The 281,819-nt window shown below is 41.6% G+C and overlaps 9 protein-coding genes, 1 long non-coding RNA gene and 1 pseudogene across 13 annotated transcripts; 8 read left to right on the forward strand and 3 right to left on the reverse strand.

The window, feature by feature from the left end:
- The first annotated feature begins 30,540 nt into the window (after positions 1 to 30,540).
- On the forward strand, positions 30,541 to 48,300 carry LOC137273346 (uncharacterized). Of its 2 annotated transcripts, XM_067805955.1 has the most exons (9): positions 30,637 to 30,700; positions 31,118 to 31,199; positions 31,628 to 31,942; positions 38,945 to 39,274; positions 40,021 to 40,104; positions 40,764 to 41,075; positions 41,648 to 42,004; positions 43,362 to 43,481; positions 45,030 to 48,300. In XM_067805955.1, exons 2-9 carry the CDS (start codon positions 31,169 to 31,171, stop codon positions 45,119 to 45,121), a joined length of 1,641 nt encoding a protein of 546 aa, XP_067662056.1. In that variant the 5' UTR covers positions 30,637 to 30,700; positions 31,118 to 31,168; the 3' UTR covers positions 45,122 to 48,300. The 2 variants fall into 2 exon arrangements, with proteins under 2 accessions (XP_067662055.1, XP_067662056.1); XM_067805954.1 differs by lacking the exon at positions 31,118 to 31,199 and having other exon boundaries at positions 30,541 to 30,700.
- A 7,484-nt stretch (positions 48,301 to 55,784) lies between these two features.
- LOC137273343 (uncharacterized) lies at positions 55,785 to 63,506 on the forward strand. 2 transcript variants are annotated; one of them, XM_067805952.1, is made up of 9 exons: positions 55,785 to 55,850; positions 57,325 to 57,639; positions 58,423 to 58,785; positions 59,199 to 59,291; positions 59,559 to 59,870; positions 60,266 to 60,613; positions 61,259 to 61,351; positions 61,868 to 62,195; positions 62,913 to 63,506. In XM_067805952.1, exons 1-9 carry the CDS (start codon positions 55,799 to 55,801, stop codon positions 62,914 to 62,916), a joined length of 1,908 nt encoding a protein of 635 aa, XP_067662053.1. In that variant the 5' UTR covers positions 55,785 to 55,798; the 3' UTR covers positions 62,917 to 63,506. The 2 variants fall into 2 exon arrangements, with proteins under 2 accessions (XP_067662053.1, XP_067662052.1); XM_067805951.1 differs by lacking the exon at positions 62,913 to 63,506 and having other exon boundaries at positions 61,868 to 62,288.
- Positions 63,507 to 66,517: 3,011 nt separating this feature from the next.
- Positions 66,518 to 76,882, forward strand: LOC137273344 (uncharacterized). Its single transcript, XM_067805953.1, has 8 exons — positions 66,518 to 66,642; positions 69,967 to 70,290; positions 71,148 to 71,501; positions 72,219 to 72,311; positions 72,717 to 73,031; positions 74,575 to 74,928; positions 75,297 to 75,404; positions 75,847 to 76,882. The coding sequence occupies exons 1-8, from the start codon at positions 66,594 to 66,596 to the stop codon at positions 75,957 to 75,959; spliced, it is 1,710 nt and encodes a 569-aa protein (XP_067662054.1). The 5' UTR covers positions 66,518 to 66,593; the 3' UTR covers positions 75,960 to 76,882.
- Positions 76,883 to 80,791: 3,909 nt separating this feature from the next.
- Positions 80,792 to 87,434, forward strand: LOC137273350 (uncharacterized). The gene is made up of 5 exons (XM_067805960.1): positions 80,792 to 81,083; positions 81,837 to 82,130; positions 83,139 to 83,525; positions 83,791 to 83,835; positions 86,901 to 87,434. The coding sequence occupies exons 1-5, from the start codon at positions 80,927 to 80,929 to the stop codon at positions 87,008 to 87,010; spliced, it is 993 nt and encodes a 330-aa protein (XP_067662061.1). The 5' UTR covers positions 80,792 to 80,926; the 3' UTR covers positions 87,011 to 87,434.
- Positions 87,435 to 91,365: 3,931 nt separating this feature from the next.
- LOC137273348 (uncharacterized) lies at positions 91,366 to 104,761 on the forward strand. Its single transcript, XM_067805958.1, has 5 exons — positions 91,366 to 92,210; positions 96,550 to 96,861; positions 101,474 to 101,806; positions 102,561 to 102,614; positions 104,527 to 104,761. The coding sequence occupies exons 1-5, from the start codon at positions 92,141 to 92,143 to the stop codon at positions 104,571 to 104,573; spliced, it is 816 nt and encodes a 271-aa protein (XP_067662059.1). The 5' UTR covers positions 91,366 to 92,140; the 3' UTR covers positions 104,574 to 104,761.
- A 7,750-nt stretch (positions 104,762 to 112,511) lies between these two features.
- On the forward strand, positions 112,512 to 114,703 carry LOC137273349 (uncharacterized). Its single transcript, XM_067805959.1, has 4 exons — positions 112,512 to 112,577; positions 113,640 to 113,815; positions 114,007 to 114,067; positions 114,348 to 114,703. Exons 1-4 carry the CDS (start codon positions 112,535 to 112,537, stop codon positions 114,671 to 114,673), a joined length of 606 nt encoding a protein of 201 aa, XP_067662060.1. The 5' UTR covers positions 112,512 to 112,534; the 3' UTR covers positions 114,674 to 114,703.
- Positions 114,704 to 119,496: 4,793 nt separating this feature from the next.
- LOC137271613 (uncharacterized) lies at positions 119,497 to 125,916 on the reverse strand (annotated as a pseudogene).
- Positions 125,917 to 127,967: 2,051 nt separating this feature from the next.
- Positions 127,968 to 146,498, reverse strand: LOC137272313 (myosin heavy chain, cardiac muscle isoform-like). 2 transcript variants are annotated; one of them, XM_067804678.1, is made up of 4 exons: positions 146,217 to 146,498; positions 132,651 to 133,847; positions 130,863 to 131,026; positions 127,968 to 129,932 (listed from the first exon to the last, which is right to left on the reverse strand). In XM_067804678.1, exons 2-4 carry the CDS (start codon positions 133,793 to 133,795, stop codon positions 129,619 to 129,621), a joined length of 1,623 nt encoding a protein of 540 aa, XP_067660779.1. In that variant the 5' UTR covers positions 133,796 to 133,847; positions 146,217 to 146,498; the 3' UTR covers positions 127,968 to 129,618. The 2 variants fall into 2 exon arrangements, with proteins under 2 accessions (XP_067660779.1, XP_067660780.1); XM_067804679.1 differs by lacking the exon at positions 146,217 to 146,498 and adding an exon at positions 138,895 to 139,118 and having other exon boundaries at positions 127,973 to 129,932.
- A 1,848-nt stretch (positions 146,499 to 148,346) lies between these two features.
- LOC137273357 (surfeit locus protein 1-like) lies at positions 148,347 to 174,030 on the reverse strand. The gene is made up of 9 exons (XM_067805967.1): positions 173,830 to 174,030; positions 170,992 to 171,102; positions 170,395 to 170,516; positions 168,963 to 169,148; positions 167,884 to 167,956; positions 167,073 to 167,120; positions 158,707 to 158,824; positions 149,526 to 149,607; positions 148,347 to 149,140 (listed from the first exon to the last, which is right to left on the reverse strand). Exons 1-9 carry the CDS (start codon positions 173,869 to 173,871, stop codon positions 149,041 to 149,043), a joined length of 882 nt encoding a protein of 293 aa, XP_067662068.1. The 5' UTR covers positions 173,872 to 174,030; the 3' UTR covers positions 148,347 to 149,040.
- Positions 173,966 to 179,805, forward strand: LOC137273358 (prefoldin subunit 6-like). The gene is made up of 4 exons (XM_067805968.1): positions 173,966 to 174,115; positions 177,474 to 177,544; positions 178,108 to 178,232; positions 179,350 to 179,805. The coding sequence occupies exons 1-4, from the start codon at positions 174,052 to 174,054 to the stop codon at positions 179,468 to 179,470; spliced, it is 381 nt and encodes a 126-aa protein (XP_067662069.1). The 5' UTR covers positions 173,966 to 174,051; the 3' UTR covers positions 179,471 to 179,805.
- A 38,687-nt stretch (positions 179,806 to 218,492) lies between these two features.
- LOC137273359 (uncharacterized) lies at positions 218,493 to 225,563 on the forward strand. The gene is made up of 2 exons (XR_010956133.1): positions 218,493 to 218,969; positions 224,824 to 225,563. It is a non-coding gene; the product is annotated as an uncharacterized lncRNA (long non-coding RNA).
- The last annotated feature ends 56,256 nt before the right edge of the window (positions 225,564 to 281,819 follow it).

The raw sequence follows: 281,819 nt of genomic DNA on the forward strand, positions 1-281,819 counted from the left end.
TTAGGATGAAAAAACAGAAAGAGTTTTTACTCGACAACTGAAAATTTACGCTACCTCGCCTATGGGAATGTTTGCTGTGGCTCAAGATGAATGTTTTTGAATTTTTCACGTTTTGCGGGTTGTAAATTAAAGTAACTTTATAATTATCATGATTTAAGACACACAATTCAACTCATTTTTATTTATTTATTTATTTATTTATTTATTTATTTATTTATTTATTTATTTATTTATTTATTTATTTATTTATTTATTTATTTATTTATTTATTTATTTATTTGTCACATGATTGTTGCAATAAATGAAAGCGTTGCTTAATACGCTAACGATTGCGGGTTTTCTGATACATTCGTGCCATATCCCACTCCATCCACGTTCACAAAACGTTCTTTAATCTTGAGGAATTGTCATTATTGCTTTCTCAACATCACTTTTTATATATGTTACATAACGAGTCACACCCATTGGCAGATCCAAGGGGAGGGGGTTCAGGGCTACCGGGGTTCCGGGCTTCTGGGGTTCCGGGGATCCGCCAACGACATTCATCACCATTGTTAAGTCACCAAGTTATTTCGGAGCTGGGTCTTCAAGGTATTCAGTCACCTTGAATCCTGAATGTGTCATAAACAGGAGCTTGAATTCCCGATACGCCCACATCCTGATCCTTGGTTCTGCGGCCGGTCTGGTGAGGGGTCTGTAGAGGACTTCCGTATACAAACATGCTTTGTACGCCGTTATATTAAACACTCCTTACCCACTCATAATGAAGAAATACTCCAGTTGTTGGTATTGAGGATTCAAGAATAGGGAATATTTTACCATATAACTCTTTAACGTTTGGAACCATGCTTCTTTTGCTTTACTATAGGACAACAATGCGACATGAATGCATGTTTTTATGCGCGTGTGTGTCCACGTGCGTGTCTCGGTATATGTTTTCATGCGCGTGTGTGTCCATGTGTGTCCGTGGTAGTCCCGTAAGTTAGACCTTTCGGTCCAGGTGAAACATGTTAGTCCACGTGTGATGAGCGTGAGTGTCTCCACGTGTGTGTCCACGTGCGTGAATGAGTGAGTAAGTGGATTGGTTAGCTGGGTGGATAGGCCATTGTTTGAGTGAGTGAGTGAGCGAGTGGTTGGTTGAGTAAATCAGTGTGTGCGCGTTTGTCCACGTGTGTGTGTGTGTGTGTGTGTGTGTGTGTGTGTGTGTGTGTGTGTGTGTCTGCATGTGCATGTTCATGTATGCGTAATAGAGTGTACAATTTAGTCATGTTTACGTTGTTTAGCGGTGGGATACCTTCAAAGCAGATGTTTTTGCATCTACCACACTCACCCTGACTGCCACGTTAAATTCAGTGCTCTGAGTATCATAAAAATACAGCCGGCCAGCGTGTAGTAACTTCCTGACTGATCAAGCTGCGGCCAAAACGACCTAGTATACAATATACCTACATAGGGAAGAAGGCAGTACAGGTTCATCTGCAAAAGCAAGCAAAACTTATTCTTAGCAATGCATGTCTCATGCAAATTGTATGGTGTGTATACATAGCTGTGACCTTGACCTTGCTGTAGTGGGAATACAATGCCACATGAGGGTAGCATGGAGAAAAAATAAGAAGACGAATACCCGACAATTGAATGAATGAAGCCAACACTAGTACCTTAAAATATATATGTCTACACACAATAGAGTAGACAGAAAACGATCTGCCGAATACAATGTCCAGAACGTCACATTACAACTGTTTAAAAGGTCATTTCTATTCATGCCTTTACACGCATGTGCAAAGCGCGACTCAAGCCATGCGAGTCGCCTTGGTCACTCATGTGAAATCTGAGTGAGTGATGCGTGTCAGACCCGTGTGTCATGCGGTAAACACGCGTGTGAGTCGCGTTGGTCTCTCGTGTGCAACCCATGACTCGCAAAACCCTGTGGGGAACACCCATATTTACCTAAATTTGGAGGTCGGAACACACAGATCAATTATGAATCATCTGATAAGGTCATTTTAGATGTGATCTTGCAGGGAAATACGACGCATGTGATCAGACCAGTGTTACATATACCATTCAAAAAGTAGGGGTTATTGGATTTACAGGATTGACAAAATGCAAACGATGAAGCCAAGGAGAAAACAGATGATGAAGAGAAATTAAGGGAAAATGTAACAGTTTATTCCATTCCTTTGAAAGTGTTTCCTCTGTATTGGCATAGGCTAGAGGTATGCCCCCAAAGTGGAATATCTCCTACTTTCTTGAACCCGTGAAGGTCCCGGGGTAGGCCTTCAGCAACCCATAATTGCCATAAAAGGCGACTATGCTTGTCGTAAGAGGCGACTAACGGGATCGGATGGTCAGGCTCGCTGACTTGGTTGACACATGTCATCGGTTCCCAATTGCGCAGGTCGATGCTCCTGTTGTTGAAGACTGGATTGTCTGGTCAGACTCGATTATGTACATACTGCCGTCATATAGCTGGAATATTGCTGAGTGCGGCGTAAAACTAAACTTACTCACTCACTTCTACTTTCCTGAATGGTATATATGACCTTTGGTTTTGAAATGTTTTGATATGGTTGTTCCCGTCATTGAAATGTTTGTGTAAATTTACATTAAACAACTATGACTTCCAGTGAGTTTATGCATGGGGTTCGTCGGCATATTCCCTTTGTTGGATCTTAATTACTTTCATGGGTTTGCTCATTTTGTGACAGCTATTAATGATAATAATAATCATTTATAGAGCGCGTACATTCACAACGTAAATGTGCTCTTTGCGCTAAAACAAAACGGCAAATGTAAAGGTAGTGTAGAAGCAAGTCGGTCTGTAGTTGAGATTTAAAAGAAGAGAGAATGGAGGCAGATTTGACAGACTGTTCCATTCTGATACTGTAGCGTAGGAGAATGTTCCAACAGTTAAGTTTTCACTCCAGGAATTGACATTAAACATTTATCTTGTGATCTTGGAATCATTTGTGGGCAGTAAGTTGGTAAGAGTTCTGTCAAGCACGAAGTAGCACGGTTGGTAAAACATGTAAAGATGAGAACAAGGACTTAATAGTCAATGATGCAGCACTGGAGGTCAGTGAAGTCGCAGCACAGGAGAGGTATGATCTATCTTGCCGCCGTATGTTGGATATATTGTCTGCGAGTGATCTGTTCTGTGGAGATGTTGGTCAGAAGGTCGTTGCAGTAGTCAGTGTGAGAGATAATTAATCAGAGCAGTACTTTGTCACCTGATGATTTTGTTAGGTGATGGTGATTTTTTCCCACTATTCCCTAAATTAGAGTTGGCTGTCTAACAGAACTTTGTCATGTGATACTCCCGCCATTTATCCAGAACAACACCAAGGCTCTTCAACTGTTCAGTTCCTCGTAATCGTTACATGTGACATGTCATGTAACTGGGTCAGAGGACACAACATTGTTTCGAATATATTTAATAACATTTGCAATTATTTGGATTACCCAAAGTAAATTTATAGATGCTGTACCCTCAGATCATGAGCTGCTCATGTGTCTCGTGATTAAGTACATCTAGTGTGTAGATTCTAGCACCTAATCAACAGATGTACCAGAGATGAGGTATAAAGGTATATCCATGACACGGGTTCGATGAGTTTTCCATGGGGGACAATCGTCTGATCCTATTTGCCAATTTATTGGATGTCAGAGGTCAGCTAACAGTCCCTCATGCCGAGATACATCTAAATCATATTATGTGTGCCCAAAAGAAATTATACCACCTCGCTTTGAGTTTGGGGTAGTGCATTGTAATACCAGGACAGGGATGCGACAGGGTTAGGTGATCGGCATGGTCATGCCCCAGCTGGCAATGGTCTCTTGCTCTAAGTAGACACCAATGACCCTGGTACTATGAGATCTTGTGTTACCGTTCATCAGTATTAAGTCAGATTGTGTACGTACACAATCAGAATGCAATCCCTGTTGGCACATCTTGTGCCGCTGGATATAGGTTCTGCCAGTACCAGCCAACCTAAACTCATTGTTGAGACTCACGTCTCACATCGTTCTTCTTGTCCATGTCGATCTGCAGAGACAGTACGGTGGCTTTGTACTATATGAAATAGGATGATATGGTTCTCCTTGTAAAGGCCGATCTGCGCAGTAGGACGATAGCTTTGTGCTATGGAGCCCTGATCCTACATCCATGGTAGAGGCTCTCACGCCTGATGTCGTTCTCCCTATCTAAGACGATCTGTGGAGACAGTCTTTGGTGCTAACACTAATACTTCAGTTGTTGCAATCCTCAGAAGCAAATTTAGTGGACTGTTGTTTTACTAGGACGAGTGTATCATTCATATCTTGATGAATCACAATTCCCTCAAATGAAGTATTTTGTTACTGATACCGTACAATGTCAACTTATTCACGATCCCCAAGAGAAACAGAAAACCACGAGTCACATATTTTAAAGCCAAGTTTCAACCATTTACGTATTTTGGGGCAAATCTATATCCATCACACATTATCTAATTAAAGTGATTCAGAGCAAGATTGTTTTAGAAACATATCAACCCAAATCATCTATCAGCGCTTTGAGAAATAATTACTGATTAGTTCTTATACGGTTTGAAGAACAAATAAGTTTTATATAAATGATTTACACAGACGATAAACGTTGTTGTGAGAATGAGTGAGTGAGCTTAGCTTTGCGTCACGTTTAACAATTTTCCAGAAATGTCACTGCGGTGGGCACTAGAAATGGGCTTTACACATCGAACCTGGGACTTCAGCGTGATGATCGAAAGCTTTAACCACTAGGCTATCCCACCGTCCAAACTGTTGTTGAGGTTAGTTGAAAATGTTACTTTAATGGCATTGGTAGTGTTTATAGCACTTGTAGTCGGCATGGGTGAGATCGATAATCTTCACACTTTAATGACAGTGAACCAATATGGGAATATGTGATATAATGTATAATGTATTGTGGTGACGTTATAAAATAGTGAACTGGTGAAACTGGACATGAATGAGACAGACTGAGATAATATGATACTTTTAACAGGTCATACGGACGAGTGGACAAAACTGGTAGCTAACGATATACTGAGGGAAACAAGTAATGAATTACCCGAAAGCACAAGTGTCCCTCTACTTTTTTCAGGTTTCGTCACAAGCTGTGCAGTACAAAGCTTGTATAGAAACCTTGGAAGAAAGCGGACACTTCTGCTTTCATGTGATCCCTTATTTTTTTCCCTCAGTATATATAAAACCTTCAAATAGAACATTAGTGACGTGGTTCTGTTATTAATAGCGCACATGATACATTGGATGTTGGTGAATTTGGAGAATAGGCTTCTCTGCAACGAGAAATAATTTTGTGTATCAATATAAATGGAGTATCTGGTGTTTTGTATATGGTACCAATTATAAGAAGAGATATCGAAATTATTATAATTTTAAATTATGTAAACAACAGGGAGGGTGAAAACAAGCCCAAAATGTTGTAACCGAACGATATGATTCAGTCCATTTATTAAAATGTATGGTTCATTTTGTTGAATATTTGACATTTTACGGTAAAGAGTGTGGTAGAGTTTATGTTCTTGAATATATAATGTAAGATAAGGTATGTGATACTGTTCATTTTCGTTGAATGTAAAATGTATGAGTAGGTATGTGGTAGTGTTCATTTCCTTGACTATATAATGTAAGATAAGGTATGTGGTGCTGTACATTATGTTGAATCTAGAAAGTAATGTAAGGTATGTGACATTATTCACATCTAAGGTAAGATGTGAGGTGTTGTTCAGTTTGTTTCAGATAAAATGTAAGATAAGGTATGGGGTATTGTTCACATCTAAGGTAAGATGTGAGGTGTTGTTCAGTTTGTTTCAGATAAAATGTAAGATACGGTATGTGACATTATTCACATCTAAGGTAAGATGTGAGGTGTTGTTCAGTTTGTTTCAGATAAAATGTAAGATAAGGTATGTGACATTATTCACATCTAAGGTAAGATGTGAGGTGTTGTTCAGTTTGTTTCAGATAAAATGTAAGATAAGGTATGGGGTATTGTTCACATCTAAGGTAAGATGTGAGGTGTTGTTCAGTTTGTTTCAGATAAAATGTAAGATAAGGTATGTGACATTATTCACATCTAAGGTAAGATGTGAGGTGTTGTTCAGTTTGTTTCAGATAAAATGTAAGATACGGTATGTGACATTATTCACATCTAAGGTAAGATGTGAGGTGTTGTTCAGTTTGTTTCAGATAAAATGTAAGATAAGGTATGTGACATTATTCACATCTAAGGTAAGATGTGAGGTGTTGTTCAGTTTGTTTCAGATAAAATGTAAGATACGGTATGTGACATTATTCACATCTAAGGTAAGATGTGAGGTGTTGTTCAGTTTGTTTCAGATAAAATGTAAGATAAGGTATGGGGTATTGTTCACATCTAAGGTAAGATGTGAGGTGTTGTTCAGTTTGTTTCAGATAAAATGTAAGATAAGGTATGTGACATTATTCACATCTAAGGTAAGATGTGAGGTGTTGTTCAGTTTGTTTCAGATAAAATGTAAGATAAGGTATGGGGTATTGTTCACATCTAAGGTAAGATGTGAGGTGTTGTTCAGTTTGTTTCAGATAAAATGTAAGATAAGGTATGTGACATTATTCACATCTAAGGTAAGATGTGAGGTGTTGTTCAGTTTGTTTCAGATAAAATGTAAGATACGGTATGTGACATTATTCACATCTAAGGTAAGATGTGAGGTGTTGTTCAGTTTGTTTCAGATAAAATGTAAGATAAGGTATGTGACATTATTCACATCTAAGGTAAGATGTGAGGTGTTGTTCAGTTTGTTTCAGATAAAATGTAAGATAAGGTATGGGGTATTGTTCACATCTAAGGTAAGATGTGAGGTGTTGTTCAGTTTGTTTCAGATAAAATGTAAGATAAGGTATGTGACATTATTCACATCTAAGGTAAGATGTGAGGTGTTGTTCAGTTTGTTTCAGATAAAATGTAAGATAAGGTATGTGACATTATTCACATCTAAGGTAAGATGTGAGGTGTTGTTCAGTTTGTTTCAGATAAAATGTAAGATAAGGTATGTGACATTATTCACATCTAAGGTAAGATGTGAGGTGTTGTTCAGTTTGTTTCAGATAAAATGTAAGATAAGGTATGTGACATTATTCACATCTAAGGTAAGATGTGAGGTGTTGTTCAGTTTGTTTCAGATAAAATGTAAGATAAGGTATGTGACATTATTCACATCTAAGGTAAGATGTGAGGTGTTGTTCAGTTTGTTTCAGATAAAATGTAAGATAAGGTATGGGGTATTGTTCACATCTAAGGTAAGATGTGAGGTGTTGTTCAGTTTGTTTCAGATAAAATGTAAGATAAGGTATGTGACATTATTCACATCTAAGGTAAGATGTGAGGTGTTGTTCAGTTTGTTTCAGATAAAATGTAAGATAAGGTATGTGACATTATTCACATCTAAGGTAAGATGTGAGGTGTTGTTCAGTTTGTTTCAGATAAAATGTAAGATAAGGTATGGGGTATTGTTCACATCTAAGGTAAGATGTGAGGTGTTGTTCAGTTTGTTTCAGATAAAATGTAAGATAAGGTATGTGACATTATTCACATCTAAGGTAAGATGTGAGGTGTTGTTCAGTTTGTTTCAGATAAAATGTAAGATACGGTATGTGACATTATTCACATCTAAGGTAAGATGTGAGGTGTTGTTCAGTTTGTTTCAGATAAAATGTAAGATAAGGTATGTGACATTATTCACATCTAAGGTAAGATGTGAGGTGTTGTTCAGTTTGTTTCAGATAAAATGTAAGATAAGGTATGGGGTATTGTTCAGTTCATTCAAGATAAAATGTAAGATAAGATGTGAGGTGCTATTCAATTCGTTTAAGATAAAATGTAAGATAAGATGTGGGGTGTTGTTCAAATCGTTTGAGATAAAATGTAAGTTAAGGTGTTGTTCCACCGGGAAAATGCCCGCCGATGAGGTACCCATAATCACGACTATTTAGTATATATTTCGTCTAAGAAAACATATTTAGTGCAATTCATAGTGTTGCCAGAATGTTGCAGAAACACGAACTCTACACATATATTCTAAGATTGTCCACTGAAGCTTGTGTGCGAAGATACCATAAATCATAGGGGTAATACAGGAGACAAAACCCTACCCACATTCATAAGAACTGTCAAAGGCAGAGTCAGTTGTACTAGCGAGACTATATCATGGGAACGTATTTGTTTCGGTGATTCAGTTTAAATGATTACCTGCTCTCAACTGAGAGGTAATTTCGTAATGTATGGACAAAGTAACAGATTTTAAGTGCTCATCCGATGTTTAGCATCGTTGGATTTTAGACTTCGAGCTTGTTTGAAGATATGGCTAGTACTCAGAAGACAGGACCATCCAAATCTCCTTTACCTGCTTTCTCGTGTAGTACGCTGACATTGTTTCATACAAATTGTGAAACTAACAATACGTATCCGCTCACATTGGGAATTTTGTATTGGGATAGTATGGTTCACCGTGAACAAAAACATAACGAGAATATAGCGTCCGTATCCACATTTTATCCAAGTGGTCTGGTCTACATTGCCCTAGTGTGAAGCATAGCGGAGTTATGCCCCTTGTCTTATTTTGTGCATGACGTCTCTGTCGTCGTTTGACGTCTCAGAACATAATCTACTTTTGGCATTTGCTCCGAGTCATTTATGATGTTGAGCGTATCACGTTATGCATAAGCCATAAAACCCTTTCATAGGCACTTATGTTGTTCAGATATCAGGCTGTAGTTTCTTCGCTCACACTTAAGGATGCCAAACGTAAAAATAAAAACCGTAGCACAATGCTTTTACCGGTGCACTGTTTTCCAACACGTAACAGAATTTTGGACAACATTTAGCTGTGTTTATTTCTCGAACCGGCGGGGTAGTCGCACCTATATTTTATCCCTAAAGATAGAAAATTTAATATTATTCATTTCCGTGTGATTTTACAGCCCTACTGAGATCCAGTTCAAGCCTAATGAAAATGTGCGCCTGTAAAAAAATCGGCATCCAGGATGTTAACTCGGAGGTAGCGAAAGGGGAGCTGTTCATCACAGCGGTTTCGCTTTTAACAAGAGTGCAGATCTGTTGACAAGAAGGTTACATTGCGTCACAAAGACTCAGTGGTTTAGTGATTGAAGGAAGCTGATGGCACCTCACCTAGACTGCTGCGAATTACCTGAATACAATTTTGGAAATGGTCGTTATATCTTCACTCCGTGGAGAGGCATAGCTGCACTGCAACGCCATACTGTGTTGTAGCTCTCTGCATCAGACTTTAAACAATGTCGATGTTTTATCACGGTATGTTAGACCCGGTATTTAATCGATCATGTTTGAGATAAACGCGTTCGACGTTTGCGACGCCACCCAACTCCTCCCCTACAACTTTGAAGGAATTAATCCTTTCTACTATATGACACACTCTTCCTTCAAAGTCGCAATGAGGTGGAGCAAGAGAGGCATGCGCTACCCGCCTTTGAACTCCCATGTGTGAGTAAGTGAGTGTGTTTTAGGCCTTTCTGGACAGTATTCCAACAATATTCCAGCAGAGGACAGTAAGAATAGACTTCAAACGTGGTCTGGTTGCCATGGATGCATTATTAAGCAGGCACAGCAACAAGAAACAGACGCAACTGAACGTATGCAGTTTTCACAAACAATATACAGACGAATGGCAAAAAGGAGCATTTTGTCGGGAAATAAACTGGTCAGGTGGCTACTCCCAGTGTTAACTAGTCTGTCTCACAGTCCCTGAACCACATCACCTGCCTACTGCCAAGCCTTCTCTGCAGTGCTAAACTCTTAGGGTATAGGTATAGATTTCCTCAGATTCCTAATTTCTGGTCTCCTAGGGTCTCCTTTTCAAATAAAATGGGTTTGTTTCTTACTATCAATATCATATATATTCAGAGTCTGAGCATTAGTCTCATTGTACCGATGTGAAGATTCGCCTAAACGCCTCAACTACTAGGCTCCAAAATCTTGGCCAAATCTCGCGTCCTAGCACTTTTTGTATATTTAACTCGTTTCCAATGGTCTAGAACGCGAGAATAAGAGATTCGTCTGCCCAAGCCCGAGTTGATTGCTTTCATCGATGTGAAACTCATTTCAGATGCCCAATACCATGGCAGAGAGGCGGCCAAACCCTATTCAGTTCGTTCAGCGGTTAATTTAATAGTTGTAACCAACAAGGAAGGGTTATCTGTGTTCCAACTAACAATCTGTTCCGGATAGTGGCGAAATGTACCTAACAATTTGAGATTTAACATGTAAGGGTCCTCAAGCCTTGATACCGAAATGCAAACAGAAATTTTAAATCCAAATCCGTTGTATTATGTATTTCCCGACGCGCACATAAAATGTACTGATTTCTTTTATATATTTTTTTTAAAAAAAACTATTCCAACGCGTATTAGCTTTTGAACAGGACTTAACAAACGCAAAGTGAACACCAATTTCTATTTCAGGCTACATCTCGGTAGGAGGACATGTGACTAATGGAGACAGTTGTGCGTAACAATTAAATAATTAACTGTTTTGTTTTGATTCTCTGGTTTAAAATATGTTATTACACACATAAATCCAATATGCTTGTACTTCAGTCACGTGGGTAATTTATTTGGCCGCCTATTTCCATAGCAATGGTCCTGGACATCGAGTCCGTTTTAACGCGTGGCAGCGCATTTGTCCATGGAATCTTTTTACAACAGAACGGGGAAATATTATCCTGAACCCTAAAGAAGGGAGATCTGAAACTGAAATCATTTCATGACATATATCTACTCAAAATAGAGAGAAGTTTTTAACATCATGAGTATCGATTATTGTGACGCCGCGAATAGCTGATGAATTACTAAAGCGGCGTTAATCAATATTCACTCACCTTTTTGATTGTCACCAGCATATTTAACACATGTTGACAGAATGTAAAATCGTCAATGCAGGGAGCCGGAAAAGAATTGGTTTTGAGGAACATGTTACTAACAGACTTGATGTAGCTGATGTATCTATATCACATCAGAACAGAACAAACTAGTGAGGGAGGGAGTGAGGGAAGAAGGGCTGGATGGATAGATTGACGGATGGATGGATGGAAAGTACCTATGGGGGGCGGTGATAAGGTGGATATTGCTACCCATTCCAGTAAAGAAAAGATACAATGAAAAATACATTTATAATGGATCCACTTGTCCCAATCATTCCAATAATATGGGTTAATCATGCAACTATAGACTGGAGTACTGCTTTCACAATACTGATATGTGAAAAGTTTCAAACCCCTTTTCTCTCTGATTACTTATTAAGCAATCAGTCAGCTGATCAGCAAGTGTCTGGGGTTGTTTACGGTCGCAGGTCCAGATAAGCCCAGGCCTGTTGCACTCCTCGTTACAAGGTCAGTGGCTAGTCACCTTTATGATAACCACATGAACGCAAATAAAATATATAAAAAACACAAGCTACATTAAATTCCAATGCAGAAACTCAAAAATGAATAAAATATTTCTCGAACTGAACATTCGTGCAACCTTGATGCCAACTTCAAGTGGAATTTCATATGAATTCACAGAAAAAAATGTAAGTGACCACAAAACATTTGTCCATTGTTAAAGATCAAAGCTGATTATTTATGTACAGATATCAGTATATTATTACTATGAAACTCGCATCGATTCGTGATTATATTTCCTGAAACGTTTGGAAGCGCACGTACAATGACCACAACGAGTCTGCCATATTGTCAGTGAGTGAGTGATTTTAGTTTTATGCTGCACTCAACAATATTCCAGCTATATGGCGGCGGTCTGTAAATGATCGAGTCTGGACCAGACAATCCAGTGATCAACAAACATGAGCATCGATCTGCGCAATTGGGAACCGATGACATGTGTCAACCAAGTCAGCGAGCCTGACCACACGATCCCGTTAAGTCGCCTCTTACGACAAGCTGAGTCGCCTTTAATGGCAAGCATGGGTTGCTGAAGGCCTATTCTACCCCGAGACCTTCACGGGTCGCCATATTGTCATAAAAACATCAGTGACAGGGGGTTGTGTCATCAAACACATGTCCGTGTATATGAATCTTTCACCGTCAGTCGCATAATCTTTGTCCAAATCTTCACATTAAACGGCACAGTTATGTTACCTAGGGGGTTTGGTACTTCCTATATGACGATATATAGTTCCATGGTTTTTTTAAACAATAACTTAATGCAGTAAACGATTTATGTGAGTGAGTTTAGTTTTACGTCGGACTCATCAATATTCCAGCTATGTGTAAATAATCGGGTGTGGACCAGATGATCCAGATAAATTGAGTATAGTATCAAGATACAAAGCAAGTTTAGTACTTTGAACAACATTGCGTTTCCATTTTTGTACAAATTCATCACTCAAGCTTTATATAAACACTTTACAAAAATAATTTGCATCAGGGAACACGATCAGGGAACAATCACGCGAAACCAGTATCATATTTAAATATTAAACAAAATTAGCTCAGCTTTTAACTCCTTTCATGCAAGATTCTGGCGTGATATCATATCACATTTTCAAGACATGATCATTTGAACTTTGTAACGTGATCCAGAACTTGACAATTCTAATAAATCTGTTGATGTATAATGGATATCGTCCTAGTTCCCCGTAGACGGCAGCATTTGTTGATTTTGAGTAGACTTTAAGAATTCGTTACAAGAACTTGAGATGGATGCGGCCAATTTCAGTATTGAATGTTGTTCATTATACTTCACAGCTATAGTTTATAGAGCTTGAGACAAAAGTGTCGCTATTCAATCACCAGGCTGACATTGGTCGTACAGTGCATCTGTGGTATCCAATAATTATATTGGATTAACTTCAGATTATGGCGTTAACAACAAATGTAACTAAAACTCTTATTAAGCTCTCCCAAAATCTTGATGCGTTGTGCGAATAAAATATGCCCCCCAATCATGAAAAATGAATGTTCATCGATTCGACTGAAAAGGCCTGTCTGAGTATTTTTTTAAAACGTAATTATTTACTTAGACTTATCCGAATCATGAGCATCACAATCGAACGTATTCCTAGGCAGCCAGAAGTGTTATGAGTTGTCTCCCTTACCCTGTCAAGTCACCATTGTCACGGCAGTTGCTGCACTACTAGTCTGTCCCAGAACAGTCCCTGAACCACATTATTTTGCCTAGTGCCAAGGCTTCTGTGCAGTGCCAAAGCCTTAAATGAAGCAAGTCTAGATTTCCTCAGGTTCAAATCTATATATATTCAGAGACTTAGCCTCAGTCTACTGCACTAGAGGCGTTTCTGTTGACTGAAATCTAATGCTGACGACCTTTCCGAATGCCTGATCATGACCTACAGTCAAATATAGGCTTACAATTATCATTAACGAGAGACATCAAAGGGTGGAATACCTTACGAAAGAGATCACGGGAATACACACTGGAATGCATTGTATATATATAAAGGAGACCTGAGATCCTGAACCTGAACCTGAGGAAATGCAGACTTGCTGTTTTTTTAGAGCCTTAGCACTGCAGGGAGGGTTAGGCTGTAGGGAAAATAATGTGGTTCAAGGATTGTGAGACAGGCTATATTGTTAGTTGTGTTTGGGGATCGAGCGCGTGAATGACGTCATATGATTCAATGTATGTGGTATTCACTAGGAGTGTCGCGATACACGTGCCTCACCATACGGTATGTATGTCGATGCTGAAGACACAATACGGTACATATCATTTTCGACATTTTGTGCATAACAAGCAGCCATTACCCTGATGGTATGTTGTCTGATGTAGAAACCATACTTCACTGAAAACTTCTTAACAATTACCCCGAGTCATTTCTGTTATAGGTAGAGATTAATAGATAAAGGACAATAAGCCACCAGCCAAGCACCCACCATTCACTTTCAACAAGTCATATTTGCTGCTTTGTGTAAAAAATACAAGAGATAAATGTGCTAAGATTCAAAATAGTAATCGATGTGTGAGAAAAAACGAATCTAACGAATGTTGGACTTTGACTTCAAGGGCTGTTGTGAAAGATATCAAAATAAAAAAAGCAAGTCTATTTTATAGGCGGGTGACGGTTAGTGATAAACGCGATATTTACTGAGCCTTATTAAGAATTTTTTACACTGAAATGATATACAGATGCGGATGTCTGTTCCTGGTTGCCTTAGGGTAGTTTTGTGCGGTGGTAGAGCAACTGCCTCGCAAATGTCGAATCAATGTTGTTGTAATCCTCCGTGTGCAAACGCCGTCACTCACACTTCATCACAGAAACACTTGCTATCAATAGCATTAATCATGTGATTTTTCTCCATTAATCTTTAGGGTAGTGACAATCAAGAACATATTGTTGTGTGAACGTGGTTTGGTTGAGTGATTGTGTTAAATGTCGAGAGGAGAGGGTAAGTGGTTGAGTAGAGGGAGAGTGGGTGGGTGAATGGTGAAGGTCATGTGCATAAGAGGGTGAGTGGGCGGTGAACTGGTGAGTGAAAGGGGGAGTAAGAAGGTGAGTGGTTATTTGGTAAGAGAGTGAGAGGTGGAGGGTGTGAGTAAGATGGTTAGTGGTGAGTTAGTAAGCAAGAGGGTGAGTGGTGAGTCAGTGAGTAAGAGGGTGAGTGGTGAGTCAGTGAGCAAGAGGGTGAGTGGCGGGGGTGTAAGGGTGAGTGATGAGTTAGTGAGGAAGAGGGTGAGGGGTGGAGGATGTAAGAGGGTGGGTGGTTAGTCAGTAAGTAAGAGGGTGAGTTAGTGAGTAGGATGGTGAGTGGTGAGCTAGTAAGAGTAAGAGGGTGAGTAACGGAGGGTGTGAGTAAGAGGGTGAGTGGTGGAGAGTGTGAGTAAGAGGGTGAGAGGTGGAGGGTGTGAGTAAGAGGGTGAGAGGTGGAGGGTGTGAGTACGAGGGTGAGAGGTGGAGGGTGTTAGTAAGAGGGTGAGAGGTGGAGGGTGTTAGTAAGAGGGTGAGAGGTGGAGGGTGTTAGTAAGAGGGTGAGGGCGTAAACGGGTCAGTAGTCAGTCTGTAAGTAAGAGGTAGAGTTAGTGGGTAAGAGGGTGAGTGGTGAGTTATTGAGTAAGAGGGTGAGTGGTGGAGGGTGTGAGTAAGAGGGTGAGAGGTGGAGGCTGTCAGTAAGAGGGTGAGGGTGTAAGAGAGTGAGTTTTGAGTTAGTGAGCAAGAGGGTGAGAGGTGGAGGGTGTGAGAGGGTGAGTAGTGAGCCAGTAAGTAAGAGGTAGAGTTAGTGGGTAAGAGGGTGAGTGGTGAGTTATCGAGTAAGAGTAAGAGGCTGTGTAATGGAGGGTGTATAACTGGACGAGTAAGTGTTATAGTTTGTGTATTTGGTGAGTGGGAAAGTAAGAGGGTGAGCAAACGGGTGAAACTGCGAGGTGGAGTATGTGTTAGTGGGTGAGCGACTGGTGGAGCGTGTGTTAGTGGGTGAATGACTGGTGGGGCGTATGTTAGTGGGTGAATGACTTGTGGAGTGTGTGTTAGTGGGTGAATGACTGGTGGAGCGTATGTTAGTGGGTGAGTGACTGGTGGAGTGTGTGTTAGTGGGTGAATGACTGGTGGAGTGTGTGTTAGTGGGTGAGTGACTGGTGGAGTGTGTGTTAGTGGGTGAATGACTGGTGGAGTGTGTGTTGGTGGGTGAATGACTGGTGGAGTGTGTGTTAGTGGGTGAGTGAGTGGTGGAGTGTGTGTTGGTGGATGAGTGAGTGGTGGAGTGTGTGTTAGTGGGTGAATGACTGGTGGAGTGTGTGTTAGTGGGTGAGTGAGTGGTGGAGTGTGTGTTAGTGGGTGAATGACTGGTGGAGTGTGTGTTAGTGGGTAAGTGACTGGTGGAGTGTGTGTTAGTGGGTGAGTGAGTGGTGGAGTGTGTGTTAGTGGGTGAGTGACTGGTGGAGTGTGTGTTAGTGGGTGAGTGACTGGTGGAGTGTGTGTTGGTGGGTGAGTGAGTGGTGGAGTGTGTGTTAGTGGGTGAGTGACTGGTGGAGTGTGTGTTAGTGGGTGAATGACTGGTGGAGTGTGTGTTAGTGGGTGAGTGACTGGTGGAGCGTGTGTTGGTGGGTGAGTGACTGGTGGAGCGTGTGTGTGAATAAGAGGGTGAGCAGGAGGCAGAGTGAGCGGGTGGTATAGTGAGTTGATGGACAGGGCGGTGAATGATGGAGTAAGTGTGTTTTGATGGGTGAGTGACTGGTGGAGTGTGTGTTACGGCGGTGAATGATGGAGTAAGTGTGTGTTGGTGGGTGAGTGAGTAAGTGTGCGTCCTTCAGTGGAGACTGTACCAATGTCATTAGCAAATGTACTGTGATACTGAACACAAAATCGAACATTCTTAACGAAGTTTGGGATTTCTGTCATGTTTTTTTCACATGAAAATAACACCCACTGTCATATTGTATAATAACTGGAAACGTATCTGTGAGAATGCTAAATATAAGAAGTGTATTGAAACAATGAAATACTTAAACTAATCCGTGAGTTTGATTACAGGGCCAGTTTATAAGAGAAAGTAATGCAACTCCCTTAGACCATCCAGACCTACACCAGTACACGTGCCGCGCGCCTTGTTTTCTTTGGAGATATTTACCTGGGCACGATCGACATGAAAACAGACCGGATTTAGCCAATAATCCCAAGCCGCATTATACGTGTCTATGCAAAACGCCCAGTGTTTGGTTTGTATCTTAAACCTTCACAAGAAGTGCCACGTTCAGTTGGCTGAGCGGCACATAAGAGGGGAGTTGGTTAAAGTTTTCCACTTCCGGGTCCATACTTCCGGATTCATCAGCAACATGGTCGGTCGTTGAAGTAGACTACTTCTTGAAGTAGTCACTGACAAGAAATGACGGAGGCTTTAGATTATCTACTCAAAACAGGAATCCAGCTGACGTCCAATCCCAAATCTGATAAAGCAAAACCGCATTGGGTTCCCGGTGTACCTCTACGCCAACGCTTTAATTTCTCCTTTCGTCGTTTTCAGTTACTTGTAACTCCTGTGCAGTAACGTTACTGGGTTACGTGGGTTACGTGGACGTGACATATGTTCGTGAGGTGTTTCAGCGAGATGTTTAAAGAGAAGCGATCAATATCATAACTCATAACACAGAGATGACAAAATGCCGATAGAAAAGAACCGCAGACCATGTGTCGAAAATAAACGCAAACAGACAATGTGCAGTAAAATAAAACACAGGCAGACGATGTGCTGAAAAAATAGACGGAAACAATGTATCGAAATGCAAAACGTGAAAAGACAATGTGCAGAATGGCAAAACGCAAACAGACAATGTACAGAAAAATACAAAGGGCTGGCAAACGAGAGAGAGACCGACTCGTGATCATAACACATTTGAGTGATTTGCATGGTAGATCATTAACGACGCAGGAGAAACATACGCATCATGAAATGTTCATGAAACCCACATGACCTCTTCGTTCCCATAAACACACCCCATGGTCGTAGAAACGTAGACTAACAACTACTCTCTGAAATCAGGGAGCCTATATAGAGGGGGAGAAGACATTCCTCGAAAAGCCGCTGAACGTATGTCTCGGGTCGTTACGTAACCAGTGTAGCCAATATGGTGGCAGCGTAGTGTTTAAGATTGAGCCCGGTTTATTTTCAACAGCTGATTGATTAAGTTCGCTGAGTGTTGTAACAACTGAAATCCAACATGCAGAAGATAGGTTAACTATTTTGTCACTTCAGTTTAAGTCAAATAATTAGTATTAGCGTCCGTATTAGGACAGTAGATTTGTAGTAAAGCCGGTATTTTATAGCTCACTGGTTCCTATTCTCGATTCACCGCGAAGATAGACTAAATTGTGCCGATAAAAACCTCTTTCACACATTCGTTTAATTTTTAGAAGGATACCTTCAGCTGAAAGGTATTTGCAAGTAATAGTGACAGTTTCATGACTTAAAAAGTTGTTAGGGTGTAATTGAGGTGTGTGAAGAATATGACATTTCGCCATTGAAATGCTATGGGCCGTTGTTTAAGTGTTCCTAGTTACTTCCTCAAAAACATATTTCACATACAACTTTAATTCATATGAGGTGAATATACTATCAGGTGAAATGGGTTTGCAGGTAATGGTGATAGTTTCATAATCTGAAAAAGAATGTTAGGGTATATTTGAGGTGTGTGAAAAATGTGACATATGGCCGATCTGCTCTGATCCGCCATTGAAATACTATACGCCGTTGTTTGAGTGTCTCTTGTTATTACTTCAAAAACATCTTTCACATACACCTTTATTCTTATGAGGGGAATATACTATCAGGTGAAATGTGTTTGCAAGTAATAGTGATAATTCCATAATCTAAAACAAAATGTTAGGGTGTATTTGAGATGTGAGAAATATATGACATATTGCCGATCTGATCTGATTCGCCATTGATGCTTGAGGGTTATAGTTCCATAACTTCTTTCTTTCTTGCTGATCTAATTATTTGACAAAACTAGAAAGGTGTTTTAGAACGCTTTGTGGGAGTTTCACACTATATTTTTGAGGGCAGTGTGACAGTGTCAGCTAACATTTTGTTAATGTCCATTCCATTCCCCACATGCAATAATATATCTGAATTAATTATTAATGTAAACAAAAATGTTTCAAAGTAGATTTTTTAAAAGGACAGCTGATGTTAACATGTGTCCTCGCGATACGTTTGCGTTTTTTAACATGTTTTGGGAGGGAAGGCCGCGGTGTATCATTTATTCTTTCATTCATTCACATATGTACTTCTTTCTTTAATTCTTTTTCTTTATTTCTTTCATTCAAATAATTTTTGCTCTTAAGTCTTACTTTAATTCATTCATTTATTGTTAAATTCCGACCGATACAATAAACAGGCTGAAGTTCTGTTAAAACCAGGGCTAATCTACGTATATACTCTATCTAGTCTCTCTGGTTAAACACAACTGAAGTTGCACTGGGAACGACCCAAGTCACTGTGTGCGTTAGAGCATGACGAGGCACACGTTAATTAGTACAAATGGTAAAGAAAGCAAGCGAGTGACCTATCCTTGTTGTAGAGTATCCCTGCTGAAATGAAAATATTGTACCGAAAAGAGTTCAATACTGCAAGAAACTAAAAGGAAATGAAAAGGAGCCCAGAGACGCTCTTCATTTTCCTGAAACTGTGGAAATCTAGACTTGTCACATTTTCTAGACTTGCGTGGTCTTTCTTGGTTATATGTGTTTCAGGGTCTGTGCGAGAGACTCGTAGAAACTAAAGGAAGGGACATCGGCACACATGGGTGTTGTTCATTATCTCTCTGTACATGCGAAATACCCAAATAATACTGGTTAGTAACACCAGATAAGGTATCCTTGTACCTCGCTACAGATGTATATTTGATGATATTTCTGTGTCAACATTAGACGTAGCAATATGTGGCTTTGTCCAAAGTGTCCATGCTGTTTGTCAGTAACGTTGGATATGAGACCCTCGCCAGTCCCTACTGCTGTGTACTTACTGATACCCTGTGTTAACATAAGACTTAGAAAACAAAGTATTGTCATCCATACACCCAGCTATATAAAGCTTCAACCGTGGGGAAGCCCAGCTTACATGCTCCCTTTCAGGTATTGCGACTTTTCTTCGTGTTCAGCTCGTAACTGCGTACATCTTTTGCCTCGCTCATACCCCCGTGACAAAGGGTAGCGTCTATACACAGGGAAATCCCAGAAGGAAGTAAATACCGGATGTTCCCTGTGTCCTACCACAAAAAGTAATGTGTGTCAGTGGCCCAGCGACACGCTTCCCGCGTAGTGTAAGTGGAGTGGATCTTGCCGCGAGCGTTTTGAACAACGTTTTGTTAGAAAAAGGAGCTGTGGGAATACTGGGCCTAGATTTTCGAAGTTCTCTTAGCGTTAAGTTAATGTTAATGTATGGCACTAACGACTATCTTAACGCTGAGAGAGCTTCGAAAATCTAGGCCCTGAGCAACTTGTTTAATAAAAGGAAACGTTACTACGTGAATGTCATTGCAAGTTCTCTTATACATGCAAATCTGTCACACTTCCGTCTGTGCTATGAGCGACAGAATTTGCGTGCGTGCGTCTCTCTCTTTCTCTCTGTCTGTCTGTCTGTCTCCCTCTCTCTCTCTCTCTTTTCCACTCTCAGTATCTCTCTTTCTCTGTGTGTGCCACGTTCCTCTCTATACCGCTGCCCGTCAGGCTCACTGACGTGGGTAATGCATGTTACGGTATCTCAAATGATGCTCAAGCTGTTGATCACTGGATTGTCGGGTCCAGACTAAATCATGTATAGATACCCCTCACCTTCAACCGTCGCACCACCAGAACAAAACAAGTTACCTTGTGCAACCGATTGTATCACTCATAGGATGCGCTATATTGTATTGCTCATCTGAGCTACGGTATTGCTTATGTGCGCTGTTGTATCGCTCATATGTGCTATGGCATCGATGATGTGCGCTAATGCATCACTCATGTGCGATATGCCATCGATGATGTGCGCTAATGCATCACTCATGTGCGCTATGCCATCGATGATGTGCGCTAATGCATCACTCATGCGCGCCACGGCATCGATGATGTGCGCTAATGCATCACTCATATGCGCTATGGCATCGATGATGTGCACTAATGCATCACTCATGTGCGCCACGGCATCGATGATGTGCGCTAATGCATCACTCATGTGCGCTATGGCATCGATGATGTGCGCTAATGTATCACTCATGTGCGCTATGGCATCGGCGATGTGCGCTAATGCATCACTCATGTGCGCTAATGCATCGATGATGTGCGCTAATGCATCACTCATGTGCGGTATGGCATCGGCGATGTGCGCTAATGCATCACTCATGTGCGCTATGCCATCGATGATGTGCGCTAATGCATCACTCATGAGCACTATGGCATCGATGATGTGCGCTAATGCATCACTCATGTGCGCTATGGCATCGATGATGTGCGCTAATGCATCACTCATGTGCACTATGGCATCGATGATGTGCACTAATGCATCACTCATATGTGCTTTGGCATCGATGATGTGCGCTAATGCATCACTCATGTGCGCTATGGCATCGATGATGTGCGCTAATGTATCGCTCATGTGCGCTATGGCATCGGCGATGTGCGCTAATGCATCACTCATGTGCGCTAATGCATCGATGATGTGCGCTAATGCATCACTCATGTGCGCTATGGCATCGGCGATGTGCGCTAATGCATCACTCATGTGCGCTATGGCATCGATGATGTGCGCTAATGCATCACTCATGAGCACTATGGCATCGGCGATGTGCGCTAATGCATCACTCATGTGCGCTATGGCATCGATGATGTGCGCTAATGCATCACTCATGTGCTCTATGCCATCGATGATGTGCGCTAATGCATCACTCATGTGCGCTAATGCATCGATGATGTGCGCTAATGCATCACTCATGTGCGCTAATGCATCGATGATGTGCGCTAATGCATCACTCATGTGCGCTATGGCATCGATGATGTGCGCTAATGCATCACTCATGTGCGCTATGGCATCGATGGTGTGCACTAATGCATCACTCATGTGCGCTATGCCATCGATGGTGTGCACTAATGCATCACTCATGTGCGCTATGCCATCGATGATGTGCGCTAATGCATCACTCATGCGCGCCACGGCATCGATGATGTGCGCTAATGCATCACTCATGTGCGCTGTGGCATCGATGATGTGCGCTAATGCATCACTCATGTGCGCTATGGCATCGATGGTGTGCACTAATGCATCACTCATGTGCGCTATGCCATCGATGATGTGCGCTAATGCATCACTCATGCGCGCCACGGCATCGATGATGTGCGCTAATGCATCACTCATGTGCGCTGTGGCATCGATGATGTGCGCTAATGCATCACTCATGTGCGCTATGGCATCGATGATGTGCGCTAATGCATCACTCATGTGCGCTATGCCATCGTTCGTGCACCATTTTATCTCGCGTGTGCCATTATATCTCTGTGGTGTTGTATCGGTATCGGTCTTGTGCACGATTGTCTCGTTCATGTAACAAATATCGCTCATGTAACTGATGGTATCGCTCATGTGCACCTGTCCCCGCGATTCACTGTCAACACAGATTTGACAGGAGGGTCATAGCAGATCGCTTTCACAGCGGTTTGTTTCTTAAGTCATGCGATCTTGTGTGCCTGGTTGAACTGACTGCGTAATATGCATTTGAATGGGTGACTGTACAGGTATGCAATTTTTTCACAGCGAAATACAATAACCTACTACGCAATAAGGAAAACACACTGGACCCGTTTCTAGTTCCTGATGTGGCGAATGTAAGTACTCCAATATGTGATTCCTCGGAATGATTTTATAGAATTACACATAAAGAATACCATCAATTTCCTTGTGACATTGTCGCAGCCGGAATGTATTTGGTAGCCTTACATGAAACTATAACCACGACACGGGTGAACAGTTAGTATTTTTAGCTTTGTAAATAACATTATGTCGACGTTGGTCTCTCGATCTAAAATTTGTCTTGATTAGTATTCCTCTCGTGTAGAGTGATATAACTTACAATTTCCACTGAAAACATACAGGGATACGATTTCAAGATATCGATAACAAAGCATCATTTGGAATTTGGCATGATAGAAAAGGGTTGACACAGACACACACAAAGACATAGACACAGACACACACACAGACACACAGCCACACAGACATAGACACACACACAAGCACACATACACACAGACACAGACACACACACAGACACACAGGCACACAGACATAGACACACACACAAGCACACATACACACAGACATAGACACAGACACACACACAGGCACACAGACATAGACACACACACAAGCACACAGACACACAGACATAGACACACACAGACACACACACAGACACACAGACACACAGACATAGACACACACACAAGCACACATACACACAGACATAGACACACACACAGACATAGACACACACACAAGCACACATACACACAGACATAGACACACACACAAGCACACATGCACACAGACATAGACACACACACAGACACACAGACATAGACACACACACAGACACACAGACATAGACACACACAAGCACACAGACACACAGACATAGACACACACACAGACACACATACACAGACACACACAGACACACAGACATAGACACACACACAAGCACACATACACACAGACATAGACACACACACAGGCACACAGACATAGACACACACACAAACACACATACACACAGACACAGACACACACACACACACAAGCACACAGATATAGACACACACACAAGCACACATACATGGGGCACCAGAAAGAAACCATGTTGAGCAACGTTGAGGAATAACTATGCATCATCTGGAATTTCGGATGCCGTACACTTTGTGGAAGCATACACACTTACCTAGTTAAAAGTATATGCCTTCTGTGTTTTACTATTGCACTCTGCATTTTATCAATGCAACCTGTATGCTACCGTCTGTATATAATAACAAAGTCTGTATACTATCAATAGTATACAAAGTCTGTATACTATCAATACACACACACACATACATATACACACATACACACACACACACACATATATATATATATATATATATATATACACACACACACACACACATACACATACACATATACACACATATATATGTATGTATATATATGTATGTGTGTGTATATGTGTATGTATATGTATGTATGTATGTGTGTGTATGTGTGTGTGTGTGTGTGTATTGTACATATATTGTAAATGTGACAGCAATACTTATTGGGATTTCTACATATGCGATAGCAATTACACTTCTTGGGACATGTATAAATGCGACAGCAATCTTTAATGGGACGGGTGTAAATATGATAGCAACATCAATTAGGCCATGTGTAAATATGATAGCAATACGTATTGGGTCTTGTATAAATATGATAGCTATACCTATTGTATAAATGCGATAGCAGTGCCTATTGGGGTTTGTATCAATGCGATAGCAATACTTATTTGGACTTTTATAAATATGATAGCAATACTTATGGGATATGTATAAATTGACTTGTGTAAATATGATAGCAACACGTATATTAATATTGGGGCATGTGTAAATGTTATATCAATACATATTTGCACACGTGCAAATGTAGTGTCGATACCTGTTGGACCATGTGTGAATGTGTCAGTACTTACTTGGACACGTGTAAATGTGGTAAAAATGCTTGGGACATATGTGTAAGTGTGGTGGCAATGGCTTTTGTACCATGTGCCAATGTGGTTTCTATATATTGGACCATTTGTAAATGTGGTGGCAGAAGTTGTTGTATGTGTGCACATGTGCTCATGTGCTCTCTGCTAATTGGAACATGTGTAAATGTAGAGGCAATGGGTAGTGTACCGTGTGTAAATGTGGTCTATGCTTATTGGAACAAAGGCTCATGTGGTATGTCTGTACCTTTAATTGTTGGAACACGTGTACAGGTGTACCTGGGCTTATCGGAACACATGACCATTTCAAAATGTGTAAATGTGAAATTTAGGTTTATTTATCATTGTAAACACGTCAAGTGAAAACGGAAATACTCAGGGCAGCTGTTTGATAATAGGTATGACAATAAATATTCAAAAGTTGCTGGAATGAAACGTGTAGGACCATTAAAACAGTCACGATGGGGCGTATCTGGAATACTCCACGAGAGACGGATGGATTTTCCCAAACCGTGCCACTTATCCCTTAATATAGATATGACGACGGGGACACTCAAGTCGTGAAATATATGTGAAGTCTGAAGCGTCTTTGTAGGGCTAGTACCTTCAGTGGGATGTACCACCATACCAAACAGGTTTGTTGCTGAGGTGGTGTGATAGCTTTGCGTAAATGTTATTCAAGCCTATATACACCACACAGTGTTGAAGTCATGCCAGAGATATACAAGAAGATGCTACAGCAAGACCATGGGTAAGGGACTGTACATTGTATTTACTTGACCCTTATCAGGTAAATGCAGCCCTGAGAGTTAAACACTACCTTCGGGATCTGTTAGTTTGATCGTACGTGGTGTCTCCCCTAGAAACACCCACGACTGTGGATTAAACCTGTGATGATGTGGGTAAGATTGTTTTTCTGCAGTTCCCTTATTAACGGGATTGGGTGGTTGGGCTCACCGACTTAGTTGATGGATGCTGTTGTAACCCTGCTTCGTAGATGATGTCGATATGTCAATCACGGTACTGTCTGATCTCGATTATTTACAGACACACAAACAGAGGTAAATAATTAGGAGGTAATACATTAGTTGTTATTATTGACAGTAACAAATTTAACCGTTGGTCATTTTAAGACGCGCACTCAACTCCTATCTATCCTGACTGTTTTGTCGCTTCTTACAGCACAGGTTCCGGAGTTCTCGACGAAGCACCGCGTAACCAAATCCACGTGATAAGCGGTTGTTGATAATGATGATGTGATCTATGTATACACACTGCACGTGTTCGATTCACACTACACTTCCTAGTTTTTTTATACCGCCATCTGTAATGTACCAGGATGTACTTTACTGTTTGTTTTCTAGAGCGTGCTAGATGTACATTGGTTAGAGAGGTCTATACGTGCTCTGCACTTGAAGTTAAAATAGAAATGGTAACGTTAACGTTAATGAAGCATAGGCCTTCCAGTCTACAATGAAAAGACACAGTTTAACAGCCCTCTCTTGCAGTTGTTTTGGGCATGTGAAGGGGGTGAGGAAAGGGGTTTAAGGGCTTTTGGGCTACATGTAAATACCCTTGAAAGGCATAAAAAAGTTTGTATTCAAGTATATGACAAAATATTATGGACGTCAACTTCTCTGACTGATATTTTGTCTTAGGCATGTTATGGTACGTTTGTTCCTATCTACCCTCAGACGTTTTCTGTTTTCGTTGATTTGAAGACAATGAAAACATTTCCAAATTTATATTCAGAAGTCTTCATAAGACCTGGCATTTATTTTAAAGGAGGTTGTTGAGTATAGTGGGCTTGGCAGTACCGTTATCTATGTAGTAATTCTCTAAGAATTTGCAGCAGGCCACACTGTCCTGCCCTTTGCATTTAGTACCTAATCTTCTATTAATACAAAAACCGATATTAACACTTGGAGGCGTTTAGTTCCAACTTTATGTTGAAGTGAAAGTAAAGTGCTCTTTGAGTCATTAACAGTCATTATACATGAATAACTTAACAGAATACTTGGAAATCTGGCATTGCATGTCCTTTTAGCGGAATATGCATGCCCCTTTTACAATTCTGTCGCTCTGCCTTACTTGGATCCTAGAAACACTGATATGTGTATATCTACCAATATCTGGAATGAAGGCTAACGTCAGCCATTATGCCAATGAGCCGACCCATGCTAACGGTTAATGCGAATGCTAACGGTACCATATCGCAGTCCTATCCCCGAGAAATCCTACAGGTGAACGATCCAGGAATTGTCAAGCAAAAGATCGCTAAAACGCTACATAGACTTAATGGAAAACGTTCTTACAAGAGCAATGCTTCTGTACATGGATGTCTCCAATTAGGTTTCTGTTTTATGCAGCTTAATGTGACGATACAAAAGCACAAGACATACTGGCTGATATCGCCTTAGAGATGAACGCTTCCGCCTATATATCTCCGTCACTTCCACAAAATATTCTTACAGTGCGTCACTTCCGGTTTGTCAGGAGAGCGGACGCAGCTACATTGACGTGTTTAGTGTATTCAGTTGTCTTCCGGAGGAAGTACATGCAGACGTTATCACAATTTTGAAAAGAAGAGGAGAAAGAAATATGCACACGTTCTCTTTTTCATTGTGGATGGGTTATGACAACTGGATTGAACAATTTATTCAAGATAATAGTGTAAGCACACCATATACTAATATTACAATGCAATGGGTTCAATCTGTTGACTTGTCGACCGTTACAGTTCACAATGTGCTTTACCCCACAACCAGGGTGTATTCTTATACAAATGACATCACGTACGCACAGATCACATAGCACCTTTAAATACATTCTTTGAGAGGCATTTAGAAGTTGTAAAGATGAAAGAAAACCAAGTTCCATGAACAGTTAACTTCTTTACAGCGACGAGTACGACGTTTCGGTGTGGGCACAAATCGTAACCAAGCAAACCCTCCACCCTTCTATATGCGCATAAATCGCATTATCAGCATTACAAGCTGTTTCACTCAGTTTCTCACACATGGTACAGCTGCCCCGTTCTGTGGGTTAAAATAGAACAACAGGAAAGTGTTCCTTGAAAATACAATGTAGATAAATCTTCAGTATAATTTTTTACGTAATTTAGAATCCTTGTATGTTTGCATTTGATGTGCAAGTACCTTAAATAACCATTATGAGTACATGTTGATACGATTAAAACCACACAAACGAAATACGCAGAAAACAAGATTGCAGATAACCCAGATACTGCGATGTGTTTTTGTGTTTTCTAAACGATAACCAGGCCTACTAGATATCGGTGTCAAATTGAGATAAACATGATTATGCTCAGTTATCGGTTAGTATGTTCTTCCTGTTTGTTATATTCGTTATATGTTAGTCTTTAACAATGATAGCCACGTCCAAACAATAGAGAAGTGAAAAATATAATTGTAACAAATAATTTGACATTGATGAGGCTTTCGTTGTATTCCATGAAGAATTACACTCAATTAAAAAATCTGGTATGCTATATCTCAAATATGTCTTCAAGGGTAGAAACTAATTGGAACAAAACGAGAATCTTTTGATGAAATGATCTTATACTTTGTCATGTGCACTTCGTGTATATGGGCCAGTGGCCTTTCATACAATTAACATTTGAATTTAAATCCAAGATCCTATTTGAGCCGATGGTCATCTGGTTAGAGGTCGGACTCCTTGCATACATGACCACGCAGGGTTACGTCTCCGTCTGCATGTTGACGAGGTCAGGGTGTCAGATGCGATACGAGTCTGAGATAGAACCATGCTCCTTCTTGTCTTTGGTAACACTTACAACAACGGACATAGATTAATTTGTATGTAATATGTATAGTTTTTCAAACAACGTTGTATCCATCAGAGAATGCGACGTTCTACCTTACGTACTTTCAAAACAAGTTTATATCCCCCCAAAGTTCTTTGAAAAAATATACTTTTATAATTTCATTCTATTCATGACCACAAACAACGATATTATTCAGAATGTAGCCAGTATATTTATAATGCATTTATGCTTATAACATCTTGTTAAAATGACTCGTATTGCCTGCCAACTGTTACGTACACATATAACGTAATTTGTTGTTATAATTTGTTGTTGGGGTAATACTAGTAAATCATGATGACAAACATCTTATATCTCCGTGGTTATATACAAACAAAGATGCCCATTTATAATTTCAGACACGGAGTTTGAGTCACAATACCCAGAAACCGGTGTTTGAATTCAATAGTATCATCTGTTCCTGATCATGAAAGACATTAAATAGGGAACGTCATTCTAGAGTCACGTGCAACAACTTTGGCTGTCAGGTTCCATAAATCGAGCAACACATGGTTCAATGAGCAGATGGTTGATCGAACATTGTGTGAGGACTTGATCCTTCCTGGAATATGTTCTGCATTCATCAGAAAACTGATACTGGCGATTATCTAACCCACTGAGAAGGCTGATATCTCGTCATTTCCAGCGTCCGGGTTCGATCTACCAATGGCTGAAGCCCGCTTTGGGTGTCAGTAAGTGAATAAACTGCACCCGTCATTTCCTCATCAATAAATAGTTACAATACAGAACACTGATGATGAAGCCGAAATCTCGATATTTTCCTGTCACATCATCCATCAAGTAAACATCCTCTGAATGAACCATACTTATCCGCCCACATTACATAGAGAATACGTGTTTCGTGACAACCAATGTTTCGAACATCGGATCAGATGTTAGTGAGTGAGTTTACTTTTACGCCCGTTTTAACTTTTGGCAATATAACAACATGACGGCGGGGGACACCAGTAATGGGCTTCCCACATGCTACCCATGTCGGGAATCGTACACGGGCCTTCATGATGAGCGAACGCTTTAACCACTAGGCTACCTCACCCTTTCTGAGGATAGTTCCAGTAAAAGTGTGCATTTATTCTACACACAAAACTAAACATGTTACTTGTGTGCAATCCTGATGGCAATATAGGTGTAACCATGTTTCGGATCTGAACTTGACGTTCATTGGAGGTATTTTATATTTGCATATACTGCATCATGTAAATTGCATCATGTATGCATGCATCTTTGATTTGCACATCTCAATTCATTATTTATCATGGATCTTATCTATACTTGACCAATGGTGTGCACTTTGTTTAAACATGTTTACGTTCTAAACGTGTTCATGACATCAGGATATTACGCAAAATACAGTTTGCCTTAAGCATGTTGTAACTCTTAACTCTTAGATTCTAAACATGTTTACATGTTGGAATGTGGTATTCACTGTGTGTTTCGGTGGCTTAGATCCGAAATATGCAGCTTATTTTGAATATCACTCCTCGTTTAAATACACTGAACAGCAAAAGAAATGCAACCATTAGCTTTTGGTCATTTTTTTACATAGAAGACATGAACATAAACGCTTACCTTTTTTAGATTTCATTTTTTCCGTATACTGAACTTATCTGTACAAATACGCAAGCTTCCCAAATGAACAACTGTGGCGAAAACGTTTAAGGCAATGATATTACTAATAGAAATAAGCTCCGTAGCTACAGGTCTTGTAAATACTTTTATTGTTGAGACAAACTTTGTTAAAACTTAGGTTACCGTTTCGCTTTTGTGAAATTTAGACATGGTATTTAAGAACGGAAACGGGAAGTCTAAATTTCAATTAAATCTAAACGTTGGTGAGTTTTCTTTAACTGTAATAGATTTATTGAAAGACGAAGCGCATATTTTATAAGTCCTTAATGATGTTAGAATAGCTCTTTTCACAAATGGTAGTACAGAGGAGTCTAACATTTTAACATTGTCCAACATAGAAAACATATTACTAATTAGTAATTATACTATCACGCTGAAATACCTGTATGTATGTATGTATGTATGTATGTATGTATGTATGTATGTATGTATGTATGTATGTATGTATGTATGTATGTATGTATGTATGTATGCATGCATGCATGCATGCATGCATGTATGTATGTATGTGTGTATGTATGTGTTTGTGTGTGTGCGTGCGTGCGTGTGTGCGTGCGTGTGTGCGTGCGTGTGTTTATGTATGTATGTATGTGTAGTTAGGTGTGTGTGTAGGTAGGTGTGTGTGTAGGTGCGTGTGTAGGTAGGTAGGTAGGTATATGTGCGTGTGTGCGTGCGTGTGTTTATGTATGTATGTATGTACATGATATGATTAAAATACTTTTCAAAGCTTGTCATACACCTGATAGACAACTCAAAAACATTTCAAAGTGGAAATGTTGCGTCGTCATATCGTGATGTGGGGGGTTTCCCCAATGCGGAAGTATTTGACTATATCTTGACACACACGGAGTTTACACATTACATGTATATACCTCATAGTCATGTGGCTGTGTCTCGTCATGCTGTCTGTGCTACCCGTATACAGTGAGTATGTTTGTTAGTTTATATGTTAGCAACATTTTGTTTGGATTTTATGTGTGATATGTATTCTGTGTATGTATTTCATGTATGCATGAATGTAGATCGACATGTACCAGTGCCCAGTGTACCATGACGGACGCACCTACTATGTCGTGTACCGTCACAAACACCCACTCTCTCACGTACTCCCTACCTTTCAATCTCACTCACTTCATCTCAAAGTCCATGTCATTGCATATAAATGGTTCACCTCTCTATTACGTATATCCCTTCACCTACCTCACTCTTTCAGTCTCTCTCTGAGTCTGTTTGTCTGTTTCTCCCCATTGACTGAACGATCGATCGATGCAGATCGAAGCCCTCCCCTCCATATTTCCCTGTCTTTGACGAATATATCTATGTATGTTGTTTGTATTTCAGCTTTGCATTATACAGATCATCAAGCTAGAGAACACGATCGGTGCTTTATCGATGTCTCCTTCTTGCCTAAAAGCCTCCACATGTTAGTTACATAGATATTTTCAATAATGAAAGCCTTTCACCATCGTTTTCTCTGTTACCTTTAGATGGCATTTCTTTTCGTTTTTGATACATTGACCCGAACCAAGTGGACAGGTGGACATTTCTTAAAACTTAAGAGTAAAATTTCCATTTACCATTATCCTTCCAATTCTTCTTCTTCTACTACTACTACTACTACTACTACTACTACTACTACTACTACTACTACTACTACTACTACTACTACTACTACTACTACTACTACTACTACTACTGGTTATGTAATATGAGGTATATCGGGTCTAGGCAGTGAACACAGCAGTTCTGTTAATAAGCCCATAACTGACAGCAGTTAATATTTCAATTGGTAAAGTCAGCAAGTTCAAATACAATTTCCTGCTTTAATTAATATATGAAATTCCATTTCAGACACTGATGCTCTCATGTCTAAATGTATTGGGAGGGTAGAAGACAGGGTGACCTTCAGGTGTCCACAAGGTCATGTCGTATACCAACCGGTCATCTTTGTTGGCAAAGGCGAGGGCAACACTTGTGCATATCAAGATGGCGACTGCAGGGGGCTGACCTATGAACTTAAAAAGCAGACAAGTAAATGTTTCTGGCAAGACAGCTGTTCCTTCAGATGGCGAGACCAACTGCCGATAGTGTATTCGAAGAATGTCTCGTGTAAGGGCGTCGTTCCTAATTACGTCAACATGGAAAATCCCATGTGTGTGCCAGAAGGTAGGTTATAGAGTGCGTGCGTGCAGGGGTGATTGACTGATTGAGTGAGTGAGTGAGCGGATTGGTGAGCGAGTGAGTGGGTTGGTGAGTGAGTGAGATTTTACACAGCTTTCAGGTCTGTTTCAAACAAGATCTAGGATCAAGATCAAGATCAAGATCTAGGCACTGGCACTTTCTCTTGAAAAGAGAACATTTGTCTACGCGTGCTCAAATAGAAATGCTTATAGCACTGAAATCGTACCTGTTAATTCATTACATGCTGATTTTTAAACTGCTGATATTTTACTATTGACCAATAAAAGGAAAATATTAATACAAAGAATTGCCATCCCCACCGGTGATACCGGCAACACATAATAAACACACGTAATGGCTAGTAAATTGCTCACCTGATAGAAGACGGTGCGGTGAAGGTTACAATGACATCTGACCATAAGAAAGTGTCCAGTTCTTAATTGGATTTAAGAGTCAAAACATTCCAAATTACTTCAGACATAGAGGTCCAGAGACTTCTATAACATATCCTTATAAAATCCACAACATGGATCAGCCTTTCCTTGTTTATTCCATATTTATTGATTGGTGTATACATTGTTGCACCCGGCAGTTATTTAAGTACCTATGATCCAACTTCTATGGGGGAGCTTTAGCATATGTAATCTTTGGAGTATAACATGTGTGGTACCAAGGAGAACAACTTATTGTCCACTGATCACAGAGCAATATCCAGACGAGTAGGTAAACTTTTAGTCAGCTGGTGCCTTGTGCTCGGTTGACTCAAGGCCTGATTAGGTGCAGTGTTTCTGGAAACGACCGTGACGTTTCACAAATTTTTAGGCGGCAGTAGATCGTGATTCGTGAGTTCACTATTCTGTGGTTCAGTAGTCTGATTGTGGTTCAGTAGACTGATTGTGGCCCACTATTCTGTGGCTCAGTAGACTGATTGTGGTTCCGTAGACTGATTGTGGTCCACTATTCTGTGCATGTGGCTCAGTAGACGGATTGTGGTTAAGTAGGCTGATTGTGGTCCACTATTATGTGGTTCAGTAGACTGATTGCGGTTCAGTAGACAATACTGGAGTGAAGTGTAGCTCAAAACTTTGTGGTGAGGGCTCAGTATGCCATGGTCAGTAAACTTTCTATCAGTAGATTCAGTGTTTTATAAACTGCTTTGATGAATAGACTGATTCAGTGATATGCTGAGAAGACGATGGTGAAATATACTTTTGCTCAACAGACTCTGGTTGTGCAGGCTGTGGTTTTTCTAAAGTGTGGTTCAGCGGAATATGGTTCAGCAAACTGTGATAGAGAAGATTCTGGTTCAGTAGGCAATAGTTTACAAGACTAAGCTTCAGAAGATTGTGGTTTGGTAGACTGGGTACCAGTCGACTGATTCAGTAATATTTACAAGACTAAGCTTCAGAAGATTGTGGTTGGGTAGACTGGGTACCAGTCGACTGATTCAGTAGACATGACCGTCAAATGTGATTGAATGTGTTGTGGGTGGGGTCAATGACTTATGGATCAGTAGAATGTGTGTTTCAATGTTTGTTGAAATCCAGACCAGTTAGAGTTCCTTTTGTATTTAATCCTACCCAGATGTGACAAACAAACACACACACACACACACAGACACACACACACAGACACACACATGAACACACACATGCACACACACATGCACACACACACTCTCTCTCTATCTCTCTCTCACACACACTCTCTCTCTATCTCTCTCTCACACACACTCTCTCTCTCTCTCTCTCTCTCTCTCTCTCTCGCACACACACACTTGCCCAGTTTGCGTGCTGTTATCTGTGCATTCCAGTCGATGTGAGAACCCAACATCCTTCCGCATGCCGATCTGTCACGGGACCGTCAAATGTGATTGAATGTGTTGTGGGTGGGGTCAATGACTTATGGATCAGTAGAATGTGTGTTTCAATGTTTGTTGAAATCCAGACCAGTTAGAGTTCCTTTTGTATTTAATCCTACCCAGATGTGACAAACAAACAAACACACACACACACACACACACACAGAGAGAGAGAGAGACACACACACACACACACACACACACACATGCACACACAGACACACACATGCACACACACATGCACACACACACACTCTCTCTCTATCTCTCTCTCACACACACTCTCTCTCTATCTATCTCTCACACACACTCTCTCTGTCTCTCTCTCTCTCTCTCTCTCTCTCTCGCACACACACACTTGCCCAGTTTGCGTGCTGTTATCTGTGCATTCCAGTCGATGTGAGAACCCAACATCCTTCCGCATGCCGATCTGTCACGGGAAGTAAACAATAACAATACCTCGATCACGACTGACGTCAACGCGTTTAAAGCGGTGTGCATTCCAGTGCTGAGCCGTACTAAACTTTTCCTGATGTTAATGAATGAGTCAGTGTAAAAGCATTAATCGGGTTCAATTTATTTTTTGAGTGAGTGAGTGAGTGAGTGAGTGAGTGAGTGAGCGAGCGAGCGAGCTTAGATTTTCGGCAATAGCCCAGTAATATCACCAGAAATGCAAGATTAAGTACATGACTAAATTGGCTTGGAACAAATACATAATTGTCAACACCTAGATATGAGGTCTTTTTGCAGCTAAAACATATTTTGACGGTCACGACAATATAAGAATGTGAATAGTTGTTATCGTATGAGAAATTCTTGGAAAGGTCGTGAAATGTCCGGATCACTATGTGAGTGAGTGAGTGAGTGAGTAATTGGGCCAGTGGGTAAGAATGTTTTTCGCAGCTTTCACCAATATTCCATTAGTATTCCAACAGCATCACGGCGGGGGACCCCAGCAATAGGCTTCACACATTGTACCTATGTGGGGAATCGAACAAGTGTTTTCGGCGTGACGAGCGTCATGTCAAGAAGGCCGATTCATGTAGGTCAACTTCCAATGACGCTTGTCAATCAGAGTTGGTTGGTTTGCTCTTTAACACCTCACTCAGCAATATTCCACCTAAATGGCAGCTCTCTGAAAATAATCTCGTGCGGAGAGACAATCCAGTGATGAACAAAGTCCAGTGACGTGTAAAGCAAGTGAGCGGGCCTGAGCACCCGATCCCGTTAGTCTCCTCTTACGACAGGCATGTGGACTACACGAGTTCCAGTCAGAAAAGAGTCGATTACATATACACAAGCGTAAACGTGTTAGTTTATAGATAATAGGGTTTTGTAAAATTTTTAATACGAACGTTTTGAACAGTACCTTTTGGCCATATTTTTGCACGGTCTTTTATGTCCTTCACGTGAGCAGCTGTGATTTGTGGTTAAAACGTTCGCTCTTAAGGACCGGCTTCTGTGAAGCCTCTTTCTGGTCACTCCCGACATAATATTGCCTCAGTATGCCAGCAGCATAAAACACATTAGCCCAACCTCTAAAATCATACATAAAAAAATCCATTCCGAAAAATAACATTTTAAAAGAATTTGCTGGGTTAAACTACCATACTGGCTGATTGTGAACCAGGTAGTGTTTATAATGTGAGCATGAATATATCTGCATTTTCATAAGCATAAACATTCCCTCAGACAGTTTAAACATGCCAACTTCCCATTTGAAATCAGTAAACCTCACCTACTTCACGTTGGGCTCTATTCTTTGTCCTCAGCACGGTTTTCGCTTGGTCTAATGTGATTTATAAGTTTACCTTGGGTTAAGAAATGCTGCTGATAAATGCTCAATCCGCCGAATACGTGTCGTCGGAATCTCTCAGTGCAAGAGAAGCTTGACCCTACATGCCTGTAAATCGATACAACTCCTTTGTAACATGACTTAAAAAAGAGTGTGCATGGGTGCATGTGTGGCACGACAGGCAATGTCGTCTCATAGGAGCTGCAATTCTAACGCTTTGTGCCTGCATAAAATACGTAGATCATATATGATTTATACAAATGTACGTAGATCATACACACATACACACACACATACATACATACATAAATTAGTGAATATACATAGTGAAATCATGTGTGTGCGCGCGCGCGCGCGTGTGTGTATGTGTGTATATTAATTGGTGTCTTAATTTTCCGATTTGTACACTTATTTGCTGTAAAAAACATTCACTTACGAATGCTATTGAGGTACAGACAAGCAGTAATCTATCTATCTATCTATCTATCTATCTATCTATCTAACACTCCATCTATCTCTCTGTCTGTCTCTCTCTTTGTCTGTCTATATACCCATCTATCAATATGATGAATGTTAAAGGCGTATTAGCGGTTCAGGCTTTGCAGACAATTTTCTCAATTGCGAAAGTGGCAATGCAGATGTCAGGTATGAACAGGGTACACCAGGAAACATTCAGGTTCAGATTTATCGTTGTAACACATCGTTTTTACACAAACTCCGCACACTGTATTACGATAAGCAGGATTTCCGATTTTTAACGGTACCGAAAAACACTTATCTATGGTTTCCACAAAATACAACATCATACAACATTAGAACATCATGGTCCATTTGTCTAGCCAAATGAAACATCGTATATGTGGCAGGCATATCCGACACGCACACTAAATCCAAGGAAGTACTTCATACGCAGACCAAGGTGTCGTCAGACCAGTTGTGTGATTTTGGCGTCATATTGGCGGTCTCTACAAGGAAGAATCCACACCGGTAGTGTTTACGAATGTGTTGTAAACACGTTTATTACGTCGTGTGTATTTGTGAGTGTTTGGGTGTTTGTGTGAGTGTGAGTGTGAGTGTGAGCGTATATATGTATGTGTGTGTGTGTGTGTGTGTGTGTGTGTGTGTGTGTGAGTGAGTGAGTGAGTGTGTGTTGTGTTTTTTCTGTGTGTTTTACTGCTAGCCCAGCTATATATATAGTGCCAGCTAGCCGACTGACAACCCACAATATAGTGTGGATACCCGGTTCGTACCCTGCGTTTTCTCTCTACATCACCATCCTTACTAAGTTATAATTTAAGGTAACAAGCATCATCTTGTAGCGTCTAAGGTAGGATGTGACCCAGCATGGTAGCCCCGACTTGATACTCTCTGGCCACAAGCTTGGTGAGCTCCACCACAGAGGAGCATGGCTCGCTGGGCGCCATTTTAAACAAACCATTCTTTATTCAATTCCTTGTGTACACAAAAACGCAACCGAAAACAATCCGCTCATTCTATGAGAATTCTCCGATATCAGACATCATGATATATCCGACCCTGATTATAAAATATAGGGGTCGTACAAAAATCAAGCCTTGAACAAAAACTGAGCTCATGCATTTATACAAACATTTACTGTTTCCCAGGATGCAAAGCGGCGATACAGACCCCACAAGGTTGCGCAGTGTACATGATTACTTTCCCACATTCATCACTTTGACAATCCATGTTGACATCATTGAGGCTACAAGTCATACATGGCGGTTTTACACAAACTCCGCACACTGTATCATGATAAGCAGGATTTCGGATTTTTAACGGTACCGAAAAAACACTTATCTATGGTTTCCACACTCGGCGGGGACGAGGAACAGCTGCCGATGTTTATATGTAACGTTTATCCGGTTTCATGTTAATGATAAACGAATGGAATACCACCAATGTCAAGGCTATGTTCCGGTCTGTCTAGATAATATTTCTTTAATAATTTGGGAAAAATTAAAGGAGTCTGTCTCGGCATTTAGTTGGTTTGTTTGTTGTTTGTTTGACGAATGAAGGCTTTAGGTAATAGGGTAGAGTTACAGTCTTGAGTGCGGATCTTTCTGCTTTCATGTGTTTGAAAATTAATTATTCATTATTCCCCTTAATTACCCCAAAAATGTTTACCCAGCGAAAAAAAAATTATGTTTGATTTATAAGGCAGTACTCTGGGCTTCAAGTCACTATACAAACACGTTTCGATCTGAGATATCACATTCCTTAATCACAGCTGTATTACATGTACACGCCTATAACATATGTATTTTAGGACACGACATTGATTGGCTGATACCAAGCCTAGCTGTCTTCCTTGTCGGTATGACATACCAGACTTTATGTCAGACCAATTACCCTCTACCCCCTCAAGCAGGAAGTATCACGTGTTCGTACGTTTTCAACACATGTTTTAAATCAAGTGTTTAGAGCAGGATGTTTCTTTAAAAAGTAAAGTAATGACTACATGTCGATACTTGGCACAAATTTCACACGTAGTCCTCTTTGCATGTCCACAAATTCACGCAAAGTCCACGTCACTGAACACCAACGCTTGTACGCTCACGTCCACATCGACAAGCACACCCATACGTACATATACTGTCACATTCACACCAACACGCACACTCACCCACACCCACCCCACACACGAGCGCGCACACACACATCCATAATCATATTCACACCTATACCCAAACCGATATCCATCATAACACTCACCCACACGTGCACTCCCACACGTGCACTCCCACACGTGCACTCCCACACGTATACGTACGCACGTACGCACACACATGTATACTATAACAAAAAAAACCCATAACCTCTCTCCATCCCTAAAATAGTGGGTTCGAATCCAGTGTAGTTCTCATTTAATTCAAGGTTTGTCAGCGCCATAGAGCAGCTCAATGTTCCCTCAAATGTTGAATGTCTGAGTCACTATAGACGTATCTCACACATCAAGATGACACACCATAACGTAACTGGAATAAAATCCTGACCACACGCTGCACATGTCATTTTATCCCGATAGCGTAAAAGGATGATCGTGCTGTTGATCACTTGATTGACTGGTCCAGACTCGGTTATTTGCAGACTCGCTACAGTTTTACCCAGTGCGGCGTAAAACTAAACTCACTCACTGAAGTTGATGGCACGAGTTCGAATGCCCAGATGGTCAAGCTCATTCCTGGTGTTCCCGCCGTTGTTTTGCTGGAACAAAGCGAAGTGAAATCTCTTCAGCTCACAATCTGGAAATTTCATTATGTGAACATTTATTAGCTCGTGTAAAAAACTTTCTACTTCGTTTTACTTGCAGGAAACATCTACGACATCTGTTCCCCCTCCAGCGATTTCAACGACGTGGACTACGGTGTTATACGTAGCCATGAAACGTACCCTTCGACGTATGCAGGACAACCCAGACGTTGCAGCCTCACGCTGCCATCTAAACCTCAACGTCGGCTGGTTGTCACGGTGGATGCCGTGGACGTTGACGACGGTGGAAGCTTGTCCATACGCACACTCGCTGAGGAAAATGTTATTGATGTTGCAGTTGGAATGGGGACGAAGTTTGAAACTCAGGGCACAGTGAAGGTGGCGTTTAAGGCCAGTACAGGCGGCTGGGGATTTCTTGTCAGATTTGAATGTAAGACCAATTGTGTTATATGTTTATCGAAACATTCCTGAAATCAAAGGGGCGGTGTGTCAGCCTAGTGGTTAAAGCCTTCACTCGTCAAGCCGAAAAACCGAGTTCGATTCCCTACGTGGGTACTACATGTGAAGCCCATTTCTGGTGTCCAAAGCTATGATATTGTTGGACTATTGCTAAAAGCGGCTTAAAACTCAACTCACTCACTCCTGGAATCAAAGGGTCACGCTTAATTTTGCCTAGTCGCCTGAGATAGCCCGCTTCGCTGTGCAGAGTTGTGTCCCTTAGTGGTGACAATAGCCTGTGATCATGGATTTCATGTGTTTTTAAGCTTAGAAGCATTATCTAGGCGAACAATCATAGGTTCCGGTGTCGTTAAGGGACATAACTCCGCTCAGTGAATCGCGGCTCTTAGAGGCAGGGGTCAAAGTTACGTTTTACGCCGCTTTTGCAATATTCCAGACATGGCACCCATGTGGGGAATCGAACCCGGGTTTTCGGAGTGAGTTTTAACCGCTGGGATACCCCACCGCTCCAGACATGAGCAGAACATGCGATGTGAATATTTTAAAGCTTTGTCCTTTAATGTGTTGCATTTTACGTTTTACGGCCAATGTAACTTTTCCAACATGAGTTTTACCATATTAGTAAGTGTTCATATTTATGTCTTCCATTTTAAAAGCTTGACAGTATATTACTATTACATGTATATTGTTATTATAAGGATTACTAATTACTTGCAGACATGCCAGATGATTCGTTCACAGGAAACAGAAACAGCGACGAAGTGAAACCCGTCCCTATATTTCCGGACACAAATTTTAAAGGTATTGTTTCGGGGTTTGGTGTGTTTAGTATGGAACCTTAGAAGGGACATTACCGCGTTTTCGCGCTTTGGTTAATTTTGCCTCGTTTTGCTTCTTTTGGAGAGGGTGACAATGCGACAATGCGACAACGCGGCAATGTCCATTTTCGGATTTAACAGTTTAGGGTTTTTGGGTGGCTACTTTTGAAGGGTTGGGGCATATCAGTTTCGGAATTTGTAGTTTTGGGTACTTTACAGGTATGCAGGTATTCGGATATTTTGTTGGATGCATGAAAGGGACTTAATTCCTATTTTGACAATATGGGATTTCTTTCAATACACCAAAAAGGTTCAGTGGTTCTACTTGGTCATTTTTATATAGCCAGAACCCAGTTAAGGAATATTAATCTTACTCCTGACACGTCCAGCTTTATCAGAAGTATGAGTTCATGGCTACCCAATTAACGAAGATATCGGGGAGATACAGAAATGTAAACACAAACCAGCATGCAGAAAACATCAACACGATTCAGAAATAGAGCACGCATACCAGAATATCTCCCCTCCGATATCTATTAATGATCAATGCCATATAATAATTACGACTAATAGTTAATTGCTGGAATGCTCTCTAAATTCTTTGATTATTTACCAATTTATCACGACTGTTTAATATTCCAGTTTATGGCTCGGTCGAGGAATGCATTACACCCAAGCGAGAACAGATGGACTTAACATGTCCTTCAGGTCACGTGATCTATAAACCGGAAATGAAGGTTGGCGTAAGCATGGACGGGAGATGTTCGTACCGTTCTGGAGATTGCCTTGGCATGACCCATACATTCCTTACACAGAAGTATGTCTGTTATTGGAAAAACTCCTGTGAGTTTGTGTGGAAGACCGGCGTCCCCATCACGATGTCGCGGGCCCTCAGGTGCCTGTCTCTCCCACCGAAATACGTCTCCTTCTCAGGGTATAGCTGTATTGAAGAAGGTACGTATATATTCAGTACAGTTGAGTGAACGAAATAAAGAGTGAGTGGTTTATATCTTTTCTGAAAACCATCGAATAGACTATGCTGATAACAACATAATCAGGACTCGTCACAGGTATCCGACACGACAAAGGGAGACAAATCTGTGCAGTGATATGAAGGGGCATGCCCTAATTGCATGTAATTGCACAGAGAATGTACGTTTATAACTTTCAGAGGTTATTGTTTCCTCATCGTCAGATTTGTAGTCAAATGTATCATATGTTTATTTGGCATTACGTTTTCTCAGCAACGTGCAAATTCTGTTACGTTTGTTTGACAGTCATGGGGAGGTGGGGATGGGTCGGCTTCGTATATGAATAGTTAAAAAAAAGAGCTATGCTTAAAAAGTATACATGATATGCAGGGGGTCACTTACTTTGTACATGCTTCTCCATAAAAGTGATCATCACCCATAGCCATAATTTATGAACGGTCCCTTAACAAATGATACCACTTTCTTAATAAAATTGTAATCATTCTGCATTCTAATCTGCGCGTATATGTTTATATTAACATTCTTGTTTTCCAGATAAGGTCGTTGAGCTATGTGACAAAGATAGTATATTGTTCAACAAAACCCAGGGTGTGATTAAAAGTCATGTGAACTACCCGTGGCATTATAAGGTGGCCAAAACATCATGCCGGAAGAGGATCCGTGTCCCGAGAAATGGCAAACTGCGTCTGCGAACTCAGGACATCGACCTTGACCCCGATACAAAGGGGGATAACCTTAAGATATATCATATAAAAGGCCACAAGACACTGAGGAAAACGTTACGAGGTAGTAGTAAGCTGGATGAAACATTTGCTGGCGGATGTGTGGAAATTGTGTTTCGCGTGACGCCACAGTCCAAATCAGGGAGAGGATTTGTTCTGCATTTTGAGAGTAAGTATCAGTCACACGCACTGAGCCGTTTGTTAGTTAACGATGACGTCGACACATACAATACCACTGCGTCATAGTGACGTCCAAACTGACAATAAAAACACAATAGATCCCAGTACTATTTCAATGTTATGCACAAAAGCCTTTTGGGTGAAGGTTTTACTACTTTTATCCATGTCCCACAAACAAGTAGCTGCTGCTGGTGTAAGCCAGAGGTGGGATAGCTTAATGGTACAAGCGTCCGCTCGTGACGCTGGAGACCAGGGTCATGATATTGCTCTAATATTGCAAAAAGCGGCGTAAAACCATACTCACTCATTCACTCACTCCATATGAACAATATCTGTCACTATCACGTCGAGGGATAGCATACGTGGGAAACAAATGCAGATCGGATTTTCTGTATAACAAGCTAACGCCTTTCCCACTATCCCATTAATGGTCGTCAAAATAGGTCAGTCTGTTAGACTTTTGAGATGAATAAAACTTTTTATTGTTATTTATTATGTTAAGGCTACGATCCTTTTAGCAATACAGGCTATTTAAAAAGAGATAGGAAGGGTTAATCTTCAATATTCTCACTGTGTTATGGTGAGTGAGTTTAGTTTTACGACGCTCTTAGCAACATTCTGGCAACATCACGGTGAGTGCCACCTGAAATGGACTTCAGACATTGTACTCATTTGGGGAAATTTGCCCGTGATTAGGTTACCGTACCCTACTATGTTTGAAAGCCATATAAGTATAATACTAAACTAGTAACAATGTATAGATATTATTTTGTAAATAGGTTAATCTAATGATAAATTATGTAAATCAATATTTTATCATCTAAGGGATGGTGTTATCGGTGCAATAAAGCAATCTGATAAACCTGGTATCCAAATTTGATAAATTTGTAAATTAGGTCAAACGCGAACTACTTGGCAAAAGTTCATACACGCCATGCGAATCCTAAAACGTTAACGAACCGGATTTGATTGCCCACATGGGTACAACGTGCGATGCCCATGTCTGGTTATCCCCGCCGTGAGATTGCTGGAATATTGTTTAAAGCCATCCCTCTCTTCCCCTCTCCACATGAACACTATCTGGCACTATCAAGTCATTGAACAGCATACGTGGGAGTTATACGTGGGGAAAATGGGAGATTATATGTAACTTCCTTGGTATTGTAATTTGTATGCGTATTTTGAACTGATTGTTTTAAAAGCGGCCTTGAAATACGTCCTTAAATACCTCCTGATTCATGACATACACAGTCATACCACGACATAAGTGGAAACGTCCTGCGTACCCCAGAACAACATTTTGTACCCTGATGAAATTTCCTAATTACGACATTGGTATATTTTAGCGGATGTTCAAAGTGCAGCTGAGGTGGATTACGATGACTGCTCAAATGATAGGAAATCTCACAGGTCTGCAGGCAGGAGAAGAAAGCAGGGTAGGCGTGGTCGGAAACAGAGGAGACGAGGTAAGACAGCACCTGGATATAGCCGGTATTAAATACCCATCAAAACAGGTTCCGTGTGACCAGAATATTGCCACAGCTATGAAAATGGTATGAATGGATGACTGGAAATCAATGCCGACACCGAATCTTCCCTAAGAGCACGTGTCCTTGTGACGCTTACAGGTCCGATTTGGTCCTCAGTAACCCATGCGTGTAGGAGGCGAATAACTGGATCGGGTGGTCAGGTTCGTTGACGAGGTTCATCGTATCCTATTTACTGTGGATGACTAGATAATCAATTATTTACAGCCCGTCGTGATATAGCTGGAATATTGCTGAGTACTGCGCAAAACTAAACTCACTCACTCACTTGCCACTCCAAAAACATTCACTCGCTGTTTCATCTTTGTGAAGCAAAACATCCTCTGTACCTCAACGCTCAGGTTGTTCTTGTAGCTGTTCTTGGGTGTGCACTGTTGAACCTAGTTTATTGATAGAGGATACTAAAAGACCTTCCATGTAATACCATTTTTATCAAACAAGCGAGTGATGTTGTTATCAGTGAGCGAAAGCGAGCGGTATTACACTACTTGAACATTGCCGCAAAATATTACACTGCAGTATCTTCCACGGGCGAGTAAAAAACTCGTTTATTCTTGTCGTAGCGATAATAGAGGATACTAAACGACCTTCCGTGTAATACCATTCTTTTTTAACGACTTAATGATTTGGTATCAAATGAGCGAAAACGAGTTTGATACTGAATCTTTCACGAGTTTAATAATGATTTGGTATCAAACGAGCGAAAGCGAGTTTGATACAGAATCTTCCACGAGTTTAATAAAAATGGTAGTTCACGGAAACGAGTTTAGTATTCTGTTTATTACTCTCGATCATAAATTGATAGAAACTGCAGCGAAATTGCCTACAGTGTGATGACTTTGTGCTTTCCCCGAGGGAAGCAAGGTCTAGTACCATTAGCGGCATTAGCATTGTGACGTCATAACTGTGAGGCGTCATGATGTCATACGTCTAGCGGTATTACACCAGTGTATGTTTCACGGGCGAATAATAATCATTAATCTTACACACTTTTGCATTCTCTTGCATCCTCGTTAAATGACAAGTCTACACGCATAAAACGCTCTCATTCTTATGTGAAACAAAATTGAATTGTTTAATTAGATGATATGAATATTTGGAAATACACACTCGTCTTTCTTGTAATGAATATCGATATAAGTGATGGAATGTTATGCCATTATTAGGCCTTTAATTGCCGAGCTAAACATGCCAGTTATCGAACTTTGATTTTGACGTAATTGGTGCTAATCTAGTCTACATCAATCCCGTGAGAGAGAAAGTGTGTAGAAATACGAAAGACGCATCAGAACTGAAAATGTAAACAGTGTGATAGACACGATTGAGTGGATCGATTCATAAATCGTGTCTGTGATATTGTGAGTCGAGGAGAGAGGGAGATTTTTGTGGACCAACATATTAATGATTCTGAATATGCCAATGACCAGATGCTTTCGATAGTGTTGCAGTGTTGCTTTTCATTTTCAGGGCAAAAACACAGACGTGAAAGAAAGAATACCAGAAAATCTTCTAAAAAGCGGCGAAATGCTCGAAGGGGGAGGAAAAGGATAAAAATGTAACATACAGCATGCTCCATAAAATCATATCTTTTACTGCCGGTTGATATCTTTCTGGTTGATGATCTGATGATCTGTTTCCAATGGGGGTGTCTACAGATCTACAGGCAGAGAGACAGAGAGTGAAGTAAAACGTCGGTGACTAGTATATTCCATCGCTTTAATCTTGAAGAATCCACTACAATTATGTTTCGTATTTCTTAAATATAAGAGCATTCATTAAGCACCACCAACCTTTCTATGCGCCTGATCCAGAAATTCACTGGTGTGATTCATTGTTTGAATGACGAGAGAAAAGTTGGAGACTAGCAAACAGAACACACTACCATCATAGAGAGCTAACGGTACTGACACTTGCACTAGGTACTGGTGTACTTGCGATGAGGGATTAACTCTGACAACCTGCATTTCAACAAATGTGTAAAGTATCAGCACCCAACCGACATCAGCGTTCGTGCCGCATTATACCGTGACAAACTCAGAAATTACCTCGGACTGACTTTCTAAAGTGTCCATCCCTCTCATGGATAACATTCGAGAGCCATCTCTTTCAGGTCCTGATTAGAAAATCTGACCTGAAACACCTGCACCATCTGTCTTACCTGCAACATCGCCAGGTTCAGTTCATTAGAACCGGCGTGTCTCCAGCTGTCACGTTGAAGTAGTGCATTACATGCTGACAAGTTTAATTGTTTTTCAACAATTCACAACGCGTTCATAGAGTTACGACATCCGTAACTCTACGGTAAACTGTAGAGTTACGACAGGTCGTAACTTTACGAATGAATAGTGTTTGGGGAACTTATGATTTAAAACTGGATTTTGAATGAGAACATCGTTTCACAAAGCTATAGTAGCGCTATGGCTGCCGTACCTCCTATACTGGACCCCGTTTCACAAAGCTATAGTAGCCCCACAACTGTCGTACCTCCTATACTGGACCTCGTTTCACAAAGCTATCTTAGCGCTACGACTGTCGTAACTCCAATACTGGACCCCGTTTCACAAAGCTATAGTAGCGCTACGTCTGCTGTATGTCTGTGTAACAGCATTTGAGGTGACAATGTTACGAGAAACGTTTCGAGGTCTTAGGCTTACGAGAGCTTTGTGAAACGGAGCCAAGGTGGTTCATTAGTTATGCTCGTTTGTATATTAATAACAATTGTGCATTGCATTTGTTAGATAGTTGCATCATTTGCAAGTCAGAACTGTTTGGAGGTCGGTCAAGTCATATATACGCTGGGTGTATCCGTAACTCAGTGGCGATTGTAGATGAAACCCGTTCTGTTTACCAAATGCTAATGCGAACATGATTTATGTGTATCTCTTTCGAGATGTTATGTATGTCTCTGTGACATGTTTTTATCAGTAAATTGTTGTTATTATCTTTTAAATGTTTTTGTTGCATTTATCAACATTTTACAAAACACATAACAACATCGATGTTTGTACCTGTTTGACAGCTGTAGAGTGGAAACGTTTGTGTCGATGTTATCCAAATGGAGCATAGCATGACGAAGAACGTATGAAAGGCAAAGAACGTATGAAAATAGTACATTCCTCGCTTCAGTTACAAGTTTTGAGATATATTTTATCGTTTAGTCATTTTCAAGTAGTTTCCAAATACAGTTTACCTTAGGGCAATTCTTACTGAATCAGTCGGTGGTTGTGTTTCTCCATTCTACGGCGCAGATGAAACTGATATGACGACTGAGCCCATTTGTTACAGGGTAACAGCACTGTGGAAGCTGTCAAAATCGGCATCTGTCCAATCCGGCAAGTTGTCAACACCGACACAAAATTTCAGTTCCATCCGCGAGTTGTACATTTATTATCACTTCTACAATCCGGCACATTGTCTAAACTAGAATATTTCTTCAGTCCCAATCAGTGCCGGTTTTGACAGCTTACTCTGTATTGGTAAGGTAGGGTGTAGTATTTATTATTTCAGCTGTTCGGGTGGCTTTTAGGGAGGTAATTGCAATATTTTTTGGCCAATCGTTTGATATGTCATCATTCCATGAGTGTGTATTTCTTATTTTGTAACGCACTTATCAACATTTCACTTATCAACATTTCACGATAATACTAAATACTTTCGAAAATACATGTATTTTGATATGGTTTGTTTATATGGGGTTTGGGTTAGGTTCCATATATTTTGTGGAGAAACTAATGTTTAACTGAGCTGACCACGCCCATGTATCTCATACATCTCGTCACTGACTCACGATTTTTTTGGGCTGTAATTAACATTTTGTTTCATTATATACAAAACCAGACAGCCAGGGTAATGTTATTCATATTACTTTCGTTAGTGAGGTTGATATTTGGGGTATGATGTGTTGGACTACTTCTGATCCAGCGGTTAAAGGTATGTGTATGTGCACTAAAGTCAGTCATAAATAATTCAAGGATTGGGCAATGTAGATTCCTGACCTGAATCCCATTTCAGTATTCGTTTATGAGTATAGTCATCAATATCCTACCTTATTCCCCAACACATGAAATGTACCGTCAGTCATAAAACACTTGCTCAAGTTGTCACTTTGTTGTGTGCAACTTGATATGGAAATTGTTCCTCTTAATTTGTCTAACCACTGATACCAATGTTTCCTTAGTAAGGTTTTGCAATTAGCTGATGTTGTTTCGATAGTTTGGTGTGAAAGACTTTAACGTTTACCTGAATTTCATGAATGTCACAATTTTGATTCTGGTTCTAAATCTTATAAAATGATTTGTTAACTACGTTTCGAGGATCAAGAACCAAAAATGTTTTGTGGGAATATCTCTCTTTTTAATTTTTATTATTTAAGCACCCATAACATGGCTTTAGTGTTTTATCTCCTGCGTTTCTTCACGAGTTTTGTTCATACTTTGACTTCTTACCTAAGTATATGTACGTTTTGTCGCCTGTTAGTTTCGTTTTATAGTTATTTCATATTTGTTTTGGTCTGTTTTTACGGATTGACTTATTTTGTTTCTTCTTACCTTTCATAATGTTATAAACACAACTGATCGTCAATCATTCTCGTTTTTGTTCATATGATGTGCATTCGTGTTCAGTACAAGTTTCAGAGATAGTCTTTGTCACTGTGTTGACAGTATCTCTCAAAAAGAGTTTGTTTTAGATTATGTTTTGCAAATGTTTATTTTGTTAATAAAACAAAAAAATACTCTGATCCTTTATTTGTTACAAAGTTAATAATACCCCTAATCTGCTGTGAAAGTTTGTTTTTTTAAAAGCTACAATCTTTATAAACCACGTGCCTGAAATGTACTAGTCTTTTATGTATGAATATTGTCTGAATATTGTTCTGAAACTACATCCCGAACCTCGTACTGGTAAATGTTAAAGTTCCCAGTCTTGAAAAAACACCAAGTTCCTTCCAAAGAGAAATGTACACTCTCCAAAAGAAAGATCAGAAAGGTATTGTCCAAAAATAGGGAAGTATGTCAAACGTATTCAAGTCTACGTAAGTCGATTAAGCTTGAACATAGATGAAGGAAATGTGACACACGTATGAACATGCATGTATTGTTGTCATTGTCATCATTAAGTCAGTTCACTCAACACAAGGGGGCGTTCAAGTCAGTACCTGCACGTCAGCTTCGAAAGGATTGCATAGGTCGTCGGATTTGTTTTGGGTGATTTTTCGCCATTCGTCCCGCAACGCGTTGCCAAGTTCTGCAAGTGTCTAATAACGGTGGTGACACTTAGGTCGCGTCGATCAAGGAAATCAGACGATTTGGAAACCTTACAGAAGAAGTCAGTCTGACCAGCAAAATAGAACTCAAATGCATAAGGGTTTTGTCTCGTTTAGAAACAAGGTTATAAAAAAGACCCAACCCTATCACTGCATTAAAATATCCTTTTGACACAATGTTTTGAACGCCCTGTACAGGATCACATATGAACAGGCAGATTGTGAAATCATTCATTTGGCATCGTTTTGTGTAACAACAATCAATATACTTTATTTCATCTATATGTGGTGGACAGGGGTTTGTGTGGTTGCTTCGGACACGTACAACTTTCTACATGTGGACAGTGGAGAAACAGCCTTCTGGTGAAATAAAAGGGAAAAAGAAGGCTGTCGGCGACAGTCATAATCCAACCACGCATGGATATTTAAACATGAATATTACGATTCATGTCATAATCCAACCACACATGGATATTTAAACGTGAAAATTACGATTCATGTCATAATCCAACCACACATGGATATTTAAACATGAAAATTACGATGCATGTCATAATCGAGCCACATATGGATAATTACAGAATATTACGGTGCATCTCATAATCCAACCACACAGGGATATTTAAGCGTGAATATTACCACGTATGTCATGAGCCAACCACACATGGATATTTAAATATGAATATTACGATGTATGTCATAATCCAACCACACATGGATATTTAAACATGAATATTACGATTCATGTCATAAGCCAACCACACATGGATATTTAAACAATATTATGATTCAGGTCACAATCAAACCACACATGGATATTTAAACATGAATTTTACGATGCACGTCACAATTAAACCACATATGGATATTTACAGAATATTACGATGCGTGTCATAAGCCAACCACATATGGATATTTAAACGTGAATATTACCACGCGTGTCATAATCCAACCACACATGGACGTTCACGTCCATTAGCAGTTAGTGAGTAAGTAAGTGAGTGAGTGAGTGAGTGAGCTTTGGGCTTTAATGCCGCTTTGAAGAGTCATGTATATATCATGAGGTGTAAACTTCATGACCAGGATTGATTTGTAATGTTGACAAACCTCGAAACATGGTTAAATCAAACTTCGAGATCGAAATCGAGATCCGATAAAGAAGAAGACCAAAAGGCGAAGTATGGATAAGTACGAGTCCAGTTTAACTAGGACAGTTTGTTGCCTGAGAGGTAAATCGTAAAACCATGACGAATTTTAAGAATGGTACAGTCCATCAAGCACTTTTCTATTGTCCTTTCAGTGATACCGCTGAGATGTGCAAGATTGCTGGGACACCTGTACCGAGGCTAGAGGACATCCGCCCTTCTGCCATCGGGCCGCATATATCAAGTGCCAAAACTAAAAACTAAACGTGCAAACTGTTCTTTTATCCCTGTCAGTATAGCCGTTTTAAATGACTCTACAGACTAGCTTTTAGCTACCTTGCAGTGCCAATAATTAGTATTATTATTATCATCATATAATTATGTTTCTAAAACTAGAGTTCACGCATTTACTTACTGTGCATGCACGATATACATACAGAAACCTATACTGTTGCATTGGTTGTACATCAGAGTCATGTCTTTGTAGGCTTGGCCAGGAGTTACAAGTAGCGCAGGTATTTGTGGGCCTCTTTTCACTTTGTCCCTTAACGGTAATGTAGTGTTACGATCTTTTTTGTGGACCGTGACCCAGGGTTCACATTCGTTCGTTATTACATTTGACAGACACTGCTTTATCTGAAATTTTGTCTGGACGGTTAAACACCATACAAGGCAAAGACCCGTAGCTTCCAGGAAAACATAATTGCAATTCTACCATTATTGTCCTCAGCGTTTTCCCTGAGAACCTTCAAATCGATTATAAGTCAATTTCGCGGTAAGTAAGATTTTTAATAAAACCCACATGGGATGTGAACTGGATGATCCTCCCGTTAAGGGAGTGGCGCTCTCAGGATTGGGCCCGTTCAACAAACCAACTGTAGTTGTACGTCTGTCGTAATTCCAATACCTGAACGCAGAACGTGTGAATGTTGTGTTGAAGGCGGTGTTCAGAACAGGGTCCTGGTAGTTTACGCAGAATGTCACATTTTGTCAGATTAGATCTGGGGTAGATATATTTCCCTTGCACTGAACGGTGTCGGAGTGCACGTAATGGAGATGCGCTGGTGCAGGACGTGAACGTCATCTGTAATTGAGATATCACCAACCACAGCGTACATCGAGCCTTGTGGTTAAAGCGCTCGCTCGTCATGCCGAAGACCCCGGTTAAATTCCCATCATGGGTACAATGGAAGCAGCCTAGAAAACTACACTCACTCACTCTTTTAAACGGACATGAAATGTTATAACATATACCAAAACCCATTCAACCATACATTACAGGACCCGTGAAGGTCCCGGGGTAGAATAGGCCTTCAGCAACCCATGCTTGCCATAAAAGGCGACTATGCTTGTCGTAAGAGGCTACTAACGGGATCGAGTGGTCAGACTCGCTGACTTGGTTGACACATGTCATCTGTTCCCAATTGCGCAGATCGATGCTCATGCTGTTGATGACTGGGCTGTCTGGTCCAGACTCAATTATTTACAGACCGCCGCCATATAGCTGACATATTGCTGAGTGCGGCGTAAAACTAAATTCACTCACTCACTCATTCATTATAGATTTTATAAGAGGTATAGGCGATTTTATTAACGAAATGCAAAGTTTGTTGATGTATTTAGTCATTCCCTAAAACCGTTTGATTGTCCCTGCCCGTGTGCGTATGCGTGCGTGTGTGTGACTTTCTCTCTGTGCACGTGACTTGTGTATGTTTTTGTGCATGTGCATGTGCATGTGTGCATGCGTGAGTGTTGCAAAAGTCCAACCTCATGACTAGCCGTTTCACGAAATTGTTTTGGACAACTCCGGTATAGAGTAATAGATCCTTTCTTATCTAAGATGCCGACAAATGCGCCACAATGACGCGGTTAAAAACATCTTGTGTTAATTCTACTCTATTTACCAGGGTCGTTACAAACCGTTTTTCGTATTGATTGAGTGAGTGAATTTCAGTATTACGCCACTTGCAGCAATAATCCAGTTATATCACGACGGAGGACACCTGAAATGGGCTTCACACATTGTGCCCATGTTGGGAATTGAACACGGGTCTTTGCGCCAAGAGCGAATTCCTTAACCACTCGACCACCTCCCAACCCCTCTTCTAACTTCGTATTGAAGTACTTATTGCTACCGAAACACGTTTTATCAGTATTGTAGAGTCATAACCTTTCTTTTTTTACAGTTGTGTATCAAAGCTCTGGGTGCTTCTTTATATTACCGTTATATTGTTATATACCCGTCACCGGGTACCCATCTACTGCTGGAGGCACATTTCGTATATCCCTTATCTAAGGCAGCATGACTTATGGGCCCTAACTGAAACCTTAGAAATTTTCAGGACTTTCCTTGTTCTTGTCGAGTACCCTCCCAGCCACCTGGCAACGCGCCTTAAGATATCTGTAACAGATTATTAATTGATTATGTGAGTGTTCCTAGTTGTTCAAATTGTTATCGATGATAGTGTCTGCAAGTGCAAATCGGGAAGAAAACATTCATGTAATCATATTATGTTAACTTCTCAATTAAGTCCATTAGATACATGATCACGTGTACACGGCCATCTTGCGTCCCATTTGTCCAGAGTCTGTAAAGTGTGATGACTATCTCTAGTCACGCGGATGCTGGACAGGAAATGAACCTCTATAATGACCTTTTGGCTGTGCCATCAGAGCTCAGTTGAGTGACGGTTGAAGTCAAGGAGGGCAAAGACCAATGGCTTCAGGAAGTATTGCCCGAAAATACTTTAGCATGGGATGGACGTTAACTATAGATGCAGCCCTGAGTAGGGAACATTTCACTAGGGTTTGGGAAAATGGGCTACAGTGAATGACGATGTTGAAACAGTTTGGTCCAGAGACAAAGATACGGGTTTTTCATCCTCGGGTATTTCCACATATAAAGTATACCAAATATCCTGAAAATGTGTTTTTGAAACGAAATATATATTTGACACATGTAAGAAGAATCTCCAAATAATAACAAAACTAAATTTCTCATGTTTTGTTTTTTTAATAACTTCAAATAAAGATCACCCGACTCACCAAATTTTACTGAAGTTGAACAAACCTTTACAGGTGTAAGGTACTCAAAACCCATAAACATGCAGCGCAGGAGTACAAACAGACAAAGTCAAACACGTGCTTGACCACACTGCCTCTGTCTCCATGGCGACATGTGCAGGCATGAGACGGGTGCGTGTGGACTAAGCTGTCTAATACCGGGATTAACCTCACAACAGAAAGATGTTAATTTCTGCTTAAAGTGATAACTTTTATGTTTCCAACCAAACTTTCCATCATTCGCTCAAAAACAAATACACCATACTTATAAGTGTGCTGATAAAACAAGAGTGAAGGTGGGATGAAGATAAATATCTGTAGAATATAATTGAATGGAGATCAACATGAATCTACTATGCTAAGGGATTCACGTACAACACGATGGCAAGAAATTACACATTTGATTGGTGTCAAACACAAACAAACACTTGAATGTTGACACTGTCACTTCGATGACTGTCTGTACATTCACACTTTGTCTCTAAGGCATGTTAAATTTATGCTGAGCTCATTTGCGTTAATGATTGTGAGAACCCCTATTGGTGCATCACGTACTGTTCAAACATGAGGTGAGATGTCATAGTGATGAGGCGTTTTGTTCAGATGGAAAACCACGGTTTTAAATGTTAAACCTCATCCTAAGCTACAATAAAACCAAACTAATAAATGCAATTAAACCATTTTGTTTTCAATTCTATTTCAGTCGCTAACTGGTGTCAAATGTACGAACACCAAGAATAACAGTGCTTAAATTAGATGATGTTGCTTGCAACTGAACATTGCTAACGTCAGCTAACGTCATTGCTAACAGCATTCACACATTTTGCTGCAGCTCATTTCTTAGCCAAATTCAGGAAATTTTGTGAATTTCTGTGAATCCTAAACAAACTGCGCAGTAACGTTGACAATAGTCCCACATAAATAACATAATCAGAAATGTTTCCTCATAGACAAGGTTTCCTTCCTCCGTCGAATGGGCGTCAACTGGAATATTGGGCTGAAGCTACTTGTTTACAAGCTACAAGTTTAAGGTGTGTTTAGACAGGTACAACTGGCAGTGATTAGTATGACGTAATCCATGAAATACTGTGGAAACATCCCAATCCTGTTGCTCATCGAACGAGCTGTTTGCTGAAACTGGGTTTTCTATTATTCTTCACAGTCATAGAATTTGCAGCCGTAAAGCTTTACATGTGTAACACAAATACCATTTACTTTCTATCTGCTCCGCTTATGAAGACCTTAGAAGAATATTCAACATTCTGCAATAATACCCATCCAAATGACATCAAATGACTACACTATTAACAGCTGAAAATACTATTGAACTACAGAACCTGTCAATATTTATCTATGCTGGGCTTACATATAGAAAGTCTACCTTAAATTTGTAATCTGTAAATATTTGTCCTAAACCTTTCTGCTGCTCAGCTGTCAGTATTGTGTATAAAAATATATTATTAGCCTGCGGTCATGTGAGTGCGTGGGTGAGTGAGTTTCAGCAATATTCCAGCTATATGGCGGCTGTCTGGAAATAATCTGGTCTGGACCAGACAGTCCAGTGATCAACAGCATGACCATCGATCTGCGCAACTGGGAACCGATGACATGTGCCAAGTCAGCGAGCGATCCCGTTAGTCGACTCTTACGACAAGCTGAGTCGCCTTTTACGGCAAGCATGGGTTGCTGAAGGCCTATTCTACCTCGGACCTTCACGGGTCGGTCATCAAAGTACTGAATAAAGATTGATTGAAATATAATTCTGAAACTGGAACTATCCCAGTTTGCTGTGGAGAGTTGCCTCCCATAGGCATACGGGATCATAAGATTCCCCTTTAGCGTGACACTGCCAGTTTGTCAGTACCACACTTGCATAACGCTGCTTGTCCGTAAAATCGTAAAATCGAAGTGTTCTAAATTGATACATCACCTCGGACTTTGTGATTGCTTTAAATACGTTATAGTATAATAGCTGATGCATCACCCAGACTCTTCTTTGTCATCAAGCTCACAAACAGTGACACGACAATGATACCGGTAATCCGGGCAGATGAGTGAGTGAGTTTGGTTTTACGCCGCAGTCGGCAATATTCCAGCTATATGGCGAAGGTCTGTAAATAATCTAGTCTGGGACTGAGACTTTTAATAGACAAGTTTCCTTTTTAATAAGGTTTGTTATATCGGGGTCAAATCCTCTTTTAAGTGACTGGTCGTGTATCATGTAGAGGTAGTTCAGATGAGATTGACCTTAGAACACTCTCAAATATTGATGACCCCCAAACTGTGAAACAAGGCGTCAGACGCGCTGATACTGGAACCCTTTTCCTTACGATTCTATTGCTTCCTACGGAAGCAGCCAAGATTTCCTGCGTCTTGCGGCCTAGTTTTCACATAGACCAAGGCTGAAATATTTATTGATATTGTTTCAATATAATGGCCTTATTATATATCAAAGTTTGTGTTAAGGCATTGCGATGTATTTTCGCTTCCATGAGCAGGAAAACAATTCTCGAGGAATTCAAATAGATAATACAAACATGGCATTCATTCGTTTTGTTTTCTTACATTTTTTTCTTGGTAGGAGTAATAATTATACTGAATAATTACACTGATCTCCTAATTATCAAATATACTCTTTTGAAATAAAACTATACCTAAACTTAATGCATGCACTCAGTGTCCTAAGGTCAAACAGAAGACGGAAGCCAATTATTGAGGTATAAATAGGTTGGTGGGGAACCCCATGCCATAATGCCTTACACACTATGGGTGTCAGGGGGCTGCTTGATTTTGTTCTCCACGTGTTGGTGCTTAGAGGTAAGTCTTTGACAATTTCGTTGTAATTCAAACCGCTTGATACATCTATTTATATAGGTGCATCATTTGAAAGTGTGTATTGGTTTTCATTCTGTAGCCTTTCTATTTAAACATCTATGTGCTATGGATGGCATGTAGGGCCAACGCAGTTCCACCTCTATGACGCTGCATAATGAAATATTGTATACTCCGCGGGGAGCTGAAAATACAATTGGGATTGTTAGTTGATATATGAAATACTGATCACAGCTTGTGCTTGATATCTAATATACACAAAACAATAGCTTTTAATGAGGCAAAGATGAGTGTTTACACACCACACATGTTTATCGCTACAGGGAATCACAATACATCTGATAGGAAATTACCGATTTGTTCATCTTTGTCCTCTTTTCGGTGAATTTAAAGCGTTTTACATCACACATTGTCTGACGTCAGTGGTCTTGAAACTGACCTTACCAGATATTTCCTCTCACAGTAAATGGGTTGACCCACATATGGAGGACTTTTTTGTCACAGATATAGAAAGACACTCCGTGCACCCTTTCAGCCACTGAATGTAACACGCTGCGCTATCCAGCTTTATCAAGAACATCGTCTGAGGGTAGGCAGGTTTGAGCCGGATTTTGTTGTGAACTACAACGACAACAAAACACAACAACAAATACGTGAATAAATAGGCATGTTTTGACACGTACCTTCCCCAGCCAAAGTTAGTTACGTTAGCTGTCAGTTCTTTTGTTTGTTGGGAACTATATACTTATATTGTAGCTAAAACATAAGGTCTACACATAATGATCAGGATCCACAGTTTTTTTCTGGTTCTGGGCCCTGAGGTTAAGCAGCTCTTCTGAGTTAAGGGCAAAGACTGCGGTTGGGTATCAACCTAAGAAAATAATCGATTCTGTACTAATAAGAAAATGTAACCCCGAGTGAACACCGGTGGTGTCAAGATGAGCTTGTTTTGGAAAAGCATATTGGTATATGATCATATCTAGTTTCCGTTGCCATACAAGGCAACTACGTTTGTCGTAAGAGGCGATTAACGGGATCGGGTGGTCAGGTTCGCTGACTTGGTTGGCACATGTCATCGGTTCCCAATTGCACAGATCGATGCCCATGTTGTTGATCACTCGATTGTCTGGTCCAGACTCGATTATTTCCAGACCGCCGCCATATAGCTGGAATCTTGCGCAGTACTAAACTCACACACTCACTCTAGTTTCCGCTATCATTAACACTTGTCAAAACAAACATTGATTTATCTTTATATGGTGTACAAGAAGTAGAATGAGCAATCGTGCCTGTCAGACACCAATTATGTAACATATCGGCTCAAGACGTGTCTCAGTCGCTTCGCTTTTTAAATATGTCTGGAGACAACTCGAACGATAAGCGGTATCTCTCGAATACTCTCGAAGAAGTAATCATATCACTTAACAAGTCATAATGATGTTACTTCCTGCTATTTCAGGTGCGATTGCTTGGTTAACGAAGTGCATAGACCGCAGGGAGGATAAGATCATCTTCAACTGCCCTTCGGACCATGTGATCTACCAACCTAAGATTGTCCTGGGTGCTAGCGCTAACGACAGATGCAGGTTCCAAGATGGCGACTGTACAGGCCTCAGCCTGGAACTAAGGAAAGAGAAAGCGGCGTGTTTCTGGAGCAAGTGGTGTAAACTTCGTTGGAGAAGTACTGAACCCATGACGTTCCCAGTCAACACCACCTGTGACCGCGTTAGGCCAACTTACGTCATGTTTGACAACCCTATGTGTATTCAAACAGGTATGATAATCATACAGTCGGGTAAGACAACACTACTGCAAGGTATGGCAACACTATTGTATATAGTGAGGTATGACACTATTGTATGTAGTGAGGTGTGACAACGTGTATATAGTGAGGTATGACACTACTGTATAGAGTGACGTGTGACAACACTACTGTAGTTAGTGAGGTATGACAACACTACTGTAGTTAGTGAGGTATGACAAGACTAGTGTATTTAGTGAGGTGTGACAACACTATTGCATATAGTGATGTATAACACTAGTGTACCTAGGGAGGTATGACAACACTACTGTATTTTGCAAGGTATGACAAGACTACTGTATTTAGTGAGGTGTGACAACACTATTGTATATAGTGAGTATCACACTATTGTATGTAGTGAGGTATGACACTACTGTATATAGTGAGGTATGACACTACCGTATATGGTGAGGTATGACAAGACTACTGTATGTGTAGTGAGGTATGACAAGACTACTGTATATATCGAGGTGTGACAACACTACTGTATATAGTGAGGTATGACACTACTGTACATGGTGAGGTATGACAACACTACTGTACATAGTGAGGTATGACAACGCTACTGCATATAATGAGACGAGACAACACTACTTTATTTAGTTAGGTATGACAATATTATGTGTATGTGATGCGATATGACAACACTACTGAGAGAGGGGCCAACCATATGGTCTGTATTATATGGCACAGGGATTGAATGACAACGTAAAGTGCTAATGCATAATGCAAAATGCTCTGCTGGATTGCTTTCAGATGATATCCTTGATATCTGTTCCCGTGATTCCAAGCTGTCACTTATCACTAAAGGCGTCATGCGTAGCAGCCCCAGCTACCCCAACAACTATGACGACATGATGACGTCATGCAGTAAAGTGCTTCATTACCGACCTGGACATACCTTGGTGATCACAGTGGATGACCTTGACACAAATGGCCACAACCAGGATCATCTGAAGATTTCAAGTCAAGCTGGACCAAGGGAAAAAGTGTTGTTTTACAGACGCCTGTTGCAAGTGACTGAGGAAAACTTCCTAATACACGAGGAGAATGTCACTATCACCTTCAGCATATCAGCAGGGAGGCGAGCAGGACGAGGGTTCATTCTTCGATTTGAATGTAAGTCCAAACTGTTATTTTTCTGACAATAATGGCTGGAAGATCTAACATAACACGCGGTGTAAATCCACCACATTGAAAGTTCATCATGTGTTAACCACTAACACAACACGGCGTGGTATTAGGTCACGACACTTCGCGAGACCTCAGTACTTCCGATGACAAGGAACGTTTCAACCTTTTCGAATGGGCTTACAGTTATCATGCGGTTGATTGTAAAGGAGCGATAATCATTGCAGCAATAGCAAATTTCCGATCTAACCATCCCCATATTACGACTACTACGACTGTCAGAAAAAAATGACTGTTTTTCTAGGTTTTTAGGTTCCTTTGGTTAAATAATACCTACACGGAGTAGATGTATATGCGTACCACTAAATGGGTTCATAAAAAATCACAAACGTATTCAACAGATATGAAGGACGAGAGCACCCAACGGACAATTAAGGACCTGGTACTGATGCCGTCAGTGAAAAACTCGCAGCTGACAAACACTGCCGTCACTGGTGAGTCAACGTAATATATTTTTAGTTGTGTGAAGAAAATGTTCAACCTAATGCACTCATGATTTATATTTTCTTTCTAAAAAATCTCGAGTGAGTTTCAAACACGCATCTTCGACGTAAAGAGCTAACGCCTTAACCACTAACTACCCTACCGCCCCTGAAATTACTTAAAGAAAGACTCGACCTTCTTATGTAACTATGTTTACTACCAGTACATCTCATGCTATGTTATATTTATAAATATTGTTTCACTTATTTCAATCACAGTTACAGGATCTGTTGACAAATGCATCGTCGGCAGGAAAGATTCCATGAGCATCGCGTGTCCTTCCGGTCACGTGATTTTCAAACCTGATTTTGTAGCTGGTGTGAGCAATGGCGGACAATGCATGTCTGTACCCGGAGATTGTCAAGGCCTTACTCATACCCTCATCACACAACGGAATCGATGCTATTGGAAGAACACGTGTGATTTCAGCTGGACAAGAGGAGTTCCCTTAACCATGACCAGCAGCCTAAACTGTTTGGCCCAGGTTCCCAAATACATCTCAGTGGGGAGTTACCAGTGTAAGCCAAAAGGTAAGTCTGTTTGTTTGGTTGGTTGATGTCTACTGCCGTACTCAGCAATATTTCGACTATATGGCGGTGGTCTCTAAATAATCCAGCCTAGTCTAGACCAGTGATCAACACCATGAGCATCGGTCTGACTTAACCTCCGGGGAGTAACGATAGATCGTAAAGTTACGATCGCTTTGTTGAACTGTACCCTGGTTACCCCATCGGTAAATACTGAAACGTATTCGCTAGTCATGCTGAAGGCCCGAGTTCGATTCCCCACTCGAGTACAATGTGTGAAGCCAATTTCTGGTGTCCTCCGCCGTGATGTTCCTGGAATATTGCTAAAGGCGGCGTACAAATGAATTCAGTCACTCACTGAAGCGTAATCATTGAATATGGTAACCTTGATTTTTTAGAGACTGTCTTCGACATGTGTGACAGGACCATCGACGTGATCAACGTCACAGCAGGTATCATACGTAGCCACTCTAGCTATCCATGGCACTACTCTGCAGTTGAAACAACATGTCGTAAATACATCCCTGTCCACAAGACGCATGGCTTACGTATCTACACGGATGAAATCGACCTTGACCCTGACACAAGACAGGATAATCTTCGGTTCTTCAACGCCAAGGGTGAGATGAAGAAGGTGATAGGGAGTCAGAATGTGGATATCACTGTCAAGGACGGATGTGTCATGCTGCAGTTCCACGTATCCATGAGATCAAAAGGAGGGAAAGGTTTCATTCTGAAGTTTCAAAGTAAGAATGAACACTTGTACAGTATTGTCTGTAAGGGATTAAGCGTTTAACGCAGCCTTAAAGATTACAGAGAGAGAGAGGGGTGGGGGGATGGAGAGATAGAGAGAGGAAAAGAGTGAGATGAAGGGAGTACGTAATAGAGACAGTACGCAATACAGAGGAGCACGTAATGGAGACAGTACGTAATAGAGTGGAGAACGTAATACAGAGGAGTAGGAAATAGTGAGAGTACGCAATACAGAGAAGTACGTAATGGAGAGAATACGTAATACAGAGGAGTATGTAATAGAGTACGTAATACAGAGGGAGTATGTAATAGAGAGAGTACGGTATGCAGGAGGAGTACATGATAAAGAGAGTACGTAATACAAAGGGAGTGTGTAAGAGGTGGTATTATCGATTCCCCACGTGGGTACAGTGTGTGAAACCCATTTCTGGTGTATCTGCCGTGATATTGCTGAAATATTGAGCGGCGTAGAACTAAGAATCCTTCACTCATGCTTATCATTATCGTATCTGCTGCATAAAAGTACTTCTAATGTGGCGTCCTTCCTTTACAGGCCGAGGTCCCGTTGGAGACGAGTCGAATGGCCCATCTTTGTCAAAGCATTGTGTCATTAAACATGGTGTTCTTATGACTTGCAGCTGCAGTGGAGGCCAGCGGAGAGACGAGGACGTTGCCATCACAGACCTGCGAGGACATGATGAAACGCAAAAAACGTGGTCGCAATACTGGAGGTGAGGTGACATCAAGAGTGAGTTTTGTTTTACGTCGCATTCGTAAAATATTCCGCTGTATAGCGGCGGTCTGTAAGTCTGGTTTAGCTTTTGGGTCTGAATGCCATGTGTCAAGCAGTCAGCGAGCCGGACCATCCGAACCCCATAGTTGCCTCTCTGGTCAAGCATGGGTTACTGAATATCAGGTCTAACCCGGATCTTCACGGGTCCAGTGACATCAAGTGACATATAAGCCTTGGAAGCTGCTTTCATCGTCATTAGACAGTTTCCTTGTTCAAGAGACGAAATTTGAAAAATCGAATCTATAACTTCGCTCTAGTCAATCATTATCATCATCATCATTATCATCATCATCATCATCATCATCATCATCATCATCATCATCATTACGTCGTAGTCGTCATGGTGATGATGCTAGTGATGATAATCAAGATGATGACAATGAAGAAGAAGATATTGCTGGAACATTGCTAAAACCGGCGTAAAACCAAACTCATCCACTCACTCGTCTTTCAGTGAAGACTCGCGTGGGACAGCGGACACGCTGCTCTGACTCGACCGGGGTAAAGGTCCGGTGTAAGAAGACAAGACGAATGACGAAAGGCAAGAAAGGCATCACTGATGTCAAGACAAGGGCGAGGAAGTCTGGGGGAATGCAGAATACCGAGGGTGAAAAGACTAGAAAGGGACGTCGTAACAGACGAGGGCGGGAGAGAAAGAGAAGGAACAGACGTAAAAATAGGAGAGGAAGAAGAAGACAGAAGAAGAATAAAAGGAGAAGAAGAGGCAGACAACCCAATGTCAGTAGAAAATCTGTGGAAGGAACGTGGAATACAATAAACAGGCAAGCTTCGTGAACACGTCCGGTAATGATGTTCACACTGATAGGTTCATTTTGTCAGCAGTGCTGTCAAGTTACTGCAATCCACGTGTTCAATGTTTCAATGGTGCTGATAATTCAAGCATAACATGTGCATCAATGTTGCCAATATATGCAACCATACGTGTGACAGTTTCCGTTGCGTTGTCAACTGATAAATCACTGCAAACCACTAGGGTTTCACTATTTGAATAGTGTACTATCCCTTTTCACGTAAACCACATGTGTTCAAATATTTCAATAATGTTGCCCATTCATTACAAAGCTCAATGTGTTGACTGTTTGAGTAGTGTTTGCCTTTTCGCGTAAACCATATGTGTTCAATTTTTCAGTAGAGTCGCCAAGTCATTTCCAAGCCCAATGTGTTCACTATTGAATAGTGTTGCCTTTTATACGTGAGCCGTGTGTGTTCAATTGTTCAGTAATGCTGTCAAGTCATTTCCAAGCTCAGTGTGTTCACTATTGAATAGTGTTGCCTTTTATACGTGAGCCGTGTGTGTTCAATTGTTCAGTAATGCTGTCAAGTCATTTCCAAGCTCAGTGTGTTGACTATTGAACAGTGTTGCCTTTTATACGTGAGCCGTGTGTGTTCAATTGTTCAGTAATGCTGTCAAGTTCAATGTGTTCACTATTTGAACAGTGTTGCCCTTTTACATAAACCATATGTGTTTCATATTCCAGGTAAAACAATAAACAACTAAACAACAACAACAACAACAACAACAAACCAAAACCAGTTAGTTGCGTTTCTTTTTCTGGTCAGCATATTTAGATGTTATGGATCTCATTCCATTGAATTTGTCCATCGCGTGGAGAATTTCATACTCGCTTCACATGAAACTATCAATTAACCTACGATATTACACGCGCCGTTGATGTCTGAGACTGTGTATTTGACATCAAAGGACTAGAGGGTTGATTGTATTTGTTGTTGATTTCCAGGCTTGAAGTAAATAAAACCCCACACGTTACAAATGTGCATTTATCTAGATTCTGAACCGTTACTGGCACGAATATCGAGATCAAAACAGTAACATTTCACAGTAGCAAATATTTGTTATTTAGGAAACTCTGGACATTCCGGATTATTGGGAGATCACTGTTTGTGAATTATATTTTTTCAGTGTATTTGTCATTCATGATGCTTCACCTATTCGAAACATTCCTAAAGTGGCCTTTTATCTGCATTGCAGTGTGTGTTTGCTTCCAGTCCGTGCTGCCGATTTTCTTGTTATTTTTAGTTTTGTTATGTTGAATAAAAATATACTTTTGTAATCTTTTATCCGTTTTTACTTTCAAGACCACACATCCGTGCACGGTGCACGTTTCAGACTAAGATGATAATATTTGAATGTGTAAATGTGCAGCACTCCTATATGTTACAGTCCAGGGCCTCCTTTCACAAAGCACTAAGATGATCGTAAGTCAATAAGGTAACCTTAGTGCAATGGTAAATGATGGGAGTTCAGGTTAACCTGAAGGTTGCTTCGTGAAAGGAGACCAAGGTCTGGTTCATTTATCCTAGTCAAGTCGTAGTAGAGGAGTGAACGAGTGAGTGAATTGGCTTTTACGCCTCTTATAGCAATATTCCAACAATATCACGATGGGGGACACCAGAAATGGGTTTCACACATTGTACCCATGTGAGGACTCGAACCCGGGTCTTCGTCGAGACGAAAGAACGCTTTAACGACCGGGCTACCCCAACCGAAAACTAAATATCTTAGGCTGAGATATCAGCTTTCATGTGTGTTTTGGCCCATGGCAGGATACAGGATGTTAACTGAGTGTCATATTCATATTGAAGTACGTGTCATCTGTCGGGAGTTTACAGAAGTACTTGTCGTGTGACAGATGTATACTGAGCGAGTCACGTGTCATATGTATATGTATTATGTGACAAGCAGGGGTTCAAGCATGGATTGTTGAAGATCAATATATCGGATCTTCACGTGCTGAAGAACGTGTCCACGTGTCAAGTTCATACGACATTATCACTGATGCGCTAGTTCTGCTTAAAGTAGATGCCGTGTGTTAGGTTATGCCGAAACACGTGTCATGTATTTGATGTATGTTGAAACACGCGTCATGTGTTTGATGTATTCTAAAATATTCTAATATTCTAATTCAGGTATATGCTGAATAAGAAACCAACATATATATGTATATCATGCGTGAAATGAATACAAACGATGTTCGCCATATGTCCAGTGTGGGTATTGCAGAGAATTTTCATACTGCGCAGGGGTACTCATTTAGATATAATATAAGAGTGTGATGTACTGTGTGTATTTGTGACTATTTGGTTGTCCTTAGTCGTCATTGATTCATATAAAAGTCCTAACAAAAGGCCGGTACAAGTAAGGCAGAGAGGTTCAGAGGAATCGCACTGGGGTCATAACCCAGAGGACATGGATCAAAACCACGCTCCGCTCAGTATTCAATGTGAGGACATGTATTTGCAGGACATGGGCTATCCCAATCCCTTAACTATTGCGGATGATCATGTCATCTAGTACCAAAAGCAAGGGGTCAGGATGGAGCTACCCCTTTCTACAGACACGTTTGAATTTTAGACTCTTACACCCATTTACCATGATGGTCTCAGGGCCCACCTCTTGTGGGAAAACCAACTCAGTGAAGCAGCTTATAGTACGGATGAACATTAAACCTTATCCTGAACGTATTGTGTGGCTCTACAGTCGATGGCAGCCCTTGTATAATGCCATTCAAACCCACGTTGATCTCTACGTTGAATTTCATCATGGCATTCCATCCGACCTGGAAAAAGATGCGTTTGTGCACACACACACACACACACACACACACACACACACATGTGGTGAATGTGGTTATCCTCCTACTCCTCCTCCTCCTCCTCCTCATCATCATCATCATCATCATCACCACACCACTGCCATCATCATAAATCACGACAATCATCACCACACCGTTGTCTGTGTGAAAAAAGAAAGCAGCAGGTGAGGTTTCAGGGTGCATGGAAGTAGCAGGTGATGTTGAAGGTGTGTGCTGAATGAGCAGGTGATGTTTCAGGTGTGTACTGAAGTAGCAGGTGATGCTCAGGTGTGTACTGAAGGAGCAGGTGATGTTTCAGGTGTGTACTGGAGCAGTAGGTGATGTTTCAGGTGTGTACTGAAGCAGTAGGTTGTGTTTAAGGTGTGTGCTGAAGCAGTAGGTTATGTTTAAAGTATATAGTTATGCAGCATGCAAAATGTGATGTTTCAGGTGTATAGTGATGCGTCCAATTACCGTCAGCAGAAACATTGTTTGATATCACAGGGCCGAGCCGTCTTCACCTTATCTGCAATCACAAGTCTGGTCTGGGCAATTACGCAACCCAGGCTGTTACTGGTTGACGTTGTGTTCGTTAAACGATTATGCATACCACGCAGCCGAATTTGATTGTTCGAACTTGACGTGACACCTGGCCGTTTGAACCTCGGGATGACGTACCACTTTTATAATAATAATAATGATGGTCATTTGTTATACGCTTCCAATCCACACACTTGTCCATGCTCCAAGAGCAGGACAAAGAGCAGGTCAAAGAACGAGAGAGTTAGTTTGATACAGAGGAGAAAAGATAAGTCTTCAGTTGTGATTAGAAAACTGTCAGAGACCCTTCGATGTGGAGTGGCAATGAATTACATAGTCATGGGAATGCATGAAAGATTGATCGTTTACAAGGAAAGTCGTTACAGCAATATGTGTAAGCGCTGGTTCTGTGATCGAAGAGTTCTGGCAGGTGTGTATACAATGATCAAGTCAGTGACGTGGGATGGAGGTTAGTTGTGGATGCATGTGTAGACGGTTCAGAGAACTCGAAAGCTGATTCATTGGGGAACCAATGAAGTCTTCTGAGAAGTTGAGTGTGAAGTGACATGATTTTGACTGCAACGAAATGATGCGGGCAGCCGTATTCTGTACTGAACCCTGTTTTGACCTACACGCTGTCCGATGTGATGATTTAGGTCTTTAGGAAATAAGAAATCTGACTAGAATCTTCTTACTTTCTTTTGTGAAAAGAATGCTCCCACATGTATCAGGTTTTCACAATCTCAAATCAAATCAAAACAAATCAAATTATCTCTGAATTGTCAGCGTCCCACGACACTTGCAATGCCCCAGAAAAGAGGCCAGTAGTATGGCAGTTGCTCGTTCAGTGAGTGAGTGAGTGAGTGAGTGAGTGAGTGAGTGCAGTTATATAATAATGTGCCTGATTCGATAACGCTTATATGGATATGTCTGGCTCATTGGCCAGTCCACGAGGAAGCTCAATACAAAGTTGTACACATTTCAACATTACAATCTGACAATCGGTGTTTCCCCGGTGTTCCAAGGATGAAGGTGGTACCGATTTACCTGCACATCGTTCTCTCCTCACATGTTGGTAAGTTCTCCTCTGCCTGGATATTCTACAATTCAGTAGATACCCAGTCTCTAACTCGCTCTCGAAATTCAATGCAGCAATAATTTGCAATGAATACTGTATATTCGCTTGCTGTTTCTATCAGACATTCATGATACCTGTCACATCATCTTGATAATCCAGTAATTAATATAATGCGTATTGTTCAACGACGCCAAGGTACGATGACGCAATGGTACCACGTCATCAAGCCTGATAATGTGTTCAAGTAGTCGCTTGTATGTCTAGTATGTGTCACTGGAAATCCCAAACAATTAAACAGTATCCCATGGTGTCATTTGATCGGTAGTCTGGTTAGTTCTCTGCATCTAATGAGTGTCAGCGTATCTGGAAGTGTGGTCGATGTACTCCGTAAGGGTAGTTTACAATAGTGTTTAAACCTTTCTAGTCATCGGTTTGAAAAGGTCACACGTGACAAGGGTCTATTTATATTCTAGTTTTGTCTGTATTTAAATAATGATATCGAACCACAAGGTGACGCAAGATGAACTTATGTTTTTGTAATACAATATATCTCAGAATATATATCTACTAATAATATACTACCGATCAAACGTGTAGACTCACGAGTGTAGATGAAGCCACTCCCGCCAACAGTTCTGAAACAGATTTTGCAATCTATTCCATTCTGTTCAGAGATACTGTTTAAACATGAACTGATGGATTGTGAAAGAATTTCGTAATGTTGAAAATATTATTGTCATGTGTTCAGTAAATGATGAAAATCAGTGAAAACAGGCAAATCTTGACAAAGCTTTACACCAAAATACAGCTGTTCTCATTCGCGATGTTTGCACATGCCTTTATTTGCAACTTCATCAAGTCATCTAAGACGGGGTATACATACATACATACATACATACATACATACATACATACATACATACATACATACATACATACATACATACATACATACATACATACATACATACATACATACATACATACATACATACATACAGTTCCTCAGCTACACTTTTGATGCGTAGTGTATAATCACAAGTATGTGTTGCCTGTGTTATGCTGACTCTGATATTAGCATTTCATTCAATAATGAATAATTTTCTATATGAAATTCATCGTTCATTGTTCTGCTTGTTTTTTAAGGTCGGTTCATGCTAAACTACGGCTTTTACCGTGTATTGGGATATATAGTTTTCCTGAGGAAATGATAACGGTTTGACATCCCGGTATTAAATTATTTCCACTGACAAGGACGTTTGACTGAATTATCCTCATTCCTTGTGACGTGCGACGTGCGACGTGCGACGTGCGACGTGTGACGTGCGACGTGCGACGTGTAATAATCCTTTAAAAAATAAAAAAATATTAAGAACACAATAACGCTGAAATGATAAATACTGACCCAATAAACTGCATTACAGTACTCATTAGACCATTGAAATGCATCAGTTGACAAAACGTCACAATCAAATGACGACGCAATCAAATGACATCAGTAATATCTCAGCTATGATCCCGGTGGCGTCAGTATAATTAACAGAGGTTGCGTACAATACGTCTGTCCGTATAATACAAATTGTATCAAACGTGTTAATGATTTGGTATAAAAAGAGCGATAGCGAGCTGGATACTAAATCGTTCAAGAGTTTAATGAAAAAGGTATCTCAGAGTTCAGAGTTCTCTCGAGTTCAGTACTTAGTTTATTACCCTAGAAGCAAAAACAAAAAGAAACTGCCTTCAACGTGAAGACTCTCATACCAATTTTCCGCGTGTCAAGCAAGTGTCTAGTACCACTGAGACTGAGGCTTTAGCATTAGTGACGTCATAACTGTAACCATTATGACGTCATATGTCAAACGGTGTTACACTAGTGTAATATTGTCGTAGAAATAATACACTGCAAAAACGTCCACTACATACGTGGCCAACGTATGGGTAATGGCATACTAATTTCGAACGTCACACGAGTGTCGTATCGCGTTGACCTGAGATCCTAACGATTTGATTGGATAACCGATGACCTCTCAGTTAAGTCACGTTTTTCATGACAAACACGTGAATTCATTCATTCTACAACTTATATGCATTGTGGGATGAAACATTCCGAACGTTGCCGTGTCGTTGTTTAATTGTGAGTCAAACTGAGACATATCCATCGAAAGCCATAATCGCAATGTTTCCACCAGTGATGCATATGTTTGCTGATTAAACTGCAGGTAAAAAAACGGAGTAGTTTACAGCAGGAGGTTGGAGGCCCGACAACTAACATGCATCATGACGTCGGTTACCAAGGGGCAGGCAAGAGTGGCGTAGCGACGTCCTTCGAGTGACGTCATGCACAAAGTGTACTTCCGTAAAGAATTTTTCCGCAACCTCATTATGAAACCAGTTTTGGTTTGAAACCATAAAATAAAGCTATTTTGTCAGTTTAATGCATGTAAGACGTGGGTAATACATAAAATACAACACGAGGTCTCATTACATACGAGTTATACGAAAGGAGGGTCCTTTCTGTGGTATCTGACCGAGCAAAGTTGTGGCATCGATCTGTACACAATCGGGATACGATGACATGCGTCAGCGAGCCTTTTAGTCGCCTTTTACGAGAAACATGGCCGACTGAAGATCAGTTCTAACAAGGCTAAACGCAAATCTAGACCCTGCTATAAGGCACTCGCTTTTGTCAAAGCACGGTGAGCGGATCAGTTTGGTTTTACCACCACTTGCGACAATATTTCAGAATACCATCAGTAACATGAGGCGTGCGCTACTTTGCTCAACCCTTGAACACGGGCATGGTGCATTTACACCATCGGCCGGATCAAGACGATTCGAACCCTAGATCGGTGGTTTCTGACCCATGAAAGAGATGCAACATTGTACATTGAATATAAAGCGCGGATGGGTCGAAGTGGTATTGGAATAGGTGTTCTAAAGTACGGACAGTTAGTCTTCATACATGCCGTTAAGTAATTATTCAGCAGTATTTGGATACCAGAATCCAGACATCTGCTTCCTGCGTAGGGAATTGACCCCGGAACTTTGGCTAGAGGAATGAACACCGTAACATCCACACAACCCCTAGTTTTGTCAAGTGAACAACCCCAAGCGAGTGAATATGGCATTGCACCGCTTTTAGCAACATTTCAGCAATATTAGGCGTGGGAAATCAGAACTTGGCTTCAAACAATGAACCCAGGAGGGAACCGAGACCAGGCCTTCAACATGGCGACTTTAGGCCACCCAATCGCCCCAGTCATAGAGTGACTCATCTTGCTCCCATGAATTCAGTGTAAAGTAAATATTATTTTGTTGCAGGGGTATTTGGGATCATCTCCAGATGTACCATGAAGATGGAGGACAGTTTGAGCTTCCAGTGCCGCAAAGGCCACGTTATCTATGATCCAGTGGTGTCGTTGGGTAAGAATGACGCCAACCCCTGCGTGCCTGGCCCTGATGACTGTGCAGGACTGAGTTCAGATCTCCGGAGGATGCGGAGGAAGTGTTTCTGGAGAAGGCGTTGTTACGTCCAGTGGAAGACAACTGGTCCGTTGACTCAAACGTTGTCCTCAATCCAGGGCAGATGCAACGGCCAGACACCTACATATGTCGCGTATGATACCCCTAAATGTATTCTGAAAGGTACGTACCCTGCTATGTTTCTGTTCATCATCAAGTTTGATTTGCAAACTAAACACAAACTAATCTAAAAAGTTGTACAATATATAATGGCTTTGCTTAAGGATCAGTTGACAGAATTACGTTTAAAAAAGGTCCCAAGTTTGAAAGTAGCTTTAACAGTGTGATGCTACCATGGTAGCTGAGATTTATATCAGTGCATCAGTTGACGCCAGTATCGTAGCTATCTCCGCTGTAGTGTGCGAAGTACTGTCCAGATTTTGGTAGTCAGCTGGGCTAGGTATGCCCGAAAGATACTTAACCCACAAACCATTGTGTCACCATTTGGCTACCAATATGGTGAACATTTTTATCAGGCATTGCATGGTTTGAAAGTGTGCTATAGCTTACCAAAGAGAGAGTAATATATTTACAAAATGACCCCCTGAAAATTCTATAGCCAGAGAATAGATATTCAATGGCCCGACTCGATTTTCCCCCGCCGTGGACTCGCGAGCCAGTGGCTATTTCGATTACTGCTGTAGTGTCACGTCAACACATCGTGTTGTTCAGGGATGCGTTGAAAGACAATGTGGAAGTGGCTTTGTTGTGGCTAAGGAAAACATAATCCATCCAGGAATCCAACGATCGCACGTTTCTTGCAGACCTAACTGTACATCAATGTGTAGGAAATGGGATGCCTTAGTCGACTCGGACTCCGACACAGGGTAACTGACCTTTCGCTATCGCTCTCACCGCTGGTTCAGTATTTTTACTTCCCAATACTCCATCCTGATTTTATTTCCATTCAAAACAGATTAAACTTACATTTTTGAACAAATGAAAAACGACTTCATAGTAAATCAGAATCTGTCTTCCAGCCAACGTGTTCAGTATTTGCAACAAAAGTGGCAATCCCACCCAAGTCAACGAAGGCGTTATCAGGAGCCATGACTTGTTCCCAAGCCAGTTTCCTCGACTCAAAACCACCTGTACTCAAGTCTTGAAAGCAAAGGATGGACACCGGCTACACCTGTCCGTAGTCCATCTCCAGCTTGACGTGGCGGATCGACTGAAAGTCCGTCATTACAAAGGCACCAAGAAACTAGAGTTGATCAACTCCAACAGTCTCACGAACAAACAAGTTAATGTTGAGGAGGGAGATCTGCACATAACGCTGGAAGCGTCAGCCAAAGGACTGACTGAAGAGGTCGGCTTTATCATCAGATTTGAATGTGAGTTAAAAGTGACCCTTAAGGTACGTATTTAAATAACACTGCGAGGGCTTCAACCTGAGCAGAGTGTATTTAAATAACTACCATAGTGAGGGTGATTAAACGGATTACGCCAGTTACCTATTTAATATGTATTGCATCCGGCATGATGATTATCAAAACAAGTACAGTTTCAATTTTGAGATAGAAATAATTGCCCAAGGGCAGTTAATCAAGTTATGCTAATCAAACACTTCCAAGAACTGTGGACATATCTTAGCGATTTAATTGTTCTCACAGCGTAAGTCTCCAGCCAAATATGCCTGTAATAAGAGACGAGTTATTTGATCACGTGGTTAGCGTGAGAGATTGAGTGAATGAGTATGGCTTTGTGGCGGGGAATCCACATGCAGGCTTTACACATTGTACCTATGTGGATAATAAAATCTGGAGTTTTAGGCCTGACGAACTCGCAAACTCCCTGCTGTACTTTGGGTAGCCTAGCTATTACACAGTCCAGGTTCGAATCTCTGCATGGGCCTAACGCGTGAGGCCAATTTCAGATTTCTCTAATGATGTAGAAGACACCGGTTGCAATAAACCTCACAGACAAAGCCTACATAAAACAAAGAGGTGTTCCTGTGATGTGGTGATCCAGAAGTTTGATAATCCGAACAACTCGGAATGGTTTCGTCCGAGCTAATGGATTATACGTAACGTTTGTTGTCACTCTTGCAGACATAAAGGTGTCTCTACAGTTGCCGAGATCAACACGGTTTATTCTATCAAATGAAGTCATTACTAAAGGACTACGGACACCGAGATCAAAATGTAGGTCAGCTGTCTTCATAGTGATCACTTAGTTTCCTGGGCGGTCACTACTTAAAGTATCTTGTCTTATAAAAGTAATGAGAAATGTTGACATATGCTACAAAACACATAATGCATTGTTCTCCAGTATAGTCAACAATATACAATGAAATATGCAAACCATAGATACAGTCACTTGATGAAGTCTTTGCATTGTGTTTAGAAGCAATACGAGAAAAAATTATGTATGTCAACTTCTTTGACATTGTGTCATTATGACATGTTGTTATAAAGGACACACCGTTTCGGAATATAATGTTAATGCCATGACAATGGTACGGTGATATATACTCGATTATTTTCAGAAACAAGGTATGACTAGGTAAATGTTTCAGGAAGGGTTCATGATGATGGCTATTGTTACAGATGATGCCTGCGTGGATGAAAGGATAATTAAGTCCAACTCTCCGTTGACCTTCCAATGTCCGCCCTTCCACATCCTGTACAGGCCCGTCGTCATGGCCGGGGTGACCAGCTTCAAGGGACGCATCATGTCGACCTCCAGAGATTGCTATGGGCAGTATACCGGGTTAATCACAGAGACCAACAGGTGCTACTGGAAGCAGCAATGTCAGATTAGCAAACGATCAGGCCTGCCCTTGACAAGAACATATGAGCTACGGTGCCTTGCTTTGATGCCTGACTACTTGTCATCAAAGGGTTATCAGTGTCTTGCCAAAGGTATGCTGTGTGTGCACTTAGAGATGTATGTTAGGGGTCTGGTCTAGAATGGGTCCTTTACATTCTGAGGTGACGTAAAGAAGGAAAGCTTTTCTGGGTCGAATTATATGGATTAAAACCCGAAGGCGTTCTTCATAACATCAAACTGCACTGTTGGACTCCTTTCTATGGAAGCTCACCCTCGTATAGCCAATGAATAACATTACGGGAACACTCAGTCGTGCTTGCCCAATGTCAGAGGGACACTCGGTGTGATGCATTTCTCGGACAATTATGGTTAATGCACATGAACCAAGCTATGGTGAGGACAAACCTCGAACACAATCGGATCAAACACTGGATTAAAGTTAGTGAATGAGTGAGAAGTTTCACGTCGCTTTTAGCAATATTACAGGATTATCACGAAGGGGACACCAGGAATGGGCATCACACACTGTACCCATGTGGGGAATCGAACTAGGGACTTTGGCGTGACGAGCGAACGCTGTCGCTCGTCAAAAGGAAGGTGTGTCAAGAAAGACGAGGAACACACCAGAAACATTTGGCAGTTTAATCACAGTAGTTATCGTTGTGTTCCAACAAGGCTGATTGTGGGAACAATCTGAGATATTTGCCTTCAAAATATTTCCTGGTGAGTGGCCCTGTCGCTGTGTAGAGGTGGTTGATCATGCCAGGATACGATATCCTATATAAGATATATCAAAATACGTGCTTGATAGGCATATTTTAGAAGTTGGAGGTAAATAGAATAAGTGTATATGGATGACGACTTCTTTAATACTGGAACACGACATTCCGATTACGACGTATTAAAGAAGTTGTCATCCATACACACTTATTCTATTCTATCAAAATACTTCCTAATCATCTTGACCATAAGGCAAGGGTTAAAATGATTAAACATTCATTCATTTACAAATAATGTCATGAAAAATGTGAGTACTACAATGGAATGAACTATTATCGTTATGCTAATATTTGCATACAGCCGATATCAAGTTCAACTGCTCAAAGGCACTTTGGTTTCCCTAGTTCATCGGGTGTCCATTACAACGGCTCATCGTATTTTTAATCTGAACTCCCTGGGGACCATACAACTCTTGCTGCCTACTAGGCGCATCGTGTTCCTGTGGCCTTCCCATCCGTTCGTGTTACATATTCACAGCTGGGTGGACTGGGACATATAGTCGTAGTACTTTGCCCATGTTTACTGCACGTTGCTGTACCCGCAACTAGGTGTTTGCACGTATTCATGTGGCCACCATCTGGTCATATACCAACTGATTCGTGGGTTCTTATTAGTGCACAGGATTGTGTACTGTACACTATAGGTTGTGACAACACTGAAAGAGTCTCCACACAAACGTGACTCCAAGGTTTTAACCCCTGGTCACAGGTGGGCTCGACCACGGCACCTCCAAGCTCGGTAGAATACTAGACTGGGGCCATAGATAGCTCGCCCACCGCGCCCCAACTTTCAGTTAAACCAAATGAGAATACAATCACAGTATCTGCACAGGTTACATGTATTGCCTCTTTACAGCGAATGTATTCGACATGTGTGACAGAACGTCGGTCATCACCACAACAGAAGGTCTGATCAAGAGTCATTCCAACTTCCCGTGGCACTACAGAGCACGACAAATAGTATGCCGGAAGAAAATCCGCATCAACCCTAAATATGGCCTTCACCTTTACACAGACGAAATGGATCTTGATCCATCAACAAGGGGCGATAACCTCAAAATATTACTTTCTGGGCCAAAGAAGAGTTTTTTCAAAAAGTACGTCGGGGGACGAAGAGTCAATCTCCACATTTCGTCAGGAACTGTTGTCATCCAGTTCAGAGTTTCCAGGCGGTCAAGAGGTGGAAAGGGATTCATTTTGCGATTTAGAGGTAGGTAGAGAGCAATAAGCAGACAAAACAAATACGTCTTTATTCAAATCTTGGTTTCTGTGGGATTACAGATCACAATTGGTTATTGGCCATTTTGGTTAATGCCATCAGTCATGTCCACATGGTTCGTAATGATGGTCAACAAGACGAAGCGTATCGTTCATCATAATTTTAATGGCTGGTTTATCTGGTGCTGAATCAGTTGCCGTAATAAATGATATTATCATATAGGTTGCAAGGTATGGCGTTAATCATTTGACTGTCTGGTCCTGAATCGAATGTGAACAGACCAACGCTTTGTGGTCGGTATATAGGTAAACCACAAACAAACCTACAAATATCTCAAACGACGAGTCTGTTTACTGCAGGCATTGTCCAGCCACACATAAGAGAAAGAGACGTAAAAGAGGACGATGATATGACCAACGAGGTGCCCGGTGTTGAGATCAAACGAAGATGCAAGAAAAAAGACATAAGTATATAACAGATTTTAATGAAGAGAGTAAAGTTCACACGTTATTTTAATATTCGGTGTTTTTTTCTTCAAATATTGTAAAATTAACTAATCCAAGAAAAAAAGAAAAACTATATTTATTAATGACAGTTTCTTTATTGTGAATAACACGAACCTTCGGATCGTTGTGAAGGAGCAAGCATATGCTCCGAAATGTCTTATTCAATCCATAAATCTTGCTTTTTGCGTGCATTCCACTTCTAAACTAATCTTAAAAGCTCGTAAACACAAATTGGATTATCCACTAACTTATTAACACGCTATACTAAATGTTGCATGTATTTATTTCTGAAAATTTTACAATTACATATAACTACTACTTGTAAACATAATTTGGATGACAAGTGTGTTTGTTTATTAATATATTCATCAGTAAGTATTTCAATGTCATTTCATATTTTCAGGAACCATTTTGTACGAAGTAAGTGGGAAGATAGTTGCCACGCGAACTGGATGTTCCAGAAACAGAAGCCCGAAACGTGGACGTCTTAACTCGAAAAGGAAACATCCATTATGAAACAGGTCACTTCGACGTCGTCAGCGTTATACTGACTTAAGACGGAGTCCTTGACCGAACGGTATCCTTACCACGACATCCCAAATATTATATGACTGTTTTCTATAGCTGGATGGCACTAAGATCATGTCATTTTAGACAAAACAATTTCCACAATTCTGTTCCAAGCTACCATTCAATTGTTTTTAATTTCTCACTTGGTACAGTTAGTGAGATAGTGGCACCGACGTCTTTAATTTGATGACGTCTTTATGTGTACAACCAGTACTATAGTGTTTGCTTATCATTAAAATTTTCATGTCGAGCAGTTTCCTGAAGATCAGGAACTATTCCCCAGTTTCCGTTGTGGATATATGAGTTCTCGTAAGTCTGTCAACACATTCCGTTATAGAGACTTCGGTTTAAAAAGAGGAAAGTGGGTTTGCTTTTGCTGTATTACGTTGCCGACAGTGCTTGCAGATACGTATTTCACACACAAACAAATGTCAGAAGTCTGTGTCGCACCCTAATCACGAAAGGACTTGAATAATGCCAAGTGTTAGATACATGCAAGACCATACCATCACTTGGAAATTTGGAATGAAAGATCGCAAATGCATTTTGTGATAAGAGTGTTACGCTTGAGTAATCCGCCTTTGGACAGATGTGTTGGCTTTTGAAAGGTCGACCCATGTCACCGAGAATAAGCGCATTCTTGTCATACTGTCCAACAGTTCAATACTCACATTTACAAGTAAATATGCTGCATTCTCGCTGTCCACAAATATATATCCCCTGGGTCAGTGTACATGTATGGTCACCCATTGCATTTGGTGCTGACGTGCTACCATCAATATACACAGCCTTGTTTTTGTTCAGTGTGAAACACTTTTGTCGTTGTTTTCTTAATACCGTTATTCTGGCAATAAAGGTTCAATAGCCAATGATCTATAAGTCATTTCATTGAAATTACATTGAAGGCAAGGAAACACAGACAGCGTTGATGCAGGAACATCAAACACACAGAAGGACATCCTCCCCATTTTCGCCGCGTCCAGTTCATAAATGTTGCATTAGTCCAAGTCCACCAGGTCTAATTCACGTTGCAGATAAGCGGATTTAATTCCATTTTCCATGCACCCAAACCAATAAATGTGTTAGTATCTAACCTCCACTTCAAATCAAGAGATGTAACTGCTGTTCCCAAGGATCAGATGTAATCCCCGCAAGGACAACACCTAATTCATGCAATCTCGAGATGATCTTACATTCAAGGACAGCATCTGATCCATGTATCCAAGACATGGTCTGATCTTGTAATCAAGTGCCGCATCTAATTCACGTATCCTATGCAAGATGCGGATCTGATCTTATATTCAAGGACATCGTCTAATTCATGTATCCAAGATGAGGATCTGATCCCCGTGCCACAGGACCGTTACATATTCTACCATTATATCAGCCAGTATGTAGTTTCTAAATTCAAAGTGGACCTTGTGTCATGCAAAAGATACATTGAATAATAGCAGACAATCGAAAGAAGAAACTTTTTCTTAGCTGTTGAACTTGTGGAACAGTTTTAACCATCCAAACTGTTACCTTTTGTTAAAACGAATGTAACACTTTAATGTAATACAGTGGAAGCTGTCTAAACCGGTACTCATTGGGACTGATGAAATTGTCCGGTTTGGACAATGTGCCGGATTGTAGAACTGATGATAAATGTGTAAGCTACCGATGGGACTGAGATTTTGTGCCGGTGGTGACAACTTGCCGGACTGAACTTCCACTGTATTAGCATGTTTTACACGACCTGGCTATATTCAGGCAAGAAAGCTACACTACAATAGGTGACTACGAAAGTACAATAAATGTCTATACGAAGTTAACACGGAAGGTTTACAACAGCAGATTTCTTCATGTTCAGCCGGAAAAAGTAGTTTACCTGAAATTTTCCTGGTTTGAACAAAAATAAAACCCTTTTTTTCAAACTAGGTTTTCCTCATGACTGAATTTTTGAGGGCAACAAATACAAAAGTCATTTCTGTAGCAGGGATACTAAAGGCCGGGGAGTATACACGCTACTATTTGTGGTATTACTGAAAAGAGTACTTTCCTGTCCGCAATGTTTAATGCGGTTACGTAATGATCACAGACAAGTTAACCTTCCATAAGTCCATAAGTCCTGGGCAGTAGGTTCGCGTAGTAGTTAGAGCGTTAGCTTGTCAAACTGACCTGGGTTCGATTCCACATGGTTACAATGTTTGAGGCCCGTTTCCATTGTCCCCAGCCATAACCAGCTCTGATATTCCTTCACTCACTCCCTCATTAGTGTTATGCCCCGCTTGATACGAAACATCAGCCTTGAAAGGAGCTCACTGTAAGAAGTGAGTCAGTAACGTTCATAAACGGAGAGAGAGAGAGAGAGAGAGAGAGAGACAGAGAGAGAGAGAGAGAGAGAGAGAGAGAGAGGGAGGGGCAATCGCATATGTCAACGTGAAATCTAGCACACATGATGTGCCAGGTCACATACTATACGGAGCAGGAGGTTTATAAATGTCAACTTCTTTATTATTCTGACAACGTCCGGGCATTTTGGCAATTTGTCGTGCTTTGAATAAAATTCTTTCATCCAATTCTTACCTTGAATACTGTCGTATTCTCGCACCATCTCAGATGTGTAAAAAGCCTTAAAATGCAAATCTGTACTTGCAAAGTGAATCGGGAATAAAATTAAAAGACGACCAAACCAGTTCCAAAAGGTTTGTGCACCACTGGAGTCATGATGCAGTCATTGCTATTTGACGATACACAACCGTTGATCATTGAGATGAGCTGCTTGTGGACGATTCCAGTCATCCCTCACGGCCATGATCAAAGTTTGAAGCAGTTTGATCCGCTGTTTGATCCACTCGAATTCTCAAAACCTGGTTTCGGTTCAGTCCTGTACTATAGACCTTGGGACATCCTGAAGGATTGATCATCACTGTGTTTACCATATCTGCAAATCGCAGACTGAAACATTGAATGCTGTGGCCTCTGTAAGAGGGTTTCTGCCAGTTTCCAGTAGCGCGTTGACTCCAAGTGCGTTGTAGACGTCGCATCACAATGAATGAAACCAACCATAACACACGTGAGTGTATGAGTGAGTGATTTATGCTTTACGCCACTTTTAGCAATATTCCAGCAATATCACAGCGGAGGACACCAGACATGAGCTTCACACATTGCACCCATGTGGGGGAATCGAACCCAGGTCTTCGGCGTGACCCGCGAACACTTTAATCACTGGACTACCACTAGTACATGATAGGCGGAATCAGTAGGACTGAGAGCAATACTGGCCAACAAAGACCCGCCTATGGAATGTTAAAATCAGGAATGACAACCCCCACACTTGATTAGCCCCGCCTGGGTGCGCCATGTGAAAACTGTAGCATGTGCAGTAGCGTAATGTTTGATAACAGACATTTGACGTCTTATATTAAGCGGAAAGGTGGGGTAGCCTAGTGGTCAATCCGTTTGTTCGTCACGATGAAGACTCATGTTTGATTCCCCACATGGGTAAAATGTGTGAAGCCAATTTCTGGTGTCCCTGGGGTTAAAAATAAATTCACATATGGTCTCCCTGAATTTTACAGAGTCGGTCTTCGACATGTGTGACAGAACCATCGACGTCCCCCGAAAGTTATAGTGCTTCAGCGTGGCCAAAAGCGGGGTAAAACCATACTCACTCACTCGCACTTATATTAACCTATTTTATTTTTGTTTTTATGCTTGGTGTTAACATTTACTGCACCTGCTCCATTCCATTCAACTCTAAACAGAGTACTCCACAAGATGCATTCAACACTAAACAGAGTACTCCACAAGATGCATTCAGCGGTAATATGTACAAGACAATATGAGTCGAATCTCATAACACACACGCGTTCTTTATGTTGCATATTGAAATGGCTTTAGACATTTAACCATAAACAGTTTCCTGTGAGCCGTGACTCGTAACCCGTAAAGGCTCGGGTTATGATGTTTCTTCAGTAACCCATGCTTGTTGCTAGAGGGGATCGGGTGGTCAGACTCGCTGACTTAGTTGACATTTGTAATCGGATCCCAGTCGCGAAGATCGATGCTCCTGGTGTTGGTCACCGGATTGTCTGGTCCAGACTCGATTATTGACAGACCGCCTCCATATAGCTGGAATATAGTTGAGTGCGGCGTTAAACTAAACTCAATCACTCCTGTGATCTCTTCTGAATTCTCATTCCCGGATTTTCACAAAAAACAATTCACATACTTCCAAGAGGAAAAATCTAGTCTTTCATTTTGTACCGTCACTCAAAATGTTATCATAAAAAACGTTTCTGCCATGTGCCGAGCCTGCTGTAATCAGCTGGTGGAAACTTGCTCGGCAGGAAGATAACGTTAACGACAGGAAACCTGCAATCACCCGTCTTCAGAAGCAGTGAGATCGTCCAAACATAAATCGTTTGAAACTTTCCGATTTAGGTCTCTCAGCCCCCGCCTACGAAACATTTATTCCCAAGCTGACATTAAAATATGTAATTATTTCATTTTATGAAGGATTCGAATTGTATTAGCATACGGGTAAATATTTGCCCATTCATTTCTAACATATATATTATCACTATAAGTTGATGTGTCTTAAATCCCAGTTCAAAATACCCCATGCAAACTGAAATGCCTAATTCCTAATTCTTTTCTAACATATGATTTCAACCGTAGATTTTCGGGGCAGTATCGCGGTTAAATGTGCACAACATAAACGAGCAACAAGTACAGCTTTAATTGAAACCTCCGGTATTTAGGGTAACCAGCAGGAACCGCGGAACTCTGCCTGGGAATGCCAACAGCGCCCTTCTTATCAAGCTTGCGCGAACCTCGGTGCTAGGTTCCAGAAGAAACGGAATCTAGCATCGCTAAGCAGCGCTGACACATTATCGCAATGTAGCGCCAGAGATATAAGGAGAATGCTTGTTCCAAAATATACTCCCGCATTCTTTGGAATTGTACTCATTCTTCTTCTGTGCCTTTCTTTGGAAGGTAACGTTGAAGGTAAAAGAGGAAAGAAAATAAAACACGAGAGGCAAGGTAAAAGTAGAACAAAGAAGATATCACCTGAGAAGCGTAAGTACTCACAGTCTCGGTATATCAGATCTCTAATACTTACTATCTCAACTGTAGGACGTGCAACAGATATATGCAAAAACCTATTGTCTGAATGACCAATTTATCGCTTGATTTCATCTCTATCACGTAGAAGATCAGGGTTAGAACTGGCCTTCAGCAACCCATGCGTGTCATAATGAGGCGACAAGGGGTCATGTGGTCAGGCTTGGTTGTTTGACTTGGTTGCCACATGTTATCGTCTGATTTGAGTGGATCGATGCTCATGATGTTGATCACTGGATTGCCTGGTCCAGATTCGATTTAAGTCCTCTCCGAACATGCGTATACCTTCCGTTAATATGAACTGACTCTGCGTAATATTATAATGTTAAAAAGTATGTTTTTTTATTTTGTTATGAGGACTTTTTTTCATCTGGTTCCTATTGGAGAAATATGTGACTACACAATGCACCCCAGAAAATGGCGAAATGAACTAATGTTGTAGTTGGGGTTACAATTTCTACCCATTTTTACTTATGTGAGGAGAACGCTGCAAATTGAACTTTCATAGCCCTAATGACTAAATTCGTTTCGGTCAGTGAAAGCGTGAGCCAAAGAAGGGCTAGAAATTGTAGTTTACTAAGAAAATATGATCCCAAATATATGATTATTCGTCACATTTCACCACTTTCTAGAAGGAAATGTATACTGATAATTATGGACATATTTAGAAGATCAATGAGTTTTGTCACATACCTGTGTTTATTTCAGGTAAATGTGATGAAGTGACTGAAAATGAGTCCTTTGGGAAATTACGATGCAGAAAGAAACACTCTATCTACTTCATCAACATCACCAGCAGCGTGGACACCTGCAAAAACACCACCGACAACAGTTGTTCCGGCTTGCAGCCAAAGGTCATCACCGACTCCAACTCGTGCTACTGGAAGAGAAGCTGCCTCATCGCCTACAACCGACGTGCCCCCATTGTCAAGACCTCCAACCATAACTGTATAGGGACGTTCCCAGTGTCACTGTTCATTCAATACAGCTGTATCAAGGATGGTACGTATATATGCATACACACCGCAGTCAAATAGAGTACCAAGTACATGATGTTGTCTAGCCGAGGTACCCCATATCACTGTCTGTTCATAGGCTCAGCAAGGATGGTACATGCATACATGCATCCATCCATCCATCCATCCATCCATCCATCCATCCATACATACATACATACATACAACATACATACATACATACATACATACATACATACATACATACACACACACATACATACACACATACATACATACATACATACATACATACATACATACATACAACATACATACACACACACACATCCATCCATACATCCATCCATACATACAACATCCATCCATCCATCCATTCATCCATCCATCCATACATACATACATACACACACACACCCATCCATCCATCCAACATCCATCCATCCATACATACATACATACATACATACATACATACATACATACATACATACATACATACATACATACATACATACATCAAGGATGGCAAATGTGTATACATATTTACAACATTTAGTCACAGTGAGCACCAGGTATCTAATGTTACCTAGCCCAGGTACCCCACATCACTGTCTGTTCTATAAGGGTGTATCAAGAACGTTACGTATGTAAACGTGTATATAACAGTCATGGTGAGCAGCAGTTCAATATTGGTGTATCAAGGATGGCATGTATGTAGGCATATATACAACAGCGAGTGCCCCCAATATGACGATATTCCTTCAGCACTAAAATATGATACATGAATCAAAGCAAAAACATAGCTTAGGGTTTTATATAATTTATATCTCAAGATACATATTATTCATTGTTGTCCTTTCTACTCGTTTAATAATTCTTTTAGACATATAGAACCATTGTACTTTTAACGATTTTACCTATGCAGATGGAACTGTTTCCGGCCAATGCCTTTTTTGACTGCCATGGCCATATTTTACTGAAACTCAGCCTTCCAGAAACATGTTTCATGTTCCTATTCTGTCTTTTGCAGATCTTATTTTTGTTCTCCATGACAACTCAACACGTCAAACCAAAGAGCATACATCCGAGAAGGGCATGCTTGTGAGTCACAGCGACTATCCTTGGCATTATCGAGGCGATCTGATCATAACGCTCACTTTAAGATCACCCTCCAATACAAAGAACAAGCTTTTTATAACCGTACCCACCATGGATATTGACGAACCGGACGACATCGCCAGCATCACCGACTACACCTACAACGACAACGGAGAGAACGTCACCATCAACGCCACAGAGATGGGCAAGTCAGCAGTGATCACGGGGAAAATAGATAAGGGTCACGCTGTGACAAGAATCAGGTTCTTCACAAACAATGCCTCTGCAACAGCTCAGGGATTCATCGTGTGTTACTACTGTAAGTATCCGTGAAGGTCCGGGTTAGAATTGGTCTTAAGAAACGGGAAGGAATGGGTATGTGGAAACGGATAGGGTGAAAGGGAGTAAGACAGAAGAAAGAAAGTAAGAAAGTTCTGCGACAAAATATGTACTTCTGAAGGATAATTTGCTATCAATCTATTGCTCTTGGAAGCAGTTTGCTGTCTAATGTGTTGTCCAAGAGAACAATCGATGTGAAATCTGTTGTCCAAGAGAACAATTTTCTGTCAAATTTGTTGTTCCAGGGGCGGAGCCGAAAGAAGACCTCTCACAGGAAGATATTTGCTGCAGTGAGTATCTGGAATGCAGTGCTTTACTGGAATAAAACACTCTCCGGTTTATTCATCCTGAATCGGCGGTCCCTTCCTACGAACACACACGTAGTGGGGGGTGAACGTAGTAGACCGTAGTAGTCCGTAGTAGACCGTAGTAGACCCGTATTTGACTATAGTTAAACATAGACGTAGTTAAGCGTGATTCAACGTAAATCACAGTGATGAACAACAGAAAACTCATGACTTGGCAAAATATATTCTCAACGTGTTCCGTACTTTGAGAGTGGTTGACTCCATTTCTCCCTAGTAGACTGTGACTGACCATGTTGTCTTGTCTAGTCTTGCAGTAGCATGGCACTACGATCAAACAAACCACTATAAGCACTACGGGCCTAGATTTATGCTCTAAGATAGTCGTGAGTGCCATACATTAACTTAGCGCTTAGAGAGCTTCGGAAATCTAGGCCAGCAGAACAGCGTTCATGGCCGTAAGATGTGACCGCGCCTTCAATGCGTTCACTGTCAAGCACATTAACACCGGCATTAAAGAAGTGCGGCATGGAGCGTGATGTTGTCGTGTTGACATGTCAGATAGGGAGCATGTATCTGTTGAACGGCAGAAGGAAAGGGGTCAAAAGTTGGTTCCAGTACTGGGTGGCGGTAAGATTTTCCAGATGTGCGACGAGAAACTGAGATCGACCTTTCGCACAAAATGGCCCCAAACCATTTCACTTCCCCCTCCAAATTGGATAGCCTTACGAACACAACACTGTGCTGTAAGTTGCCATCTACTGTACTGTAGCTTGGCATTGGCGACCACCTGCGACTCTCTGCACATAATCGGCGTGCTTCACGCTAGTTTTGGCGTTCCCTGATAAAACCGCCGACGCGGCATTTCCGTGTGTCAGGTACGACAACCTAACCCGATTTACCCACCCTTCAATATTCTCATCAATGATGTGGATGTCAAGTTTCTATTTTCGGTGAGTATATACTATTCATTTCGGGAGACGATGGGGCTTTATCACTCCGTGAGTGGCATTGTTGAACGTAGTTTCCTACTTCCGGTGTATTCACCGATCATGGTTCTTTTGACACGTATCTTCAGGTAAGGCTCCCTCCCTATTTCATATTTTGCTAGATCGAATGCTGTTATTTAGTCACATCAAAAACTGCAATGTGCAATGAGATTATACAGTAAACCAAGTGTCCATGATCGAGACCACGAAGGTTCTTGGTGGGTTCTGCGGCATGCTGCCCGTGGAATTTAAAAAATATCGTTGCTCTCAGATGCAATTTCTTGCTTTCGGAAAGTGACATGACTTCGTGTATGTTATCTCCATATTTGTGTAAAGTATTATTTTTCCTTACTATTTTCAAATGCGTATTTAAGAAAGTTACTCTATTCAAAATTGTAGCATCTACACATAATGTTGAATACTTTATAATATGTTTATATGTTTAGACATATCTGTAGATACGTTAAACAACTGGTTTGTTTGCAATTTTCCAAGCAATGATTTTCCAGAAAGTGGTTGGTAAAAGTGGGCTATTAACGCTACATTGCCAGAGAAAAATGTGACTATATGGTGTGATCACCATGAAGCTTCGATGGCATCTTGGCAACGGTGACCCACAGAAGAAAAGAAATGCCAAATGCTGTCTTGGGGAATATGTTTATTCTTGCTGAAGTGCTGTGTGCAGTTCTTGTAGTATCTGAGGTGGTAGATTATGCTGGCACAAGCGTCGATTAAGCTTATCCCATATACGTTCAACGGGGACAAATCGGGAGATCGAGAACGCCACGGCTAAGAACAACTGAACACTGTTTCGCTGGAGGACGTTCTGGCAAACGTGTGCAGCGTGAGGGAGAGCATGATCCACATATCAACCGTTGAAGCTGATGAAGGGAATGAAGTGATGTTGAACTTGTCTTCTGGCAAAAAATCTGGCTTCGCATAATCAATTGCGCACTGTCTGGTCAGAGATTCGGCGTAATCCATGGATTTGGATTGTTGTGGATGACCGTGGCGTTTAAACGAAGATGTTTCAACCCGATGTAGCGTTCATGGGCGGAGGTCGTAACTCTTGAGTCGACCTGACGGGGGTCTGTCATAGCTAATCCCAGAACTGTTGTATATGGTCCATAGGTTTGAGATGGACTGACTGGACACGCTGAAATGCCTTGCCACCTCATGTTACGATGCCCATCCTTGTGAACGGGCGATGGCATTGTGTCTTTGAGCTTCTGCCAGCCTTTTCATTCTAATGTAGTGGCTTAAAGCAATGCATGTGGGGAACCAGTCATGTGGCTTTTTTGAAGTCTACAGTCATAGGTGTCAGCTAAAGGTGATGCACAATTTCATGATGCACGTACATTTCATGTTGGGTGCGTTTTAGCAATTCACTACAGACGTGAATGTAACGTTTTAGTTCAACGTTTCGTTTTCAAAACGTTTTGACGTCGGCAGACATTCTCCCACATTTTGGGATTCAGCACGACTGTTTTGTGTCAAATATGTCTCTAAAATTCAAATTGTTCCAACGTCAAGTCTCTTTTTGAGGAGGTATACAATAGTTGTATTATCAAAATCAGTTGACTGTCCAGATGTCGTTGAGATCCAGTAACTCGTGGCCTCTCGATGTCAATATCAGCTGTTCGTTCAGACTTTATCTTTTAGTGTATACAATAGTTAGTATTCGTGTATTTCCCCAATCAATGTTTCTTTGTGTCTTGTGTATTGATTGTTGTGCATTTTGGAGTAGAATCTTTTTCTAATCAAGTTATCTGTTTGTGAATTTTCCTAGGGTATTCCAGGATAGGGTTCCGGGCTTTCATTGCCCTGGATTCCTTATGTTATTCATTAAAGGCTGTTGTAATCGTTTGTAATAGGTGTATCATTCTGGTATTGATCTGGTCAATGGGTGTGGTGGTGGTGGGGTGTGGCGCGCGCGCGCGCGTGTGTGTGTGTGTGTGTGTGTGTGCGTGTGCGTGTGCGTGTGCGTGGGGGGGGGATGGCGTCGGGATCATGAGAAATATGGACTGAAATCAATTTCACTAATGATACATCTGTTTGCAGAGTTGAAGAAAAAGAAAAGGTCAAACAAACCTAAGAAGAATGGAGGAGGAAAGAAGGGGGGAAGAAAGGGGAGGAAGGACAGAGGGAAAGGGAAGAGAAAGTTGGCATGAACCTGCATATACTCGGGCCTATACATTGAAGGAGAAATGTAACATCAGCGTCGCATAAGAGCAAAAAGGATGGAGATGTCCTATATCTATAATTGTGACAATCTGTTCCCTTTACATGTAATAGCGCCTGGCATGTAATGCCCAAACATGAAGATAATTAACGTGATTAAACTGGGTGTTTATTCATGACATTGTATTTGAGACACTCCTCCATTGCTATGGGTGACTGATAGGGTTACACTTCGCGTTGACCACTCAGGATTCAGGTTAGAATTGGTCTCTATTATGTAAGCATATTTTCCGGCTACCTGATTGGTCTCGAGATGGTCACGTGACCGTCCACAGAAAAGCATATTGTCTCCAACTATTGTTGACATAACGTTATTGGTTTATTGTGACAATAAAATTATCTTTCTTCACTAAATGAACATGTTTTGTTTTTTAGAAGCTTTTGGGGGGTAATTATATAACAAAACAATTATAGAATGGTGAATTCGGTCACCACCTGGTTTTAAATCCAGGTATTGACTATATCACCAATCTATAATTGTATAACAGTAACCCATGTTTGTCGTAAGAGGCAAAGGGTATCGGATGATAAGGCTCGCTGACGCATGTCATCGTGTCCTAACTGCGTAGATCAATGCTCATGATGTTGATCACTGGATTGTATGGTTGAGGCTCGCCATTTACAGACCGCCGCCATAAAGCTGGAATGTTGCTGAGTGTGGTGTTAAGCAACAAATCAGTATTGGCGGTACGTTTTGTACGATTTCGTTCAGTATTTTGTTATTGATAAATATACATATGCAGTCCACATCTTTTGCGCGTGATATTTTCATTACAACCCTGAATCGTTTCAAAATGTATTGTTTTTCTCAATAATGTTTAAGGTACTTTTTAACATAAAATATAGCAGAATGTATGTGTCCAAAACACGCACGCAAAATATGTTTTGCATGTTTTTATTATTTTTTTACGTGAAAAACGCAGGTTTCTGCTTTAACTCGAACACTGAAGAAACAAACATGCAAACAAACAAGCAAGCAAACAAACAAATGGGTATGTGGTTGTTGTTATCAGTTTTGTCAGAAGCCAGGTGGCATTTTGTATACCCGTGTCAAAAATGTCATTCTGTAACAGTATTAAGTGCTGGTCCTGTTCTGGGACTTTACCATTAAGAATAAAGTGCATGTGAAGAAATGGAAAGATGAATGAATGGATGGATGGAAGCCATCTATCTATCTATCTATCTATCTATCTATCTATCTATCTATCTATCTATCTATCTATCTATCTATCTATCATAAGCTGATTGTTCACGATTTCTTCAGTTCTTTGTGCCTTTGAAAATCTGGACTTTCTGTCAGAATATGTATGAACAGGCCATTCGATTGACAGATTAGAGGAAGACTGCACAAAATGTGTGACTATTTATTCGTACGTTTGGAGAAAACTATCCACCACTGACAAGGATTGTCAGTTTCCCAAATCCGTGGGGATCTAGTTGAGACAAGACAATCTCAAAGATGCATTAGATAGTATACATCGTAATATATTTATTGCATAGCATATCATTCCATGAAAGAACAGTGGCAATAAAATATAGTTAAATAGATTTGTAGAACTTTTAGGCATTCTGGCAGATATATTACTTTGTCCTACTGTTAAAACCGGTGATTCCAGGGGTATAAATCACAAATGTGAAGAGCCATTAATGGCATATTCTAAACAGTAATCAGTATTTACTGACGTGGCAAGTGTACTAGTGCTCCAGACTCCACTCAAGATCCTCTCCAAACCTCCACTCCAAACTTCCACTCCAAACCTCCGTTCCAAGACTCCACACGCCTCGCTGTTAACACATACATTAGCGCTGAGACTCTGACAACACTAACTAATTTTGAGGTAAAAAAGGCAACTGAAAATACACTGAGAAAGATCACCAGTGAAAGACTCGCTTCAACTAGAGCTGTAGAGTTTCAATGAAGGGCGGTAAAACGAATGGAGATGGATAATGGCATTTGAGAAAGACTGTCAGCTAGAGAATGAATGAATGAATAAATGAATGAATGAATGAATGAATGCACATATAATGTACACAATGAAGAATTATATGGCAGTCATGGCCATCACAGCGTCTTTCACACGTTTTACAATATTTTGGAAAGCTTACTCAAAAATTGATATCTACATAAAGTTGCATTTTAAGATGGCTGTAGAATAGTGTCACATGCATTCTGTGACGCTGTTGTTCTATTTTGAAATGTGGCTAATTGGGCACAGAATACATCCTTAACGAGGATTTGCATTTGCTGTTGCATGCTCTACTAAGTAATAAAAGTCGACATTTATCTGTACAGTCATCCATGCTCCACATACCAAGGTTTGACAGGACCGAGGCAGATGGAAAACGTCAATGAGCAGGACTTTCCCGTGAGGGAGAGGGGAGAGGGACGTTAGTGTTAGATCCGCGTCTTGCACTCGATTAAGACTTGAGAAACAAGCTGTGTCAAGTTGTCTCGTCTATTTGCTGGGTCGACCTGTTTCCCTCTCAGTCGTCAAACGCTGTTGCTGGAGAATAACTGAGAGTGCGTACATTCGGGAATCCTCGTGTCATTTCGGATGACACAATCTCTATATACGCACAGGGGCGAGATGGGATGATTTATGCGAAGGGCGCTTAATCCTGGAATGTTCTTAAAGACATTTAACAAACGTGTTCAAGCGTTAGCTGACCTCGGCTTGGGTATAGCCTTCAGAGTATCTGAACATATACTCTAACAGGTATATCAGGAGTTGGACAAAAGTTTATGCAAATGATGTCATTGGTACACGAGGGTGACTTGTGTTTAGTTAATGATAGTGCCATTGGTTTGCAGCGGATGATAAATAGTCAAGATGGTCTCTGCAATACGTGGGGTCTCCCGGTTAAGTTAGATAAAACAGAAGTCATGGTTTTCAGAAATTATCATATATTAAAACATCATGAAAAATGATTGTTTTGTGGTTCGCAGATAAAGTTTACTTCTAAAATATTATATTTGTTTTGGTATTTTGTCCTCAAAATACATTGTCTCTTCTAAGAGTGTAGAAATATAGAAATATTAGAAATTATTCTAGATGTAGGAAAATATGTCAAATATTGCTTGTCTCTCCGCAATACATAATCATTGTCACTTTCACTATATCATTAAATTGATGTTCAATGATGTTCATGGACCCATCGCCAACAAAATGAATACACGCTATGTCTATGCATTATATTTAACAGCACCGATTTCCTATGCATGGAGGTTCCACTAGCTTCACACATAACATGTCTAACACCACGCATATCATTCGATCGATGCTATACATTTTTGCAAGTTTTTCATGCGACGTGTATTCAACATGGGTTTAGTTAAAAGGGCATAAATATTTGGCTTTGAGCTTCTTAGCATGTCCGATGGCATAACATCGGTACAATCATGCTATGAACACCCAAACGTTATTCTTGACACTGAAAATAAACTGTTTAACGGAGTGAGTGAATGTTGTTTTAGGTCCCTTTTAGAAATACCGTATGTATGTATGTGTGTGTGTGCGTGCGTGCGTGCATGCGTGCGTGCATGCGTGTCTGTCTGTATGTATGTATGTATGAATGAGTGTGTGTATTTGTGTGTGTATGTATTTGTTTCTTAGTTTGGTTTTTTTTCATTGTATGAGTAAAACATTATTAACACTTAAGCCATACACGCCACTGATACGCTACGGACACTATAGTATCAAACCCTCTGTCGTCAATACCGCGATTATATAAAAATTATGTAATTCTGTCGAGATAGCGTCACCAAATTTCACAACAACTTTATTATCAGAAAATACTATCATCGGTGTAGCTAGACTAGTTTAAATAAGAAACGATAGTTTGTCACACCGCACTCTGTGGTTGACGAATATACCGCTTATTCGTACAGGTAAGCAACGTTTCTGTAGTTTATCTTGTACAGTCTTAAACGTACACATCCACCTTGGCAACACACAAAAGTTTAGCTGCTGATTTGAATAGAATCTAGTACTTGTGCATCTTTTAAATATTCTCGCGCAATGTCAATCAATGTTTCAATTTTTGACACGAGTGGATACAATGTGCTGTCCCCCGCCGTGCCATTGCTGGAATATTGCTAAAAGCGGTGTAAAACTAAACTCACTCACTCACTCAATTTGACAAGAGTAAGTGAGTATGGATTTATTGAAAGAGACACCAGCACGTGACTAACAACTAGTCTCTGAAATAAACATATTTATTGAAAAAAAGTTCACAGTAAAAGAAATAAAGTGTATAAAGAACCTTGGGACTTCCTTCGTTTTCAGAGGCCGAACAAATCTGCAGAGTGATAATTTCTTGAAATATCTCTACGCGTGCAAAGATCCTAATCACCCATTGCCGACACGCTGCATTAAGTGTTGTGAGACAGGACTTTTTATTGCCCAAACGACTGAGACCAGAAAAGGATTCTGAATCAAGGAATTCACAGAGGAAGTCATTATTCCAAGAAAGACGATCAGAAATCTCGGGTGAAACGGGCACTTCACTTTCTTTCACCTGTAGTAGACTTACCACATTTTCTGGAATTTTCTAAACTTTCATGAGCGTTCTTGAATATATTTGCCTCAGGGTCTGTACGAGAGACTACACCAGCATGGGATGCACACTTTGTACTGATGTTGGGAACTAAACTGGTTTTCGGCGTGAGAAGCGAATGCTTTAACCACTACAAACTGCCCTACCCATTCAGACAGGACGAACTCCACGGAGGAGGGGAGATATTACAGAAACTTAACACCTTCATATCAACAGCAGACATGAAGCAATATAACCCATATCTCCCCGGCATGGGACATACAGAATTAAAACAAATTTCACAAAATGCCATGTACGAAAAAGTGTTGGAGGGGATTTAACAGGATCTCCCGGTATATGTACAAAGATACCACTGACATATTAATGATCTCAGTGACGTCTTGTGTGAAGTGTTTGGTTACATGTATGTGATGTCAGAGAAGGAGACGCGTACACGGTATTAAAATACAAATGTGGAGGAAGGAAACTTGTCGTACAGCCTCGTTCGCACCTACAGGAAAACCATGAGATGCGAGGAGACACATGCCCTTATATGGGTATTGACCATGAGCTGCAATCTTTGCTTAATCACAGGTATGTGACCCTCAGTTTTCTATCCTTCATCGTGACTTGCATGAGGATAAATGGCGTCCCCGTATTCAACTTCCTCATCTAAGTTTCCGGGTACACGGGAAGATATGATTTACTTTGATTGCAGAGGAAAATATTTGTGCACTCCAGCGCTGAGGTGTGACCATAACAGTTTGTATATAATTTAACTGATATCAACTAATTTTTTCGTATATGCGTGCAGTCCCATTTACAAAAAATATAAAATATTGTTGTACAATTGTGTTGGTATATCTGTCTGAACAATGTAATCTGAAAATAAGTCCTACTACTTGTGAGTGAAATGTGTTCTTACAATGTTTAACTTATATCAGAACTCTGTGTGTGAATGTTGCTGTAGGCCGCATCAACAATATTGAATGCTAGTCTGGTTAGAAATTCATATGTTTACTAACCTATAAATAGAACATGAATGGCGTCACGTGATCTCGATGGCCACTCCATAACGTCAATTGACTCAATGCACACATTTTGCAGGACATTTCGTATCACACAGTTGTGTGTGGCATTGGGATGTTGGAATTGCTTTAACTGTATGAGAAACAGCCCAACATGAGATCGTTGGGCACAAAGATGGGCAGCACGCAAGTTGTTTCGTCTGGTCTAGGCAGTTAGGTGACCTCTAAGCATAGTTTTACTGGTTGACGTGGTCGTAAAACGATTACGCAAATGACGTAGTTGTTGTAGACGTGGTTGTGGCCGTCCGAACCTCGGTCAGTCAGTTTGCAGCTGAAATTTGATTGTTCTCAGACTGAGAACTGTCAGCATCCTATGACACGTGCAGCAGCCACAGTAGACAGACCAGGCTGGAACATGCCCTTTGCACGTTAACGATGCACAGTTTTAGTGAGTGAGTGTGATTTTGCGCCGCATTTAGCAATGTTCCAGCAACATCATGGCGTAGGCACATTTCCTAAGACACAACCTAAGAATCGTTTATGTCCTAATACTAGCAATTAAATTATTTTTCACAAGCACAGTTCACAAGCGTGCACAATGTATCCCGCGGTGTGCACCAGTGGAAATGAGCGGATGTGTCCGGTTAGACACAGTCAGTTGCCAGATTAACTACCTCGTCCTACTCATTTTCAATATACATGTGTAACTGTTGTTTCTGTCTTTCTTTCTTTCTTTAAGTGTAAAGTTTATTAATTGTTCAGTATATTATGGCGTTACGGATGTAACCGAAACGTTAGTACGGTAAACAGTAAATCAATGACATTGAAAAGCGGAATTGGAGCGGCTTAAGGAGTATCACGAAAATAATGGCATCCTGACATTGAAAAACGGTAATGGAACGGCTTAAGGTGTGTCACGAAAATAATGGCATCCTGACATTGAAAAACGGTATTGGAGCGGCTTAAGGAGTGTCACGAAAACAATGGCATCCTGACATTGAAAACAGTTAATCGCAAAGTGACCACAAGTAAATATTTGCATAAAATAAACTGTCAATACCGCAGCTGAATTATACCGTTCTGGTTTCGAGTTTATCACATTATAACCGGCTCAATGACTGTCATTCGTTTGCCGCGCATTATATGCGCAAAGTGACGCAACGCATGTGAGTCAAGCACCCAGTTCACAAGAACGCGCTTTATTTCATGACAATGAACGTATTCTCTCCTTGTGCAGAATTTGTAGTACGCTTAAATGTATTTTACCATTTTTCGTTGCAACCACATCTAAAGAGTCTGTTTGCATACAGAATCTTAAGATACGTTTTTGATTGCCATACAATTTTATGCAAGCCGGCGTTATGCGTCACACAAGAATAAATATTTGACGTCTGTGTGTGTGTGTGTGTGTGCGCGCGCGCCTGTGCCGGTGTGTGTTTGTGTTCATGTTCATACACACACACACACGCACGCACGCACGCACGCACGCACGCACGCACGCACACACACACCGGCGAACGTTGCTGCACTACACCTATATAATAATAAAGTTAACTCACTTACCCCCAGTCATGTGAGCATGTCGGTTGACAATCATGGCTGTACGAGTTGCCTCCCCTGAGCCCACGTCTCGCAGGCTCATTCGTGACGTCACGAGTGATTCCGAGACAACGGCATTTATATGCATGATATGAACACTATCTGAACAGGGTGAAAGCAAAAAATGATACCGGTTTGTGACATTGGTGAGGTCAGTATGGATATTGATGTCGCTTACAACACGGAAACTGGCGAATCTTGGACTAGAACCTAAGACCACCGGTTCCCGGCATTCATTTGTCAAGTTTATTAAACGTCACATGCAACCAAAGACTCAAACATTATTAAAACACATTTATCACTTATTCATGACATATCATATATATTGCTGCTTTTAAAAAAGCAACTAAACAAAATAAGAAGCGTACAATCGCGATTCAAAAGTGCAATATTTTGTACTTGGGCTTACTTTCCCCGACACGAAGCCCTCGGGAGACCGAACCCAGTCATAGCGGGTGGATATGCACTCAAGTGTAACGACGGCTTCCGATTGGCAGTTTCATTTGCTGATATGCTGAGGGTTCATTGTGTGTACAGAAAGATGATCTGTTTGATGGGCATTTTAGAAGTATAGCGAGTCACAAGAAAGTAAGATTCTTTATGGATAACAACTTCTTTTTGTGTAGTTGATGCTTCGTTTCAGTATGGATTCATATACTGCTGTCAAACAAAGTCATATACACGAAAAGAAGTCGTTATCCATGAAGAATGTATATAGAGATGTTGGGTTTGGAAAATACATGTTCTCTGAATTTGCGCTCGATCCAATCAAAAACCATGTCAGTAGAGATGGTAAACTACTGCGTGGCTGGAATCTGTCATTCGTCCAAGTACAAAGCAGGACTTGAAACTGACAAAGGTTTGCACCAGTTTCCGTCAGATCCAATCATCCGAAAAATACATACTGTTTCAAGCTCCGCGAACCTATTCACTGTGCATGCTTCGCGGGCTTTTTTCATCGCGTTTTTCTTTCAATTTTATAGGTTGAATTGGCCTTTTTTATGATTTGTTTCGGTAAGTGCATACTGAAAGGTACCAGAATCTGCAGAAAGCTGTGTTTTACGTTGCATGTGACCTTTCATAATGGGCGGCTTGTATTGGACTAGACCAAATGAGGTAATGTCCTAGCTATTGTCCCTGTTTTCCCACTTACTGACAAAAGAATGTAACTGCTTATCAGTCATCACGTATGGGAAACTATTTATCTCAAATTGATAGTATAAACTATAGGGTAGCCTTGACACGCTGACAGTTATCGTCTCATTGACTAATGACCAAGAAAGGAAGGTGGGTTCGACCAAAATTACCTTCAGAAAACCTTTTATGTCCTTTTTCGCAGTAATGACACAGAGGATGAATGTCATGATGTGTATCAAATACTTGACAATTGAACTTTATAAATATTATACAAACCAAAGTTGAAGTATTAACTTTCAATTAGGCAAATTTGTTTATCAGATATATCAAGTAAAACAAAATTATAACTTGAATTATCCATGAATGAATGAAAAGTGTACCGTGAATGTATTTTTCATTCTGGCCGCTGGCCTATTTAAGAAGTAAACCAAACCAAGTATATCAAGACAGAGTGGATAGAAGGCACTTGCTCGGAGTATGGTAATCGTGTGTAACACTCCTACAAACTGAAAGTGTGTCCATGAAATAACGTTTCATTTTATTGAATGCAGATATAGATAACCTATGATAGCCTTAAGTTGTCTATCTTCCTCCTTATTGATGTATTTCATTCAGTGGACCAATTTATTTTTTCACACAAGCACAAAATATTGAAAGTCCTATTATATAAATCTAATGCATCAATTTCTCATTATATCATATGAGCAGGCAGAGATAAGTACCAAAATAACGAGAGTCAAATATTCAACACTCCTTGCGTCCTTTTTTTTGTTGTAGGAACCAATGATCTGATAACTGATTAATAGCTAGGAGCACAGTGCTCATTCGTCGAATGTATTTTAGGAGGGAGGAGAACGCCATTCTTAATAAATTACGATTTACATAACGGAATCAATCCATGTTGATATGCTAATAATGAATGCATTAACAACTGCGTGATGCAAGATGATTATCCAAATAAAAGGTGTATATATCAATGGGGGTCATGAGGAGTTTTATGGAGTTGCGTTGCAAAATCAAAGAACACCCCTACAATACATGCGTACCAATTTGATGACTCCCCCCCAGCCCCGCCCATACCCACCAGCCATAATTATGGACGGTCCCTTAAACACGCAGCTTTGGAAACGGATTTTTATTATCTGTCATAATCGTTCTTTATGTTTTAGCATTTTGCGACAGGCAATGCCGCCAGTACCCCAGCAACGTCAAACAATTTGAGTTCAAGTGTAGGAGGAGGAGCTCTATGTTTTACGTCGATGTAAGCAGTTCAAACACGACCAATGGCAACTGTCGCGGTGTGGTCACGTGTTCAGGTCTGCAACCGGAAGTTCTGAGAGCAGTTGCTGAATCTTGTTACTGGAACCCCAAGTGCAAGTTCCCCCTCAACAAGGAGCAGCCAAATATACTCAACATCAATGGAAACTGTGTTAACGTCCGGCCACGTGTGCTCCACGCCAGGGCCTTGTGTGTAAAAAGAAGTAAGTTGCAAGGAATACTAAAATTTTGTTGAACCTCTAAGCATTTCTTCCAATATATCTTCGCATACATGAATTTGGGAAAGCAGAAACCATGCAACTGATAAATTGTTTTCTGGAAACAGCGATATATGATGCGGGGTGATTACGTGTAAGAGGTTATACATTTCTCACTGGAAAATCCCAAGGATATTATTTTCAAATGTAACTTATATATAAAGACTCTAAACGAAATATACTTTTTGGAAAATCGTATGTCAGCAAAAAATGATAAAATAGACAGTTTCAATCACAGCTCTCCCAAGGACTCAGATGACTAGCGACCATGTCCTAGAAGTGCAATTTGATTTAGATAGCGTGAAGGAAAAAGTAGTAGATGCTATAATAACATCAACAAGGATGAAACAACACCTTCATCAGTAGAATAGGAATACTCAAGATATCATTTTTTATGTAGTGGAGCGGCTAAGCAGACAAAATGTACATTGGTGATAAAAGCAGAACGGTTTGCACATTTATAGACTGATGCACAGTAAACAGTTTAGGATATGGAAGCAATCAAAATGTTTTCATTTGCTCATGCGCAGTGGATGAATAGTAATTTGCATGGACGTCAGGGCTGTTTGCACTTGCATCAGTGGTTACACGCCTTTGTACGGACAAGATACTAAATCCTGACAAGATGTTGGTGCTTGGTGTAGAGTCATCAGTAGAGAACTCACTGGCCACTTTCCTTCTGTATTTAGCCGCACTCAGTTAAAGATCAGTTCAGTTCAGGCTCTGGAAGAATGGCTGACGCCGCCTATCACCTACCTGCAAGTAAGCTCTTACTTCATTTGAGTTGGAAGCTAAGGGACGTTCTTAGCCTACATCTCTGTGTGCTCGAAGAATCACTGATCTCATTCAGAAGTACATGTTTCTAGTTGTTTCGGATGCTTCTGCTGTGACATCTCTCGTGAGCGGTAGGTGTTAACTTGTGGTGCTCGTTGTACTTAAGGACCCTGACCAGGCGCAGTGGAAAGTCTTCCTTATCTTCATTGCCTAGTGCTGAAGATAATGGTAGGGATGTGAAACAGGCCTGGCTGATTTGGGGCAATAAATTCCAAACGGAGACTAAAATGCACTGATGCAGTGGGATCTTTTATCCAATCCGGTGAGGTTTATGTCTATAGAACAGATGTCTGACTTTCTGAGTGAGCTTGGTGTCTTCACCGATCGATTTGGTAACAGAATTGATGAGTGCTAAGATTTAGGCCAGTCTTGAGACTGCTTGAGGTTCTGATTTTGTATGTCTGCTGGAATCCCCTTCCTCCTGGCAAATTGGCCAAGACTCTTATATTTATCATTATACAGGCATCTGGTAGATCCGTATAGAGACGTGGAGAGTTCAAGTTCTTCTTCATATGTTCCATGCGTGCAGATCGAAGACACATAGGTTTTGATGCTTTTGCTTTATGCAAGGATTGTGTGAAGGTTTGACCAAACTGGAAGATTTAGAACCGGAATGCCTGCTAGCTGGATGCGTTGGCTGTCCTGATCATCAGTGACTGACTGAACAGTCCCAGTGGTTAATACTGCCTAACCTCGGTGATTGATGTGAAGTAGCTTTTTGGAGACCACAGACCTAAGGTTACCCTGTAGAAACGCGTGTGCATACAGATGCAGGTTGAAGCTTAGCTCGCCCAGAAGGTCCCTGAGCAGGCCTTTGCTTTCATAGTGCACCACTGTAGATACTGTAGCAGGTGATGTGGAATTTGTGGTCTGAAGTCCTGCTGGGCCAGGAGCGAGGTTAGAAATCTTTGGATGGGTGGTGGTTGCAATCTGCCCCTCTTCGTGACTGATTAAGCTGACCTGAGGAAGCAATTGTGTAAAACTCATCGGACGTTTGAGTGTAACAGCTTGTTGAAGTGCCATAATGCCCTTGTCTAGACAGAAGGTACATCTAATTACTCTGTTGTGAAGGAAGCTCACGATGGGTTTGGCTGCACGTGTAAATAACCACGGGCCATGAAAATCCATCCACTGGTATTTTTGATGGTTGAACAGGAATCTTTGATACTTCCTGGACCCTGGGTGGATTGACATGTGCAGATATGCATCCCTTAACTTCTCTGTCTTCAATAAGTAATTGTTGAACTTCTTCATATTAGTCTGGGCATTTCTGTTCATTGTTCTTGGGAGCCAAGACAATTGGGGGCCAGAGCCCCTGGTCGAGTCCCATTGAGGTATAACTTCTGTTGGTTCTATGGATAGAAGTGGCTATCGCATATATGAAGTGTGGTTGTAGGGTTTCTGCGTATTGTATCTGTGGAACCCAGAGTGGAGTAATTGCGTCGTGTTTACCAGAATGGAGGATCTATTCCTCACAATTTTGTGATGATCTGGTTATTCCAGAAAGTCCCAGTTTGGCAAACACATGTACTTCCTTGTCTATTTATTAAGGTGAGACCCGCGGATGCTCGGGAGATCTGGCCGGAGATAGACGCCTTGCACTCCTGTTAGCTGACTGCAGACAAAAGTATACATTCTTTGAAAGACATTGGATCTTTGTAGTGTGCTATCATGGCATTGTTGGTGGATTTGGACATGGTGAAAATAGTATCAAGCTGAGCAAGCTCCTAAGACACTGCATTCTTGAAGCTTTGCTCGAATTGGCGTAAAGTATGTTGTAAAGGACGACCCTTCGATAGGGAAGCTATGGCTAGCCAGTCTGCAAACCTAGTTAGCAGCTGATTGATTGATGTTGGCCCTTTATGACGTGAGTCTAACAATATTAATGTTGGCACAAATATGAGAGACTGAAGAGACACAGGCTTGGTCATGTGCATCCACTGTATATGTGCAGCTTGGGACGTGTTGGGGAGAGATTTATATTTTTGTGTTGGAGGGGAAGACAAGCACTTGAATTTTCCTCAACTGTTCCAAATGAGATGAGATAAGCAATTAGAATGAGTTCAGAGAAGGTAAAATGTGTATGTTTGCACTAAATTAATTGATATTTAACATTACGTGAAAAAATCATTTAAGTACGATTTGTACCGCACAAATTACTGCTCCTTTGCAACAGACAATCTTATGTGTTCCCATTGCTTGCCCTTGAGCTATAAATAATCACGTGGATTTTGATTGTTGAATTGACTTTTTTTACGTTATTGTGTTAAAATGGACTCCATGCGTACCCATACCCAGGCCTGCAGAACTTTAAAGCCGTTCAATCTTGGTACAGAATTTTAAAGCCGTTCAATCTTGGTACAGAACTTTAAAGCCGTTCAATCTTGGTACAGAATTTTAAAGCCGTTCAATCTTGGTACAGAACTTTAAAGCCGTTCAATCTTGGTACAGAATTTTAAAGCCGTTCAATCTTGGTACAGAACTTTAAAGCCGTTCAATCTTGGTACAGAATTTTAAAGCCGTTCAATCTTGGTACAGAATTTTAAAGCCGTTCAATCTTGGTACAGAACTTTAAAGCCGTTCAATCTTGGTACAGAATTTTAAAGCCGTTCAATCTTGGTACAGAACTTTAAAGCCGTTCAATCTTGGTACAGAACTTTAAAGCCGTTCAATCTTGGTACAGAACTTTAAAGCCGTTCAATCTTGGTACAGAATTTTAAAGCCGTTCAATCTTGGTACAGAATTTTAAAGCCGTTCAATCTTGGTACAGAACTTTAAAGCCGTTCAATCTTGGTACAGAATTTTAAAGCCGTTCAATCTTGGTACAGAATTTTAAAGCCGTTCAATCTTGGTACAGAACTTTAAAGCCGTTCAATCTTGGTACAGAACTTTAAAGCCGTCCAAACTTGGCACATAGACCGGTCTGGTGGTATATTGGTGCCTTTTGGTAGTTTTGGAATTCTGAATACATTAATGTTTTTGGTGCTTCCATGGCGACTAAGTTTGATTTTGACTGAATTTGATGGTTGTTATCCTTTCTGGAGCAAAACATAAAAACCTTAAAACATTCTCCGTGCACTTGACATTTGACATCATCATAACTTGTTGTGGTGATATTCATTAGGAGTATTTTGCCTTTGAACAGGATAGTGTTGACTTTGCCTTCTTGTTTTTACTGTGCTGCATTTCATTTGCCACTTATTATGTTCGTTTTCAGTCAGTTTTAATCAGATAAATCATATCATCAAAGAGTTCAGTATTCCAAAAAGCTATCTGTTAGCCGCCATTTTGTATTAAAATGTTTTTGTTTTTGTTTTAAAATCATGTACTTTTTGCCTTTTATGAACCTATATATCACTATTTATAAAAGTATAGGGGTGTACTGAATGGCAATACTAACGATTGAAGGGGAAACACTATCTCAAAATAGTATGTCAAATTTTATGTGCTGCAGATGGGCACAAGATACCAAATTTGAGGTGCCTCATGTGTGAAAGTATTTGAAACATGTTCTTTTATATGATGACCAGTTTTGGTGCTTTTATCATCAAATGCACAATTCATATGAAAACTTGATGTTAATGTTCATATATTCGTCTGTACAAATCACATCCGATTCTCAGTAATTAACCTAAGGTTGTGACACAGTGATGGTCAGGCAGCATCCTAAACAATTTTAAAAGTCACAAATATTCAAGAGTCCAATTAACTCGATCTCTTGCAGATAAAATCTTGCAGTTTTCTCAGAGAAGATTGACGAAGAAGGATGGGGTTATCCGATCGCATCAGCACTTCCCATGGGATTACCCACCCAGCCAGTCATACCAACAAATGGTCTTTATTGCAAAGTCACGGAAAAAGCTTCGGATAACTTTTCTTGCTGCTGAAGTTGACACTTCATCTGACATAATATTTTTCATCAACGGAACGACACAGGTCAACGTAACCAGCAGCGACATTAACAACAATTTTGAGTTCCCTAGCGGCGACGTGACGTTAGTGTTTAGCGTTGGCTCCACGTCAAGACTTGGGAAGGGCTTTCTTCTTTGTTTTGTGTGTAAGTAGCTGCAGAGTGAGTGAGTTATTGAGTTGGGTGAGTGAGTGGCAAAACGACAACGAAAAGGTAAATATGTTACGTCAACGCTAGATTGAGTGAGATTAGTTTTACGCCGCTTTTACCACCGCGATGCCAGCAACATCACGGCGGGGAACACGAGAAATAGGCTTCACACGTTGTATTCATATGGGGAATCGAACCCGGTTGTCGGTGGCCGCTTTACCCACCAGGGTATCCCACCACCCAGTAAACTTTACTGTGAATGCCCGTTTAAAGAGTTTAGTTTTAAGCCGTTTTAGCAATATTCCAGCAATATCACGGCGGGGGACACCAAGAACTAAAATGCCCTTTACACGTTGTACCACTGTCGGGAATCAAACCCTTTTTGGACCTAATGAGCGAACTCTTTAACTAGTAAGCTACCTCTCCGACGTTGACATCCAAAGACTGCTCAGGTATTACCATAATGGGATAATATATCTGATTTTGTTTTTCGGACGAAAAAAGAACGGTTTGTGTACGAAGAACGCGATGCTTTAATACCAGTATTTTTTTCAACTTTAGTTCAATATTGGGAGCTCAAGGATCAATTTTAGTTATGATATGGCTGACAAACTCTGTGACTGTCAGTCTGTGCAGTCTCACTCTCCGGAGAATGAAACACTACGGTTTGATATTGCCTGTATGATATGCCTACATGAATTCTATTGCAGGTGACCTTGCCATGTGTTCATAATGCTTTGTGTATCTTCAGGGTTGAAAAACACGTACTCGGACGCCCGCCGCCATGCTTGTGACCTTGTGAGAGGTGAACCAATTCTGATACGTTATATAGTGTTTGTGTATCCTCTGTAGCATATATGTCGTCAAGGAGAGGGATATCCTCCGCATTCTTGTAACCATGGTCACAGACAGTGAGCTGGGTGATTTGAAAACCCCGTTGAAATTACTGTCAACGGCCAGTGAAAGCAATTAGTGCAGCTTCAAAATATAAATCCTGATAATTCCGTAAACGCTCAGCAACTCATGACAGAAAATATGTTCTTGAATTTGAAATATGACAGCAAAGAAAGCGATTCTTTAAATCAGCAATATTCTCAGACAAGACGTCCGTTGACCCTCAAAATTTGGAGCTGTCACAAGAATGACTCCTATTAGTTTGTATCCCCAAAGAAAAAAAAAGAATTAACACGGACTCACGGACATAGTTGAGTTTAGATTTACTCATCATCGTGGCATAGCTGATTCAGGTGTTTTTTGTTGTTGTTTTTTAATAGATTTTTCTTATCATAAACGCGTTATGGATTAACTAGTCAGTTGCTATACTATCCTGGTATATAGCGTATGTATTTCCGTTTCCTGAGACAGTTTATATCATTATTGAACTACTTTTTGAGAAATCGAGCTCATTGTCATATTTATTAGTTTGAACCTAATTGTGCACATTACGTTATAAGCAATGCCTAAACTTAGCCCTGGGGGTGCCATAAAGGCGACTATGCTTGTCGTAAGAGGTGACTAACGGGATCGTGTGGTCAGGTTCGCTGACTTATGTCATCGGTTCACAACTGCGCAGATCGATGCTCATGTTGTTGATCACTGGATTGTCTGGTCCAGACACGATTATTTACAGATCGCCGCCATGTAGCTGGAATATTGCTGAGTGTGGCTTGAAACTAAACTCACTCACTCACTTATTAGCAGCTGGGGTGTTTAGATAATGTGATTGGTGAAAGAAATGATGAACCGCGGCCTGTGAAGAAATTGAGTCACAAGAAATAGTGAAGTTACAAGAAAACAAAAACCCGTCACCATATGCATCGTATGCCAACTGATGAGATTGATGCTCATGATGTTGATCAAGGAATTGTTTGGTCCAGAGTCGATTACTTACAGACCGTCGCCATATAGATGGACTTTTTGCTGAGAAGCAGCCAGCCAGCCAGCCAGCCAGCCACTATGTGGTACTTGTACAGCGTTTCTGTCAGGAAGATGGGATTTTATGACTGCTTCTTCTTCGGTCTAATCTTGACGCGACTCCTTTCATATTTAAACGTTGTCCTTAAATTTACTTCCTTTGTAAACACGTTCATAATTGTCAGTGTCAAAGTGCTAGCGACACAAAGGACTGAATTCAACCTGGAGGAGTTAACGTACATGCATCGATAGGCCTGTTAAACCTATCACACGGAATCAACAGTGATCCGAGTACTTTGCCAGATTTTGTGATGTGCGTTGCAAATGATTATCATTTATTGGTGGAAGATACAAGTGAGTGTATCTTGACTGGTCTCCTGTAAGTAATGGTAAATTGATCCCATGTTGTTTGTTTGTTTATTTGTTTATTTACGTCTTACGTCTGCAGTTTTCTAAGTACATCGACCCTGGACCTGACCAACGTCATGAGCAACTGGGATACGATGGCGTGTCAATCAAGTCAGTGAACCTGACCGCTCTGACCCGTTCGTCGCCCCCTTACGAGAAGCATCGGTTTCTGAAGAACCCGGATATTCACGGGGTTCAACCGTTACACTTCTCTACATCACCGGACGACTCCTGACCATAGTTGGTCGAACTTCAGAATATCGTATTGCTTAAAACCGTCAAGGTTATCGTTGCCCATTACCTCCTTGATTAACATGAACGCTAGTTACTTGTTCTGTTGCATATTTTGCGACATTTCCTCTACTCGGTGTTTAGATTACATAATTCCATTGCAGGTGTGAAATGTTTGTCCGGGACTGTAAGGGCGCGGTCACAGGGGTGACCTTGGATCCAGCCAAGGTGTTGCTATAGTAACGTGCTTCGCTGAACAGGAAGGGCAGAAACACTCCCCATTTCACGGCGTGCATTGACCTTGGAAAAACTTCATTTCATGAAAAATACGTTTTTTTGAAGGAAGTCCAGATGAAATTGTGGATAAACAATAAATGGAATACCCGGAATGTATTTGTGTATCTGTAGCTGTTCCCTTTTGTTTTACCCACACAGCGAAACATCTCAACAACCATTACCGACATTGGTAATTATCTCCACAACTTTTACCTACACCGACAGTCATTTCCACACTTACTCTCTCAGAAAATTATCACACAACTATTACTTACACTAGCAATTATCTCTACAACAACTGCTCAAACATGCGATCATCTCCACAAAGAATACCCATACTGGCGATCATCTCCACACAGTTACCCACACAGGCAATCATCTCCACACAATTACCCACAAGGCAATCATCTTCACAATTGCCCAAACAGGCATTGTTTCCATAATCTTCACAATTAGTCACACAAGCAATGAGCACTACAACAATTACCCACACATTCAGCTATCTCCACAAGTATCCCATCCTCGATATCTCCAAGGTATACGTTACGACAAATCTCAATCAAGTGTTCCTAAGATGGAAGAACCCAGTATTATATAACCCACAGCTCTAATCCGTTTGTCATTATCAAGTTTCTCTGATGTTGTAGATTCCCTATGCGTTATCTACCCTATGCTGACAAGGTTTACTACACGAGGTAGGTGGTAAGGAGATGTTACCTAACAAGACTTGATTTTCTTTATGATGTTATAGTGTCTACTTCAGGACAGCCCTGTCCAATTATTTCTACAGACCAAAAACTATGTAGCCAGGCTATATGATATTTAGTTATTATTATTCAATCTGCAATCTTGATCTTTATCACTACCGCAGGTGATTGTGTCCCTAAGGTATGAGAGCGAGTAACTTAACATAACCTCCACCAAGGCCTATGGTGTGAAGCAATGGAGAAATCGGAGCGAACTATGAATATATTATGTATGAATGTGTCGATTTGTGAGGTACTCAGGTACATTTAAATGCACTGGACTTTAAAACCTCCGTACCTCACAAGGTACGCGACAAATGTTACAGATCTTAGCGCAACCAGAAGAAAGGTCAGCTTTGGATTGCCACGCTGAGTGAATTTAGTCTTAAGCCGCTTTATATATATACTGGATATATATATGTGTATGTATGTGTGTGTGTGTGTGTGTGTGTGTGTGTGTGTGTGTGTGTGTGTGTGTGTGTGTGTGTGTGTGTAAAATTTATATAGAAAAAACCTTCCTCCACTGGTTTCTGCTGCCTGAAGCACCCAACATCTCCTTGCTACACATTTAGAACAGGTGTTATCTAATTGCCTACATTTGTAGCTGACTGTACCTACTTGAAAAATTGTAAAATATATGTCTACCCCAGCCTATGATGACAATTCACCATGCAACCAAATTACCTCCAATGTTGTATCAGTGCATCTTCTACATCTAGAGCAGGTTGAGAGTTAACCACGCCCACTGTTCCATCTTGACTGTTGGCGACCAGTAGCACCCAGTGCTGATTCCGTGACATGTTCACTGGCATCAGAATCCAATCCAGAATTCGTGTACGTCAAAAGTTCCTGATGCCATACAACAAACGGGACATAAACGTAATGAGTCTACGATTGAGTTTGGTGTTACGCCTCTGCTAACAATATTCCAGCAATATCACGGCGGGGGACACGTGAAATGGGCTTCACGAATGGGTCGGCGGAGTGACACAGGACCCCTTTAACCTCTCGCTACCCCACTGCCCAATTGTAAAGATGACCTGACGCAATGTGGGGAATCGAACCCGGTCTACGGCTTCACTAGCGAACGCATTAACCACAACGCTGTCCCACCACCCTCGTATTCATGGAGCAGTTTCAAATCGCTATAATATGTATTAAGAACACAATTATTGCATCTAGTTGCACCTTTGGCACCCGCCACAAGAACGCACAAACGTTCACGTAAACTGGCCGTTTGCATGATGTATTTTGCTTTACATTTCGCTCATTTCAGCTTTACCGTTTTGTGATGTAGTGTTAAACGTTGTGTTCATTTCAACTGATATACATTGTACCCGTAGATTCAATAAGGAGTGGAGTACCATATTTAGACGGGCTATATTTGTACAAACTTGGTCTTCAGCAATCAATGTTTGGAATTAGAGACAACTAACTGGAAGGCTCGCTAACTTATAGAATCCCATTTGCGTGGACCAGTCCTCATGCTGTTTATCACGGGATTGCTTGGTACAGACTCGATTTATTTATAGATCGCCGCCTTCTAGCAGGAGTATTGCTGAGTTCTGTTTCACAGAATATTCCTTATATCCTTTTTTCTGCTGTATTTATAAAGGATACTAAACGACCTTCCTTGTAATACCAGTTTTATTAAACGGGTTAATGATTTGGTATCAAACAAGGGAAAGCGAGTTTGATACTAAATCTTTAACGAGTTTAATATAAATGATATTTCACGGAAGCGAGTTTAGTATTCTGTTTATTACTCGCCAACATAAATTGACAGCAACTGCCGCGATATTCCATACAGTGTGATCACTCTCAGCTTTCCGCGAGTCAAGCAAGGGCTAGTAAAATTGCGACATCGACATTAGCATTGTGACATCACAACTTTGAACCATTTTGACGTCATTCGCCAAGCGGTATTACACTAGTGCAATATTGTCGTAAATATATTACACTGCAGTGTCTTCAACGGGCGAGTAATAAAAGAGAATTGGCTGTTGCGTCGTATCTCATGTTGCATCTCATCTCGTCAGAAGATGATCATATCTTGTCCAGCCCTAGCGTGTGTATAATTACTGAGAAAAGAGTGAGTGAGTGAGTGAGTTTAGTTTTACACCGCACTCAGCAATATTCCAGCTATATGGCGGTGGTCTGTAAACAATCGAGTCTGGACCAGACAATCCAGTGATCAACAACATGTGCAGCGATCTGCGCAATTGGGAACCGATGACATGTGTCAACCAAGTCAGCGAGCCTGACCACCCGATCCCGTTAGTCGCCTACTGAGTAAAGAACATCGCCATCATTATCTGTAGTGCTGTAATCTCCGACATGTTATTAACTTGCCTCTGTTGTTGTGCACTACATAAGATTGCACTGCCATAGTTACATCTTCGTACTGGTTTTGGAACTGTTAATATTAGGATACAATTGTTAACTGTAGCACAATTTGTGGTGTTTGTTTGTTTCACACCTGGTTCTCTTACAGTCTCTTACAGTCGGAATTCCTCTTTCGACACAATAATACGAGTATATTCCTCACCCCTTCATTTAGAGTGAGTGTGTATGTTCTATGTTCTATGTTCTATACCTTACATGCATGTACAGCGTACTCTTCTTTTTCCCAAAGATTGATCAGGAAGTTATTTAAAGGCTGTAAGAGAGGATTCACTTAATGCGAGGCACTTCTCGGATGTTTGGCCACGAGTACAAATGTATAGGTACATCTTAAAGAGAGCAACCAACCTGATACGACTAATAATAAATAATGTTGTCTCAATAAACTGGCTCTAATTCGGTGTTATTTAGACGTTAATTCGATGTATTAGTGCATACATAAATAACATGTAAAAAAAGATATGTTCATGTCTCCCTGCCCATGCATTAATGACGTGCATCTATTGGTACATGTGAATTCAAACCTCCGTCGCTGCTCAACACGACCTGGTATCACCAAACTTAAAACGCAACAAGCACCGACCAGTCGTATATCCTTACCAGAAAATAGCAGGACACGGTTGGACACGGAACACAGTTCTTGTATCAAGTCACCACAGTGGTAACGATTAATAAATTCTGAAAGATACTACGATCGGCAACAATCTTGCTTAAATACTTTTAAAAGACAGCCGACAGTTAACAATAAACTTGGAAGAATATTCTAAAAATTATGAGACTGTTCAATTTGACTGACGGGGACATTGTTAATGCATTGTTGTGTTTGTGAAGCAAGCATGTTTCCGGATTTTCGGATTACGGATATTACAAAGGACAACACAGTAGGTTATTTAAAACAGTTACACAAATACGATAAGAATGTTATAACACGGGGCAATGATAGATGTACATGTGAACAGTGATCAGTCTGTCGCTTGCACGACAAAACACAAACATTGTGGAAACTCACTTTGCTATTCCCTTTACCCCTTCTCGTACATGCAGTCCGTTTTATGAACATGAATTTTGATTACACAGTTATTGTATATGGTGCTTGAAAGATGTTGAGAATGTCCTCCCACTCAATCGTACATCTGTCATTGCATCTCCACAATGCTCTGACGAGGACCAGGCCAGTGGCGGATCTCCCGTTCTTCTCCTTCCACTTGGTCAGCATGTGTACAACCTGCATATACAGTGACCATGGGTGTCTAACTTTACCTTGCTCCAACGTAACGAGAGTAAGTCCAACTCCATACCAATGTGACTTGCAACTCGTCTGAGATTTTGTGCAGATACAGGTGTATCCAGTTGGTTTTCTGTTGCAACATGTGCATGGTTCCAAGGTGTTTGTCCTACAAATATCATATCACACTGATCATAGTCTGTACCTGAACGTGTCGTTTTATGTATTAGACTGACATTCAAAATACACATACATGATTAATTTGTTAAAGTGTGTTAATTTTGTAATATTGAAGTCCAAGAACAGAAGTAGTCGAAGATGTATTTAATATACCGGTATGTATCAAGAAAACATCTCGGAGTACGCATAAAACGATTGGACCTGATACAGTAATATTAAACAACAATACGTCTTTTAGATAAGAGAAATTAAACGTACCTCTACATGTCAACCGGTTCTCGTAGTGAGAGGCAATGTAGTTGTTTGTATTGGATAGTCTCTGGAACCCAAACGAACACTATGAAATATATTCCTTTGGGCATGTAGAATTCAAATAAAGAAAGCTGTCACTTTGTAGGGCAATGTCAGAGAGAGAGAGAGAGAGAGAGAGAGAAAGAGAGAGAGAGAAAGAGAGAAAGAGAGAGAGAAACAGAGAGAAAGAAAGAGAGAGACAGAGAGAAATATACATACATACGCACACACATAGACACACACGCACGAACGCACACACAAACATACATACATATATACACACACACACACACACACACACACACACACACACAAATTCATACATACAAACATACATGGATACACATGTAGATCTACCTGATATCGGGGCCTTGACCAGCAAAATGGTATGTTTCCCATGATGTTTTTGTTTCTGTCGAGATCAAATGTACGTGTTTATGGCTCAGTCATCTGTTGCAATGGGACACAGACAATTCCTTATATATTGGAGTATAGGGGGATTCCCCACCTTGGGTGTCGACTGGCCTTGTGCATATCGATACCAGTCAATTCTAGTATTCACTGCGGATTTTCGGACCCCGGACAATCTTTCTGATATCAGCTCGACTGTACAAACACATGTAACCACTCACTGGGTCGATTTATTTTCAGTTGCATTAAAGGACGTGTTTGAGGTGTGGGCAGATTGAGTTAGCTTGAATATTCTTCATTATATTGTATCAACGCCCGGATTCTCGGATTTCGTTGTGGTAGCGAAGTCAGCAGCACCTCAAACGGGACTACGCATTCACTTACGCATATGTTGTTTATTGTGTATTTGAAAGCTAAAATTTTGATTGAGTATTTTAACCACGTATGAATGCGCACAACTACACAGTGTGACTTCCCAGTCCGAAAATCCGACACATGTCAATGAAGGTTATAAATAACACATCGCTATATGTGACAGCAGAGAGGGTTTATCCTTACTTTGTCACCAGGTCACCGAGGATAAATATATGGGTGAACATGAAAATAATTCAAAAAAAGAATTAGTAGTGGTTCATTGTACAACTGGTCGTTAGTTATCATATGATGAGTTCATTCAAAACAGTCATGTCGACATTCGTATGGTGTATCGGGATTTGAAGTACAGAGCAGAAAACTAGAGGCCCCAGCATACACTGGAAATGCTGTTTAGCTACTTGTTCAACCACGATAAACACTACTTTCATCAATGAAAAGAAAACACCTACATTATTCAGACAAGATATATGTTTAGTTATTGATGAATTTCAATTTAGTGTTCCAATAAACAAGTGTATAAACAATAAACAAGTGTATAAACAATAAACAAGTGTATAAACAATGTATTCTTGTCACTGTCAAGTGATACACAAGTCAGTCTGGTATTCCAAAACTGCTTTATTTCTCACAGGATTCCGAATTTCACTTTATTTCCTTGTTATCCTACATCTCACTATTACTAACATCTGTCCCTTTCAAACAACATCACACCTCTCATACAACATGGCGCAGAGGTTGCCACTCATTTCTAACTTTTCCTGTGTGTAAGCAACATGGTGTGAAGAGTGTCTGATACTGAGATCCAAGTGTAGGGTTTGTCATATAAATTTCATTATAGTTTGATTAAATGTGTAGTACGGTTTAAGATGTTGCTGACTACACTGCCACAACGAAATCCGAGAATCCATGCGTTAACTACTCTCTCTTAGTGAATTAGTGAGACAGTGCATTCGCATAGGCGTGCAAACAGATTGTGTCTCAAGTTCGGGGAATTAGGTCGCTTGGCAAGACGTATGACTATACCAGCCCAAAAAACAACACAGCCCTTGAATAAAATAAACAAGGAGTGACACGATGATTTGTACATTATCATTCCATAATAGTATGGATTACAATAATAGTTATCAATCAGCTTTCAAAGTAAATAAACACTGCATGTAAATTCTTTTCACATTAATCACAACGCAATACAATAGCTCAATGTACTACATTTCAATCCAATGGGCGTTCATGTAGCACCAACCAGCATAGTGCTCATAACGCAATGTGATATTCAGGGTACCCGATACACTCCATGCAACCTATACATCGTTCATTCTTCAACAGTCACTAAACAGCATAGTGTTAGCTCGTAACTCAACAAGTAGGGTACCTGACACACTCTATACTATCCAGATATCATCCCCATGTCCGTGCATACAATCTGCGTTCTAAAACAGTCATTACACTTCATAATATTTGCACGTAATGCAATAGGTAGGTTACCCGACACACTCTATGCCATCTACAATAGCCACAAAACAACGTAGAGTTAATCATTATCAAATAAACAATCCTAAATATCACCCCATGTGAGTGTACATACAATGTGCACTCTACAACCATCACTAAACAATATAGTGTTTGTATATAAAGTAATAATACGGCTACCCCAGTAGCCACTAAACAATGTAGAGTTAACAATTCATTGCTGTTACAATACAAACACGAAATACAGAGTAATTGAGAAATAATTTAGCGACGCCACGTTCTTCTCAATCAGTGAATGAGTGAGTGAGTGCATTCTTGTAGGCATGCTGACAGAATGAGACTGTTCTGTTTTATACCATATGGTGGGCAATACCAAAGCTAACTCAATGTGCCCACACCTGAAACAACAAACAACCCGGCCCAGTGAGTGGTCACGTGTATTTGTACCTTTACCTCAGATGGAAAAGGGATCGTCCATGTGTGCGTGTGTGCGTGCGTGTATGTATGTATGTATGTATGTATGTATGTATGTATGTATGTATGTATGTATGTATGTATGTATGTATGTATGTATGTATGTATGTATGTATGTATGTATGTATGTATGTATGTACCTGAGATGATTAAAATACTTTTCAAAGCTTGTCATACACCTGATAGACAACTCAAAAACATTTCAAAGTGGAAATGTTGCGTCGTCATATCGTGATGCGGGGGGTTTCCCCAATGCGGAAGTATTTGACTATATCTTGACACACACGGAGTTTACACATTACATGTATATACCTCATAGTCATGTGGCTGTGTCTCGTTATGCTGTCTGTGCTACCCGTATACAGTGAGTATGTTAGTGTATGCATGAATGTAGATCGACATGTGCCACTGTCCAGTGTACCATGACGGACGCGCCTATTATGTCGTGCACCGTCGCAAACACCCACTCTCCCACGTAGTCCCTACCTCTCTATGTCACTCACATCATCTCAAGATCCCTGTGATTGCATATACATAGTTCACCTCTTTTACGACTCTCCCTATTACGTATATCCCTTATGCTGTCTCACTCTTTCAGTCTCTCTCTGGCCCGATTCACATGGATATATCTTCAAATTTTAAAGTAAAATTTCCTTTTGCCATTTTCTTTCTAGTTCATCTACTAATACTGTGTCTACTGCTACTGCTACTGCTACTGCTACTGCTGCTGCTACTGCTGCTGCTACTGCTACTGCGGCTACTGCTACTGCTACTGCTACTGCTGCTGGCTAGCTATTCTCGAAACGTTCGTAGCCCTACGAAGTTCTCAAGCCCATTCTTAACACACTGGCTACGACCAAAGGTAGGAATTCTGAGGGCGCTACGAACGTTTAGAGAATAAGGGCCCTTGTTATGTAATATGAGGTCTAGGAGGTGAATACAACTGATAGCCGATTTTTTGGGAAAGCCAGTATCTAAAAGAGATTGACGGCAGTAGAGATTTTACTTGGTAAACTCAGGAAATTGAAATACAAAGTCCTGATTTAATTGATATAAGGCATTACATTACAGACACTGTAGCTCATATGGCTAAATGTATCGGGAGAGTAGCAGACATTGTGCCCTTCAGGTGTCCATATGGTCATGTCGTATAGCAGCCGGTCATCTTTGTTGGCAAAGGCGAGGGCAACACTTGTGCATGTCAAGATGGCAACTGCAGGGGGCTGACCTATGACAGCGACAGCAATTCTGTGGCAGGACGGCTGTTCCTTCAGATTGCGGGACTCTCTCTCGGAATGTGTCTGTTCTATTTCATACAACTTGGTGAAGAATATGCATGCTAACTCAAAATGACCGCACCTCAAACGCGTCCTTTAATGCAACTGAAATCAAACCGTCCTAGTGAGTGGTCACATGTTTGTTTCAGATCGTCCGAACGTCCGCAGCGCACAGCGCAGGAATCCGCAATACGCCAATATATATGCAGTTGTGTGTGTCCCATTGCGACAGATGACTGAGCGATACACACGTGAACTTTACCTCGACAGAAACAAAAACATCATGGGAAACATACAATTTTGCTGGTCAAGGCCCCGATATCAGGTAGGTCTGTCTATGTATGTATGCATGTATGTTTGTGTGTGTGTGCCTGTGTGTCTGTGTGTGCGTGCTCGTGCGTGCTCGCGTGCGTGCCTGTCTCTCTCTGTGGCTTTGCCCTACAAAGTGACAGCTTTCTTTATGTGAATTCTACATGCCAAAATGAATAGATTTCATTGTGTTCGTTTGGGTTCCAGAAACTATTCCACACAAACAACTACATTGCCTCTCACTATGAGCCCCAGTTGGTACATAGAGGTATGTTCAATCATATTAATGGTTTCTTTTATTTAAAACACGTATTGCTGTTTTATATATTTTGTCAGGTCCAATCCTTTCACGTGTACTCCGAGATGTTTTCTTGATACATACCGGTATATTAGATATATCTTCCACTACTTCTTTTCTTGGACTTCAATATTACAAAATTAACACACTTTAACAAATTAATCATGTATGTGTATTTTGAATGTCAGTCTAATACATAAAACGACACGTTCAGGTACAGACTATGATCAGTGTGATGTGATTTTTGTAGGACAAACACCTTGGAACCACGAACATGCTGTAACAGAAGACGAACTGGATACACCTGTATCTGCACGAGATCTCGGACGTGTTGCAAGTCACATTGGTATGGAGTTCGAGTCTGTCGGGATAGAGCTTAGACTTACTCTCGTTACGTTGGAGCAAGGTAAAGTTAGACACCCATGGTCACTGTATATGCAGATTGTACACATGCTGACCAAGTGGAAGGAGAAGAACGGGAGATCCGCCACTGGCCTGGTCCTCGTCAGAGCATTGTGGAGATGCAAAGACAGATGTACGATTGAGTGGGAGGACATTCTCAAGATTCTTCAGTGATATACATTGAATTCTTTACGGTCAAGCAACTTGGTACCTTTCTCCACAGGAAACTATCCACTTTGAAAATTACTCAGATTCCTGGACATGACAGATAAACGTAGAATGATGACTTAACTAAGCTTTGCACGTGCTCTTGGGAATGCTCACGTATTTGTACCAGACTCAGTGCTCAACCCATACAAAGTAAATGCATGTTTCACATGTCTCTAGAATTAATATTGAACCTAAACTACGATTCTGTCCTCATTGTCCTGTTGTATTTTTCATGTTATATGTTATGCATTGTATTGTGTAGTATTTTACTGCAAGTTATTCTGCTTAATCTCACGCATGTTCTTGTTTTGTGGTATGTGGCGTGCAGCATTCCGGTGTGTGAGACGTTTATACGGTTGTTTAGTCATGTGTGGTGTGTACCACAATCAGGACCTAGTTATCGATAATGCTGAAAGACAGTTTGAGAGCGTGTCAAAGAAGCATCGCAGCCTTGTGCCAAAACATATTGTTATTGGGCTTGAGTCAGTTGGAATCGAATTTGGACCCAATGTCATGGTGATCAAACAAGAAACCGTTCCACATTCACTTTGTTAGTCTCTGAGTAGTCACTGAAAGTCCATCTGTTGTAGTTCCATCTGTCGCGGATATTGATCACGGGATGTTATAACACCATATCTAGCAGAGTAAAGAGTCCTTCACAGTATTATGTCGATATAGCAAAACACAACCGAAGAGAGTTGGTGGTCAGAATTTGTGACTTTGGTGATTGTGTGTCATACAATGACGTCACGACTATTAATCTAACAAACACAACAGTCTGATTACTCCTATGTTCCAAACTCGCATACATCAAAATGCTCATTCTGTACTAAATGCTTCAAGAGTCGTATAATGTGAAATGTGTTGTTTATCAACTGCTCCCCCACGAACACCATCGAATGGTGTCGGTCTGTGGAATTGTCAGTTTGTTGTCCTGCAAACATTCTCCACGAAGTGAGTGCTTCATGTTTACGTCTGTAGCGGATTCTTCACGCTAATTAGAGATGTATTATTAGAAAGAATGAGTGCGTGTGTGAGTGTTTCCGGGGATTCCTGCATTCGTGTATGCATTATGTGTACAATACACAATGTGCCACTATTTTATGTGCTAATTTTATCACATTTTAGCTATTCTTATTCCATAAACGTGAATCCAAAACATATGCAATGGAAGTAAAGTACACATTGGTAGAATTCATAAAATTAATAATACGGCTCTCTAGTCCCAATCCTGTCGCCTCTGTCGTGAAAATGACTTTCTTTTTATGCAACCAGATCTGGACACTATTCACACATACAGTCATTGTTTCCCTGTTTATGTAACACTGTAATTGTATTTCTATGTCTTAAGTATAAAATGTTTTGATAACGTAATTTGTGGTCCTTTATAATATTCGTTATCTGAGAATCCGGAAACACGTGCCACAAACAAATCATGATGAGATGCGAGCAAGCCTGTGTTCGTGTACGTGATGCAATATGCTATGACGGATTATCGGGTTGTCGGGTTGTCGGATTGTCGGATTGTCGGATTGTTGGGTTGTCGGCTTGTCGGATTATTGTTTTGTAAACATATTCCATTAAGTCGCCGCCTCACACTCACCGAACTGTTTGACGACTTCATGTTAAGTCATCGGGTGAACTTTGAACACTCACAGACTCATGAAAACAACGGGCACATATCTCCATTGTGTGGTGAATCCTGATCTATACAGATTTAAAATGAACAGCATTTAATATAATATAATAATAATTTAATCTGTAACTAAAATCATCATCGTTAATCTTCAAATCGAGAGTCAGAAGATATGACAGTTATGTTGCAAGATGTTTTTATTGGTGTCACTTTAGCTGCACATTATATGATAGTCGGCAAACACGCGTCATTACTTACATAGATTGGTTTTACAGTACGTTCGTAAACATTTAGAGGATAATGTATCATCTTTGTCAGGATTTCGATATATCTACACGAAACTGGTATTCGTTATAAATATTTAATTATGAATGTAAATAAATTGGATAAAGAATAACGTGTGAAATATCTCCCAGAAACAACCAAAATTCCTATGACAAAGTCTGAAAGGTACCATCTTTTACCATTTGTTATTTGTTCAAACAACTGCACAAACGTACACCTCACAGCGATAGCAATGATAGAGTAACGTTTAAGCACTTTCCAAAATATATGGACAAAGAACTGATCATGTTCCAAGTCCGTAATCAACAAACGTATTCATGATGTCTCGACAGCACTCCAATAAAACATGTCCTGCGGCATCTCAGGTTGTGAGACATGGGTCATGATAAGAAATGAATATGAAAATCAATATTTTCAACATTTTGGTGCGTATAAATTACGACATTATCACCCACGGTGAAGACAGTGATAAATAAACTTCATATGTGACATCATTTCCAAACGTCCTTCTGTTCATGTCTGTATAACTGCTAAGTGTGCGTATTTGTCCTTTTCTCTAACAGCCAGGGTACGGATGCAATTGAAATGGGTTGTGGTGGTTTGTGCCGATCATGTCAAACTGTAAACGTTATATGACTTACCACCCTAATTCTGCAAAGAAGCGAGATAAACAACACGAATATAACATATTTTCAAACTTCAGTACTACTGTTCACTATTTTGTTTTGTTTCGACAGCCTAAGGTTTGCCAGCATTAGATACTGAAGTCTTTTAAGGCCTGCTCAATATTTGATTGGCTAGACTTAGTCATTGTAACCACGTGTTCATACGGCCTCCATGTTGCGTCTTTAGGAATTTTAACCTAAGTGATGATTACTTTGAAACATTTCGTTTGCTGGAATAACTATCTGACAGTAGAGTTACCTCCCTTTGACCACCTGCCGTAGAGGACGCATTTATTCGAAATCGTTTATATTCCACAGTAACCCTTGACAAAACAGGATATTGTTTGTAAAGCGGTGACAGATTATCTAATGCTTCCGATTGGCTTTCGATTACATGGAATTGAAAATGAACCGTTCAAGAAAACGACAACGATTTAAGTATATTATCCATCGTGATCAAAATTCCATTCAGCGTTCGATAGGTGATTTTACATTGTTCTTAAGACAACCGAGGTTTGTACGCAATCGAGTAAAAATAGTAGAAAATATAGTACGAATTTGACGGTGGGGTTACTATGGTAACTGTCTTTATATTCACTTGCAGCTAGGAATGCTAACTACAAAATACCTTAAGATTTGGTGATTAAGAAGGATAGTCTTTTAAATTCTGGAAATCGAAACTAAACAATATGTAACAGAAAAGGAGATTTCAGCATTGTAATATAAATGTTAACCCAGAAATAAGTTCGAGCAAAAATAACTGTGAGATTAGTAAACAACCACACAAAGTCAATGAATACTTAACACATCATATTGCATCCCAGAGTTTACAGTCACAAAAACGGTTGATCCAATATGTTGCTGAAGCATTAATTCACAGTCCCTTTAAGATTAATCTGTGAATTTGCCACATTTGAATGTCTTGATTGAGGAACGAGATCCATTCTTAAACTCTTGTAAAATCTTCAATGTCTTTTGGAATTCTTTCATAACAATACACTGGTAAACTGCTTCATTTTCAGAATATAGAACATCAGTGCCGGGTCTTGAATTAGGAGATAAACATCATGTGTTGGCCAATTTCCGGGTGTTATTGAGTATTTGAAGCACGGGAATGCATTTGGAACCGACGGCGTCAGCTCGTTTACATCGAATACGGACACAGTAGTGAAGTGTCATCAGCTGGCCGTTTCAGCTGGTTCTCATGGTCACATCTGGAGTTGCTCATTTGTGACGTCATTCTAACTTTACGTCACAATATGATTTGAATGACGTCACCACTGTTGATGACACAACAAAACAATTGTTTACGTGTCAATACGCGGTGAATAGTCTTTCCGTTTCCGGGAATCTAATACCATTTAATCATGTTTTTCAACCAATCAGATTACAGAACACAGTAACTTTTGGTTTACAATATCTGCACAAACAAATGACGTTTGGTGTAATGTAATACTTGAGGAAACACAAAACACATAATCTGATGATACCATGAATGAACCTGTAACTATGTCTTGCAACGTTTCAATATTGAATGCTGAATATATACAGGATATGCCTTTCAAGTAATAACAAGACACACTGACACAAAATCATGTTTCCCAACAGCATAAAGCATCATTTTCTGTGGTGTTGCTGTAATGGTCATCAACTCGATACAGTGGTTGTCAGCATTGCTTTTAGCAATATCCCAGCAATATCACGGCGGGGAAAACCAGAAATGGGCTTCATCTACACAACACAAGGTTCTTGGACATGTTTTGCTCTACTTTTACAAAACAGCACAAAATACATCTTTCAATTCCTTTATAACAGTCTAGAAATTTATCATAGAATAAATATCTGTCAACACTCCTTGCTGTACAAAACCACCCTGTACGGTAATTTACCTCATTATGCAATAACATGTTATTTACTATTTAAATTTGAATGTTTCTATTTATACTTGTTGCAACCCGATAACGTAGAGGTATTTATTTAAAGAATAATCAGTTCAAAGTCATGCACAAGATATGAGAGCAATTTTATTATTCAAATTTAAAAAGCTTTGCAATTTCTGTATGCTCTGTAACCACATTTGCCTTGTCGTTAAATAACATTTCTGCAATCTCTATTTTTTCCGTGCAAGACTGCAATACATAGAGGTGTGCCGCCATATCCACCATTCTCACCAACATTTGCCTTGTTCTTTAATAACACTTCTACAACCTCGGGATGACCTTGACATGCTGCAAGATGTAAAGGAATTATTATCTGCCTCTGGTATTGCTCCCGTGTTTAGTAATAACAGTTCAACAACTTCTTCATTCCTATAGAAACATGCCAAATGAAGCCCAGTTTCACCTTTCATGTTTCACTGTCCAGTGTTTACTGCCAACCGGAACAGAGTGCTTACAATCCCAACATTTCCTACTGCACATGTGTAATGTAAAGGTGCTAATCCTCAAGAATCTGTGATCTTAATGTTGGGACTTCCTATCTTTGCTATTGTATTGATAATATTGCTGCCCTTTTGGCCCATAGATGCATAATGTACATATGTTGTCTTGCCTGACCTTGCCTGAAAGCAGGTAATCGAAGTTGTCTGAACTACTGCCAAACCAACTTCTAAACAAAGCTTGCTTTCTGTTATGTACACTAAACTGAACAGTGGTCAATGCTGTCCTCAACATCTTCGAGTTGTCTCTGAGGCTCGCTCAAAACAGAAAGGACTGTCAATGTACAGTGTCATTACTGGACAATAATTTCAACAGGGCAGCGTTGTCCTTGCTCAGAGTTTGGACCAGATTCTCAAAGACCATATCGACAAATGTCTGTTCCTGAAAGAGAGAATGCATGCACCCAAAGCATGCACTCTATGCCTTGTATGGCTGACGCAAAACGTTGAGCTGCAACAGGAACATCATCTTCCTTCAATTCAATTCTGAAGGGGATATGTACTTCTTTCACCTCAGTGGGTTCCACTCTTGAACTATAATGAAATATAAACTCCAGGTCCATCTTTGTAATCAGTTGTCTCCCATCTCTGAGCAGTATGTCTCTTGACCTCCTTGCTACTTTGTGGTTTCTTATTCTGTATGATCCAGCCTCATCACATTGACAGCAACCTGGCAGTTGTGTTAAATCATTTTGTACCATCTTGTTAGTGTATGTATCTTCGTCTCCGATTGTTCAGTAGTCTCTGTGATTTCGTGGCTGGCGACTATTCCCTTCCAAGGTATGATTTCCTCCACGATGTATTTTCGCCTTGGCATACTGCAGTATCCTCTATAGTACATATGTCAACGCGTTCATATATGGCTGGTGCGTCGACTGGGAATAGGCACATGGATAGGATGACTGGAGATTTTGATGAACATTACGTTGACGAAGACAAATTAATACGTTGGTGAAGACGAAGGGATGGTTTACTTCGAACCTCTTTAGTTGGTTCCCAAACACAACACATGACAAACAAGTATACATGAATGAGGTGAGGGGACTTCCAGCTCAACCCCAGGGCCTTTCCTTCGAGCGGCATAATCCTGCTCGCGGTCGTTCCTACACAGACAGTCGGAATGCCGGCCTCCACACTCACATCTCACCTCTCACATACACTATAGATGTGAGCATACATATATATAGTTTAACAACAATAGACAGGCAAAGATTTAACAATGAACAGATAGAGAAACTAATAGAACTTCCTTCTACAGTTGATGTGATGACAGACACAGCCAAGGGGGATGACCAATAAAGGCCATGAATCTCATCTACAGTAATTAATGGAAGTGACAAAGAGGAACATGGTAGCTGACAAAACAATGTACTCTGCGGTAGTGATAACGATCAGGATTGCAGATTGAATAATAATAATAACTAAATATCATATAGCATGGCTACATGGTTTTTGGTCTGTAGAAATATTTGGACAGGGCTGTCCTGAAGTAGACAATATATACATTCTGTACTGCTCTGCGTGGTTGTTCCTCGTGATTCCTGGAGACGTCTCCGCCAAAAGGGCATCAGCAGCCTGGTGATATGAAGGCTAAAGAATTTAAAAGGCTCTTTATAAATAGACTATATTACTCGACCGAAGTGATTCATATCACTTCTGCGAAAGGAGTGTGAAATATTGTATTGACCGAGCGATATGGCGGGCAATGTTAATGTTGATATTCCAGTTTCATCTGAGGGTCATGATTTGACAATGGCTGATGGGAAATAGATCCTCTGTCACATAGAGGCTGCCATAGAACAAGTGATTCTGGATCCCTACTGTCAACCTAAGTAGTGCATGTATATATGTCTACAAACCAATGGCCCATATCTACATACCAACCTACCATGAGGAGGAATATCCCACAGCTGGGTCCATCAACCTGGTCTATCACTAAGTACTGTTTCTTCATCAACGGTTTGCACACTTTCCCGAAAGTAGATTCCCAGTGATTTACAAATGACCTGGGGAATAGATGTGAATTTCTGGATGAAAACGTCTTCAGCTTTTGTGGATTGTGGTTAAAGTAAAGAAGTGGAGGGCAAGCACAGCAGTGCATAGAGTTTATTTTATCATGATACCTACCTCCAGTGGCTGACAATTGTGTCCTCCACGTCTAAATCTGGTTTAGAATTGCCTACACCCACTGTTCCATCCTTGACATTAGCCGTCAGAAGCACCTAGTGTTGATTACGTGGCATGTTCACTGGCATTAAGATCCAGATGTAGTTTGTCAAATTCTCCTGAAATTTGACAGCAGTAATGCCTTAGCCGTGGCCGATAAGCATTGCTTGATGCTTGAGTAATGCACCATAAACATTGTAGTCATTTCTTGTTAGGTTCTCACTAAAATATTTACTTATTTTCACGACTTTGAAATAGATGCGTAACAATATATCCTGGAACGTTTGCCTCATAAGATATGGATAGTGACTGATTATTTCAAAAGGTTTTATCAAACTGGTAGTGGAGAGATTTGACAACCAGTGTCACATGCAAGGCAAGATGAAGAGAACCATGGGCAGCATCTGCTTCTGTATCCGACTTTGACGCAAATGTAAAAACAAACACCATTATGATAAAGTAGGTTACAATCAATCAAATTTGACTAAATTTAAGGGAAATAATGCAGAGAATGTTACTCATGCATATGATCACAAATCATCACAATTGAACTCACACGTCTTTAACAAAATTACAAGTTTAGCAACTCTGTTGACACGTCTTCCTCTAAAAGTCATTAAAAAAATTAGCGTTAATATTTGTACAAGAGCTATACAAATACTACTCGTCTATACTTTGACAACGAAATGGGTGTAGTGGGTACAGTGGTCATGCAATGTTATTCTGGAAAAATAAAAACCATAGGACAAAGTTAAACGATGTAATCTCACATTTCTCACATCTTCCCCCCTTGTCCTGTCTGTGTACCGGACTGTCTCCCATAATATCACAGTCTCTGTTGGCAGCACCAAGCAGTGGAAGCTGACACGGGAACACCACTTTCTTTCCAGAAGGTGCAGGTAGGTGTCCGTGATCTGTCCAGGTACGACTTAGGATTTATTAGAATATTTATTGCACAGATTAAGGACCCAGTGCTTTTGGCTCAAGTGGAACTTATGCAGTTGGATTGAAAGCAGGTTCAGCTGGACAATACATCACAGTGCGTTTCTTGCTACAAAAGACTGACGATGCACTGACGATGTGTTAGGATTTGTGTCAAAGGCCCAAATATTACCTGTATCACTTTAGATATGACACATTTGACTAAATTCATGATTATCAGATATAATCATGCTGATGTTGTTGATCAGGGGATTGTTTGGTCCAGACTCAATTATTTACAAACCACCACTGCACATTGCTGAGTACGGCGTAAGTAAACTCATAATTATGAATCATTGCGATTCATACCATTCCCAGGTTCTAAGCACAGTTGACATCTATTGAGAATGTGTCGCTTTGCTGACGGTGGGACGACATGTACTCGTTCTGCTCGTTTGAGCAGTTATATGACTCGAATACATGAACATAGCCTAGCGATGTGAACAGCGATATATCATTCATTGCGATTTGTGTGTGCGTGAGTGTGTGTGTGTGTGTGTGTGTGTGTGTGTGTGTGTGTGTGTGTGTGTGTGAGAGAGAGAGAGAGAGAGAGAAAGAGAACCTCTTACTGGGTTGCACCAGCTTCTATCATGCCAATAGCCCTTTGTCGTCCATCACGTCACAGACTTCCTAATCTCATCCCAAATGCTGCATGGAAGCAATAGTAGACAGCATATGTGTTGGATTGTATGAATACTTATCACTCAAATGTCAGCATCACGAATGACAGCCATACCCACGTGCATTGAGTAATTACAGGGTTTACGTGAATACCTTTGGTGTGTTGGTTGAAGCTTTCCTTCAAAACCGGCCAACAGATCTAATTTTTTCAGAGATGGGCTTTCTATTGACGACCTATCACAATATGTATTTCTAATATCCTCTTGCTCACTTCGCTACGAAACCCTTGTCTGAGATGGTGAAGTTCTCATATTTTATTTTACAATCACAGGTTTACACCTAGTTTTATTACTTCATCGGTCAGCCACTCGTTGGTTTCCAGGCGAGACATCTCCTCTCATGGCGTAGAAGCCAACTGTGTATGTACAGTCACGTGCTAGGGTACAGTCCTGCACATGCTGTAAGTGAGGTGGATGAGCATCCAGTGTTTTCACTAAGTCCTGTACTTCAGTCCTAGTATGACACTCTCCAACAAGCACTGAATCTATGAGCTTTATGTAGACGAACCTGTCTTGGGTCAAGCTCAGGCCGTCGGTATTCGCAGAACATTTTACCCAGTTCCTTGCTTTCATTGCATCTTGGAGCCACTTTTTCCCAACTTCTTCCATAAGTGTCCTGCAAGGGTTGCTTCTGTTGGTACCATCCTTGTTCCAGAACCTAGATAATGCCAGGACTCGGTGTAACATCTTTATCACATCCCGATTTTTTCCTACTGTTTCCAGAAATCTGTACAGATAAACACAATCAGTGTTGGTATCATAGCTTACACCTGTGTTGTCACGTTCAGCTTGAGACTGTAAGCCGAGTTTCTTGACCAAGCAGCCAGACACTGAACGCAAATATTCAATGTGATCGTCAGAACTTACATGATCTATAGTTCTGCTGCACTTCTGGTTTGTGTCATGATCTTGTTTCGCGGACAGGTGCTTTTGTGAGGCTAACAAAGTTCAGTACATCACTTGAAACCGTATTTATATTTCCTTTTCCCTCAGGTTCCTTTGGTGATGAATCCCTTTTAAGCTCCAAGTTGGCATCGGAGTTTTCCGGAACATCCGACTGCACAGTTCCATCAGTGGACTCAACCTTCAAATATTTAGGAAAACCATGGGGGTGAAGCAGCTGTCGACCACGCCCCTTACGTTTAGGAGCAGGTTGTACCTGTGTGTGGTCGCCAATGTACTGAACAAGAGTGTTTCAGAGGCTGGTCGTACAGATAGGATGCTTCTCTGACAAACGCCCTTGTTGTCATCTTGTCCTTGGTGTAAGCTTTGTGGTACTGCTTCACAATGAGTGGACTTGAAGCAGGCTGCTTCCGGGTCCCATCACTTCTGAAGTGATATCCAGATATCTAAAATAGAATTGGACCACCTAAGATGTAAGACAGGAGACACTGTTGTCATCCTTAAGACTGATAGTCTGTTTGGAGTGTTTCGAACCGATGAATTTCCTTTCAAACAAAAATGCAACTCAGATAAAGTGAAATTAAAATTGCGAATCCTCGTAAGTTTGCTTTGCCAGTTGAACATTTAAATCTCAGAGCTGTGTTCAATTTAGGATAAAAGTTAAACAAATGTCCATAGTTTCAAATCGCTATTATTGGTTTGTATTAAAGTGGGTAGACGCAGCAGCTGGAACAGCGAAACAAATTAACGTATGGTATCATGTTGCACGGACGGTCGTTATAATGGACATCATATCCTTGGCACTCGATTTCAACACCCTTCACTTCCCTTTTTCGTCCTTCTTCGAGATGATAGAAAACCTAAATTGTGTTTAGCTTATATGTCCATCCAGCATTGACTTTCCTATAACTTTCCACCATTTATTAGAATTCGCCTGCATTGAAGGGGCAAAGTCAGTGAAACAGAGCCAATGTAAACATTTCAGAAGAGGTATAAATACTAAGTTATGTATTAGCTTATTGTTTATATCCCTATTTTCAAAAATGATAATGTCTCACCTTGTAGAGTAAAGAAACCTACTTCGACTCATGTCTTAAATCTGTGCCACTGTGTCTGTAGCCATGAATACAGGGGTTTATACAAAACACAGAAACCAGCTCAGGGTTTAACATCAAATTGTATAATAAGCCATATCAGCTTTCAGTCGAATATATATGAAGTGTCTATGCATCGCTCCCTACCCCATTTTAACATTGACTCTGGATATAACTCGCTCACCTTCTCTTATACCAGGGTATATTTTGTAGAGGTACACCTCCCCTCCCTGGGGTGTGACGGGCGCTGTCTGGAGGGCCATGCCTTCATCTGGATTCCGCAGAATGTATCAGAACCTCCTCCACTTTAAGGGCCGATGTCCTCCCTGTCAAGTAATGCTCGGGTGGATCGGACGCCATTTGTAAAGGCATGTACCTGATCTGTCCCCAAGTGATCTCCGTTGACCAACATGTTGTCACACTCATGAGGTAATCTATAGTCGGTGGATGATATATGGCCCATTGCACCCATGCGTATAATCTGCTATCCACATCTCAACAACAGATCCAAAGAAAGACACTAAATCATCACAAGTCTTGTTTCTTTGAAAGCTTTAGTTTCTAAGTGTTGCCTATTTTCTTCTATAACGATACTTCGCCACACCTTGTTACATTGCCATAATACTTACTTGGCTACCTTGTCTGAATACAAATGCATGTATTCGTGACAACTTTGTGGTCTTGGACAGATGACATGCCTACTTTTCGAGAATGAAAGGAACCTTATATTATGGTGTTAACTCTGGCAGATATGTTCAGTTGGGGAAAAGGTTGTTGGAGATTCTGGTTTCATGTAAATGAATATCATAATGTATGTGACAGTTATAATTTTATGACACACGTGATTATACAAGGAAATCCACCTTCATTCCATCAGACCGGTGACAGCTGGGCATGGACGGGACCCCATCCCCGACGGCTAATGTACTTACTGTTGTAGTCAGCAGGTGCTTATTGATTACTTGTCTAACACCAGGGTAACAACACGTACCTTGTTTTAACGACATCACTTACATATTCTTTGGTCAACTTATTGTTCCAGTTTGGAAAAATTCACGAAAAACTATTTTTAAATACACATACATCAACTTTTCTTCCTTGGAAGAAACTTTATCAAAACTGAGTTTGACAATATGAAACAGCTGAAATTTTAACTCAATTGCATTTTTTAGACTAAAAAAGTTCAAACAACTAAAGAAATCTGTCCACCAAATTCAGATTGTCTACTATGTTTGAGCTGGATACCAATTTCCTTTCATTCTGGAAAATGGGTGTTCTTGCATTTTCTCAGATTTGAGCAAAAACTTGAACTTAAGTCAAAACTCAGACTTAAGTTTGTTTCGAGAAATCGGGGCCTGTACTGTTTACACAAATTGTTGAGTGTCGTATGAGACCCGTAGAGCAGGATATGTGGAGTTTTCGCCAACTCTTGACTCATCACTGCTCTTAGTGATCCACTCGTATTATTTCTATCACTGTCATAATGCGCCCTACAGAAAATATCGATATCATTACGTTTATGATTGCATTGTAAACCAAAAGTCTCTGTGTTCTGTAATCTGATTGGTTGAAAAACATGATCAAATGGTATGAGATTCCCGGAAACTGCAAGACTATTCACTGCGTATTGACATGTAAACAATTGTTTTATTGTGTCATCAACAGTGGTGACGTCATTCAAATCACATTGTGAGGTAAAGTTAGAATGACGTCACAAATGAGCAACTCCAGATGCCACCATGGGAACCAGATTAATTAATGTACAAAAGTTGAACGAATTAGGATGCACTTAAAAATTGATAATCAAATAGTTGAGTTGGGGTTTACCTCAAATAGGCGTTACTTCTAGCCATGTAGCGACGATAATACGTGTGCTTGCATGATCATTTCAAGTACAAAGTCCAAATAACTTTCTTTTTTTTTTTGAACATATACACAAACATAAGCAAAATTCGTCATTTATATTTCATGGTTACAATTTATGATACAGGTGAACTTCCTTCTGGCAGTTAACTGAGAACAAATCTTTTAGATTTGTCGCTTAATAATGTGAATCCCCGGCACTAAGTGACTGATTACTGGATATATAGTGATACATGTCTGTATCAGGTCCGTATGTACGTGTTCCAAAATGTATGGCAGTCATTTGCTTATAACAAAGAAAATGATTTGTATGATAAGTTACACGGTGTTTTGAAAGGGTGTACGGGACTGTAAGCCCCTTTTAAAGTCCGTATTTCCTGCCGAAACGCCGTCGGTTCCAAATGCATTCCCGTACTTCAAATACACAATAACACCCGGAAATTGGCCAACACATGATGTTTATCTCCTAAATGGAAACTAAATATCGATTATCATGACATACCTGGTCAGTTACTGAAGGCACCCAAGTATGATTAATAAAAAAACGCTTGAAAACACTCACTGATTTATTTCAACATAACATATTTTGTCAATAAGCAACAGAAACAATAAACGTTTCATATCAATATTGTGTTCTTCAAACATATGGAAATATCACAGGTTCGCTTTGTAGATGCTAGGTGCCTTGTCATATAGTGACTATAAGTAGTATGTGAATGACTTTATCTTGAATCAAGAGACACTGAGAATAATCCTACTACGCTTACTGTATAGAAACATTAGCCGTTACTAACAATTACTAATACTCGTGAATCATCTGTATAAACAGTCAGTTCGTTTCTCAGGCCGTTTCAGTAGAAATGGCCAACTGTAATTTATCGTGTTATCAAACATGTCTGTACCTTCGCTATACAATATAGCCAATAGCCGATGGTAATTTGCCATTAATCAAACAGTTGTGTACCGTTGCTACATAAAGGTAATATTTCATGTAGTCAAACAGTAATACGAACTTTTCCGACATAATCTGACCAAAAGCCGAAGGTACAGTAATTTGCCATTTAGTCAAACAGTTGCGTACGATCTCTAAATAATACGGCCAATAGCCGACGGTGATTTTGTCAGTTAGTCAAAACGTTTTGTATGATTACTACATAATCAGGCCAATAGCCGATGGTAATTTGCCATTTAGTCAAACAATTGTGTACGATTCCTACACAATCAGGCCAACAGCCGATGGTAATATGTCATTTAGTCAAACAGCCCCTGTACGTGTCCTGCGGAGTCCCATCTATCATTTACTCCAAGCCAACGCAACCAGGGTTCCTCTAAAGTATTCTCTAAAGCCCAAGTCGGGCAGCGTCTGAACTACGCCTGGTAGCATGATCGATGCGCTGTGGAGAGTATACACTGCCGCCTAAACATGGGATTCGAACCTCGGACTTACTGATTAAAGAGGTGAACACCATCATCAAACTGAAATGTAAGGATGGCACTGCACATGGAATGCCTCCACGCTCTGCTACATGTATATAGCCGAATCATAAATACATGCGTGTTTGGTATAAATCGAGTTGGACTCTGGGGTTGAAGTTCCGAAGATCGTCGTGGTACCATGCATAAACAATACAATGTTTGTGTTTCCTAATAGGTTGTTTTTGCTGCTCTGATTATGATTTCAGTGAGTTAAGTTATATTTGACAGAAAATGGCCGACTGCCACATGTGGTTCACGTGTATCATCACCTGGGTGAAACCCATGGGTTCTTTTTCGAAGATAACCTTGTCGAATCTGACATTCCAACCTTCATTCAGCGGATCCTGCCACGAATAAAGGAGGCAAATCTCCACATCATCTCGTGTCGTTACTGCGTTTAGGACGACTATACTAAAAATATTTCAAACTTTTGTTGTCGAACAGAAGATTAAGGATACTACGCCAATGACAAACACATTTTTAGTCTCTGAGAAACAGGACACCAGACTCTTGTCGATGTTGTCTACTGACACATATCCGTACAAGAACCAGGAAATAAATGGGTCGTTGCTTACGTAATGAGATGATCACTTGAACACGCGTTTTCCATTCATGTGCGGATGTCACTGTCTATCTTGATAAATCATGAGCTTGCGGCTATATTTTTCTTTCTCACTGGCAATAAGATTATGACACGACTGAACTACAACATGGCTCCATTGTCTAACCATACACATTCTCAATCATGAATTTGTTCTCCAGTTTTCTTGCAATGTCTACCTTATGCATCTTCCTGAGAGTTTTTATTAACTGCCCCACGTCGCCCTGCCTGTTAAACCAACGCCATTTCTCCAGACTTTGTTGTGCCTGCTCCTCAGTGGTTCTGTCACGTTTGGCGGCAATCAGGTCCATGATCTCCACGTCACGCTGACGTCTGCTCCCGTCACGTGACGGAATGAAGGGCAGACGATCGTAAAGCCGCTTCCAGTCATCCCCGATTGAATGCGCCACGTACTGACAGGCATCTTGAAGTTTATCTGGCAACATATAAATATAATGGTGAAATTTAACAGTCATCTTTTCCAGTAAAGTATTAGACGTTTCCTTGTGATCGAGCCAAACGTTATGGCTGGGTGTGTAGTCACGTTTGTTGTATATACTCTTATATGCATATTATATATACTCTCATTACAATATACTTGTCAGTATACAGAAATGTTACTATGAGGGATCTTCCACGCTCTTGGGTCCCGATCTACAAAGCGTTAGTACTGCTACGTTAGTACTGCTACGTTAGCACTGCTACGTTAGTACTGCTACGTTAGTACTGCTACGTTAGTACTGCTACGTTAGCACTGCTACGTTAGTACTGCTACGTTAGCACTGCTACGTTAGCACTGCTACGTTAGTACTGCTACGTTAGCACTGCTACGTTAGTACTGCTACGTTAGTACTGCTACGTTAGCACTGCTACGTTAGTACTGCTACGTTAGTACTGTTACGGCCTATGTTCAACTATACAGTTACAATAGCTCGTAACGTTACGAACGGTTTGTAGATCGTGACCTTGGACCCCGTGCCACAAACCTATCACACTTAGACATTGCATGTATTGTGATAGTTTCAAGATGACACAGTTGCCACAAGTAGACGTGTTTGTTTTCAAATGTTAAATGCTACCATAGTCGTAAGTCTATGTTAGATCGCTTTAAGGAACAGGGCCCGGTTTGACAAGTATTCAAAACCCCGATCAAGAAAAGGGGGTGGTAACTCTATAGTTTACCAGCGACTTACGAGTGTCGTAGCACTTCGTATGCTTTGTGGAACGGCACCCTGAATATCAGACTGTTACAAACTTAAACATCGTCGATCTACTGAAATGTTAGTGAATGTGACTTGAAGCATCTGCCAGCCATCGTCTCCACCTGGTATCTATACTATATCTGCATGTGTAAGAGACTTCTCACCTTCAACCAGAGGTTCGTTCCTCTTTTCAAGGTGACGTTTTCTCAGGTACGTGGGTAACAGCTTCATGTCTCTGATCTTCCTGATGACGTCTGTCTTTTGATCTATACTGGCAATCCTCTCCTGAATTGAACTGATTTCAACGTCAATGTTATCCATCTCTTTCCTGTAACCAAAAGAATTTAAGGTATCTCATCTCAAAGGCTGTAGTTTTCATCCCTTGAATTATTTCTAAATTCTAACTCATAACCTGGAAGTCAATCTGGGACCCTGGTTGCCGTCTGACTAAATGCAACAGAAGGCCTCATCAACAACAGATGACGTCTTCTGAAGCGCGTGAAGCTGGGCTTGAATGACCCTACTCTTAACCCGTTCTCTCCTGATAAATCTGTCATATTCATTACAAAATAGCACTGTAGACGGCAATTGGTCAGTAACTTACAATGATCTCAGCATGCAATCGCTTTGTGCAAGTGGGTGTTGATTGTAGCCGAAATCTAAGATGACGATCTTATGGATTTCATTAATAATAGCGCAAAGATCGTTTTGTGAAAGCGCGGCTTGGCCGAGAGAGATGGAACATCGGACAGGGCGTCCGTTTGACTGCTCCGGCTATTCAGACAATGACCTCATTTCAGCCGATCCGAATTATCTCGAGTGAAAGTGGAAATACACATCACAAACAACTCTGGTTTCACTGAATTCCAATTCCTCGTTTCATGAGAAAATGGTTTACAAATGAATTTTATGTTTAACTCTGAAAACACTGTATTTCCATTTTTTATGTTTTATCCAGCATATCCTTAACTGAGAAATCACAGATTTCCTCTGTTTGATAAGGTCGTGAAATGACACACAATGCATCTGGCTCACTGGTTACATCTGTTTTGTGTTTTTTACTCTTATTCAGTGCAGTTATGTAACGCACAATGAGGTTGATATATCAATTCCGTATCCGTACCACCAACGTCTTCTCGCGTAGACTCGTTTTGAGATTTCCACGATTCCACGGGTTTCGTTTGTCAGAGCTCGCTGTACGACGTGTTTTGCAAGGATTGGAAGGAGCGTAATGAATTAGTGAAAACATTCTGGACTGCTGATCGCACTAAGATGGGCAATAGAACGGTACACAGTGCACAGGAAATTTAAAGTAGACTGTTCTGTACCTAATGTTTTGACTTGGACTGCATGTCATCGTGACCAGGGATCAAGGGTTGTTCCGTAGCTTGTCAAAATCTGACCTAGGGATTCACTATCGTCAATGTGTGATACCCTATGGTGTGGGGATATAGGTTCTTGAAAATCATGGAATTCGCTGTTTAACAAATACCTTGATAAAAACATTCCTCCTTCCTGACTACAAACTACACGCTGTGAAACGGTGACAAGAGGAATGCTGTATCACACATGCCTTCACCGACCTTGGAGAGTAAGGTCGGTGGTTCGATCCTTGACCCCGTCACACCAGAGCAGATTGAAAGATGGCTCTAATCGGTACCCTGTCTGGTGCTCGGCATTAAAGAGAATAGAATAAGGACAGGCTAGCTCGGAGTCTGTATGCAGTGTGTGAGTGAAACTACGACGAGATGTTGCATGGGACTAGCGCTAGCGTTGGCAGCAATGTACACTTGCGCACGCGATTACGTGAGTGTACGTGGTTGTGTTAGGGCAAAATTGTTAACGTGACATTAAACGCTACCTCACCGCACTTCACCTCACCTCATGCAACACCCTGACCTACGTTAGTACTACTGTTTCATCTGTTAATGATGTCAGCATACTTAACCCACCTCAACTCGAACTGTTTGTGTCTCAGGGTAACAACTTCCACCTTTAACTCGTACGTCCTATCGGACACCTCCTTATGCTCCTTTTTCAGTCTACTTCTTTGGCGTTTCATTGGTCGTTCACGTTCATCTAAAAGTTCAAGGTCACGTTGACATTTGTCAATCTGTCGGTCAATGTCACTTTTCTCTCGGGGAGAGTTTTTTTGCCCTCGTTTTCCTTTCTGCTCTTCCAGTTTTTCAGTACTTGCTTCCCTCTCTTTACCAAGTCTCTCGATCTTTAACTCAACTGTCTCCAGTCGTCGTTTTGTCTTAATTTTCTCCTGTTTATAAATGTTATACTCCTTTTCCAATTTAACCCTTGACCGTTGCATTTTATCAATTTGCTGAGAATTGTGTGATTTCTTGTCATGCAAAGTAGCAATGTCATTTTGCAGCTTTTCCTTATAAGAATTATTAAACTGAATTTCTTGATTGAGTTTTTCCGGGTACGAAGCATCATCTTGCACCCACTTTTTCAGCATCTCAGAAATCTCACTGAACGTGGCGGTGATGTCCTCCATCAAAGTCCCATGTTCCTGGCCCTCGAATACGAACTTGTAAAACGGGCTCTTCAGTTCCCCATACCGCAAGATGCTGTGGTTCACGGCGTTCAACTTTTCATCAATCTCCACCTTGTGCGACGCTATAGCCGCCTCATAGTCTTTTATAGGTGTGACCTCATGTGGCCTTGAATCCTCCTCGAAGCTCAGGCAGTACTTGTACATATGGTCATTCACACAGGAAACGAGCTTATTGCGCATGACCGGAACCATTAGCTCGAAATCTCTAGCACGGTGACATAAATGGAGTAAGGTTTTGAACTGTTGACTCCTCTTGGTTTTCTTGTCGATGATCTTTGTGTTGGTGATGTCTACAAACTCCTTCCATGTTGAGAGAGAGTCTTTGTCCATCTCCCATTCCTCGAGTAATTTGTCCATGCATTCTGAGCATGCGTGATAGTCGATGGACTTCCCCTCAAAGTGCTCCCTGTTGAACTTCCGGATGCCATAGTTCACTTCATGTATAATGTCGTTGATCCTGCGGTGCTCCGCCTGCCGGGATGGAGGTGTCTTGATGTCCCGCTTCCGTTGTCGACCTCGTTGGGGCATGCTAGTTCCTGGTCAGACTGGGCGTGTCACGAAGATTGCATCTCAATGGGGCCTGAAATGAAGATAAGCAGACATAAATATTGCAGGGCGTATATATTTTATAGAAATACATTTGACCTCCTGTATTTTATATATACATACAAGTGATTTCTTCAGGTACATAGCAGCAAATAAACGATCGAGACGAATTCCGACATTCGTGCTTGCCAAAACTCCTTTATAAACATAAGGCCTTTCGCCGCTCAACGGCTCTCCGGAGCATAGGCGACGCACAACGGTAGTATCTGTGTCGTCATCATACGTATGACGTTACGTTTAGTGACAATAGCAGGAGTCATAGGTGACAGAAACATTGTGACGTCACCGTCTCATTGACGTCATAGTTGGTAACAACAGTGTTTGACGTAAATACTTTATTGTTTCAGTGCACAAATACATACTGAGGCCCACTGGGAAAAACACAAACGTAGACTTTTGAATTAGGCATATGTCTTAAAAACAGTGCATTTACGCCTAAACATACTGTTATAAATAACGTCATTATAAAGTTACATCACAGTATGCTTTTAACAGAGATTTCATATGGATGCGGAAAGGGGTTCTTTTCCGCTTCTATCTACTCTCTTGTATCTGTAATCACTCTTAGCGCTAAGAGCCATTCGTTGACATTAACTTACGACTATCTTAGCGCTAACAGAGCTTAGAAAATCTAGGCCCTGGTGGTTTTCTTACATATGGAAAGACATAACTTTATATATGATATACATGATATAAACGTGTGACACTTAGATACATGAGATGGGTTAGTTCAGTAGTGAAAGTCCTCGCTCGTCCCACCGAAGATTCAGGTTCGATTTTCCCCATGGGCACACTGTGTAGAGTTCATTTATTGTGTCTGTATTACTGGATCACTGCAGAAAGAGACACAGCATTATCTGCACTAACCCTCTTACCAATTCACTCACTCCTTAAAAATAGTTTCTTAGATAAGGTGAGTTATCGGTACCGGTAACGGCAGCACAGACACAACAGCCTCATTTCACAAAGCGATCGTAGCGCTAAGACGATCGTAACTCCCATACTTTAACACAGACTTACGACAGTCGTAGCTCTAAGATGATCGTAACTCCCATACTTTAACACAGACTTACGACAGTCGTAGCGCTAAGACGATCGTAACTCCCATACTTTAACACAGACTTACGACAGTCGTAGCGCTAAGACGATCGTAACTCCCATACTTTAACACAGACATACGACAGTCGTAGCTCTAAGACGATCGTAACTCCCATACTTTAACACAGACATACGACAGTCGTAGCTCTAAGATGATCGTAACTCCCATACTTTAACACAGACTTACGACAGTCGTAGCTCTAAGATGATCGTAACTCCCATACTTTAACACAGACTTACGACAGTCGTAGCTCTAAGATGATCGTAACTCCCATACTTTAACACAGACATACGACAGTCGTAGCTCTAAGATGATCGTAACTCCCATACTTTAACACAGACTTACGACAGTCGTAGCTCTAAGATGGTCGTAACTCCCATACTTTAACGCAGACTTACGACAGTCGTAGCGCTAAGACGATCGTAACTCCCATACTTTAACGCAGACTTACGACAGTCGTAGCGCTAAGACGATCGTAACTCCCATACTTTAACACAGACTTACGACAGTCGTAGCTCTAAGACGATCCTAACTCCCATACTTTAACACAGACTTACGACAGTCGTAGCGCTAAGACGATCGTAACTCCCATACTTTTACACAGACTTACGACAGTCGTAGCTCTAAGATGATCGTAACTCCCATACTTTAACACAGACTTTCGACAGTCGTAGCTCTAAGATGATCGTAACTCCCATACTTTAACACAGACTTTCGACAGTCGTAGCTCTAAGATGATCGTAACTCCCATACTTTAACACAGACTTACGACAGTCGTAGCTCTAAGATGATCGTAACTCCCATACTTTAACACAGACATACGACAGTCGTAGCTCTAAGATGATCGTAACTCCCATACTTTTACACAGACTTACGACAGTCGTAGCTCTAAGATGGTCGTAACTCCCATACTTTAACACAGACTTACGACAGTCGTAGCGCTAAGACGATCGTAACTCCCATACTTTAACGCAGACTTCCGACAGTCGTAGCTCTAAGATTATCGTAACTCCCATACTTAAAATAGACTAACGACAGTGGCAATGCTACGGTCTCTTTGCATATGTGTCCAAGGCCAGGAGAACAGGATAGATGTATCCAGGATTGAGAATTGAAAAAACAATGTCATGTATGTCAGCCGTTTTGTTGGTTCTCATATCTAAGTGAATATATCATTTCTCAGTTCTGCAGATACCAGATGACGTTGTTCATGAAGACAGACATATTTTACATTGTTTGTGTTGAATCATCATAGAATGCCGAGACACATCGAGACGCAGGAAACAACATCAGTTCCAAACCACATCGAGAGGCAAGAAAACAACATAGAGAGCCGAGACACATCGAGACGCAGGAAACAACATCAGTTCCAAACCACATCGAGAGGCAAGAAAACAACATAGAGAGCCGAGACACATCGAGACGCAGGAAACAACATCAGTTCCAAACCACATCGAGAATCAAGAAAACAACATAGAGAGCCGAGACACATCGAGACGCAGGAAACAACATCAGTTCCAAACCACATCGAGAGGCAAGAAAACAACATAGAGAGCCGAGACACATCGAGACGCAGGAAACAACATCAGTTCCAAACCACATCGAGAGGCAAGAAAACAACATAGAGAGCCGAGACACATCGAGACGCAGGAAACAACATCAGTTCCAAACCACATCGAGAGGCAAGAAAACAACATAGAGAGCCGATACACATCGAAAAGCAAGGAAACAACATCAGTTCCAAACCACATCGAGAGGCAAGAAAACAACATAGAGAGCCGATACACATCGAGACGCAGGAAACAACATCAGTTCCAAACCACATCGAGAGGCAAGAAAACAACATAGAGAGCCGAGACACATCGAGACGCAGGAAACAACATCAGTTCCAAACCACATCGAGAGGCAAGAAAACAACATAGGGAGCCGAGACACATCGAGACGCAGGAAACAACATCAGTTCCAAACCACATCGAGAGGCAAGAAAACAACATAGAGAGCCGATACACATCGAAAAGCAAGGAAACAACATAGAGTGCCGATACACATCGAGTAGCAAGGAAATAGCACAGATCTCATCGAGAGGCAGGATGCAAACTAGCTGTCCCGAGACAAACAGTCTCCCCAAAACACATTTCAAAGCCACGCCATTGAAGAAAAATATATTAACATCAATGCACTTTCGTAACACCACACGGAAAGTACTAGTTTCGTCCATAGGGGATCGAATCTCTGTTTGGACAACAATTTCAGAAATAAAAATCTAGACTTATTGACAATGTCTTTATGATTTTGTGTTATGATGAAGATATATTTCAAATTTGAACGAAATCGGTGAGGAAATGAGTACGTTAGAAAATTCTACGCATTACATAAAATATAAAGTGTATTTCATATCTTATATCATAGCATGCACATATATCCTAATTACAACATATACAGAAACAAAATATGATTGCAAAAGTTTGGATTTATATATATTTTTTTAAATTATTGTCCAAACAGAGATGCGAACCTCTGGTTTCGCCATGCATTCTATTTCACACATTATGATAAAACATATTACACAACGACATTCTGGAGTAGGACATTAAAATCAATATGTCTGTATGCAGATGACTTCTATGAAGTACCGAGATCACGTGACTAAAACAAGACGCCGAGGTTGCATGTTAACGGGTGCTCCGTGTCCCCTACAGGTGTACTTCAAACAGTAGCTAACCTCAGTCTGTAAGGGACTACAGGCTGACTAGGTGAGATAACGGGGTCAAATATCAACTCTGGCATGTCAATTAATATCTGTGTCGCCATGATTGATTGACGCGCGAAGATTGGCAAGATCGATATTGTCACGACACATGTGCCGTTGTTAATGCATTTTCTGGAATCTTAGAGAAGGGGTCACTTGTAGAGGTTAACACTTTCATGTTTATAGAAACTTGAACACCTGTTAATCAAATATAAACTGCATGAACACTTTATAAAAATAAAATGTTTACACAAGAGCATGTCGGGTCTCGATTACCTGTCCAAACAGATTCCGTTGGACATAACAGGTGAATAAGTGACGACAAGTATATGAACAGATCGTTGAAAATGTGATGACACCATGCAGGTGTTCGCGAGGCATGTCCTGTTCTACAAATAAAGCGCCCCTCGGCAACTCAACCAACGGCAGCTTATGAACAATCGTGTCTGAAAAAATATCAGAAATCCCATTGGAGCAACGAACGAGAGAAAGAGCGTTAGGAGTAGTTAATCTCGACGTAGAAATCCCCATAATGGGGGAAGAATTAAATATATAACCGCCTTTTTTCAAACAATAATCGTTTCTTATTAGGACAGGGACGGAGGGGTAGTCTAGTGGTTAAAGCGTTAGCTCGTCACGCTGAAGACCCCGGTTCGACTCCCAACATGGGTACGATGTGTGAGTCCACCGTCGAGTTACTGTTGAAATAGTGCTCATATTAGGGGTGAAATGGAAATGGGAAATTTTTGTAGTCTGTTTTATCTCTGAAAATGATATCTGAAAATGACCCACACAAAATATGTATGAACTCAAAACATACATGCAACAGTAAAGCGACTTCAGAGAACGCGTCTTCAGCTAAGGGAAATAAATTAGGTCACAGGAACTTCCCATTGCAGCATTAAGCCACAAAGGTTATTACCTGATACGGTTGATGTCTTTGTGAGCTCCAACGACACCGTTCCCCACTTAGATATAGTACTGACACCGATAGGCAAGATGTGGAAAACAATCGGGACACGCCAATAGTTTCCACGATATTACCTTTAATCCAGTTCTATACGATGTCTTTTATCACAATTTAAATGCTATCAGGAGTCGCCAATTGAAAATATAATATCTTCACGGTGGTCAGTGATAGAGGATGGCCTTTGAACACATCAACAGAAATACCTTGTCCAAGGTTATGGAGATTCTAAGCTGATCCATGCACATCTGTGTATCTATCCAACTGTATAACGACCCAGAGGAAGGTTGAAAGCGTGACAAGGTATTCAAACCAAATTTCCATCAATAAAGCCTTGAGTCATTTTTCTCAGAATAGACAATGAATGGCGTTGACTGTTCCACGACACAAAAATACCTCCTATCAAATGCTAAGCGACGCCGAGGGGTTTACAAAGGTAATCCACAGATTTGTGTTTCCATACAGGTGAGAGTTGGTATTCCAACCTGTAAAGACTGTAGGGAACGTACTCACAGCTCACACCATCCACCAGTACTGGTTGAGTGGAGCACATGTCTCATGCCGTCTACCCATCAAACAGCACAGAGTATATCCTGTGTTTCCCATGCAGACAATGCGGGAAATCAAGCCTGGAGAAAGTAGACTGCTGTGTTTTGTTCACCGGTGTGGTATCAAATACCACGTCACGGCAGCGACAGCACCACGGTTGACAGCTACCTGCTGCCTGTCTCGTCAACGTCACGCTACATTGTGTTCTCTAATGAGCTACAGTTACCTCCAACTTTCTCGTTCACAGGGTAGATGGAGTTTTACGCTTACACTATGAATATAGTATAGTGTTAGAAAACAAATAATCCCATTTAAATTGAAAGGGATCGAGCCCCAATGAGATGGGAAAACATGAACCTGAGGAAATGTAGACTTGCTTCAATTGTGTTTTAGTATTGAAGGCAGTAAGGAAAATAGTATGGTCTAAGGACAGACTCAGAGTGGGTGTTGTCTTATAAGGAATCAAAGTTTGAGTTTCGAGGACGGATTGTGAAAGCTACTAAAATATACAGTCCATAATTTACTGAAATAAACACTAATGCCCAAACTTGTAAGAACAGATGGCGGTTTCTTACAGACACGTGTCAAAATATAACACTTATACATTCATATTCATTTAAAAGTATAACATTAAGCACACATTAAATATTTGAAAAATTAGGTGACCTCCAAGGGAATATACTAGTATTAAACGCTCGTTTGTTACCAAAACAAACACAAACCGATCTAGTTTCCCCAGTTTCTCCCCACCATACCCACCATATACGCACCAGCCATACACTATATACAAACCAGTCCTAAACCAGTCCTATCCAGCACATACATAGCAGTCATACTCCCCATACACGAATCAGTCCTATCCACCATTTAGGCCCCATATAGCACCCTGAAAATCTAACGGCTGCACCCTAATGGTTGGCGACCAGGTGGCAATGGGCGCCAAGTTGCCGTATTTCCTGTCATTCCACAGTGCATGGTAATGACGTTCCGAATGATGGATTACCCTTCTATAATCATGCTCGATTAAGCATGTGTTCAAGGATATCGGCAATTATGGTTGGCGGAGCTTTGTGATTATTTTTCGATACATCAGTGGTTTGTATGCAAGCGTTAACGACATTATGCGCCAGTGTTAAGGGTTCCATTCTGTCTGTGTCCAAGGTTTTATACAAGCCAAGATGTACCATTCTGTCTCTGTCGAGGGTTTTATCCAAAGGTAGATTTACAATCCTGTGTCGAGGGTTTTATCCAAACCAAGATTTATCATTCTAGTTTGAGGGCTTTTTCCAAGCCAAAATGTTCCATTATGTCTGTTTCGGGGCTTTTGTTCAAGTCTAGAGTTACCATTCTGTCTACTTCGAGGGTTTTATCCCAGTCAAAATGTGCATTCCATCTGATTATTATTTATTCCAGCCTATTTGACCACTGACCTTCTCTATTGTTATCTCGCTAATCACACATTAACTCTCTGGTCGAACCACTTTTATTCTTACTACTAACTTCGTTTCCGAATGCAGAATGATGACTGAAAGTCCTTCAGGTGTGTCCTTAATTTAAATCGAATTAGAAGTTAATGTTATGTATTTGCTTACAATCTTTCCATCAAAATGACAGCGCCATCAATAAAAATCTAACATTCCTCTAATTTTGTTCCTGTGCAAATGATAATCTACGGTTACTGAGAATGGAGTGAGCACAAGGGAAATAACTCAAGAATATGAGTTTAAGGCATGGTCAGTGGGAACAGGACCTTCCAGACAGGGGCCACCTTACGGACATTGGGATCCAAGAGATGCCGGGCATAATCATAGGGAATCGATTCACAGACATGGGGATTGCGTCGCATATCGCTGCCATCTTTGATATATCCAGTTTCCGATCCTACGTTAATTATTAAACCCTTCTGTGTTTCCGCTCATTCAAAAAAGCCATACTTACACATACATATTGTCCCCATTTCTATGCTCCAGTCAATCATGCTGTACGTTGTGGTGGTTCAGCACCCCCACAACATAAAACGTGTGCGGAATAGATCAAATGCAGATCTGACATTGACGCTATCGACGAAAGGACACCGAGTTTCTGTATTAAGGACTCATTCAGTTACTGAGAAATGGTAAGGGCGATAGATCTGTTGTTGCTTCAGAGGCGGACAACATAGAAGGGGCACAGATAACAAGTAAATATGTATCGTTGTTTGTGTAATGTGTGGTGAACGTCGATAGCTACCATGTACGAATTATGTATTTCCAGTGTAAAGCATTATGTATTTAATAACTTACTCGGACTCTCGAAATGAATGTATAATAGAATGCATGTAGACTTACATCGTAAGGATAGCTAAATATTGCTACTTAAAAAGTGACACAAAACGACCAGTGACTTCGGAACCTTCCACGGCAAATGACACTGGTAACAGTGACACACATTGACCGATGTCTGTGACAAACGACACAAGACTTTGGGAGACAGTTACACACACTGACCCCTGACTTCAGGACGCGGTGACACTAAATGTTCAATGACTTCAGGAGACAGTGGCACACAATGACCCATGACTTCAGGACACAGTTGCACATAATGATCCGTGACTTCAGTAAACGTCTACACACAATGACCCCTAACTTCGGGTCACGGTTACACACACTGACACATGACTTCAGGTCAAGGTGACACACAATGACACATGACTTCAGGACACGGTTACACACAATGACCCATGACTTCAGGTCACGGTGACACACAAAATGTCCAGTGACAGATAAATAACTCCCCATGATCCAGCCCATAGTCTTATGGATCCCAGGCATAAACATTTGACTTCAACACATAAGCATGGTTGTCTATGACTGGCGCTATATGTTCGACAGTTATCTCAATACCTCTAACCCCTGCCATCACATGAAAAATGTGTTTCAAATGCTGCAAAGTAATGGGTTTTTTGTGTGTATGCATATACTGAATTATCGCTCGTACTGTAATGCATCGCACAAATACTTTGAATCTTTTTTGCAAATGTGTTACATGTACGCACTGTATTCATGTACAAGAGCATGTGCCCCATGACAAGAACATTCAAAACAGTATACACCAATGTTTGAAGGCGGGTAAAAATGACAAGAATAACCACAAAAAACAATACACAGATTGATAATTGATAATGCGATGGGGATATATTCGATATGGATTTCTATGGTTATATTTCGGATCTTAGATCTGTAGTCTGGTGGAAACTGTTTTCAGCCTAACACTGTTTTGATAACGTTTGTGATTGTTTGTTCAAGAGATAGATAGATAGATAGATAGATAGATAGATAGATAGATAGATAGATAGAATTATAAACCAAAATTAATCATACACACAGATATTGTGCACGTTTTGTTGGTCTGCAGTAAAGAGAACTCAAACATACCACGACTCATACATACCACGATCAAGCGCTCGTGTTGTTATTCTACACAGTTATCCACAGCGAGTATTACAATTCTCATGGAGCATATGAACTTCATGACTACTATGCGTGTAGGTTTAACGTTGTTTTCATCGATGTAAGGGCAAGATTTGTTGTGTGTTTCTCAACGCCCGATCGAACTTCCGTATTTCATTCAGAAATAAAATGTGAAGGGTCTCTCGGGCGATGAAATGAGAATTTTGTTTTTTCATTTTATCACCGCCGACTCGAACTTATACCACCACATCATATAAAATATTTATCTGTCTAAAATGTTTGGAGCAGTCGCTGTCACAAGTCCAAAGAACGCGAGAATTTGTAATAAAAATTATAATAAATGAGAATTAAGAGCATGATTTGGATAGTTTTGTCTGTATTTTCTCCGGACGGACCGACCGACCCGTGTTCAGAATCTGGTGGCAACGTGAACGCTATAAAAGAAATAATGGCATGATATTACGTCGTGATTGTGAACGTAGACCTTTTCGTACTTGTGATAGATAATGCAAACACTTTTCATTCCTTTTATACAGACCCAGGAAATGTACATGTAATGTAGACTGTGACCTAGAAGGTGGTGGCCGACAGTATTGGCAAGATACCACCTTTGTGGATGACGACGTCTTCATTCTGTTCTGATGCGAGGTTTGGTACAGACCCTTGTCCTACGAAGACTTCTGGATCTACACCGGAATATGAGAGCAGAACAGAATGAAGACGTTTTCCTCCATAACGACCCTTGAAGATCCGGGTTAGAATGAAACCTCCGTAACCTATGCTTGCCGTAAAAGCCAACTAAAGGGGATCGGGTTGTCAGACTCGCCTACGTAGTTACCACATGTCACTGTGTCCCATGTGTGTAGCTGGATGATCATATTTTTGATCACTGGATTGTCTGGTTTTTAAAAGGAAATTTCATTTGAAACAATTTATGCATGAACAAGAGGCTTCAGTTGTACCTTCTTTTCTTACTTAACTTTATACATCTGTGGAGTTTGGGGGTATGTATAGTGGTTATGTGAACAATGAAGGGCTGGTCTACAGGTGTGTGGTTTTACCTACCGGGGTTGTTCATTGAAAATATAAAAATGAAATCGAAAGGTTGAAAAACAGAAATGTATTTATTTATGTATTTGACGCATGTTTGTTTTCGGTTGTTTTTTGTTGTGTTGTTTTGTTTTTTGTTTGTTTGTTTAGTTTATTTTTTTCTCTTTTTTTGGGTGTGTGTGTTTATTTGCCATTGCTTTTGGTTTAGATGAGTGCATATATTTGTTGTTGATGGTCTTAGTTTTAGAAAATACGCTGTTGCTTCAAACACCATTCTTTCTCACTGCAAGCAGGTGCTGCATCTACAATATAACAATGCTTGTAATACGCTATCCAAGCTAGTCCTCTGATTATTTTTGTTGGTCATGTCACGCATGTCAGTTCCTACCTTGCATTAGACTAACGCAAAGTTTCGAATATATATAATTTTTGAAGTAACAAACAAACCCATTTAAACTGAAAAGGAGACGGAGACCAGAGAAACCTGGGTAAATGTAGACTTGCTTCATTTAGGACTCTCCAGAGAGGTCTAGGCAGTAGGGAAAGTATTGTGATTGGGGGACTATGTAACAGTTAATCTAGACTTGCTTCATTTAAGGCTTTGGCAGTTCAGAGAGGGCTAGGCAGTAGGGGAAATAATGAGATTCAGGGATTGTGAGACAGGGAATCTAGACTTGCTTCTTTATGGGTTCTAGCAATTCAGAGAGGCCTAAGCAGTAGGGAAATAATATGATTCAGGGACTGACAGACAGCGAATCTAGACTTGCTTCATTAATGGTTTTAGCACTTCAGAGAGGACTAGGCAGTAGGGAAATAATATGATTCAGGGACTGTGAGACAGACTAGACTTCCATGGACTGAAAGAGATATAATACAGACGTTGTCTAGCGGCAAATATGAAACATGTAACAACACGGATATACGCTTGTCACAGTCCTCGGCACACACTCCGGTCTTGTGTACACACTCCATATCCCAGCTTAGCTTTTGGGGCTATGCGGAGTGCTCGGTACACAAATAACCGGAATAATCGATAATCAATCAATTGGAAATCATACAAATCAATACGAACACCGCTGTTGTCAGCAAAGGCTCTGCTTTTTGTGCCTACAAGGGTGAAATGTTGTCCAGATGTATGTCATAATGTTCATTTTCTGTTTGAACAGTGAATAGGATCTGTTGCGAGATTCTTCTTTGTTTAAAAGGAACATGTTCGGCTGTTCATGACGTATCGTCATCATCATCACTATCACCATCACCATCACCATCACCATCACCATCATTACGGCACCATAATGGTTTATGTTGAATAAGGTTTACATGGCAGATTTAAATGACACTGCAAGGCCAACGTTGTAAATTTTCTAATGATGTGCGTTATACTTACTTAACAATAACATCGGACCTAATATCAAAGTTATTGTGTTGAATAAAACTTAAAAGTCAATTTTAAAACTAAACGATTGTTCGTTCACCTTGAGCTTTTCAAGAATTGATGAATAATGCGTGCTTCCATTGTTTTATAGTCCTACAGTATAACGTTATGAGTTGCAAACTAGTTATAATTATATTTATACCCGTGGCCTCCCTCAAAGCCTTTGATTGACCAAAGATCTTCCAAGTGATACACATTCCCATGTGTGTTGTGGTTTCTATACATGGGTCCGTGGTCCAGTTCCTGCAGATCTGCCAGGAGAGGGTGGTTCGATTCCCTACCCCGTCATTAGATGGTACTTGTTATTTCCCTGCCTGGCGGTGGACAGTCAATATACTGTTTCCTATAGGGATATAATGTTTGGTTCTTCGTTAACCTCAAGTTTCCATTGCAGTTTAAAGTTAAACTGGAACGAGGTATATTATGGGGTTGATACGACAAACGGTCGCAAGTCCGGTCCAGTATCACACACACACACACACACACACACACACACACACACACACACACACACACACGTGCATGCGCCTAAGAGTTCATTCTGGTATAAGGACAACTACTTAGAACCATTTTTAAATCCCCATTAACCTTTGATTGAATTAGTTCTATACGCCACGTATATACATGCATGTTGTATGCGAATCACATTCTTAGAATGTGAAAATGATACACGTCTGACGTTTACAAAATATATTTTCAAAAGTTGCCTCATCCCTTACAGTTTTCAAACACACAGATTCGAATTAATGGTCAATGTACTATTCATTGGGGTTATTTTGATTTTTAAAGTTTAACGTGATTCCGCTGTTTGAGGAGATTTTTTACACCGTTACCTACGACTCTTGCGGAAAATGGACACAGTGTATTCTCATGATCATTTCTCAAAATATCTTCAGTGAAATCAGTGATAGGTACAAAGATGTCAAACCACCTCCTCCCCTCAGCGATTTGGTAATTATCAAGCCTTCACACGTTACTTATCAAATTCTTTCACAACACCTTAAAAAGGTTCCTCATATGAAGGAAAAATAAGTAATTAACTTACCTGTATCCATAGTCCGTCGATAGGTATTGGTCCCGACACAAATTCACCACGCTGTAACTAAGAGAGACGGGGTAAAAGAACCACCCCTTCACATACCACCTTTCCTTTCAGACCTGACCCTACTTATCGGCGAATCTACCCGCCTCCAGCACAGCACACCTCTCTCCACCCTTTAAGATTTTAGTAAACGGTCGTTATACAGGCCTTTTGACTGAGCTGAGTATATCAGATCAATAGCTATCGCTTTAGCCGACCGACGGGTCTCAATAACGGTTTGTGTTTGCATTTTGTATATGCGATACCCACGTCGTCGCTTTGGGTCTTAGAAAGTCCTGTTTTATTATCCCCATAAATTTAGATTCCAATCATGATTGAATAGACCGGGGGTCAAGCGTTCCCCCGATACAGGTACGCCAAGATAAAGATATTTCAACCTGCCACTGTGCTCCCTTTCATCCTGAGAGAGTTATTAGAATAATGTTGCAACACCTTCTAGAAATGAAGGTAGAAATCAGTGTGTGCTTCAACAAAGTAAACACAGTATTCATGTATAGACATACACTTGATCAGGCTCCATCTTATTAAACACAATCGAAATTATACAAACATGATAAAAAAAATCATTATTAGAAATATTGTCCTAATATGTTGAGAAAAATGTGTGCATATTTCATGTATTTGTGACATCCGAGGGAATTTTTTTATTTATTTATATTTAAAATCGGATTGGAAACAATGTCAATTTCTTGTACAGATCACATTTCGGTTGTATTCTGAATCAGTTATGCGGAGACATATATATGTGCCTGTTCTTCCTTGCTCGCTTAAAGCCCGACTTCCTTGTTGAACGCCAACACTCTCGGAATCATTGAGGTTATTGCTGGGTGTGAACGCCCTGACATTATTTTACATCATGTATGAACACTTACTGTACAGAAAACTGAATGGCAGTACAGGGGAATCTGTCAAAACTGGCATCTGTCCAATTCGTCAAGTTGTCAATATTGGCATACAATCTCTGCCCAGTCCATGGCTTGTACATTTACCATCAGCTCTAAAATCCAGCACCAAGTCTAAGTAAACTTAGTCTCAGTGTATTTCGTAGACTAACAGCTAGTCTCTGAAATAAACATATTTTACTGAAAAAACGTTCTTAGTGAAAAAATAATAATATAATGAAATGGAGCCCTGAGACTTTCTTCATTTTCATTTTGAAGCTATGGAAATCTTGACTTGCCGCATTTTCTAGACTTGCGTGGGCTTTCTTGGATATATATACTTCAGGGTCTGTACGACACACTGTATTTCGTTACCCTCCACCACTGAGACTCAGTAGTGGAGTGTAAAGAAAAGTACTGAGGATAAGTTTACTTAGACTGATCCAGCACCTTGTCTAAACCGGATTATTCCTTCAGTCCCAATAATTGTCGGTTTCGACAGCTTCCATGATGATGATGATGATGATGATGATGATCATGCACTGAAAACGTGCGTGCACAATTGTCTTTTCCGGTCATTAGCTTTAAACCGTTCAATATTTCTTCACCAAACTTGGCACATAGATGTGTCTGGTGATGAACTGGTGCCTTTTGATCGTTTGGGATTTCTGATTACATGTATAATACTTTTTGCGTTGCTAAGGCAGCAAGGTTGACTTTGACTGAATTCGTTTTGGTGCTCTTTTCCTGACCAGAACTTTAAAACCATTCAAGATTTTTTAGCAAACCTGGCACATAGATTGGTCTGGTGGTGTACTGGTGCCTTTTCATAGTTCTGGATTTTGGAGACAATATTTGTGTGTGTTTTCTTGGCAACAACTTTGAATTCGACTGAATTTGGTGGTTGTGCTCTTTTCCAGAGTGGACCTTTAAAACCGATCAATATTTCTTCACCATACTTTCCACAAAGAGACAAGCATAAGGTACCAGGGACCTATTCTGCCTGGAACACTCACAGGGAGACAAGAATGGAGCATTGGGGGCCTATTCTGCCTGGAACACCCACAGGGAGACAAGAATGGAGTACTGGGGGCCTATTCTGCCTGGAACACCCACAGGGAGACAAGAATGGAGCCAACTTAACCTATATCCCTCTCCTGTCTGCGCAAGAGAAACGAACAAAATGCAGTACCTTGATTGATATGTTTTATTCCACATTCATTAAACATATCATATATACACAATAATTGCTAGAACCAATTCATCAGTCAGAATTAACAGACAAATCTACCACCCATACTCAGTGGTAATGACCATGGTACAGGTTCTTCTAGAGATTTCCACACACCACAAAAACAATTCGATCTACCAAGACAGTCAGTCCAGGTTCTGTCACAACATTTCTGATATGATGCCTCTTTCACCTCTTCGTTTTGAAATTAAACTAAACCAACACATATTAGAAATCACTTTCATTCATCTCAGAAAATAACTGTCATTCAAGTGAATATAAGAAAAAACAAGCTTTTCTTTAAAGTTTGTTTTTGTTTGTGCCTTGGTCTCCTTAGGTGTATGTTTAACACATTCGATAGTAACTGACTAAGTGTGCAACATTAGTTTTATCCCGCTTTTAGCAATATTCTGGTAATATCATGGCAGGGTTTACCAGAAATCGCTCATCACACATTGTACCAATATGGGGAATCGAACCCTGTTCTTCGGTGTGATCAGCAAACCCTTTAACCACTAAGCTACCCCAAAGCCCAGATTTGACAGTGATCAGAGAACTGTGAGCCAGAGGACTGGGGAGCATTATGCCTAACTTGCAAAAAGATATATATGTATTAGTGCTGGAACTGTAGGTGGGATATTCTAGGAGCATTGGTTTATCGCTGCTTCTTGATATACGTGAAGGCACTGTCTGGAGGGGGTGGTCTGTAGTAGCGCCGGTACCACATCAACGAGGTGATCAGACCCAGGGAAAACCTGAAGGAGGATTCACATATGAATCGGGAAGGTATGTGTAAGATCTCAAACACACTTCAGGCAAGGTATATGCAAACTTACACTCATGAATAGGGGCGACGTGTGCAATATTACACACATATACAGGGCTAGGTATATGCAAACTTAAACTCATGAATCGGGAAGGTATGTGCAAAATTACACACATATACAGGGCTAGGTATATGCAAAATTACACGTATACATAAAGTAAGGAATGTGCAAGATTACACACATACACTGGGCAAGAAATATACAGATATTTAACAACTGATATTAAACAATCCAGCTACATCAAACAAATCACAGTAGATACAAGACACAATTCTGATACACGCAAGACGAAGTCTCTCAAGTTTCTACTTACCATGTGATGATGTATGACATGTGTTCATTTCTGAGGGTGACTCTGGTCTGTCCTCCGATCGGTCCTCCATTTACAGTGCTGTCTGTTAATACAACATGATAGTGTGAGTGGATGGCGGGTTCGTTAACATTAGCTTTGATTGTCATTTAAAGGGCAAGCTTGCAGGAAAATGAACCTATTCAGTTGTTCTTTTTATTATGAAAATTATTTACCTGGTACTTTCAAGGACAAAAACAATAAAATTATTAAAATCTAAATATTTTAGATATTTAAATACTTACCTTACCATAGGTCTTATGCATATTACCTCAAGCTTCACTAGTAGAGATCAGACAGACGTTGATTCGCCATTCCCTGAATGGCTACCTCGTATAATCTACAGATGTAGTCACGGAAGTGACGTGATCTCCCTACTCGCGGGAACGTGAGCCATCCCAAAATTCACTTTTACTGGCAGCAGGAAAGAAAGGTCCAAAGAGTCCAAAGTGGGGGAGGAGCATCCAGCGTTGGGAGGGAGTCACCGCCCTATGGTAAGGTAAGTATTTAAATATCTAAAATATTTAGATTTTAATAAATTTTTAACTTACCTTACCATAGGTCTTATGCATATGGCTTCGACAGAGAGGACGGTGGTGTGGACTCTGGAGGACCTTCAACTCTTCAGCAGACCAAGCACATGCACAGGAGACCCGGTAGACCAATGCCAACGTCACAGGGCAAGCCTTGAAACAGGACAAAGGATAACCCAAGGGAACTCCAAAGAGAAACCGACGCACCCAGAGGGTGAGGTTAATCTTAAGACCAAAGGTAAGAATAACATAAATACCTAATGGGCGGAAGGCCGGGTGAGTTGCTGTGCAACCACCAACGGGCCAAAAGACTGAAGCCCCTCCATGTCCTCGACAGCCAAGTCCCTCAGATAGTATGAGGCAAAAACAGTGGACGACTTCCAAAAACAACCCTCCATAATCTGTGGCACCGTACAGTTCCTGTGGAGGACCATAGTGGACGCCAGAGCTCTAATTTCATGGGTTTGTTCGCCATCGGATGGCGGAGTTTCTTGGCATCGTACGCCGCCAGGATAGTCGCACGAAGCCACAGAGCAATAGTGTTTCTATTAACTTCTCCCTTGCACGATGAAGAAAAAGGGATAAACAGTCTTTTTCGGGAATGTCTCTTCAAGGCAGACCTCTGGAAGTAATATCTAAGGGCCCTGACTGGACACAGGAACTCCTCCTCCGTATCATGTCGTCCGAGGATGGTCGATAAAGGCGGGATGGAGAACCGTCTATCCGGTTGACCGGGAAGCTGATTCTTGGCAATGAAGTAACACAGCAACCCCAAGTGGACTCGGCCATGCCTAGCTTGTTCAAAACGCACTTGTGTGACATCCAGGGCATGAATCTCACTAACTCTAGCTGCCGTAGCTAGGGCAAGTAAGAAGACCGTCTTCCTGGACAACAGCTCGAAAGAAGCATCCTCTAGGGGCTCATATGGGGGGCCTCTCAAGTGTTGCAAAACAACATTCAGATCCCAAGCTGGAGGGCGGAACTTGACCTTCTGGTCCTCCAACTTGAACGCCTTCAGCAGGGCAACCAGTTCTGGAACTTTAGAAATCTGACGATCCGTCTTGACCGCCAAGACGGAGTTCAATGATGACAAGTAGGTACTCAACGTACTCCCTTTGAGATGCTTGGAATTACGTAGAAACATAAAAAAATTTGCCACGATCTCTGAGCACAAAAGCTTTCAAATGAGCGCCACTTGTCATCATAGAGGGATCTGGTGGATGTCCGATGAGCTCGGGCTATGGCATTCGCCACACGCAAGGAATAGCCTTTCGCCCTTAATGCCTTCTGTAAATGGTCCAGCCGTGCAGATTGAATCTCAGTGGATCTGGATGGAGTTGTTGGCTGTGCGGATGACGAAGGAGGTGTGGCCAATCTAGAAGCTGAACCGGATCTCCGCTGACGAGGCATCGCAGATCGGGGAACCATGGTCTGGCTGGCCACCAGGGCGCGACCAAATGCAGTCTCAGATTCTTGGCAATGAAGTAACACAGCAACCCCAAGTGGACTCGGCCATGCCTAGCTTGTTCAAAACGCACTTGTGTGACATCCAGGGCATGAATCTCACTAACTCTAGCTGCCGTAGCTAGGGCAAGTAAGAAGACCGTCTTCCTGGACAACAGCTCGAAAGAAGCATCCTCTAGGGGCTCATATGGGGGGCCTCTCAAGTGTTGCAAAACAACATTCAGATCCCAAGCTGGAGGGCGGAACTTGACCTTCTGGTCCTCCAACTTGAACGTCTTCAGCAGGGCAACCAGTTCTGGAACTTTAGAAATCTGACGATCCGTCTTGACCGCCAAGACGGAGTTCAATGATGACAAGTAGGTACTCAACGTACTCCCTTTGAGATGCTTAGAATTACGTAGAAACATAAAAAAATTTGCCACAATCTCTGAGCACAAAAGCTTTCAAATGAGCGCCACTTGTCATCATAGAGGGATCTGGTGGATGTCCGATGAGCTCGGGCTATGGCATTCGCCACACGCAAGGAATAGCCTTTCGCCCTTAATGCCTTCTGTAAATGGTCCAGCCGTGCAGATTGAATCTCAGCGGATCTGGATGGAGTTGTTGGCTGTGCGGATGACGAAGGAGGTGTGGCCAATCTAGAAGCTGAACCGGATCTCCGCTGACGAGGCATCGCAGATCGGGGAACCACGGTCTGGCTGGCCACCAGGGCGCGACCAAATGCAGTCTCAGGTTCTGTGTCTGCTTGATCTTGCCAATCACTTCCGGGAGAAGAACGGGTGGTGGAAAAGCGTACCCGTCTAGACCCTCCCACGACAGAGATAGAGCATCGACTGCCCAAGCCTGTGGATCCGGTACGGGAGACACGTAAGTTGGTAGCTGATGGTTGAAGCTGGTGGCAAAGAGGTCCACCAGGGGTCTCCCGTGGCGAAGGCAAATCTGACGAAACACGTCTGGATGAAGCATCCATTCCGTCGGTGAAGGTCTGCCTGGACGCGACAATGCGTCTGCCAGAATGTTCTTGTAGCCGGGTATGTGCCGAACCCTGATTGTGATCCCGTTGCTGTCTAGCAGATCTGCTAACACGAACATCTGGTCTAGGAGTTGCTTGGACCTGTTCGTGCCCTGATTCCGGATAACCCAGACGACTGTGGAGTTGTCCGACGCCACCAGGAGCTTGGTGTTGGACAAAATCGGTAGCCAGTGGCGAACTGCTAGAATGACGGCTTGCAACTCCAGGTTGTTGATGTGCCACAACCTTTCGGCATCGGACCACAGCCCTGAGGTCGTTCGGCCCGCCAGATGGGCGCCCCACCCTAGCAGGGACGCATCCACGAACAACTCGTGGTCGTGACTGGAGTCTTCCAAACAGACGCCGGCGCAGACATTCGATTCTACCATCCACCACCGGAGATACTGATGTAGATGTGGAGGTAGAAGAACCTGTGACTTGAGGTCGTTCATCTGGATGAATGGTGACAGAAACCTCTGTAAGGGCCGTAGCATAAGGCGCCCTCTGAGAGTAAGATCCTGCGCCGATGTCAAAAGACCCAACAGAGACTACCACTCTCTGAGGGTCATGGGTTGAGAGAGACCTCGATCCGCAAACGCCAGAATCTTCAGCCACCGATCTGGATGGACCCTGACAAGATTGCCCTTCGTTAAAAATAATCCCCCGATGAAGGTCAGTTCTTCAGTTGGTTCCAGATGTGACTTGTTGGTGTTGACCATCCAACCCAGTTGATGCAGCAGGCGGGTGGAGAAGTCCAACTGTTTGCGTAGCAGTAGAGGACTGCCGTGGTTGAGAAGGCAGTCGTCTATGTATGGATCGAAGTCCACTCCGCTTAGATGTAGAAACCTGGTAACCAGAAGCGTGATGCGTGTGAAAAGCCACGGGGCCGTAGAAATGCCAAACGGAAGCACCCTCCACTGGTAATGTATTCCGTTGAAGACAAACCTCAGGTACTTTCTGTGACGCGGATGTATGGGAACATGTAGGTACGCGTCCTGTAGGTCCAGACTGGCTAGCCAAGCCCCGGGAGACAATTTGGCTCGAATCTGCTCTAGGGACGTCATCCGGAAATGAGGAGGGTCGGCCAGATACTGTCTGTTGAAGACCGCCATGTTGTGAATCATGCGCATCTTGTTGGAATCTTTCTTTGGCACCAGGAAGATGGGTGAGTAGAACCCCGGGGAGCGGTGGGGTTCCAGCACTGTCTCTATGGCTCTCTTGGATAACAGGATGTCGATATTGGACTCTAGGAGAGCTAGTTGGTGTTGAGGATATATCCGCGACTGGGGAGTAGATGTCAGCGGTGGAGTCTCGACCAATGGCAGTTTGTAGCCGGACTTCAGAATCTTGCTTACAAACGGATCCTCTAGGAATGACCAGTTGGGCCAGAAGATCCCTAGTCTCCCACCTACTGGAGTCGGATGGACAGGTACGACTGGGGGTGGGAGATCCCAGTCGTAGACATCCACTGCTTCAGCGACCAGAGTAGGGGCGCTTGCCTCTGCCTCGCCCTGGCTTCGAGGGGGTGTCCCGGCTGCGCTCCTGGGGCTTCCGCTGAGCGTCATTATCCTTGGTGCAGCAACCTCCCCTCCCAAAGGAGGAGCGGATGGATTCCCTCCTGGGAATATAGCGCTTCTTTCCACTTCCTCTGGCTCTGCCACGAAAGGCAGAACCAAGCGCCTCAAAGGTAGACAGCGTGACTTCAGTGTTCGTTAATTCCGCGTGCGACTTGTAAACATCTGGAATCTTGTCGGCGAACAGAAACTTGGAAGTAAAGGGAGCCCGAAGTAATTGGCGCTTAAATTCCTCCTGCCAATTACATGCATCCAGGAAGCCGGAGCGGCGAACCGAAGTAGTCATAGCCAACGCTGCACGTAAGTGACCGAGTAAGTCATGAAGAACTTGAAGATCGTCGTGAGATGATCCACCCTGGAGGCGTTATCCTCTGATAGGTCTGCTGCAGCCGCTGAAGTAGCCGAAATAGGTTTAAGCATGCGCTTGAGTTCCGTGCTAATTTGGAGTCCTGCACTTATAAGCTGAGAGTGAAGAACTTGACAAGCGCTTGAGTGAGTCGTCCTGAGCCGCACCATTATCTGTGAAGTCTAGGCTGTGGATCTTGTAATCAGACTTCCTTGATTTAGACGCCTTGATCGTAGGATTCAGAGACAGCTTGGCAAAATCCTCGTCCAGGAGAGACACTGCATCCGCCACCATAGGATGAGGTGGAATGAGTAGTTCTGGGGACAAACGGATGGACGCCAGATTATTAGGATCAGTCAGGTAGCCTGTCAGCAATCCACTCAAACACTGCCGATAGTGGTAGATAGGTGCCATCATCCTCGCCTACACCTGCCTCTTCTTCATAGTCAGGGCAGAAGTGTTTCTCCTCCAAATCTTCCCAAGAGACTGAAGTCGATTCCCGCCGCTGGGTGGAAGAGGTAGAAGGCGTCCGAGTAGAAGAATCCTTCAGTGAAACTCGCGGGGCCTCTGGTGAACGTGAACGCCGGGTTCTGGAAGAGCGCCGAGGAGATCTGGATCGCGAACGGAAGCGCCGTCTACTCCTGTTGGAATAAGAATCCTCCATGGATCGTCTAGCAGAGCGTGAGCGTGAGCATGAGCGCGAGCGCGAGCGCCGGTGCCGACTACGGTGAGGAGAACGGGAGCGCCGACTTCTCGGAGATCTGGACCGCGATCTGCGTCTCGAGCGCTCCGCTTCTAAGCGCCGAGCGCGCTCCTCATCTAGCTGACGTTGTAGCACCTCTTCTCTAGATAGCGTGTGAGAAATCCTGGGGATCCGGTAAGGCACTGGCGGAGGCACAGGAGCCGGTGTCTGAACAAGCGCTGGCATAGGTATAGGTGCTGGTATTGGAACCAGTGAAGGTGTCCCCATCAAGGCTGTGGACGCTGACGTGGGCATAGGCGCTGGCGTAGGCGTCGGTGCTGGCATAGGCGTAGGCGTTGACGTTGAAACAAGCTCGGGAATCAAGGCAGGCGCTGACATCGGCGCTGGCACAGCAGCAGCAGCAGCAGCAGCTGAGGTCGGCGCTGGCTCTCTAGTAGAAGTGCTGGGCGTCAGGAGAGACCGTAAAAGCCTCTGAACTTCTGGGTGCGCCAAGGCGTCCGGACGGAATAAGTCGACAAAGGCGTCCGGGCGAAGTGGCTCCGGAGACGATCGAACCGGCGTCGTAGATGAGCGCTCAAAACCAGATGTCGGCGTTGGTGCTGTAAAGGTAGGCAGCTCCGGGTCGTCCTGTAAGGAACCTAATGAAGAAGCTGGGGAAGACATTCTCCTCTTCCGCTGAGTAAACCTCTTTCTACGGACAGCTAAAAAGGTCTTGAAATCCGCCACTGAAAGACTTGTACAATGCTGACAGCGGCTGTCAAGGGAACAGGTCTGTGATGCACAATCCAGGCACCAGGGGTGGGAATCCTTGGCTGACTTCTGCCCCTTGCAGATAGTACAAAACTGCCGAGTCATACACAGTTAACTGCAACATATAAAAACATACCCGAAGCGTGAAATAAACAATAACGCTAGAGGTTGATACGAAAAACACCCCTACAGAAAAAATGCAGCAAGAGCGCACCCCCAACCTAAAGTGGGTATGCCTGTAAGCTCGCGACAGCGAAAGCTAGCAACCAACATGGCTACCTGCGAAACGTGCCACGTTTTTTTACACATGAAAAAAGGCAAAAACCGGGAGGAAATACCATACAACATAGCAGAACAGATGGAGGAAGTATCCCTGACGGAATAAAGAACCTCCAAGCCCGCCATGACACCTCACAAACGACGCAGGAAAACCCACATCGAAGGGAGAAAAAAGGAAACATTTACAACACGAGGTAGCAAGGTAAGTGAAGTTAAATTCAATTTAACTAACCACACACCTAGGGAAACAACACACACCTACCTGTTGAACGACAACTTTATTCAACGCAATAGTAAAAAACCGAGTGAAACAAACACGTCTGATCAGACGAACGCTAGAAGTAAAAGTGAATTTTGGGATGGCTCGCGTTCCCGCGAGTAGGGAGATCACGTCACTTCCGTGACTACATCCGTAGATTATACGAGGTAGCCATTCAGGGAATGGCGAATCAACGTCTGTCTGATCTCTACTAGCGAAGCTTGAGGTAATATGCATAAGACCTATGGTAAGGTAAGTTAAAAATTTATGAAAGTTTACTTTTTTTATTTTTATAGTAAAACTATATATATTTTACACATTTACCAAATATGCACTTCAATATTTGCTGTCATGTTTCGTGATTGACAAACTGATTCTGATAAAAAGAACCAAAAGCATGCATCATATTTTGTTTCTAGTTGCAGTTTCCTGTTTCACCTTCAGCATTACTCTAGCAATATGACGGCAGTCAGTAAATGACTGGACCAGACAATCCAGTGATTGACATCATCAGTCGAAGTCAAAGATATTTACTGCGTGTAAGGTCCCAGACCCACACACCGGTACAAAGGAGTGATTGAGTATAATTTTACGCAGTTTTGGGCAATGTTCCTGCAATATCATGGCGAGTACACCAGAAATGGGCTTCACGCATTGTACCCATGTGGGTATTCAAACCTGGATCTTTGGCCATGATGAGCAAACGCTTTAACCACTTGGCTTCCACCATCCCCACATACAAACGAGGTACATGTAAGCAGTTTTACACATTCAGATGCATAATAATGTTGAACACCTTGTTCCTCAGGAAAATGGTATTTTTAACATTCAGGACATCCTTCGAGGAGTGTGTGCTAGACCAGTGATTAAACCATTTGTTCAACATGCCAAATTCAATTCCCCACAAAGGTAGAATGTGTGAAGCCCATTCCTGGTGTCCGCTGCTGTGATATTGCCCTAATATTGCTAAAGAGGCATAAACCTAGCTTGACTTTCAGGAATATTATCATATTACCCAATTAATAATCCTGGAATAGAGTACTGGGGTCAAAATCTTCCTAAGAAGGACATTCAACTTCAGTTGTGAATACACAATGCCATTTAGACAGTGGTTAAATGTAACATGGGCTGTATTTGGAATCACCTTTTCTCAGAAGAGTGCAGATTTTAGAACTTTTGCCTGATTGATCCTATTTGGGAATCCTAACTCTCACAGACTGGCACCTAATCCCCAGGACACAATTTCAGCCATCCAACCCACTCAGCCGCTGCAGCTTTCCCAATAGTTGTTGAAAAAATCCTTTCTAAGAAAAGATACCTCATCAGTATCCATCTATCAAGCTATGATACGATGACATGCATTAACCAAGTCACCCAGTCCAATCACCATCATGGGGTACTGGGATAGTACATATCATATTCGGATTTCATCCAAAACTTGACAGAATGATGCTTATTCACGTCTACATTCTCAGTTGCTAAGTGTTTTTCAATGTAACTGGTTGTAATGGTAATTTCAAGATGACTAGTCCTTGTTCTAATCTCTTAATATACCAGGAATCATGAAATCCCATTTTGGTAGGACAGCTAGGATCAAACCACCAACTACCTCTCAACAGTACACTCTCTCCACTGGACCATCCAACCCTTTTGAACTGATTGTATCGTGAATACAGTTACGCACAGGCAGTTTTAAGGTTTACTAAATACAAACCTAAACAGAATGTCCATTTATAATTAAAATAACACAAGATAATTCACTGTTACAAACCAAACACGTGTGACAGTACAGTTAACTGCAGGTGTTATCATACAGAATAATAATCAATGTTCAAGGCATAACGTATACCTGGAAGGAGGCTGATATGATTAGAATTCAAAGTACCCTAATTTATCAGAATCTACTAAATTTGCAAGTAAACAAATGTTTGGACAATATCACAGTATTTTCCACAACCTGCCAAGGGCATTGGGTTTGAAATCCTAGAAAAGTGGCAATGTCATGAGACAAATTCATGTGAAATAAAGAGAAGTAACCCAGTACAACATGGAAAGGGAAGTAACCCAGTACAACATGGAAAAGGAAGTAACCAAGCACAACATGGTAAGACATCCAACAAGGGACATGACCTTCAACACTTTCTGGATCATGTCCTCACCAGTTATATTCTGCTTGCAGTGAAAACTTACAGATGAATTTCACTTTAACCACGGTAACTACTTACATCTATCTGCATCTATAAAGACTGGTGCTGTTCCAGCTGCCTGTGACATCTCAGTGACACTCCTATATAACCAGTACCCTGATGTGTTGTGGTTCCCCTTTGGCATAAATGGGTTGCGCTGCAACATCAACGTCATAAACAACATGAATACAGCATCTATAAGTTCACTGCGATAAACACTGATGGATCAGTTGTTGTTTCATGCCACACTCACCAATATCCCAGCAATATGGCGGAAGTCATATTATTCAAGTCTGGTTCAGACAATCCAGTGATCAACATCATGAGCATCAACCAGTTAGGATGTGATGATGTGTCATGATGTACATCATCATGAGCAATAACAACATTACCATTAAAAAATATAAAAAACTAAAAGATTATGTGACATCACAACATCAATAGTGATGGTAAGTGAGTCAGTCTGACCATCTGTTCACCTGTCTAACAGGTGTAACCCTGCTTTTCAACAGTACTAGGCACAAGCCCAAACAACCATGTCACAATGCCCAACCTCCAAATCTCTTCATTAGGTGTCACCTGTGACAAGTATGAGGTACTATGGATAAGCCCAAACAACCACGGCACAATGTTCAACCTCCAAATCTCCACACTTAGTGTCTCCTATGATGCATAGGAGGTACAAGGGACCAGCCCAAACAACCATGTCACAATGCCCAACCTCCAAATCTCTTCATTAGGTGTCACCTTTGACAAGTATGAGGTACTATGGATAAGCCCAAACAACCACGGCACAATGTCCAACCTCCAAATCTCCACACTTAGTGTCTTCTATGATGCATAGGAGGTACTAGGGACCAGCCCAAACAACCATGTCACAATGTCCAACCTCCAAATCTCCACACTTAGTGTCTCCTATGATGCATAGGAGGTACTGGGGACCAGCCCAAACAACCATGTCACAATGTCCAACCTCCAAATCTCCACACTTAGTGTCTCCTATGATGCATAGGAGGTACTGGGGACCAGCCCAAACAACCACGGCACAATGTCCAACCTCCAAATCTCCACACTTAGTGTCTCCTATGATGCATAGGAGGTACTGGGGACAAGCCCAATCGACCATGTCACAATGTCCAACCTCCAAATCTCCACACTTAGTGTCTTCTATGATGCATAGGAGGTACTGGGGACAAGCCCAAACAACCATGTCACAATGTCCAACCTCCAAATCTCCACACTTAGTGTCTCCTATGATGCATAGGAGGTACTGGGGACAAGCCCAATCGACCATGTCACAATGTCCAACCTCCAAATCTCCACACTTAGTGTCTCCTATGATGCATAGGAGGTACTGGGGACCAGCCCAAACAACCATGTCACAATGTCCAACCTCCAAATCTCCACACTTAGTGTCTCCTATGATGCATAGGAGGTACTGGGGACCAGCCCAAACAACCATGTCACAATGTCCAACCTCCAAATCTCCACACTTAGTGTCTCCTATGATGCATAGGAGGTACTGGGGACCAGCCCAAACAACCATGTCACAATGTCCAACCTCCAAATCTCCACACTTAGTGTCTCCTATGATGCATAGGAGGTACTGAGGACAAGCCCAAACAACCACGGCACAATGTCCAACCTCCAAATCTCCACACTTAGTGTCTCCTATGATGCATAGGAGGTACTGGGGACCAGCCCAAACAACCATGTCACAATGTCCAACCTCCAAATCTCCACACTTAGTGTCTCCTATGATGCATAGGAGGTACTGGGGACCAGCCCAAACAACCACGGCACAATGTCCAACCTCCAAATCTCCACACTTAGTGTCTCCTATGATGCATAGGAGGTACTGGGGACAAGCCCAATCGACCATGTCACAATGTCCAACCTCCAAATCTCCACACTTAGTGTCTTCTATGATGCATAGGAGGTACTGGGGACAAGCCCAATCGACCATGTCACAATGTCCAACCTCCAAATCTCCACACTTAGTGTCTCCTATGATGCATAGGAGGTACTGGGGACCAGCCCAAACAACCATGTCACAATGTCCAACCTCCAAATCTCCACACTTAGTGTCTCCTATGATGCATAGGAGGTACTGAGGACAAGCCCAAACAACCACGGCACAATGTCCAACCTCCAAATCTCCACACTTAGTGTCTCCTATGATGCATAGGAGGTACTGGGGACCAGCCCAAACAACCATGTCACAATGTCCAACCTCCAAATCTCCACACTTAGTGTCTTCTATGATGCATAGGAGGTACTGGGGACAAGCCCAAACAACCATGTCACAATGTCCAACCTCCAAATCTCCACACTTAGTGTCTTCTATGATGCATAGGAGGTACTAGGGACCAGCCCAAACAACCATGTCACAATGTCCAACCTCCAAATCTCCACACTTAGTGTCTTCTATGATGCATAGGAGGTACTAGGGACCAGCCCAAACAACCATGTCACAATGTCCAACCTCAAAATCTCCACACTTAGTGTCTCCTATGATGCATAGGAGGTACTGGGGACCAGCCCAAACAACCATGTCACAATGTCCAACCTCCAAATCTCCACACTTAGTGTCTCCTATGATGCATAGGAGGTACTGGGGACCAGCCCAAACAACCATGTCACAATGTCCAACCTCCAAATCTCCACACTTAGTGTCTCCTATGATGCATAGGAGGTACTAGGGACCAGCCCAAACAACCATGTCACAATGTCCAACCTCAAAATCTCCACACTTAGTGTCTCCTATGATGCATAGGAGGTACTGGGGACCAGCCCAAACAACCATGTCACAATGTCCAACCTCCAAATCTCCACACTTAGTGTCTCCTATGATGCATAGGAGGTACTGGGGACCAGCCCAAACAACCACGGCACAATGTCCAACCTCCAAATCTCCACACTTAGTGTCTTCTATGATGCATAGGAGGTACTGGGGACAAGCCCAAACAACCATGTCACAATGTCCAACCTCCAAATCTCCACACTTAGTGTCTCCTATGATGCATAGGAGGTACTGGGGACCAGCCCAAACAACCACGGCACAATGTCCAACCTCCAAATCTCCACACTTAGTGTCTTCTATGATGCATAGGAGGTACTGGGGACAAGCCCAAACAACCATGTCACAATGTCCAACCTCCAAATCTCCACACTTAGTGTCTTCTATGATGCATAGGAGGTACTAGGGACCAGCCCAAACAACCATGTCACAATGTCCAACCTCCAAATCTCCACACTTAGTGTCTTCTATGATGCATAGGAGGTACTAGGGACCAGCCCAAACAACCATGTCACAATGTCCAACCTCCAAATCTCCACACTTAGTGTCTCCTATGATGCATAGGAGGTACTGGGGACCAGCCCAAACAACCATGTCACAATGTCCAACCTCCAAATCTCCACACTTAGTGTCTTCTATGATGCATAGGAGGTACTAGGGACCAGCCCAAACAACCATGTCACAATGTCCAACCTCCAAATCTCCACACTTAGTGTCTTCTATGATGCATAGGAGGTACTAGGGACCAGCCCAAACAACCATGTCACAATGTCCAACCTCCAAATCTCCACACTTAGTGTCTCCTATGATGCATAGGAGGTACTGGGGACCAGCCCAAACAACCATGTCACAATGTCCAACCTCCAAATCTCCACACTTAGTGTCTTCTATGATGCATAGGAGGTACTGGGGACCAGCCCAAACAACCATGTCACAATGTCCAACCTCCAAATCTCCACACTTAGTGTCTTCTATGATGCATAGGAGGTACTGGGGACAAGCCCAAACAACCATGTCACAATGTCCAACCTCCAAATCTCCACACTTAGTGTCTCCTATGATGCATAGGAGGTACTGGGGACCAGCCCAAACAACCATGTCACAATGTCCAACCTCCAAATCTCCACACTTAGTGTCTTCTATGATGCATAGGAGGTACTAGGGACCAGCCCAAACAACCATGTCACAATGTCCAACCTCCAAATCTCCACACTTAGTGTCTTCTATGATGCATAGGAGGTACTAGGGACCAGCCCAAACAACCATGTCACAATGTCCAACCTCCAAATCTCCACACTTAGTGTCTTCTATGATGCATAGGAGGTACTAGGGACCAGCCCAAACAACCATGTCACAATGTCCAACCTCCAAATCTCCACACTTAGTGTCTCCTATGATGCATAGGAGGTACTGGGGACCAGCCCAAACAACCATGTCACAATGTCCAACCTCCAAATCTCCACACTTAGTGTCTTCTATGATGCATAGGAGGTACTGGGGACCAGCCCAAACAACCATGTCACAATGTCCAACCTCCAAATCTCCACACTTAGTGTCTCCTATGATGCATAGGAGGTACTGGGGACCAGCCCAAACAACCATGTCACAATGTCCAACCTCCAAATCTCCACACTTAGTGTCTTCTATGATGCATAGGAGGTACTGGGGACCAGCCCAAACAACCATGTCACAATGTCCAACCTCCAAATCTCCACACTTAGTGTCTCCTATGATGCATAGGAGGTACTGGGGACCAGCCCAAACAACCATGTCACAATGTCCAACCTCCAAATCTCCACACTTAGTGTCTTCTATGATGCATAGGAGGTACTGGGGACCAGCCCAAACAACCATGTCACAATGTCCAACCTCCAAATCTCCACACTTAGTGTCTTCTATGATGCATAGGAGGTACTAGGGACCAGCCCAAACAACCATGTCACAATGTCCAACCTCCAAATCTCCACACTTAGTGTCTCCTATGATGCATAGGAGGTACTGGGGACCAGCCCAAACAACCATGTCACAATGTCCAACCTCCAAATCTCCACACTTAGTGTCTTCTATGATGCATAGGAGGTACTGGGGACCAGCCCAAACAACCATGTCACAATGTCCAGCCTCCAAATCTCCACACTTAGTGTCTTCTATGATGCATAGGAGGTACTGGGGACCAGCCCAAACAACCACGGCACAATGTCCAACCTCCAAATCTCCACACTTAGTGTCTTCTATGATGCATAGGAGGTACTGGGGACCAGCCCAAACAACCATGTCACAATGTCCAACCTCCAAATCTCCACACTTAGTGTCTCCTATGATGCATAGGAGGTACTGGGGACCAGCCCAAACAACATGTCACAATGTCCAACCTCCAAATCTCCACACTTAGTGTCTCCTATGATGCATAGGAGGTACTAGGGACCAGCCCAAACAACCATGTCACAATGTCCAACCTCCAAATCTCCACACTTAGTGTCTCCTATGATGCATAGGAGGTACTGGGGACCAGCCCAAACAACCATGTCACAATGTCCAACCTCCAAATCTCCACACTTAGTGTCTCCTATGATGCATAGGAGGTACTGGGGACCAGCCCAAACAACATGTCACAATGTCCAACCTCCAAATCTCCACACTTAGTGTCTCCTATGATGCATAGGAGGTACTAGGGACCAGCCCAAACAACCATGTCACAATGTCCAACCTCCAAATCTCCACACTTAGTGTCTTCTATGATGCATAGGAGGTACTGGGGACCAGCCCAAACAACCATGTCACAATGTCCAACCTCCAAATCTCCACACTTAGTGTCTCCTATGATGCATAGGAGGTACTGGGGACCAGCCCAAACAACCATGTCACAATGTCCAACCTCCAAATCTCCACACTTAGTGTCTCCTATGATGCATAGGAGGTACTGGGGACCAGCCCAAACAACCATGTCACAATGTCCAACCTCCAAATCTCCACACTTAGTGTCTCCTATGATGCATAGGAGGCACTGGGGACCAGCCCAAACAACCACGGCACAATGTCCAACCTCCAAATCTCCACACTTAGTGTCTCCTATGATGCATAGGAGGCACTGGGGACCAGCCCAAACAACCACGGCACAATGTCCAACCTCCAAATCTCCACACTTAGTGTCTTCTATGATGCATAGGAGGTACTGGGGACAAGCCCAAACAACCATGTCACAATGTCCAACCTCCAAATCTCCACACTTAGTGTCTTCTATGATGCATAGGAGGTACTGGGGACCAGCCCAAACAACCATGTCACAATGTCCAACCTCCAAATCTCCACACTTAGTGTCTCCTATGATGCATAGGAGGTACTGGGGACCAGCCCAAACAACCATGTCACAATGTCCAACCTCCAAATCTCCACACTTAGTGTCTCCTATGATGCATAGGAGGTACTAGGGACCAGCCCAAACAACCACGGCACAATGTCCAACCTCCAAATCTCCACACTTAAGTGTCTCCTATGATGCATAGGAGGTACTAGGGACCAGCCCAAACAACCATGTCACAATGTCCAACCTCCAAATCTCCACACTTAGTGTCTCCTATGATGCATAGGAGGTACTAGGGACCAGCCCAAACAACCATGTCACAATGTCCAACCTCCAAATCTCCACACTTAGTGTCTCCTATGATGCATAGGAGGTACTGGGGACCAGCCCAAACAACCATGTCACAATGTCCAACCTCCAAATCTCCACACTTAGTGTCTCCTATGATGCATAGGAGGCACTGGGGACAAGCCCAATCGACCATGTCACAATGTCCAACCTCCAAATCTCCACACTTAGTGTCTCCTATGATGCATAGGAGGTACTAGGGACCAGCCCAAACAACCATGTCACAATGTCCAACCTCCAAATCTCCACACTTAGTGTCTCCTATGATGCATAGGAGGTACTGGGGACCAGCCCAAACAACCATGTCACAATGTCCAACCTCCAAATCTCCACACTTAGTGTCTCCTATGATGCATAGGAGGTACTGGGGACCAGCCCAAACAACCATGTCACAATGTCCAACCTCCAAATCTCCACACTTAGTGTCTTCTATGATGCATAGGAGGTACTGGGGACCAGCCCAAACAACCATGTCACAATGTCCAACCTCCAAATCTCCACACTTAGTGTCTTCTATGATGCATAGGAGGTACTGGGGACCAGCCCAAACAACCATGTCACAATGTCCAACCTCCAAATCTCCACACTTAGTGTCTTCTATGATGCATAGGAGGTACTGGGGACCAGCCCAAACAACCATGTCACAATGTCCAACCTCCAAATCTCCACACTTAGTGTCTTCTATGATACATAGGAGGTACTAGGGACCAGCCCAAACAACCATGTCACAATGTCCAACCTCCAAATCTCCACACTTAGTGTCTTCTATGATGCATAGGAGGTACTGGGGACCAGCCCAAACAACCATGTCACAATGTCCAACCTCCAAATCTCCACACTTAGTGTCTTCTATGATGCATAGGAGGTACTGGGGACAAGCCCAAACAACCATGTCACAATGTCCAACCTCCAAATCTCCACACTTAGTGTCTCCTATGATGCATAGGAGGTACTGGGGACAAGCCCAATCGACCATGTCACAATGTCCAACCTCCAAATCTCCACACTTAGTGTCTCCTATGATGCATAGGAGGTACTAGGGACCAGCCCAAACAACCATGTCACAATGTCCAACCTCCAAATCTCCACACTTAGTGTCTCCTATGATGCATAGGAGGTACTGGGGACCAGCCCAAACAACCATGTCACAATGTCCAACCTCCAAATCTCCACACTTAGTGTCTTCTATGATGCATAGGAGGTACTGGGGACAAGCCCAAACAACCATGTCACAATGTCCAACCTCCAAATCTCCACACTTAGTGTCTCCTATGATGCATAGGAGGTACTGGGGACCAGCCCAAACAACCATGTCACAATGTCCAACCTCAAAATCTCCACACTTAGTGTCTTCTATGATGCATAGGAGGTACTGGGGACCAGCCCAAACAACCACGGCACAATGTCCAACCTCCAAATCTCCACACTTAGTGTCTTCTATGATGCATAGGAGGTACTGGGGACCAGCCCAAACAACCATGTCACAATGTCCAACCTCCAAATCTCCACACTTAGTGTCTTCTATGATGCATAGGAGGTACTGGGGACCAGCCCAAACAACCATGTCACAATGTCCAACCTCCAAATCTCCACACTTAGTGTCTTCTATGATGCATAGGAGGTACTGGGGACCAGCCCAATCGACCATGTCACAATGTCCAACCTCCAAATCTCCACACTTAGTGTCTTCTATGATGCATAGGAGGTACTGGGGACCAGCCCAAACAACCATGTCACAATGTCCAACCTCCAAATCTCCACACTTAGTGTCTCCTATGATGCATAGGAGGTACTGGGGACCAGCCCATATCCCCACATTAGTGTCCCCTATGACAACCATACAACATCCTCAGATACAACCTGATTAGAGAATATCTAAATCATATCTATTTTACATGAGGTTCTGACCCAGAATTCAAACAGACCCTACACAAAGGACAGCTGGGTGAGTCTTACCTGGTCATCACGACGCACAACTCCGACAATCTCTACCTCATCTGAAATCTGCAACAGAAACATAATTTAGTGAACACAAAAAATGGCATGTGATATACAAATAGAGACTGACAGTTTGAGTCATTTTGGAATTACAAAATCAGAGCTCTTTGAATATATTTTTCATGAACATCTTTTTCAAATGCTATAAATATGACATATCTGTTGCAGAAAAATAAAACATTCAATGTGCAGAGTGACAATTTCAGTTCGACAATTAACCCACCCAATTTCTTTTGTTTAACTTCACGCTGAGTCAGTTTCTGGCTCCATGACGTTTCATGCATAATCAAGTGATTAAATTATTCAAAACCAATTCTTTAGGAACCTAGCATTATGTCAACAAGGCACTAAACATGGGATATATGAATGTAGTCAAAGAAAAGGGGAGGTAACACAATGCAAGCTTGTCCATGTACCTTGAATTGCCTCCCTTGACTAAAAAACGTCCAAGAATGATACTGCCACCATCAAAAAGCAGTATCAAATATGAGGACATCAAAACAAAATCAGTCTCAGCATTTTCTTATAAGTAAAGTCTACATCTGCATATGACTGTTCTGAGAATCATGACTTGATGCTGAATAATCGACAACAATAATATAGGAATCAGTCAAAAGGCAAGTTTTGTTGTGTAATCCCCATGATACATGAAAGCTGTTTTATTTACGTAGCAATTTGCTGAGCAACATGTATGGTGTTTAGCACATCACAAATACTCATCATTATCTTTAGTTCCTGATGGTCTGCTATTTGGTGCTGTTTTCCTCACCTGACCTTCTGGTCGTGTTGCAGGATCCTGGTTCTTGGCTGGAACCCACCCTCGATTCACCAGGATGGTCAAGCTGCAAACACAGACAGTGTAGATGGAATGTCCAGCAACAATGTGTCAATGTATTCAATCAATACCACAACAAACATTGTGAAAGAACATCTTTGTTGAAAACAGAAATACTAAAACCTCAGACAAAAATAATTTCGTGCACAAATAGAGGTAATTTAGTTTCAAATTTTGTCACTAAACTTTACATAAGTTTCAGCCACAAGGAAACCCCACTGCAGCTTCACATGCTATGTGTGGGAGTGAGTGAGTGAGTGAGCAAAAATCGTACTTCAGAATATTTTGCTCATGTGATGACATACATGTGTGTGCATGTATGCCTGCTTGTACTTAATGAGATTCTATAGTGCTAGCTCACTGAGAGTGAGTGAGTGAGTGAATTTAGTTTTATGCTGCACTCCAGCTCCAGCAATATTCCAGCTATATGGCGGTGGTCTGTAAACAATCGAGTCTGGACCAGACAGACCAGTGACTAAGAACATGAACACTGATCTTCGCAATTGGGAACCGATGACATGTGTCAACCAAGTCAGCGAGTCTGACCACAAGATCCCGTTAGTTGCCTCTTACAACAAGCATAGTCGCCTTTTATGACAAGCATTTTTTGCTAAAGGCCTATTCTACCGCGGGATCATCACAGGTCCTCACAGGCATGTAGGCAGTTCAGTAGTTCAAGCGTTCACCCGTCATGCCATAGACCTGGGTTCAGTTCCCTACATGGGTACAATGGGAAACACATTTCTGGTGTTCCCCACCATGATGTAGCTGGAATATTGCTGAAAGTGGTATAAAATTAAACTCACTCAATCTCTGGTAAGTAAAGCTATCTAGACAAACCAACTCATTGTCAGATATAAGCCTTTTCATAAGAATAGACATGAAGGAACAAAATTGTACATAATGATCAAACTGAACACTGCAGCAAACATGCGCTCACGATCGCATGCATGCAGGCACCCCTCCACGCACACACACATTCATTTCACAAATAAACAACACAGATGACGTACTCCCTATCAGAGAGTATGAACGGTGTGACGACGTTGGAGCCAGGGCTAGGTGTGTTTGTATTGATAAGTCCACCCTGACTTGCTGTCATCACATTACTGCGTGGAGCGATGTACATCTCTCGACTGTGATCAAACCGGCCACGGACTGTCACGCTGCGGTACTCAAGATCCTTCAACTCCTCTAAGCTGAAAACAGCGTAATGATCAAATAAAACCTACATCAAACATCAGGTGATCGCATCTGTAAAATGATCAAATGAAAGGAGCAGATCCAACATTTCATAGGAAAATATATATTGACTGAACGAAATATGTCACCACACATGGAAAATACAAGCCATTTTGAGAGAATGGCGTCATATTATTTTGTTTGCAAAACCTGCATCATAGTTCAAAATTCAAATTTCATTACAGCTTCAACCATCACTGTCATCATTTGTGGGAACAATTGTGTAGCTTCAACTTTTTTGAACCAGTAGTTTCAGATGTCATCAGAGATGCTTGAAGGATCATGTATGACACAACAGACATATAGGACAGTGCAAAGGATTACCTGAATAAATGAATAAAATTAGTCATTGAACATGTCATATGCTACATATATAGTAATGTGTTCGAAAAAGTGGCCATTTCTGGCAACACAGATATGACATTAGATGATGGATAACACCTGTCATACTTGTCACTGATAAGGATTACAAAGTTGCCTTAGTCATGAAAGCAGGGCTCCAGATAAGGGAAGTATCTGCGTATGTACGGATAAAAAACATGCACGACACAGTAGGAAAAAAAGCAGAGAACACAGCAGATACGCACCACAGCAATGGTCTACGGTTTTAGTAAAATTAATGGACATGTTTATCTGAAAAAGTATTGTTTTATTGTTTATTGATCAGTTTACACAAGGTTAGCAATGTTGTGGTACATATATGAAACGAAACACGAGATTACTTACACACCATTAAATTTTATTCAGTACTCTCACTTTTCCCAGTACTCTTATATTAAAAAAATACTCCTCGTGTTGAAAAGTTATCTGGAACCCTGATGAAAATGCAGCCAGTGGTTCATTTGGAAGCAAACAATGAAGATTTGGGTAAGAACCCATGCTAGTCATAAGAGGCGACAAATATGATCCAGGTCAGGCTCTCTGTCTTGGTTGACACACCTCATCAGTTCCCAAATGCGTAGATCAGTGTTCAAGATGTTTATCACAGATTGTCTGGTCCAGAGTCACTTGTTCTACAGCTGAAATATTGCTGGATGCGCAATGAAGCTAAAATCAAACACTCACACATTTAGAGGCCTTTTATAACCTATCAGTTTTTACAAACACACCTCTACTTCTCTCACAAGATGTCTCCTTATCACGACATTGAAGATAATATTTTCTGAAAATTTGAAGCAGCAACAAGGGACAGATAATACTGACTCAAGAGGAAGAGGAACTGGTGACTGCATCGTCTTCTTTTCAAGGTCAGAGATAAGACCAAGTTTCCATTTACGTCTTTGGATCTGCCATATGCCCAGACAAAAAGCAGCAGCAGGAACCACCTGGAACCATAAAGCACAGCTGTAGAAAGCCTGCCACTGACCAAAGATAGGTGCAATATTGAGTGAGTTAAGTACTTACTCCACATCCTGATGGGGGGGACACAGAAAATGGACTACATGCATTGTAACAATGTGGGGAATCGAACCTGGACCATCAGCATTACAAGTGAATCCTTTAACAACTTGGCTGCCCAACCGCTCTCCTAATCCTAAGACACAGGGACGAAAGTCCCAATACATGAAAAATATTACCAATTTTATTTCAAGGCACACAACAATCTAAGTCACATAACAGCGATAGTACCACTTGTTTCAGCCAGTCAAGGCCACAGTTATCTGGCCTATCAGCTCAGATTTGCACTGTGCTATTTCAAGACGACTTAAAACAATGTGAAGGGGATATTTTACCACACCAAATAAACCCAGATAATCAAGGGTGCTTGATAACATGTCTGAGATGAACAAAGATAACTACCAGGAGGGCATAGCCTCCTTCACCAAAAGTCTTCTTCTTCTTGTATGCTCTTGTTTGTCTTGGGGTCTGTTGGGTGGACTGGCAACAGCAGATGAAAGTGTGTCCTCGTCTCTGAAAATATGACTCAAAATCTGAAACTACTTAATGAGATTCATTAGGATTTTTCAGCTGTGGAGTATTATAACAGAGTATTTGATGCTCAACATCTTCAGCAACAATGAACCACAAAGAAACTGATCCTGCTGGAAAATTAGGCAATGCAACAACTAGCATAAATTCAAATGAGCAAAACATATTACCTGAATATTGTTTCAAATCATTAAGGGTACTTAGAAGTGAAATGTATAAGACAAGAGAGATTTGTGGATGCCAACCTTTTCATCGTGAATAACATGTTTCGTACTACATGCTGTCTCTTTCACCAGTTGAGGTAGCAAGCTTAGTCCAAAACGTTGAGTTATGCACAATGAAAAAGTTGACATCCATAAATCTTTCTTTTCTCTGAATGTTGTTATGACTGCCTTAATCACAATTGCACATTGGGTGGGGAGTGTGGTAAAACAGGTAGGATACATTTGTTTGTGCGACGGGATGTGACAGTTGGAGCAATAATCTGTTCGTTTTTATGTTACGCTTTTTTTAGTTAGTTATTATCTGATGCATTTTTTCCCCCTTTATCATCCTTCTAACCATACTACATGATATTTAGGCCCAACAAGCATTTATCCTCATTTAAGCCTGGGCAAGAGTTATCTCCCCTTATCTAATTTAACATGGGTATGCTGTTTTAATTAGAGATAATGTTGATATCCTCAGGTAACACATTTTTCTATTACTGTTTGTTATTAAACTAGTGTGAATTTAGTTTATAAAGATTTATTTATAAAAATTTTTGTTACTATAAAAAAGATTTCATTAATGAATCAATTTTTTCAAAATTCATGTTTTTTGAGAAGTTAATTAATGTGCCAAACCCTACATACTGCCTTGAAAATTGATTTTCCTGCTTTATTTCATATCAATATCTTTTAAAAAACACATAATGAATAATAAAAGTAAATAAGTTACTTTCAAGAGAACATTTATTGACACATTATTTTTGACAGACAGCACCACAAGGGGGCGCCACGTAACAAACAAATGCAGTGGTGATGTGCTCTTCTTACTACATAATTTGTTATTTCGTATCCAACCTCAAATTTACTAGCCCTAACCTACTGCAGGACTACAGACAAACAGTTACAACATAGATGTCTCGCTCAGACACAATATGTCGGGTCTAAATTAAGTATGGTTGAATGACTGACTGAGAAATATATCATGGACTATGAAATAGTGCTTTGTATAATGATAATTACTAGCCAGCCATTCAGGTTTTACAAGTATTTTTGATGTACTGTTGGCTGCATGACCTGCATCTTTCCGTAAGATTAATTTTATGAAACATTTATAAAACAACTGAAACTATTCTGTTTTGTTTATACAGTCATCCCACATCAGAACTGGAGGTGTTTATAGTACATGTACAAACAGTCAGTGATGGGTGATGTCTTATTGCTCTACAGGTGATAGAAACATACCAGATGTGATTCTTGGAATACATTTCTGTGTTGCATTTAGCAAGAGTGCCACTTAAATAACGACAGCAAAGGGACGTTTAACCACTGCTCATAATATTCAGTCATTTACTGGCAACATTATTTATCATTACTGAACAGATCACAGAAGTCATAATATTGGTCATTGTCATATTAGTGAATCATTGATAATGCATGGGGGCAAAGGTTAAATCAATGACAATTTCAAAGTCATATCTGGGATGCTGCAAGATATTAATGATTAAATGTTTTCCAAGAAACACAATTCAAGTTGATTACCTGTCCTTAACCTATTACTGACAAATTTTAGTTTTCACAGAATGTACACCATTGCTGGGGGCTCATCCTAGCACCATAATGTTAATATTTAAATATGTGCAACATGACATCAAAGTATCTGTGCAGTACTTATCATCTTAAATGCATGAGTATGTTACTGCTTGGTGCTATTTTTCTACAATTAATACATTCATTCAAAGCTGTGTATGCAATATATATCAGTGGTGTGTTGCAGCCCTAACTGGGTACATTTTTACGGACATTTTTCTGAGATGATCAATCTCTATTCATGCTGAAAGCCACAGGCCAATAGTATACAAGAACAGAGTACACAATATCATAGAAAGGAATAATACAGTCACATCACAATATGACATATCACATCAAATGTATCACATCATATAACATCACATTACTGATCCAGTGTCATGTCACATCATATCATATTACATATCATATCATTTATCATATCATATCACACCATACCAATACCATATTATGCATCATATCACACCATAATTAGTCAACCAATGGGCACACTAGTTGAATTAAATTTGTGAATAACTGTTTGAAACACACATGCTCTACAGGCAATATATATCAGTGGTGTGTTGCACCCCAATACTGGGCATTCTTTTACAGATTTTATCTGAGATGAACATGAATAAATATCAAAATAATGGACCACTAGTTGAGCATTGGTTGAAATCTCATAGCTGGTGACTGGCTCATTACAACAGTTCAGTCACTGAAACTAATTTGTCAGCGTCATTTCTCAAATTTTCCTGTTATTGTTGTTAATGTGAGAAAGACAACAACTTTTTTGTTTTCTTTAGCAAAAGTTGTGTAAGGTGTATTATTCACGAAAATGGTGCATCACTGCATGCCACCATGGGTTTAGCAATACTTTTGTCAAAAAACCCCAAAACGTTTGCATGTGTTCACTGCATATTGGACTCACCAAATTCCTAAGGAAATTAGAGGATCGCGAAAATAACGACATAACTGGATGTTTAAACAGTTATCTAAACATAACACATGTCATACACTGAGCATGTTCTACAACCATTTCGAGTGCATGTTAGAGTTATCTGCCCATTCGCTCTTCTCTGTAAAGGTTACGGTGATTTGATGTTGGTTCACTGTATGTACCAATCACCATAGCGCTCTCTTAATATTCAAGATGGCCGACGGCGTGCAGAAAAGACTGCAAAGCGAGGTTGAAAAATATCAAAGTGTTCAGAAAGGTGGCAATTGTATAAGATTTTCTTTATTTTTTGTTATATCTTGATGTTTTTACAACAGAATATGTATTGTTTGAATCTTTTAGCCCTAAATCCTTAGAAAACAATCAGTTTATTTTCGACAAAATTCACTGTTCGATACCGGTCTAGATTTTCATTGACAATTTTAGTGAACAAGTTCGGACGAAACGTAATGTTTTGATTTCACTGCCTGTCAAATGTACTTTCTGTCCTTTGCTAGACTATAGGTAGCACGAACTGATGTTAGTAGTCAGTGATTGCCATGAGTGTTGTGTCGAAAATTCTCGGGCTATGTTTTGCTGTGGGGTCGATTTGACGGTTTGCAGTGAATTCGTAGACCAGACTGGTTCGTAGACGAATTGAGCGGTGGATTCGTAGACGTTAGTAAATTATGTTAGTATCTGAACCAGCTCTCTTTTTCATAAATATATTAAATTATCTCTCATCAAATAATCATCATCACAACAAATTTTGTATATCCCAGTGTTAGGGGTTTTACGACCGTATAAGACAAAAACGTAATTGTCATCTTTAATATCATTTTAAGTTTTGATTTAGCTAACCATGAGTGATAAAGGTGTATTCATCTATTTCACAAAAAAGTATCATGTGTGTCCAACAAAAATAGAGTTTATAACATGTGTTTCCAACAAAAATAGAGTTTATAACATCGTATCGGCGAAACTGCAGTCGCTTGTCACATCCGGGTATATTTGTATGTGTTTTCGACGGTGAGCCATACTTTTCCCTCCGCACTGCGAGAGAGTGTTTTGATCACGTGGCTTCCTGTTTCATACATAACTTGTCACTAGCAGACGACTGATCTTGTTGAATTTTGCTCGCTATTTTTGTTATACAGGCAGTTGATTTTGCATCTGAAGTGGTATTAACGATCGAGGGTAAATAATATTGTTGTTTATTTGCTCTGTACATAACTTAATTTCTTGATTTCAATCGTCAATAAAACGTCTCACGACAGGAACGGGGCATCCGCCCTACCGATGAAACTGTTTGTGCACTCCGATCGAGCACATACTTCCTCGATATAGCGCTGGCAATGCAATCATCGAAATCACCAGAACATTGAATTCAGCTCGCTTTGGGATATAAATCTTAACACATTTACGTAATGAGGAGATACAGGATAGTATTCATTCCTTCTTCAGTCCCACTTTTCATGTCCTCATTTGCTGAAAGAGAGCATAGCTTTGTATCACTGAAAACAAAACATCTTCACAATACATAAGCCTAGTGGTTTATCAAAATTAATATGCTTGCAGAATAATATTATTCAATTATTTATACACATCTACGAAATCACTGTCTACGAAACAGTCTGGGTTATGAAATCTAGGAACTGGTTCAGTCTATGAAAACACTGTCTCCCGATTTGACCTGTCAACCAATTCTTATGATCAGAAGCATGAAAAGCAACATAGTGACACTTGACTATTTGCTCAGTAAATTCCCTGTTATATACACACCGTAATGCCATCTTGCCTAGTCCAGCATATAACTACACGACTTCGCACTATACCAAGGTGTGCTCGATGTAGGCCTTGGCTGGAATATAAGTTTATTCATATGAACTAATCTTGCCAAGTATGTCGTTATCATGATGCTTAAATTTATGCAAATTTTCACTTGCAACTTATATGTAAGATCATTGTACAATTTCACATATGGTATGAGTATGATTCATTATTGTCTGCTTTATTGAATTAATGTTCTAATTTCTTTCTTAAAAAAAAATATGCAAAATTAACCTATTGGTTTATACATAGGACTCATTTGAAGACATTGAATGAGGCAAGAAAACACACATGATCAGGAGCCAAGGCTAATTCCTGGTGTAGGACAGTAACTCTTGTTAAGCTGTTAAAGTTAAAGGTCACATGCAACGAAAAACACAACTTTGCAGATTCTGGTACCTTTCGGTATGCACTTACCGAAACAAATCATAAAAAATACCTATAAAGTTGAAAAAAAATGCGATGGAAAAAAAAGCCCGCGAAATTGGAGTTCAAACGTTTCACTGAATTCCCCCCAGCGCTGGGGGGAAAACTGGTTTCAACAGCTGTGCTGCGCTGCGTCCATAACGCATGCGCAGTGAATAGGTTCGCGGAGCTTGAAACAGTATACATGCCCAGCGTCTGAGGTCGTGAGCAGTAGTCTAATCTTGGTTGTGTACACAAACAATTAAATAAACTACTCGTTACGTAAAAAAACTTGTTGATTGTGGTAAGCAGTCTCTGTCACACACATGAAGAAAATAAGTTGATTTATGACTCGTGCACCCGAGTCCCGTGTCTGCCACATTAAGTAATTAGGCACGTGTGATACACATGACATGTTTTTATGTCTGTGGGTTGCAAACATACTACATTCATTTTTTTCGGATGACTGGATCTGACGGAAACTGGTGCAAGCTCTTGTCAGTTTTAAGTCCTGCTTTGTACTTGGACGAATGACAAGATTCCAGCCACGCAGTAGTTTACCATCTCTACTGACATGATTTTTGATTGGATCGAGCGCAAATTCAGAGAACATGTATTTTCCAAACCGAACATCTCTATATACATTCTTCATGGATAACGACTTCTTTTAGTGTATATGATTTTGTTTGACAACAGTGTATGAATCCATACTGAAACGACGCATCAAGTACACAAAAACAAGTTGTTATCCATAAAGAATCTTACTTTCTTGCAACTGGCTATACTTCTAAAAATGCCCATCAAACAGATCATCTTTCTGTACACACAATGAACCCTCAGCATATCAGCAAATGAAACAGCCAATCGGAAGTCGTCATTACACTTGAGTGCGTATCCACCCGCTATGACTGGGTTCGGTTTCCCGAGGGCTTCGTTTCGGGGGAAGTAAGCCCAAGTACAAAATATTGCACTTTTGAATCGCGATTGTACACTTATAATTTTGTTTATTTGTTTTTTTAAAAGCAGCAATGTATATTATATGTCATGAATAAGGGATAAATGTGTTTCAATTATGTGACTTTTAACATCAACATGATCATAAACACTTAAAAACCTGCAAAGTTTCAGGCTAGACTTGGCCTTCAGCAACCCATGTTTGTTGTAAGCAGCTACCGGTAATAGGATTGGGTGGTGATCAATGTATTGTCTGGTCTGGAATGTTTGCTGATAGCAATTATGAACAACGAAGAAAACAAAACTTGAGGCAGTATGGTGATATAAGTAAACCCTTTAAATGCAAGAGTGCATTCTCTACGTGATTAATTTTTCAGGCGGACTTTTACTTTTAGTGTTTTGAACAAATTAATGAGAGTGTATCATTAAATACAATCACTTGCTTCCAGACCTTCAGAAATACATGTCTTTGAGGCAACAGCTTGATGCACAGCTGAATGAAAACACTTTGGTAAAGGAGGTGAGTATGGAACTGAAAAGGTTTTCTCTTGAGAACCTGTAAGGATTCCAGGGAGGAATATGGAAGCTCAAAGTAGTCTGAGACTAAGTGTACTATAATGTGTTTAGGTTTGTTGACTTGTGGTAAAATCAAGTGTGAGTTATCCCATTGGTGATTGATATTTGCGAAAACGTTAGTGTTCATTTGTGAAGTCACTCTGACCATGTTTACAGTTAATTTTCATGATGAAGCTTAGTGCTAAATGAAAAACTTAGGATAGGTACAGTATGCCTTTGAATGTATTTTCTATATCAAACTTGAGGCATGGGCAACACAATGGCCAACACTATTCAATTCATGCAGAGTGCTCTACACCTCTGGTAAATGAGAAATCTTTGGTCATGGGTCCAAATCTTGTTTTCACCATAATACTGTTTGTTACTTTGAAGGCATTATGCCTGTTCTGGTGGATTTCTTGGGAAAATGTTAAATGGCTGCAGTTTGCAACACCGCAGGCTTTTCCATTACAACACTGATCTTCAATAATGCAAGCAGAATTATCAACCTGATTTTATTGGTTGCAGGAGCTGGGCCGTCTGGAAACAGAGTCAAAGGTTTACAAGATGATAGGTCCAGTGTTAGTCAAGCAAGACCTGGAGGAATCCAAGCAGAATGTGCAGAAAAGAATTGACTATATCTCGGGTGAAATGTATGTATCAACTCACTGCATATCTTGGATGAAACATGTTATTTTCTGACTATCCCTGTCTAAAATGAGTAGTGGGCAATCCTAGCCAGGCTAGCCTGCTGTTCACTGTATATGGGTGATAAAATGTATTCTGGTTCTGTATTCATTCTATGATACAGATGTCTGTTGACTGTATCTATGGTTAAGTCGATGAATCATTCAACTTTATATCTTGGGTAAAATCTACAAAACTAACAGCAGAAATTGATTTAGCTGTTGTATGTAAGCCGATCTCCCCACTTTTGAGGTTGAGCCACACTGTTCGGAATCCACTGCAGAATACGTGTCTAGTATCCCATGTTTCAGTATGCATTGAAACCCAGTAGATGGTCACCTTGTAGCCCAGCGACTTGGGTCACTGGTCATACTTTAAGATGCAGCTGGTTTAAATTGCCATTATACGGCTGGAACATTTATTTAGACCCACAAAGATCAGGGTTACAATGTTCTTCAGCAACCCATGTTTGTCATAAGACACAACTAACAGGATTGAATGGTCAGGCTCACTTACTTGGTTGGCATATGTCATTGTATGCTGATTTTGTAGATCAGAGCTCATGTTGTTGATCACTTGATTGGTCCCGACTGTGTTAGTAGGGTAGTACAATGTGTGAAACCCATTTCTGGTGTCCTGTGTTGTGATATTGCTATAATATTGCTGAAAGCAGCGTAGAGCCATACTCACTCACTTACTGTTTAATTTTGTATGATATTTGTTTAGTTCATGGACAGATGGACAGTAATATTAGAGATTTTCCACTGTAATGGTATTGGCTGTCTAAATGATCGCACACATGAATCATGTGAGGCACCACTATATATTTACAGAGCCATGTCTCTTTATAGCTGTACCAGGATCTCCTATCATGGTTTAATATCTAATTATTTACCCCCTGCGGGCGTGTAGCTAGAACAATCAATGAAATGCTCCCAATATTCCTGTCAGGATCAGTACCAGTATATAATCTATCGATCAGGAAAGTTCTCCAGTATAGTACTCGTAATATCTTTTGAACTGTCAGATTACATGTTAATGACATCATGATAACAAGTATATATCTGACATTTTATTTTTTAGGAAACGTCATGATGTAACTATCAAGGATTTAGAAAAGAAACAAGATTCTCAGAGAGAAACACTATCAAAACTCCAGCACCAGTTCCAGCAAGCCCAAGTCAAGGCTGCAGCAAGAGCATAGCAGAGTTACCTCCCCTATACATAACACATCTTACTTACTTTCCCTTGTATCAGATTGTCCATGACTTCCAGCAGTGGAGGCTCATGTCACTTGCTGTCCTGTTGGCACAACTTTATTCAAACACTGCCTTAAAATGTGTCTTTTGTTTGCTTCAGTCTAATTTCATCTGAAAATATTATTTCAAGTTCAGAAATTTCTGTACTTGTAATTTTCAAGTATGTCATTGTAATGATTTGAAGACTCATGTTTTCACACAGACTGCATTATTATTTTCCTCAGACTTCATATGTGCATTGTGTGTAAGTTTTGTACAAAGTAAAATTTGTTCATAGAAAGCTCTTAAGTTGAGTTGTTTCATAGAAGTTGTAACTTGATCCTTATGATCTTGATGAGAATAGATGGTCAGACTACCTGACTCACAGTAGGTGCATTTCTTCATATCCGAGCCCCATGGATCAGTGTTCATGATGTCAGTCACTGGATTGTCTAGTTCATGTTTGTATATTTTACATATTTACATCATATAGCTTGGTTATTGCATTCTCTTCCCACAGAGCTTAATTGTCATATCTTCCTACAAACCTCTGTTCTAATACGACCCTTTCATGGTGCAAGTCTTCAGGATTTGTGGTTGGTTGCAGTCAGATTTAGTTTCACAATCAGCAACTTTGTTTCAAAACTAATCATTCATGAGGCCTTGCTAATTCCAGTATGCTTCAGGAAAAGTAGAACCTCTTCCCCAGCGCAATGCGTGAACATTTCATCTAGACAGAACTTGGTCATGTAATGGCCAGTTCAATGGTTTCTCAATAGCCCTTGCAGACAACGGACAAGCTAGCCATTAAATGTCTTGTATGTAACATCAAACATGTCTGCTACAGATGAGGGATGTTTGTGCTTCCACATTTGCTTGTATTAGTCAAGATGGATCTTTGTCGATATATCATGTTCTGTCTGAATAGGAAGAAGGGAGATATTCCACGTCACAATTTTTTGCCGCCTGGAGATTTTATGAGAACTAGGAAATATGGCTGTGTTAGAACAGAGGTTCATAGGAAGATGTGACAAGTAACCTCTGTCAGAAGAGAATAGGTTATTTTTGAATGGGTCAATAGACAAGGAGGAAAAAAATGAGAATATAGTAAGGAACTCGCAAGGTTGAAACAGTGAGTTGAAGTTATACAAAACTTGCAGGTACTCTTCAGTCATTAAGATACATGAACTATGAAAATGAGTCACCTGGGATTTAGAATAGAAAGGTCTCTAGTGACGATGCTTAACATAGTAATTATGCTTAGCATAGTCCTGTGAATTTATCACATTTTCCATGTTAGTGGCTTGGCTTTTGGGTTATCTGACGCTGACTGTGCAAAACTTGGTTCATTATTAGATAACAGTAGAGCGGTTAGGTAGCCCAGTGTTTAAACCAGGAAGTGTGGGTTTAAATGTGTGAAGCCCATATCTGGTGTCCACACAATGAGATTGCTGGAATATTGCTAAAAATGGCATAAAACTAAACTTCCTCCTATTAACAGTAATTGGATTGGCAGATTATGACAAGTTTGTTTACCATGTGTTGTTTTCTGGTATGTGTAGTCAGTGTGATACAGTTTGAACATTTGATGTCTACATCAAACACAGAACTTGAGCCAGTCAATCCCAAATTTGTGATAGTATGTATTGTATTGTAGAGTAGATGTTCCATAATATATCTCTATGAATACACGTCAACAACACCACAAAGTTATTTTTGGGTACAACATGTTCTCCATATTCTAGCCTTATCTATGAGGATAAGGTAGCCAAGTTTGGTGACTCTGCTGTTTGTGTGTCACTGAAGCTGGACAGTGTGCCTGATTTACTTTGATGGAATTTTACTTACTTACTTACTTACTTACTTACTTACTTACTTACTTACTTACTTACTTACTTACTTACTTACTTACTTACTTACTTACTTACTTACTTACTTACAATAAGTATTGATTCCCCAGTCAGAAATATTCTGTCATCCCTCTTTGACAGGGATCCAGGTTGGAATTAGTCTTTTTCAGCCCATGCTTGCCATAAGAGACTGTTAACGGGATCAGGTGTCTGCTCATGATGTCGATCACAGGATTGTCTAGTCTTGATTATTTACAATCTGCTGTCATACCTTTGGAACACGACTGAGTGGAGTTGAACAGAAAACTAGCAAAAAGTGTCTCAGGGATATTTTTGGTGGGCATGTTAGTATCCAAAATTTATAACATGCGTAGGGGTGGTTGGGGAGCCTTGTGGTGGAAGTGTTCAGTCGTCACACTGAAGACCAGTGTGTTTGCACTGCTTTAATTGGCCATCAAAATCTACAGGCTCTGAATGAAATCTGCAAGCCCATTTTGTTCAAGCCAAACCAATAAAATCAAAATAAACTACACTGAGCACAGTTTCACATTACTTCTACCAAGTGACTTAGTGAGGATTATATTACTGGAATAGTGCTAGCAGAAAGTTGTCTATACCAGACAACTCAACCCCTCTCTAACAGCTACAAGACTTAACATTTCCGCATCTTTTACCTTTGAATGATCGGTTTATAAATCATCATTCCAACAGCACAGTTATAGTGAGAAAATATGAACTTAGATTAAGAAAACCAACTTACTAGCCAGGAACATTTCTTTTTTGCATAAAAACGGATGATGACATTGAAACAGTGTGAATATAAGTCAAGAGCAGTACATATTGTTTATTATGTTGTTTAACGTTGTTTGAGTTGACTTGGAAACGTGTTTACACATGTTTCGTTGAGATGATTATGTGTTTCATGTATCACCCTATTATGCCATTCGTAACTACTCGTGTCATTCGGCAAGCCTTCTTGCAGGTCACGGGAAGAGGCGAGTCGTTACGAATGCCTAATATGCAAGAAAGCCAATGCACCATCAACGACTTCCAACAACCAGCTTCCGCACACCATAAACTATTATAAATGCAAACTATGTGGACCAGTGTGGTCTTGTATCTTTGTGTTCAGAATCATCGGGTTTGCTGGGACATCGCTACTTCCGTTATCTGTTATTACTACTTATCTGTTCTTACTCCTGCTGTGGGAGAAGCCCATTTCCGGCGTCCCACGTCGTGATGTTGCCGGAATACTGCTGATAGCGGCGTAAAGCCAAACTCACCCACTCTTACACCTGGTGTCTTTTCAGGCGCATGAACGCCATGAACAAACATTACAATGGATAAGATGCCGAAAAAGTCGCCGTTTATACAGCTTAAGTATTCGTCCTGGTTATCGGGCCTGTCATTAATATTGCCATGAGAGGCCCGGGAACTAGGAAACTTAGAAAAGAAACAAAACAAAAACAAACAAACAAACAAAAATCAAAAAAGAAACATTAGAACTTAAATATCATTAAAAAAACATCATCAGTCGTCACATCAAAGACTGTCAACAGTATCCCAGATCACAATCTCAAAGGGCACTGTTTCGACTTTCTGCCACAGGCGTTAATCACGTGCTTCCGGGTGTACTCTACCTACTAACAGCTCGCCTGACACATTATGCCTGTTAGACTAACGCAAGGTCTCTGAATCTAGATCTAATTTTAATAGCAACAAACAAGTTCTTTTAAACTGAAGTGGATCCTTAGTGAATAGGGAGATTCAGAACCTGAGGAAATATAAACTTGCTTCTGTCAGCTTACCATTGCAGAGAGGGCTGGGGGCCGATAGGAAAATAATGCGATTCAGGGACTGTGAGACAGACTTGTCGACTGCCTGTAAAAGGTCCCGTTGTGTTACTGAGGACCCGGGATTTCTGTTTGAGATAAATATTTTTTCGCTGGCTCAAGATGTGCATTTTAGATATTATTTCTGGAAGGAGTTGTTAAACAGTATATATGTCATGACTAATTAAGAACATTTAACGTGTACACCACATCAAATCTTGTTCTTCAATAGGCTTTCCACACACACACACACCACACACACACAGAGAGAGAGAGAGAGAGAGAGAGAGAGAGAGAACTATTTTAATTAAGATTTAGGCAATCAAAAATATCTTATTCTGCCTGAGAGGACACACTGCATCTATCACGACCACTGTACAGGAACCGCAGTGTACAAGGTGTGGAACTATAGTCGCCCTTGCTCTGCTCACTCGCTCACCGAGTTTCTTCTAATGGTCAAGCTCTAGCTCCCAGCACCAAGTGATCCCTCGCAGCGCTGAATCAATATGATTATTATTACCCAGGATACTCCAAGCTGCCTGAAGATTAAAATTATAGTCACATGACCCAACCGGGTACCCATTTTCTGCTGGGCGAATAGAGACGATTTTGAACAAACTCACTTGCTTAAGGTGAGACTACATGAGACCAACCATATGAAGGGTTGTAATGCTAAGACCCCGTTAGTTACAGTACATACACTGACGGCAGTTTTTTAGTATTATAAGCCCCTGTGCACTCTCTGCTGTCTGTGGACTAACGAACTGAATATATCTTACTTAGATAGTAAGGATAGAATTTAAATTGAAAAGAGTCACTGGGAGATTACGGGGGGGGGGGGGGGGGGGGGGGGGGGGGTGTAGTGGCTAGACAGTATGGAAAACAATGCGGTTCAGGGAACGTGCGACAGACAAGCCGCTATCTCCCTTGTCTCTCATTCCTCGAGAAAAATGGTAAACATTCGTTGACCTTCATTTTGCAGTGAGAGTGGTTGTAGGTCGGCCACGAGGAAAGGGGAACTGCTCTGTGAAGGTGGCGGTACAGGGTCACTAGAAAGTCACGTCAACTCGTTAGACCCGACCTTTCCTTGACAGCAGCTATATAATTAGGGTATACCGTATTGGTTGAGGTAATACCGCTCGGGAGCGTATATCCCGTCCGACAATTTAGTTACTGTTTAGGTTTTGGTTTGCTTGACCGGCCAGTGTATGTCGTTGATCTCAATATTTTACATTTCGTAATTTGACAGAAATAACACGTAAGGGGGGTGGGGGGGGGGGGGGGGGGGGGTGTTAATTATTTAAGTTCGTTTACTAGTAATTAATGTGAATGTATGGCGCTAAGAGAGCTTCCAAAGGCTAGCCGAAGGGTACCGTTTAGTCTGTCGAAAAGACCCTGAAGCAAATATATCCATGAAAGCCCATGCAAGTTTAGAAAATATGGCAAGTCACTGGGTTGTGCTCACATTTCCAACCCCATGTGTTGACAGCTACTCACGTGAAATATTGTTTATTCAACATTTTAAGCGCAATCGCAAATCAGAGAACAGACAAACTGTAACGCAAATGGGGTTGCACAGCATAGAGAATATGACAAGTCTTTTTATATGCGAGCGAAGCGAGCAAAGGTTGGCAACGTACTTTCCTCGCTTCGGATCGAAAAATATTTTTCATGTCAAAATAAGATATCGCCACCATCAAAAGTACATCTCCATTTCCTCACGTGAAATATGGTTTATGCAACATTTTAAGCGCCTCTCCTGGTATTCAGAGGCCCGGGAACCAGGATGCCCATTTGCCCTACAGTTTGCCTGTGGTCTAGGTATAGTTGTACAAGCGACCTTAGCACAAAGGTGACAGTAACTCCCATACCGTATCATAGACTTAAGAACCACCAAGATCCGGAATAGAATTGATCTTCAGTAACCCATACTTGTCCTGAGAGACGACTGACAGGGTCAGGTGATATCAGGCTCGCTGACGTTGGTTGACACATGTTTTCGTATCCCAGTTGCATAGACAGATGTTCAAGCTGGAATGATCACTGGAATGTCTGGTCTAGACTCAGTTACCTACAGACCGCCACCATGTAATTGAAATACTGCTGCAAGTCCAAACAACCATCCAACCATAGACTTAAGATAGTTGTTTTTGTTCAACGGTACCCTGGCCTAATTTGAGACTAATGCTTTTGGAGAGATAAAGTTATATAACAATTATCAGTGCCTAGCTTCAGTGCAATGAACATCGGTGTACGATAACACGATACTTTCCTTATAGTGTCCGTGAAAATTATACAGCTTCAATTCAGACACCACTGAAATGATACTACCACGAGAGACGCCAATATTCTGGCATTATCAACATGAAGTCAAACTGCCTACTAAACATGCACACAAACACGACCGTTGTAATGTAGAGGGGCTGGTCGTTTGTTGTTTAAGGACACACTCAGCGTCGTCCCAACTACACGACAGCGTTCTGTAAATAAACTGACTATTGATTCAAACAACGACCCACTCGGTGGGGGTACGGTGACACGCAGAACAACGTTACTGGGGCTGAGCACCCGATCGCGGTCACTTCGTAATAGGGTGCTGGAACTCGAACATCCCACCCTCACCCCCTTTCTCTCTCTCTCTCTCTCTCTCTCTCTCTCTCTCTCTCTCTCTCTCTCTCTCTCTCTCTCTCTCTCTCTCTCTCTCTCTCTCTCTCTCTCTCTCTCTCTCTCTCTCTCTCTCTCTCTCTCTCTCTCTCTCCGTGTGTTTATTTTCACACCATATTATTTCAGATTATGGTCCGTTTAGCTATTAATTAAAACACAATTCTAGGAAACATGATGTGCCACCCTAACCCTATAATGTACATACCACACAATCTGCGTCATCAGAACCACACACATGCAAATGTACTTTATCCCGATGACAGAAGGGTTTCTCAGGCTGACTGACACAGCCGATTCATTACAGAATCAAGGAAGCCCCCGGGCATTCTAGGTAAGGTGACTCTGTCTTAAACTCATTCCTCGAGGGTAAATCATATAACTTCCTTAATGCTGACAGTCCACCCCGACTGGAGGTTAGATACATGCTACTTCCCAGGCCGGTCACCAGCACGGCAACATCTGTACGTGTTTACAAGTCCGCCTCAGTGAAAAGACGCAGTGTCAACATAAACTCAATACGCGTGAAGGCGGACGGCTAAAGGGAAATCCAGATTATATAGGAGACTCTCGTTGTTTAGAAAAGTACTTGACTTATGATTCATGTTATGAAAGGGTTAAAATATTTCCGAGTTCATATATATGTGTATGGCTCTAATTCCCGGAGGCCATATTTCATAAACGTGTATCGGTGGAGAAAAGGTCGTATCATTAAAGCATCTATAGATGTATGGAAGGTTGCAACCCCGAAACATCCGTTGCTGTTACCAAGGTTCTGCGTGTTGATATGTACATAATGTTGCCTCATACACAGTTGTTGTTGTATGGAAGGCTACAACATCATTAATCAAGGTTACAGCATCAGTACACCTGTTGATATGTACATAATGTTGCCTCATACACAGTTGTTGTTGTATGGAAGGCTACAACATCATTAACCAAGGTTGCAGCATCAGTACACCTGTTGATATGTACATAATGTTGCTTCATACACGATTGTTGTTGTATGGAAGGCTACAACATCATTAACCAAGGTTGCAGCATCAGTACACCTGTTGATATGTACATAATGTTGCTTCATACACGATTGTTGTATGGAAGGCTACAACATCATTAACCAAGGTTGCAGCATCAGTACACCTGTTGATATGTACATAATGTTGCCTCATACACAGTTGTTGTTGTATGGAAGGCTACAACATCATTAACCAAGGTTACAGCATCAGTACACCTGTTGATATGTACATAATATTGCTTCATACACGACTGTTGTTGTATGGAAGGCTACAACATCATTAACCAAGGTTGCAGCATCAGTACACCTGTTGATATGTACATAATGTTGCTTCATACACGACTGTTGTTGTATGGAAGGCTACAACATCATTAACCAAGGTTACAGCATCAGTACACCTGTTGATATGTACATAATGTTGCTTCATACACGACTGTTGTTGTATGGAAGGCTACAACATCATTAACCAAGGTTGCAGCATCAGTACACCTGTTGATATGTACATAATGTTGCTTCATACACGATTGTTGTATGGAAGGCTACAACATCATTAACCAAGGTTGCAGCATCAGTACACCTGTTGATATGTACATAATGTTGCTTCATACACGATTGTTGTATGGAAGGCTACAACATCATTAACCAAGGTTGCAGCATCAGTACACCTGTTGATATGTACATAATGTTGCTTCATACACGATTGTTGTATGGAAGGCTACAACATCATTAACCAAGGTTGCAGCATCAGTACACCTGTTGATATGTACATAATGTTGCTTCATACACGATTGTTGTATGGAAGGCTACAACATCATTAACCAAGGTTGCAGCATCAGTATACCTGTTGATATGTACATAATGTTGCCTCATACACAGTTGTTGTTGTATGGAAGGCTACAACATCATTAACCAAGGTTGCAGCATCAGTACACCTGTTGATATGTACATAATGTTGCTTCATACACGATTGTTGTTGTATGGAAGGCTACAACATCATTAACCAAGGTTACAGCATCAGTACACCTGTTGATATGTACATAATGTTGCCTCATACACAGTTGTTGTTGTATGGAAGGCTACAACATCATTAACCAAGGTTGCAGCATCAGTACACCTGTTGATATGTACATAATGTTGCCTCATACACAGTTGTTGTTGTATGGAAGGCTACAACATCATTAACCAAGGTTGCAGCATCAGTACACCTGTTGATATGTACATAATGTTGCCTCATACACAGTTGTTGTTGTATGGAAGGCTACAACATCATTAACCAAGGTTACAGCATCAGTACACCTGTTGATATGTACATAATGTTGCCTCATACACAGTTGTTGTTGTATGGAAGGCTACAACATCATTAACCAAGGTTACAGCATCAGTACACCTGTTGATATGTACATAATGTTGCTTCATACACGATTGTTGTTGTATGGAAGGCTACAACATCATTAACCAAGGTTGCAGCATCAGTACACCTGTTGATATGTACATAATGTTGCCTCATACACAATTGTTGTTGTATGGAAGGCTACAACATCACTAACCAACATCAATGCACAGTATTGGTGTATGGAAGGTTGCAACATCAATGCACAGTATTGGTGTATGGAAGGTTGCAACATCAATACACAGTGTTGGTGTATGGAAGGTTGCAACATCAATACACAGTGTTGGTGTATGGAAGGTTGCAACATCAATACACAGTGTTGGTGTATGGAAGGTTGCAACATCAATACACAGTGTTGGTGTATGGAAGGCTGCAACATCAATACACTGCGTTGATGTATGGAAGATTGCAACATCAATGCACAGCGTTGGTGTATGGAAGGTTGCAACATCAATGCACAGCGTTGGTGTATGGAAGGTTGCAACATCAATGCACAGCGTTGGTGTATGGAAGGTTGCAACATCAACACACAGCGTTGGTGTATGGAAGGTTGCAACATCAATACACAGTGTTGGTGTATGGAAGGTTGCAACATCAATACACAGTGTTGGTGTATGGAAGGTTGCAACATCAATACACAGCGTTGGTGTATGGAAGGTTGCAACATCAACACACAGCGTTGGTGTATGGAAGGTTGCAACATCAACACACAGCGTTGGTATATGGAAGGTTGCAACATCAATACACAGGATTGGTGTATGGAAGGTTGCAACATCAATACACAGTGTTGGTGTATGGAAGGTTGCAACATCAATACACAATGTTGGTGTATGGAAGGTTGCAACATCAATACACAGTGTTGGTGTATGGAAGGTTGCAACATCAATACACAGTGTTGGTGTATGGAAGGTTGCAACATCAATACACAGTGTTGGTGTATGGAAGGTTGCAACATCAATACACAGTGTTGGTGTATGGAAGGTTGCAACATCAACACACAGCGTTGGTGTATGGAAGGTTGCAACATCAATACACAGTGTTGGTGTATGGAAGGTTGCAACATCAATACACAGTGTTGGTGTATGGAAGGCTGCAACATCAATACACAGCGTTGGTGTATGGAAGGTTGCAACATCAGTACATCTGATGGTGTATCAAACGTTGCACATCAGTCCTCTTCGTAAAGGATTCAAGCAAGAAACACGAAATCAACAGCACATATTATGTTGGGAACTGAAACCAGTGGTATCTTGTTCCTGTTTACACGAGTATTGTCGTTGAAACCCAGTTCACGGTGAATCAGTGTGAACAGAGCACAGGGTGGTTTCAGGACCTGGTTATACGCATAATGTGACAGTCGATCGTTTTTAAATCAATAAAACGCTATGGATATAAACCCACGTAACGTGTGGACACAATGGTTACATTAACAGTTACACATGAACTATACTTTACCCCACGGGTTGTAAAACATCCCACATCCTAGGTGACCGGCGTACTGAGATATATATATCGAGGAGGTTGGTAGCCTAGTGATTAGAACGTCCGCTCGTCAAGCCGAAGACCCTGGTTCGATTCCCGATATGGTTACAATATTTGAAGCCCATTTCTGGTGTCCTCTGCCGTGAAAAGCTGCAAATATTGCTAAAAGCGGCGTAAAACATTTGGGATATAACAACAACTTTCATGCAAACTCAAAGGCCAAAAACACGACTTAAGAAACATTTCCAAGTGTTCAGGATGGATAATACAATTTGTTTCTAATTAAATGTAATAAATATGGATTTGATGTTTATATTAGCTAATATTTGCATTAATGGTGTTATAATAAGTTGCATCTGGTGGTATGTTAGTTAATCTTCATCCCTGCATGCTTTTTACCAATCGTGTATGCAGATTTATAACGCGATCTCGTTAGTTTCCCCAGCAGCCATAAGAGATAAATAGGTTCAAAAGAGGAAGCTATCATTTGTAGTTTGATCGTCAGTTTTCATAAAAGGACTTGGTTATATTATTAGTTTGGTGTTTGTGTAACGCGCAGCCTATGCCGTCCATGATAGAATGATATGCTGGCGATAACAGGATGCGAGACAATGAGAAGTTCTTGCACAGCGTGGCTGGGCACCGGTTGTACTACACAGTCAGTATTCACCATAAACTTCCGTGTTGCAGTGTCATACGGGATTGTGCCAGACTGTACATCAGGGTTACATTATACATGTATATAATAGCTGCTTAAAGTGTGATCATACACACAACGGTGTTGTGCCACACTGAACTGATCATACGCACAACGGTGTGATACCAAACTTTCTGTAACTTGATTACACACAACGGTGTGATACCATACATTCTATAACGTGATTACACACAACGGTGTGATACCATACATTCTATAACGTGATTACACACGACGGTGTGATACCACACTTTCTATAACTTGATTACACATAACGGTGTGATACCACACTTTCTATAACTTGATTACACACAACGGTGTGATACCAAACTTTCTGTAACTTGATTACACCCAACAGTGTGATACCGCACTTGCTGTAATGTGATTACACAACGGTGTGATACCATATATTCCATAACGTGATTACACACTACGGTGTGATACCATACATTCTATAACGTGATTACACACTACGGTGTGATACCACACTTTCTATAACTTGATTACACACAACGGTGTGATACCACACTTTCTTTAACTTGATTACGCAACCGTGTGCGGTATCACACCATATTTTCTATAACTTGATTACACAAGGGTGTGGTACCACACTTTCTATAACTTGATTACTCCACGTAGTACTGTGTGGTACCACACTATCTTCACACAATGTAGTATTGTGTGTGATACCACACTAACTACACACAATGTAGTAATATGTGTGTGATACCACACTAACTACACACAATGTAGTATTGTGTGTGGTACCACACTAACTACACACAATGTAGTAATATGTGTGTGATACCACACTAACTACACACAATGTAGTATTGTGTGTGGTACCACACTAACTACACACAATGTAGTAATATGTGTGTGATACCACACTAACTACACACAATGTAGTATTGTGTGTGATACCACACTAACTACACACAATGTAGTAATATGTGTGTGATACCACACTATCTACACACCATGTAGTATTGTGTGAAACTACATTATTTTCACACTATGTAGTACTGTGTGATTACACACATCTACACACAATGTATTATTGTGTGATACCACTCTATCTACTCACTATGTAATATTGTGTGTACATGAGAAATAATGTGTCATCATTATTATAAAGGACAGATACTAAAGGTTTATCCATAGCACCTTAACATGACACGAGCATTTGTAAACGTACGATAAAGTATGTTTACAATTGTTCCATGTAATGTTAGGTTGTGTTATGCCATAGTATCATTCGTATTCGCTGATTGTCCCACTACCAGAATTGGTGAGTGATGTTAGTTTTATACCGCCCTCAGCAATTTTCCAATATTCTAGTGATCAACAGCATGAACATTGATCTACGTAATTGGGCGAGTGAGTGGGTTTAGTTTTACGCCGTAGTTAGCAATATTCCAGCTATATGGCGGTGGTCTGTAAATGATCGAGTCTGGTCCAGACAATCCAGTGATCAACAACATGAGCATCGATCTGCGTAATTGAGAACCAGTGACATGTGTCAACCAAGTCAGCAAGCCTGACCACCCGATCCCGTTAGTCGCCTCTTACGACAAGCATAGTCACCTTTTATGGCAAGCATGGGTTGCTGAAGGCCTATTCTACCCCAGAATCTTCACGGGTCTCTACGTAATTGGGCCTCACGTCATAAAATAGTGTCACCAGCATTGATATAATCCATTAAAGCATATTGCTATGTTATTGTCATGGTTACAGTTGTTGCTGATGTTGTTGTTGTTGCTGTTAGCAAATTTGAGAGAAACAGGGTCTGTCCTCATTATAAGGCGGTGACGGTTAGCAGGAATGTAATGCACCCTGACTACGGAAACCAAGAGAATGAGACGGAAGGACAACTTGACACTCGAAACTCAACCCACCACGTGGATACTTAAGTCAACGATAAGACCTGGCCAGGCTCCTTACACCAGGAATTTAGTCAGGAACAGCAACCGAAACTGAAACAGGTTACTCGCTTTACTCACACGATAGACCCGTGAAGGTCTACCCGGGGTAGAATAGGCCTTCAGCAAACCATACTTGCCATAAAAGGCGACTATGCTTGTCGTAAGATGCGACTAACGGGAGCGGGTGGTCAGGCTCGCTGACTTGGTTGACACATGTCACGGGTTCCCAATTACGCAGATGGATGCTCATGTTGTTGATCACTGGATTGTCTGGTCCAGACCCGATTATTTACAGACCACCGCCATATAGCTGGAATATTGCTGAGTGCGGCGTAAAACTAAACTCATTCACTCACTCATCACACGATAAACTGCTGTCACACGAACAAAGCTTTCGACAGAGTAAACCATTTCAACTAATAAGTGAAGTACACAATATACTATATCTCACATAATTGTTATTGTAACGCACACACGCGCGCACACGCGCTCACGCAGATGCAGACACAAACACATATAAATGTATGTTATTAAGTGAGAATGGTTTCACGCCTCTTCTAGCAATATTCCAGCAATATCACGGCGAGGGACACGTGAAATGGGCTTCACACATTGTACCCATTTAGAATCGAACCGGTGTCCTCGGTTTGACGAATGGACGCTTTAAACACTAGCTCCCCGTTTTATGTATGTCCGTGTGTGTGTGTGTGTGTGTGTGTGTGTGTGTGTGTGCGTGAGTGTGTGCGTGAGTGTGTGTCTGCTTTTGTGCATGTGCGTGTGCGTGTGCGTGTGCGTGTGCGTGTGGGTACTATGTTTTCACGTAAGTTAACTTGAAATGTGAAATACTTGGGCTCAACTTCGCTTTGAACTGATTTGACACAGTTTGGAGGAGGGGGCATCCAGGTCTACTGGCTTTATTACATTTTGTGACACCCTGAGAGAAGAAAATCATGATAACCTGGGATTCGATTCGATCTAGCAGGCGAAAGAATTTGCAGCATTGCAGAACAAAACGCCCCATGGATGGGAAGCGATGTTTCGAGTTATCGACCACACCTAATACAAACGTGTAGTTTCGTGTTCCTAAACCAGATGGCGTTTCCGAGTGTATTCGGTTACTTGAATACCTTGGTCAGAGAACTGAAGAGTGTATTTCATTGTGAGAGAGATGAAGTCGTCACTATCAGCCACTACCTGAAAATCAGGTGGATGGTAATATGCTACCATGCAATTCGAGATGCGACCCTCATTATCGTCATTTCACCCGAGGCTGTTCTAGGAGCCTGTCGGGTTCAAACATTCCACATGGGAACATGATAATCGAGATTTCAGCTGTCGACGTTTTAGCTCAGGGCGGTCTAGTAGCCTAGTGGTTAAAGCGTTCACACTGCTCTTAACGCCGAGGACCCGGGTTCGATTCCCATCATGGGTATAATGCGTGGAGCCCATTTCCGGTGTCCCCGCCTTGATATTGCTAAAAGCGGCGTAGAAAATATCCACTCCCCGATCCCCAAAACGGATACAGATTTTCAGAAGGGTGTGTGTGTGTCCACACTATTGAGGAAAGGTTGTGAGGGTGGGGAGTACACACTTCATTTTCACTTGAGTTGCAATGGTCAATTAACGTAATTTCAGGACAAAAGGGGGAGCGGCGCACTCTTGCCCCCCTCTCAGGATCCGCCCATGCCCCTCTATTAAACAATGGCGCGCAGTGTGTCTGTTGTTCCTGTACTAGCACTGATTCATATCAAATAACTTCATCCATAAACAATATGAAACCTTGCACTAGTATGGGTTTTTAATGATAGACCACCGGATGTAAAGTTCTCACTCTGACCCATGATAGAGATCTGGGTTAGAATTGATCTTCAGTGAGCCATGTTTGTCCTAGGAGGCGACTAACGGGATTGGGTGGTCTGACTCGCTAACTTGGTTGACACATATCATCGTATCCCAGTAGCGAAGATCGATGCCCATGACGGTTATGAGTGGACTGTCCGGTCCAGACTCGATTATTTACAGAACGCCGCCATATAGCTGGAAACTTGCTGAGGAGTGAACTGACCCGGTACCACAAGCCGGTATACTACAAAAGTCGATTCAACCGACACAATACACACTATATATACTTCTATACGTCGCACATAAACAAAACAACAGCCTTGATATGCCTTCTGATATCCTCTCGTGATATCTCAGTTCCTCAAGCGATCTTAGCTACGCCTGGCCGAGCTTCAATGCTATGTACTAAGGGTATGAGTGAGGGGGTTTGGTTTTATATCGCCTTTAGAAACATTCTAGCAAAAGCCTCGTCACGATATGGCTGAAATAGTGCCGATGTGACGTTAAATCGTAACTCAGTCACTCTAGCAATAGCACGGCGTGGACACAAGGAATGGGCTTCACACATTGTACCGATGTAGGGAATCGAACCCGGGTCCTCGGTGTTACGAGCGAACACCTTAACCATTAAACTACCATACCGTCCCCGTACAAAGACTTGTGATAGTCATAACGCTAAGTTCGCTTTGTGGAGCGGTGTCTTCATACGTCGATGACGTGGGGGCTGAGCCATGGGTATTCTACACCGTGAGGAACTTGTTATCAGTTTCTACCTGGTCGATGTAATGTGACCTGTCTGAAACGTGACTGATATACGTCACAGAATGGGAGTTTTTGTGTCTTAAATGGCATGCATAGATTGACGAACCTGAATTTGGTGGAGAGTTGGCTGTCTGACACAATACAGGATACGTGACGGCATACTTGAATAAAAGCGCAAACACTTCCGCTTACGTCATACGATCTATGCTGCCCAAAGGAAATTAAGGATTATTCTTTTCTTTCATGGTAACACATGCCTTTTCAAAGTAACTATATCATTGTAACAGAATCGGATTCCTTAACTTGTTTGGACCAGTATATTTCAATTACCCCCCAAAATATATGTAGGGAAGAATGGTGTGACATTTGAAAGATACAAATAATGAAGGGGCACACTTTATTGCCAATCCAAACACAAGTTCCACAACTCGGAACCATCAGCTGAGCTTGGTCAGAAGATACTGTTTAATAAGACGTGGAAAGGGAAAACTTGAAAAAAATTATTGCAATAAATGTGAGTGAGTTTGGTTTAACGCCGCACTCAGCAATATTTTAGCTATATGACAGCGGTCTGTAAGTAATCGAGCCTGGACCAGATAATCCAGTGATCAACAGCATGAGAATCGATCTACACAAATGGGAAGCGATGACATGTGTCAACCAAGTCAGCGTGCCTGACCACCCGATACTGTTAGTCGCTTCTAAGTATGGGTTACTGAATATCTGTATTAACCCACATCTTCACGGGTTTACAATAAATGTGCCTGGATCAATTTGTGGATGGACGAAAAACAGTTTCCTTGTATTTTCCTCAATGTTCTAACCCAAACATAAACATAGGGGCGTTAACCGCGCTGCATCATACCGACAAGGCATCCATGAATGTAATTCATTGAGGAAACTTCATATATCTCGGTCAGGTGTCACAGTTTGCAGAAAGACACTAGAAACTTGTTGCTAAAGTCTCCATTAGCATATCGCTTATATCATGTATGTTATTTACTTCAAAGTTAAACTTGAACATTTCTACCTATATTGATATTTTCAACCATACCATTTTTGGGTTCAAGACATGAATACATCTTGGTACCATGTTGCTGGTTCCTGCTACAGCCTACGTTTTATCCGAGAGCGCTGAACTCAATGGACCCCGGACTCTCAAGATGTTGGAATTCGCCGTAAAGCTGCGTTCGTTCGGGTAAGAAAGCCTAGTTGTGGTTCGAATCCTGGTTGTCCCCGATGACGTCTCCACGTCCTTTCTGCGCTACAACACCCCTTGGGTTTTCGCTCCACATCTGACACTGGCATCACTTCGGGTTTCCTTCCCATATTAAGCAGCCTATTTAAAGTTTGTTGTTTTTTTGTTTGACACCGGATAATATTATAGCTCTATGACGGCAGACAATCCAGTGATCAACATTATGAGCATCGATCTTTGCAATCAAAACGGCTCTAAACCTAACAGGCTCACAACATTCAGATTAAAATGAAATTGGTCCTAAAACTGACAACGCCTCTATTCTAATTGATGCGCCTAGAGAGAACAAGAAGTCGTGCTATAAATAAGTCATTCATCAATAACCTGTGTTTTGCCACAAATGAGCCAATGCAGCGCAGATGAAAGGCCATGTGTTCAGCTGAAGTCTGATATGTTGTGATATGTCTAGAAGCATAGCCATTGCAGGACATTGATTACAACAGGTGTACATTCACAGCCCCTGCTTGGATCGTTATAATGTATTGAATCAGGGCTTGTAATGCCGTACGTGTTGCGATTACGGGCAACCAGTGAGCGGTTTTAACATTAGTCGTGGGTCTGTTAGCAACGGACCGGTTACAGTTTTTCAAAAACTATGTACATACATTTTCTGCAGCTGAACGGTCAAGAAGATTGAATATTTTTTCTTACTGTAACTACTCTGATTGATTGAGGTGAATTTCGTACATTTACAGTTCCGATTGTTCTCTCTTATATCCTGCTCCAACCCCGTTATTCCAGACTTCTATCTAAGCCAAACCGTCTGTTTCACAGATGTCCGGTTTTGAGATGTGCATTGTGGACAGGTACAACAACATGGTCATGCCAATATCATGTTTTGTTGGTTTACTGTACTGACAGATATACATTGCATTTGTTTTTACCGGAGTCTTGATCTTTTGTCAATATAGGGTTAGTTACCAGAACGGTCAAAATTGATCAGGGCCCTTTTCGCAAAGCTATAGTGGCGCTACAACTGTCGTACATCCTATAATGGACCCCGTTTCACAAAGCTATATTAGCCCTACAACTGTCGTACCTCCTATACTGGACCCCCTTTCACAAAGCTATATTAGCCCTACAACTGTCGTACCTCCTATACTGGACCCCGTTTCACAAAGCTATATTAGCCCTACAACTGTCGTATCTCCTATACTGCACCCCGTTTCACAAAGCTATCGCAGGGATGTGACTGTTGTAACTCTCATACCGGATCCCGTTTCACAAAGCCATCGTAGCGATAAGACTGCCGAACCGTACATGTTGACCTGGGAATGATGTGGTCTGGTATTTTGCAGTTCAAACTTTCTGCTGAGAATTTCACTCAGTGAAACGATGAATCGTTGCAAAAGCCATCCCTATATGGCAGTATCGACATGTTTTAGTCTGTCACACGACCTGGCACCATGACGCCTTACTAGTCAGAGAGAAGAACTGTTACTGTGTGTCCGCTACGTCCTCAACAATGTTTTCTGCAGGCTTTATATCCTAGTCAAAGCCTTGATATGTCTTGGCGTCACACCCATAGGTTTTGTCAAGGCCACCACTAGTTAGCAGTTCAGGTCATACCCTTCCCAAGAAACCTTTCATGTGGCCTTCATAGACGTGCTTTTCAAATGCATGTTGAAATTCACTTTCCTATTGTTGTGGTCCTCCGTTGACTTGGGTATATTTGAATCTATTGCGTAGTACAATACTGTGACAATTAAGACAATATTGTACAGGTGTCGTTTCCTGTAGGCCTGGCACTCCCATAGTCTCACTGCAAAATTCTTTTCACGGCACTTGTCCCACATCTGAGAAATTACAGACGTGAGTTTTGATTTGCCCAGTTTACGGTCAGCTTGGGAGAGCGGAGTCTGCACTCCTCTCTCTGTAACGTAAACACACCCATTTTGTTTGCTGATTGAGATATGTGTCTGACACACGTTTGTGCTTTCGTGCGAGTGTGTAAGAGCGTATATGCGTGTAAGTGCATGATAGAGTGTATATGTGCGCTTGTGTGTGTAAGAGAGTACATGTGCATGTGTGACTGCATGTGAGAGATTGTGACATTGTATAAACGTGCGTTTTTCATGTGTGTGTAACAGTGTATGTGTGACTTTGTATAAGAGCCTATATATTCGTGTGCGTGCGTGTAACAGTGCATGTGCGTGTGTGTTTGCGTACATGTAAGAATGTATATGTGTATGTGTTTGGGTAAAATGCGAGTGTGAGTTTCTGTGTAAGAGTGTGCGTGTGTGCTTGCGTGTTAGTGCGTGTAAAAGTGTATATTTGCATGTGTGTGTGCGCACTTAAATGTGAGTGCATACGTGTGTCTCGTCTCAGTTAATATCACAATTAACACCATAACCTTGATCATAAAGGCGATCCCAGTCTGGCGTCAGGAAACGTGGCGACTGAAGTCGACTTCCGCACTCATAGCAAAGGAGAGTCAGGCTATTCCATTCTGAGGTGTATTCGTAGTCTAATACTTAGGCTCTGAAACAATGTGCTTTTGTTATATTGTCTTTAACAAAAATGATATAAAGGACAACATACACACACACGCGCGCGTTTTACGTATTGTTTTTAAATATGAAAATCTTATAATTCTGTACAGGATAGTATCTTGAACAGAGACAGAAAATGCTTTGATATAATAATTAAGGAACTGTCACTCCCATAGAAATACGCTTTGTTGCATCGCCCTGCACATGTACTTTACAGTCAGTTCCGCCACATATTAGTCTATGACTATGTATGCGACAGAACATCTGTCGTCAATTGTCGATGTCTGAGTCATGTTGCCTTCCGGCTTGGAAGCCATCTTGTGTTGCAGGGAAGTTCGTATCTACAGCATTACATGGCTGTAACGAACAGTTGACTGGGTGTCGTCATAGCCATAATTCGTTACTCGAGTAACAGTACACACCATTTACCATTCCTCTGCCGTATGTTGATGTATCACGCTTGGGTCGAGAACCACCAATCATTGGCCATCGCATTCAAACAAGGAAATAAGAAGGAAAACAATATTCACATCGCATTGTGCTGTATGAGTGTGTGTCTCCCCTCCACCTCCCTCCCTCCCTCTCTCTCTCTCTCTCTTTGTCTCACACCCCTCTCTCCCTGTCTCTGTCTCTCTCTCTCTCTCTGCGTTCTTCTCTCTTTGTCTGTTTATCGCTTCTTCTTTCACGTTATAATCGTCGCATTGTCAAGGGCAGCCTATGACCACGATAACCTCAGCACTCGCGTAAGGTTTTATAGTGGTAGGTCATGACATAACATGCGGCAATAAAACTCAGTCTCTCTCTGTCTGTCTCTCTGTGTCTCTCTCTGTGTCTCTGTGTCTCTCTGTCTGTCTGTCTCTCTCTCTCTCTGGCTCTCTCTCTCTGACTCTCTCACTCTCTGTCTCGCTCTCTCTCTGGCTCTCTGTGTCTCTCTCTGTCGCTCTCTCTCTCTCTCTGTGTCTGTCTGTGTGTGTGTGTATGTGGCAATTGAACCTATATCATACCATCTGGGGTATTGAGTACTTCGCTGTTATGTACTTGTGTTTAAGGGCGTGGTGATGTGTGACGTTCAGACACGCCCTCATCTCAAGGGGTTCAATCATTCATTGATACGGAGTATTGATGTTATTCATTAACATGGTCCTCCACTCAACAGGAAAACACGAGTAATAAACAGAGAGGGACATTCGCACGAAAATGCGTACGATTAGAGCAGGACGCATTCTTTACACAGAACGGTGAAACAGTAGACCAGGGCATGCTCTTCACTCAGTGTTGGGTACCAATAGAGCAGGACATTTCCTTCACTCAGTGTTGGGTACCAGTAGAGCAGGACATGTTCTTCACCCAGGGTTGGGTATCAATAGATCAGGGGATTTTCTTTATTTAGAGTTGAGTACCATGGCATTTTCTTCACTCAGGGTTGGGTACCAGGAGATCAGGGCATGCTCTTAACATTGTATTAGATACCAGTAGATCAGGGCATGTTCTTCACACAGTATTGGGTACCAGCAGATCAGGACATGGACATGCATCCATGTTCCCCAGCAGCTATCCATGTTCCCCAGTAGCTATTCATGTTCCCCAGCAGCTATCCATGTTCTCTAGCAGCTATCCATGGTCTAGATCAGCTATCTATCTTCCTCAGCAACTATCCTTGTTCATATGCAACGTTGCATGGATGTGTTATACTGGCCCAGGATCAGCTTGACAGTGTACACTGGCATACGGAGAGTTATTCACTGATGAGTTTACGGGTCTGTAACATGTGTACTTAAATCCATCTCTCCGAGAAACATCTCCGTCTCTACTCCACGTGGATGTGGCCTGTGTACGTTTTCATCACACGGTCTTCAACAACACGTCATCGTCACACAAACACGACTCCCATGGCGAAAAGTCCTCAGGAGAACCACACTTCACATCTCCACCCCGATATAACGTGAAAGTGACACAGTCAAAGCGGACCCAACACACATCAATGCACAGAATACCGAACGCACCTATATTTAACCAGTCAACACCGTGATTCAATGTTCGCTGCTTAGTCTTATACATAATGCAGCAAGTCTTAAGGTCAGGCGTTGTCGATTTTAAGTAACATTCCTTGAAGAAGGGTCAAAATGATGTTAGTTCATTCCCTTAACAACTTCAAACGGAGATGGAATATCGTTGTGTACCTGACGTCCAGGTTACGAGGACATTGAGCAGGTAATGCAGACAAGCACCTGCTGACTTGCTGGTGCGTGCAGGCAAGGACGTCGCGTGCCATACTGCTGTACTATAATCGACCCGCATGTTTGCATGTGCTTGCTTGTACTCTTCCAGACAAATGCCCATGTATTCTGTCAGCCCACTGAGGTTTGAACCATGACCCTACCTTGTCTTGTCTCCTCAATATCGAATTCATGATAGGATAGCAAATATTATCATCTTTAAGGTCTTTTCATAATACGTTCCCGACCATCCGCTTTTTAGGAGCTCTGTCAGCTGTACTATTAGTGATGCCAATAGAAACGGGATTGTTTGAGTTAGTTGTTAGGGGGACGTCAGGTTGCGATTTTCGGTAGGTAGGAGGTGAGGTTTAGGATGATGTGATATATTGTTTGGGAAGATGAGGTGAGGTTTCGTTTAGCGTATGAGGGAGTTTGAGAAAATATGACCCAAGATTTTGAGTTGGGGTTTAGGTAGATGTGAGGTGGTGACTGGAGAAGATTGGGATTGGGAGTTTAGAAGATGTGACATTGCATTTTAGGTAGATGTGAGGTAGTGACTGGGGAAAATTGGGATTGGGAGTTAGGAAGACGTGACATTGCAGTTTTTGTAGATGTGAGGTGGTGACTGGGGAAGTTGCAGTAAGATTTAGAGTGTGCCTTGAAAACACGTGAAGTGTGGTGAGGGAAAATTTGAGATAAGGGCCTATATTTTCGAAGCTCTCTTAGCGCTAAGATAGTCGTAAGTTAATGTTAATGTATGGCACTTACGACTATCTTAGCGCTAAGAGAGCTTCGAAAATATAGGCCAAGGTTTGGAACGAGGTGAGACTTAGAACGTTGCATCAGGCGGTATGGTAAGGTTTGGAAAGATATGATGTGGTTAGGATTATTCAGATGTTAGATGGAGTTTGGAAAATAAGTGGAGATTTTGGGGGAGATAAGAAGTCACGTGAGGTGACATTTGTTAACATGCGAGACGTGGATTTGGGTGATCTGAGATGAGGCTTATGGGGATAGGGATTAAGGAAGGATTTAGTGTGTGAGACGTTGTTTGGGATGATCTTAGGTGATATAGGACTCTGGGAAGATGTGGGTTGAGGTTGATGAATCTGTGAGGTGGAAATGAGAAATCTGTGAGGAGAGTTGTGGAATCAAGTGAGATTGTGGGTGGTGTGAGGTTGAATATGGAAGATTGGATGGGACGTTAAGAAATCTGTGAGGTGGGATTGTCGAAGATAGGAGGTCAGCTTTCGTAAAATGATTAGGATATTCAAGACCTTGACTTCAAATAGGATAGACATGAAACTTTTGATCTGTGTCACGACTTCAAGACGAGATAACATTTCCTTCACACAAACGTCACTCACTCACTCATTAAAACTATAATTGATCCGTTCTGTTAGCTCGTCTGCTGCCAACTAATCCAGTGTTGTGTTGTACATAGCCCTGGCCATGTCACCTTCTGATGCATACCTGTGTAGACTAATTACTGGTCCGTTAGATCACACCAGGTGAGTCATACACCAGCACCGCCTCTTACAGTCGCTCACATAACTCGTCAAAGGGCAGAGCATGTCGGTTATCTTTCCTTGACAGACACACGCTGAGATCATCGACTGTCCAATAGGCAGTTCATCAATGAAATCTATATATCATGTCCGCTTAATGTAGGATTTACCTTAAACCTTTACGATGTAATGAATGTCATAAATATTTCATGAAGTGTTGAACAGGTTAATAGCCATACATTAGCTGATAGTGTGAATATTGATAATATGTTACATTTCCATATTGCCAGTACCAGTTTTGGGACGTCACAAAATGGTTGTCATATTCACCTTTGATCCTGTAGAAAACGCGCAGAAACCATCCTGTTAAAAAATCAGCGAATTATGGGTACCCGGTAGATAAAAAGGAAACTTCTAGAGACTGCTAGATAGCTGAGAATGATAACAATAATGACTCGGCAATATTTCTACTATAAGGCGGCGATCTGTAAATAATCGATTCTGGAATATACAATCCAGTGGTCAACAGCATGAGCATCGATCTACCTGTAGTTGGGTTACGATGACATGTCAACCAAGTCAGCGAACCTCACCACTCGATCCCGTTAGTCGCATCTTACGGTATCACCAAGGGGTAGCAGCAGAAGTAGTAGTAGTAGTAGTAGTAGTAGTAGTAGTAGTAGTTATTGTAGTAGTAGTGGTTGTTGTTGTTGTTGTCGTTGTTGTTATTGTAGTAGTAGTTGTTGTTCCTAAATGTGCTCAGTGAGATTGGTTCAATATCAGTTATACCACGGCCTGTCAGTTTATACTGACAGGAAATCCAGATTAATACATGTCTCCGACGTTTACAACTTCTGTGACACAATCGTGCACGAATTTATCTGGTGCTGACAAACCCTGGATAGATCGGGATTCAAACTCACAGCGTGTCGGAGGAACGCAAGGATTTGCAGCACTTCAGACGACAGGGTTGCATTCGCGCCCTAACGTTAAGGCAACTCCTCACTATACCAAATACACAGAATGCAGCACGCCTATTCAGCAGATATGAAGCATGCCCTAGTAACGGACAGTCATACATACTGATATCTCACAAATGAGACAACACGCTGAAGTACTTTGGCGTTCTGGCCGAGATAACTCATGGGGTGAATGAGACTGGTCTATGTAGTCTATGACGTTCTTATCTTATGAGCGGACCGAGACTGACACTCACGGGGTAATAAGGACAACGCCCTTCCATAATCGTGGGTGTGATAATCTGGATCACACTGTACATGTTGCGTATGAATATGCCGTTGGAACAAAACACGACCCACTGGCGAAGCACTATATACCGGTATGCTTGGATATATAAATGTTCTTTGTGATTTAAAATACGGCGTCACAACTTCGATGTTATGTTAACTACTGTTTCTCATTTCAAAGGCGGTGGGGTAGCCTAGCGGGTTACACGTTCCCTAGTCACGCCGAAGACCCGAGTTCGATTCCCCACATGGGTACAGTGTATGAAGCCCATTTCTCGTGTCCCCAGCCGCGATATTGTTGGAATATTGGTAAAGATGACGTAAAACCACGTTCACTCACTCATTCACTTCAAAATGACGACTCTCTTGGATAATATAATACATTCAATCTTTTTGTTCGATCAAATTCAATTAATATGGCAGCGTTTTGCTAGGAAGTCAAACTAGGGAATTGCACCTGATGTATATTGACATTACCCGACAATTCTTGTTTTGATTTGATAACTAACTATTGCGACAGTAATTTCTCTGAGCAGATTGGGAAGGTATGTTTCCAGCCTTGCATTAGCAAATACAAAGATAATGTTTAGGTTAATTATTCAGAGTTATCACGTCCGTCGAATCATTTTGAAGTATTACAACCATCTTAAAATATGATAACCATGACGTTACTACAAGGTCATGAGGTAGCCATTACAATGAGATGACGTAATAGTACAATGCCATGATGTCAACCGTACCGTGCAACAGCATTGTGATTCTGATGCTGCTTGTTTCATCATTTATCATACCGCCAGATTAATATGACGTGAAGTCTTTCAGGGCCCTGTCGCAGAGAGCGTTCTTAGTTCTACGGTAGGAAGTTTATTACGGGAATAAGGCCAGTCGTTTTCACAGTATATATGGAATTACAGATATCTTCATTGTTTTAAAGATATCTGCATTTATTTAAAGATATCAATAATGATTTAAAGATGTCTGTAAATAATTGAATATATCTCTAATTAATTTCACATATCCAAAATAGAATTACTGATATCTCAAAATGTTATAGGGATAGCAAGAACATACTTCAAGATATCTCTAAATGTTTTAAAGATATCTGCAAAGCAATTACGATCATAGTGTACATAATTGTATTCGAATTTAATTCAAGATATCTGGAATTCGATACAACATATCTGGAATTCTATTCTAGATATCTTGAAATGATTGGTACATATCCACAAATGTATTACAGATATCTTCAATTCAATTAGAGATATCTTTAAGTCAATTATAGATATCTTCAGTAGTTGCTTTTAGTGATATCTAATATTGTTTTACAGATATTTTGAATTGAATTGAAGATATCTTGAAATGAATTATAGATATCTTGAAATGAATTAAAGATATCTTGAATTGTAAAGATTTCTTCAAATACTTCCGGCTACATATCCGTAAATAATTCCGGTTGTAATTGGTGGGTGACCATGTATGTACAGCTCGTGCAAGCCGAGAGCCGAGTTGCGGTCCTATACAGTCAAGACATGATACTGTATCGCGGCCGAGAACACCGCCTGTATAATTTCTACCCAGATTCTATGGTCTACTACCCCTCGTACTTTTTGGAGGCAGTTCCTGTATTAACGGTAGCGAGCTGACACATGTGGCAATGAGACACATTTTTATAGTCTGTTTCTGAAAGAGTTCTGCAGTGGCAGCGCGAAATGTTCACCCGTGCCTCAGTTTTCGCCTTTTTTTCACTTTAAAAGAACGAATAAACTTGGGGGGTTTTCATAATCTTTTAACCATTACATATGAAAGACTTCTGGTTACTTTTGTGCGGAACACCAAATTCATCCTTTGAAGAACTGTGGTTAATTAACACAGAGCGATTAAAAGTTGCCAAAAAGTCGTCTGCTTCCCTCTAGTCCGCTAACGAAACCATAAACAGGCTACGTACATCTGTCGCCAGAGCCCTGCAGTGAACCGCTGTGACGTCATTGAAGGAAAGATTTTCGGTTAGCTGTACTGGCTAGCGATCATTTATCGCTGTGTACCAATTATCGCTAATACCTGGCTGTAGCGCTTGCGCAGACAGCTTTACTTATACTTCCGTAGTATATTGACACATCCAAACAACGATAGGTTGCAAGAGTTAAAATTACTGTGAGTATTTTACGTTGTAGACGTTACAAATATGAATCCCTCGGAAGACGAGACCCAAACACATAAGGAGCTGTCACGTGACGGTTAGTGTGATACCATGTTCACCTTTATCTTTGCGTTTTTCCACGAGAAAACACACATTGCCCAAATTACAAACAACTGCTCAGAATATCAAGTTTGATAAGTTCAACCCAGCGGTGACATCCCCATATTCCCATCAGCTTATATCAGCATCCGCCAACATTCACTGTGAGAGCGACTTTTGGTCTCTTAAACTTTTCTTTTCGAAACAAACCCCAGTTATGAAATCTTCAATATGTCAAAGTTTGAAATACAATAGTTTTATTACCAAATTTATGTCAAATTAGGTGAATAACATAACAACTTAAGAAACGGCGATAATTGGTCTTGTTAGTTTAGTGAAAGCACAGTCTACACTACCGCGCTCCCTGTTGACCGCGTTTCGGAGATACACGATCGACAACTGTAAGCAAGCAGAAAACATCGGCGAACAGCTGATCTATCATCAAAATAAATTTTATTTAATTCTGTGAAGAAATAATGGATCAAATCGCTTAAAATGGCGATAACTGGTACAATACACATGTTCTTAAAATGTGTAACAAGTCCGTAATTTTGCTGATTTCTCGACGTCAACAAAAACATGCAATCATTGCTTTGCCCCCAGCCCAGGGGTCGGGTGGCGGTATCACCATGCACTTGTTTCAACCGGACCCACAGTTCCTGCTTAATGGGTTGTTTGTGAAGCGAGCGTTGGAGAAGCCTTTGGTATAAAATCCGATGGTTGGACCCTCCCTTGCTTCCAATATACAAAAATGCTATTTAAGATTTCTTTTGATCACGATAAAAAAACAAACGTACTTACTAGCTGTAGTAAATGATTAATGACCACAAGGATTTTGACACAAAGTACTTCCTCCGGAGCGAGGTTGTGGTCCAAGTGACAATGATATTGTAAGTAGAATTGCATTGACACTCACCTCGCTTCCAAGAGTGAAATTGTTATCTTATAATCAATGTCATGCAAAATCCTATAGTACATCAATCAAACACATATTTTATACCATTAGAAATTAAAGTACCTTAGACTTTGTAATTCGGTGGAAATACATCTTTATTATCAGACCGGAGGATGTTCGCCACCGGACGCCGCTACTTGTTTTTAAAAAATCGAGGCTTCACGGGTTAAGTTCAGTTTGAGAATCAATTTGATTATGGTTTGTTTTCATCAAGTTAGAAAATCAAAACTACTTCCCACTTGTAGGTAGATATATTTTGAATCATGACCAAACGGATTTTGCAGGACATGGCTTGTAACATAACGATTGATTAAAAAAACCAAACTATTCTGCCCCACTTAAATCACATTAAGTCACGGAGGGCGCCCATCTGATTGGTTGAATCGTGAGACAGAATTGTGAAAAAAGTCGATTTAGGGCATTTAAATGTCGAAATGAGTAGTTCAATGACGGGTTTCATTAGTAACGATGCCAATAAATGATTTATGCAAATGTAGTGTGTCAGAGAGTGTTTGGAGGTTCGTGCCTGTACTTGTGATGTACATGATCCAATAATGTATATTATTTGTATATTATATAATGCTGATAACAAATACAAACATGTCCAAATATGATATATAGTCCATAATAACATAAACAATTTTGTCTAGAGAAATGTACTTTATGACTGTAATAACAGATACTAATGAATTGCTTATCGTGAATTTAAGTTTGTTTGGATTTTGAAATCTAACTTTAGGGAATACATGGGGAATGTATTTGTTGGCACTGCGTGCCGCCAATGCAAACACCTTCAGAAACGAACTATAGAAACTTGGTGCAGTCTCACAACATGTCAACAAGCCATCTCGCTACCGTTGATACAAGAATTGAAGGGTTTACCGGCCTATTTTTATCTAAATTCGTGGTCATAAAAATATGACAGGTACATGTATGTACAGCGAAATTATCTGGGAGTACATAGATATCAAGTTTGCAGTCAAAGCCCCACGGGAAATATTTCTAGAACGTCTCGAGAAAATACGAGGGTAATCAGCCACGGGAATCTGAAGTTGGTAGTGGTGGCTTTTACGTCGCACAGGCATTATTTCGGCCATATAGTGACGAATCTCAGTAAGATGTATAAAGGCGATGTTCTCGGCCGCGATGCAGGATCAGGTCTTGACAGTACAGGACCGCTTCTCGGCTCTTCGCATGTACGAGCTGCACATGCATGATCCCCTTCCATTTTCCGAACCGGAAGTATTTACGGATATGTAGCCGGAGGTACTTGAAGATATCTTGAAATCGTTTCTAGTTAAGATTCATTTCAAGATGCCTCTAATTCAGTTCAAGATATCTCTAATTCAATTCAAGATATCTTCAATTCGATTCAAGATATCTTTAAACAATTTGAGATATCAGTAATAGCTTGACACATTTTCTCTGTTTGAGATATCTTTAATTCATTTCAAGATATCTCTATTTCAATGCAAGATATCATCTTTTTTAAGATATCATTAATATGATTCAACATATCCTTAATTCAAATCGCGATATGAATTTTACTGGAGATCTCTGTAATAATCTCAATTCGAGATATCTTCAATTCAATTCAAGATATCTTTAATTCAATTCAAGATATCTTTAATATCTTAATAAAAGTGAAAACGGCTTGCCATACGGGAAGTCAGTTACGGTGGTCTGTGCGTTAATATCGTTTTTGGTATCAGACCCTGTTTATCAGTCAGATATTTTACACGTAAGCTGGGCCTACATTTTCGACTTGAAGCTCTCTTTGCGCTAGGATACTCGTAAGTGCATTGCATTAACGTTAACTTACGACTATGTCTGGGTTAATATCAATGTATGGCATTTACGACTATCTTAACTCTTAGAGAGTCGTAAATTAATGTTAAGGCATGGCACTTCCGACCATCTTAACACTAGGAGAACGCCGAAGATCTAGGAAGTGGAATATGCATTGCTACTCAACGAAACAGGACAAGCTCGACGAATCCAGATAAAACGTTATCATTATGACTGTTTGCACTGACATGTTTCAGAACAGATTGAAATTCTGATAATGCACGCATACGTGTTCAATATCTGCATGTCTCGGTTCATGTTTTCCTTGTAACGAGGCGGAGAAGGCCAGTATCGTATGAATTAACAGTAGTTTGTAGTCATCCGGGTTTACATAAAGCACTAAGGCAGGTGTGTATTATGTTTGTCGCTGTGGTCGCAGGGATCTATGTTTGAGCAAGTCAGATAACGTGAAAAGGGTTCGTGAGGTCACGCCGCTTTCGGCATTTGTGCGTCGCGTACATTGAGATAGCACTTGTTGATATCGACAGCGTGAGTAAAGTTTTACGCCGGTTTTGGCAATATTCCATCAATATGACGGCGGGGGACACTGAAAACAATGGACTTCACACATCATACCCATGTGGGGAATCGAAGCCCGATGGGGACAGGACAGAATGGACAGGAGGGAGAGAAGAAAGTGAGAGAGCGAGATAGTGGCTGAGAGGGGAGAAATCTGAAACCCATTATGTGAGACTTTTTTTTCGTTGCCCTTTCAACAGTATTACATTTAACATCTGTTTAATGGGGGGGGGGGGGGGGGGGGGCAAAGTAATCATAAGGTCATTACATCGGTGGAACAAGCACACAGTATTGTAATTATGAACCATGTCAGTCTGTGTGAATATGGAACTGAAAGCCGCGGTAATAGAGAGAAAAGGGGAAGGTTGGTGAGAGGAGTGGGAACGAAAGAGGAGGTTACCGATGGTTACATTGTTGAGTGATAGACACAATTCCCGAGATGTGTGCTTGCCTTTTTTCTGTTTGTTTGTCTTTTTGTTTGTTTTGAGTTGTTTTGTTTGTTTTGTTTTTTATTTCTTTGTTCGGTATTATTTTTGTTGTTGTTGTTTAGGGTTTTGGGGGTTTGTTTTTGTAGTTCTGCGTATTGATAACATCATATTTCATGACAAGAAAATCAATCATATAACTTACGTAGGTGTATCCCAAGTTAAATCCATGTGTCACTTATAACACATCGGCCATGTACTGAAATAGGTTCACACCGAAACATACGTTCCAATAATTCTATATGTTGTATTTTTCTCGTGTATGTCAAGTTTCAAGTGACTTTCATTAATGTTATGTTTAAATTAACAGGGTGATCACAGTTTTGATAATATAGCTTCATATGCATTATATATGAATCACATGACGGTCACGAAGCTAAATATGCTTTTCACCAACTCCTTGATGCGATCATATGACGTTGTGCATGAGACACTTAATACAATAACGCACGTAGTGATGAAATATATATGGACATTACGTATTGCATAAACACTAGGCATGGCAGTCTTACAAATACGCCCACTCATGTGCAAGGGGAGAGAGAGAGAGAGAGAGAGAGAGACAGAGAGAGAGAGAGAGAGGAGTGAGAGTTCACTAATTGAACACACACACTCATACACACACACGCACGCATGAAGACATGCTAATCTATGTGTACTATAGCATCCCCAGAAAAAGTCCGTCACATGCCTGTCACACTGTTACAAGTCTCACCTTACTTCACCTAAGACCTGTTTACGTGGAACCTACACTGGCCAGTTATGATAATTATGTTCTCAGCTATCCATCCTGTGGATGCCGATCCACAAAGCTCTCGAAGCGCTACGAGCTATGATGACTATGTAGGTTATCACTGGATTACGAACACTGCAGTGCCGTGGACGCCCTCTAGACACTCCCTCTAGGTGCGTATTTCACATTGTACCACAAAACATTTGGTTATTCTTCCCCACTGGAAAAAAAATGAAATTTGCTAGCTGAAAATGTGATTTTTTTTTCCAAAACAGGAACAAAACAAGTTAATACCTCAAAACTGATACCACTCAGGTTCTTCCAGTAAAAGAACCCAAACTATCGTCTGAAAGGTATCATGACTCAGGTATGAAGTGGTTGAAAACTCGGGTTCAGTTCCCCAGGTGAGTATAAAGTGTGAAGCCCATTTCCCCTGCCGTGATATTGCTGGAATTTTGCTAAAAGCGGCTCAACATCATATTCACTCACAGAGCCCAACATTCAGTAATATGTCTCAAACGTTCATTCCTACCTGAAAAATATGGAGGCCGTTGTATTGAAAATAAAAACGTTCCAATAATGCTATCGTCAGTAGTAAACAAATCTTGCTATTCTGTAAAGGGGGAAAATAATCTGTCCTACTGTCCATGAATTACGTGTTGCTCTTCCACCCAAACTCATTGCAATGTAAAAACCCTGAAAAAAGCAAGCGACTTTCCTCATGCTCTGGCTCTGAACCTATACCATCCCCAATGAGATAATCAGCAACCCATGCCAGTAGAAAGATGCATTTTAGGTGATTGGGTGGTCCGCTTACTGTCATGGTTGAAACATGTCATTGTTTTCCCAATTGCATAGTTCGATGCTGATATTGTTGATCACTGAATTGTCTGGTCCAGACTGATGTTGTTGATCACTGAATTGTCTGGTCTAGACACGACAGTTTACAGACCACCGCCACAAAGCTGGAATATTGCGGCGTAAACAACATCATCATCAACAACAACAACAACAACAACAACAACAACAACCAACAAACTCCTTTACAGTGTGAATAGTGTTGTGAGTTTATATTAAAATCATATGTGTACATTTAGAGATAGATTAAAGGAACTATGCACTATATGGTACGTGGTGGTTCTTGCTTTTCGTTTTGAAAAAAATAACTCACATAATTGTGAAATGTCCACCGAGTGGATTGTCTCCACCAGATGTCCGTATCGGAATACAAAGACAGCTATAAATGTGATCTTGCATCCTTAAACTGTAAGCCTCTATTCCTACACATGAGACCATTTAACACCCTACTGAGCCCATACCTCCCATAGCTGAATGTTTTGACCTGAGACGCGCTTGCGTGCCCAGCTGGGCTGGTATTTGTTTTGGTATGAGCCCAAGTGTATCCTTTCTAGATTATAATAAAATCGGTCATACTACCTGCAGAATGGTAGGAAACACTTAATGACGAACATGAACAAATCATTTAAATGTGTTTAAATCGTAGAGAGCTCCCTGTGTGAATAAAGTGCTGTTGAAGACAGGGGTGAAGGTCATTTGGGACTCTGCCAAGACCTTTGTGGTGTTCGCTTGTCACAGGTCACGCATGGTTGCATGAACTGTAAATGTGTGGAAGGTTGTCCTGAATTAGCATTAAAACCTTTTTGTCTGATACAAGGACTGACACAGCATCATGGTGTTTACAGTTGAGATGAGACGGTGGATTGGCAACTTGAATTGCCTCAGTCTGACACACTGACGAACAGATCGTCCTGCAGATGGTATTTTTTCTGTGGGATTGGAGCCCGAAATCACCAATGTTGGATCATGTTCAGAAATAATAAACGAGAGTCAACCTTCCATAGAAACTCAGCGACTAACCCACCTGGTCATCACGGCTTCCAACAAAAACATCAGAATCTTTCCCTTACTGACAAAGTGTTAGCCCAATTAAAACATATGTTGCTTTTAACCATTCTTAAAGGCGTTTTGTACATATTTTTGCTGTGTATTTCTATTGTATTTTGCAGTGAGAGAGAGAGAGAGAAAGAGAGAGAGAGAGAGAGAGAGAGAGAGAGAGAGTGAGGTATCCTCGAAAAACACGCTTGTGAAGGAGTATACTTGACCCTTTTATAATGGCTGGCCATGTCATCTACTAGTGTTAGTTACTAAATGGCAATGGCCATATCGGACCAGTAGCCGGATTCTAGAATGACAAATTGAGACATATGCATTTCGTTTGCATTTCTTTTTGTTTAGCAGTAGCAGTAGCAGTAGCAGCAGCAGCAGCAGCAGCAGCAGCAGCAGCAGCAGCAGTAGTAGTAGTAGTAGTAGTAGTAGTAGTGGTGGTGGTGGTGGCTGCTACAGTAGAAGTAGTCTTGGTAATAACTAAGTTTCAAAGGTACTGGGTGCATACCTCATCCGCAACACAGTATCTGGATTTGTGAGGTAGATATGCATATGACTCACGTACAACGTATTACCTGTATAGATGATTGGTAAAGTAACTAATATGTTGCATGGCTGACCTTTGTAACATCTTAGGTACAGATATGTTACATAGCCACAAATGGGTTTCACAGATCACAACCTACACATGTGCTCACATTAGTTGTCTGGTTGCTGGACATAAGTCTTATCTACCTGATAGTCATTCACTATATGATTTATAGACACACCTTCCTTGTCTGACTGCGTGACGTGCGTTGTCGTCGATGCGGGGGACGTAGAACACTACAGCAGCGTACAATGTATTACAGCGACATAGATAAGGATGTTTATTATCAGCAAACGGACCGGTTTAACACCGCTGTTAACTGTATTTAAATGTCATGTCAACTGAATGGCGAAGGAATGTCCGAAATTGAGACTTAAACTCGCCATCAACAGATTCTGGCACCCCTAAGGGCCGCAACTCTGCACATACGGTCTGATATCTTCCACTGTAGTACCAGACCCTTGCTAGTGTTAGCGAAGTTTGTGCGTGCGAGCGAGCGTGAGCGTATGTGTGTGGTAAATATCCACATCCACAGACAGACAGACAGACAGACAGATAGATAGATAGATTACAGGGAAGTAGAAATTGATATTGTTTTCATATATTCCTAAAATGTTTATTACGGTACTAAAGCTAAACACTAAAATTACTGAAGTGTAACAAGTCAGCAAATGCATTCAAACTAAAAACACACTTGCTGTCAAGAAATGAATAGTCAAATTTGTCACTTACATTTAACCCCAAATAGGCAATTAACGTGGTTGTGTACAGGCTTCTAACAACGTGGAGAGATGGCGTAAGTGTAAGTTTAAAATTATGACAACGTCCTCATACAAGCTCTTAAAGTGTGAGAAATATTCACCCAGCAAAGTAATTAACAGGGATTGCTTGTGCAGTCATCTATGGAAGGTGGATCGGGTCATATCTGTGATTGATTCAGACACATGTTACACAAGATATCGAACGCATCACCTGTATGAAGATCCAATGTAAGTACGCGGTTATTGATCACAAACTTGTGATGTGTCATTAATTTTCCTTACCTCGACACCGAGATTTTAAAGAAATCAGGATATTTGTCACTTTAGAACGTTAGTCCTCGTCACGCAATGAACAAACTTATTTCTCTATTAAAGACAAAGTAAACATTAATTTTGTTGAGGTTAAATCGTCGTTTGTAGTGATAAGAAATCTATCCCAGAACCTGAAGATATCTAGACGTACATAAGTATTGAGTGAGTGAGTGAGTGGGTTTGGTTTCACGTGACTTTTAGCAATACTCCAGCAATATCACGGTGGGAGACACTAGAAATGGGCTTCGCGCATTGTACCCATGTTGGGAATCGAACCCAGGTCTTCAGCGTGACTAGCAAACGCTTTAGCCACAAGGCTACCCTGCCGCCCCAAGTATTGTAGGCTTGCACTGTTGTTAGTTACTGTTCATTGTTTCAACGGGACAACTATACACGTAACATTTTCTTTTTAGTCCAAGGAGTACGTGTGAGTATTTTTGTAGACTACTTTCAGCAAAATCCTAGCATTATCTGCGCGAGAAACATCAGAAATGAACTTCACCCATTGTCCCTAAAACAGAACAATAGTTACTAAAATTACCTTTTGTAAGCATAAACCTTTTTTTATCTTCATGAACTGATGGACACACTTAAGTCCAAGCAGCCATTTCCCTGCAATAAAACCACTACTATGCCGAGCTCAGTTAACGAGAAGTAGTTAATATATTAAAACCCTGTGCCAAATCTTCACCCTACAGCCCCGTGAAGTCTGTGAATTCAGTAACAACAGTGTTACATTTGGTCACATTACCCCCCGCGCCTCCTGCCGATCCCTATGACGTTACTAAAGGATCGAGGTGCAGGTATATGGCCCTTTATAATGCGTGACCTACATAATACATTCTTTTACAACGGCGCTCGCAACACCGATTTAGACTACATAGAGTCATGTTGTGTCGTAATGCGTAAAGGGCATCCCCTTCTATACATACTGATACGGACGTACATTCGTACGTATTCAATTAGGCTGGTAGCCTTGCTCCACTGAATGCTGACCCCATGGATGTATGGTAATTCTATCCTTCGAAGAGGCAAGTCTAGATAAGCGGACAGGACCCGTTAGTGTTGTCTATCATTTTTTTTCTTTTTTGAAATTATCAAACTATTAATTTGGACGAAAGAGACTTGTGCAAGTTTAGCCAGTTGGCCTCCGCACGTTCCTCTTGTTGTCGGTCTTGTTTGAGTATTTGTGTTCGTTCGTGATTCGGGTATATTTGACCGAAACCTTTGTATCGAACTTTAATTACTCGAACGTATGGTTGTCTTCACGTTTGGCCCCTTCGTATTTTTGTCATTATTTATGTAGCTTTCGTGTGTCGAACCTTGGAAACGAATTTTCGTAGAACCCTTCAACTTCAACACGGCCATGTTTGGGTATAGTTTAGTGGTATTTTAGAAGCTGTTGTGGCAATACTGAAAGACCACCGACGTAGGATTACGACTGGTAGTTTTACGAAGCAAGAGCAGTGTACGAAAAGAGAGAGACACAGAGAGAGACGATTGGCACGGTATTTTTCCAGTGTCGCAGTAACAAAGACAAAGGTAATAATTAGGTGAAGCATTCGGAAGTACCAAGTCCCCCGACCCCCGAATTACATCCATCGTAAAATGGTCACCTTGTCACCATGACGTTACCACACGGTCATGACGTAACTATTACCGTGGGGTGACGTAATGGTATTTGAAACACGGGAATATTTCATTTAAAACCCCCGGCTCCCGCCGTCGGTTCCAAATGCATTCCCGTGCTTCAAAAACTCAATAACACCCGGAAATTGTTAAACGTATGATGTTATCGGTTTCAAATGAAATATTCCCGTGCTTCAAATATTCAATAATACCCGGAAATTGGCCGACACATGATGTTTATCTCCTAAGTATTACATCCATCGTAAAATATGATGACGAAGACATGACTCACACACTGTCTAAAATAGAGGTCACAAATCAGTGCGATACAGAACCATACTGCACAAGAACAAATTTGGAACCTCCGCGTCTAAATGTTTTTACGTTATTAGTCCTAGGCTAAATGCTAGAAAAGTCCCTATCTTCTAGGATCTCTCAGCAGCAGTAAACGTGTTATTCAGTAATTAGTTATTAGACACCTCCCACCCTCCAAAAATTCTTGTTGATGTGGAACTAGCTACAGGAGGTATCAGGTTACTAAAAACTAACTGGGTTCAGTCCACTGTTGAAACAGTGTCCACATGTTCATAAACAAACTGCTTGAAAATTGATCACATTGTCTAGTGTGTGGTGACAAGCACTGGTGTTCAACATGGTCAAGATATGCAGTACGGGTGATAAGGCTGGGTGTATCATATTACCTGATTTTCATGATATTTCTACATTTGGCCTAGGAGTATTATACGCTAAACTGCTTATAATACGCGGGGCCGTATAGCATTATAAGTAAATCAGTACAGTGAATCATACTGTGGTATTGTGACCGTCGCTGTATGCGCCGTTGACAGCTGCTGCGCGGCACAATGCAGCACACATCTTTCAGCGTGTCACGTGTACATGCCAGATGGCCGAACAACGATTCAGCAACACTACTGTCCTCTCTCCACCAGCTCATAATGCATGGAATACCTGTACATCATTTGAAATGTGACACGTGCATGTGGCGATGTGTTCAGCAACTTGTGTACGAAACTGGTTTGCTGGTATGGTTCTGTTCACAATGCTGTTCATAAAATAATTACATATGGTACGCTTTCTCATACATTATTTTGTATTTCTGTTCAACTTGTTGCAATATAATTAATAATTTTAGTGCAGCATGTTCCTATACAGACCGGCAATAAAACACACAACCCAGAATTCGTAAAAATTACACTTTTTCACTGCAGAGTTTGGATTTGATACTTTAATATAATTGTTTCTTGAAAGGCGTTTCTTTTGCTGGTCAGTATACAAAATTAGTATTGTAACAGCATTACCATATACATGTATATTATGTTTTTATGTGTCTTTGTATTGTGCAGTGGTTTACTAAATATGATATATATTCTAAAATGAGGATTATGCTCTTTATTTCTAGGTACTTAAGAGTTTATGATTCTGTGGTATTTCTGATAAACCACATAGGACTTATGGGGTATTTCTGTTATACCACAGATCATAATCCTTATTTTAGACCATATATGATATATAGTAAATCATTGTCTCTAAAAAACAGTGCAGTGTTTTCTGTGGAGAGCAATGTCATGGCTGTTCTGCTCAATGAAGTGGTCTAAAATAACGATACGTTTCTAAAATAAGGTGTCTCATTTAGTGCGACGGTTTCTAAAGAAACCTGTTATTTGATATTTTCCTTCTACATGACAAGCAAACGCACCAAACAGTCCACCTGCATGTAGCCAGATTCTTTAACACAATCAACATTTGGATTTATACAGTCATGACCTATGCTAATTATAGGAAATGTGTTATTCACCAAGTGTGTAGACTGAAGTGTGTAGACTAACAACTAGCGTCTGAAATGAACATATTGTACTGAAAAAGAACACAGTGAAAGAAACTAAAATGAAATGGAAAGGAGCCCTGAGACTTTCTTCATTTGCTGTGGAAATCAAGACTTGCCACATTTTCTAGACTTGCGTTGGCTTTCTTGGTTATATTTGCTTCCGGGTCTGTAAGACAAGGCTATCCCTATTTTAATTGACATATCATATCAGCGTTTAAGTCTAAGCGTACGAAGCCTACTACTGTGTTACCTATGGATAGACTGGATGTCAAGAAAACATGAAGTAGCATGATGAGTGAGTGAGTGAGTTTAGTTTTACGCCGCACCCCGCAATATTCCAGCTATATGGCGGCGGCCTGTAAATAATCGAGTCTGGACCACACAGTCCAGTGATCAACAACATGAGCATCGATCTGTGCAATTGGGAACCGATGACATGTGTCAACCAAGTCAGCGAGCCTGACCACCAGATCCCGTTAGTCGCCTCTTACGACAAACATAGTCGCCTTTTATGGCAAGCGCGGGTTGCTGAAGGCCTATTCTACCCCAGGACCTTCACGGGTCTGAAGTAGCATAATAACTTTTGGGGGGCTAGCAGTGCCGAGTGTCGAACCAGCGACCTCTCGGAACAAGTACTCCATACATGCATGTCTAGAATGGGTGGCAAGTCTGGATAGCTGTAGGAGCGTGTCTCAGAGACCCTGAAACAAATATATACAGCCCATGCAAGTCAAGAATGCAGAGTTTCCCCTGAAAATGTCCTTCTGCTCTTTTTCATCATTTTTGCATTACGAAAATTTAGAAATCGGTGTGGGGGTGGGGGTGGGGGTGGGGTGGGTGTTGTCTTGGGTTTTTGTTTGTTTTTTATAGCATGTTCATGCATGAGACGAGGTGTCGGTCTAAGAGATGCTATAACAATTAACTCAGACTATCGTACGAGCTTCACACTAGGAATTAGTGCAGTATTAAGTGTTATAGTCGTGTGGTAGTTTCGTAGGCCAGACTTGTATTAATCAGTCAGCATATCTGCCTTCACTGATCCGGGAGTTGTGTCCTTGTGTCCCCGCGAATATCCAGACCCCCGGCTGTCAACACCGCATCAGTCGTCTGCCCACCCTCCTGGTTCCAAGCAAACACCCTCAGGCCGCAAGTGGACACACACGATTAATTATCGTTATATCACTAACAAATTACGAAATGGAATTGAGACCCAAACCTAATACATGAGCCATCTTTCACTTTCAGCAGTTTGATTTTCCGCTGGAGGCGGGCACAGTCGACCTATCGCAAGCAGGCGGTGTCGACACGGATCGCAGATAAAGACTGGTCCGCGAGGATCTCGCACTCTGAATCTGGGTCACACGAGAGCGTGCGCTGAACAGAGTGGTCACACCAAGTCGGTGAGACGGGAAACATCAACCACACCACGTATCATCTCCCTTTAGGAACCAGAAAGCCTTTCTTACACACGTGAGTACGCTTTAAAACCATTATTTTAAGCTGTCCGCCCCTGAGTATCGAAATGCTGGTGTTTGAAGGAGTCAATGATTAGACAAGGCGACAACACCGCACCTGTCCCCCAATCAGACGCTTAACACACCTGTAGCCTTGACATGCGTTATTTAGAATAGACAACAACTTAAACCGTACAGATATCTTATACCACTGTCGGTAATAAATATGGTTTCAATATATCAGCAATTGTTACTCATTATCGATATGTACACGCGACACCTGCCTACATATAGCGCGATATACTCCACCATTACGTAGACATGGTTGCCGGCCACCACCCCGCAACTGTCACGTGATAACAAGGATGTTAGATTCGATTTGTGATATCCACCGAGCATTCGTGTTCCTGTTAAGTCGAGGCCTTCAGAGTAGTCGGTTTGGGTGTCGGACATTAGCGTCGTGGAGTTATATGTGAGTATTCTCGAACATTCTGTCGCCATGTCACTTTGTGGGAGTATCCCGCTCACTCTTGTATAGCGCGGATACCATTAACCTATTTCACTACTGCGTCTCCTCCACGATCAACTCCATTTTTATAACCGGCTTGTCAATATAGATCCTGGTTTGCCATTGGAAGTATATACGGTTACCCCCCGTCTCTTAAATTGTTTCAAAACAATTACACCTATCACACAACTTGTTTCGGATATCTGTCTTCAGTTTTATGAGATAAAATAATGAAGCAAGCACGCTGTCATTAAACAAAGCAGCAGATGTGCTTTCGTCCCTCCCGAGACGTTATTACCATCGACATCGATCATGCTCAAAAGCAAGTAATATATTTGGATGTAGTACGTCCACATTTGCTACCTCAATCAGTTATGAATTTCTTTTCTGGGCATTTTGGAGAATGTTCATAAGTATTAGCTACCACAAACTCTCCATTTCATTATCAAGTTCTGAGGTGGACATAGCTGATTTGTCCATCAAACAAAACTCAACATAGTTTGTCTATGACGACATTTTCATCTGATATTATGACATTTATCATGATTTTCTGAAAACTGGACACGTTATGTATTTCAAACATCAACTGGTATACATAATTGAGGTAACTGTTGGTGTTATCCGTATGAAGAAAGTAAGTATGGCAATTGCTTTTAACTTCTGTTTACCTAAATTAATCGACCAGGATGTTATATAGATTTTAATTTCTTTATTCTTTTTTTTGTATGTGTGGAAATGATAAAGAAGCTAAAATCCACAAAATATCTTTGTCATCTACAGCTTTTAAATACCATTAAACGACACTAGAATAATTGGTAAATATGTTTCCTATTTTCAAAGATAAATTGATTGTAATGTCTGCGTATTCAGTATTTGTTATTCTGTAGAATACAACACTGCAGCAAAATATGCGTAATACTTTTCGGGTCGTTAGTGATGTCGATTCGAAACGACATCCGCTTGAGATATCCCATGTATGGAATAAACAAGGCCACGCCCTTTCGTCTGAGTCTGACCACAAGTGACCATTAACCATTTCAGTTAGATATTACAACAGCTATTCATGTGTATTTAGCATGTGACGAATGTCGTTAGAATGACAGTTTATTAATGGTGTCCATATTCTCCGTCTCGTTAGTTATCCTATGAGTATGATGCTCGCCAGTCAGAATGATCTCATGTGCGCTTATTAATCACTTGACCCCCTCACACCATGATGTGCCGAGTCGCATGCTTACCGGCTGTACACTTATCTCCGCATCGACCTCCAGTACCGGCCTTGCTCCGTCACCTCTACATGTCCTCCTCGCTATAAGGACATTACTCACAGTAACGCCTACTTCCTGTCTCTAACGAATGACATCGAAGTTACAGCCTCGGAGCAAATTTGTTAAATTCACCACCCATTAATTTTGTTTGAATTGAAATGACATTTATGCATTTTCAGATATATAAAGAATATCACAGTGTATATTAATTCGCCACAACGTACGAAGAGAAAACGTTTGTTTTATTTAATGTATTTCTAAAATTAGACCTGACGTTTCAACATGAGCTGGTTCCCGGATGTGAAAGCGCACCGTGCGCCAGACAACATTTCGAGACATAAGAGACAGAGCCCAGCGGATTATTAAATGGTTTTCATGCTTTTTATGCTTTTTTCGTTAGTCGTGATACATGGCATAGATTGCCTGTATATGGAAATTTGCTCTCTCGCTTCTGTTTTCCTTGTCAAAATACATTCACTTTGACCTGTTAATGAGCCTTGTTCGCAGCCTCTTTTATCTCTAGTGAAATATATGGTCACATGGTGATAAGAATAAAATACTTCCTGCTTGTGGAACTTGACAGCTGCAGTAGTTTCTGCGATATTGAATCGGTGGCCTTGCAAGTGTTTGGTTAAATTATCATTGGGGTAAAAGGGACGGTGTGGTAGCCAAGTGGTTACGGTGTCCGCTCGTCACGGTGAATACCTGTTTCGATTCCCTCCATGGTAACAATGTGTGAAGCCCATTTCTGGTGGTAACATTGCAAAGTAAAGCTGCGTAAAACTATACTAGCTAATAATGGTGAGGTGGATCCTGGGTCATTCATTCAACGTTTTAGTCGTTATTAGTATTACTTATATTTTAGAATTTAATCAGAGCTTTGGAGAAAAGAAAGGACACGACTACCCTAGGCCCCTCCTCCCCCGTTTATACGGAGTCATGCAAAAAGCATTCGGACACTTGACCTTACTTCCAAAGACTTGCGTGTTAATTTAGTCTCGCATAAATAAATATCTTGAATTTAATCTTCGTAAGATATAAGTCAAATTTTGCAGATTGGTGAGAAATCAACTTACCCACAACCACATAATTTATTTAATTTTCCGTTGTTTATTTATCGAATAGCAACAATTTAATCAACATGTACAGTGCCGTGAACTCCTTTAGCATGGCGACCAATGGGATCGCCACACGTAAGTTGATAAATGTGATGCCATTAAGTATTTAGTGGTGAGAGAATCGAACTGAAAATGTGTATGCAGCACGATTTTAAACGTGCCTGTCAAATTTGACAAAGATCCATCCTAAACTCACCTCTTGAAAATTATCTTTACTACACTGAAACAACATGCAAGTCTATGGAAATGACGTCAAGTGTCCGAATACTTTTTGCACGACTCTGTAAATATGTTTCAGATTTATTGAGCAAACTACGTCAAAATAGAAAGTATTTCTTTTTAGAATATTTAGTCTATGTCGTTCGTTGAAAGAGTGCACATATGGCTCATTGTGTCACTCGATTATTTACAGACCGCCGCCATGTAGATGGAATATTGCTGAAAGCAGCGTAAAACTAAACTGACTCATTACTGAGTGGATACATTTGAACACAGAATGCATGAACCACACGTGGTAGTTTCAAACGAAGGGCCGTTTACCACGGTGTTTAGTGAAGGAATTAAATTTGTTGGATGGGAGAGTAATTAAGGGAAAAGGTTTTGTTCTGCCAAAGCTTATTGGTTGTGCGTTAAACAAACTAGCGCGTTCGTGTAGCCTGCACCAGTTGAACTGGGTTCCGTCCGTAGCACGTTTGCAGAATGTCCAGGAGTCTCTAACACTTTACTGAGGACAATTTTGACTCAGGAAATATGCGGGCAAGCTAAATATTTTTTTTAAACGCTCACTAAATGCTTACGTTTATTTTGAAGATCACGCTCCTTCTGATAGTAGATGGGGAAGTGGGATAGCCTAGTGGTTAAAGTTTTCGCTCGCCACGCCGATGACCCGGGTGCGATTCCCGGCATGGGTACAATGTGTAAAGCCCATTTCTGGTGTCCCCCTACGTTTTATTGCTGAATAGTGTTAAAAGCGGTGAAAAACTGGATTAACTCCCTCACCCTGACAGTAGATTGCTTTAGTGTTGCCATTGGCTATCTTACGTGGGGGGAAAGTATAGTGAGTGAGTTTACTTTTACCCCACAATCCGCAATATTCCAGCTATATGGCAGCGGTCTGTAAATAGTCGAGTCTGGACCAGACAATCCAGTGATCAACAACATGAACATCGATTTGCGTTATTGGGAACCGATGACATGTGTCAACCAGGTCAGCGAGCCTGACCACCCGATCCCGTTAGTCGCCTCTTGCAACAAACATAGTCGCCTTTTTCTGACAAGAATGGGTTGCTGAAGACCTATTCTACCCCGGGACCTTCACGGATCGGAAAAAGTATACCCCTCTAAAGCACATGAACACCTTTGTGATTGGGATAGTTTAGTAATGCTGTAGATAATATGCACTAACACTACATATCATCTAAATATTATTTTTTCCTATAAACTTCTGGGCAGCATCTTTCAATGTCTTATTTCTCAGAAACTGTTTTTTAGAAATCTCAGGTTTTTCCTACAACATTACCCATAAAGTTTCTTAGGAGAGCCATCAGGTGTTGCAGATATGCAGACCTATAATTCAATTGTTATCACTGCTAGTGATTCAGTTTATTTAGTTAACACCTGTTGGTAGCATATGCTTGAACTTGTATTAGGTTATTGTTCATATAACATTTCATATTCGGTATGATGCTATGTTCACAGGATCACGATTCGCGTCAATCGTGGTCTTAATCATGGACTTAATGGTGGACTAATCGATGTGATCCTATCAGATCATCGGGTCAGTCGTGGCAATCGTGTTGATCGTAGAAACATTTTGGACGGTTCAAAAAAGTTCTACGATCATCACGGTCAGTTGTCAATCGTAATCGTGGCATCGTATGTATTGAAACAAAGCGCGACATATCGCATCTTATCGTGCTTCCAAATCTCGTCGACCGGAATCAGTCGCGGACAAGACAAACACCACAGTGGTTGTAATCACTCTGTAGGAGTTCAAGAAACAATTAAGTCCATGGTCAGTCGGACTGTATGGCTACCCGTCAGAGTCCGGTCATAACTCAAACCGTGATCATCTCGATCGTGATCGTGAAAGACAACCGCAATCGTATACTGTCGCAACAGAGAGCATCGGCATGTGATGCACCTATCAGAACGTACATGAACGTACCAAATCCTCCCAAATCTGGGACCCCGATCGCGACCCTATCGTCGAGTCGATAGGGAACGTCCTACCACAACGTATGTCAGGGGCGTAGACAGGAAAGGAATGAAGTGTAGGCACAATTAAATATGCAAGTGCGCGTAACGCACAAGACTGCTTGTGGGGTTTGGGGGCATTTCTAGTCAGCTATATATTTTCATGAATAAAGTAATATCACAGTAATAAAGGAAAAGTACTAAAACTGAACTGACAAATTTAGTATTCCAACAAATGTATCTAGAACATTTTTTAAAACTGCTATGTACCAGTTGATTTACTTTTGGGTATGTGCACATAGAAAAATCTGTTGACTAATAATAGTTATATCTGCTGAAGCCAACTATTGAATCTAGTATTGTGAATACATACTGAATCCTGGAATGCTAGCTCCTGATTACTTCATAAACATTATCTAAACAAATGGCAGATCTGTACTAGACACCATGTAAGTAGGATGAGTTATTCATCTTTCATAGAAAGGGAGACAACTTTTGAAAAGTAAAACCCATAACATGTATATACAAAATAAATGCCGAAAAGAGTATGTGTGGGCACGCACCATTAATGTCTAATGGCAGGTGCGCTACTGTATGTGATCGTCGTATCTGAACGGGAGATCCGATCGTGTCAGTGTGGCATTCAAGCGAAAACGAATTGTATGAGAACGTATCACCTCGTATCCAAAACCTGAAATTTCCATTCGTAACGAATGACAGTGTCAACCTATCATTATTGTTTGTACTGATGTCTACCACTTTTCTTTTTTCTGTTACCAGTCAAGATGTCGTGGGACGAACAAATGAAGACCCTATGTAGCTACACAGGTGACAAGATGTTTTATGGTGGGATCTTCGGCCTTGACGGCAATGTCTGGGGCAGCAACTGCAAGGGGACCTTGAATGTCACGAAGGCGGAAGCAGAAACCCTAGCCAAGGTTTGCGCCAATGACTCTACTGAACTTGCCAAAGCACAGCAAGGCGGACTCCACCTCGGTGGCAATAAGTTTAGGTTCTTGAGGTCAGATAGTGATGAAAAGAGCGTCACTTTCACTCGCACTGAGGGTGAGAACAAGCTTCATAACGGATTTGCCATTCAAACCAAACAGGCGATTCTAATCTGTGTTTGTGAAGAGGAAGGGAAAGGCAGTGCAGCTGCAGCAGGAACGTGCAGACTGGCGGAGTACTTATGTTCTGTGGGATATTGATGTTATGTTGGAATGTTCAGAAGATGCCACACTGTTTGGAAACAAATTGGTGATAGTCTACCACATTCCGTTCTGGATAAACATGAATGCTATGAATGTCATTGGACATTTTCTAGGTGTTTCTCTGTACTTCAATTTTGCACGTCTGTGTATAACGTGTAATCTTTATAAGCCATATCCGAAAGAAAATGTGCTCTAATTAAACATAAAAGTATGTAACACTTTCGCTAAACGTCATATTTTCGTGAAATTGCCATTTTGAATATGTAAAGTATCTGATGTGATTATAATAATAATAAACCCTTCCATCCACTTTTTCTTGAGGTATTTTCTGAAAAGGGTCGATCAGTGTAAACGTCAGCGTTCGCTTGTCCTGTGGAATGCCTCGTTTCGATTCCCTACAGGGGTACCCCTACGTGTCCCCTACCTAACATTGCTGGAATAGAATAATTAAAGGCGACTCAAAGCTACATTCAGTCGTTTAAACCCACACTGTCAAAGAATTAATATACATCAGACATATATTTGCAAGGTAAGATATTTCACAACCCCAGCACATGCAAATGAAAAGGTGTTTGTGTAGCAGGATCTATTTACACAACACTGAATTCACATAAAAACATAGAGCAAGCACATTCTACAAAGTACAGTTCAGCATGTCAGATGTAGTCGATTCATTGGAGATTTGTATACAAGTCTTTGTGTAATATCTGGTGTCCTTAGGATTTCCCTATCAAGATATCCAGAAAACAGCGCATTGTTTTTCAACAGGAGACGAGTTCTGTGGATCTTAACCTGCGCGTCCCTGAAGCACTTGTGATGTATTCCGGTATTTGAGGCCGGAGGCCTGTGTGATTACAAAGTTTGCAACGTCTGTCTCGTATATTTAAATGCAGCGCTGATTTCTGTCACTAAGTCACAAAGAAGAATAGTACCTCCCTCATGTTTACTCATAGCAGTGTTGTGAGTCAGTAAAAGTGTACATGTGGAGTGAGTTGTCTCTATCGATTACGCTGAATCAGAGCCAGAGCACGAGATGTACACCCCTATACACCGTACTATGTGGTTATCGATTGGTGACCGACTGCTGCACGCATTCCCTCTCACATCGCTTCCTTTTACCCAGCCGGCAGAACGCCCGAAGTGAGTACGCCTGTCTGTGGATCTATGTGTGGGTTTTAAATGTATTGTTGTCATATTTGGACAATATATGGTGATGGGAATGTTGTTTGCAGCGTGTTTGTTGAACGAGAGGCATGTAAGAGCGTTTGGGGGACTCGCCGGTTTCGGCGTGGGGTTACCGCATTATCGGGCGTTGCCCGCCATGGCCACTGTTAGCTAACTCGTGTTTCAAAAGGAGAAGGCGGGGGATAAAACTCAGTTTCAAAACAAGATATTGTTCTTATTACTTCGAGTATGTTCGGGATTTCATCAATACCCAGGGAGCCGTTAGTTGTTAGACATTGGAATCAACATGGCGGTCGGTGTCATTGTGAAAATGCCGGCAAAGTGGTCGGGTTCGGACACTTGGATTGGTCACATGGTTTTATTAATGGCTACCGTTGATTCAGCATTTTTCAAACATGGTTGTGAAACATATTCATAGGAACACCGACGAGCAAACATGTAGTTAGACGAAAACCAAGTCTTTGTACAGTGGATTATCTAGGAGAAGGCAGACACCGCGCAGTTCGGGTCACAGGTCACCATGACCCCTGTTTGACTCGCCCTGTTGTTTCAGGCGTAGATTATAACGGGAACAAGGAGGACTGTAGCCGTGTGTTATGTATGTGGGATGATTGGAGTGAAGTGAGAGGTTGGGTTGAGATGTGAGAACGAGCTTGTCAAGAAGATCTAGTCCTGAGATGTGAAAACTGTCAAGTCTTGAATGGGTGTGGTTGAGGTGTGGGAGATTGTGAAGAAGCATTGGAACTGTGGTACATTACTGTGTGTCATGAAGGGGTTGGGTGATCAAACATTTCATGAAGATGTGGGGTGAGATCAATCATTTCGTGACCATATGGGGTGGAGGTGTGAGAAGCATTTCATGAAGATGCAAGGATGTATGGTGAGTACAAGCATTTCATGGAGATGTGGAATGGACATGCAAGAACAAGCATTTCACAAAGATGGGGGTAGGGTGTGAGAAGAAGCGTTTCATGAAGATGTGGGGTGCTGGGATGAGAATCAAGCATTTCATGATGATGTGGGGTGCTGGGGTGAGATAAAGCATTTCATGAAGATGGGTGGAGGGGTGAGATCAAGCATTTCATGAAGATATGGAGTGCTGGGGTGAGAAGAAGCATTTCATGAAAATGTGAGGTGTTGGCGTGAGATCAAGCATTTCATGAAGATGTGGGGTGCTGGGGTATGATTAAGCATTTCATGAACGTGTGATGCATAGATGTGGGGTGCTGGGGTGAGATCAAACATTTCATGAAGATGTGGGATGGAGGGATGAGATCAAGCATTTCATGAAGATATGGAGTGTTGGTGTGAGATCAAGCATTTCATCAAGATGTTGGGATGTATGGCAAGAACACCCATTTCATAAAGATTTGGGTCCAAGGTTTGACAACAAGTCTGTCATGATGGTTTGGGGCAAGAGCGTGTTGTGAATGGTAAGGGTGGAATGGTGAGAACAAGCATTTCATGAAGGTGGTGGTCTTGAACATGTCACATCAAGAAAATATTTAGAGTAACAAGTGATTTTAGTAGATTAAGACTGTTTATGTGAGCCCAGGCGAGAACAGTATGTCGCCTCTCATTTCATATTTTCAACAAAAGAGTAGTATTACCCAGAGGTAACTTTTTTTTTGTACTACAGGGCTGTGGCCTTTCAGTACTGGAAATAAAATAATACTACCTGTTAACATTTGATATTCACAGATGAAGTGTATGGTCGTAGTACTGATAATATTTTTTAAAAGTGGGCCCACTTTTCTGGTGTCATGTAAGGTGCCCATAACACATAGGTTCCTATTTCTACACTGCCAAGCTTCATAATACTGGCTGGTGATGGTAAACATTCTCTGAACTTGGACAGAAAAACAAGAGAAACAACATTTATATATAACAGATTCATTTGGTTGGATTGCTGATTAACATTCTTCAAAGCCTAGTTCATCAGTCATATTGGTTGCAAGCCTTAGTGTGATTGAAACAGACATGTCCCGCAGAGCTCCAGATAAGATGGCGAGTACACTACTTTTTTGTACAGTACTATTTGTGTAGTAGTTTTATTTGTAATATTTTTGGATTTTAGAAGATTGACTCATCTAAATATATGTGACTGATTAAACTTACTACTAAACAGGTATGTAAAGATGTATGTCATACTTAATCAACACCAACTTTTATATAATGGAAATGATTTCATAAAAAATCACTCACCTATGCTGACACTACAACACTAGTGCTATAGTTACAGTACAACTTGATAGGAATCAATGTCTTTTTTTCACTGTGCAAGCGATTTTTATAAGTATGTTCCATGCACGTTTCAAACTTTTTACATCTCTTACATTTTACATGAGCAATTGGCATGCTACAATAATGTGTATTTTACCTGGGCATGAAACTTATGAGAGCTTTTGGGTCCTCATTTCAAAATTACGAGTGTTTCTTGGATAGATGTTATGGACCCAGTTGTAAATAATATGTCTGTATGTATGCAAATAGATATTGTGTGTTAATACATGTTAGCAGTTTACTATTTCCCAATACTGGGTTCAGGCAGTGTATGGAGTTTGAAAACCATCACAGCTGCTTGCTCTTACAATAACAAGAATTTGGGGAAGATCAAGATCATGTAAGCTCCCCTATGTCAAGTATTATGTAACAGTCAGTATTTCACAGCAGCTGAAACCTAAAGTTCCCTCTTAAGTAAATGAATGGTCCATTATCTCAAACTGTCGCCAAACTGTTTCATCAGATAAATCAGCTTTTCATTCAGAGGTTAAACAAAGTTCTGATCATAATCTTGAATTTCATGGTGGGATCTACTGTGTTTCTGTCAAGCAAACCAATTACATCTCGTTAGTGTGTGAGTATCACACACATTTTGCCTATCATTCTCAAAATTGTCTTATCATGATGTGAAATAGTCGTGCATATGTGTAAAATAACTGTGTAAAATAACTGTTAATCCGAACTGTCCATCTTTTCTGAAAACCTGGTTCTCAATCAGGAGTTGCAGAGCATAAGTGTGCAGTGTTGCATAAGATAGATGACCTGTGAGTCAGGGATGGTGACAGTAAGAGCATGTAAGAAACGGCATCTGAGACTGGGTGATGACAGAAACCGCATCTTAGATTAGATGGTGATAGAAACAGTATCTGAGACTAGATGGTGACAGGAGAGAAAGAGCATCTAAGATTGAATGGTGACAGAGAAACAGTGTTTAAGTATGGATGGTGACAGAAAGAGCATCTGAGATTGGGTGATGACAGAAAGAGTATCTGAGATTGGATGGTGACAGAAAGAATATCTGTGATTGGATGGTGATAGAAAGAGCATCTGAAATTGGATCTTGACAGAATGAGCATCTGTGATTGGATTGCGACAGAGAAACAATGTTTGCGTCTGGAAGTTGACGGAGCATCTGAGACTGGATGGTGACAGAAAGAGTATCTGTGATTGGATGTTGACAGAAACAGCATCTGAGACTGGGTGGTGACAGAAAGAGCATCTGAAATTAGACCTTGACAGAATGAGCATTTGAGATAAGGTGGAGGAGGAGGAGGTGAGCCGGATGGTGACAGAAAGAGCATATGTGACTGGATGTGACAGAAAGAGCATATGTGACTGGATGGTGACAGAAAGAGCATTTGTGACTGGATGGTGACAGAAAGAGCATTTGTGACTGGGTGGTGACAGAAACAGCATCTGAGACTGGATGGTGACAGAAAGAGCATCTGTGACTGGATGTGACAGAAAGAGCATTTGTGACTGGATGGTGACAGAAAGAGCATTTGTGACTGGATGGTGACAGAAAGCATCTGTGACTGGGTGGTGACAGAAACAGCATCTGAGACTGTGTGGTGACAGAAAGACCACCTGTGACTGGATGGTGATAGAAACAGCATCTGTGACTGGATGGTGACAGAAAGAGCATCTGTGACTGCATGGTGATAGAACATCTGAGACTGGGTGGTGACAGAAAGAGCATCTGTGACTGGATGGTGACAGAAAGAGCATCTGTGACTGGATGGTGACAGAAAGAGCACCTGTGACTGGATGGTGACAGAAAGAGCATCTAAGACTGGATGGTGACAGAAAGAGCATCTGTGACTGGATGTGACAGAAAGAGCATCTGTGACTGGATGGTGACAGAAACAGCATCTAAGACTGGATGGTGACAGAAAGAGCATCTAAGACTGGATGGTGACAGAAAGAGCATTTGTGACTGGATGTGACAGAAAGAGCATTTGTGACTGGATGGTGACAGAAAGAGCATCTGTGACTGGATGGTGACAGAAAGAGCATTTGTGACTGGATGGTGACAGAAAGAGCATCTGTGACTGGGTGGTGACAGAAAGAGCATTTGTGACTGGATGGTGACAGAAAGAGCATCTGTGACTGGATGGTGATAGAAACAGCATCTAAGACTGGATGGTGACAGAAAGAGCATTTGTGACTGGATGGTGACAGAAAGAGCATTTGTGACTGGATGGTGACAGAAAGAGCATCTGTGACTGGGTGGTGACAGAAAGAGCATCTGAGACTGGGTGGTGACAGAAAGACCACCTGTGACTGGATGGTGATAGAAACAGCATCTAAGACTGGATGGTGACAGAAAGAGCATCTGTGACTGGGTGGTGACAGAAACAGCATCTGAGACTGGGTGGTGACAGAACATCTGAGACTGGGTGGTGACAGAAAGAGCATCTGTGACTGGATGGTGACAGAAAGAACACTGGTGACTGGATGGTGACAGAAAGAGCATCTGTGACTGGATGGTGACAGAAAGAGCACCTGTGACTGGATGGTGACAGAAAGAGCATCTGAGACTGGGTGGGGACAGAAAGAGCATCTGTGACTGGGTGGTGACAGAAAGAACCCCTGTGACTGGATGGTGATAAAAACAGCATCTAAGACTGGGTGGTGACAGAACATCTGAGACTGGGTGGTGACAGAAAGAGCATCTGTGACTGGATGGTGACAGAAAGAACACTGGTGACTGGATGGTGACAGAAAGAGCATCTGTGACAGGATGGTGACAGAAAGAGCACCTGTGACTGGATGGTGACAGAAAGAGCATCTGAGACTGGGTGGTGACAGAAAGAGCATCTGTGACTGGATGGTGACAGAAAGAGCATCTGAGACTGGGTGGTGACAGAAAGAGCATCTGTGACTGGGTGGTGACAGAAAGATCCCCTGTGACTGGATGGTGATAGAAACAGCATCTGTGACTGGATGGTGACAGAACATCTGAGATGGGCTGGTGACAGAAAGAGCATCTGTGACTGGATGGTGGCAGAAAGAGCATCTGTGACTGGATGGTGACATAAGGAGCATCTGAGACTGAGTGCTGACAGAAAGAGCATCAGTGACTGGGTGGTGACAGAAAGAACATCTGTGACTGGATGTTGACATAGGGAGCATCAGTGACTGGATGGTGACGTAAAGAACATCTGATACTGGATGGTGACAGAAAGAGCATCTGTGACTGGGTGGTGACAGGGCATCTGAGACTGGATGGTGAAAGAAAGAGAATCTGATACTGGGTGATAACAGAAAGAGCATCTGTGACTGGATGGTGACAGAAAGAGTATCTGTGATTGGGTGGTGATGGAGAGAGCTTCTGAGATTGGATGGTGACAGAAAGAGCATCTGAGACTGGGTGGTGACAAAAAGAGCCCCTGAAACAGGATGGTGATGGAGAAAGAGCATCTGAACTGGATGGTGACTGAAAGAGAATCTGATACTGGGTGGTGACAGAAAGAGCATCTGTGACTGGATGGTGACGGAAAGAGTATCTGTGATTGGGTGGTGATGGAGAGAGCTTCTGAGATTGGATGGTGACAGAAAGAGCATCTGAGACTGGGTGGTGACAAAAGGAGCCCCTGAAACAGGATGGTGATGGAGAAAGAGCATCTGAGCTGGGTGGTGACAGAAAGAGCATCTGACACTGGGTGATGACAGAGAGGTGCTCTGAGACTCAATGGTGACAGAAAGAGCATCTGTGACTGGATGGTGACATAAGGAGCATCTGAGACTGAGTGGTGACAGAAAGAGCATCAGTGACTGGGTGGTGACAGAAAGAGCATCTGTGACTAGATGTTGACATTAGGAGCATCTGTGACTGGATGGTGACGTAAAGAGCATCTGAGCTGTGTGGTGACAGAAAGAGCATCTGACACTGGGTGATGACAGAGAGGTGCTCTGAGACTCGATGGTGACAGAAAGAGCATCTGTGACTGGATGGTGACATAAGGAGCATCTGTGATGGGGTGGTGACATAAGGAGCATCTGAGTCTGGGTGGTGTCAGAAAGAGCATCTGAGACTAGGTGGTGACAGAAAGAGCATCTGAGACTGGATGGCGACAGAAAGAGCATCTGAGACTGGGTGGTGACAGAAAGAGCATCTGAGACTGGGTGGCGACAGAAAGAGCATCTGAGACTGGGTGGTGACACAAAAAGAATCTGACACTGGGTGCTGAAAGAAAGAGCATATGAGTGAGCAGGGTGACAAACAGCATTTGAGATTGGATGTTAGCAGGAACAGCATCTGAGATTGGATGGTGACATAAAGAGCATCTGTGACTGGATGGTGACAGAAAGAGACTGGATGATGACAGAAAGAGCCTCTGTGACTGGGTGGTGAAAGAGAAAGAGCATATGAGTGAGCAGGGTGACAGAAACAGCATTTGAGATTGGATGTTGGCAGGAACAGCATCTGAGATTTGATGATGATAGAGAGAGCATCTGTGACTGGATGGTGACATAGCACGTTATTTTTCGCAAGGTTGGTTTTGTCTTGTTACATTTCAAAAACATTACAAGCTATTTCAAGTCATGATTGAATTTACCTTATGAACTCTAGGAAATGTTTTATCCTGACATACAAGCGATCCTTTGAAGATGCGAAATTTGCAAATGCATTTTATGCAGTTTGAACCCCACCCCACCCCACCCCACCCCCGCAAAGAACTACATGTGTTTTCTTTATTCTTTCAGCATTAACAAAGGTAACTAGCAAATTTTAATGAAAGATGTTTACCAATCATCAATTATGAGATTTTAAATAATTTCGGTTTGGTGGAGCAATTCCATAGTTATGGTGCAACACACAGAGCAGGGTCATAGACTCTGAAAATATGATATTGCTACATGTGTTTGAGGATTACATTTGTTGTTACGTTAGCACATTCCATAGTCCCTGTTCTTAAATCAAAATTCAGCAGCCGTATCCTTTTATTGTATGTTTGACCTACATTGCCACCATTTCAGTCTCAGAAGGAAGGGAGATAATTCACAAGTTGCCTCCCTTGAACCAAATAGTTATGAAGACTGTAAGTTGCATATGATGAGAAACACCAGCATTCTTAACATCTGACTGTGCAGAAAGCTCTAAATTTGTATATTGTGTGAAAAAATAGAAAGTCCTATTCTGTCACAAAATTTATGTACGATATTATCAACAACAATTTTCATATTGGTACTCTTTAACAGTTTTCCTGTTGACAGTATTGCCAATTATCATGGTTATTGATCATTTTAGCAAGTCCTAATATTCCGGCAGTATGTCACAGGTGACCATGATATCAGTTCAGCCTGAGACTGAAGTGAGATGCTTCAGCGATGATTAGTTTCAGACTTCTGTTTCAGACCAACAGGATGTCGTGGGACTGTTACATGGATACTCTGGCACGATACACCGAGAACAAAATGATATTCGGTGGCATCTATGGATATGAAGGAACAAGGTGGACAGACAAGGGGGACTTGGTCCCCAACTTAAAAGAAATCGCAACCATGGTGAATATCTGCAATGGTAACTCTACAGACTTATCAAATGCTTACACTAATGGGTTGTATCTAAAGGAAAAAAAGTTCAGGTTCTTGCGGTCTGATGCTGATGAGAAGTATATCATATTTACCCGCAGTGAAGGGGAACAGCTTCAGAATGGCTGTGCAGTGTTGACAAATCAAACCATCCTTATTTGTGTATGTCAGGAGGCAACAAAAGGATGTGCTGCCGTCGACAGTGCAACTAAGCTCGCCAAGTACTTGAAGGAGAATAATTATTAATCAAGCTCTCTGACCAGTTATTTATAGGCAGAGTAACGTCGTACCAAGACAACATTCCGCAGCCTGAACCAATGCTATGCTACTATGACAGAAACTCATCTATAATTTCTGTAATGGCGATGATCAAACCAGCTCTATTCAGTATTATCAAAACTTTACTGAACACTTTTCTATGTGCATGAATTGGAACATTTTGCTTGTAACCCGTTTGACTAGATGCTCACATTTAAAACCTATTTTTTGTTCAATATGTTTAAAAGGTCAACAAAGTGAGTGGATTAATAAAAAACTTGATCTGTTAAGCGTTAGATTCTGTTGCAATTATGTAACCCCAAACACATGGCCTTATTAGGAATAATTGTAATAAACTAGCTGTTGTCACATTGTTTCTTCATTGTGTCCAGTTGCAAGATCTATTACCTTGGTTTCCAGTTGGTTGGTATTTGGTACCGCCATTGGTGTTATTGAAACCCGTATGTACCAGTGTCTGTCGGGGGATGTTCCTGAGTATCTCCATGACGGTATTGTACCATATATCTCGATCTTTGAGATCCAAAAATTTGCTGAGATCCCAGTTACCAAAACAGTTTCCTGTGGATATAGATCCTTTTCATTTGCAGCTGGGACTGAGTGGAATCAGTGACCAACATACATTAAAGACTGTGACACCGTCTCTTTGTTTAAATCCAGACTCAAAACATGTCTATACAAGCAAGCATTCTGTGATGAGTCAAGTCAGTGAACCCTTGGACTGTGCTCTTAGAGCATGAAATATTCATGGAGTCATGTGCAATATAAATGAACTATTATTATTATTATGATATATACTACTCAAAGAACCACTGGTGTTATAGAAACCCATATACATATAAACTCCTCTAAGATTGTTAAGGAACCAGTGGTGTTATTGAAACCCAAATATACCACTCAAACGTCAAAGATAGTTGGGGAAAACCCGATTATGGCAGATGAACTAAAGTTATTTGAAAGAATGAGGTTCTTTAATGTCATTTTAGTTTCTGAGTAGAGGAGAAATCTTAGACATGTACTGTTTGATGAATGTTGAGCATGGTAATCAGCAAGCAAACACAGACTTGTTACCAGGGTGAAATAAGATTCAAACCCACAAGTACTGGTTTCTGGTACAGTTTAGGAACCAAATGTCACATATCAGCAAAATGTATTGTTCTAAATTTGACAGCCAACACTTAACACAGTGGAAAGGGACATTTTGGAATAGGTTGGTAGGCAAGGTTTGGTCTGACCTTGGACCTGAAAAGGCCTGTATCCGCCCAACACTTATATTTCTGTTTGTATAAATTATGTCATACTTTCCAAGTATTGTGATAGAAAAGTTTGACAATTGGCCATTTTCAGGAATATTAGCCATTTTCTGAATTTAGACTGGGCCACTACCCTTGTATCAATAGTAAACTTCAAAATATTAATGGGTCATTTCTTATTCTAATGTGCAAAATGGCCCATGGTCCCTGTCTTTGCCAATGCATGACTTTCCCATTTGTTCTCAGTAGTATATCATGCACATGATTACCTCCCTTTGAGCACACACTGAATTTTGGTGAGTGGATATAGTTTTTGCGCTTTTAGCAACATCACTGCAGGGGACACCCGAAATGGGCTTCACACATTGTACCCATGAGAGAAATCCAAGGAGCTTCTTGGTGTGACGAGCTAACGCTGTAACGTCTATGCCAACAAATCGTTCATTGTGTAAGAATTATGTGCAGCAGCTTCCTACATTTCCAGAAGCAGAACATCATTCCTTGAGTCTCATATATATGCAGGTTACATTCTGTGTACTAAACCTAATTAATACTGCAGCAAGTAGACAACACATACAGAATTTCAGTAACCACATGAAGGCCTGGGCGGTGGGGCATCCTTGTGGTTAAACCCTCACTCATCACGCCCAGCACACAATGTGTGAAGCCTGTTTCGGGTGTCCCTCTCCACCGTGATAATTTGCTGTGATACTGCTAAAAGCGCAATAAAACTACACTCACCGTGACTGGCCTGTGTAGAACTGGACACCACTGACCTACTGACCAGCAAGCCATCTGAGAAGTGAAAGTATGAATAAGAGAGGAATGAGACTGAGTATGACCGAAAAAGAGGAATATGAGCTTGGGAGCCGTAGGTCTCTCTGCCAGATCCAATGACCAAAGAGAGTGATAAAATCCGGAAATCCTCAGAAAATTCTCATACCAGATTTGACAGTTTGTTAAACTAGTTCTAAAACATCATTTCAGTTTCGTCCATTAAAGATGGTACCTGACCTTGGAATTGTGCCATTTTCTCGGAGCTTGTTAAAATAACTTTTGTGACCATGTGAAGTAAGTAGGACAGTGTCCGGGGACGTTTTAAAGCCTAATGGTTGTGGATGTTAAAGCATATGGACTTATGGGTATGGCAATCTGAAGGCGCCAGTGCCTGCCTTTTATAAGTGAGTGAGTTTCGCTTTACAACACATTGAGTGATAGCTATATGGTGGCGGTCTGTAAATAATCAATTCTGGACCAGACAATCTAGTGATCAACAGCATGAGCATCCATCCACGAAACTGGGAATCGATGATGTGTCACCCAAGTTTCAAAGTTTACTATTATGTATCTGTGACTTGTTTGTAAAATGGCGCCTATGTTTTAAACCAGAAATAACCAAGCATTTGATTGGATAAAACACAGGGTAAAGATTATGCAAGCGGAAGTGCGCCCAAGTTTCTTTGGAAGTGGCCGGGGAAATTTTTATTTGAATTAGAACTTTGAATAAGCCGGATGTTCTCAAACTGATAACGATCTCACTAATTTTTAAGGTTGCCTCTTTCTATTTCAAAATTGAAGCAAACGTAGTGACGGGGTCTCCCGAATCAAGTTTATAAAATTTTATTAATGTCCTGTGAATGGGTTTTGTTTTACGCCGCTTTTAGCAATATTTCAGCAATATCATTGTACCCATGTGGGGAATCAAACCCGTGTCTCCAAAGTGACGAGCGAAGGCTTTAACCCCTGGGCTACCACACCGCCCCATTTATACAGTGAACACATGCGTAGGACTTTTTGTTTGAAACGTGTCTTGAAACGTTTGAATACTTGACCAGGGCTGCCCTACTTTACAGACCAGCCTGCACAAAGGATATTAATTTTGCGCTTAGTGCACCAGGCACATGGGTTGACGAGAGCATGTGTTCCGGAGAAACGTTTCTCGCACAGCATGAAATGTCAGCGTGCCGTACCTTTATCTGTCCTCCACCCCTTCCCACATTTGTAGATCACCCACAGCAAATAACTTAAAATGTCATGAAAAGTTTCAAGCTTTCAATTTTGGGTAGATGTGTCACAGGGAGATTGTCTTGGGGATGGGGTGCGCGTGCCCGCTCGCCAGAAACCTAGTGGCTATAGAGAACACTTATCGCCATATTTTAATGTTATTTACCTTAAATGGATGAAACATAACTGATAATTAATTAGCTATTCACCGATGTATCAAGCCCGTTCACTGCCGTCAATAATGCTATTAAAAACGCGAAGGAAGTGAATCATGGCAGTATAAATAGATGTTTTCCCACATGTGACTGAAACAGTTATCATGACCCATAAGACAGATCGCACAGCATGACCCATTAGAGAGACCCCACAGAATGACACATAAAACAGACCCCACAGCATCACCCAAAAGTCAGAACCCACAGCATGATCTATAACACAGACCCCACAGCATTGCCCATAAGACAGACCCCACAACATGACCCATAAGACAGACCCCACAGAATGCCCCATAAGACAGACACCACAGCATCATCCATAAGACAGACCCCACAACATGACCCATAAGACAGACCCCACAGAATGCCCCATAAGACAGACCCCACAACATGACCCATAAGACAGACCCCACAGCATCACCCATAAGGCAGACCCCACAGCATCACCCTTAAGACAGACCCCACAGCATGACCCATAAGACAGACCCCACAGCATCACCCATAAGGCAGACCCCAAAGCATCACCCATAAGACAGACCCCACAACATGACCCATAAGACAGACCCCACAGTATCACCCATAAGGCAGACCCCACAGCATCACCCATAAGACAGACCCCACAACATGACCCATAAGACAGACCCCACAACATCACCCATAAGGCAGACCCCACAACATGACCCGTAAGACAGACCCCACAACATGACCCATAAGACAGACCTCACAGCATCACCCATAAGACAGACGCAACACCCATAAGACAGACCCCATGCTATAGACCACGCCTGTAAAGCCTGACACTCGGAATTTGCGGTTGAGTAGAGGATAGCTTTCTAGGTCTAGGTGGAATCTCGATACCGTTGGTTTTTGGAGCTGTGCATTCGAAGAAGGCAAATCAGCTGGTGAGAAGTAACTGTTTGGAACGTCCGTAAAAGGCTGCTTACTGTCCCGCACATGCTGACAATGTAACTCCGTCTGGACAAAGCTTCCCGTAGATGTGCCATAGCTGATGCCGTGGTCTGTCGCTTTGAGACAAGGATACGGATATTTATAATGTGACTGTTTTAAACAATTTGAAATGTTGAAATACTGATGGATGTCACCAACGCTATGCATAAATGACGATGAATTGTGACTATCCACAACAATTTAAAATATCGATCGTTGTCATGGACACGTGTCAAAGTACCGGAAATTCCGTTGGATGCAAACAAATCCGTACAGAAGTCAACCTAAACTACATCCACTCACAGGCCACTCTACAGTACATCAGGGTAATACAGGCCTCTCTACAGTACATCAGGATATACAGGCCACTCTACAGTACATCAGGATATACAGGCCACTCTACAGTACATCAGGGTAATACAATCCACCCTACAGTACATCCACTTAATACAGACCACTCTACAGTACATCAGGGAAATACCCACTCTACAGTACATCAGGATAATACAGGCCACTCTGCAGTACATCAGGATATACAGGCCACTCTACAGTACATCAGGGTAATACAATCCACCCTACAGTACATCCACTTAATACAGACCACCCTACAGTACATCAGGGAAATACCCACTCTACAGTACATCAGGATAATACAGGCCACTCTACAGTACATCAGGATAATACAGGCCACCCTACAGTACATCAGGATATACAGGCCGCTCTACAGTACATCAGGCTAATACAATCCACCCTACAGTACATCCACTTAATACAGACCACCCTACAGTACATCAGGGAAATACAGACCACTCTACAGTACATCAGGATAATACAGGCCACCCTACAGTACATCAGGATAATACAGGCCACTCTATAGTACATTAGGATAATACAGGCCACTCTACAGTACATCAGGGTAATGCAGGCCAACCTACAGTAAATCAGGGTAATAGAGGCCACTCTACAGTACATCAGGATAATACAGGCCACCCTACTGTACATCAGGGTAATACAATCCACAGTCATCGACGTACATCGACGTAATACAGGCCAGCTTACAGTACACTGGGTAATATCGGTCACCCTACAGTTCACCAGGATAATACATGCCACTCTTATCAGGATAATAGAGGCCCCCCTACAGTACATCAGGATATACAGGCCACCCTACTGTACATCAGGGTAATACAATCCACAGTCATCGACGTACATCGACGTAATACAGGCCAGCTTACAGTACACTGGGTAATATCGGTCACCCTACAGTTCACCAGGATAATACATGCCACTCTTATCAGGATAATAGAGGCCCCCTACAGTACATCAGGATATACGGGCCACTCTACAGTACATCAGGGTAATACAATCCACCCTACAGTACATCCACTTAATACAGACCACCCTACAGTCAGGGTAATACAGGCCACCCTACAGTAAATCAGGGTAATAGAGGCCACTCTACAGTACATCAGGATAATACAGGCCACCCTACAGTACATCAGGATAATACAGGCCATTACAGGCCGCTCTACAGTACATCAGGATAATACAGGCCACCCTACAGTACATCAGAGTATGAAAGACCATCTACAGTACATCAGGATATGACAGGTGACCGTACAGTCATCGACGTACCTCGACGTAATACAGGCCAACTAACAGTACACTGGGTAATATCGGTCATCTTACAGTTCACCAGGATAATATAGATCATCATACAGCGAACGTAGAGGTGCCTGAGCGGGTTAGGCGGCGGATATCAGGTGTCTGACTCTGGGGTGTGTGTGTGGTTCGAATCCCTGTTGGGATTCCACCCAACAAAAGTACTAGAATCTGTACTTACCTGTAAACGTGGAGTTCCTAACATATCATATGTTACACTTGAGCACTTGTGTATGTGCATCTTTCAGTATATTTTGATCTTGTTTTACTATCTCAATGAAAGTGCTAGAATCTGTAATCATTTGAGAAAGTGCAATCCCAGCTATAACACGTATTACATCCTACTGTATAAATTCTCTTTTTAGCCAAGGACGCACATGTTGCAGGGCGGAATGTATGCGAATGTCTTTCAGCAAGATCATTGTAGATTCATATGCTGGCGCACTAAGAGCCACTTTGGCTTGTAATGCTACTCTCGAACATTCCGTGCAGATTTTTTCGGGTGCGTGCGCATTCGGTTAGAGACAGCCACGTGGTCTTAATGATACACTTAATGGACGTCTTATCTAAGCAGTTAGTCACTATAGTACGGAAGCCTCTTGGGGCCAGAGAATTTTTTTTCATTTTCTTCATCCAGTTGAAAATTTAAGATACTGTCTTGAAAATTCAAGAGATTAAGTTGAAAATGAAAGATACTCTCTTGAACATTAATTTTTCTATCAAAATCTTGAATTTTGAAGGTAGTATCGCGAATTGAGAAGAAAACAATCACTGGCCCTAATAGGCCACCGTACAGTAACGATTTCACCATCTCAGATTAAAAATCAGCGTTTGTCTGTCATTATGAGTTTGTACTAGACCCTTTGGGATTCCTGAGGAGGATGGGGGATTGGGGGATTGGGGGATGGGTGTGACAAACAGACGATGAAGGGCGCTGGCAAATATGTTAAACATGTGCACCGGCTTGCAGGGTGGGAGTAGATATTATGACGCTGACGCCAGTTGTAACGACAACGGCTCTAGACTTGACGGCTGGGGGCGGTACGTATGGTGTCGGTTTGCACTGTAGTTCTGGTGTAGGTGTTTGGACTTTGTGACGGTTACTGTGATAAAACTGTGACTGATAGATTTTACGATATTTTGACCCAAAATTGAAATGAAATTTTTAAGGTAAATATTTTCAGTGTTTCGACGCCATAGAGCCATAACGCAACACGCCATCATGTTCCTGCGGACAGACGATTGTCTGAAAATCATCGTATAGAGGCCGAACAATCCGGTGATTGACAGTATGTATGCTCACAAACCCACTGAAATGGATACAATAACATCAAATCAGTAAAATCGCCGATCCTAACCACCTAATCCATGCATTCCATTCCTTTCAACAACGGGTCACAGTTGTGCAGATCGATGTTCATGCATGTTGCTGATCACGGGATTGTTTCGTCCAGACTCGATTAATTACAGACCACCGCCATACAGCAGATATATTGCTGAGTGCGGGGTAAAACTAAACTCACACACTCACTTCATTCAACAAGACAATGGACTGTATTCATATCTGAATGCATCACTGGGACCTTACGTGTTTATATGACGCAGGCTGCCGAGAGCTTAGTTAATAATGGGGTGATTTGTTTTCGTTATCTAATCATGATTTGCCAGGCTCAAAAAATTAAAAGTTGTGGGCCATAGGCAATCCGGCGTTGTAACGGAACCACCTTTGCAGTATGGTGGAGCAAACACGGTTAAAAGGCCATTACCGTAGCCAGGTTAGGGCGTTGAACCGACGACTGACGTTGGGGGTCAAGGTCATCCGAACGATAGTCCATTCCTCTTTAATTGACTGTTTATATTTGGTGTTACCTGAGTATGACATTTCCTGTATAATGCCATCGTCAGCGGGTGCAGAACCATCAACGATGCCAGCATCAACAGGCGTATAGGAGTACGACATTTCATCCTATATCAATAGAGCATTCTCACCGCAGTTTTCAGGGTTGCTTTCGCAAAATAAATCACCTACATATGCCACAATTGGGATTACACTTTCTTGGTGAAGTATAGATTCTAGTACATTTTGGGGGTTGAGTTTCACTCAGAATTCGAACCCAAACCATCACCATCAGGCACCTAATCGCCAGCACATAAAGTCAGTTGTCTATCCCGCTCAGATTCCACTGGCTCCATAACGCTGAAGACCCGTGTTCGATTCCCCACATGAGTACAATGTGTGAAGCGGCGTAAAAGTATAAACACTTATCCATTCACTCACTTACTCTCACCAGTGTGATATCAGTGAGGGAAGTTCACATTACATTATGTGAACATTATCGGCACATCTCCAAATCATCATCATCCTCCGTATATGATGTGGTCGTCATTGAGCTAGATCACATGTCGACAGTTAAAAGGATTTGTCTTTTTGTCGGTGAAGCAACCCGAAACCATCTGTGCTAAAGCACCTCTTTGCGACTGCAATCTTGTTCTTGAAGTGCGATAAGGAAAACAAATCTTCCAGGAAATCATTCTGAATGCAACACGTGAAAGCGACCTGTTCCTCTCATTGGAGTTTAGATTTGGAAGACCCCATGTATTGCATCAACGAACTCCCATCGAAGCTGGAAGGGAATAAATATATTCGGTCACGGCATCAATGGAAATCGCTGTGCTAATGGTATACGTTAGCGCTGGCACGTGGAGCTGTCTGCCCTTGCAGCTGGGTAGAGAATTCGGTCAGCTCGCTGGTGCCCTCTCCTCTCCTCCCCACCTCCCCCTCCCCCTCCCTCTGTGGCTTCACCTGTCAGGTATTTCTCCATTGATGAGGGAGAAGAAGTAGTGGTTTTACAACGTTGTGTGAGCTGGCACGTCAAGTGAGTAGGGTATCTACCGTAGAGCCTGTACGCACAGCTCAGCACACGTGTGTTGAGCCGCGCACACGTGAACTATTTCCTCTGTTGTTGATTCGAAGTCAAAATAATTATGTGGTCGCAGCAGTTGAACATTGGCATTTGTTTTCTATTCCCTTTCCTATAGTAAACCATACTTACTTACTTACTTACTTACTTACTTACTGACTGACTGACTGACTGACTGACTCACTTACTTACTTACTTACTGACTTACTGACTGACTGACTGACTTACTTACTGACTTACTGACTTACTGACTTACTGACTGACTGAATGACTTACTTACTGACTTACTTAAATTGTAAATTATTTTTATCTATTTAACACACTGACAATGTGTCCTTGTGTCTGGCAACAATTACTATAACTTCTGTGATTGAAAATGTTTTTGAGCAATTCTAATTGGTTTGCACCACTCGTCAAAATTGTTTAACAGCATTAAAATCATCAATGTATTGTTCATGAGAGTTTGCCAAAAATGTTGTTCAGGTGTTACAGGTGATTTTAGATTTGATTCCAACGGATTATCAATCTTAATGATGATATCGAGAGGTTTACAAGCAAGTCTTACACAAACTGGTTGATGTGACAAATGTTAGTGACTCTTTCGTCACTGGATTTGGATTTGATATTTGTTAAACATTTAGCTACAATACCTTTGTCCCACGACCAGAGATAACTTTGTAGGTTAGCGCCCTGTAACTTATCCCAAGATCACAGGGAACAAATTACTTTAATTTGTTTGTTTGTTAAACAGTGACGATCCAGACTTAATTCCCAGCAACTCATGGTTATTGTGGTGTAAAAGTAACTTTCCGTAATTTTAGGACCACGATGGTAACGTGTCCAACCACGTCCTCACCGACACCAACGACCTTGAAGCATCATCAACATACCCTGGATTCCATATCCCCATAAACAATCCTGGATTAGCCGTATCGCCTCACTGTCTACACGGTCAGATCTCAGCGGCGGAGTATTAACAAAGGTATTCGATGAAGATCTGGCATTTCCAACGTGTTGATCAAGCTTGTCTTTACCTGTGGAACGCTGTACGGTGAAGGTCACATGCATTATCTGGCCCGCATGTGGTGCATTTCCTGTGTGAGCACACCAAGTTAGTAATGTGGTGTTCGTCTGAAGGTAATGGCACCTAGCCACAGTGTGTGCCAACATGTAAACTGTTTGTGTGTATTGGATCTGTGTAAACAACACTGTTCGCTCTTTGCCTTTAGCCATTGAAAGTCTATACTATTGTTTTGGCTGCAAAAAGATCTCCTGTGAATAACGGCCCTTCACAAAGCCTCGATGAGACGCGCATAAGAGACAAACCTTTCCATTTATTGGATCCTCCATGGAGGTTGAATGCATAGACAATATACTTTGCTTGTCTTTCCGTGGGATCTCAGGGAGACTGTACGAGGGGATGTCAATACGTTTTGAGCCTTGCATAGAATAACACAAAATATTTGCATGAACCACATTTATTTTTCAACATAGTCCCCTTGTGAGTCAAGATACTTGTTCCATCTTTTCTGCCAGTCGCTGATGCCATCTCTGTAGAAGGCGCCATTTTGGTCCTCAAACCAAGCCTCAGTAGCAGCAATAAGCTCATTATCATCCTGAAATCTACGACCACGCAAGTGTTTCTTGAGATTTGGGAACCGATGGTAATCACTTGGTGCCAGGTCTGGAGGGTAGGGGGAATGCAGCAAGATTTCGTACCCGCATTCCTGGACAGCAGCGGCTGCAACGCGAGAGGTGTGTACTGGAGCATTGTCTTGATGTAGAAGAATACCACGTCTGATCTTGCCCCGGCGCTTCTCCTTGATTGACTGTCGCACTTGCCTCAACAAGTTAGCGTAATATTCCCCATTCATCGTTCTTCCTTTGGGTAAGTAATGTATGTGGATGACGCCTTTGCTATCCCAGAAAACTGTCGCCATTACCTACTGCACTGATCTGGAGGCTTTGAACTTTTTGGTCCTTGGAGAAGTAACATGTTTCCATTCCATGGATTCTTGTTTGCTCTCAGGATCATATTGGTGGATCCAGGTTTCATCACAGGTTACTAGCCTACAGTGAAAATCTGCTGGATTCTTGTTGGATCTGGTCAGCATGGAGTTGCTTATGGTGACCCTTGTTTGCTTCATTTCATCTGTCAACATTCTTGGCACCCATCTTGCGCACACCTTAGACATGACCTGATGTTCATGAAGAATTATCTCGTTGGATCCGTGTGAAATGCCCGTGGTCTCCTCTAACTCGTGGAGTGTGATTCGACGATTTTCCAGCACAAGTCTATGCACTCTGTCAATGTTTTCCTGACTAGTGCTTGTTGTTGGGCGACCTGGACGGGGGTCATCTTCAAGACTCTCTCTACCATGCTTAAATTCATTGACCCATCGTTTGATTGTAGCAGATGATGGGGAAGACTTCCCATAAACTGCTGAAAGACTTTCTTCAATGTTCCGAGTTTCCTTCAAGAACCGAAACCTTAATTACTGTTCTATACTCAATTTTATTCATTTTCACTGCCGTGAGGGGGGTCTCTTTCTGTCAATGTGAGCTTTTCAATAACTTCTGAGAGTAGGATACCAAAACTTATATATCACATCAGCTACACCCCAAGGTTCAATGTTGTACCATAAGCTGTGACACCTGGGTATGAAAAATGCTCAAGGCTCAAAACTTATTGACATCCCTCGTATCTCTACCAACAACTTGTTGGTTTTCTCATGGGATACTAGTCCAGAGTATTTTCACCGAGGTTGTCTTCCCGTAGAATTCGCAATCAGGCATTACAGAGAGTTTCACTTCAGTGTCTTCACGTGGGATTCCAGTAAAGAGTGGTTGTGGTTGTGTTCCTGTAGAATTCCCAATCAGGCATTACAGCGGGCTTCACTTCAGTGTCTTCCCGTGGGATTCCAGTCCTGAATTCTACCCAGGTTTCATTTGGTTGTCTTGCCATAAGATTTCCAGTCACAAATATTACTTTAGTTTCACTTGATTTTCTTCCCTTAGAAATCCAGTTCTCAATATTGACCCAGTTTCACTTGGTTGTCTTCTCTTCGATGAGATGAATGTTTTGCTGAAGATCAGCTCAAGACTCAGTAAGATTTTCGAAATGGTCCTGTCTCTTCATACTCTCAACAATCGTTTGCCTGACAAGGTACTCCTTCGTCATCAGACGTCTGTGATGTAAAGTGAAAATTGAGTATTGGGAGGTTTCTGTGACTTACTGAGTGAGTTAATTTAACGCCACTTACAAGAATGCCAGGTATACTATTGTATGCCATGTTTCATGGAAGACTAGTCAGATCTATGATGTCACACTCTGGGATAGAGTTAGTGAAGGCAGTATCAAAGTAGGGGGTGCGAGCTCATGTATAGGGGTGGTGCTACAAACGTGAAAACGGATATGGTGGTATGGTGCTACCGAACGAAAAACAGACTGGGATTCGAACCATGGATTTCTCGCGTAAGTCCTGTCAAGGAACTGTAGTGCCTTAGATAGAGTCACACCTAAATACATACACTCACCCACACACATATACCCAGTGTCACTCACTCACCGAAACACCCACCTGTCGGCCCATCGACATTCTCACTTGCATACACCAGCCAGGCACGGTAGGGTAGCCTAGTGGTTAATGTGTTGTCGCTGGAGAACCGGGTTCGATTCCCCACACGGGATACAGAGTGTGAAGTCCATTCTGGTACCCCTGGCGTAATATTGCTGGCATATTGCTTAAAGCGGCGTAAAACTAATCTCACTCTCACACTCACATACACCTGGACATCTAATCATTAATTTTCACTCTCTCGCTCACTTACATACAGACATACACACAGACCTATACAGACATACACACAGATATATACAGACATACACACCTTGAATGTCATGATAATGCAGATTATGCCCTTGTGTTGTATGCTGGCGTTCAACTGATGTTCAGTCAACCATATCTAATATTTTTGAAATTCCATTTCGAATGTTTATGGCCAATTCAATGCGGCATTGAGTTGGCACGGCTGCCACACTAGACCCTTTGTTTACCCTTTGTAAACACCAAACACGTTGTCACTAATTGTTCTGTTCATTAGAATACAACCAGTGAACAGACACAACAGGTAAACATAAACACAGACTGATATATCTGATAAGACACACTTCATTACGCAAAGAAGTCTAATAAATAAGGTTTGACCTTGACCTTCATCATGAAAATGTAGGTGGGAGCACATGTTGTACTCATGCCCGCTGTATCAATTCACGTGATTGCACACGCCTCGTGATGTTGTTACATGGAAATGGTGACGTAATGTCTGCTGTGGGCTTGACGTCCAATATCGACATTTGTCGGCCGTCTCTGACAATAACGGGTGTAATCATAGTTTTGTTATCAAGCTTGAGATACCAGCTTCCTCAGAGGCGGATCCGGTCTGAAAAAGTGGGAGTGTTTATACCTTGCCTTCCCAATCGACCTCCATGCACCCAGCCCTCACTATCACCAAGCCGTGAAGGTCCCGGGGTAGGATAAGCCTTCAGTAACCCATGCTTGCCATAAAAGGCGACTATGCTTGTCGTAAGAGGCGACTAACGCGATCGGGTGGTCAGGCTCGCCGACTTGGTTGATAATGTCATCGGTTCCCAATTGCGCAGACCGATGCTCATGTTGTTGATCACTGGATTGTCTGGTCCAGACTCGGTTATCTACAGACCGGCGCCATATAGCTGGAATATTGCTGAGTCCGGCGTAACTCTAAACTCACTCACTCTCTCACTTTTATGTTTAATGATAGACGCTGACTTAGCTGATGCTTATCATCGTATCCTGATGTTTGTGACATATATCACTGGATTGTAACTCCTCTCCACTCTCCACGATCCGCTCTTCGCTTTTCAATCCGATCCGCTCCACTCCTAAACATCCTGTTCCAGTTATTAACGTTGACCTGCTAATAACCTTTATCTATATCCGCTTGTGTGTTCATCTGATGTAACACACTATTTGTTTTGTGTAACCTCCGTACAAGTAGCATGTGATTACAACAACCAACAAATGTACACAGATGTTTGAACTCTCCGGTCAATCAGTACAGAGTATTTTCCTAAGTCTTAACGTAACCCAACCAATCCCAAAATACAAATTCAGCTTTGTTGTGGTGAGTGAGTGAGTTTCGCTTTTCGCCACTTCTAGCAATATTTCAGCAATATCACGACTGGGGACACCAGAAAATGAGCTGCACACATTGTACCCATGGGTGAATCGAACCCAGATCTTCGGCGTGACGAAAGCTTTAATCACTAAACTACCCATCGCCTCAGAATGGGATCCACACCCACTTGGAGTTGAATAGGTAATGACTCTTGTACGTCGGAGTTAATGGTCGTATTAAAGGTTTCTAATTGCTGCAAACAAAATGTGAAACGGCGTGATTTAAAAACTCTGTTTTAAATATGGTTGGTCCTCTTTTGTTGTCAAGGTTACAATAAATGTCACTATGACAATGATAAAGGGATGTTTCTAGTTTAGAGATGGCAAACACTACTCTGTTACAAGGTTACACGACGGCTACAAGGTCACATGACTCACTTCCTATGACGCACGTCATGTAACAGTTACGGTATTTGAGACCAGATCTGACAGAATGTTTGCGAGGCGACGGTAGTAAAGTGAATGATCGCATGCTACGTTAGAACGAGGTCGTAGGTGACAGCATCACCATGTATAATTCATAAAACAATTTTATCCAACAAGACAAGCTGTCAGCCCCTCTGTCAAACCGGACACCCACGAGTGTCATCTGCGCTGTAATAGGCTAGTATGTACGCACGACATAGACTACCTGCCCTGATTATGAACAAGTTAATGGCGTCATACTGAGTTCACAATACCTGAATTAAAGTACACACATAGAGTTTTGGTATTATTTTTTTAAAAGAAAAGAAATCGTCAATATTTTGAAAACTGTTTTCAGTGTGACTTACAAGTCACGAGCATTATGCACCTGTACACCTCTCCACCGCATTTCACAATACCCTACCCTACCCTACCCTACCCTACCCTACCCTACCCTACCCTACCCTACCCTACTACTCCACCTCTAAACATCCAGTTCAGTTATTTACGTTGATCCCAGGGTAGCCATATATATCCGGTATGAGTTCATCTGGTGTAACACACTATTTCTGTTATGCAATCACTGTTCACGTACCATGAGGTTACAACAACCAACAGGTGTGTATACACAGATGCTTGAAATCTCAGGTCATGCAGTTAGTATAGAGTATTTTACAAGACAATCCCCAAATATAAATTCAGCCTAGACAGAGTCGTGCGTGAGTGGGGTTTTATGCCGCTTTGAGGAATATCCAGCAATATCACGGCGGAAGACGCCAGAATGGGTTTCGTTGTACCCATATGGGGAATCGAAACCGTGTCTTCGGCATGACGGGTGAGCGCTCTAACCACTAGACTACTCCACCGCCCTATAGACAGAAAGGGAACAAACGTATTGTGACAAGATGGTTAACCAGGCTCAACGTGGGGCTTATATACTTGACAACAGTAATAGTCACTAACGTGATGGGCGATCGCTGGTGGACGATCGCAACGTGGGTATAAATGCTCATTCTGTCATCCTTGATATTGGTGGCATATTGCTAAAAGCGGCGTGAAACCATTCTCGCTCACTTCTGTATGTTTGACATGTAGTCATCGGGACATTGATGTTGAGGCATGTCAGGAGTGGTGGGGTAGCATAGTGGGTAAAGCGTTCGCCCATCACGCCGAACATGTTTGTTCTGTTCCTTACGTGTGTAAAATGTGAGTAATCTCTTTCAAGTGTCTCCAGATTTTGCTGGGATGTTGGTGAAGGCAATGTAAGACCGTGCTCACTTACACCAGCATATCCGTGATTGCTTTCGTGTGAATCTGTTCATATATTTTAATATTAGATTGACAGAGGAAATTATTCATTTATATAGCAATACTTCCTTTGATCTGTCTCAATAAATTGTAAGGTTTTTATGCGATCACAATGCACAGGCTACGTCAACACTTTATGCATTTCTCATACATTCTACACCAGAAGGCGAAGAGAGTATGTATGTTGTTGCCAACACCTGCACGATTAACACATTTCGTAAATTTAAATACTAGAAAATATATTCACACACGCGTCATTGGGGTTCTCACAACGCATATTTTTAATAGTACGCTTGACAATGGATGGGAGACGAGCTTTCGAATTAGGGTTTGACAAGAGATTTGACTTCGGAGCTTGATTAAAGATGCTTGAACTGGAAGCTTGACCAGGAAGCATGGATAGGTGCTTATGTACATAGTAGCTTGAGTAAGGGGCTTGACTAGAGACACAGACTTGAAAGCTTGACTAGGGTGCTTGAACTGGGAGCTTGACCGAGGAGCATGGATAGGTGCTCATGACAGAGTAGCTTGAGTAAGGGGTTTAACTAGAGATACAGGCTTGAAAGCTTGACCAGGGTGCTTGAACTGGGAGCTTGACCGAGGAACATGCTAGGTGCTCATGACAGAGTAGCTTGTGTTAAGGCTTGAAAATAGGCCTAGCCAGGTGGATTGACATGGGAGCTTGACCGAGGAGAATGGATAGGTGCTCATGACAGAGTAGCTTGAGTAAGGGGTTTAACTAGAGATACAGGCTTGAAAGCTTGACCAGGGTGCTTGAACTGGGAGCTTGACCGAGGAACATGCTAGGTGCTCATGACAGAGTAGCTTGTGTTAAGGCTTGAAAATAGGCCTAGCCAGGTGGATTGACATGGGAGCTTGACTGGGGAGTTGCCATGGATTTAAACAAAGGTGCTTTAATTTGGGTCTTGACTTTCGAGCTTGACTAAATGGGTTGACAGGCTTGACTTAGGTGACAGAGTAAAGACTTGGACTGGGTCTAATGACGTGAGCCTTGAACTACCGTTGTGGACTGCGAAGCTCTTCTGTGGCTCTTGACTAACCTGTTTCACTAGAGGCTGTGAAAAATGTCTTTATTGGGGAACTTGATCAAAGTGAATCCTTGTCTTGAAAATATGCACCCTATTACAAAAACTGGATACAACGAAGCTGCCGACGGTGGGAGTAGCGGAATGAGCCGAGTGGCCCCAAGTGGTCCCGACTCACCCCGAATGCCCACACCACGATTACATTTAATGATTGATTTACACCACTAGGCAGAAACAATCTGAACGATTGTCCGTGAGAATGTGCTTGTCAGTACCGTGAGATTTAGTCATTTGGCAACTTTTTCTCATGTTCAGTCCTACGTGTGTTGGTGTTTGGGTATTAATTTTTTTTATATAGTAACAGACAAACCAGTTGAAATTGAAAAGGAGCCCCAGGGAGACCAGAGATTCAGAACCTGAGGGAATCTAGATTTGCTTCATTAAAGCTTTAGCACTGCAGAGAGAGGCTAGGCAGTAAGGAAAATAATACAGTTCAGGGCTGTGAGACAGATTAGTAGTTGGGTTGAGATGTGACAGATATAGAGGCGTTTATTCCCAGATTCCCTTTCAGTATTACCTTGCAAGCATATCTGCAACAGGTACTTCACTCGTCGCAACTAATAGCCAGTCATCCTACCGTCAATCTGTCCCCGCGCTCAAATATCTTCACGTATATCTGTCGTATTAATGTTTTGTCGAAACATTCTGACAAGGACGGTCATGACTTGTATACGTACCTCGTGTGATTGTATCCTTAATATAGGTGACAGCGAAAATGAGTGAATTTAGTTTTACGCCACTTTTAACAATATTCCAGCAATGTCACAGTTTGTCTTGATTCGAACTTGGGTCATAGGCGTGCCGAGAGAACGCATTAACCACTTGGCTACCACAACACCCCCTGATACGTGGAAATATACATCGTGCTTTCTTATCAGTGCGTGAGTGAGTGAGTGTTGAAATGGCGACTAAACTAAAGGGCAGCAATATTGGGTTACAAAGAAAAGATGTGGATATTGATGGCTTTAGTGTTGCTTTGTTTGTTTGTTTTGTAATGCTGTCTAACAGCATAAGCACGATCAAGCATTATCCAGCAAAGGCATGGTTGCTGAAGACTATTTCTAGTCTGGATCTTCACGGATCTACAGGGAAAGAGACCTTTCAGTATTTCACATTAGACTACGGGACCTGTGAGTGGACAATAATTAGTGGTCATGTCTGTACTTCACTTGTCCAAGCCAACATTCGTAGATTTACTTATTCATCAATACAACATTCACTGGCTACCAGGATCGCTGCAAACGTCTCATTTTGCGGTCCTGATGAATTTTTACTAGCCAGGGACCACAGGACCAGCGTAAATTTCGCACTGTGCGGTCTATTGCTCTAGTATTTCTATGTTATCACGGCATGGCACAAACCATTATACGTGGAAAACAATTACGAATAGGTGGTTAGCGCTGACAGTCCTTAAAGCATATAACCGGGTAGAACATTCATTCAGGTGTCTGGGACATCTAAGGGACACAACTCTGTATTGCAACGTAAGTTCACTTGGATGACCTTGTGATTATTGAGTAGTTCTTTTCCCTTAATTGCACCAGTGCCTGGCCAGGTGAGTTACGTGTTCGCCCGTCACGTCAAAGTCCAAGGTTCGACGCCAAATATGAGTACGTGTGAATCCTATTTATGTTGTTTCTCCAGCCATATCAGTACATAAACCCGACCTCACTCGTTCACTGTCGAATAAATAAATAAGTCTAAGTCTGCAATGCCCATGGTTTGGTGAATGGCGAGGAAGATTGTAACAGATGTGTGTTCTGAGCAAATTCATATTCCAATACACTTCTTTGGTAAAACTGGTCTTAAGACGCCCGAGCATGCCTGTCGCAATGACAACTAACGGGATCAGGTGGTCAACGGTTGCTGACACGGTCGTCCTAACCTAATTGCAGATGGATGCTAATTATGTCAGTTGTAAAGAAGCCTTTTACTAAATTTATATCCTGAGAAAAAGTATGGGATGTATGTAAAGTATGAATAATGATCTATCTACTCACTGACACCTTGAGAAGATATCAGTCATAAAATTACCAATATCCCTGACTTATTTTGTTCGGTATATGTGATCACTGGTTGTACTTGTGTTGACGTGTAATTGAAAATAATTTCGAAAATTCAGGAAAACAAATTGCCTGTTCTCAGGTTTTACCACAAAAAAGATGGGCATTTGGAACAATAATTGTGTAACAAATATGTGAACGGATGGCTGTTGTTCGTTGAGCTGTTGAGTTGAGTTTTACGTCGCACCGGTATTTTTTCAGCCATTTAGCTACGAGACCAAGCCTGCATGCTTAGACATTTTGAGTACAAAGCTTAAATGATTTTAACTTAAAAAACATATGTGTTCATTTGATTATTATTGACGAACAGAAAAAGTCATAACACCAATTTTATAAACACGAAATAAGTCATTTGCTTTATAGAGTTACAATTTATGGTACGAGTCAGGTTCCTTCAAGTAGTTAACAATGAGATGTCCACTGACGCGAAAAAAAATTAGATCTTTCATATTTATTGCTTTATAGTGTGAATCCCTTGCAATCGGGAAGTCAACACAATGAAGTGGAATGTTCTTCATTGTGAACGGTCCTGCGCAAAAAAACACATGGGAGGTTCATCCCTATCCGTTTTGAGCAGGTGGTCATGAGAAACCTGAATGTGGCCAATACGACATTGTCGTAAAACTACCTCGTCACGTCCTGACTGACAACCCAAGTAGGTATAACAAATTGTTTGCTTCAGTTCATGAAGTTTATTTGCTGTCAGCTGTCATGTTATGAATCATCATCATTTTGATGACATCGTTAATGTTCACTTGTGGATAGTTAACTTCATCGTCGCTTAAAATGCTGTAATATATATTCCGTAATGCATTGTTTAATGCGCAATGTGCAGCGTTCGGTAACGCGAAATAATGTTTGATTAGCATATTTTTTTTAAAAACAAACAAACAAAAAAACTTTGCACAAATTGAATCATGACATGATAATAATTACCTACATAATGTTTTTTCTTAAATCATGTAACATGTTGTATGTATTGTATTTTAATTATAACTTAAAAATTTTCATTATCTGTAAAATATGTTCACTTGGGAGACTAGCTGTTAGTCACAATGCCGCCTAACGCTTCCAACAGCATTGTTGTACATGTTGTTCTGAGATCTACGTGCTGCGCTACGAATGACGTCATCGGGAAACGACATCAATGACGCAGGCACGTCCATCCGCCCAGTTTACATCAGTAGCCACAGACGGAACATGAATGCTTCTGGTATGAGTGGGTGAATATGGTTTTACGCCGTTTTTAGGAATATTCCAGCAACATCACGATGAGGGCCACTATAAATGGACTATACATATTGTACCCATGTGGGGAATTGAACCCGGGTCTTCTGCGTGACAAGCGAACCCTTTAACCACTAGGCTAACCACTAGGCTACTTTGCCGTTAGAGGTGACTATCGAGCGCGATGGGATCGAGTGGTCTGGCTCGCTGACGTGGTTGACACATGCCATCGCATCCCAACTGTGTGCATCGATGCTAAAGCTCTTATCACTGGGTTGTCTGGTCCAGACTCTATTATTTATGTACCAACGCCAAATAACTGGAATATTGTTGAGTGGGGCGTGAAACAACAGTCAACCAAATCTTTCGCAATGGCGTCACACTAATGTTGTACAAAACTGAAGAACGTTCACGATCTGACACTTGAATTCTGGGATCTGTTTGCCCTCTGCAGTAGCTAGTGACGCAGGTTACGCGAGAAGTCATCATTGAGCATTGTAAGTTCAAATTACAATAGTTTAATAACTGAAAATAATCATCATTAACAATTAACACTTAAATATATCACAATATATAATATACCAAGGACAACACCCAAGGCCGCTTACTGACCCGTTTTAAATTAAAACTGGAGAAACAAATATATTATGAAAATATGTCATCAAATTAAGACTTGGAACCAATAAAGAGCAATCATAGCGTGGCACCTGTTGTAAACAAATGGTCTGAATATATCTACAATAGTCATGGACCCCAGGTCGAGGATAATTCAACTGATGAGTGGTCAGGGCGTGCTGTTTTGACCTTCCGACCTTGTGGCCAGGTGTTACATGGCAACTATCAGGTCAGAGCTAGTAGCTACAGTCAGGTGGTCAGTCACAAGTTACACCTGTATTGTACGCCGGTCATCACATTGAGATAACCCATTATCCATGACATAATTCCCAACCTGGGAATACTTCCTCTACCTACGTAACCGTGAACATCCGGGTTAGATATGATCTTTGAACAGTAGCAGTTGCTTGCCGTAAGAGGCGACTAACGGGATCGGGTGGTCAGGCTCACTGACTTGGTTGACACATGTCAGCGTATCCTTATTGATCCCCATTGCGTAGATCGATGCTCATGCTGTTGATGACTGGATTGGCTGGTCCAGACTAAATTATTTACAGACCGCCACCATATAGCTTCAGTACTGCCGAGAGTGGCGTTAAACGACGAAAAGGTAATTCTCTACCTACATTCAAGAGCACCGGCCATTTATCACTCGATAGACCAGCAACCTTGACCTGTCTGGCCTGTACTGACCATGCCCTTCGCATGGTAGATCTGCTTACATGTTTATCTTCATGTAGCTGTATAAACAACAACAACAGATGTTCACCATACTGTCGGTTCCACGTCGGTGCAGTCACTTCAGTTACACGGTGACGGTGGAGTTGTTGCATGACCAGGGATGTGAAGGCATGTGCTGCTCACAAACAAACACGAGTTAATTAGCAGAGCTGACATGCAAGGCTTGCGTAGATAAATATTGACTTGACATGTTACTTTTTGGAAATAGACCGGGGTGGTTGCTGCTGACGAGTTAACTGTATCTTTATTCCCAAGGCAAGCTCGCTCTACGTGCCATACATGAGTGGCAAGTTGTATGCCGAACAGTTACTGTCCCGCTAGTCCGTGTCCAGTAGAAATCCGGCCCGGCCAGTAAATCTCCACAGTCACCGGTCTGACTGGCTAGTGAATTTTTATGGGGTTATATTGTAAATACATGTATATGGCTCTCTCGGACATGTTAAGTTATAATACACTTTTGAATCATGCAGGATTATGGCATGATAAAAATGTTTATAATATTAGAAACTAAATCATGTAAACTGTGTCATACTGACACTATCTTACTCTGATCTATTTTTAGTAATTTTCAGCTTTTTACATTCAAATTTCCTGCCAGTTTATTATTTTGTGGGCAGGTAATTTTCAGATATAGCTAGACTTCCTGGCTTGCTAAAATGTGTGTGTGGATATCACGCGTGCGTGAAAAACACTATCCTATAGTTCATTACCTATGTATGATGGTGGGTTTCTGACACTCGTGATATTACTTGATCTCGCAGTTTTTGTTTACCACCCACACAAAGGCCTTTGTTGCTAGTGTCAAGGTCACTAGTGTGTTCTGTCCTTCTCGACGTATGACGTACTTATGATCCACTATTTCATATTCTGTGCCCTGACACAAAGTCCTGAGAAAAGCCGAAGTCATGGCGTACATGCTTCCTCACGAACATATAGGGCAGTAGGATAGAATAGTGGTTATAGCGTTCGCTCGTCACACCGAAATTTCGGGTTCGATTCCCCACATGTGTGTAAAGCCTATATATTGTTGGAACATTGCTGAAGGCGGAAAACTCACGCACTCGTGACAACCGAGTATTGGATAGCATCTATGAAGACAATAACTATATGATCTTGTAATTAATAATAAACCGCCGGCGTTCGGATGTAACTGTTCCGAATACTCGTCACGGCCGGCTAAAGGGAATTAGACGGTGAACTAAAAGTAAGATTGCATGCCTTGTGTAGGAGCTGCACTATCGCAAAGAGGGGGTGGGTAGCGAGGCACCTCATGGGTTCTGGTTCAAACGTGACTCCTAGGATGTCACTGGAAGCAAACTGAAGTCCGTACAGTCACAGCTGTCAAGACTGTATGGATAGGGTTAACGTGTCCGCTATTATATTGTGAGTGAGTGAATGAGGATAGTGTTGACTGTAACATGCCAGCTTTTGAGTGAGTGGTTTTGCTGGTGAGTGGTTGAATGGGTGCATAAATAGGTGGATGAATGAGTGAACATGCCAATAATGTTTGAACAAGCTTATTCCATATAGAAAGTGACGTTCGAATCCATGCCTAGTGGATCCAAGCATACATTAGGAATGTAATCGGATCCAAAAACTGAACAGTCACAGAACTAGTGGTAAAATTCCGGGCCAGTGACCTTTCTGAGGTACGGGTTTATGCAACCAATATGTTGTGGCCAAAAGTTGTCATTTGTCTACCTCCCTGAAATGGGCACAATAATGGGGTTCATTGCTGGGATATTGCTCAACGCTTAAATCACTCTCTCATCTGTCGATGTTGTGGGAATCTTTGAGACTTGCAACTTTTTGTAGAAACATATAAGTATCTATCCCTGACATGAAGAATGTCATTGGTGATATCGGTTAAACTATATTTCGTACGGATATCCAACTGTCATTTCGAATTCGGTACTAGTGCTCACAATTATTGATCTCTTTTTTTTCGCGGTAAGAAGCCCGATATGTATTCAGCAAAACTTGTAGGGAACTTGTAGGTGAAAAAAATATCGTTTGCGGAAATGGGTTTGTGGTGTAAACTCGGTGCGTTTACTATGTCATATATATGTATAATTGTAAATGTGTTGATAAAAGGTTAGAGCCTGTGAATGAAGTTTACGCCGCTTTTAGCGATATTCCAACAATATCACGACGCCCCGGGTACACCAGAAACTGACTTCACACATTGTACCCATGTGACGAACGAACGCTGTAACCGCTAGGTTACATGGTACTTGTGAACAGTAGTGTGTGGGAAATGACAATGTTTCGAGACATGAGTGAGTAAATATGGTGTTTGGGCCACTTTTAGCAATATTCCAGCAATATCACGGCGGGAGACAGCAGAATGGTTCAAGACATGAAGTACCATTGCTCAGCCGTGTATTCTACTTATAAATATGAAGAACCTGTGCTTCATTTATGAAGTGCTGTATATCGATAGTCCCCGTGAACTCTTGTTTGTTGTAAATAAAGATAAGTAGTGTTCGTGGATCCGGTTACATATATATGCCACCAGTAAAGAGAAAAGTATTGTACATAAACATTTTCATGAGATCCTTGTGAGCAGTAATGTATAACATATCATGTACCTGTAGGCACGAGTGTAGTGTAGTTACGTATGTGAAGTACCTTGAGCATAGGTCTGATTTAGATCGCAGTAGAGACGCGTTAACCATAAATAAATGTTGTAAACCTTGTTTTTTAAACAGTTGTTAATGAAATATGCAAATACACCTCGCGGAAGAATGCAAAAATAATGTTTATGAACTACAGTGGTACTGCAATATCATTGTATTATATTCGATGTGGATTAGCTGCAACATCGGTATTTACGGCTTTTTCGACAAAATGCGATAAAACACACAAACAGTTTGAGTAAACAACGTCATGTTATTACGACAAGCATGATTTACTGAAGATTGACCCTAACCCGGATCTTCACGGGACAAAGAGGGGTGGGTGAGTGAGTGAGTGAGTGACTTTAGTTTTACGCTGCTCTTGGCAATATCACAGCTATGTGGCAGCGGTCTGTAAATAATCATGGCTGGACCAGACAATCCAGTGATCAACAACATAAGCATTGATCTGCGCAACTGGGAACCGATGACATGTGCCAACCAAGTCAGCAAGCCTGACCACCCGATCCCGTTAGTCGCCTCTTACGACAAGCATAGTTGCAAGAGGGGTGGGACGTCAAAGGCATCGGTTCTGTTTCAAACATTACTGATAGAATGTTACTGCAAGCAAGCCAAAATCCATACTGTTAAAACTGGTAGGACTGTATGGATAGGACTGACTCAAATATGTCCGATGATTCGGTGAGTGAGTGCGTGAAGGAATGAGTGAATGAGGACAGGTTACACTCAAACTTAGTGAGTAGGGATGCCATGGCGTGTCGGCTTCATTGTAGGCGTCTTTGACATTTCCACTTAAACCACTTCCCTGAGAGAGTTAGATGGATCACGTTACCAGGAATCACAAGCAGGCGAATACAGATGGAAATCTGCACCTGCGGACCGGACAATTGGATGAGTTAGTGAGTGAGTTTAGCTTTACGCTGCACCCAGCAATATTCCAGCTATATGGCGGCGTTATATAAATAATCGAGTCTGGACTAGACAATCTAGTCATCAATGATGAGCAGCGATCTACGCAAGTGGGATACGATGACACGTGTCAAACAAGTCAGTGAGCCTGACCACCCAAGCCCGCCAGTCGCCTCTGACGACCAATTTTAACCAGGCTCTTCATGGGCACCTTGCTTAATTGAAAATAATAGTCTTGTACTCCACAAGAGATATACAGGCCAGTGATGATTCTTCCGTTACCCCAGTAATTACGTTGGTGTGATGTGAGAGGCTTGAGCTACACTGGATTACTAGGTACAAAGGCTTACTAAGTATGAAAGTCTGTGAGAATACACGCATTGAACTCACGAAACAGTTTGAGTATAGTTTTACGCCGCTTTTAGCATCGGGGGACATCAGAAATTGGCTTCAAACATTGTACCTATGTGGGCAATCGAACCTTGGTCTTTAGCGTGGCGTGCAATGCGGTTCAGATCGATGCCGTACCGTGTGTTGCTACAGGGTCCTCTGTGGAATAGTGTCGTGTCTGAAGATGCAGTGTGGTAGTGTGCCTGTCTGTCTACGAGTGTCCATTATTTTCAGTTATAAGGTTGAGATGCTATGCGTGCGTGTGTACGTGCGTGCATGCCTGTCACATGAATCGCATGGGGTTTTTCCTGCTCCACGATAAGCCACACCATGCGTACGTAATGTGTTCTACGAGTACAGCTCATCATGTTGTTCTGCAGGTGTTAGCTGGTGTAAAAGGGTATCGGTGTCGGATTCTACCTCGCGGGAAGTGTCAACGATTTACCTCAGTCAGCTCTGCCAAATTCACTCAGTTGGCTTCCGCTGAGTGACTTGAACTAAAGCATGTTCTACACCTGATACACAGACACGGAGGTTTTAAGTGTCCCCCAAACCGTCAGAATCCGTGGATGACGTCGTTTGACGGGATTGATGGCTGATGGAACTTCTGGGGGCTTAGCTTCACAATAACGTCTATGCACTGATGTGAAATGTGGTTCCATCGGGACTGAAAAACAAACATAAATACCCGAACCGTGATTGAAACAACGTGAATGATAATTTCACCGTCCATTACCCAAAAAGAGCACCGAAAGCAATTGCGTGAAAAACGTAAATGTTTTTATTGTTTTCAAACTCTGGCTTGCATTCAACCACGCTCGCTCAGTCTCTCCCCTGTTTGACCTAAGAGGCGTCTAAGGGGATCGGGTGGTCAGGTTCGTTGACTCTGTAGACACATACATCGTATCCAAGCTGCATGGATCAATGTTGATGCCGTTGATCACTGGTCTTTTAGGTTCGGGTCATGAATGAACTGACAAGAATCCCTGAAGATCCGGGATAGAATTCGTCTTCAAAAACCCACACTTGTCGTAAGACTAATGGGATAGGGTGATCAGGCTCGCTGACTTGGTTGACACATGTCATCGGTTCCCAGTTGTGCAGATCGATGTTCATGCTGTTGATCACTGGATTGTCTGGTCCAGCCATGATTATTTACAGACCGCCGCCATATACTTGGAACATTGCCGAGTCCGGCGTTATAAAACCAACCACCCAACCAACCATCCTGTCAGTTTCTCCTGAACATAGACGTCGTTTTCATAGTCTGGCTATTAATTCATGTTCTTTCTTACATCATGTCGTCTACATTGCCATGTACTCACATGCATATTATGTTAGGATATTCACCATCACGGTTTTAGCACGTGTCTGGTGTTAAACCAGCCGCCAGATGGCGTGACGGAGAATACAGTAGGTGAAAAAAAACCTGCTGACTGTATATACTAGTACGTACACGAGAAGTGTGGCTGGTGGGGTGGGGGTCCACTCTTAGCTGACATGTGAACGCTGAATAAAGGTGCTGGAACTCCGGATCACGTGCTACATCACACGTGTTAAGTGGGTCACTAATTAGAATCCAGGCTATATGTTTTTCAGCGTCCTGAATGTCCATACATCTTCTGTTGCTGTTGTATCAGTTGTTACTGACGCCGGATGCACTTCTGTCTTCACTATGTCGTTACATGCATCGCGTGCATCTCCTGCTTACTGACGGGGGTCCCCCAGTTGGAAACAACATAGTAGCTTCAGTCTGAATAATGCAACCCTTTTTTATTCATTGACATGTGTTTGTGACATATTTTGGCATGAGATACTTTATATCTGGTTCTCACAACTGTATGTCTCAGCGAGTTAATCCCGAAGAAGATATAAAGTAACACGGCAGCATTTCAGCACAATGACAACAGCACTTCATCAGTATGATAGCAACATTTCAGCAATATGACAGTGACACTTTAGCAATATGACCTCAGCACTTCAGCAGTATCCTTTCAGCACGCCAGCAATACGATGACAATACTTCAGCACTATGATGGAAACACTTCAGCACTATGATGGAAACACGTCAGCACTATGATGGAAACACGTCAGCAATATGACGGTGACACTTTAGAAATATGACGACAGCACTTCAGCAGCATGAGTGTGATACTTCAGCAATACCACGACAACACTTCAGCATTATGATGGCACACTTCAGCACTATGACCGCGATACTTCACTTGGTTTTGTTGTCGTTGCTGTTCAACTCTGCACTCAGCGATATTCCTGCTGTGTGGTCACGATCTGTAAATAATCGGCAATCCAGTGGTCAACAGCATGAGCATCAGTCTATGCAATTGGGAAGCAATGACCTGTGTCAACCAAGTCAGCAAGCCTGACTACCCGATCCCATTAGCCACCTCTTACGAGAAGCATGGTTTACCGAAGACCAATATTCTAACCAGGATCTTCACGGGTTGTTATCATGTACATGCTTGAAATTATCAGTGAGTGAGTGAGTTGAGTTTTACACCACTTATAGCAATATTCCAGCAATATCACGGCAGGGACACCAGCAATAGGCTTCATACATGTGTTCATATAGTGAACTGTGAACTAATCTTTGATCCCGTTAGTCACCTCTTACGACAAGCATAGGGTTGCTGAAGACCAATTCTTATGCGGCTCTTCACCAGTAGACGGCACTTCAGCAGTATGACCACATCATGACGTCAATAAGATAGCAGTATAAAATCACTATCGCAGCAGCATTACATCGATATGACAGCAACATCACATCAATATTAGAGTTACTGTAGTATTCCAGCGGTATTGCCGCAACATAACAACATTATGGCGGCATAGTATGATTACACTTTCTCACTGAAGTAGAGATTTTGGGGTCGAGTCCCATTTGGAATTCGAGCCCACACTCTCAGGGCTAGAGACTAAGTCGCCAGCTCACAAACTTCAGGGATCTTAACCCATTTAGCTACCACGACTTCCACCAAAGTCGGACAACTGGTAGTCCGCATCAGGTAGGTTCTCAACGAATCCTTACACTCGACGTACCAGGATCTTTTCTTAACCAAAATAATTCACACCTATAGTTCAAGCACATGCATCTGAATGATTCTCAGGGTAATGGAAACATTGTCATGGAGAACCGGGATTCGAACCACGATCGGAGATTTCTGGCATGCGCCATGGAGTGCAACTCTGGCGGGTGATTACGGTGCTAACGGTAATGATTGGACAAACTGTTCCTCTTTGTCGACAAGCAGGTTCGTAATAATACCGGCTCTTAATCATGTGTGGGCTTGACACACAATGGCTTGATCCTTACAGGAGACCCTCATATCATGTTACATGCAGGGGAAGTAAGCCCGCAGTGCCATTGTCTCCTAGCCTTACATGAGCCAAATCTTTGTTAGGTCACCATTCACCAGTTTGGCGGGTAAGGATATATATACTGCTCAAAAGTTTCTACGAATCACGTGAAAGAAACTTCTAACAAATAAAGATTGAAACATCTACAATGACTATGCACGATAACTGGATATAGGGCTTAAATCTTAGGATGAACTATGGAGTATTATGAGCATGATTTTCTTGAAAACATATGTTTGGATGGGCGAATGCTGTTACGGATAGGCATGCTTGAATCTGGGTCAGCACAACGTCAAGAGTCTTTGGCCTCAGCAAAAGAGTGGTCAGCAAGGCACGAAATGATACCAGACATTTAGATCAGTTAGTCCATGCAGTCCACCACACAGCGAGGAATCGGTACTGACAAGACCTCACAGACTGTCAGGGAATCACAGGCGACAACGGACGACCTCGTCGTTTGGCAGTTGATGCCTAATTAGGGCAGTAGATCGTTGTCTGCATGAAGGGACCACCTCGGTCTCACGTGGAATGAGGTGCGGATCGCTCTCTCATGGCACCCTGTCCTCTCTTCACGAACACGGCAGTGCTCTTTCTGATGAGTGGAACAGTCTTCTTTAAGCAACCGTTAACGATGATTTGTGATTTTGTGACCTTTCAGTTTTGATAAGATTCTTATATTTGCATTTAATATGTGTGCACATGTGTGCATTGTGTGGCACATGACAGCGAACCTTTTTTCATTAAACATTCATTTAAGTAATATTGTCCAGCTATTTCAACGGACGCGCGCAGCGTGACGAATTCATTTTAATGCGGTGATCCTTAGCAAACTTTGAGCAATATAGATGTTGCAAATCACCCAGTGGCGTGGAGTTCACTTCTTGGATCAAACTGAATGTTTTATGAACCTATCTTGCGATTACAGCACACGGGAAACAATAGCTCTATATATTAGTAAACAGCAGACCGGTTGACCCGCGCATTTGTCATGTTACCGCCGCTGTCTACAAGCACCTGCCAAATGATCATCAAACATAGATGTCAACAGTGGGTATGTATTGATTATCCGTACAAACAAACGCCTGGACTAGGTGTACCACAAATACACATACACACACACACACTTTTTAGCAGTCGACACACTAAAAACTAATTTAGTTCGCATTAGGCTTTCTATTTTTAAAAATCGTTTGACAGAAGTCTGGATCGGGTTTTTTGTGTCTGTGTTGATGGACTTTCAAGTTGGAAAGGATGAGAATAGCTGAGCAACTGGTCTGTGTGCACGACTCTGGCAGGTGGAGTGGAATAGAGTAAATACTCCAGTGCAGGGGGTAGTGGGGTAGCCCAGTTGTTAAAGCGTTAGCTCGTCACGCTGAAGATCCGGGTTCGATTCTCCTCTTGGGTACTGTGCGCGAATCCATTAGTGAAGGCTGGCGTGACATTGGTGGAATACTCACTGACTATGTGAAGGAAGCTTTGGGTATCAGTAACAAGAGGATAGTGCATAGTGGATAGTCCTATTCTGTTTCAGCATATAAGGCATTGATTATTAATGGACATGACAGTCTCAGTGGCTTAACCGTGAGCGAGTGAGTGTATTTAGTTTTAAGACGCTGGTTTCGTGATGTTACTGTGTCGGTTGGGTAGGCTAGTGGGCAAAGCGTTGCATACTCACGCCGAAAGCCCGGGTTCAATTCCCACATTATGTGAAGCTCATTTCTGATGTTCCCCGCTCTGATATTGCTAAAAGCGGCCTAAAACCCAAGTCACTCACCCGTGATTGTATCGCAGAGCAACTGAACTATAAACAAATAGAGTAGCTAGACAGTATGAACAGTCATTGTTATTTTGTCCGCGTGCAGTGACTCCACTTTCAGAAAACACTGTGATCCCAAACTTAATATAACACATGTCCCACTCTCTGAAGAGTGGTTGTGCATTCACGTGTTGTCACCGTGGGAGGTACAAATCACTCACTTCCCAACGTGAGCTGCATATTAACGCGCCCATTTGTAGGAAAACGTACAATGTTTAGACACAGATGAAAACAGTTTTTCGACGACAGACTTGAATGGGTTATCAAGTCTAAACTTGATTGTGTCGTCATACAACTGGGATATTGCCGAGTCTCACGTCACACCTATTGACTTAGCTGTGTGGACGTGGAATCGTACATTCGTCGAAAATACAGAACAAATACGAAAATGGAAATAGTGTGTGAGTGAGTATGGTTTTATGCCGCTAATTAGCAATATTCCAGCAATATCAAGGCGGGAAACACCAGAAATGGGCTTCACACATTGTACCCATGTGGGGAGTCGAACCAACGTCTTCGGCGTGACGGGCGACCACTTTAACCATTAGGCTACTCCACTGCCCCGTAAATGGAATTTGTTTTGTAATATTACTTACACATTAGCCTAAAATTCGTTTATTGCGTGAGGGAGTGAGCGAGTCTTAATATAACCTAGCCAGTCACCAAATATAATTCTCCTGGGTCCCGAAATCCGATCAAACCTTCACCCTTTCGGCGTGCCAAAACCAACGATCATGAGTTTGAATCCCGGTTCACTAGCATTTTCCGGAGTACCAGCATCGTATCTGTGCTTGTGTGTTTCGCCAGAGCAGTAAACGACGACCAAGACCGGCATTACTCCGGACTTTGCTCCCACACTATTCCAACTCGTCAGTACTCCGAAGTGTAATTGACGTGATATGATGTTTTATGTATGTATTGATATTTGTTGGTATGTTGTCAGTCAATAAAGATTCCGTCCGAGGCCTGTTATGATCGTTTCTTTGTACGTTTATTTGTGCATGTAGCATAAAACCAAACCGAGTTGTCTTTTCTCAAATGGGATGGTGGGTAGGACTGGGACTTAAGCGTTCGCTCGTCACGCCGAAGACCAAGCTTCGAGTTCACACTTGGGTACAATGTGTAAAGCCCATTTCTGGTATCCCCCGTCGTAATGTTGTTATAAGCGGCGTAAAACTAAACTCACTCACTTACTCTGCTTTCAAATCATGCTATTAATTGCATCCAGACAGGTACGTCAAAACAACCAGGTCACAAACAGGCCGCAGTCACGTTGATAGATAACCTCATCGAGACCCTTGGTACTGCACTCAAATGATAGGATGGGCACTGGGTCATTGGGTCAGAAGGTCACTGTCACGTGTTTCGCACGGTATGGCGCCTTGAACTTTCACCACAACTGCGCGTGGTGAAATGCTTCATAGGATATTTCCGTGTGGATCAAGGTGATTCAAATGAGTATGGTTTGTCCAATATGTTTGTACAGGCAGGGCCTTGGGTGGGTTAATGTTGTTTCAGCTGCCTACTGGGATATTACACGCTGTTTAATTATTGAGTTTAGGTTAGATAAAAAGTAGTACAGCTATGCCTTCCGGGTTTAATGTGGTACACAGAAATATTCCACCTATTTAGAGGTGGTGTGTAAATATTCCAGTCTGGGCAGACAATCCAAACTGTTCATCACTGGATTGTTTGGTTCAGACTTGACTATTTACAGACCTCCAGTTAACTCACTTAGTCACTCACTTACTCACTCACTGAAGACATCTCTTTCGCTTGAGCTAGACCGCTGTTTGAGTTTGTGAAATTAAATTGCAAAGCGAGCGTATATACTCACTGCAGACTGTGGATGTATCTTCAGAACACAGAAACTATTGATGAAGTCTTGCCTAATGTTGAGGTGTGAGCCTTTACCGCCTGGTGAAACCCAACCCAAGAACATGGTGGTGACAAAACGAGAACATGGTGTGTGTGTGTGCGTGCGTGCGTGCGTGTGTGCGTGCGTGCGTGCGTGCGTGTGTGTGTGTTTGTGTGTGTGTGTGACCACTGTATGTAGACACGTTCCATTGGATAACCAGGGGAGATAAAAAGTGTTGTATTAATGAACACTAAAGATTTGCTGTAGACAGTACAGAATTTGTCACGGACAATAAAGAACAGTCGAAGTATACCACAGACAGACTATGGATAAGGATAACTTTAATTATACTACAGACTACAATACCAGTGACGTTATAGCACAGACCATAGTTATACTACAGACTACAATACCAGTGACGTTATGGCACAGACAGACCATAGTTACATTACAAACTTCAATACTAGTGACGTTATAGCATAGACAGACCATAGTTATACTGCAGACTACAGTACCAGTGACGTTATGGCACAGACAGACCATAGTTACATTACAGACTTCAATACTAGTGACGTTATAGCACAGACAGACCATAGTTATACTGCAGACTACAATACCAGTGACGTTATAGCAGAGATAGACAACAGCTATACTATTGTCTAACATACCAGTGACGGTATGACATAGACAGACCATAGTTATACTACAGACTACAATACCAGTGACGTTATAGCACGGACAGACAACAGTTATACTACAGTCTAACATACCAGTGACGGTATGACATAGACAGACCATAGTTATACTACAGACTACAATACCAGTGACGTTATAGCAGAGATAGACAACAGCTATACTATAGTCTAACATACCAGTGACGGTATGACATAGACAGACCATAGTTATACTACAGACTACAATACCAGTGACGTTATAGCACGGACAGACAACAGTGATACTACAGTCTAACATACCAGTGACGGTATGACATAAACAGACCATAGTTATACTACAGACTACAATACCAGTGACGTTATAGCAGAGATAGACAACAGCTATACTACAGTCTAACATACCAGTGACGGTATGACATAGACAGACCATAGTTATACTACAGACTACAATACCAGTGACGTTATAGCACGGACAGACAACAGTTATACTACAGTCTAACATACCAGTGACGGTATGACATAGACAGACCATAGTTATACTACAGACTACAATACCAGTGACGTTATAGCACGGACAGACAACAGTTATACTATAGTCTAACATACCAGTGACGTTATAGCACAGACAGAGCGTAGTTATACCACAGACACAGCGTAGTTATATCATAACAGTCAAGAAATCGAGTTATGCCACAACCAGACTATAAATTCAAGTCATGCTTGAAGTGATCATAATTCACAAATACCTTCTTAACTATCCTGATTCGGTTTCGTTAATCGACTTAGCCAACATGCTTCAAAGCTAAACGTGCACCAATCCTCGAAAAGTACATGGTGACAAGAACTAAGAATCCTGAAAACCTGGTTATGATATCGGGAACGCATTCCCAGCTCCGTCTGTCTCTCTCATTCATATTTAGCTATGAAAACATCATATCTAAGATAATTCAGACGCACTATCTGCAGTTAACACTCCTAGAAATGACGTCATTCCACCATGAGGTGAGTGCCTTACTGACTGATCTCGTGACTTCACACTCTGTCTTAACCCCTAATATGGGCACATACACGTACAGCAGACGATGGATGCTTGAGGTACGAAAAGAGCCGTTCGTGCGACCTGTTCCGTGATATGTTCGCGGTCGCAACCACGTAAATTCGGCGTCAAAATGTAGGTGGTGTCAACGCAGCTTTTAACAATGTCGCCATTATATAACGTCGAGTAGGCTTAGCGTGGGCGTCGTAGACGTTTCCACTTGAGTCACTTCACGGAAACTTGTAACATGCGACCAACGACCGTGACGACCTTATTTGCCTATTCTTCAAGTCGCATACAACTCGATTCTCACGGATGACTCGACAACATGGATTCGTTGAGCGAAGAGACGCTGACGTTAATGCCGACGCTGACGTCTAAATACCACAGCCATCGATAAGGTAGAAGAGAAAGCATAAATCGGTTTGGGTCCGAAACTCAATTATTAGGCGGAATATTGTATGAGCAATCATGTGACAAGTGGAAATCTATAAACCGTAGGTTTTTTTCTCTGTCAAGGTTGACTGTTGTTTTAGTTTTAGGTTGACTAGTTGCGACGATTGCATGCGATTTCACATCGTTACGATTTGGATGTTCTCATGCTGCAACTGTGTTGCATGATTACAAGTTGTTGCTACAAGATGCAGCGTGAGAACGCACATTTAGATCGTTGTCATGGTGACAAATCAAGCATCATAGTTATGCCATACTGGACGCGAAGATAGCCTGACTCTCCTTTGCTATGAGTGCGGAAGTCGACTTCAGTCGCCACGTTTCCTGACACGGACTGGGATCGCCTTTATGATCAAGGTTATGGTGTTAATTGTTGTAGCAGCCCCACACAACGAGACGATATGCATATACATATATGCACGCACACACACATGCATACATACACTTTTACACACACTAACACGCAAGTACACACGCACACTCTTACACAGAAACTCACACTCACATTTTACACACACGAATAAACATATACATTCTTACATGTACGCACACGCAAGCACACACGCACATGAGTGTGCGTGTGTGCGTGCGTGCGTGCGTGCGTGCGTGCGTGTGTGTGTGATATGTTCGTGCACCAAGGAATCAAACCAAGAATTCAAAGCGGGGCAGATTTCGGAATCGAATCCACGAGCTGCGAATGACTAAGGAGACGTAACTGCGCAGCGAATCACGGAGTCTTTTGTGGTTTGCTCACGTCAACGTCAAGGACATGGAGTACTTTGGTCACAGATGTAGCACCGCAGTCAGTGATAGGATCCTCTAACAATAAACCATGAATGAGTGAGTTTAATTTTACGCCGCACTCAGAAATATTCCGGTCATGTGGCGGCGGTGTGTAAATAATCGAGTTTGGACCAGACGATGCCTAGAGCTTGATCATCGATCAGCGTAGTTGGGATAAGATGACGTCTTAGCCTGCCTGACCACCCAATCCCGTTAGACGCCTCTTAAGACTAGCATGGGTTCCTGAAGATATGGTGACTATGAAATAAATATACCAAATAAGAGTTATTATATATAAGAATTATTATTATATACTATTACACGTAGTAGAAGTGCTTGCTAGTGATTCGATAGCTGAAAGTTATTTCTCCAGATCAATACGTAATCTAGAAATAACACTCATGCATAGTAAATAGCCTCCTTTCTCACATAGTTTATAAATGGCTTATGCGATATATAACTAGTTTACCTCATCACGGGGGATTGCCGCGCCAAGTCATAACTAGAAATAGATCGTAAAGTGCGTCTTTCGTTTTATCCGTCCAGCCATGATAGCTCTTACTAACCGACTTTACCCCGTGTAATCACCATCTAGATGTAGCGATTGCACAACATTCTTCATCCTTTCATCTCACATGTAATCGTTATCCTTCCCAACACGTAAACAACTTATCCACTTCTACTCATTCACCCTTGCCATGTCGTATATCCGTATAGTACGATATCGGTACACTTCCCTCCTATTTCCCTGTTCAAACGGGTGGGGTGGCCCAGTGGTTTAAACGTTCGCTCTTCATGGGTTCGATTGCCCATAAGGGTTCAGTATGTCTGAGTCCATTTCTAGTGTCCCCTGGATATTGATGGAATATATATATGGATCTTCAAGGGTCATTTTGGTTGTTTTGGATTTTATGGAATTTGTTTTCGGTAGCCAAGAGAGATAACTTTATAACTGGGACTCGGTGACTTGGTAGTTCGGGTGTCACTGTAGCTTGATGGTCTAGAACGTTAATCACGATATCAATCACTGGACTGTGTGACTCTTTCACAAACACACACACACACACACACACACACACACACACACACACACACACACACACACACACACACACACACACACACACTCTCTCTCTCTCTCTCTCTCTCTCTCTCATGCGCGCAAGCACATGCGAACACAAACACACGAGCAACCTTTTTCACCCCAGGATTCACATCTACCATTCACCATGAAACCTGCCAGTGTACGTTTTTACCAGTCAGGGTTTACGTATCTTATCGTCACTCAGGTGAACGAGCTACTGTCTGTTGTTGAGACACAAAGGTCATTAAATATACATGAAGGATCTCATACGAAACCAAGCCAGAACTAAAGGGAACAATATGGACGTTTAGCGTTGCTAAATCATCAATAATCCGAATAACCATAAATTTTTATGTCTACCGCTGTGATTTAGCTGGAAATACCATGACTGCATCAGTCAGTTCCTTTTCAGTGGATTCCTGAAAGGGACAATGTCGCGTTGTCACATTGTAATCGCCCCCCAAAAGGTGCAAAAAAGGCATAATAAACCAAAACGCGACCATGCGACAACGCGACATTTCGGCCATTTGTTGCTGTGTCGCATTATCTCGTTTTGAAAAATAATGTCCCATTCATCCAAAGGGCGATAAGCGACATGGCGACAATTTTCAAGGTCACGACGGGCCTCTCTGAAGGACTGCATTACTACACATCGATGGGCTCAGCATTCAGTACAACAAGCCTATAGGTACGGGTGTTAATTCACACAGCTCGAGACGTAAAGTAGATAATTGTCCTATATTAACTGAGTATCACCATCCATCTACACTGCACCACTATCCAGTGTTGTGTTAGACTACTGAATATATAATTTTGATCGTAACAAACAAACCTTTTTAAGTTGAAAAGGAGCCCAAAGCGGACCAGAGATTCAGAACCTGGGGAATCCAGACTTGCTGTGTTCTGAGCTCTGGCACTGCAGGGGGACTAAGCTGTTGGGAAAATAATGTGGTTCAGCGAGTGTGAGACAGGCTAGTGACAGGCTACTGTTGTGTGTACATGGTGATGTAGATATGCAGAGTCTACGGTAATATTTGATAGTTTAAGTGAATAATTTCTAAAATAGAAATGTGTGTGTTCCTCCAACAAGGGACGGTAGTGTAGTCTAATGGTTAAAGCGTTGGCTCATCACGCCGACAACCCTGGTTCAATTCCCCACACGGCCACAACGTGTGAAGTCCATTTCTGGCGTCCCCTGCCGTGATATTGCTGGAATATCTCTGAAAGCGGCAGAAAACCATAGTCTCTCCTGTACCAGACTGGGTCCTTGTACTGTCCACTTATCTAGACTAGACTCTATGGACTCTGGAAGATTGAAATACTGTACATCCATGGGCTCACCATTCAGTACAGCCTTGAAGCAAGGCTAGTGGTGAGGGTATGCTAGCGTGACGTGTCTGAGGAGACTGTTACTGCTCCGCTAAGCGAGTAATGTACACGTTTCTCTGGTGATAGGCTATATCATCTGTACCGGCTATATCATCTGTTCCGGCATTTGAGCAAGAGGGAGGCGTTGATGGGTGTAATTATAGTATAACGGTCATAAAACTTACACTCAAAGCACTTGGTCAAATCGCAATATTACAACAGACTCGACAATATTTCGATCAGACAAGAATATTCAGGGTGTCTGAATATTGGGTTTTGTGGGGGTGGGGGGTGGGGTGAGGGTGGGGTTATTATGGCTATGTGGATATCAGGTTATACGAGGTATTTGGTTATAAGGCTATTCGGACTATCTTGATATCAGGTTATTCGGACTATCTTGATATCAGGTTATTTGGACTATCTTGATAACATTTTCAGGTTATTCGAGTTATGTGATTGTAAGGTTATTCGGACTATTTTGAGGGTATTTGGCTATCTAGATATCAGGTTAGTCGAGCAATATGAATTTTGGTTATTCTGACTTTCTAGCTGTCTTGTAATTTTTACTGTCTGGAAAAATGGTTATTCAGGCTATCTGGATATTTAGTTATTCTTATTACCTGGATAAAGGGTTATTCTTTCTATCTGGATATTTAGTTATTTTGACTATTGGGATATCAAGCCATTTGGGCTATAAAGATGTCAGGTTATGCAGGCTATCTGGACATGATGTTATTCATATATATAGCCTGGGTCGTGGGTAATTCAGGTCTGTATGGCCTGTGAGTTTATGCTGGCTACCGAGGCAATCAGGTTCTTCATGCTATCAAATTATTCAGGCTGTTGGAATCTGACATTGCTCAGGGCATTCAAGCAAGCGGGTTATTCAGGTTAACGTTTGCGTGCACTAAGAGTTAACGGTGGGTGGTATTCTGGTGGTGTATACTTTTCCATAGTGTATCGACGAAAATTCTACCTGCCTGTTCTCGGATTTTCTTATAGTGAATATATGGCGTGTCGCCCAGCAGTGAATACCGCCATTTGGCAGTCATTGCCGGGTTCAGTGTCGAAACGGGACGGTGGACTAGTCTAGTGGTTAAAACGTCGGCTCGTCAGGCCGCTGACCCTGGTTCGAATCCCCACATGACTACAATGTGTGGAGTCCATTTTTGGTGTTCCCCGTCTTGATGTTGCTGGAATATTCCTAAAAGTGGCGTAAAACCAAACCCAGGCGGTGTCGAAGCGTTAGCGCAGCAGACCCCAGGAACCAGTCAACCTATAAAATTCCAAACTGGGAATTCAAACGTAACACATGTAAATGATAAATGTCATTACGCTCATACCTTAGTGAATACGCAATGGGCCCAAAGTCAATGTATGCCATATGTGGCATCAGTTTTCTCAGTAAAGCACGGATTCTACTAGTACTTGGACTGTGTGCGTGGGCAGGGGTCCCATCCCAGATTCAAACCCATACTCTTAGAATCAGGCATCTACTCGCCAGGCCACCAAAGTTAGCGATCTAACCAACTCAGCCACCTAAAACGTATAAGAGTGAGTACATTACAGTGTAATCCCAAACATAATGTAATTTAATGCTTGTTATCGTCTCCCAAAGACTTTAACCCGGAAATGCTAATCTCCCGAAAAATATGACATATGAATACGCCGATAATCTGGTGTAGTTGCTCTGTTGTTTAATATTCCAGCTAGATCGCGGCGGTCTGTAATTTTTCGAGTCTGGACCACACAAGCCAGTGATCAACAACGTGAGCAAAAATCTACACAACTGGTATACGATCATATGTGTCAACCATGTCAGCGAGTCTGGCCACGTGATCCTGTTAGTCGCCTCTTTCACGACAGCCATGGGTTGCTAAAGACCAATTCTAACCCCGATCTTCACGGGCCCCGGGAGCCTGATTGGTAGTTAGTAACCAGTGACAGCTGGTCATTCGCTGATGTTACACGCTGCATCCGGCTAATCCAGTAATATCACGCTGACAACGAAGAGTGTGACACTGTTTTTATTTCAGCAATATCATGGTGATGGACACGATAATATGGTTATATATTGTAGTCATGGGGAATCGAGTGAGTGAGTTTAGTTTTACGCCGCACTCAGCAATATCACAACCATATGGCGGCGGTCTGTAAATAATCGAGTCTGGATCAGACAATCCGGTGACCAACAACATGAGCATCGATCTGCGCAATGGGGAACCGATGACATGTGTCAACCAAGTCAGCGAGCCTGACCACCTGATCCCGTTAGTCGCCTCTTATGACAAGCTGAGTCGCCTATGATGGCAAGCATGGGTTGCTGAAGGCCTATTCTACCCGGGACCTTCACGGAATCGTCCCATGTGGAATCGAACGGGAACGTAGTGTTACACTGTGGAACCCAGTCACTCACTCGCCGTCGCTCTGTGTAAGTTCCCCAGCCATATGCGCCTGTCTTGTAAGATGGATAGAGGGATCGGGTGATAGAGGCATTTCGAAAGAATGGTTCACAGAGACAAATGTTCAGCTAAGCTAATGCAGATGTATGTTTTCCTGCAAGCGGATGATGCTGTTTCGTCCAGCTGTTGACTGTTAGATTCCCTGTGCGTCTCTCCGTGCACTCACATTGTGAAAGTCAATACTACAGGAATTTGTCGGTCGCTAAGATCAAAATATATTGCGGGTATTGGCGTACCTCGAAAGACTTCGTTTTCTTGACACTGTCAGCCTTTCGTTTGCGACGTTGTGAACATTAACTCTGGCAACAGTTCAGCATGCGCTCGTTAGTCGTTGTGTCATGTGAGCCCACGGAGAGGTCACGCGTCAGAGATTAGCCAAAACCGTGGCGGCGGAGAGGGGTTGGATGGGTGGTCGCGCTCTGTGCTACCTCTACCCCTGAATCATGTCTGGAAATGATCTCCTTTCACAAGTGATCCGATGAGTGAGTGAGTTTAGTGTTACGCCGTTTTAGCAATACCACATTCTGGGAGCACCAGAAATGGGCTTCACACATTGTAGCCATGTGGGGAATCGAACCCGGGTCTCCGGTGCGACGAGCGAACGCTTTAACCACTAGACTGACCCACGTCTCCACAAGTGATTCAAGTGAAACGGGGTTCAGTGTAGTTTGTTATTGTCTGTGTACCTCACTGATAAATGGACCCGTGAAGGTCCGCGGTAGAACAGGCCTTCTATGCTTGTCTATGCTTGTCTTAAGAGGAGCCTAACGGGATCGGGTGGTCAGGCTTGCTGACTTGATTGACTTTATGTAATCATATCCAAGTTGCATAGATCGATGTTCATGTTGTTGATCACCGGTTTGTCTGATCCTGACTCGATTATTTACAGACCGCCGCCATATAGCTGGAATATGTCTGAAAGCGTCGTAAAACTAATCTCACTCACTGACTACAGCTAGAGTGTGACAATTCAAAAATGGTGTATATCAAGTAACACATCAAGCATAACAGATGATCCTAACTCAGGGCAAGGTCAATATATGAAGGTATGAGAGTCAATATATGAAGATATGAACGCAGATAACCGTTTAATCCCCAGCGTAGAGTGCGTGCCAAGTCATGCGAGATGTGTGGAGACAGGGTAATACATCTCCCTATATATCCTGATGGTAGTAGATAGTGGGAACTAGGGTGGTGATTGTACATGTATATCCTCTGGTATATCCCCTGCCGTTATTGACGGGACACGGGCGTGCATCACAAGCTGCTACCTGTTTACTCTGGTATATTGTGTAGGTAAGAACTGTCATATATTTGTCTTACTTGCAGAGACCCACGAAGGTCCCGGGGTAGAATATGCCTTCAGCAGCCCATGCTTGCCATAAAAGTCGACTATGCTTGTCATAAGAGGCGACTAACGGGATCAGGTGGTCAGACTCGCTGACTTGGTTGACACATGTCATCGGTTCCCAACTGCGCAGATCAATGCTCATATTGTTGATGCTCAATCACTGGATTGTCTGGTCCAGACTCGATTGTTTACAGACCGCCGCCATATAGCTGGAATATTACTGAGTGCGGCGTAAAACTAAACTCACTCACTCACTTAATTGCAGAATTGCAGTAGTGAGTTAGGTTCCCTTATAAAATATTCCCTTAGAGAATATATCTGGGAGTGGGGAGGCACCAGAAATGGGTTTCCCTGTGGGGAATCGAACCCCCGTCTTCGAGGCGGGCGAACGCTTTAACCACTAGACTACCAAAGAAACTCATGAATCGATAGTTAAATGAAGTGTTGTGCAGATTTAGGCGAAATAGGCCTCTATAAATTCTACGTGAAATAGAATAGTATAAATTCTTTCGGACGTGTAGATCAAAATTTGTCCTCCACGTTGGGAGATATGTCACGGCATCTTCATTGTAAAGCGTTGGTTATTTACCTATGGTTGCCCTTGGAGGCCATTCCATCTGAAGACCCTGAACTGGGCCATACCGACTGGAGCTGAGACTTCCAGGTCCACTGACAACATCCCCGGCATGGTGTCGGTATGAAACTCGTCGGTAATAATCATTCACAACTAATTCAGTTCGTCTGTCGTGTGTGATATTACGCAACACCAGGACACTGTCGCCCCATTACAGATTATCAAGAAATGTTGCCATGCTTTGCCAGCTCGACGACCGCGCTTTTTGGCTATCTCTGTTATGCCATTGTAGACATGTCGGCCCTCGTGACCCACGCCAATCTTAGCCGGCTATCAAAAGCAGCCCACGTTTGTCAACGTTGGATCATTCATTAGAGATCTGAACTCGCGTAAGAATGCATCAATACTCCTACATCCTTTTTAATACAAGGCTATGCAGGTCCAGGGGCGTAGTTCCGTGAAGATCCTGGTTACAGTTGGTCTTCAGTGACACGTAACATTGTTGTCTTAAAACGCGATCAGCGGGATCGGTTGTCAGACTTGATGACTTGGTTGACACATGTCATCGTATCCCAGTCGTGCAGATCGATGCGTAAGCTGTTGAATACAGGATTGTCTGGTCAAGGCACCATTATTTACAGACCGCCGCCATATTGCTGGAATATTGCAGAGTGCAGTGTTAAACAACCAACCAACCTTTGGTACCACACCCGTTACCAACCATCTGTTGGGATCACGCCCGTTACCAACCAACTGTTGGGATCACGCCCGTTACAGAACGCATTGAGAGAAGCGGTTTTAACAGCAGGCCATTTTGTTATTTACGAAATTCTTTTCTCAGTTTTTTGATTGGCATCTTTAGAAGCTGGATAAGGTGACGAGGTAGCCTAGTTGTTAAACCATCACTCACTCACTCACGCACCCACGCACCCACTCCTACCCCACCTGTATGAAGTTGCCTATTTTCATATGCTGACACCTGTGTGCATGTATAGTGCGTGCCTCGCATGCATAATGGGAAATGTTATCGTGTTTAGACTTCAGCAACTTCATGAGCAATCCGTGATGTAAATAAACACCTCAACATTAGCTGCAGTCTGATTTTCAGGTTTCTCATTGTTTGTGTTTAGTTCAGGTAATATCACTTTAGTAGTTATCGTGCTTCGAATGTCTTTATTTATTGCCATCAGTATATGTTAAACTGGACACAGCGGGTTTCAGTATGACGTGGTTGATTGGCTGAGTGAGTTTTGCCACGTGCCCAGACAGAACTGATATTCCATACCACAAACGATGCCGTCGAGACAGCTTGATTACTCCAATCTCAGAATCAGTGTCAATACTATATGATTTATTCGGAAATAATTTACTCCAACTGCTACAGGTGTGTCACTGCTCCAATTGTCATGTTTTCAGTCCTAGACGCGTCCTGTCGGTGTCATTGCCACACTTGTCATGTTGTCACTCCTACACTTGTCATGTTGTCGCTCCTACACGTATCACGTTGGTGTCACTGAGCACTACACTTGTCATGAGGTCACTCGGTCGGTCGGTGTCGCTGCAACAAGGGTTATGACGGTGTCACTGCAATGAGGGTCATATTGTCACTCCTACACGTCTCACAGCTGTGCCACTCCTACACTTGTCATGTTGTCACTCCTACACGTGTCATGTTGGTGTCACTGCAACACGGATCATATTGTCACTCATACACTTGTCACGTCAGTGTCGCTGGAACTCTTGTCAAGTTGTCACTCCTACACGCGTCATGGAGGTGTCATTTCTACACTTGTCATGTTGTCACTGCTCCGTGTCATTAGTCCACGTGTCATAAACGTGTCATTGCTACACCTGTCATACATGCGCAGTGCCTGCTGCAAGTGACATAGCCGCTAATGTTGGAAACCCATATATAAGCGCCATTGTGATTTCCACTACATAACAAGAGTCACGGCATTTACGTAATGTCGGCAACATTTTTGGACTAAAAACAAACACAAAGGATTTCTTCTCTCTTATGTTAGTTGAGTTGTTTCTTGAACCCAACTGAATCGTTCTCCAATGTCGTACACACAGCGCGTACTGTGCAGTGTTTGTCACGTTGATCTAATACAAAGTTTAACCCATATATACCCGAAAAGCATTCAGCTCAATTAACATGCACACAAAGACCCTAGTAATCGGTTGTTCGCAATATTGAACAAGTCTTTTCTCCCAGCCGAATACCCGGGAGGACCACATGTCTACACAATGAACCCACTGGTCGAGGCATCGTATGGCACTGTAGTCTCCCGATATACAGACAAGGTTACCGAAGACAGGTAATGTCTACTTTTTGTACGAAGGGTAGCGGGGTAGTGTTGACTTTGTGATAACAGGCTACGGTGAAGTACAACCGGATTTCCTCGTGGCGTATCGTGTCGGGGGTATTTGCACCAAGGCATGTACATCTACACGTCACGAAATGTTAATTTTGTCGAAACGGGTAGCTGTAAGGGGTGGATGGGTATTCACTTGTGATGTACCACCATTAAAACCTCTGTTGGCCGACGAAAGCTCAAAACAACCTAATTCAATACATTAAAACAAGACGCGATTTAACACATTTTCCGCCCTTCTCGCTTTCTTGTAAACATTCGTTCATATAAGATTCTTGAGAGCTACTTAAAAGTCGGTGAATATGTAGGACAAGTATATGGATGGCAACTTTTAATCCATTGCATTATATATACAATGTTTCCGGGACACTTCTTGCCTTTACTACAGATTTATTCTTATGTTTATGTTAGAATTATAGGTGTTGTTTTCACGTTATTTCGGGTTTATATTAAGGTTAGATTTGATCTTCCGAAAGCCATCCTTACGGGATCGTGTGGCCAGGCTTGCTGACTTGGTTGACACATATCATTGGATCGATGCTCATGCTGTTGATCACTGAATTGTCTGGAACAGACTTGGTTATTTACAATCCGCCTCCAAATAGCTGGAATATTGCTGAATGCGGAGTAAAACTAAACTCACTCACTTTTCAAAATATCCGAAAATATACGGGTTATAGACTTGTTCATAGTCTGTCTCCCAGTCCCTGAACCACGTTATGTTCCCTACTGTCTATAGTCCACCCAGCAATGTTAACACCCTAAATGAAGCAAGCCACCAGAAATGGGCTTGACACAATGTACCCATGTGGGGAATCGAACCCGGATCTTCGGCCTGACGTGCGATCACTTTAACCACACGGCTCCCCAGTTCGCTATACTAGTACACATCCGACTAAAACATGTAGGAAAATGCAGCCCGTAACACCCGTTTGTTCGTTATAAACGGCGCTTACGGTAAATAATATTCAGAATCAACAAACTCGTAGATGGCGGTGCTCACGGTAGCCATATGTATATATACAGCTGTATAATATAGGTTAGGGTCTCTTCATACACTATAAAGAACAATGTGTGTCTGCCCATCGATCGAGTGGTTATCTCAAAAGTGACAATAGTGTGTCACGGTTAACCTTGAAAGTCACGCATGCGCAATACAGCTGTGACGTTTAGGACGTTTTTTTCCCCATTACCTGGTAGCGATATACATGTCGTGCAGCTGTCACTCACCCATGCATGGAGGTCACGCGTAGACGTCCTGGTAGATAAACACGAACACATTCCAAGACATTTCTTGTTAAATTGTATTTTAAGGATACTGGGCAGAAGACCAGAGCTTAGAACTGCTATTTCATTTTCGGCGAGATGAAGAAATCGTATTTTTTTTAAATGTAGCCTCTTGTAGACTTGATTGTGGGGTTTGGGGGCAGTGGTTTCAAATTATTAAAGTACATCTATGACGTCATTCCATTGTCTGCTCCCTCCATTACTTTTCAGGAATGGAGCGATGTGTACCAGTTTCAAATAAGAAAACTTCATTATGACACTTAATTTTGATAACAGAAACAGCCCCAATACTTTGTATGCATTTAACTAGGGTAATACCCAACTGACTGTCCATTCCTTCATTGACCTCGGCTCCATTATTTTATAAGGAATGGAGAGTTACTCGGACATTACCTTATACAGCCAGAAAATTGGGTTTATGTGTTGACAACGGAAAGGATTTTGCATTTTCCAAATTAAATTGATATTAGGTTGATGTAGGACCAGTCGTTAGTTCATTTGGTTGGTTGGTTGTTTAACGCCGCACACGGTAATATTCCAGCTACTAGTATATGGCGGCGGTCTGCAAATAACCGAGTCTGGACCAGACAATCCAGTGATCAACAGCATGGGCATCGATCTATGCAATTGGGATACGATGGCATGTGTCAACCAAGTCAGCGAGCGTGACTACCCGATACCGTCTGTCGCCTCTTACGACAAGCATGGGTTACTGAAGATCAATTCTAACCCTGATCTTCATCGGTTCTTGTCATTTCATGCCCCGACCCTGTTTACTAAAATATAATTTCTTCGTTTCTTTCAAGGCCTCCACAAATATGTGTATCATTTGGTATGGCCCTCATACACTGTCATTATTTAGATGACTTTACCCAGATTCACAGTGACCCGTCTTTGAAACAACTAATGACTGGTCCCCGATGAAACCGAGGTTCCAAATGAGGTCTAGCACATAAGCCGTATTTCATGGGCAACGTTTTTTCTCCTACAGTGGTAATTATGTACCAAATAATCCCAAATCACACCAAACTGTCTACTCGGGGATGTCTGCGCTAATTCCACGTATGTCTGTGACACAGAAAAACATCTCCTGAAGTTAATCAAACATACCTTCTACAATTCCCACTTGACGACTAATTTTGTTTTATGTTCGTTGCCA

The sequence above is a fragment of the Haliotis asinina genome, chromosome 2 (genome assembly GCF_037392515.1).
Source record: "Haliotis asinina isolate JCU_RB_2024 chromosome 2, JCU_Hal_asi_v2, whole genome shotgun sequence".
Classification (NCBI taxonomy): domain Eukaryota; kingdom Metazoa; phylum Mollusca; class Gastropoda; order Lepetellida; family Haliotidae; genus Haliotis; species Haliotis asinina.

Excerpts from the sequence above, each read along its gene's own strand:
- LOC137273348 (XM_067805958.1), top strand. The coding sequence starts at position 92,141 with ATGAGATGCGAGGAGACACATGCCCTTATATGGGTATTGACCATGAGC. Across the intron at positions 101,807-102,560 it reads CTTTCTTCTTTGTTTTGTGT|GGTTGAAAAACACGTACTCG; the intron begins GTAAGTAGCTGC and ends GTGTATCTTCAG. Across the intron at positions 102,615-104,526 it reads TGCTTGTGACCTTGTGAGAG|GTGTGAAATGTTTGTCCGGG; the intron begins GTGAACCAATTC and ends ATTCCATTGCAG.
- LOC137273343 (XM_067805951.1), top strand. The coding sequence starts at position 55,799 with ATGGGTGTCAGGGGGCTGCTTGATTTTGTTCTCCACGTGTTGGTGCTT. Across the intron at positions 55,851-57,324 it reads CCACGTGTTGGTGCTTAGAG|GTGCGATTGCTTGGTTAACG; the intron begins GTAAGTCTTTGA and ends CTGCTATTTCAG. Across the intron at positions 61,352-61,867 it reads ACGTGGTCGCAATACTGGAG|TGAAGACTCGCGTGGGACAG; the intron begins GTGAGGTGACAT and ends CTCGTCTTTCAG.
- LOC137272313 (XM_067804678.1), bottom strand. The coding sequence starts at position 133,795 with ATGCCCCAACGAGGTCGACAACGGAAGCGGGACATCAAGACACCTCCA. Across the intron at positions 131,027-132,650 it reads CACAAACAGTTCGAGTTGAG|GAAAGAGATGGATAACATTG; the intron begins GTGGGTTAAGTA and ends TTTTGGTTACAG. Across the intron at positions 129,933-130,862 it reads GAACGAACCTCTGGTTGAAG|ATAAACTTCAAGATGCCTGT; the intron begins GTGAGAAGTCTC and ends ATATGTTGCCAG.
- LOC137273344 (XM_067805953.1), top strand. The coding sequence starts at position 66,594 with ATGAAGGTGGTACCGATTTACCTGCACATCGTTCTCTCCTCACATGTT. Across the intron at positions 66,643-69,966 it reads CGTTCTCTCCTCACATGTTG|GGGTATTTGGGATCATCTCC; the intron begins GTAAGTTCTCCT and ends ATTTTGTTGCAG. Across the intron at positions 72,312-72,716 it reads ACGGACACCGAGATCAAAAT|ATGATGCCTGCGTGGATGAA; the intron begins GTAGGTCAGCTG and ends CTATTGTTACAG.
- LOC137273349 (XM_067805959.1), top strand. The coding sequence starts at position 112,535 with ATGTGGCTGTGTCTCGTTATGCTGTCTGTGCTACCCGTATACA. Across the intron at positions 112,578-113,639 it reads GTCTGTGCTACCCGTATACA|ATCGTCCGAACGTCCGCAGC; the intron begins GTGAGTATGTTA and ends TGTTTGTTTCAG. Across the intron at positions 113,816-114,006 it reads GGTCAAGGCCCCGATATCAG|AAACTATTCCACACAAACAA; the intron begins GTAGGTCTGTCT and ends TTTGGGTTCCAG.
- LOC137273358 (XM_067805968.1), top strand. The coding sequence starts at position 174,052 with ATGGCCGACGGCGTGCAGAAAAGACTGCAAAGCGAGGTTGAAAAATAT. Across the intron at positions 174,116-177,473 it reads ATATCAAAGTGTTCAGAAAG|ACCTTCAGAAATACATGTCT; the intron begins GTGGCAATTGTA and ends ACTTGCTTCCAG. Across the intron at positions 178,233-179,349 it reads GACTATATCTCGGGTGAAAT|GAAACGTCATGATGTAACTA; the intron begins GTATGTATCAAC and ends TTTATTTTTTAG.
- LOC137273346 (XM_067805954.1), top strand. The coding sequence starts at position 30,658 with ATGTGGCTGTGTCTCGTCATGCTGTCTGTGCTACCCGTATACA. Across the intron at positions 31,943-38,944 it reads TCCCATGTGTGTGCCAGAAG|GAAACATCTACGACATCTGT; the intron begins GTAGGTTATAGA and ends TTTTACTTGCAG. Across the intron at positions 42,005-43,361 it reads ATTTGTTCTGCATTTTGAGA|CGGATGTTCAAAGTGCAGCT; the intron begins GTAAGTATCAGT and ends GGTATATTTTAG.
- LOC137273350 (XM_067805960.1), top strand. The coding sequence starts at position 80,927 with ATGCTTGTTCCAAAATATACTCCCGCATTCTTTGGAATTGTACTCATT. Across the intron at positions 81,084-81,836 it reads GAAGATATCACCTGAGAAGC|GTAAATGTGATGAAGTGACT; the intron begins GTAAGTACTCAC and ends TGTTTATTTCAG. Across the intron at positions 83,526-83,790 it reads ATTCATCGTGTGTTACTACT|GGGCGGAGCCGAAAGAAGAC; the intron begins GTAAGTATCCGT and ends TTGTTGTTCCAG.
- LOC137273357 (XM_067805967.1), bottom strand. The coding sequence starts at position 173,871 with ATGTCGTTATTTTCGCGATCCTCTAATTTCCTTAGGAATTTG. Across the intron at positions 167,957-168,962 it reads TTCATACTCTCTGATAGGGA|CTTGACCATCCTGGTGAATC; the intron begins GTACGTCATCTG and ends CTGTGTTTGCAG. Across the intron at positions 167,121-167,883 it reads CAACACGACCAGAAGGTCAG|ATTTCAGATGAGGTAGAGAT; the intron begins GTGAGGAAAACA and ends TTTCTGTTGCAG.